The 251,390-nt window shown below is 35.4% G+C and overlaps 8 protein-coding genes and 2 long non-coding RNA genes across 22 annotated transcripts; 7 read left to right on the forward strand and 3 right to left on the reverse strand.

Annotated features, from left to right (window-relative positions):
* The first annotated feature begins 13,882 nt into the window (after nt 1–13,882).
* Nucleotides 13,883–46,977, forward strand: LOC127881204 (transcription initiation factor TFIID subunit 3-like). 3 transcript variants are annotated; one of them, XM_052428912.1, is made up of 14 exons: nt 13,883–13,994; nt 19,268–19,435; nt 20,508–20,596; nt 23,490–23,649; nt 24,669–24,855; nt 26,260–27,416; nt 28,060–28,599; nt 33,339–33,661; nt 34,236–34,358; nt 37,522–37,736; nt 39,330–40,328; nt 41,179–41,359; nt 44,180–44,280; nt 46,213–46,977. In XM_052428912.1, exons 2-14 carry the CDS (start codon nt 19,270–19,272, stop codon nt 46,331–46,333), a joined length of 4,362 nt encoding a protein of 1,453 aa, XP_052284872.1. In that variant the 5' UTR covers nt 13,883–13,994; nt 19,268–19,269; the 3' UTR covers nt 46,334–46,977. The 3 variants fall into 3 exon arrangements, with proteins under 3 accessions (XP_052284872.1, XP_052284873.1, XP_052284874.1); XM_052428913.1 differs by lacking the exons at nt 13,883–13,994; nt 19,268–19,435; nt 20,508–20,596; nt 23,490–23,649 and adding an exon at nt 23,881–23,913; XM_052428914.1 differs by lacking the exons at nt 13,883–13,994; nt 19,268–19,435; nt 20,508–20,596; nt 23,490–23,649 and adding an exon at nt 23,936–23,957.
* Nucleotides 35,755–36,777, forward strand: LOC127881206 (uncharacterized). The gene is made up of 3 exons (XR_008049965.1): nt 35,755–36,080; nt 36,226–36,327; nt 36,473–36,777. It is a non-coding gene; the product is annotated as an uncharacterized LOC127881206 (long non-coding RNA).
* Nucleotides 46,978–51,841: 4,864 nt separating the features above from the next.
* Nucleotides 51,842–87,287, reverse strand: LOC127881205 (DNA repair protein complementing XP-C cells homolog). Of its 3 annotated transcripts, XM_052428915.1 has the most exons (22): nt 86,889–87,287; nt 83,339–83,490; nt 82,693–82,759; nt 81,386–82,311; nt 80,606–80,693; nt 79,526–79,610; nt 76,971–77,159; nt 74,866–74,922; nt 72,482–72,571; nt 70,702–70,859; nt 68,365–68,489; nt 66,852–66,902; nt 66,268–66,360; nt 65,153–65,366; nt 63,819–63,930; nt 61,587–61,676; nt 60,146–60,235; nt 56,171–56,252; nt 55,556–55,649; nt 54,331–54,424; nt 53,149–53,241; nt 51,842–52,321 (listed from the first exon to the last, which is right to left on the reverse strand). In XM_052428915.1, exons 2-22 carry the CDS (start codon nt 83,373–83,375, stop codon nt 52,109–52,111), a joined length of 3,048 nt encoding a protein of 1,015 aa, XP_052284875.1. In that variant the 5' UTR covers nt 83,376–83,490; nt 86,889–87,287; the 3' UTR covers nt 51,842–52,108. The 3 variants fall into 3 exon arrangements, 2 of the variants coding, with proteins under 2 accessions (XP_052284875.1, XP_052284876.1); XM_052428916.1 differs by lacking the exon at nt 82,693–82,759; XR_008049964.1 differs by lacking the exon at nt 51,842–52,321 and having other exon boundaries at nt 53,195–53,241; nt 55,489–55,649.
* Nucleotides 87,288–92,085: 4,798 nt separating this feature from the next.
* On the forward strand, nt 92,086–96,195 carry LOC127882072 (uncharacterized). Its single transcript, XM_052430496.1, has 6 exons — nt 92,086–92,219; nt 92,571–92,623; nt 93,102–93,226; nt 94,878–95,042; nt 95,618–95,664; nt 96,072–96,195. Exons 2-6 carry the CDS (start codon nt 92,574–92,576, stop codon nt 96,141–96,143), a joined length of 459 nt encoding a protein of 152 aa, XP_052286456.1. The 5' UTR covers nt 92,086–92,219; nt 92,571–92,573; the 3' UTR covers nt 96,144–96,195.
* A 276-nt stretch (nt 96,196–96,471) lies between these two features.
* On the reverse strand, nt 96,472–114,367 carry LOC127882071 (WD repeat-containing protein WRAP73-like). Of its 3 annotated transcripts, none has more exons than XM_052430494.1 (5): nt 114,240–114,367; nt 103,585–103,705; nt 102,408–102,580; nt 100,976–101,119; nt 96,472–99,200 (listed from the first exon to the last, which is right to left on the reverse strand). In XM_052430494.1, the coding sequence occupies exons 2-5, from the start codon at nt 103,702–103,704 to the stop codon at nt 98,276–98,278; spliced, it is 1,362 nt and encodes a 453-aa protein (XP_052286454.1). In that variant the 5' UTR covers nt 103,705; nt 114,240–114,367; the 3' UTR covers nt 96,472–98,275. The 3 variants fall into 3 exon arrangements, with proteins under 3 accessions (XP_052286454.1, XP_052286453.1, XP_052286455.1); XM_052430493.1 differs by having other exon boundaries at nt 114,302–114,346; XM_052430495.1 differs by lacking the exon at nt 114,240–114,367 and adding an exon at nt 113,998–114,153.
* Nucleotides 114,368–114,412: 45 nt separating this feature from the next.
* Nucleotides 114,413–128,594, forward strand: LOC127832146 (threonine synthase-like 1). Its single transcript, XM_052357453.1, has 11 exons — nt 114,413–114,609; nt 118,368–118,508; nt 119,066–119,204; nt 123,635–124,298; nt 124,516–124,586; nt 124,823–124,936; nt 125,141–125,246; nt 125,490–125,655; nt 127,076–127,327; nt 127,666–127,756; nt 128,226–128,594. The coding sequence occupies exons 1-11, from the start codon at nt 114,499–114,501 to the stop codon at nt 128,540–128,542; spliced, it is 2,172 nt and encodes a 723-aa protein (XP_052213413.1). The 5' UTR covers nt 114,413–114,498; the 3' UTR covers nt 128,543–128,594.
* On the reverse strand, nt 121,387–123,129 carry LOC127832148 (uncharacterized). Its single transcript, XR_008026710.1, has 3 exons — nt 123,087–123,129; nt 122,236–122,351; nt 121,387–121,976 (listed from the first exon to the last, which is right to left on the reverse strand). It is a non-coding gene; the product is annotated as an uncharacterized LOC127832148 (long non-coding RNA).
* Nucleotides 128,595–133,291: 4,697 nt separating the features above from the next.
* On the forward strand, nt 133,292–159,183 carry LOC127832012 (uncharacterized). 3 transcript variants are annotated; one of them, XM_052357143.1, is made up of 6 exons: nt 133,296–133,672; nt 136,863–136,993; nt 147,404–147,780; nt 148,499–148,598; nt 149,357–149,450; nt 149,853–150,356. In XM_052357143.1, the coding sequence occupies exons 2-6, from the start codon at nt 136,932–136,934 to the stop codon at nt 149,961–149,963; spliced, it is 744 nt and encodes a 247-aa protein (XP_052213103.1). In that variant the 5' UTR covers nt 133,296–133,672; nt 136,863–136,931; the 3' UTR covers nt 149,964–150,356. The 3 variants fall into 3 exon arrangements, with proteins under 3 accessions (XP_052213101.1, XP_052213103.1, XP_052213102.1); XM_052357141.1 differs by lacking the exons at nt 147,404–147,780; nt 148,499–148,598; nt 149,357–149,450; nt 149,853–150,356 and adding exons at nt 137,603–137,702; nt 139,477–139,570; nt 139,971–140,616 and having other exon boundaries at nt 133,292–133,672; nt 136,863–137,379; XM_052357142.1 differs by lacking the exons at nt 133,296–133,672; nt 136,863–136,993; nt 147,404–147,780; ... (1 more) ...; nt 149,357–149,450; nt 149,853–150,356 and adding exons at nt 154,652–155,204; nt 155,905–156,004; nt 157,142–157,235; nt 157,640–159,183.
* Nucleotides 159,184–163,531: 4,348 nt separating this feature from the next.
* Nucleotides 163,532–209,379, forward strand: LOC127832239 (uncharacterized). 5 transcript variants are annotated; one of them, XM_052357545.1, is made up of 9 exons: nt 163,532–163,632; nt 164,618–164,767; nt 165,753–165,853; nt 167,516–167,630; nt 168,843–168,942; nt 185,735–185,809; nt 206,475–206,640; nt 206,929–207,084; nt 208,645–209,379. In XM_052357545.1, exons 2-9 carry the CDS (start codon nt 164,761–164,763, stop codon nt 208,780–208,782), a joined length of 858 nt encoding a protein of 285 aa, XP_052213505.1. In that variant the 5' UTR covers nt 163,532–163,632; nt 164,618–164,760; the 3' UTR covers nt 208,783–209,379. The 5 variants fall into 5 exon arrangements, with proteins under 5 accessions (XP_052213505.1, XP_052213509.1, XP_052213510.1 ...); XM_052357549.1 differs by lacking the exons at nt 185,735–185,809; nt 206,475–206,640; nt 206,929–207,084; nt 208,645–209,379 and adding exons at nt 169,251–169,325; nt 169,756–169,921; nt 171,032–171,073; nt 187,493–187,925; XM_052357550.1 differs by lacking the exons at nt 185,735–185,809; nt 206,475–206,640; nt 206,929–207,084; nt 208,645–209,379 and adding exons at nt 169,251–169,325; nt 169,756–169,921; nt 187,451–187,928.
* Nucleotides 209,380–221,502: 12,123 nt separating this feature from the next.
* Nucleotides 221,503–226,362, forward strand: LOC127831201 (CUB and sushi domain-containing protein 3-like). The gene is made up of 4 exons (XM_052356192.1): nt 221,503–221,622; nt 222,505–222,605; nt 223,102–223,216; nt 226,259–226,362. Exons 1-4 carry the CDS (start codon nt 221,616–221,618, stop codon nt 226,360–226,362), a joined length of 327 nt encoding a protein of 108 aa, XP_052212152.1. The 5' UTR covers nt 221,503–221,615.
* Nucleotides 226,363–251,390: the final 25,028 nt, after the last annotated feature.

Consider the following 251,390-nt stretch of genomic DNA (forward strand, 5'->3'; position numbering starts at 1 on the left):
GCCCCCTCAAAGATTTTTCACTGGGCGGAGAACTGCCCCCTCACTGTTTTTTATTTGGCGGAGAACTGCCCTCCTGCTGAAAAATAGCGGGCGGAGAAGAGCCCTCCTGTCAGAATTGATGACCCGGAGAAGTTCCCCCTCAATAAAGAAATTTCGCGACGAGTAGAGCGAGTATTACAATGACAAAAACGCCAGTAACTTTCTTGCTAATACGTTTTGGAAAGTGAGCGAAATTTCAAAAATAATATACAAGTAATAAAAGATATAAAACGGCAAAAAATACCTGCGTCGATATGGACGTCGCCATATTGATAATCACGTGATTTTACCCTATGTGAACAAAGAAAAAAAATCCTTTTTTGCTAATAAAAAGTTTTCGCGGCTGAATTATTTGATAATTTGCCCGTAATTAAAACAAACAATTAGTATGCAATTTATAACATCCTTATGCAAGCTGAAAACAATAATTTATTTGTTTGTTTTCACCAATTACGGATTTCGACGGTTCAATATAATAAACCCGTATGCGGCTTTCTCCAAAGGTAACAAGTGCTCAACAATTAAAGTCGGCCCGGTCTACAAATTAAAAGATTGCTGTGCATATCGTTAAAGGTAACACGTTCTCAGCCTGCCTAATTAGCTGCAAATTAAAGCAAACTGAAACACTGAAACCGATTTTGTTTTTGAAAATGCATGACACGCTCATAGGCGCTCGATGGCAATGTATTTTAATTTATTTATTTTTATGTCCCCCACTATAGTAGTGGGGGGCATATTGTTTTTGCCCTGTCTGTTGGTTGGTCTGTTGGTCTGTTGGTTGGTTGGTTGGTTGGTTGGTTGGTTGGTTGGTTTGCACCAACTTTAACATTTGCAATAACTTTTGCAATATTGAAGATAGCAACTTGATATTTGGCATGCATATGTATCTCATGGAGCTGCACATTTTGAGTGGTGAAAGGTCAAGGTCATCCTTCAAGGTCAAAGGTCAAATATATGGGTCAAAATCGCTCATTTAATGTACACTTTTGCAGTATTTCAATATTCAAGATAGCAACTTGATATTTGGCATGCATGTGTATCTCATGGAGCTGCACATTTTGAGTGGTGAAAGGTCAATGTCATCCTTCAAGGTCAGATGTCAAATATATGTGGCCAAAATCGCTCATTGTATGAGTACTTTTGCAATATTGAGATAGCAACTTGATATTTGGCATGCATGTGTATCTCATGGAGCTGCACATTTTGAGTGGTGAAAGGTCAAGGTCATCCCTCAAGGTCAGAGGTCAAATATATGTGGCCCAAATCGCTTATTTAATGAATACTTTTGCAATATTGAAGATAGCAACTTGATATTTGGCATGCATGTGTATCTCATGGAGCTGCACATTTTGAGTGGTGAAAGGTCAAGGTCATCCTTCAAGGTCAAATATATGGGTCAAAATAGCTCATGTAATGTCACTTCTGCAATATTGAAGCTAGCAATTTTATATTTGAAATGCATGTGTATCTCATGGAGCTGCACATTTTGAGTGGTAAAGGGTCAAGGTCAAGGTCATCCTTCAAGGTCAAACATCATATAGGGGTCAAGGTCATCCTTTAAGGTCAAACATCATATAGGGGGACATTGTGTTTCACAAACACATCTTGTTTAATATAGTTTTTAGTTACCCGTTTTTTATAATAATGCATACACATACTAAATCAATAAAAATCTTCCGACAAAACGTTTTCTTAAAAAAAAACGATAGAAAATATTTGGAAAAAAAATAAAAACATAAATAAATAAAACATTGCCATCGAGCGCCTATGGACACGCTCTGCTCAAAATGCAAACTGTTTCCGTCAAATGTATATGTTTATAGGGTAGACAATTGTGTGCTGACTTACATAGGCATCCATTTTGCCTATTGAATTTAATTTATTATTCGTAAATTTACGTATTTTTTTCGCTATTTTCAATGGGTCAATACTATTTTTTTGTGTACATTAATTCCGATGTAATTTTTCTTTCCTTTAGTACTACATGTACTACATGTACTTAGTTGCACGTCTATATTAAGTTACGACACATGGTCTGTATTAACACGCACGCTTTTCCTGCATGGACTCGACTATGTTTCGCGCTCATATTAAAACACGACTTTTACATGACATTCATGTATAGTGATTGGTGCAGATGCGTACAAAGGGACTTAAATAATATTATCACGTGGATGTAGAAAATGTGTGTTATTCAGTTCGATAAATGGAAATATACTAGTACAGAAAAAAAATGTTACCGAATAAAATGTGTACGGGTATAACGTAAAATTACCCGTAAGTATTGTTTTCACTACGTACTCGCAATAAGTCATTTATTGCTCACCATTTGCACTGAACTTCTCATTTGAAATCATTGTTGTGTGAGTAGCTGTTTGCGGTAAAAAGGGTGTGATGATGATGCCCGACGTTTCATGCTAATTGAAGTTGACACAGGGGGGGGGGGGGGGGCAGTTAGCCGCCCCTTGAATTATTGTGAGGGGGCAGATCTCCGCCTACTTAATTCTGACAGGGGGGCAGTTCTCCGCCCCTACAGATTTGATGGGAGGGCAGTTCTCCGCCCCCTTTAAAATAAGGGGCAGTTCTCCGGGGGGGGGGGGGGGGGGGCTCTCCGGATACCCTATTGTATTTTCGCCGAAATTTTGCAAGTTAACATAGTGTGTTACCGTAGTAAAGTGCAATGGCAGTGAAATAAACGTCTTGCGAAATCATAACAAGAACTATCTTTTCTTTTAAGATACAAGTCTTTGATGTTAATTGGTTTTTGTTGTTGAAAACAATCGTCAATGAAATAAACGTTTTGCGAAATCATAACAAGAACTATCTTTTCTTTTAAGATATACGTCTTTGATGTTAATTGGTTTTTGTTGTTGAAAACAACCGTCAATAAAAAATCCAAAGTTCAAAGAGTAATGACTTATGACCCAGTTATTTATCTGAACAAGTCTTTGTCGCATTACATCCACTGCGAAAATAAACACCCAACGAAGACTAACAAGCTCGGAGATAAACACAATTAACTCTTCAAGTGCTGGAACTGAATTTTGAAGGCCTTTGCAAACAGTTTGGATCCAGATGAGACGCCACAAAACGTGGCGTCTCATCAGGATCCAAACTGTTTGCTATTCTGATAGTATTCTTTGAAAAAAAAATCGAAGAAAATGCTAATTTTAGAAAGTTAGCAGACGACATTTTAGCAGACGACAAATTTTCCAGCATGCAAAGGGTTAAATGCTGTGTGTCACTCTGTTGATCATTCAAGATTTTAGTTAAAAATTGGTTCAGCCACTCGACAAGTTAAATTATATTATATAGTGTTTGCCGATCAACATAATACATCGGTTTATGAGCTTTATGTCGCATTTTGCCTTTTTTTTCAAATCTTGATTATAATGTGCAAATGAAAAGTTTACAGTTAATACGTTTCTTTGAAGATCTTACTTCATTTTTGCGAACTTGCAGTTAAACTAAATTAGGCTCCGATGTTGACTTTTCGACAATATTACCGTAAGTTACTCCAAAGATAGAACTTAGGTTACTCGAACTTGTCTAAGCCCAAAGTCGATATCGGCACGTAATTATCCCCCGCAATAGGCGGAGGGATATTGTTTTGGCGTTGTCCGTCCGTCTTTCCGTCCGTCCGTCCGTCCGGAGCTATATCTTGGAAGTGCTTTGGCAGATTTCATTGAAACTTTGTATGAGTATATATATATGGATAATAGAATGATGCACGCCAAATGGCATTGTACTCCATCTGATAATAACGGAGCTATGGCCCTTTGAAGCTTGAAAAAAAAGCTTTTTTGTGTGTCCAGAGTCATATATTGGAAGTGCTATGGCGGATTTCATTGAAACTTGGTATGAGTGTCCAGAAGCAATTGGCGGGGGATATCAATTCAACGAATTTGCTTGTTTGGTTAAGTATTGTGCACGTTATGTAGCAGTGACCACTATTACGGACTTGTCGAAAAGTCAAAGTCAAGCCTAATTAAGTTTTTCTACCACTTTTGACAAATTTTGTAATAAGGTCTGCTAAGAAACGTATAAACTGTTAAGTTTTGCATTTACACGCCGGGTATGCGAATACTTCGTTGACGGATGACACTTCACTAACAGAGAACAACAAACGCCACGCGCGAGAGGTAAGTTCCTCTGTTTTATTTAAAATTATGTCCTAAAGATTAGTTTTTAAGACAAGACACATGGTCGAGTTGATGAATGGTGTATCCTTTTGTATTGGGAATACACAATTTTACGGAAGAATGGTACAGTTTTGCCAAAAAAAAAAAAAGAAAATTCGATTGGAAAACAGCATAAACTGGATGAACAGTAAACATTTTAAGAAAATAAAACTACTTAGAATTATTGCAAGAAATTGTTTGCTATTCCAGCATGTAGAGTAATCACTGTGCTTCAAATACTGAAATTTTGATAGTTTTCAATGAAATATTAACAAAGATAGTGCATGTTGTAATAGGTGGCATACATAAAGTTGCAGGCACTTAGTTTACCGATAAAGGGCACTTCAGATTACGGAGACTTTCAACAAAGCGGGCACTCTAATAACTGAGTTTTATCTTCTACCTTAAATGCATTTATTTATATTATGGCTATTCATACGAAACATTTTGAAAATATATTTTTCAAAAATCACATAACTATTAATTTATACTATGTTTATTATAATTGCAATTTTCAAATAAGATAATATTTATTATTAAATAAATGTGTACATAATGAACTTGTTTTTTATTGGTAACTTGAGATTCAGAGAAATGAAAATACAACGGATCAACACAATCGCGTTTAATTTTACTTATAGCAGGGCTCTAAATAACGGTAGCGAAGGGGTCTTTATGAGGCAAATACACATTTGTTCTTCATAAAATCCTATATCGGTTGTGCTTATTTGAATCGCAGCATCAAGAAGATACTATGCGTAGCAATAAAATTAAAAAGAGAATGGTAAAACTCCCTTAATTTTGAGCCCTGCTTATAGGGAGCACTTCCCTTTACGCAACGCTAACGTTTGCTCGAAGTGCGATTCACCTGACCCTAAATCACTGTATTGGTTGAGTTTAAAGAAAAACGGGTAAAATTAAATCGTAAAAACAACTGATTCTGGAAAAAAAGGAATGCGTACATAAAATGTTTAAATGTCATATTATGGAGTCAGTTTTTAGTATACCCCCACAAACGAAGTTTAGGGTGCCAATAGTTTAAGTTCCAATAGAATTTCGGACCTGCATCGCTGCTGATATTAATCTCTGAGAGGCAGTTTGAGCATAGTGATTATTCATGACATGCTATCTGATATATAAGTAAATAGCCTTAGTACCTTCATTTGGACATAAAGATAAATGCTTTAGATCAACCGTTTAGAACGTTATTTAAAATATATGGTCATATAGATTTTACTCATTAGACATATCCAATTTGTTTAACATTTATCTTTCACATTTATACCAAATCATAATCATATTTCAAAGGAATAAGAACATGCTTCGGTAATTCGTTTTTTATTTGCGTACTAAGTACATACATTTTTATTTATTGCCTGCTTACTTTAACAGTATTCCACAGCGAATTCTGCATTTTTGATTCACAAAAACGAGTGTGTTATATCTGGAAAAAAGTGTCTAGATGTCGGGAAACGAAGTGCCATTGTTTTTTAGATGATCCGTAAACGAAGTGCAGATGAAAAATGTGCATGCGACTCTTAAAACATTTGAATTTTTTCAAATACGTTAGTAAACTAAAATTTAACATGTTGTAACATTACCGGATAAATTGATCTTTAATTTCGAATAGTAAGCACGTTCTTGATTTATTTCCAAGTATGTTTATTTTGTTAAAATATGTACTGATCATTCAATTCATGCTGATTATCGATGGAATTTTATCGTTTTTTAATAATTCACCGTTTTTCCGCGAATTTCTTTCTTCGCAATACGAAGTGCTATACCATTAATCACCCAAACAATGTTCTGTGTCTAAAAACCAAATAAACAGAACATAAATACAAAAAAAAACCTGAAGAACTCACCTCTCGCGCGTGGCTTTTGTTGTTCTCTGTAAGTGAAGTGCCATCCGTCAACGAAGTATTCGCATACCCGGCGTGATTTACGGAAATGGATTAGCGCGAAAAAATGCACTGAGTTCTCGTTTTGTCATTTAAATGCGTTGTAAATCTATTGACTCACCGTTAGAGGCGTGCATTTAACAGGGATAAGATATGGAGAAGGCAAAATAAAGGTCGACACGCAGCCCACTCTCCCGCTCTTTTATATTTTAGTTTTTTTGAGTAATCGTCCACATGTAGTTAATTGACGATTTTCAAAAAAATTGCGTTTTAGTTTATTTTTAGTTCAGTTATTAGCTCATATCAGATGGGACCTTAACCCGATCCGGTCCCATTTTTAAGTAGGATGGTGCAACGTTTACGGAGCCATGGAGGTTGATTACAGGCACATTAAACACATTAGAGAGGCAGAAGATTTGATGTTTTCATTAATGAGTAGAAAACCGTGTCAAATACAAGCACCCATGCCTAATTTGTCTTTGTTAAATTATTTATTAAAAAAAAATGGTTAGACTAACACAGATGAATACGACGACGACGACGACGACGACGACGATGATGATAATGATGATGATGATGATGATGATGATGATGATGATGATGATGATGATGATGTTGAACAGCGGGTTTTCAAAATTTGACATCGCTATCATGCTTAGTGCGTAGGGTTTTCTGCCAAGATGGCCTCTTTCGCAAGTGGAATGTCACCATTCAAATTATGTTCCAAATTTTGTCAAGCCTAAAAAAACTTATTTACATAATGCGTGAGTCACTGGTCTTCGCGTGCACCTTTCATATTTCGACTAAAAGTCTGGTCGACAGTATCCCAGAATGCTATTCGTACATTAAAGGGACCGTCAACCAGATTGACCAAAAAAAAGAAGTTTTAAAATACTGTATGTTTTTACAATTATTAGTTTTATATTGATTAAAATATTACGACTGGTATATTACATTACTTGAAAAAAGTTCATATTATCAGTATATTCGGTACTAAAATTTCGCGATGTGAAATCGAAAGTACGTCGCGAAAATAGGTGACATAACGATATACACACTATAAATAACCAAAGAGATTGATCATTATATATATATATATATATATATATATATATATATATATATATATATATATATATATATATATATATATATATATATATATATATATATATATACACACACACACCATTCACTACGCATACACAATTTGCATCTGGGTTTACCACGTGACGATGATAATCAATCTACTTGCGTTATTTATAGTTAACTGGTAGTTACCTGGTACCCAGTAAAATTTTAACCGAATATACTGAAAATATGAAAACTTAACAACTTTTTTTCAAGTCATGTAATATACCAGTCGCGATATTTTAATCAATATAAACTAATAATTGTTATAAAATACGGTATTTTAAAACTTTTCTTTTTTTCGTCAATCTGGTTGACGGTCCCTTTAACAGAAGAAGAAGCAGACGCAGAAGAAAAGAACACAACTTACCGGTACAGATAATTTACATTAATAATTGCTTGCTGGAACAATATTTCGCATGCATTGTGTTTATATTCCAACTTTAGTAGTTAAAGAAGAGCGGACATACGTCAATACGGCATATACTGAACTTTGATCGATAGAAAATACTCTTTTGGCAATTTTGCAAAATTTTACAAGAAAAATTTCGATTGTTGCCGAGCCGAAATCCAAAAGGTTCATGTTTCATACTGATAGTTAGAAAACTTTGTTTAAAAACACGTGTATGTTATATTTGATAATAAACAAGAAATATCTTTAAAAAAGATATACGCCGTTGATTGTGGTTGGTGAAAGGTGACATTGTATGGCGCTAATCTTCGTAGGTTTTGTATCATGTCCATTCGCTTCACATTAGCCCCAACAAAATATTGAGGTAAAAGACACAATATACCTAGAAACCTTGATTTATTTCATTCAACATTTTCTTAAGTGAAAGCCGTATAAAAAATTAAATAGCACATGTAGCAAGGATTTAAATTGTTCAAGTAGAATTACTCTGCTGACTGTATATAACTTACTCGCAAGATTAATTATATATAGAACACAACTTTTGAACTAAGTAATTGTATATTTTAAAATAGTATTTTATTTTACAAATTTCGTAAAAGACTCACAGTATTGTCAAAATAAAATGGTGTAAACTTTTGCACATATTATTTTGTTCCTCTCTTATTCACAGTTTAAGTTCAAATGAAAATTTCTATGGAATGTGTTGTCTGTATTATTTTAAGGAGAAACAGCAATAACATGTTTTGGATATATAATAAACAGAGAGAGAGCTTTATAAATGTGAAGATAATATTAACCTTTGAACAAATACATAGAGCCGATTGAGCACCAGGGCCCTTGCTACACTTTGGGGGATTGGGGCCGGGTCCTTAGAGGGGGGAATTTCACGTCGTTTTCGGCGAAAAGGGGAATTTTACATGATCTTTTCACCAATCATTCAACACTTAATATTGCTCTATTTTAATGTAATTTACATAAATATACATTTAATCAAAGGTTTATAGCAAGATATCAGCTGGCAACATAGGTATAAAAGTAAAAAAAATATTTATTTTTTGTTTTGGAGGGGGCAATTTTAGGTGAAATAGGGGAAAAAGGTATACTATTTTAAGGTGGGAATCGGGCCGAATTTCGGCCCCAAAAACGGCCAAACGAGGACCCTGAGCACATTTATCAACAAAGCCTGAGGTGTGATAAATTTAATTGCATTCCTTGCAGTACAAAATTTGCAGTATGAAAACATTATTTACAGTTGATAGAACATCATATTTCGGCTAAATAATAACTCATTTTTGAAAAATAATGTCAAGAAAAATAAATAAAACTTTCTTGTGACTTTGACGGACATACGAACATCGGGATCCAATGTTATTTTCTTCAGAAGCTGTGTTGCATACTTTTTTCTAAATAAAGAATATATATGGGTGGGTGGGGAATGGGATTATTGATGCAAGTACCTGTGGTTCAGTCCTCATGTTCATTATAAAGAAACGTAAAGTAGTACTTTTTGGACATTTTCGGGATGTTGATTTGTATCTATAAAAATATTACAGGATATGCATTTTAATAAATACGCAAATTTATTAAACCTACCCAAAAATTTTTAACGCACAGAAAGTTATCGATGGTGACACCTCTGCATCATCTGCCAAAACTCATTATTATTTTGAATTTCGTATCACATAATATGGGCATGATGTCAACAATGGTGTTCTGAGGATTATCTTTTCTAATTGAAATTGTTCCTGCTCCGTTTTTAATTAATTTGATTTTAAAATATGCTACATATGTTGATAATAATGTCCGCCATTTCGGAAATGCAATATGAACATCATTTGTTAAATACTCACCGATTGGCTAATAGCGTGTGGTATTGGCTGCAATAGCCAATGAAAATCGCTGACGCTTCACAAGTCGAATTGGCACAACGAAACAACCCGTATTATAAACAAATTTTGAACAACACTTTCGGCAATCTGCGCAATTTTTTTTCTAGTTTTGGATAAAATACTAGGTCGGCGGGTGAAATGTAAATAAAAAAACGAAAGTGACTTTTATTTGTATTTGTCGAAAATTGGGTCGGTCGCTCCCGTAAAAGAGATAATAAAAAAATGCTGGCCTTACATGTTTAATGTTCAATTTCGAAAATAATTAAAATGGTTTGGCCAAAACTAATATCAGGATATCGAAAAACGATACTTTTATGGACTTAAATATACTAGTACACAGACAGAATTTGAAAGTAATTACTAAATATGAGAACATAGCCTTTAAGTACAAACGCTTTGGCGCTGGCAATCTTCTGAAAATAAAACGTGCACGCGCAAACTGTATTGATGTCAAGAGTTGAGTGTAAAACTGTTCTATCTATCAAGCCTTTTCATTAGAGATAAAATTGTTTCATGCTGAACACGCAGTATAACAGTGTTACAAAGACGCGGGCATGTTTCCAATGTTCTGGTGGTATGCTCAAATCAGCCAATGGAATAAATAAAGTGTATTACTAGTAATTCGTGTCTAGCCTCGGGAATTTTTATTTGGATTCTATTGGACACTTACAAAGGCCAGGTAAGGTGAAAAGCTGGGTTATACAGCTATGCCGAAAAAAATGAGTGCAACACGCGAGAGGACATCCATTTATCATAAAAAAAACGGTTTACTGGTAGATCTTTGCGTGTGTGTTTTTCGGCCTAGCTTTTTAACCCAACTTTTCAACTTAAATGACGTTTTACACAACGCCAGCAGACCCGAATGAAAACACTTCATTTATTCCATTGGTTGATTTGAGCATAATCACCCAGAACATTGCAACATGACAGCGTATTTTTAGTATAGGTTGTAACAATCAGTGTAGGGATATGCGGACACATATTGACCCAGTTACAATTACGGATTACCGTAAAATTCCACCTCCAACTTTCTGGGTCAGAGCTGGGTCAGTAAATAGTCCGGGTAAGACGAATGTACTATTACTATTAATAAACGCCTTATGTTGATAACATAGTATTGCTTTTAAGATATCAAATTAAACGAATTTTTCGAAAAGAAATGAATGAAAACCTATAAGTTAATGTCATTGTCTTGTATATTGTGTATTGTGAGGTAAAACTACCGAAATAGTAGTGTCCACACATGTGTAACGAAGGCAAACCAGAATAGGCTACCGATATTTGCCAGTTTGTTATAAACAACACAATGTGATTAAATTTTCTATCGCAAAGTATTGTGGTTTGATGTCAATTAATAAAACGCAATGAGATTTTCAAAGATCCGCGTGATGCGAAAATGGGTCTTATGCAATATGCTGCCAGCATAGCTCTAGCCCAGCCTGCGCATCCGCGCTGTTTTGTCAGGATATGCATATTGATAGGCTACTCTGGAGATACCACGTAACGCTACGTGCATTTTTATAGCAGAAAACGTAGCCCCTGACTGCGCACGTGCATATACCATAAGACCAATTTTCTCATGACGCGGATGTAACAGTGTTATTTCAATGTGTGGAAGAAACTGCGTCTTTATGTTTCGATGACGAATACATAAATTCATAATAAACCATGGGATGGCACATATGATATGATCTCACGAAATACAACAGAAACCTATACAAATAAGTTTGTATAGGTCCCTGCATACAATTTGTATCTATGAACACAACAATACTTAAACCGTTGTTTAAAATTTAATAACTTAGAAACGTCAATTTTCTACCTGCATTTTTAAGTCAAGATATACGCCGATCAAGACAGCACAAGATGCAGCAACACTCCAATCTGATCTGGATTCCCTACAGAGATGGGAAAAGGACTGGCAGATGTCGTTCAATCCTTCAAAGTGTGAAGTCATACACATCTCCAAAAAGCGGCATCCCATAAAGTCAGAGTACCTTATTCATGGACAGAAGCTTGTACCTGTAAAGGAAGGCAAATACCTTGGTGTGACTATCTCGGATAACTTGTCCTGGAAACCACATGTACCTGCAGTCACCCGAAAGGCAAACAACAGTCTAGGCTTCCTGAGGCGCAACCTGTCTAGCTGCCCACCTAGCGTCAAAGCACGCACGTACACCACCTTAGTGCGTCCAATAATGGAGTATGCTGCTACTGCATGGGATCCTCACACTCAAACGTGTATCGACCAACTTGAAGCAGTCCAGAGACGCGCTGCTCGCTTTGTCAAAGGGGATTACCGAACCACAAGCAGCAGCTCACAAATGATAGCAGACATCGGATGGCAGCCCCTTCAAGCGAGACGCCAAACATCTAAGGTTACCATGATGTACCGGATAATTAATAACCTTATTGATATTCCGTCTGACCCCTACCTCTGCCCTGCTATGTCATCCACTAGAGGCAGCAGTATTCGAGACATCGTACCATTCTGCAGAACCGACTACCTCAGACACTCCTTCTTCCCGTCAGCAACAAGACTGTGGAACCAACTGCCCAACCACCTTGTGACGGCTCCCAGTCTTGAAGCGTTCAAGGAAGGGATGGCACCGAAATAGGCCACAATCAATTTGTAAATAGGAGGTTTTTGTGTGACGTCACAAGAGGGGTTTTTCGTTACTAAAAATAGATTGGCCGTCAACTTCTCGATCGCGGCCTATTACATTGTATCAGAGTAAAGGTCGTCGGAAGACTTAATACTTACAATTTCACAAAACAAAACTATAACTACCCGTATTCTTTTTTAAGTAAGACTTTAATAATTGATATTTCAAAAATTATAAAACATATAATAATAATGAATATTATTATAAGTGGTGCGGATGCGATAGTGTTATTTTTTACAGAGATTGAAATTTAGTGTAAGGGGTGTATTGAATCAGTTATAAAACAAAGCCCTTAAATAGCTCAATACATTTTATTTTTAAATCTTGAAATGTAGTTTTAATTTTCTTTTACATTGAAGAATTTTCGTTTCGTTTACATTGAATGTAAATATTAATAATTTAAGTATTCCAATTGAAAAATACACCTGCATATTTTGCAAATTGAACTGTCTTTGCATGTACATGTATATTGAAAACTCTTCTCTAGTGATAATGAGCGATACAAATCTAGCATTTTATGATACCATAAATCTACACATTTAATTTATTTTACGCAAGTATTTTATATATCCGTATATAATGACCAAACGCGATTGCTTGTTTTCATGATGATGTTTCGAATACTGCAGTAACACACGATCTTTACACATTATAGCAGAGTTTACATTTGCAGGTACCCGTTAAATACGTTGTGTAGCAGTAAATTTGTAAAATATTTTAAATGTATAGTTATTAAACACTTTATTGTTATTTTTAAACTGGCTAATGTATATACTTAATAGTTCCTAGCTGTTAATCCATTTCGGACAAATGTCTATTTTTTAAATATGTTCAAATATTTTATTTAAGCAACTGTTTAGTTTTTAACTTAATATGCTAAGAGATGACATGAAGGTATCATAAATTGTGTTTAATGACCAGACACATGTGGTTTATGCAGAGACCCCATACAGAGTCATACAAGTATAGGTCCCTGGGTTTATTACACACTGTTTTCTTAGTAAATGTCTGGACAGTATCCGATCATATCGATATAATCGGTTTGTGATAAACAAAGGGGCAATTAAACACTGTGTTTAAAATGCTGAAACAAAGAGTGTCAAAACTGGTGTGAACAATTAAATAAAAGCATTTACATTTATCAAGAGGATTTAGTTAATCTGCAACAAGGTAAGTTTTTACAAACAAATAGGTTCAAATCAGTTTCTATATTTGATTACAAAAATTCAATTAATTTGTTGTTTGTTTTCGTCCTTATTTGTGTTCGTTCATTGGATTCAATTTAATCTGAACGAATTTCAAGTTCTGAGTATTTTTTGTGCTTCAAAAGGGTCGCGAATATGATTGTAACCTTATCACGATGCGGTTCATCACATGCAAACAATAGCAGAATGGCCGCAGTTTTGACGGCCAAAATTTGAGCATGCGCAAACGTGACGTCATTATCGGAATCCCCAAAACCTCCTATAGTTTTAAAAAAATATTTTATTCTCACTGCGCCACACAGCGATTTTTAACCATTTTCTTGTACGACAATGCCCCAGAGAGGGATATAGTACAATAAACGAAGAAGAAGAAGAAGGAATATATTTTTAAAGATCTTTTTTGTTCCCCCTATTTTCTTTCGGCTCAATATTAAAACTTTATGTTTTTTTACTTTGGTGTGAGAAATAATACTCTTCAATAGAGTTGAAAAAGTCCAAACTCATTAATTTACTTTTTTTCACGAGTTTCAAGCCATTTTGTTGATTGGAATGGGAATGCTTACTCATTAAGTGAGTATATGAAATTGCGTTTGCCAAACAACTTTCACTTCATGTTGATGTGAAGAGAAACCGATGCATATATTATTGGAATGAAACGTACCCTTGTCACTTCGTACCAAATTATGACAGCGTTTTTTTTCCTTCTTCAACTAGTACCGGGGAACGGTACCTTTCCCAAAGCCTACCGGAGGCTTCCCAATTTTAGCACCGGACCTTTCCCAATCTCGATATCTACCGTTCCGAACGATTTTAGGTGCCGTTCCCAATAGCCAGTGCCTTTTATTTTCGCTGGAAATATCTTTTGATATTGTCGAGCCTTTCATTTTCGGCCATTTATTTTTGTAGGACATTGTTGCGTAGAAAGTAAACAAAACTTTTCAAATGGGGCGCAACTCTAACCGCTGTGTAAAATGTGAATGGATTACATAACTGCGACGAGTGATCGATATTTCCCGTGAAAGAATTCTATCGCTAAGACCAGTCTTCCTTACATCAATAAACTTTCTCAACACTAATTTCGTTGACATTAAAAAAAAACGTAACCGTATTGAGTTAAATGCGCATATTACTTCTATGTATAGTTTTTTAAGTGTCAAATCCGGACAGTAACTATTCGGATACGAATATAAACAAATAAAAGTTTAACATAAAATTAAAAATAATGAGACATGGGTGTAAAATCCTATTTACAACATATACATAAGCATTTAATGGCAGATGATCTTAATATCTTATTTGATGATTTGAAAAAAAATCAAAACAAAATATAAGACTTACCTTTGAAAATTATTGTTAAAGCATTCCACTCTAAAAACTCATTTTGGTTACGTGTGACTATTCTCACTGTCTATTGTTAAAAGATGTCAAACCAGTACAAGATCCATTGTTGTTGTTTTTGTTTAGTTTTTAAGTTTTTAATTTAACTCACATGAAACATTGCAGGGCTTGTAAGACTTAAGGGCTAAAACAAAATTATTAATATTATTTTTTATGCAACCTCAGTGCTTATGCCTATCACTGGAAGATATTTTTCCAATTGACAGGCACATTCTAACTGAAGTGGCAATAACACAATTTTCACATGACATGATACGATAGTCAAAATATCATAACCGTACTGTAGTTTTTCTGTCAAAACCTAGAGTTTAAAATGCTTTGTGATGCAGAATATAGCCCCTTATGATAGATTACATGCATTTTAAAGGTTCCCAATTCATCAATTTTGCGACTCGAATTTTTCCCAATTCATTGATTTCGCGACCTGTTTTTTTCCCAACTTGAAGATTTCACGACTCAAAAAATTCCCAATTGTAGGGGTACAGGTACCTTTCCCCTTTAGGGAAAAAAAACGCTGTATGACGACCAACGGAGCGAATGCAGCGAACTTTTACACTTGCACTATTATCAATAATTATCAATCTTAATATTTGTTGGTATTGATTATACTGCATAATGTATTAATATCTGACAGGAGCCATGTCTTGATATAGTTGTAACACTTCATTTTGTGGTCTCCCACTCAAACATAACATTTTATAACTCGTCTTACTTGTCAGAAATGTGAGACCAATGTGTTATGTGTTCCTGTGGAGGGGGGGGGGGGGCTTTCAACAACGTTTTTCAGAGCCACTTGAGCTGTAGGGAAAATAGGCCTGCTGTTTAGACATTATTTCTGATTGTATGTATGCAAACAGGACCATTTTACTTTCTAACCTTATAAAATGTTAAATAAATGTCATGCTTGTTTGATTTTTTTTTTAACATTTTGGTGACACTGATGATTATGAATTATCCCAAACATTAATAGTTCAACCAACATCATACAGATTTTAGTACCGTAATTGGTACCAGCACCATTCATATTAGGAAAAAGTGCTTACTTTTTTAAACAACATTGGGTATTTTATTAGTTCAAACAATAAGCAGGGCTCGACAAATCCACTCGCCCGCTCGTAATTACGAGTAGAAATCGGCTCCGGCCCAGTGAATATTCCAGCAGCGCTCATCCTGCAGGGTGAGTGGCATTTCTGGCTGAAAAGATTAAAATTTCAAGTTTTAATGCATCTTTACCAAACAAAACAACGTTTAATCGGCGATTAAAAATTAAGTGGATGTTGATTATTGCACACTGCGCTAAAATAAGTCCATTTCCCGTAACGCGCTTATACCAGTATGTTCCGTGAATGTATCCTATACAGTACGCAGGGCTCTCGCAACTGGGCGACTTCATCGACTTAATCGCTTAAAGTTTCAAAACGTCGCCGTGTTCCGACCTGACAGCGAAAAAAAACTTCGCCTTAATTTTGCGGCATTTACAAAAATTTGTCAAAATCCCCAGGAATACATAACGCCTGTCAATACCATTGAAACCACGCCTCCGGGCGTATCTTGATTGTCGATACATGCACCGTTGAGTGTAACGCTTTGCGACATCAGCCAATTGGAGCCTGCACAGCAGGAAAAATTGATATAAACGAGATTACTGTGTACACTATCGACCTGGCTGTGTATTGCCATGCATCAATAAACTTCAGAAGTGATATATTCCGGAAAACTTCTTTAATCTCCCCATGCACTACAAATAATCGGTAACTGTCAGATCATTGTAATTTGTTCGCAAATTATTATTTAATCGTCATCATTGAAAATTGCCATGAATATTGTCGGCTGGTTTTGTTTTTCATGCCATTTTTTCTGCAACTATATTACGATGAACATTGCTTGACAAATTAATTATTTTATCGCCATCAACTAATAATCCCCGTAATTACGAGTGTCGGCTGCTTCAACATTTCTTGATGTGTGATAATGATTTCTTTTGTTTTGTAATTATTTGGTTTAGTTGCTCAAATGATGCCGTAATTGCTTTAATTCAGATTAAAGTCAGAGGCCGCTTATTGTCGTCTGCTTTAATGTTCCTTTTTCATATATATATAGGTATTTCGGCAAACAATTGCTATTGGTTAAAAAAAAAGATGACTCATCCGACCATAAAGCACTGCGACAAATGGCTGACAATGAACCGGCGTCTCATTGACAAGTTATGTTTTATCGTAAAACATCAGTTAATATGTAACTCTGGTCATTATTACTCAGCAGTAATCTAATATACATATAAATGTTTTACATAGTACGAAAAATGAGCTTAAAATATAAATATGCATCGATAACAACAGTGCAAATCACGAGGCAGCTGACAGCACTCAAATTCGGATAAGTAATTCAGATACGAAATAAAACAATCCACAGGCGTACAACCAGAATATTGTTTATGTGTAAAACGGTCGTGAATAATACGGGCCGTAATGCATATATAACATGTTTTGGCTGTCATATGCCCTGTGTGAATGATCCGGTGAATAAAAAGGAATTATACACTAATACAGATGCACAACATATTAAAAGGTAACAGTTAAAAGGTCATGTTATTGTTAAAAGTTAGTGTTTGGTTTTAAAGTTCATGGTCATTGTCCTGATATGCAGTGCATATCAATATTATCCACTGAAGATAAAAGTGATAATGCATATTTGTTTCTTTAGCAAACATTGTTATTAGGATAAAGATGAGTTATTTTAATTGTTTTTCTTTTTTAGTTTAAGATGTAACAGCTGACTGATTATCTTTAACAGTTATTAACAGCCTTAACAAAACCTTATGTTTTAGTCGTCTGCTAGAATAAGTCCCATTTCGGACCGATCGCTACATTTCCCTAGGGCCCTGATTCTGTAAACTTCTCCCTATTTCTAAAAACTTCTCCCTATACTGTGAGCTGAGGTAGAAGTGACTTCTCCCTAAAATCTGAGCCAAGCTAGAGCCCTGAGTACGGTGTACGGTCTCTTAATACTGCAAAAAAAATCGTCTAAATTCTTCACATCTTTAGATTTAAAGTGTGGCTAAATACAATGAAACATAAAAGTTTCAGATTTTTTGCATTTTTTCAATAAATTGCGGGGCAAGTACATATTTCAGCAGGGCAAGTGAAAATTCTAAGCTACTCGCCCTGCAGGGCAAGTTGCTGAAAAAAAAAATTGTCGACCTCTGAATTAGGATATTTTAAAATACATTAACTCTGAAACAATTTTTACCATTGATTTCTTCACTCATTTTTTTAAGGTATTTAATTGAAACTTAAAACAGAAACAAAGTAAATGTTTTATTGACTTGTTTTAGCTGAAGATTAGAAAAAGATTTGATTTAATTGGGACAGCAGATTTTACCGCTCATAATGGAGGAATAATATCATTCTTCATGGTAAGATTTACTTAAGAGGAACATGCCCTTTCAAATAATAATAAATAAAAAGCTGTCTTGTTTTTGAAGAAATGAAGCTTTTTTGCTATTTTGAAACTTGAGAGACGTACTAGAATTTGTTAAGGTGCAGCCACATTTTTCCTTCTTTATAAAGTACCGGAAGACGGCACTTTCCCAATTAGAAAAAACTACAAATTTCCCAATTGCTGTAAAAAAGTCCCAATTGAAGGTTTAATTATTATTTTTTTAAATAAAAAACATTTAGTTAGTTTCCGTATGCAGCTCTATGGCTTGAACCTGAGTAAATATAATATTGACAGCTTGGCAACATTAAGTTATCAATTTTATTGTATTTTGGAGCAAAAAATCAAATACATCAATTTCCCAATATGAAGACTTCACGACCCGAATTTTCCCAATTTCAGTTTTTTTCGCGCACAATTTTCCCAATTGGACTGGTATCGGAACTTTTCCCAATTGAGCAAAAAAAAATCGCTGAGGTGTTACGGGAAATTGTTAAGTTCATTTACTTGACTGTAATCAAGCTGTGAGAATGTATGTAGTGAACTTTTATCATGTGCAACTTTCTTTGTATGTGTAGCTGTGCGTAACATGTTTAGCACATGGTTTGTTGAAAATGCAATTGCAACAATCAATACCTGTACCTAGCATTCTAGAGAATAGAGGGAAACAAAATAAGACCTTTTGTTTTATTGAATGATCATGCCAACAGAGAAATTGCAGATTTATTAGTGACGAAAAACCCATGTTTTTAAATGGTTTATAATGTGTGATTTTAGCTTTTGTCATTTAATAAATATTTACCTTCAAATTGGATATTACCTGCAATGCTTAAAAGTAGAATGTATTAATTTAAAACTGTTATATTTTCCCTCAGAAACATTTTTGATGTGTTTTAACATATGAACTATAAATTTCATTACTAAAATACTTGTAGATTCTGATTTAAAAAATTAGCGTCTGGGAGTGTTTAATTGTGTCAACAGACTTAATCCTATTCTCCATATAGCCATGTCAGAAGAGTACAGTCGCGCGGCCCTGCAGATCTGCATGGCTCAGATCTGTCAGCACCTGGGCTGGAACTCCATCCACTCGACACCACTGGAGCTGCTGACTGACGTGCTGGAGCGCTACCTGCTGCAGGTCGCCAAGACAACGCACAGATACGCTGAACAGTGTGAGTGCTCAATGCTTTTTTCATCGGAATTGTAATTCTGCCCTATCATTCTCAATCTCATAAAACCATGTATTTTTTCTCAATTGACTGCCAAATTCAAGGTTTCGAAAAAAAAAGATTTTTTTTTAAAGATAAAAAAAGAAAAGAAATTGCAACATTTAGTTAAGTTCTGTATTAAGCTCTATAATTATAAAGTTGCACCTGAGTAAATATACTATTAAAACAATTTTATTTTTCCTCTTAAAGTATTTGTTAGAAAATAAAATGCAACAACAATTTCCAATTTTAGTGACATCTTCAATTTGTGGATGTCTTATCTAATAGCATTGCATAACATAGTACACGCAGTTAATCATGATGTCTGTACTCTTCATAATTATTATTGTAAAGAAAAACTATTCTGAATAACAATACTAATATTTTGTTTTATAAATTGACTATAGTATATTATGTCCAAGTTGGGAGATCATTTATTGTTTTATGTATTGATTAAAGTATATAATGTCCAAGTTGGGAGATCATATTTTGTTTTACATATTGACTATAGTATATTATGTCCTAGTTGGGAGATCATATTTTGTTTTATGTATTGACTAAAGTATATTATGTCCAAGTTGGGAGATCATATTTTGTTTTACATATTGACTATAGTTTATTATGTTCAAGTTGGGAGATCATATTTTGGTTTATGTATTGACTATAGTATATTATGTCCAAGTTGGGAGATCATATTTTGGTTTATGTATTGACTATAGTATATTATATCCAAGTTTGGTTGTTTTACATATTGACTATAGTATATTATATCCAAGTTGAGAGATCATATTTTGTTTTATGTATTGACTATAGTATATTATATCCAAGTTGGGAGATCATATTTTGTTTTACATATTGACTATAGTATGTTATATCCAAGTTGGGAGATCATATTTTGTTTTACATATTGACTATAGTATATTATATCCAAGATTGGAGATCATATTTTGTTTTATGTATTGACTATAGTATATTATGTTCCAGTTTGGAGACCATATTTTGTTTTATGTATTGACTATAGTATATGATGTTTCAGTTGGTCGGACCGAGCCTAGGTTGGAGGATGTGTTTGTTGCTTTTGAACACATGGGCATCCAGGTATCAGAGCTGGACGACTACATGAAGGTACACGGCTGTTCATACTACACAACTGCTTTCTTCACCACTTTGTACACGGGGACAGTGCCCTTCATATTGAAAAAGATGTGTGGTTTAGTAGACTCAAATTGGGAAAATTGTAATTTCATATAGTAGTTGGATTGTCCATCCGTTTCCGGTCCGGCATTCCGTTTTCCGAAGGTTTTTTACGCAAAGCTTTCAGATATTGAGCTGATTTTTGATACGTGAGTCTACCTATATGACTTACAGATGAAGTATGAAGTATCAGTTTCATTCCAGTTCATTGATTTTTGGGAAAGTTATGGGCCTTGTATGTGAGTTTACCTACATAACTTACAGTGAAGTGTTTGTTTCAATCCAGTCCATTAATATTTGGCACAGTATTGGCCTTTGTCATAGACATTTTTTCTAAAAAGCTGTTGTGCCGTTTCAAAGCGCAGTAGGTTGAGTAATTTGGGAAAAATATAAACTACATGTATTTGAGATTGAATTGGGCCAAATATCACAGCTTAACAAATACAATGTTAAGATAATGAAATAGGAAGAAAGTGTTGGTTTCACAAATTGTGTAGAAATCTGGCTCTTTCATAATGATGACATGTATATGTAAAGATGATTGAAAGATGGAATCAAATGAAATTAATATAGATGGTTGAACGTTTGTAAAAATCGCAAAACTATTAAAAGAGACTTGGCCTGTTATGTACATATTGATCAATAGAAGTGATAATTCTGCAGTGATCATTTTTCATTTTAAACGAATGAGTTTTTGAAGTGCACATGTGCTGAAACAATGAGCTTTTTCCAAAACCAATAAGCTTTTCAAATTGTTAAGAAAAAACTTGAATGTTGAAAAATGGATTTAAGCTGGGATGCTTGGATAGCAGCAATATGGTCTGATAAAGCAGCTTAAAATTCAGATTTTGGCAGCTTTGCTGCATGCCGTTTCTCATACCAGTGTCAGTGCATACGCCATAGTACATAAAGTCGCATTCTGTCATATTTCAACCAACTATAAGTTGTTTGCCTCTTAGGCAAAAACTTGTTGGAAATAGTACAAGCCTGGCTCTCGGATAATGCTTTAGGTGAATTATCAGCAATTCCAAATACAGCCTTTAAAGTCAAATGATCTTGACTAGGTTTTAATTTCTTTTCGGGAGGCATTTTTTGCAATATGAAAGCGTATGGGAACGTTGCGATGGTTCTCCGCCGTTTTATCAACCGAAGATTTCACGCACAAAGCAGAGAACAAGTAGGAATGCAAACAGGAATGACGTAGTATAGTTATGGCGGTGTTACAGTAAAAATCACTAGAGCTGTAACGATTCGGTTCGATGCATTGAAAAACTGGTTCAACGCCGCCGATTCGATTTCGATACCAATACGGCCAATTTCGATTCGAATCACTTCAATCCCGATTGATCGTCATTTTAAACCTTACTTTCCGAATTCGTCGTCTAAACTTTCTTGTCATTTGTAATACGTCTTGTGATTGGTCAATAGCAATATGACATCCAATTAATAAATGAATAACATGCTGAGCATTACATCAGCCGATAAAATTGCTTCTTCAGCCACCCTGAAAAACGCACTCAACAAGTTTAGTTCAATAAATTTGTTACAATGTTGCGTTTTTAAATTTTATTTTAAAAATTAAATACTTTAAATGAACAACTTAATAAGTTAATAACAAATACCAAACATATTAATTCATGCCCTAGACAAACCAAACATGAAATAGTTTCCAAAATAAGCAGCGAATAGTTTAATTTGAATCGAATCGAAAATAATCGTATCGGACCATTTGGTATCGAAATCGAATCGAATGATGGGTGAATCGTTACAGCTCTAAAAATCACCTATTACACTCGATAAAATGCAAAAAAATAAGGGTTGTGTTTACAAAATGTTTGACAAGTATATTTCTGATTTTTTCTTTCTTGAGAAGCAATGTGCTTTTTTAGAAGCAGATCTTTTTGCCATATGCACTTTTGGCAATTTTAATGTGCAAATAATGCAAAGCGCACATGAAAAATTATCACTGATTCTGATTATAATTACTGATAACAAACCTAAGGATCTTTAGTGTGACATTGAAATGTATGTAAGTGTTCAGGAAATGATCAACAAGGTGGAGAAGACTATCGTGTGTGGTAGATGTTTGAAAAACAGATCGTTTTTGACATGTTTTTCAGTCGGAAAAGTCGCCTAAAACATACATATAACATTGTTTGTTTTTCAGCGTGCTCTGTTTGATCTTTGTTGTGACTGATACTGCTTTTGAATGAACAGATTATGTGATATGTGTTGTTATTATTTGATGCAATATGAAAGAATGTTATATACCGTAAATAAACTATAAAAATTTACTGAAAGTGTGTGTTTTTCCACATAAGGCTATGTTATTGACCTTCTGAAAGTTAAATTGTCAATTTCCCCTCTAAACCGGAGTCCTCTCCGAACCGAAATTTCCATTTGGTCTCGGGGGTGTCCGGTTTAGAGGGGTTCCACTGTAATAACAACTGACATAAGCAAGCAGTTTTGTCTTTTTATAGTAGTTATTAAGTTTAAGCAAATCAACAATAACTTTTTATGCACCCGGTACGGTGGCATATAGCAGTTGAACTGTCCGTCAGTCTGTTTGTCAGTCTGTCAGCCTGTGGGTCCGTCCGAAAACTTTAACATTGGCCATAACTTTTGCAATATTGAAGATAGCAACTTGATATTTGGCATGCATGTGTATCTCATGAAGCTGCACATTTTGAGTGGTGAAAGGTCAAGGTCATTCTTCAAGGTCCAAAGTAAAAAATACAATCTTAGGGAAGTAATAAGCTTTAAAAGGGAGATAATTTCTAAACCTGCCAAATGATAATCATGTATGTTCACTCTCCACTGTCAGCATGTCGAGCCATTGCCATTCGCCAAAGAGGTCGTCTCGTACCCCGTACCTTGTGAAAATGACCTCAAGTTCCCCCACCCAGACAGCAAGGAGGTTCAGCAGAGGAAAGTGTTCGACTTCGTACCGGAACATCTACCGTACATGCATCCAGAACTCACTGGTAAGTACCTGAACATCTACAGTACATGCATCCAGAGCTCACTGGTAAGTACCGGAACATCTACCGGACATGCATCCAGAACTCACTGGTAAGTACCGGAACAACTACCGTACATGCATCCAGAACTAATTGGTAAGTACCGGAACAGCTAGCGTACATGCATCCAGAACTCACTGGTAAGTACCGGAACAACTACAGTACATGCATCCAGAACTCACTGGTAAGTACCGGAACATCTACCGTACATGCATCCAGAACTCACTGGTAAGTACCGGAAAAACTACCGTACATGCATCCAGAACTCACTGGTTAAGCTGTTGTAGAATTGTCACTAATTCAACGCAGATCCAATATATTGAGGTCAGTTATTTCACGATGTCCAATATATTTTAAATCTCATTTTCTCAGGCATTTTATATGTCTGTCTATTTTCGGATTGTCATTTACGTACATAGCATGTGCCACTTTTGACAATACCCTCTTATGCATTTACTTTGTAACAGTATTTTACATTATGATTGTGAAGGTACTAGTCAAAGATCTGGATAGGACGGTTGAACTAACATTTCATAGGAGAAAAAAAAATTAAGGAAACTTTTGAATTTTAGGCAGTCATTTGGATAAAAATAGGTACAGGTACATTAAGATTTGGAATTGGACCGAAAATGTGTCTCGAATTTGATAAAAAAGTAAACACTGAATGGTCACCTGAACAACCGCGAGTTAACTTAGACAAAATGGCCAACATTATAGAAGCTAACCATCGATGACCGAGACCATTTTGACTAGTAAACAGACAATTGCAGCGACTTACACTTTATTGGACTTTCTTCACTGGGCAGTACGCTTACTGATCTCGGACGACGAACCTAAGGACGCACAGAACGTGTTTTTTAATTCTTTTCGGGTTATGCCCTCCGATGCATCGATAGCATCCATGTTAGAAACCTTAATCCAAATGGAGAACAAGGAATGTCAAAAATACAAACAAAAACAAGGTGTTGAACATGTCCTTTCAGAGGAGGAAGAGGAGGAGGTGGGTGAGGTGTCGATTCCCGGGAGCCCGGAGAGATTGAAGCCCATAGAGCCAGTGGGCCCCTCTGCAGAGCTGAGTCCCAGCCCTGCCTCTCAGCCGGGAGCCAGCCAGGGCGAGAAACGACCCGCACCCAGTCCCGGAGACTCTCCACTGCCCTTCAAGAGACCCAGGTATTGGGAGAATAATGTGAAGTTACAGCTATGCTCTGGGAAGACATGCTTAAAGGGACCGTCAACCAGATTGACGAAAAAAAAGAAAAGTTCTAAAATACCATATTTTTTTACAATTATTAGTTTATATTGATTAAAATATCATGACTGGTATATTACATTACTTGAAAAAGTTTTCATATTTTCAGTATATTCGGTAATAAAATTTTACTGTGTATGTGCACCAGGTAACTACCGGTTAACTATAAATAACGCAAGTAGATTGATCATCATCGTGACGTGGTAAACCCAGGAATGCAAATTGTGCATGCGTAGTGAATTGTATGTATTTTATATATAAAATTATCAATCTACTTGCGTTATTTATAGTGTGTATATCGTTATGTCACCTATTTTCGCGATGTACTTTCGAGTTCACATTGCAAAATTTTATTACCGAATATACTGAAAATATGAACTTTTTTCAAGTAATATACCAGTCGTGATATTTTAATCAATATAAACTAATAATTGTAAAAAAATACGGTATTTTAGAAATTTTCTTTTTTTCGTCAACCTGGTTGACGGACTTTAATGCATGTGCGTCAAGCGTCCTCCAAGATTAGCACAGGCATAGCAGGGTTAACACTTTCCGCTTTTATTGTAGTTTTCCTTTAAAAGAAGTCTCTTGTAAACAAAAATCCAGTCTAGGCTAAAAGTGTTGTCCCTGATAGGCCTGTGCTTGAGAACTTCATGAGTAGTAAACTTTGTAAATGTTTATCAAAGAAGGAATAATTGTGTACCTTATTATATATATATCTCATGTAATTTTCAAAAAGAAGACGCAAGCATCTGAGAGTAATGCCGCATATTTCAACTGTGCTCTATATCATTTTATGATATTCTTGGAAGGTATTTTGATATGATACTGAAATATTTGTTTGTCATAGTGATAGGTCCTGTGTCTGATTAACCTTTTCACATTCAGTAGCAAAGTGAAAATGGCTATATGCAATCAGCATTAAACAAGAAGGTTTTATCCTGTTTGCTACTCTTCATTATTTCAGGGTTGGAAATAAAGCCTTTAACTCTTTACCACTTAGATGCGTATTTTGAGGCATGTGTAGTCCCTAAGAAAGTTCAATTCAATTAAAGACCTTTCTTACTAGATTCAAGTTTTAAAGGCTTCATTTCCAACCCCATATACTGGTGAGCAGCAAACAGCATAAAACCTGAACAGTTTGCGAGGTACTCACAGGCTGTAATGGTTTTATGCTGTTTTCACATAGCCATTTTCACTTTGCTTCTGAGTGGAAAAGGGTTAAATCAAGGAAGAACGGTCTTAAATTTGAATTGATAAGGGAATTCAAACAGGTTAATATTTACTTCTTAGTTGTAAAGGGTTAAATTTGTGTCTGATTGCAGACTGACCACCTCCCAGCCCCTCCCTGAGGAAGCCTGTGCCTCACAGTACGAGATGAAGACCGTCGTCATGACAACGAGCGGGATCCTCTCCCCATTGGTTGAGGGACGGGGCCCAGACATAAAGAGGCCCCCAGTTGGGATCAAGCAAAACGTGATAATTGTTCGACAGAAAACTACCTCGTCGATGGCAGCCTCAGTTGGATTACCCGCAGTTAGGGCCCCTGGGGAGTCATCCATCATCAGGCTGGACTTCAATACGGATCCCACCAAGAAGGGCAAGATTGTGGAAGTGGACGATCACATTGATGTGGGGGTGCAAGAGTTTGACAGGGGTGATCCTGAGTATAAACCTGCGAAAAAGAAATTACAATTGCAGAAGAGGCTGGAAAAAGAGAAAAAGATCAAACGTGGACCAGGAAGACCAAAGTCCCCTGGCAGAGCAGGTGCACCGAATGTTATACACAATAAGGGAGCATTCGGTTTTAAAATCCCTAAAATTGGGGATAAAAAAGTACCACCTGTGGTTTTGAATTCTGACAATCCTCTTGATCTCTCTGCTAAAGCTACCCCTCCTGCTCCTAATATTAGTGTTGTGAAAGTGATAGATGTAAAGCCCGGGGAGTCAATAGTGCCTATAGAATATAAACCAGTAAAGACGATCAGTAAAGAACAAGAGGAAGACATAGAAGACACCATCGATTCAGTTATCTGTCAAAGTAAAGAAATGGCAGAGAAAGAAAGTACTGCAGAATCCCCAGTCCGCGAGTTTGTAGCGAAGTCTGAACCAGCGGCTGAGGAGTGGACCGTTACAGCTATCAGTGAAACCTACAGTGGTCCTGAGGATGATGATGATAATGAAAGTGATCATAAGGAAGATGATGTTCCCAATACTGTCGAACCCGAAAATCCGACACTTCCTCCAGAAACACTGGCTCCTCATCTACGCATTCTGCAGCAGTTCAATCAGCAGCAAAAATCTCCTCACATGCCCCGTCCAAGAGGGCGACCAAAGGGCAGCGTGAGCGGCTTCTACAAGACGCAAGGGACAAGAGGGATGCACTCTCCCCTGGGCAGAAAGCCCGGGCGCCCACCTGGCGTGGGTCGAAGCCCAACTGGAAGGAGTCCTGGTCGCCCGCCCTTGTCCACTCGTAGTCCAGGTCAGTATACAGGCTATTTACCAATGGCAAAAATTTACTTTTTTTCACAAAAATCTTACCAAAATTTCCCCCAAAAAGATGCCAAACTTTTCCAATAAACTAAATCATTGGTTTATTGTGTTCATTATACAGCAATATAATTCTGTTGCACTTTATTTGATAAATGTAAAAATGCAATTTAACATGCGCTCATAAACAATTGGAATACTTCTACTTACAAAAGTATTAATAATGTTTAATTTTTAGCTCGGCTGTTTTCAGAGAAAACCCGAGGTATTGTCATAGCCAGCTCGTCGTGTCTTGTTGTCTGCGTCGTGCTAAAACCTTTACATTTTGTCAAGGTTTGAACATTGGCTCTAAAATCAAAGTGTTTCAACCTACAGCTTTGAAACTTAATATATGTAGCTGCACCTTGATGAGTTCTACATGCCACACCCATTTTTGGGTCTTTAGGTCAAAGGTCACTGTGACCTCTTAAACAAAAAAATATTCTGACAAGCTTTCATTTATTCAAAACTGCACCCGAGCAGAGCGTGGCACCCATTATGCGGTGCTCTTGTTGCCAATTGCAAGGTTTATCATGCTGTTTTTCCCAATCCAAAAGGCACAGGCTGTACAATTTATTTTAAATTAATCACTTCAGGTCGACCGCCACTCAGCCGTAGTCCAGGCCGGCCACCATTCCACCGTAGTCCAGGACGACCGCCCGCTAGCGGCAGGAGTCCGGGGAGACCTAAGGGCTCCTCAGGGCTTAGTCCTAAACCCAGAGGCCGTCCCAGAGGGTCGAAAAGTCCTCGGAGTAGGGGAGCGAGTCCCAGAGGTGGCCACAGTCCTAGGTCCTCCATATCTTTTGACTCTCATGAACCAATGGACGCTACCTATACCACAAAAAATACTATAGGCTCGTTTAAGAATGACAATGAAGCCGAGGATTCTGGTGCGACATTGTTCTCGTTTCCATCACGTTCACCTTCGCGTGAGGCGACGAGTAAGAAAGAGCCTGCGCAGTCAATACCGGACACTCCTAGGTCCCCGTCTGCCTCCCTCGATGAGAAATCTTCGTCGCGGATGTCATCGAGCCCTGCGCCCACAGAGCCTGCGCTGTCAAGGGAGAACACTCCAGAAGTCTCTGACCATGAACAAGAGCCTGAACCAGTCCTGCACAAGTCACCATCACCAAAAGGTATACTTCATAGATGGAGGTAAATTATTGTGCCTTGTACTGATTTCCTGTTATTTTTATGCCCCCGGGTCGAATGATCGGGGGTAAAGTGTTTTTGGCCTGTCTGTCTGTCATTCTGTCTCTAAACTTTATCCTTGGTTAAACTTGATATTTGGTATGCATGTGTATCTCATGGAGCTGCACATTTTGAGTGGTGAAAGTGCAAGGTCATCCTTCAAGGTCAATGGTCATTCAGTCTTCATGATAGTTAATTTTATCCACTAGCCATTCGGGCTACTGGAGTGGTGAAGACAAGTAGCCCAGCAGAAAATTACTAGCCCAAAGAAAATTTGTTAAAATATAGGCTACACCCTGCTAAAGGGTTTCATCTTTCAATAGCAGATACTCTATTAAAAAGTAAAATTGTATCAAGAGTATGTTAACTGTAAAGCCTATTGCAAAAACAATTGCAACGCAATATAACAAGTCAATGTAATTATGTCCTTTATTAATCATAACTCTTTAACATGTGATAAACAACTTCTTTGTTCATCTCATCATCACTGCCATCCTTCCATGAGATCCTCTTCTTCAGAAACCATATCCTGTAAAACAAGCAACCTGATACTTATTTTCCAGAAGTTTACTTGACAAGTGAAGGCATAGATGGCATACTTTTATCTTACATGTTGACTTTCTTCTTATGCTGTGTTTTTAAGCATAGCTTATTAAACTCTATCTTACAGAAGTAGCTTCTCCTTCATCACTGATTTTTAACAATTTTTCTTGAAATTCACGTTTCCGTGATTTTTCATAGTCATTTGTTGACCAACGATCAGTTGCGGGCAGTTTCTTGCCAGGCATCGCTCCAGCTACGTATTTAAAAATTATGCAGCCTCATGCGCGTAGGAACTTACAAATTTGGAAATAAACACACACACAAGGTTACAAAGTAAAACGATGTTTATTCCGGAAATGCAAGCCGCGGACGTCGATTGGTTTACTTCAGCAGTATACACATCAGCATTACGTGTGCCAATAGTAAATAACCCGTCTAAATTGTTCACCACGTGGCCTGGGTTACGGCTCGAAAATGACCGTTGAATGTATGGACCAATCGGAACGCGTTTAAATCTCGTATTTTAGGCGAAGTTGAACGAAGTTCTGTCGGAAATCTTCTACTGGCCCGACGGGCGTACGATATGGCAATTTTAATAGGCCCGAGCTATAATTAACACGCCCAGGCCACCGGGCGTGCGCTTATTTCGCAGACTGGTCATTTTTTAGCTCATCTATTTTTTGAAAAAAAATTATGAGCTATTGTCATCACTTTGGCGTCGGCCTCCGGTTAAGTTTTGCGTATAGGTCCTCTTTTCTCATAAAGTATCAATGCTATTGCATTCAAACTTGGTACACTTACTTACTAACATGAGGGGACTGGGCAGGCAAAGTTAGATAACTCTGGCTTGCATTTTGACAGAATTATGTGCCCTTTTTATACTTACAAATATTGAAAATTTTGGTTATGTTTTGTGTTTAGGTCCATTTTATTCCTTAAGTATCAAAGCTATTGCTTTCATACTTGCAACACTTACTAACTATCATAAGGGGACTGTGCAGGCAAAGTTATGTAACTCTGACTGGCATTTTGACAGAATTATGTGCCCTTTTTATACTTAGAAAATTGAAAATTTGGTTAAGTTTTGTGTTTAGGTCTACTTTTTTCCTTAAGTATCAAAGCTATTGCTTTCATACTTGCAACTGGCATTTTGACGGAATTATGGGCCCTTTATACTTGAAAATTTGGTTAAATTTTGTGTTTTGATCCACTTTACCCCTAAAGTATCATAGATATTGCTTTCATACTTGGAACACTCGCAAACTATCATAAGGGGACAGTAAACGAAAAGTTGCATAACTCTGGTTGTCATTTTTATGGAATTATGGCCCTTTTTTGACTTAGTAACTCAGAATATATGGTTACATTTTGTGTTTAGATCCACTTTACTTTTAAAGTATCAAGGCTATTGCTTTCAAACTTCAAATACTTTCATGTTATCATGAGGGTAATGTACCTGGCAAGTTGAATTTTACCTTGACCTTTGAATGACCTTGACTCTCAAGGTCAAATTATTATATTTTGCTAAAATTGCCATAACTTCTTTATTTATGATTAGATTTGATCGATACTTTGACAAAACAACTCTTATCTGACATACCACAATAGACTCCACCCAAACCATCCCCCACAATCCCGATCCCCCCCCCCCCCCCCCCGAATCCCCCCCTCAATCTCCCCCCCCCCATTTTTTTTTTTAAAGATCATCTAATAAATGACTACCACACCCTCACACTATACCCCGCCCCCACCCCCCACCCCCAAAAAATAATTTTTATTTCCCCGGTAGGGTGGCATATAGCAGTTGAACTTTCCGTCAGTGTGTCAGTCAGTCTGTCCATCCGTCTGAAAAAAACTTAAACATTGGCCATAACTTTTTCACTATTGAAGATAGCAATTTGTTATTTGGCATGCATGTGTATCTCATGGAGCTGCACATTTTGAGTGGTGAAAGGTCAAGGTCATCCTTCAAGGTCAAATGTCAAATTTATGGTGTCTGTCCATCCGAAAACTTTAACATTGGCCAAGACTTTTTCAATATTAAAGATAGCAACTTGATATTTGGCATGCATGTGTATCTCATGGAGCTGAACATTTTGAGTGGTGAAAGGTGAAGGTGAAGGTCATCCTTCAAGGTCAAATGTCAAATATATGGCGTCTGTCTGTCCGAAAACTTTAACATTGGCCATAACTTTTTTAATATTGAAGATAGCAACTTGATATTTGGCATGCATGTGTATCTCATGAAGCTGCACATTTTGAGTGGTGGAAGTTCAAGGTCAAGGTCATCCTTCAAGGTCAAAAAAAAAAAATAAAAAAAAAATCAAAGCGGCATTCTCATGAAGCTGCACATTTTGAGTGGTGGAAGTTCAAGGTCAAGGTCATCCTTCAAGGTCAAGGTCATCCCTCAAGGTCAAAGGTCAAAAAATAAATAAATTTCAAAGCGGCGTTCTCATGAAGCTGCACATTTTGAGTGGTGGAAGTTCATGGTCAAGGTCATTCTTCAAGGTCATCCTTCAAGGTCAAAGGTCAAAAAAAAATTCAAAGCGGTGTTATCATGAAGCTGCACATTTTGAGTGTTGGAAGTTCAAGGTCAAGGTCATCCTTCAAGGTCAAAGGTCAAAAAATATATATTTCAAAGCAGCGTTCTCATAAAGCTGCACATTTTGAGTGGTGGAAGTTCAAGATCAAGGTCATCCTTCAAGGCCAAAGGTAAAAAACAACAAAATATTATTTTTTTCCAAGCCGCACAATATGGGGCATTGTGTTTCTGACGAACACATCTCTTTTTTTTTCAAACATGGTTAAAAAACACAAATATTTATTTTTATTATTTTATTTTTGAAATACCGTCCAACCATCCCCCCCCCCCCAGAATCCCCCCCCCCAAAAAAATAAATATTTTTATTGCATTTTTTTTTCATATTTGGAAGATAATGTAATAAATCAAAATGACCACACCCCCACACTATACACCCCTCTCAACTCCACCCCTCCCTCCTTTTTGATTGAAATTGAGATAGGTCCCTACAGCTTTAAAAAGAAAAATAGATGAGCGGTCTGCACCTGCAAGGGGGTGCTCTTGTTTCTAAAATAGCTGTTGTGCGGCTTTAAAGCACAGTAGGGGGCATTGTGTTTCACAAACACAGCTCTTGTTTGATTATAATTCCCCTTATTTTCTAAAATAATTAACTTTAACATTTATATTTTACCCATGCAAATCAAGTACAAAAAGGATGTATAATTGAGTCAAGTTGTTTTTTTGGTCGGTTTACTGCATATCATGTAAGTTTTTGGAGCGAACTTTTTTTTACATTTTTAAAGCAATTAAATTGAAATTTAAATGTTGCCAATACAATGTCTAGATATAAACAAATATTAACAAATACTTTTCATTCACAAATTCTTAGGTTACTTTTCATTGAGCTTTGCTTATAAAAACCAGTGTGTTGCTTTGGTTAAACAAACATAGTTTGATTTGGAATTAGTTGTAATGTATCTCTTGTCACTCACCACCATTGTAAATCATCACAAAAAGTAAAGATAAAAAGTATCGAAGTTCAAAGTGTGATGTTAAAATCCATAGTATTAATTTCATATAGTCTAAATATACATGTTCTAGGTTCTTTGATTTAATTTAGACTGGGTTATAAACTTTCATTATGATCACATGTGCCCATCTTTGTTCTCTTAGTATGTTGTGTACTGTACAATGGACATAAAAATGGTCTCAGAAAATTAACCGGCACACTTCAAATTTTAAGGGCAAAGTGGTATCCTGCTAATTTATATCTCTGATACATGAATGCATTTTCTGTATTCTTTTTTCATTCCCCTGTTTTATTTGCTTCTTTGTAATTTTGATTCACATCATAGCTCAGAGATTAACACTGTCTTGGTCAAGAGCAAAGATAAAATTGCTTTTTGCAACCAGAATAACTTGCAGTCTGTTCAGGTTTTATGCTGAACTTTGATACTGATCAGTATCTTAGGGTTGGAAATGAAGCCTTTACAAATTAAATCTAATTTAAAAAAAAGGCTTTAAATGTGATTCAATGTTCTAAAGAACTACATGTGTCAGAATGCTTTTCTTAGTGGTAAAGTGTTAACTATAAAGCTGTCATGTGTTTGTGCTTTTCAGAATTAATGATTGTTAAGAAGGAACCCGCCAGTCCCCAGAAAGTCAAAGAGGCTTCACCGAAGAAACACGACTTTGAGTCCAGAGAAACCTTTATAAGCAGCGAAAAAGACAAGCACAGGAGGGAGAAGGACAGGAGCCAAAGTTTGGAAAAGGAGAGAAAAGAACATAGCAGCCAAAGTTCAGAAAAGGAGAGAAAAGAATATAGGAGCCAAAGTTCAGAAAAGGAGTGGAAAGAACATAGGAGCCAAAGTTCAGAAAAGGAGAGGAAAGAACATAGGCATCAGAAAGAGCACAGTCACAGTAAAGAGAGGGAACGGTCTAAGGTAACAGTTTGTGATTGAATTAGTAATAATATGGAATTTAATACATACAAGTCTCCCTCTGGGAAAATGGGACTTAATGCATGTGCGTTAAGTGTCTTCAAATTAACTTGTGCAGTTTGCCCAGGCTTAACAGGGACGACACTTTACTGGAATTATTTTGTTTAAAGGAAGTCTCTTCTAAGCAAAAATCCTGTCTTTTCGGAAAGTGTCGTCCCTGATTGTGCGATGTGGATTGCGCAGGCTAATCTGGGTTGACACTTAACTCATATGTATGAAGCCCCGCTTTCAAAGAGGGAGGCACATTTCAATTAAAACGTATCAATACCAAAATCTGGCTTTTTCTTGTCTTCAAGATATTATTTTGATTTTTTGAAATAGAAGGAGATTGTACAGTGTAGGTTTTGGTTTGATCCTTTTAGTTTTATGTGAAACAAAATCAACGACAGAATAGCCAACAATAACATGCTGAAGTAAACATGTTAATTTTGGTCCAAAATGTTATGTATATCCATCAAATTCTCCACATTTCGAGCCTGCAATCCACTCAGTTGTTGCCATAAATGCTTTGTTTAAGGAAAAGAAGAAGGACAAAAAGAAGAAGAAAAAGAAGAACAAAGATAGAGACAGAGACCGGGACCGGCCTCGTGAGAAAGAACGGGACAGGGAGGAGAAACACAAGGAACATAAAGAGCACAAGGTTTGATACAGAAATTTGACCATGTGTACTTTTAGGAGTACTTTAATGCATTAAGAAGTATTTTTGTTTTATATAAATATTTTAGCATTTATTGTGAATCAGTTTAATTTGACTGTACAGCATTCATGGGAAGTCACTTATTTTCCCAATCGAAATATTTTAAATTTTTAGTCATTTATGAGCATTTCATTTGTGAATGATTTGCTTACAAAAATATCCCCCCCCCCCCCCCCCCCCCCCTTACCCTCATGTTTGGAATTTGAATCCACTAGACTCTACAACTCCAGGGCTTTTTCTGGCCATTTTAGAAACTTTATTTCAGAATTGCAAGTTATTTCTCCTGTAAAGTACATTTTTGGAGGGATTTTTAGCTCAATTACAGGGCTCAACATTAACGGTTGTCCTATTGACCCTGGCAAGTAAAAGTTGGGTCCGGGCAAGTTATTTTATAATCTAGTTGTCCGACCGGAAAAGTGCAAAAAAGAACAAAGAGCATTTAATTAAGACTTTAAGTGCTGTAATCATTTTGTTAAATGTTCAAAAATAAAAAAGGGTTTTGTGGTGTATCATTTTGGTTTATTAAAAAATATGAGGTTTACAGTTGATGTGATATTTCATGTTTGGGCAAGTGGCTTTAAGTTCAGGGCAAGTAGATTTTCTAAGTACTTGCCCGACAGGGCTAGTTGGTTTTTTGGTTAATGTTGAGCCCTGAATTATTATATATGAAATATATATAGTGGAGCTATCCTACTCACCCTGGCGTCGGCGTTTCCGTTAGCGTTAGCGTGCCAATGTTAAAGTTTTCATACTACCCCAATTATTTTCATTGTCCCTTGACATATTGCTTTCACATTTTGCATACTTGTTTACCAACATGACCCCACCCTATAAACAAGAGCAGACAACTCTATCAAGCATTTTTTTATCATTATGGCCCCTTTACCAATTAGAATATGCAGCAAATGTTAAAGTTTGCGTACTACCCCAAATATTTCCTATATCCTTTGACATATTGCTTTTATATTTTGCATACTTGTTTACCAACATGACCCCAACCTATAAACAAGAGCACACTACTGTATCAAGCATTTTGACATACTTATGGCCCCTTTCACACTTATATAATTGAACATTTTGCTTAAATTTCCATAACTTCTTTATTTGTGATCACATTTTATTATTACTTTCACAAAACAACACTTACCTGAATACCACAATGGATTCCACACAAACGATACCCCACGCCCCTACCCAGAATCCCTCCCCCCCCCCCCCAACCCCCCCCCCCCCCCCAATTATTTTTTTTTAACATCATCTAATAAATTACCCCACCCCACATTATACCCCCCTCTCACCCCCCCCTACCCCCTCCCCCCCAACCTCCCCCCCCCCATTTTTATGCCCCCCTTCGAAGAAGAGGGGGTATATTGCTTTGCACATGTCGGTCGGTCGGTCTGTCGGTCGGTCCGTCCACCAGGTGGTTTCCGGATGATAACTCAAGAACGCTTAGGCCTAGGATCATGAAACTTCATAGGTACATTGATCATGACTCGCAGATGACCCCTATTGATTTTGAGGTCACTAGGTCAAAGGTCAAGGTCACTGTGACCCGAAATAGTAAAATGGTTTCCGGATGATAATTCAAGAACGCTTATGCCTAGGATCATGAAACTTGATAGGTAGATTGATCATGACTCGCAGATGACCCCTATTGATTTTCAGGTCACTAGGTCAAAGGTCAAGGTCACGGTGATCGGAAATTGTAAAATGGTTTCCGGATGATAACTCAAGAACGCTTATGCCTAGGATCATGAAACTTGATAGGTAGATTGACCATGACTCGCAGATGACCCCTATTGATTTTGAGGTCACTAGGTCAAAGGTCAAGGTCACAGTGACCCGAAATATTAAAATGGTTTCCGGATGATAACTCAAGAACGCTTATGCCTAGGATCATGAAACTTGATAGGTAGATTGATCATGACTCGCAGATGACCCCTATTGATTTTCAGGTCACAAGGTCAAAGGTCAAGGTCACGGTGACCTGAAATAGTAAAATGGTTTCCGGATGATAACTTAAGAACCCTTATGCCTAGGATCATGAAACTTGATAGGTAGTTTGATCATGACTGGCAGATGACCCCTATTGATTTTCAGGTCACTAGGTCAAAGGTCAAGGTCACGGTGACCCGAAATAGTAAAATGGTTTCCGGATGATAACTCAAGAACGCTTATGCCTAGGATCATGAAACTTCATAGGTACATTGATCATGACTGGCAGATGACCCCTATTGATTTTCAGGTCACTAGGTCAAAGGTCAAGGTCACAGTGACAAAACAACATATTTACAAAATGGCTGTCACTACAACTGAGAGCCCATATGGGGGGCATGCATGTTTTACAAACAGCCCTTGTTTTTTTGTAGCATCATCTAATTCATTACCACACGCCACATTATACCCCCTCTTCCTCATCTAATAAATTACCCCACCCCACACTATACCCCCCTCTCAACCACCCCCCCTACCCCCCCCCCCCCTCCTTCAAATTTTTTTTTTTTCCTTTTTTTATTTTTGAACATCATCTAATAAATTACCACACCCCACATTATACCCACCTCTCAACCCCCCCTCCCCCAATGGTTACAAAAAAAAACATATATTTATTTTATTTTTTAAGGACCGTCCAAACTTCCCACCCAAGCTATTGCTAATAAACTTGACATAAAATCTTATTATTTTGTTTTATTTCTTTACAAATGTTCAATAGATTGTGGAAAATATACCTGAACTATTACCTTGACCTTATTCAATAATTTCAACAATTTCCCCATGATGGCTTACGTTATACTGTCAAGCACTCAAATAGTCGAGCACGCCGTCCTCTGACAGCTCTTGTTTTTTCAACTTCCTCTTTATAATAATTCAAACTATAAGAGCAAAATCATATAAATAAAAGTAGTATACTTGTTAGATAAAAAGAATAAAAATGAGATGTAATAATCACAAGACACTTCTTTTAAAATAAATTATTTTTTCAATTGGGATTTTTTGTTATTAAAATGGATTTTTTTTATACAATTTTGCTTTGGGAATGGGTCTGTTAACCGACTTTAGATATGGCTGAAAAAAGCTTGAACTCTTCTGCACTTGTGTATTCCAGTCAAAGGAGAGGGCAGACAAGGAGGCAGTGAAGGAGGCTTCTCCCTCCCTTGCGCCCCTCCAGATCCAGAAATTAAAGATAAAGTTTGGCTCGGCTTCCTCCCCGGGCTCGTTCAGCATCAGTCAGCTGGAGCCGCCCGTGGCAATCTCGCCCAAACATGAGCCACGCTCCCCACCCCCACCCAGTAGAGCTACGGAGATGGCCGTGCCAAAATTGTAAGTGTTCCAAGTGTGGTTTGGTAGCTTTGTTGCCTGAATTGTAAGTGGTAAAGTGTTGTTTGGTAGCTGTCTTGCCCAAATTGTAAGAGGGAATGTCTTGTATGATAGCTTTCTTGCCCAAATTGTAAGTGGTTAAGTTTTATTTGATAGATTTCTTGTCCGAATTGTAAGTGGTGAAGTGTTGTGTGATAGCTTTTTTGTCCAAATTGTAAGTGATGAAGTGTTGTGTGATTGCTTTCTTGTCGAAAATTGTAAGTGGTGAAGTGTTGTGTGATAGCTTTCTTGTCCAAATTGTAAGTGGCTAAGTGTTGTGTGGTAGCTTTATTGCCCAAATTGTGTTTTCTAGACCTCCCCATCTCCAGGCCGACACCATATCCACTATGCCACGGCCAATATGTTATCTGTCTTGCAATCTGTTATAAGATTGTATTATATGCGCGTTAAAAATCTTCTGTTGATTTTGGAAATAACTTATGAAAATTAAGTTAAACCTTAAAGTGACTTGCTGAGAGCGAGCGTATGATCATTTGCTCCCAATATACCTTTCCACTTAAGGAGAGGGTATGTATAATAAAAAAACATTAAAGAGATCAGTCAGACAATTAAAAATGATTTTTTTATTCACAATAATGGTACGGGTTTAACCATTTTCCCCTTAAGAAGCAAAGTGAAAATGGCTTTTGCAACCAGCATAAAACCAGAACAGCCTACGAGTAATGATTTAGCATACAACACTTCTTTGCACATACCCAACACACCAAGAAGATGACAATATTGTATCTGTCATTGTACTTCTTTGCAATTTTTAGAACTTACAGCTTTAATTACAATAATTGCTGGGTGGGTATTCAACCATTGGCTTAGCAGTAATAAATAGGGTAATGTAACATGTTATCAAATAAGTGTTTGGAAAAGTGCTTTGGATAAATAACTTTAAAAAAAAAAGAAAAATGAGCCTTTCCTGTTAAAACCATTAAACAGCTGTAGACACAATGAAGTTATAGGTTTGACTCGCGAATGGTCTTTTATTTATCTAAATAAAATATGTAGTAAGCCATTGGCCAAATAAGCTACGTTAAGATTGATTCATTTAGGTGTATATATGTCTTCAACATTCTATTGGGTTTTGATAAAGGCCAAAACTTGGGTCAGACAGCTGAAAAAATATTTCCAATGGGTCAAGAAAATTTAATTTTATTGCTTGTTTGGACCAAATATATGTTATACCACCGCAAACATAGTTTGTGAGGGTGGAGTTACTCTGTCAGTCATTTATCATAAAATGTTATACATTTGTGGAGCAAGGTACGTCCACATTTCTAAAGCAATTTGACACTATTTTCATGTGCAATGATCCATTTACTTCCGAGTTTTGTGCCCATGGTCATGGCAACCATGCATGTGGCAAAGTGGTTTGGAGGTATTAATCACATTTGTGTGAAAGCTTTTATTTAAAGAAATATATGAAGTAAGAGAAATAAGTATTCATTTTTTGGCGTCTCTAAACCAAATATTTGTTTTTTCCAGACAGTAGAACAACCATTAATGTGAAGCCCTAAACCTTTCTGAGTTATGTTTTCTCTATTGTAGAAAGTTCAAGGTATTGCCCCCTAAACCTGACGGAGGTCAGACAGGGGAGGGTGGAGAGCCAGCGTGGACCTCTTCAATCAAGGAGGAGAAAAGGGAGACCACTCCGAAAGAGAGACGGGAGACAACTCCAAAAGAGAAAAGGGAGACCACTCCAAAACCGGACGCCCTCTTTGCGAGCTTCAGGAATTCTCCCAAACCAAAACCAGAGTCTCCCTTATCTAGACACAACACCAGTGACTCTGACCATGATCTCGATGATGACCGGAGTTCCAAAGCTGGCGATGATGGTGAAGTGACGATGTCGGTTGTAAAGGGGAAAATTATGAAGGTCAAGAAGCCAGATAAAAAGAGTAAGAAGAAAGGCTCATCGAAGAAGGGGAAAAATAAAAGTGATGTTTCGAATCTCAGGAAAGAGCTTGCTGAAGAGAAACTCTTTGGTGGAGACAGAAGCGAGAAATTGAGCATTTTCAAGGAGAATTCTCCGTTATCGCCTCGCTTTTCTCCCAAGAACGTGCCTTCCCCTATCACAATACCTGCCCTGAAAGCAGCCCCACCGCCACCATCACCACCGTCCTCTCTCAAGAAGTCTCCGCCAAAACCAAAAGCAGGAAAGGAAATTAGACCACCATCGCCATCAGCATTATACAAAGAGCTCATGAAATCTACCGTTCCTCCAAAAACGAGCAGCAAGAAATCATCTTCATCATCAGGATCCCCGAAAAAGAAGTCTGCTGCAGTTTCCCCTACCAGTCGAAAGAAAGACAACACATCCCCCATAGGAAACAACACATCCCCCAGCACATCCCCCATAGGAAAGACATCCCCATCCCAGACTCCCAGCACCGCCAGGTTCCTGGATTTCCAGGCCCCTAAGACCCCGTCTCCGCGACGACCCAGTTCCAGCCCGGTGTCATCCCCCATGTACTCCCCAGCCTCCTCCCCAGGGCGGGATTCCCCCCTGCACTTCCAGATCCCGCCAACCCCTGCCCTGTCGACCAGGTATGTAATTTATTACACTTTACAAAGGGGACTTATGGTTTGCGCTCTGTGCGTCTGTCTGTCAGTCCGTCACCCTTTCTGGATCCTGCGATAACTTTAAAAGTTCTTCATATTTTTTCATGAAACATGAAACTTGAAATATGGACAGATGACAATATGGAGATTATGTACGTCAATTAATTTTGTTCCTATTTCAAAAATTATGGCAACAAATATAAAAAAAGTAAAAAAATTACTGACAATGGTGGAGTTTCACCGGTAGGCGGTAGGGGACCATATTGCTTGGCAATCTCTTGTTAAAACAGTAGTAAAACATAGTTGCGAACTCTTTATGCACCTATTTGACATTAATGGATCTTCTTGTGAGCCACTCTGAACAGAAACCCTCTTTTCATATGATTTATCGATATTTGGCTCAATATTTGATTATTTGTGGCCAGATCCCACCGCCACCCCTGCCAACCAGGTCAGTGTTTTTTTCCCCAAAAAATTACAGCCTCTTACAGGCCGTTTCCCAATGACAAAAAGTAAAATATTAAAAAAAAAAAAACATGACCTAAAATTTCTCCCCAAAAATCTTTTTAACTTTTTAAATCATTGTTTATTGAGTTGAATATACAGCTATACAATTCTGTAGCACATCAGCGTATAAATTTACGAATGCAGTTAATCATGAACTTATAAACAATTGGAATTCTGATATTTAAAATCAAATTAATAACTTTCATTTTTGCGAAATTCCAATTGCGCTATTTTTCCCAATCCAAATGGCACAAGCCTACAGAACGTTGCTTTAGTGCCCTGAAGAAATTTCAAAAATTAAATTATAAAGCGAAACAAATCCCTGCAGGTACCACTCCCCCCAACCCTCGCCCCCGTCCCGGCAGATATCGACCGACGAGGAGGTTGAGACCCCGCCCGCTGACCGACCCAAGATGCCGCCGCCCAGCCTCCCGCCTATGCCACCTTCCTCCGCTCAAAAGAGAGGGGCACAGAGGACTGTCATTCTGGAGACTGTTGGATCCTTTGTGGTAAGCCTGGGCCCTTTTCTTTGTTTTGTGTGTGAAGGGCCTTTTGCCCCAGAATTTGTGAAAAAAATATTTGCGAACTTTTCGACATTGTGAAAAATTAGTCGCAAACATTTCAAAATTATGTAAAAACTAGTTGCAAAATCTTTAAATTGTGAAAAGTTTAGTCACGAACTTCTTAATGAATCAATCTTAACTTCTCAAAATTGCAATAATTTGAGTTGCAAAATTGTGAGAAGATTAGTCGCAAACTTCTCGAAATTGTGAAAAAACGCCATTCTGTATGAAGGAAAGAAGGCCCTGTGTTATGAATAGTTCATTATTTCTCGAACTGATATTGTGGTTCATCAGTACATAAATTATATGATTAGTTTCTTCTTGCCCACCTAGTAAATGAGGTTTTAGTTTTAACTCTGGAGGTAATGCAGTTGGGCTTAAAATTATTTAGTCTTTCCCCATCTCTGACAAGAGTTCTCAATCTTTGTCTAAAATTCAAGTAATGACAAATAATTAAGAATGCCTTGAACATTTAATCCATTACTAAAATTTATAGATCTAGACTATGAAGCCTAAAACTGTTCAGTTGTGGGACCAGGCCTGAAGAAAGTTCTCAATATCAGACTTCAGTCATAACTCTACCAATTGTCCAATGAGAAAGCTTGCTTCAATTTCCATCAGTTAAACATTTAGGACTATGAATGTTCATAGTTGCAGTCAGGATATCAGTCAACTTGGACCAAAATATTTCATGTTCTTGTTAATGGACGTAAGTTTTTCTAGGGAAGATTCTACAACTGCTCAATAGCCTTAAGAATTGTTGAATTTTAAATAGCCATTGAAAAGATAAATATTTTTCATCTGATAACCGAAAAACTTGATGGAAATATTTAAGGTTATATTATCTGAACAATGTTTTAGTTTTGATCAAATTTAGCAGCAATGTGCCTCTTGAGATGATCCCTATGTAGAGACTGCATGATGCATGCAAGACCCGAGTTTGTAGCTGGTATAGCAGGAGGTCACACTTGTTGGTCAATCAGTGTTTTTTCTCTCCCCATTTTGGGAACGGGGCTGGGTCTCTTTAGATTGGGAAAAATTGATTTAAATGAGTAATGTGTTTGTTTGCCAAAAAATGCTTCAAAATTAAGAATAAAAGTGCTTTCAATATTATATGTTCTAAAGTCAACTTATAGTGCTGGATGGGAGATGAACTAAATGTTGAGATCTAAAAACATTTATTTTATTTTTGGAAACCTTCAATTAGGAGTTTGTAGGTCCCAACTGGGAAAAAGATATACTATTTTCCATGGGGAATGGGGCCGAATACCGACCCAGAATTTGAACGGAGAAAAACACTGTCAATTGTCTAATTTGGGCATTACCAGGCATGTCTGCGCTGTCAACTCATCTTTCATCATAGAATTAGAAAATAATTTATCGCAAATGTTTACACATATACATGTATCCCTCGTTTAAAGTCAGGGTCTCACTTTCGAAGTCGAAAGTCAGGACAATGTCTGCAATAATGTTATGTTTAGATCACTCGTCACAGAGGTCAATGTCTCTGACTCAAAGGTCAAGGTCAAGCTTCAAGGTCAAAGATATAATAAGTTTTTGCAAAGCTTGTTCATGCTTTTACTTTCGCATTCAAAAGGCAATATATCTATCAAAAGATGTTCAGTGTGTGGAGATGGCATGTCATGCGCAGATCAGTGTCCTTAGCTCCAAGGTAAAGGTCACATGTAGAGGTCAATGGTCAAAAATGGGCATGATGAATCTTGCGTAGACAGCACCTTTAAAACTCAAAGGTCAAAGAAAAACTCGAAAGGTCAGTGCTAAATTATTGGTATGATACAACTTGTGCAACTTCGTTATTTATCAGGCTATAAGAAAATAACTTGTCTAAAAGGACCGACTGCCTCCTGTCTCTGTTAAGTTTGTTTTTTATTTCCCCCACCACTATAGTGGGGTACATATTGTTTTTGCCCTGTCTGTTGGTTTGTTGCTTTGTTGCTTTGTTTGTTTGTTTGTGTGTTTGCGTCAAACTTTAACATTTGCCATAACTTTTGCAATATTAAAGATAGCAACTTGATATTTGGCATGCATGTGTATCTCATGGAGCTGCACATTTTGAGTGGTAAAAGATCAAGGTCAAGGTCACCCTTCAAGGTCAAAGGTCAAATATATAGCTTCAAACCGTGCAGAAGGGGACAAAGTGTTTCTGACAAATAAGTATCTTGTTTAAAAATGCATTTTCGTTATTACATGAATCCTGCGTTTTGCACTGACTTAGCAAAAATATTAACCTTATTAACCTGTATTGTATGGTGTGATATGGGCGTAAATCTACAATGCTACTATCAAGGCCAAGGTCATGATTTGACATTGACAGTCAATTTACAGCTTTTATTGTAAAATGTAGAAGTTTGTGGGGTATTAAATCCATGCAGTAATACATGTATCAGTTGTTTCAAAGTAGTGTTAACTTTACGGATAACAGGGTTTAATTTCAGTCATCATACATCTTTAAATACTTTTTATCAGTTGCAAAATACCTGTTGCCATTGGCACATAAATTAGTGAGAATGCAAAGTCTCTCCAATTAAGCTTAGAACCACTGTAAAATGTATTACCACAACCTTGTACATGTATAAGGGGCACGATAATTATATGGATATATTCAATAACACAATGATTTGTTTGCAAATTAGCAGTCAGAATATTGTTGTATCAAAATACAACGCGCACCAGGTTTTTAAATTGAAATTTGTTGGTATACAACTGCGCTTAATACATGGAATAGTACGATATGTTGTGTTACAGAATGAGTCTGGTGAGAAGATCTGGATTTGCCCGTCGTGCACCATGCAGGATGATGGCAGCCCCATGATAGGATGTGACTCGTGTGACGACTGGTACCACTGGTGAGTAGGCCACAATACTTTGTTTAGTTTAAACCTATTTATTTAAAGGCGATTGAATTAAAAGCCTAAAGCTAAAACGTACCTTGGTTAGAACCAGTGCTTGGTGTTTTTTGAGAGATCTAAAGAACGCTCCCACAGTGGGGATCGAACACATGTCCTCCCGGTTGCAGGGTGGACACCATATCCGCAGGGACCTTAAAAAAACAGTAATTTGTTGTTGTCTCAATGTTTTACCCTTTACTGCTCAGATGCGCATTTTTAGCTCACCTGTGATCGCCTTTTGTCCGTCCTGTGTCATCCGTCGTCAACATTTGCCTTGTGAACACTCTAGAGGCCACATTAATTGCCTGATCTTCATGAAATTTGGTCAGAACATTTGTCCCATTGATACCTCGACTAAAATTTTTGCTTATATCACGTTTGTTGCTAAACTAGTTCTTAAACTAGTTAAGTATTGAATGTATTTTGTCAATTTGTTGAAGGTTTATCAATATCACCTAGTCTGTTACTGACAACTCAATGTCATGATATCCCCACAAACGAAGTTTAGGGGTGTATATAGGAGTGAGCTTGTCTGTCAGTCGCTCAGTCTGTCTGTTGGTCAATCGGTCCGTATTAAGTGTCTGCTCTCTATTTCAAGTTGTTTTCATCAGATCTTCACCAAACGTGGTCAGATGTAGTATCTAGATGATGTCTAGGTCAAGTTCAAATATGGGTTATGCCTGGTCAAAAACTAGGTCATGGGGTCAATGAGTGCGTTTTAAACATTGAGCATGGTGTCCGCTCTCTAATTCAGGTAGTTTTCATCAGAGCTCCACCAAACTTGGTCAGAAGTTGTATCTAGATGATGTGTAGGTCAAGTTCGAACATGGGCCATGTCGGGTCAAAAACTAGGTCACGGGGGTCACTTAGTGCGTTTTAAACATTGAGCATGGTGTCCGCTCTCTAATTCAGGTAGTTTTCATCAGAGCTCCACCAAACTTGGTCAGAAGTTGTATCTAGATGATGTGTAGGTCAAGTTCGAACATGGGCCATGTCGGGTCAAAAACTAGGTCACGGGGGTCACTAAGTGCGTTTTAAACATGGAGCATGGTGTCTGCTGTTTTTTGTGAAGACAACATGTAAAATATTCTGTTTCAATGTGGCATGTGGGGGTATTAGTCATGTTTGTGACAAAGCTCTAGATTAGCCTGTTATTGGCAATTCGGTGTCACTCGCCATGTTTTTGTTAATTCAGTGGCACTGAGCACGTTATTGGCAATTAATTGTCAATGAGCCTGTTACTGGCAATTCAGAGTTACTAAGCCTGTTATAGGCAATTCAGCGTCACTTGGTCTGTCATTGGCAATGTTACTTAGTCTGCAATTTTGAATGTAATAAGCCTTTAATTGACTATAGAAAGCCTGTTATTGACTGTACTGAGACTGTTATTTGCTGTACTGAGACTGTTATTGGCTGTGCTATGTTTGCTATTGGCTGACTGAGTATGTTATTGACTTTACTAAGCCTGCTTACTGAGCCCGTTTTTATTTTATTGAGTCTGTTATTGGCTGAACTGAGCCTGTTTATTGGCACACTGAGCCTGTTATTGAGTGTACTAAGCCTGCTATAGGCGTACTGAGCCTGTATTTGGCATACTTAGTCTGTAATTGGCTGAACTGAGCCTGTCATTGGCTTACTGAGCCTTTTTTTAGCTGACTGAGCCTTGTTATTGGCAGTACTGAGTCTGTTATTGACTTACTGATTCTGTTATTAGCTGACTTAGTATGTTATTAGCTGTGCCGAGTATGTTATTGGCTTTACTAAGCCTGCTATTGGCTGTACTGAGCCTGTTTTTAGCAGACTGAGCCGGTTTTAGCAGATTGAGCCTGTTTTTGACTTACTGAGTCTTTTTTAACTGACTAAGTCTGTTATTTGCTGTCTGTGTTGCAGGGCGTGTGTGGGCATCAAGGTTGCCCCAGAGGAGGAGGAGTCCTGGTACTGTTCCAAGTGTTTCAAACCCAACAACAAGGGCAAGGCCAGCAAGAGAGGGCGCAAGAAGAGACGCAGCTAGACAAGGAAAGGGGAGGAGGTCGCCTTGATGTAGTGGATATGATATGGTGTCCTCCTAGTGACATGGGGATCATAGATTTGATTCCCATCGTCGGAGCATTGTTTAAATCTCAACCAAAAGACATCAAGTATTGGTTCTACCAAAGAAATGTACTTGAGAGCATTTCAATAAACCTTCTGCTGTTGATGCTATGATAAATAAGTTTAAACTAATGTACAGAACAAGGTCTAGGCAAGCAAGATTGGTGCAAGAAACGACGCAGCTAAACACAGGGACGGAAGGGACGCCATCACATTGCGTTGTTTGAATTGGAATGTTTAAATGGGAATGGAGGTCACACATGATTGGCAGTGTGAGGCCATATACAGAATGAAGGTCTTTACCTGCAAAATTGGAAGTGGCATGAAATATCATTTAAACATGGTTGAGATGGGTTAACTTCATTACTTTTAGCTCAAGTGCTGGTAAAGGTTCGAATTTATACTAGGAATGTGCTAAAAAGATTGCTTGGTAGTGAAGATAGTTTAATATAAGTAAGAAGCGAACCTCTGTCAAAGCCCTAGATATTGGCCTAATTAATGTGCAATTGTGGTAGTTTTTTTTTGTTTAACATGTATATATTGTTATTAAACGAAAAAAACATATGCCGCTTTTATATAACTTTTATTATGTTTTGTTTGTCAGGTGTCTGTATTCACCAACACATTCTTAGCCTTAGAAGTTAAGAATAAACTTTTACCGGAAGAATATGCAATTGTTTGCATATCAGTATATTTAATGTAAAGGCGACAAAGAGACACAAACATGAAGTGACTACTAAGAAACATATTTTTTCAAAATATAAAATAAGTCAAAGGATGGGTTGGTGAATGGAGACCTGAGACATTGCTACAAAAAAACAATCCTAAAACATTATTTGAGCCGCGTTCTGAGAAAACTGGACTTAATGCGTAAAGTGCACAGGCTAATCAGGGATGCCACTTTCCGCTTTTATAATATTTTTCGTTTAAAGTTAGTCTCTTCTACACAAAAATCCTAATAAGGGGGAAAGTGTCATCCCTGATTAGCCTGTGCGGACTGCACAGGCTAATCAGGGACGACACTTTACTCACATGCATTATGCCCAGTTTTTTCAGAGCGCTTCTCATTTATAGGCATACCTTGAATGGATTGAGAGAAAGTCAAAAAAAGTAAATGAAATCTCACACACTTCCAAACAAAATATCCCTTTCCCAAAAGTGTATAATGTCAAACCGTTCAAGTGTACATTTTTAAAACGCTTTAAAATATGATTTAAACAACATCAATAGAATGAAATTTAGGTTGTAAAGAATTAATAACATGAAAAAAGCAGACAATTCTTTGTACATAACATATGTCTGAGGACATATTTGGTTATGGAATATAACAACTGAAAAACTTGCAGCGGGTTGTGGAAATTCCATACAAAATGAAATAAGAGGGCCAAGATGGCCCTAGTTCGCTCACCTGAGAGGAGTCGGTTCATTCAATCTTTACCAAATGTCATACTTGACCTAGATATTGTCCAGACAAACATCCTGGTCAAGTTTCATCATTATTTCATCTGCGAGTCATGATCATACCTATGAAGTTTCATGATCCTAGGCGTAAGCATTCTTGAGTTATCATCCAGAAACCATTTTTCTATTTCAGGTCTTTCTAAGTTGAGTCACCGTGACCTTGACAGCCATTGTGTGAATACGTTATTTGGCCCTGTGACCTTGACCTTTAACCTAGTGACCTGATAATCAATAGGGGTCATCTGCGAGTTATGATCAATATACCTATGAAGTTTCATGAACCTAGGCATAAGCGTTCTTGAGTTATCATCCAGAAACCATATTACTATTTCAGGTCACCGTGACCTTGACCTTTGACCTAGTGACCTGAAAAAACCTAGGGGTCATCTACGAGTCATGATCAATGTACCTATGAAGTTTCATGATCCTAGGCCTAAGTGTTCTTGAGTTATCATCCGGAAACCATTTTACTATTTCCGTCACCGTGACCTTGACCTAGTGACCTGAAAATCAATAGGGGTTATCTGCGAGTCATGATCAATGTAGCTATAAAGTTTCATGATCCTAGGCATAAGAGTTCTTGAGTTATAATCCGCAAACCATTTAACTACTTTGGGTCACCGTGACCTTGACCTTTGACCTAGTGACCTGAAAATCAATAGGGGTCATCTGCGATTCTAGATCAATGTATCTATGAAGTTTTATAATCCTAGGCATAAGTGTTCTTGAGTTATCATCCGGAAACCATTTTACTATTTTGGGTCATCGTGACCTTGACCTTTGACCTAAAAATCAATAGGAGTCATCTGCGAGTCATGATCAATGTTCCTATGAAGTTTCATGATCCTTGGCATAAGCGCTCTTGAGTTATCATCCGGAAACCATCTGGTGGACGGACAGACCGACATGAGCAAAACAATATACCCCCTCTTCTTCAAAAGGGGGGGGGGGCATAATGAGAAAACTGCCCCCCTCCCAGCAGCCATGTTATTCAACTGACCGGAACCATTTTTGAACTCAACTCTCGTATCAAGGAAACAAATGTTCTGAGCAAATTTCATGAACATTGGGCCAAAAATGTGACTTCTACTGTGTTCACATGTTTTCACAATATACATATAGAGAAAAATGCCCCGCCCACTGGCAGCCATGTTTTTTCACCAATCCCAACCATTTTCAAACTCGTCCGAGATATCAATAAAACCAATGTTTTGACCAACTTTCATGATGATTGGGCAAAAATTGTGACTTCTAGAGTGTTTACAAGGTTTCTCTATAGCCAAATAGGGAAAACTGCCACTATATACATATAGAGAAAAATGCGCCGCCCACTGGCGTCCATGTTTTTTCACCGATCTCGACCATTTACGAACTCGTCCGAGACCGCAATTGAACCAATGTTTTGACCAACTTTCATGATGATTGGGCAAAAATTGTGACTTCTAGAGTGTTTACAAGGTTTCTCTATAGCCAAATAAGGAAAACTGCCCCGCCCACTGGCGGCCATGTTTTTCAACGGATCTTAACCACTTTTAAACTCAAGCAAGATATCATTAAGACAAACATTTTGACAAAGTTACATGAAGATTGGGCATTAAATGTGACTTCTACAGTGTTTAAAAGGTTTTTCTTTTTTTTGACCTAGTGACCTAGTTTTTGACCCGGCACAACCCAGTTTCGAACTCAGCTGAGATTTCATTGGGACAAAGCTTCTGACCAAGTTTCATGAAGATGGGACAAGAAATGTGGCCTCTAGAGTGTTTAAAAGCAAATGTTAACAGACGGACGGACATACGACGGACAAAGACCGGTCACAAAAGCTCACCTGAGCAATCAGGTGAGCTAAAAATATATCAAACAGTTCAACCAGCTTTTACTACTGACCACTGATATTAACATCTGGCATACAGCAAAGTGAGAGGGTCAGTAAGCTGAGTGGTAAATAGTTACACACTGCAATGATCAATATCTGGGGTCTTACAAATTCTAGAGCAGAACTAAAAATAGATTGGGAAATATGACTCAGCAGGTTAAACAATGGAGATAGATACTGCAAAATTGTGTACATGTTGTCTTCATTTCAGCTTTCTCTAAGTTGATAGGCTTACCATAAGTAATAATGACTAAAACAGTTGTTAATTATGAAAATTCTGTGTTAGGAAAAATTAAATAAAACAGTTAATGGTACATAATACTGACATAATAAAACCAAACTTTACTACACAGGACACAAATGTTCTGACCAAATTTCATGAAGATTGGGCAACTGAATTAAATATAACTAGAGCATTAACAAGATTTTACTATAGCCGTATAAGGAAAAATGCCCCGCCCCATCGGAAGCCATGTTTTTCAAGCAAACATAATTATTTTCGAACTCATCCAAGATATCATTGAGACCAATCTTCTGACCAAATTTCATGAAGATTGGACAATAAATGTGGCCTCTAGAGTGTTAACAAGGTTTTACTAAAGCCATATATAGCCATATAAGGAAAAATTCCCCACCCCTGGTGGCCATGTTTTTAAAGCAACAAAAACCATTTTCGAACTCATCCAAGATATCATTGGGACAAAGCTTCAGACCAAGTTTCATGATGATCGGAAAATAAATGTGACCTCTAGAGTGTTAACAAGGTCATACATTTCAATATAATTTTAAATATAACTTAAGAAGAACATGTGTCGAAAAATGCGAAATAAGCGAGATATTTAATTCTGAAATCGAAAATGTCTATACAGTAGAATTCGTCAGAATGTATATCATGCATGTACGATGTGAATCTCAATTTAGTTTAATGGTTGTTTTTAAATTCCTGCAGCGATGTCTATTCATTTGACACACGAACACTAACTCCGATCCTAATAAAAAGAGGAATTCTTCGGTTATTGTAGGAAAATATGTACGAAATATCTTCGTCACCATCAGCTCGGGGCGCTAATTTGTCTTTACTGCATTTTATGAAATTCGTCGTCAATATCTTGCCTATTTTGTGTTATTGTAACATGTATTTATCAATTTATTACAATTTAACACATATAAAAATTGTATAGTCTCGCTTTAATTGTTTGACAAAAGAATGCCATATTGTACAGAATCATCAAACAATAAAAAACATATTCAAATGTTTGCTATCTTCCAGAATGTATAACTATCATTTATAATTAATTCCACTTAATCTTCTTGTGCTTAAAACAAATATTTTAAAAAGGGAGACAACTTTGTCAATTCAACATAATTTTTCATTTGCAGTTAAGTGTTCATAAGCTGTTATTACTATATAAATATTAGGAAAATGACACCCCCCCAGCGGCCATGCTTTTTTACCGATCCGAACCATTTTCGAACTCAACTGTCATATCCAAAAAACACTTGTTCTGACCAAATTTCATGAACATTGGACCAAAAATGTGACTTCTAGAGTGTTCCCTTGTTTTCACTATATACATATAAAGAAATATATGGCCTGGCGGCCATGTTTTTTCACCGATCTGGACCATTTTCGAACTCGTCCAAGAAATCAATAAAACAAATGTTTTGACCAACTTTCATGATGATTGGGCAAAAATTGTGACTTCTAGAGTGTTTACAAGGTTTCTCTATAGCCAAATAAGGAAAACTGCCCCGCCCACTGGCGGCCATGTTTTTCAACACACAGGAACCACTTTTGAACTCAATCAAGATATCATTAAGACAAACATTTTGACAAAGTTACATGAAGATTGAACATAAAATGTGACTTCTACAGTGTTTACAAGGTTTTTCTTTTTTTTTACCTAGTGACCTAGTTTTTGACCCGGCACAACCCAGTTTCAAACTCGGCCGAGATTTTATTGGGGCAAAGCTTTTGACCAAGTTTCATGAAGATGGGACAAGAAATGTGGCCTCTAGAGTGTTTACGAGCAAATGTTTACAGACGGACGGACGGACATACGACGGACAAACACCGGTCAGAAAAGCTCACCTGAGCTAAAAAAAATATAACAGTCCAACAATTAATTATTTTTTCAGAGTAGATTTTTTTAAAGTTTTACTTATACATTCAATATATAATAGTGGTTTTCTTATTTTGGATGAAAAATAAATGGAAAAGTAGAGTTTTACAAAGAACATGTATTTTGACAATAAACTGCTTTTAGTAATTTATTACTAGCACACCTCAAATGCCCTATTCAACTGAGTACATCTTAACATTTCAGATGGCAAACTACAGTCTGAGACAGCCAATATCTTTCAAAGTTTTTCCACCATACAGAGCGTATGATTCTCTGTGTGTAGTCTGTTTTGTGGCCAGGACATCTTTGTATCTTTAGTAGCCACCAAGACTTTATCCCCGGCATTTGTGCCATCTTCCGTGGTCCCACTTTGCTCTGTCTTGCGACTTGTGTCATCTGAGCTCGCAGTGCCACTGCTTTCTGGCTGCTTAGTGTCTTCTGATTTGGGTGCCTGTCATAAACTTTATATTTCATTTTACAGAATCATTTAGCAAAATGTAAATCTGCTTTATATTTCATTATAAATACTACGCAAAAACCCCTGAAGAAAACATAAAACTATAATACCTGTGTAAGAACTGGGTTATTTAACCAGTTTTTTTAGTTACACCATGATTGAAACTTCAGAGGGGGGATATTGGAGTCACCTGTCTGTCTGTCCGCAAAAGTTTTAAGAGTGTTCACCAGGTAAAAGTTGACGACGAATGACGCAAAACAAATGTCAGACAAAAGGTGATTACCAAAGCTCAGTTAAGTAATGCTATTGAGTAATTTCCGTTTCAATTACAGAACTACAACATAATTGGGAAGTTCTACCTCATAACATCATATAGGGGCCTACATCAACTGATGTATGAACCATTGGACAGAATGTTAAACATAGCACAAGAGCCACACCTTTGAAAAAACGTTTTAAGACATGTGACTGTTGGTCAGTGTTTTTTTTTCACCATTTCGGGAATGGGGCTGGGTCCCTTTGGCTTGGGAAATATTGTGCCCTTTTGACTAAAACTGGGAAATTAATATTGTTGATTTTATGCTTACAAATACTTTATACTTGATAATAAAAGTGATTCAATATTATATTTACTAAGGTTCAACTATAGCTGGATTTGGAGATGAATGACATGTTTAGACTTATTAAACAAAAAAATTATTTTTTGGAAACCTTCCATTGGGATTTGTAGGGTCCCATTTGAGAAATATATATACTTTTTTCCATTGGGAATGGGTCACCCTACCAAACACTTCAGAAGACATGTGACTGTTGGTACCCACCTCCTGCAGATCAAATCTCTTCTTCAGCCTCTCCCTAATCAGCAGTCCACGGATCAGCTTCCTCCAGTTGTCATAGACACGCTTCTCACGTTTCTACAAAGTATACATGAATGGTAGGCATATCATGGGAAAACTGTTGTTATACTTTTTGGACATATATGTGCCGTCCACTTATCGAGGACAGGAATTTCACATAGCACACCGAAAAAGATTTCATTTCACATGACCACTTGGTATAGAAGGTGCCTACAATTAGGACAACTTACAACGCATTCTTCAATATAACTTAGTTGATTTTTTTTCTGTTTCCACCAATAACCAATATGGCAGTAAAATTGTATTATAGGACTCCATTGACAATGTTTGTGCATTTAAAACAGAATGACACCCCTTAAATCCCTGTTCGTATTTAAAACCCACTAGCCTTCCCTACTACAGTATTTACCAGTATTTGGTACAGTGAGGTCGTAAGTTCCGAATCACTAACGAAATTATCAATGTATACTTTAAAAGAGCAACCGACAAAGATTTCGAATTTAGTGATTTTGTTAGATAATTTCAACCTCGATCCTGTGCTCACATTGATTTTAAGGGAGTTTCTAAATATAGATGTGTGTTTATGTTTTTCCTCGATCGTACAGTTTCTCCATTTCCGGTTAATATTCTCCAATAGCGAATCACGTGACAGCAAGTCCATTTTCATTAAAGGGGTCGTCTCAAAACAAACTTTAACTGTCAAAATCGTTTATTTACATGCATCTTTATTTAAATATCAGCAACATAACCTGATTGGTATGTATAAATCACAGAAATTATAATAACAATTACAATAAAGAAAACAAAAATACACAATAAAGACAACAAAAACAATCGGGCCCTTTCAAGAGAAAACACAGTGCAGTGCATGTACAGACGAGACAGGAGTTCCGGATCACTAATGAAACTAACGCCGTTTACAAATCCTAATTTATACCAATTTGCTAGTGTTATACCTCGTTCGAAGCTGATTTTATTCCGCTATCCTACATAAGTTTCACTAACCCCTAAAAGCCCTGGTGATATTTAAAACCCACTTGCCTACCCTACTTCAGTATATTGATTCGGTACCAAAATCCATTAAATCCCTGGTGATATTTAACGCCACACAAGACTATCGTGTTACAGTATTTCCTTGGTACCCACCTCTGCTTCTTTCTCCCTCAGTATCTCCTGCTCTTCGTCCCAGGCTGCCAGCAGAATGTCCTTGAACTCTTCACATACTATCCACCCATCCATCCTGTAATATCACAGAACAAGAGATGTGTTTGTCAGAAACACAATGCCCCCTACTGCGCCGCTTTGAAATATATATTTTTATTATTATATCCCTTTAAAAAATATTACTTCCCTTGTGAAAATGATTTGTAACTGCCAAATGATAAATAGAAATTATCCCCCTTTAAAGATTGTTATTTCCCTTTGATTTGTTTTTTTTTTACCTTTGACCTTGAAGGATGACCTTGACCTTTTACAACTCAAAATGTGCAGCTTCATGAGATACGCATGCATGCCAAATATTAAGCTGCTATCTTCAATATTGCAAAAGTTATGGCCAATGTTAAAGTTTTCGGACGGACGGACGGACGGACAGACAGACGGACAGACATACATACAGGCAGACGGACGGACTGACGGACAGTTCAACTGCTATATGCCACCCTACCGGGGGCATAACAATAATGACATAGGTCGCAGTGCTGTAATGGATATGGTGTCCGCCTAGGGATCGGGAGGTCACGGGTTTATTCCACAACGTGGGAGCGTTCTTAAGATTTACCCCATAGACACATAGTACTGGTTAACAGTCCCAGGAGACAAGAGTAAAAAGCGTATTAAATAAATAATAACACAGATACAGAATTATAAATAGACTAAACTGTGGCACCATTCCTAAGATCTGCCAAAAACACTACACAGGAAATGGACTTGTGAGTGTTTCAATAAGCCCAAGGCTTTCAATGCAATCCAGCTTAGATAAAAAGGCTTAAATTTAAACTAGGGGAGTTAAAAGGCCTTAATGGGGTATAGTTAGTATTTGTAGCAAGTTAATCACCAAAAATTGCATACATTAACCATTGGTATACTGTATACCCTTGATTGTCTGGGAAACCTGGGCTTGACAAATGTGTCTAAAGTGTCATCTCAGATTAGCCTCTGCACTTAAACAGGCTTATAAGGGACGACACTTTCCACCTAGACTTTCGAAGAGATTTCCTTTTAACAAAACTTAAACAAAAGCCGAAAGTGTCCTACAGATAAGCCTGTGCGGATTACACAGGCTTATCTGGAATGACATTTTACCCAAATGCATTAAGCCCAGTTTTCCCAGAACGTGGCTTATACTGCACAGGCAGCACAGTTCATGTACAGGGGATGGGAGAAGCCACAGTGATGGTCCCAGCCCACCATGGCAGGGGCGCAGTCAATGTCCAGCTTCTTGGCTACTTTGTTCAGACCTGGAACTAAACGTTATATGAAAGTGAGAACAACTTTAACCATTTCCCGATCAGCAGCAAAGTAAAAATGTCTAAACGCCACTGGATAAAACCAGAACAGCCTGTCAGTAACTTGCAGCAAGATCAGGTGTTATGCTGTTTGCTGCTCATCAGTATCTTAGGGTCGGAAATAAGCCTTTTAAACTAAAATCTATTGAAATAGGTCCTATTTTTATTTTTGATGTAACAACAATCACATCAAAATACTTATCTGAGCAGGAAAGAGTAATTTACAGTAATTGTTAATTTGTTTGCTAAGTTTGATTGTAAAGCAATTTTCAGCAGCATTTTAATGGTATAATAGAGGTCAGTTCACAATTTTTCACTTTGTGGATGTTTTATTTTAAAAGAAGTCTCTTCTTAATAAAATCCATTATAAGTGTAAAGTGTCAACCCTGATTAGCCAGTGTGGACTTCACAGGCAAATCTGGGACGATACTTTACATACATGCATTAAGCCCTGTTTTCCCAGGCTCATATGCACTTACTCTTCAGATGGACAGTTCCAGCAGGTAACATGGTTGGCAGGAACATCTCCACGTTGCCGTGAGCGTTTCTAGGCACCTTGCCCTGCAAACAGAATGCTAGAATGGTGAAACTTATTACAAACATATGAATCAGCATGTCAATTTACTGACCTCCATATTTTCAACACAAACGTAGTTGTGGCCCCTTTCCATACAAACACTAGAGCTTTGTCACAGACGTGACGTATAACCCCACGTGCCGCAATGACACAGACTAATTTGCATGCTGTCTTCACAAAACAAGAGAATCTAATTTTTGGCGATTTTTAAGAATTATTATGCCATTATCATTTATAGTCATTTTTGACCTTTGAACTCAAAGTGTGACCTCGAACTTGGAGATATCGACACAATTCTTTTTTGCAACACACCGTCCAATGATGGTGAACAAATGATTTTAAAATGGCACAATGAACGACATAGTTATGGCCCGGAAAAGCTCATTTATGGCCATTTTTGACCTTTAAACTCAGTGTGACCTTGACCTTGGAGATATCTACCTAATTCTTTTGCGCGACAAACCGTCCAATGCTGCTGAACAAATGTGCCACATGATTTGAAAATCTCACAATGAACGACATAGTTATGGCCTGGACAAGCTCATTTATGGCCATTTTTGACCTTTGAGCTCAAAGTGTGACCTTGACCTTGGAGAAATCAACGTAATTCTTTCGTGCAACACACTGTCCAGTGATGGTTGCCAAATGATTTTAAAATTTCACAATGTATGACATATTTATGGCCTGGACAAGCTCATTTATGACCTTTTTTGACCTTTGAACTCAAAGTGTGACCTTGACCTTGGAGATATCAACGTATTTCTTTCATGCGACACACCATCCAATGATGGTGAACACATGTGCTAAATGATTTTAAAATCTCACAATGAACGACATAGTTATGGCCCAGACAAGCTCATGTATGGCCATTTTTGACCTTTGAAGTCTAAGTGTGGCCTTAACCTTTGAGATATCGACGTAATTCTTTCTCGAGACCCACCGTCCAATTATGGTGAACAAATGTGCCAAATGATTTTAAAATCTCACAATAAATGACAAAGTTATGGCCCGGACAAGCTCATTTATGGCCATTTTTGACCTTTGAACTCAAAGTGTGACCTTGACCTTTGAGATATCGACGTAATTCTTTCATGCGACACACCGTCCAATGATGGTGAACCAATGTGCCAAATGATTTTAAAATCTCACTATGAACAACATAGTTATTGCCCTGACAAGATTTCGGAAAAGACTGACGGACCGAAAAAGTGATTCCTATATAGCCCCCAAAATCCCAGAAGCTAAAATCCCAGAAGCTAAAATAATAATTTCCTTAAAAGGACTGAAACTTTACAAACATATAAATGGCCATGTGGAATTACACATCTGCATCTTTCAGTTCAGACATTTTCTACCCACCTTGAGCTATGGGCCTGTTTTAAGCAAAACAAATTATATTTTAAGCTCACCTAAGCACAACGTGCTCATGGTGAGCTTTTGTGATCGCTTTTTGTCCGTCGTCCGTTGTGTGTTGTGCGGCATCAACATTTGCCTTTTTAACTCTCTAGGGGCCACATTTATTGTCCAGTCTTAATGAAATTTGGTCAGAAGATTGGTTTCAATGATATCTAGGATGAGTTCGAAAATGGTTACGTTTGCTTGAAAAACATGGCTGCCAAAAGCGGGGCATTTTTCCTTATATGGCTATATACGGCAATAGTAAAATCTTGTTAACTCTCTAGAGGCCACAGTTATTGTCTGATCTTCATAAAACTTAGTCAGAAGATTCATCCCAATAATATCTTGGACGAGTTCGAAAATGATGCCGGTTGGTTGAAAAACATGGCCGCCAGGGGGTGGGGCATTTTTCCTTATATGGCTATAGTAAAACCTTGTTAACACTCTAGAGGCCACATTTATTTTCCGATCTTCATGAAACTTGCTCAGAAGATTTGTCCCACTGATATCTTGAATGAGTTTATAAATGGTAACCATTGCTTGAAAAACATGGCTGCCAAGGGGCTTGGCATTTTTCCTTATATGGCTATATATGGCTATAGTAAAATCTTGTTAACACTCGAGAGGCCACATTTATTGTCCAATCATCATGAAACTTGGTCAGAAGATTCATCCCAATATTATCTTGGACATGTTCGAAAATGATGCCGGTTGGTTGAAAAACATGGCCGCCAGGGGGCTGGGCATTTTTCCTTTTATGGCTATAGTAAAACCTTGTTAACACTCTTGAGGCCACATTTATTGTCCAATCTTGATGAAATATGGTCAGAAGATTTGTCTTAATAATACCTTGGATGAGTTCGAAAATGGTTACCTTTGCTTGAAAAACATGGCCGCCAAGGGGCAGGGCATTTTTCCTTATATGGCTATATAAGGCTATAGTAAACTCTTGTAAACACTCTAGAGGCCACATTTATAGTCAGATCTTCATGAAACTCGGTCAGAAGATTCATCCCAATAATATCTTGGACGAGTTCAAAAATGATGCCAGTTGGTTGAAAAACATGGCCACCACGGGGGCGGGGCTATTTTCCTTATATGGATTTAGTAAAACCTTGTTAACACTCTAGAGGTCACATTTATTTTCCCGATCATCATGAAACTTAGAAGATTTGTCCCAATGATATCTTGGATGAGTTTTCCTTATATGGCTATATATGGCTATAGTAAAACCTTGTTAACACATTAGAGGCCACATTTATTGTCCAATCTTCATTAATTTGGTCAGAAGATTGGTCTCAATGAAGTCTTGGATGAGTTCGAAAATAATTATGTTTGCTTGAAAAACATGGCTTCCAAGGGGCGGGTCATTTTTCCTAATATGGCTATAGTAAAATCTTGTCAACACTCTAGAGTCCACATTTACTGTCCGATCTTCATGAAACTTGGCCAGAAGATTCATCCTTATAATATCTTAAAAGAGTTCAAAAATGATGCCGGTTGGTTGAAAAACATGGCTTCCAGGGGGCGGGGCATTTTTCCTTATATGGCTATAGTAAAACCTTGTTAACACTCTAGAGGCCACATTTATTTTCCGATCTTCGTGAAACTTGGTCAGAAGATTTGTCCCAATGATATCTTGTTATCTCAGGTGAGCGACTTTGGGCCTTTCAGGCCCTCTTGTTTACTTGTGTCGCGTATCATAAAAAAGTATTGCTGCTTACGGGTGTTAAACAGTATGTGAACTCGCGCATCTCCATAATTTCAGTTTTTTCCCACATACTAGTAAGTGGAGTTTTTAGACAAAAGAGAAATGTGGAGGAACTTATATCCTATAAACACAATTTTAGTTTAAGTATGTAGGTGAGTATTTAGCACAATCATGACCCTGTTCAATATGCCATTCTATTTAAGCTTTCTCTGTGAAAAGGTGGTTTACAGCATGTGCGTAAAGTGTTGTCCCAGATTAGCCTGTGCAGTCCTCACAGGCTAATCAGGGACGACACTTTCAGTCTAAACTTGATTTTTGCTAAGAAGAGACTTTCTTGAAACGAAAAATATCATTAAAGTCGAAAGTGTCATCCCAGATTAGCCTGTGTGGACTGCACAGGCTAATCTGGGACAACACTTTATGCACATGCATTAATCCCGCTTTTTCACATAGCACGGCTCATTTATATTAGTTGGTACACACTTTTTTGCAATTTTATACGTATAAGTTATATACTTACCCTTTCCCACTCAAACCAAAGTGAAAATGGCTATACGCAACCAGCATAGAACCAGAACAGTCTATGAGTAACTCTAGGTCTGTTCAGGTTTACTCTGTTTGCTGCCAATCAGTATCTAAGGGTTGAACATGTAGGTTTTAAACTTTGAATCTAGTGACAAAAGGACTGAATTTATTTAATTCAATTTTCTAAGGGACTAGAAACTAGTGTATGTGATTGGAACATGGTTAAACCCTTATTATACTGACATCAACAGCAGGTGGAGGGATGTAGACTTCAGTCTGCCACTTTCCAAACAGCTCCAGATCGTTTGCCTCTGGGTCTTCCTTCGGCTTGTTCTGTCATCATTAAAGTATATGCCTAAATAAGGCATCCTTTTATGACGGGTTATACACCGATGAAATGCATATAACTGCTATTTAATGCTTATAATTAGAACCAAAAATGCAATAATTTCCTCTAATTTTAATATCCAAAGATATTAAGGGTTGCCGTGGCCTAGTGGATATGGTTTCTGCCTAGCGACTGGGGGGTAATGGGTTTGATTCCTACTGTGGGAGGGTTCTTAAGATCTCCAACATAGACAACAAGTACTGGTTCTAGTCCCAGGAAATGGACTCAAGAGCATTTCAAATAAGCATTAGGCTCTCTATGCAATCAAGCTTTAATAAATAGTTTTAAACTAATATCAAAAGAGCAACAACAGACTTCTATACACTAACCTACAAATTAACTCTTTCAGTGCTGGAACCGAATTTTGAAGGCCTTTGCAAACCGTTTGGATCCAGATGAGATGCCACACAACGTGGCGTCTCATCAGGATCCAAACTGTTTGCAATTCTGATAGTATTCTTTGAAAAAAAATGAAGAAAATGCTAATTTGAGAAATTCAGCAGACGACATTTTAGCAGACAACAAATTTCCCAGCATGCAAAGGATTAAGTTACCTATTTTGCCTAGGTTCAAAGGCAGGTAACTGCTTGCACTTCTACATAGTATAAACAACATATCTATGAAGTTTTGATGCACAAAAGACCGCGAGACAAGTTCAAGACACAAAGTAACCATGAACAATAATGTAAGTATAAACAATTTGCTGAGTTTTAAGGCACATAACTCTGAAAAGAATTTCGCAACATACACAATTCACAGTGGTAAACTAAAATTATTTCTTTTGTATATAGCAATAGCTATTTTGCAATGACTATAAACGAATGTAACTTATAATATATTTTTGTTTTTATGTACTCCTTGTTACATCAAAATATCAATGATTTAAAAATGGTAATTCACTGTTTCAAACAATGAAAAATATCAGTCAAAATTTTGGATAATTTTCACTTTTTTCGCATTAAGCATAAAATAAAAAGATAATTTGTTGGTTTCAGAGGATCATTGACTTTTGTCCACTGATGATCTAAGAAATTAAAAAGTTTCATGAGTGGATGTACCACACTTAAATATTTTTATTTCTCTGATTACCATTGAAGAATTAAATTTGATAATGTACTTAACAAATATCCTCTGTGTGAAAATAAATGGAATGTTTCTCAATATCCGCCTTTCATGAAAATATGGTCAGAACATTTTCTTAATAACATAAGTATTTGACGATTCAGAAAGAGGATATTAACATTAAGCCATGCAATCAAAAATATTTACAAAAAGATCTCGGGTGATCATATTTACCCATTTTGGCCTTGACTTGACAAACTTGTACGGTTCCTCTCCAAGCCTTACAGACCGACCCTCTTTTAGCCAATTTTCTCTGGAATGCAGCTGAAAAAATGAATTATTTAATGTACAACAAAGTTGTGTATGATTGAAAACAATTTCTGAAAATTTTACTCGGAAAGTCATTTAAAAAATATTACGGATGTGTATGTTTTTCTAGACTTGTTGTCAAACGACTCTGTGCAAGAAGTATAGATGCCTTTTGATTGTTTCACATTTTATCTCTGCTGCTAATCTGTTTCATTGCGCTACAAGATTAAAATGACATTTTTTCTAAACTACCTATATATGCTATCTTTTTAGAAACTTCATTCACATGCATATTTCAGTGACATTCATAAATCATCGCAATGTTATCAAAAATGTTCAAAGTGTCGGGCAAGAATGACATATTGTAAGAACCAGTATCAAAGATTTGCTGTACAAATGCTGACATTTGAAAAATAATGGAGATAAAAGAAAACTTGGCAAAAACATGAACCCAGATTTTGAACATTAAATCTTATTCAATTTTAATAATCTCAAGTCCAAGGGCCGCAATTTCAGCAAAATTCGCATCATAAAACTAGATTTTTTGAGTGAAAACCATTGTTCTATTCATAGTAACAGTGGCTATGACCCAAATTTCCCCCAATGTAATCCCATATAACTTAAGGCATGCATTTTAGTATAAAACCTCCATCTTAACTCAAGTAATTAAGCAGAAACTTCAATGCATCATGTAATCTAGCTGGTTATCAAACTGGGCAGAGATAGTATGCCCAAAAAACAGCATCACCAAGTTTCAAGATGAACAGATTAAAAAACTATTTGAAATATTGAGCGGACATTGTTCCCCTGGACGCCGCCCTCTGGCCAGCCCATCTGCCAAAGGTGTTCTCATAAAATGCCCCATTTTTCAAAGGTTGTATAAACAAGAGCTGTCACCATAGGATGATACATGCCCCCTATAAACGCTTTGATAGAAGTTATTAGCATTTTTCGAAACCTAAACGCAGATTTAGAAACCTAAACGCGGACCCCAAGTTTAAGGTCAAGGTCACATGGGTCAAATTTTTTGTGCGTATGGAAAGGCCTTGTCCATTTACACATGCATAACAAATATGAAGGTTAAATCTGAAGAGACATAGAACTTAAGAGCATTTTTGGAAACCTAAACACAGATTTTGAAACCTAAACGCAGACCCTAAGTTCAAGGTCAAGGTCACAGGCGTCAATTTTTTTGTGCGTATGGAAAGGCCTTGTCCATTTACACATGCATACCAAATATGAAGGTTATATCTGAAGGACATAGAAGTTATGAGCATCTTTCGAAACCTAAACGCAGATTTCGCAACCTAAACGCGGACCCTAAGTTCAAGGTCAAGGTCACAGGGGTCAAATTTTTTGTGCATATGGAAAGGCCTTGTCCATTTACACATACATACCAAATATTAAGGTTATATCTGAAGGGACATAGAAGTTAAGAGTATTTTCCGAAACCTAAACACAGATTTTGGAAACCTAAACTCGGACCCTAAGTTCAAGGTCAAGGTCACAGGGGTCAAAATTTGTGTGCGTATGGAAAGGCCTTGTCCATATACACGTACATGCCAAATATGAAATTGCTATCTGAAGCGACATAGAAGTTATGAGCATTTTTCAAAACCTAAACGCAAAGTGTGACGAAAAGACGAACGGACAGTCTGATCACTATATGCCCTTCTTCGGGGGCATAAAACACTTTATCACCAAGTTTCAAGATGAATCTATTAAAAAACTATTAGAAAAATTGATCGGACATTGTTCCCCTGAACGCCCCACTCCTTCCAGCCCATCTGCCAAAAGTTGTTCTCAGAAAATGCCCCATTTTTCAAAAGGGTGTATAAAAAGATATTAACCCTTTCCAACTCAGAAGCAAAATCAAAATGGCTATGTGCATTATCATAAAACCAGAACAGCCTGCAAGTAACTCGAAGTCTGTTCAGGTTTTATGCTGTTTGCTGCTCATCAGTATCTAAGGATTGAAAATGAAGCCTTTAAAATATGAATCTAGTAAGAAAAGGTATTTCATGAGATTTAACTTTCTGAGGGACTACACATGCGTCAAAATACGTATCTGAGAGATGAAAGATTAAACAGTTTTTTTTCTATTTTCTAGGGCACATTTAACATTTATGTTTATGTACATAAATGTTCATAACTTACCACATGTACACACTCCCTTGCATAGATCGGTTCCCCCCTTATGTAGCCCACTGGTATTGCAGTGTCCGGGTAGATAGCCTCAAACTTCAACAGGTGTCGTTGCAGAATATATCTGCAATCAAATGAAGGGCAATATGTTAAATTACTTCTGAAATATTGTGATAAAAATTTAGAGATATAAGTGGTGTCGTCCCACAAAGTTTTTGCAATACTGTGTACCACTTTTTCAATTTTTCTTATAGGGCAAAGCTACAATCATGACTGGAAAGAGATACAAATAATGTATACCAACTTCAATTATTATATCTTAAGACCTTTCAAGTGTTTTCTCTGTTTTTTCACACAGATAACAGAGGGACAAACAGAGGAAGAGACTAACACGGAGACACATGGCAAAGCTTTACTTCCATGAGTATAACAAGCTTCAGGAAAGTATTTTTTGTTCTTCGTAAGACATTATAATATTAAGTTTAGTTTCATTTTGTTAGTGACCAAACCATTAACCGTTGGTGAAAAACGAAATGTTGTGCTTATTCCCCAAAGTACACAGAGTTTCATCACTATACTTTAAGAAATCACACAATTCCCAAATAGAATGGATGGTTCCCCACATACAATGGATGGTTCCTTACATACAATGGATGGTTCCCTACATACAGTTGAGGGTTCTCCACCTAAAATGGATGGTTCTCCACATAAAATGGAAGGTTTCCCGCATACGCAAACAATGGATGGTTTCCCACATACAATGGGGTTACTCACATACAATGAGTGGTTCCTCACATACAATGGATGGTACCCTCATACAAAAGGTTTTCCACATCCAATGTTTGGTTCCCCACATGCAATTGATGGTTCCCAACATACAATTGATGGTTCCTCAGATACAATGGATGGTTCTCCACATACTATGGATGGTTCTCTACATACAATGGATGGTCCCCAACATACAATGGTTGGTTCATCACATACAATGGATAGTTCCCCATATACTATGGATGGTTCCTCACACACAATAGATGATTCTCAACATACAATGAATGGTTCCCCACTTCAAATGGATGGTTCCCTACATACAAAGGATGGTCACCCACATACAATGGATAGTTCCATGGATTTTTTTCTTTCTTAGAAAACTGCTGTTTTTCAGAAATACAAGAAGTTTGCAACTCAAATTTTAACAGTTTAAGTAAGTTCACGACTCTAATTTACACCATTAAAAAAAGTTTGGGACACATTTTTTTCACAATTTTAGCAGTTTCCCACATTTCACAAAATCTGGGGGCCAAGGCTGCTTCATAAAGACTGAAAAAAGCCCTAGTTTCACCACATACAATGGGTGGTTCTTCAAAGCCCCAACGCTGGTAGGCAGTGGCTGCTGCTGAAGACTGGCCGCCATGTCACGGTCCTCTGCCTCGTCCGTCCGTCTGTCCGCACACGCGTACGGTCGCAGGGTCTCCTCCCACCAGCCAGGGTCTGTACGGAGCTTCCTGGTCTCTGTCAGCCACTGACCAGCGTAACGTGCAGTGATGTCCTTGATGTGGCAAGCTGTGAAGGATTTATTGTGAGTGTTGAAAAGAAATGAAACAACAGGGCCATGATGGCCCTTAAGCCTCATCTGAGTTTAAGGTATATTAATTTTTAAAGAGTTGATCTGGATATCTATATTTTACTCCTTCCTGACCTAGCTTCAATTTTAGCATTGATTTTGTCAAGGTAATATTCTGACAAATTTTCATCAAGATTTAGTCATAACGATTGCTGTTAAAGTGGTAACGAGGTTTTTCTAACATTTGACCTGGTGAAATAGTTTTTAGGCGCAAGTAACTAGGCCTATATATTATCAAGACAAACATTCTTACAAAGTTTGATTAAGATTGAGTCTAACATCTGGCTTCTACTTACAGAGTAGTAACAAAGTTTCTTAAAAATGAAACTGCTGACCTTGTATTTAAACACATGTGACCTAGATTCATATTTGGCGTAGATAATGTCAAGATAAACATTCTTACTGGTCACCATAATGAAATGGATATGGTGTCCGCCTAGCGGCTGGGAGGTCAAGGGTTTAATCCCCACTTAGGGAGCTTACTTAAGATCTCCCCTAAAGGCACAAAGTACTTGTTCTAGGCCCAGAAAGAGGACTCAAGAGCGTTTCAAATAAGAAGTAAGTACTTTCACTGCAATCAAGCTAAAATAATTAGGTTTAAACTAAACTAAACTAAACTAAACATAACTAAACTAAGTTTTATTAATATTAGTCATAAATGTGGCCTCTAAAGTGATGACAAGATTTTTCTAAGCTTTGACATCGAGACCTAGAATTTAATGACTATGTTTCAAAGTTAGTCTTGATATAGACAAGATAAACAATTCTGAGTAAACTTCTTCACAATGCCAGACATAGGGTGGTCAAAGAGAACACATTCTGTGTTTCACTGTAGCTTACCTTGTGTGATACCTATCACATAGCAGAGTGGCTTTGTAGCTTTGTTCTCCAACTCATACGGCTTCCTCACCGTCAGGTCCTCACCATCAATGCCTGAGGTGAAACATCAAAGCACTGAGGGCAATAAAAGACTGGTGTTCAGAAAATAAATAAAACAAACATATACAACTTCACAAATATTCTATCAACAAAAAAATTGTTTGATTTCAGAAATGTTGTTTTAATAATGAAGGATAATCAAAATGTACCCTTTTAAGTTTTAATGCAAATTGGAGGTTTGAAACAAAATTGACTAAGTCCCAAACAAAGCTTTATCAGCAATTTTTAAAGGCAAATTAACGAGGAAAGTGTAGATCACACTGAATGAAAAGCATAGACTGCACAAACTAATCTGAGACGACACTTGACACACGTGCATTAAGGCCTATTTTCCTGCAACTTGGCTCAATTAATGATTTCATGACCAGGTTTTGACATCTGACCAACCAACCAACTTTTATTTTCAAAGAAATACACCCATCACTTCTTCAAATGGGGTCATAAATTTGATATATTGCACAGTTAAAAACATGGATTCGGCTTACATATCCACTTCTTTTCTTTGTCCAGGAAAACTTCTATCCAATGGTCAGAGCCTGAAAAAATAGAATAGTTATATCATCGAAACACTTATATGAATTATCTGTCTAACTGCGATTAATACTGTATGAACAGGGTACAACAATTGTTCTAGCAAGGGAAGGCCCTTAAAATGTTTAGAATAAAGTTCTACCAATCAATTATTGCTCACCAAATCAATCAAATAAAAGAACAAACAAGAGATGTGTTTGTCAGAAACACAATGCCCCCTATGGCGCCGCTTTGAAATCAAATTTCAATATATCATTTGGCAGGTTTATAAATTATCTCCCTTTTAAAGCTTATTACTTCCCTTGGATTGTATTTTTTAACTTTTGACCATGAAGGATGACCTTGACCTTCAAATTTCACCACTCAAAATGTGCAGCTTTGTAACATACACATGCATGCCAAATATCAAGTTGCTATCTTCAATATTGCAAAAGTTATGGGCAATGTTAAAGTTTTTGGACGGACGGACAGACTGACGGACAGTTCAACTGCTATATGTTACCCTACTGGGGGCATAAAAATACATGCATGTGAATAATACATTACAAGGCATACAGGTACAGATGAACTTGATTGTTGTTTACTTCATGCCAAAATAATAAATTTTCCCAGATTTAATTGTCAGCTTCGAGTTCTTAGCACTGACAAAATTTATTTAGAATTGTACATTTGAGATTCCATCATTGCTTCAACCATAAACACTCCTCAAAAGATTGTAGAATCATTGATTCAACCATAAACACTCATCAAAGGATTGAAGCATCATTTCTTCAACCATAAACACTCATCAAAGGATTGAAGCATCATTGCTTCAACCATAAACACTCATTAAAGGCTTGAAGCTTAATTGCTTCAACCATAAACACTCATTAAAGGATTGAAGCATCATTGGTTTAAACATAAACAATCAAAGGATTGAAGCATTATTGCTTCAACCATAAACACTAATCAACGGATTGAAGCATCATTGCTTCAAACATAAACACTCATCAAAAGATTGGAGCAACCATGCTTCAACCATAAGCACTCATCTAAGGATTGAAGCATCATTGCTTCAACCATAAGCACTCATCAAAAGATTGAAGCATCATTGCTTCAACCATAAGCAGTCATCAAAAGACTGAAGCATTATTGCTTCAACCATAAGCACTCATCAAAGGATTGAAGCATCATTGCTTCAACCATAAGCACTCATCAAAGAATTGAAGCATCATTGCTTCAACCATAAGCACTCATCAAAGGATTGAAGCATAATTGCTTGGACCATAAACACTCATTAAAGGATTGAAGCATAATTGCTTAAACCATAAGCACTCATCAAAGGATTGAAAAATCATTGCTTCAGCCATGAGCACTCATCAAAGGATTGAAGCATCATTGCTTCAACCATAAGCACTCATCAAAAGATTGAAGCATCATTGCTTCAACAATAAACACTCCTAATGATGGTATGTGCATTGTACGTACGCTCATTGTCCTCCAACTCATTGTCTGTAGACAATACACGTCTGTTTTTAGAAACAGGTGCTTTCCGCTTCAACTTTTTACTATTTTCTAGAATGCTGTCTTCTTCAAAGTCACTGTCTGCAGACCTGAGAAGAGATAAAATAAGAGCCACGCTCTGGGAAAAACTGTATTTAACCCTTTGCATGCTGGGAAATTTGTTGTCTGCTAAAATGTCGTATGCTGAATTTTTAAAATTAGCATTTTCTTCGATTTTTTTCAAAGAATACTATAAGAATAGCAAACAGTTTGGATCCTGATGAGACGCCACGTTCTGTGGCGTCTCATCTGGATCCAAACTGTTTGCAAAGGCCTTCAAAACTTGGTTCCAGCACTGAAAGAGTTAATGCTTGTGCGTCACGTGTTTGTCCCATATTAGCTTGTGCATTCAATACAGGCTAATTAGGGACGACACTTTCTGCTTTTATGATATTTTTGGTATAAAGGAAGTCGCTTCTAAATAAAAATTCTTTTAACCCTTTGCATGCTGGGTAATTTGTCTTCTGCTAAAATGTCGTCTGCTGAATTTCTAAAATTAGCATTTTTTTTCAAAGAATACTATCAGAATAGCAAACAGTTTGGATCCAGATGAGACGCCACATGCTGTGGCGTCTCATCTGGATCCAAACTGTTTGCAAAGGCCTTTAAAATTCGGCTCCAGCGCTTTAAGGGTTAAGGCGGAAAGTGTAATACACAAAAGCATCCACAAATTATAAATAGCTTAAAAAGATACACAAGATGCCCTGTTTGACAAGATTGTTTGTTATTATTTAATAAGGTGCACCATGATTATGTTTAATCTTTGACCTCTACGTGTTACTTTGACCTAAACCCAAACGACACAGGACTGGCTACCTACTTGCTCTCTTAAAATGAGGAACATTTGCGTTAAATCAAAACCACAAGATGAATGATGAAGTTGCAGTCTGGACAAGCTGTGTTATGCCCAGATTGGATGTTTGACCATTGTGTAACTTTGACCTTTGAGCTAGGGAAAATGGTCTTAGAAGGAAAAACAAACTCCACAGGGTCAACTAGTGTGGTAATTATTTTAGAATTGCATGATGATGAAGCAGCGCCTCGACCATCAGTACAATACTTTATAATAATTGTACCTTTAACGACTTATTGTGACCTTGACCTTTCATCTAGGATCTAACACGTCACACGACATCTCACCAAGGTGAACATAACTGGAAAGTCATTTTACAGCTGCATGATAAATGAAAAGTTACAGTTTGAAATTGACAACTTAATGTGACCTTGACCTTTGTAGTAAAAAGACGGTTGTTACACATGACATGCCGTCTCCTCAAGGTGGGCTTTTGTGTTCTGATGTTGTAAAATTGCATGATGACTACATTACAGTCCGCATAAGCTTTATAATTGCCAATTGACAACAGACATACGAGTCGCGTTCTGAGAAAACTGGGCATAATGCATGTGCATAAAGTGTCGTCCCAGATTAGCCTGTGCATTCCGCACAGGCTAATCAGGGACGACACTTTACGCTTTTATGGCATTTTTAGTTTCAAGGAAGTCCCTCCTTACCAAAAATCAAGTTTAGGCGGAAAGTGTCGTCCCTGATTAGCCTGTGCGTACTGCACAGGCTAATCTGGGATGACACTTTATGCACATGCATGAAGCCCAGTTTTCTCAAAACAAGGCTTATATAATCATGAACTCAACCTTTGTGGTAGGGAAATGAGTGTTTTGATCAATAACCGTCTCCTCATGGTAATATTTGTGGGAAGTTATTTTGCATGTATGCGCATACACTCGATCATAATGAAAGTAATATAGAGCTTTCCACAACAGGGTTGTCATATTCCAATCCCCCGTCAATAGGCTACAAACCTTTGCTCCAAGTGAGTTTGATATCCAAATACAAGACTAGATTTTCAGATCAGTTAGCCTTTTAATGTTCTCAAATTGTTTTGATGCATATATCATATTGTTTGTCACAGTACCCAATATTGTGTGTGGCTATGAGGTTAATATTTTCTATGAAACTCTTATTACATCAGAGAATGGGAAAAAAGCTTGATAATTGCAATTAACTTGGAGAAAAAACATGTCTGGTAAAACTGACTGTGAAAAAAATAAAACTGAAGGGGGACTTTAAAGTTAATAAGGGTGGCCTGAATTTGTCAGCCGGTAGCCCAGACTGCCCTGCAGGGAGGGTGCCTTTAACAAATTTTTACAACCTGCAAAAGTGCACTTGACAAAATAAAAATTAAATTAAATTGTAGCAAAATTTTGCCAAGAGAGGAACAGTTTCAACGACAAAGTTTATCATACATCTCTGATGAGGATGTCTCTGTCTTCTTCCTCCTTTTCTTTTTCTGGGCAGGCGGAGTTTTTTTACCATCAGCAGTTTTCTTCTTACTAGTGCTAGTCTCTGCAACTTTTTTCTTTGACTCTGTGGTAGCAGTGGACACTTTCTTTGCTGGTTTGGCCTAAACAAAAATTATTAATATGGATCCAAACAAAACGATTTCTTTATGAAAGATACTGATAACCGAGACAGAATAATTTTACCACGCCGTAACATCAGCATAATTTCACAACCTTTTCAGACTTAATCACTGAAGGTACTTGTAAGATGTATTTTAATTCAATGAAATTCTGACAGTTACAGCAATACTGATTATCAAATAATTTAAAGGAGCTATGATTGAATAATGCACTGGAACAAGAGCTTTGTCACAGACGAACAGAAGACCCTTCCTGGTTAACCCTTTACCACTTAAAATACTTTTTCAACCCTTTACCACTTAAGATACTTATTTAACACTTTACCACTTAGTTACTTATTTAACCCTTTACCACTTAGATACTTATTTAACCCTTTACCACTTAGATACTTATTTAACCCTTTACCACTTAGATACGTATTTTACCCTTTACCACTTAGATACGTATTTAACCCTTTACCCCTTAGATATGTATTTAACCCTTTACCACTTAGATACTTATTTAACCCTTTACCACTTAGATACGTATTTAACCCTTTACCACTTAGATAAGTATTTAACCCTTTACCACTTAGATACTTATTTAACCCTTTACCACTAAGATACTTATTTTACCCTTTACCACTTAGATACTTATTTAACCCTTCACCACTTAGATACGTATTTTACCCTTTACCACTTAGATACGTATTTAACCCTTTACCCCTTAGATATGTATTTAACCCTTTACCACTTTGATACAAATTTTACCCTTTACCACTTAGATACTTATTTAACCTTTTACCACTTAGATACATATTTTACCCTTTACCACTTAAGATACTTATTTAACCCTTTACCACTTAGATATATATTTAACCCTTTACCACTTAGATACTTATTTTTACACATGTGTAGTCCCTTAGAAATATTAAATTAAAGACCTGTTTTATGAGATTTAAGTTTTTAAGGCTTCATTTCCAACCCTGAGATACTGGTGAGCAGCAAAAAGCATAAAACCTGAACAGTCTGTGAGTTACTCGCAGGCTGTTCTGGTTTTATGCTGTTTGCACATAACCATTTTTACTTTGCTTCTGAGTGGGAAAGGGTTTAAGTTGTTGAGTACGAACAGAATAACTTAATGTTTCATTAACTAATTTAAGTACTTTTTATTTATGGCAGGATGCAGATCGTAGTTTTCAATTATTTCTGTTACCATAGTAACCTTTTTTTCTGGCTAAAAAAACACTGAAATAACATGCATGTTCAACATATGGCCCTGTATAATCAGTATCATCACCTAGCTTAAGTAAGTTTGAGTTGTCAAAGGATTCTGATTTTTTCCAATAATTTCTGTTACTGTAGAAACTACTTTTTTTTTACAAAAAGCCCTTGAAGTATCACGCTAATTCCCGTATGCCAAAGTTTCCCCCCAGACCAGATGAATTTTAGGCAAAGAGATTTTAAACTGTTTTGTTAATTCATTGTGAACACCATAACATGTTCTCCATCTTTACAGTTTAAACCTATTTATTTTAACTCAATTGCATCAAAAGCCTAAGCCTTATTTAAACGCTTTTAAGTCTGTTTCCTGGGTAGAACCAGTACTTGGTGTCTTTCCCTACCTTTGTGCTGGGATCCTTAAAGGTGAGGGGCTGCAGAGACATGACAAGCCTGGTGAGTAGACCAACCTCCCTCAGTAAGGCCACACATACCTGTAATGTGGGGGCACCAAATTAGATACGTATTTTGACGCATTTGTAGTCACTAAGAAAATTAAATTTAATTAAAGGCCTTTCTTACTAGTTCCAAGTTTACAAGGTTTCAGTTCCAACTTTTAGATACTGATGAGCAGCAAACAGTATAAAACCGGAACAGACTAGGAGTTACTCGCAGGCTGTTCTGGTTTTATGCTGTTTGCACATGGCCATTTTCACTCAGCTTCTAAGTGGGAAAGGGTTAAATAAAATAAAAATATATCACAATACATGTATGATATTTCATGAAAAAAAACACACACACAAAGAAATGAATATAAAGAAAAAAATGTAGTTTTAAGATTACATTGTAACAAGAGGGCCTGAAAGGCCCAAAGTCGCTCACCTGAGATTCAAAGGAACTGACCTGTTCTGTGCAGCCCAAGATGTCATTAGAACAAAATGTTCTTACCAACTTTCATGACTAGTGAACACCCTGGCAGCCACGTTTTTCAACAGACCAGAACCATTTTCATACACATCCAAGATATCATTTAAACAAATATACTGACAAAGTTTCATGAAGATTCATAAGTCCATATAAGGAAAAAAGCCCCACCCGCGGTCGGCAATGTTTTTCAAGCAACTGGGACCATTTTCGAACTTGTCCAAAATATCATTGGGACAAATCTTCTGACAAAGTTTCATGATGATCGTACAATAAATATGGCTTCTAGAGTGTTAAAAAGGTTTAACTATAGCTATATAAGGAAAAATGCCAAGCCCCCTTGGCGGCCATGTTTTTCCACCAACCGGAACCATTTTCGAACTCATCCAAGATATCATTGGGACAAATCATCTGACCAAGTTTCATGATGATCCGACAATAAATGTGGCCTCTAGAGTGTTAACAAGGTTTTACTAAAGCATGATATATAGCCATATTAGGAAAAATGCCCCGCTCCCTGGTAGCCATGTTTTTTAAGCAAACAAAACCATTTTCAAACTCATCCAAGATATCATTAGGACAAATCTTCTGACCAAGTTTCATGAAGATCGGAAAATAAATGTGGCCTCTAGAGTGTTAACAAGGTTTTACTATAGCCATATAAGGAATAATGCCCAGCCCCCTGGCGGCCATGTTTTTCAACCAACCAGCAACATTTTTGAAATCGTCCAATATATTATTGGGATGAATCTTCTGACCAAGTTTCATGAAGATCGAACAATAAATGTGGCCTCTAAAGTGTTAACAAGATTTTACTATAGCCATATAACTAAAAATGCCCCGCCCCTTGGCAGCCATGTTTTTTAAGCAAATGTAACCATTTTCGAACTCATACAATATACCATTGAGACCAATCTTCTGACCAAATTTCATGAAGATTGGACAATAAATGTGACCTCTAGAGTGTTCACAAGGTTTTACTATAGCCATATACATGTATAGCCATATAAGGAAAAATGCCCCGCCTCTTTGCAGCCATGTTTATCAAGCACACGTAACCATTTTCGAACTCATCCAAGATATCATTAAGACCAATCTTCTGGCCAAATTTCATGAAGATTGGACAATAAATGTGGCCTCTAGAGTGTTAACAAGGTTTTACAATAGCCATATAAGGAAAACTGCCCCGCGACCTGGCGGCCATGTTTTTTCACCGATCTGGACCATTTTCGAACTCGTCCGAGATATCAACGAAACCAATGTTTTGACCAAGTTTCATGATGATTGGGCAAAAATTGTGACTTCTAGAGTGTTCACAAGGTTTCTCTAAAGCCATACAAGGAATACTGCCCCGCCCCCTGGTGGCCACGTTTTTCAACAGACCGGAACCATTTTTTAACCCAACCAACATATCATTAAGGCAAACATTTTGACAAAGTAACATGAAGATTGGGCATCAAATGTGACTTCTACAGTGTTCACAAGGTTTTTCTTTTTTTTGACCTAGTGACCTAGTTTTTGACCCAGCATGACCCAGTTTCGAACTCAGTCGAGGTAATAATGGGACAAATGTTCTGACCAAATTTCATGAAGATCAGACAATAAATGTGGCCTCTAGAGTGTTCACAAGGCAAAATGTTGACGACGCACGACGGACTACGCACGACGGACAAAAGGCGATCACAAAAGCTCACCATGAGCACGTTGTGCTCAGGTGAGCTAAAAAGGCTAAGGCCTGAAAACATGACATGAGAAATTCACATTTCAAAATGCTACAAACCTTTTTTTTCTCTTTTTTTGGTACTTGAAAATTTCATTCTCATTACATTTGAAAAATTAAAGTAATTATATCAACACAGCATACCATAACAAGCCTTATCTGGGATGAAACACTCTCTATAGTTCGTTCAAATATTTCCATCTACAAACAAGAAAATAACATTTGTTTACACATTTCTCAAATTTGTTTCAAAATACCAACAGAAAATTATAAACTATACATGTTTTCAGAGGACATGGATGACCTTTTTGAGCACTTTTGTCTCATAACTCGGCTACTGTTGAAAATCTGAACTAATCTAATTACTGGTGTGAATATTGACATGTTAACAACTTTTAAAAAAATATCATACCTCTAGATTAGAAGCAATACTTTTATACCGACACCAGTTTAACCTGAAATACGTCATAGACAGGAATGCTGCCCAGAAGTCAATTTTTGGACACTGACAAATCCAGTATGTATTCTACGTGGGACAAGAAGCCAAAAGAACCCAATTCATTCAAAACTGGTCTCAGCAAAAATGCCTTTCTTAATGATCATCTTACGCATTATGGTGATTCAGCAGTGAAAAAAAATCCGCGAAGCAGTTAGAAGAATTGAAAACACAACGTTTAGGCACTATATATAATATATTCCATAGTGAAAATACAGACAAAAAGCCATTATTTTGCCAAAACTCATAGAAGTCAAAATTACTTTCTTTCCTGTCATCTACACATTGGCTCGAATGGTCATTGTCGGCTCGAGTACAACTTAAATGTACCCCAGGTACTCTTAAGTTTACTTAAATGTACCCCTGGTACTCTTAAGTTTACTTAAATGTACCCCAGGTACGAAAAATATACTGAAACGTACCCGGGAATTTTAATGCTAAATCGGTCGTTCTCGGCTTTTTTATGTCCACCACTATAGTAGTGGGGGACATAGTGGGGGACATATTGTTTTTGCCCTGTCTGTCTGTTGGTCTGTTGGTCTGTCTGTCTGTTTGCGCCAACTTTAAAATTTTGCAATAACTTTTGCTATATTGAAGATAGCAACTTCATATTTGGCATGCATGTGTATCTCATGAAGCTGCACATTTTGAGTGGTGAAAGGTCAAGGTCAAGGTCATCCTTCAAGGTCAGAGGTCAAATATATGTGGCCAAAATCGCTCATTTTATTAATACTTTTGCAATATTGAAGATAGCAACTTGATATTTGGCATGCATGTGTATCTCATGGAGCTGCACATTTTGAGTGGTGAAAGGTCAAGGTCAAGGTCATCCTTCAAGGTCAGAGGTCAATTATATGTGACCAAAATCGCTCATTTATGAATACTTTTGCAATATTGAAGATAGCAACTTTATATTTGGCATGCATGTGCATCTCATGGAGCTGCTCATTTTGAGTGGTGAAAGGTCAAGGTCAAGGTCATCCTTCAAGGTCAGAGGTCAAATATATGTGGCCCAAATCGCTTATTTTATGAATACTTTTGCAATATTGAAGATAGCAACTTGATATTTGGCATGCATGTGTTTCTCATGGAGCTGCACATTTTGAGTGGTGAAAGGTCAAGGTCAAGGTCATCCTTCACAAGGTCAAGGTCATCCTACAATGTCAAACATCATATAGGGGGACATTGTGTTTCACAAACACATCTTGTTTCATATTAAATTTGTTCATATTAATGTCAATATTCTGTAAAATGGCCTCTATATTCTCGAAAATCCTACTCAAAAAAGCCAGTTATGGAAGGTTTTGTTCGAAGAGAATATTGTTTCGTATTCCGTTGCGCGCTTCACGATATCGGTTTTTGGGCTGAAATAAAACTCGGGTACAGTCTAAATTGGCCGGGTTGTTGTAAGCATCTTTTCCGTACCCGGGGTACGTTTAAGTATACTTAATAGTACCCGGGGTACATTTAAGTATACTTAAGAGTACCCGGGGTACATTTAAGTAGTACCCGAGCCAACAATGACCAATCAAGCCAAATTAAGGTAATTCAACTTTGAAAATTTGACAGAGATCAAGCCAAGTTAAAAACGCAAAATATTGGGAAACTATATTACAGACATTGCAGGCTTTTACTTCACTGAATTAACTAATTGAAACCAAAACACTGGTTGCCAATACGGTAAAAATACTATTTTATATAAGTTATCAAGTATTCTAACAGATATCTCATGAAATGAATTGCTATATCATACTAAGTGTGTTTTGTTCTTGGAGATGTAAACCAGGGCCCGTGTGACTTGCATCTCAGAGCACTTGGCTGCCCCGGGGAACTGGAGTTCTTTGGTAGCTATGACAACTGAGAATGCCTGGGCCCTCACAATGTCTTCTAGCATGAGTGAGTTCAGATGCTGGCATCGGGCCAACAGACACAGCAAATGGACCTGAATTGACAGACAATGAGATCAAAATTATGTGCAAAATAAACTGTTTAAGTAGAAAGACACCGCAATTGAAACTAAATTGATGGACAATGTGATCAGAATCATGAGCAAAATAAACTTTGTAAGTCGATGATCATATTAATCCAGAGAAATTGCTAACAAACATATGCAGCATACACATTGCGAAATGTATAAAACCTACTTCAAGAAAGAAACAGAAATATAATCTAAAGGTAACAATCTTTGGGTATAACAAATAAAGGCAAACCGAAACAATTTCATATCTGCTTGATTAAGTGTTCACTTTCATATACAATGTACTTACACATCCTGTAAGTTACAAAGACACTCATCTCAAACAACAAATTAATAATAAATCTTTCAAGCAGATAGCATTTGCTCTTAAATAATAAATGTCAGAAGACAGCGCGCTCCACTTTTCGAGTTCTTGACAGTATAATGTAAGCCATCATGGGGAAATTGTTCTTTTCAATAAGGTCAAGGTAATATAGTCATATTCTTAGTGGAAGAGGACCATTATTGAAACATATTGATCGCTTATGTTTTAAAGAAGTGGTACATTATAGACGATTCTGAGTTCAGGTATATTTTCCACAATCTATTGAACATTTGTAAAGACACAAAACAAACAAATAAGATTATATTTCAAGTTTGATAGCAATAGCTTGGGTGGGATGGTTGGAAGGTCTTTCAAAAATAAAATAAATATTTATTTTTTTTACGTTTCAAAAAAAAAAAAATTGGGGGGGGGGTCGGATGGAGAGAGGGAATAATGTGGGTGTGTGGTCATTTATTAGATGATATTTCAAAAATAAGAAAAAAAAAGGAAATTTTTTTTTTTAATTTTATTTTAATTTTTTTTTTTTTTTTGGGGGGGGGGGAGTGGGGGATGGTTTGGGTGGAGTCCATTGTGGTATGTAAGGTAAGTGTTGTTTTGTCAAAGTATGATTCAAACCTGATTCTTAATAAAGAAGTTATGGTAATTTATGCAAAATTTATTTATTTGACCTTGAGATTCAATGTCATTCAAAGGTCAAGGTCAAATTCAACTTGCCAGGTACATTACCCTCATGATAGTAAGAAAGTATTTGAAGTCTGAAAGCAAAAGCCTTCATACTTTAGAAGTAAAGTGGATCTAAACACAAAATTTAACAAAATATACAAAGTTACTTAGTCAAACAAGAGATGTGTTTGTGAGAAACACACTGCCCCCTAATGCGCCGCTTTTTTTTACCTTAGACCTTGAAGGATGACCTTGACCTTTCACCACTCAAAATGTGCAGCTACACGAGCTACACATGCATGCCAAATATGAAGTTGCTGTGTTCAATATTAAAAAAGTTATGAAAAGTTATGTTTTTTATATTTTGACCTTTGACCTTGAAGGTTGGCCTTGACCTTTCACCACTAAAAATGTGCAGCTCAATGAGAAGTAAGTAAGAGATTGATTGGAGAAATGAAATTTTTATTTTTTTTATTTTAGACCTATGACCTTGAAGGATGACCTTGACATTGACCTTTCACCACTCAAAATGTGCAGCTCCACGAGATACACATGCATGCCAAATATGAAGATGCTGTGTTCAATATTTAAAAAGTTATGATACAATTTTAACGAAGGTTAAAGTTTTAGGAAAGAAAAAATACAATGATATTTGACCTTTGACCTTGAAGGATGACCTTGACTTTTCACCACTCAAAATGAGCAGCTCCATCAGGTACACATGCATGGTAAATATCAAGTTGGTATGTTCAAATTGCAAAAGTTATAAAACTTTAACAAAGGTTAAAGTTTCAGACAGACAGGCAGTTAGGCAGGCAGGCAGGCAGGCAGGCAGGCAGGCAGGAAGGCAGGCAGGCAGGCAGACAGACAGACAAATTTTCAATCTTCTAAGTATAAAAGGGGCCATAATTCTGTCAAAATGCCAGTCTGAGTTATATAACTTTGCCTGCACAGTCCCCTTATGACAGTTAGTAAGTGTTGCAAGTATATAAGCAATAGCTTTGATACTTTAGGAATAAAGTGGACCTAAACACAAAACTTAACCAAATTTTAAATTTTCTAAGTATAAAAAGGGGCATAACTCTCAAAATAATGCTGACAGAGCTATGCACCTTGACCTACACAACTGTTTTGTTGCCATAAAGAAGTATTCCAAGTTTGAGTTAAATATCTTTCATAGTGTTAAAGTTATTTAACTTTATAAAAAAACTTTAACCAACACCGACGCCTACGCCCGGGTGAGTAGTATAGCTCTCATTTTTCTTCGAAAAGTTGATCTTAAAAGCTTTGAAAAGAAAGCTGAATAAGTAAGAGACTTTAATTGCCACATTGTTTATAGTACCTTATGAGTATCCATGGCCACTTCCCGCTTGAATTTATTTATCTGCCTTTTGAAGTAGCTTTCTAGATCGAAGCCCTTCTTCTTCCTGTTAAAAATTACAAATAGAGAATGCTACAGATAATGATGAATTGTTCTGACAAAGCTAAAACTTAAATTTATTGCAACAGTTTCAACTAGAAATGGCGCTGCAGAGGCTGACGCGTATCCCCAAGCCGCATGTTGTTAGTAAAATGAGTGAAAATCTCTGACCCGTCCCCATCCCAACCCCCATAACTTTTGACCCAGGGGTCAGATCAAAATTCCAAATAGTGCACCGTCGCACATATGCTCATAGCTACCATGTGTGTAAGTTTCAAGGTTCTAGTGCTAATGGTGTAGGAGGAGATAGTGGCCAGGACGGACAGACAGCGGAGATAATCACATAATCCCCACGCTTTTCGAAAAGCTTGGGGATAAAAATATATAAAATGGGTTACATTGCGATATGTGTAGCCAAAGATCAAAAAAATTAAACATTAGCACATTGAGCTCAGCTGAGAAAAATTCAACTCCCAGACTACCCACTTTTTCTTGTACAGGACTGGTGCCTCCAAGGTTATTTCTACTCCCAGAATACTCACTTTTTCTTGTACAGGACAGGTGCCTCCAAGGTTATTTCCACTCCCAGACTACTTACTTTTTCTTGAACATGACAGGTCAGGGCTCAACATTAACCTAAAAATCAACTTGCCCTGCCGGGCAAGTACTTAGAAAATCTACTTGCCCTCTTAACGTAAAGCCACTTGCCCAAACATGAAATATCACATTAACTGTGAACCTCATATTTTTTAATAAAGATCAAAATGATACACCACAAAACCTTTTTTATTTTTGCACATTAAACAAATGATTACAGCAATTAATGTCTAATTAAAGTCTAAATAAATGCTCTTTGTTCTTTTTGCACTTGCCCGGAAGGACAACTAGATTATAAAATAACTTGCCCGGACCCAACTTTTACTTGCCAGGGGCAATAGGACGACTGTTAATGTTGAGCCCTGCAGGTGCCTCCAATGTTATTTCCACTCCCAGACTACTCACTTTTTCTTGTACAGGACAGGTGCCTCCAAGGTTATTTCCACTGAGCCAGATTGAGCTTGGGACTTCTTTGGGCTGCCAGAATGCATATCTACAAAGTCAATCAATTCTTTGATTTAATCAATCAATTCTTTTACAATCAATCAACAAAAGGAACTATTCCAATTTAGTATTTTGTTTCTTTGTTTTTTATTATGTGAGTAAATATCAACATTTACATTTATACCTATTAGTACATACAATTTACATTTTACAAACAAATATTCTACCTGTTATAATTATTTGTTTTAAATCTCAGTGGCATGAATTGTCCAAGCAATTGAAAATTAGTATGAAATACAACAGCTGCAAGAATACGAGCCATGCTGCATAAATACCTTAAGGTCACCATAGCATAGAGGATGTGATGTCCCCCCAGGGCCAAAAAAACCTTCTTCGCAAGGGGCCTCTTGTTCTTCCCCTTAACCAAAAGGGCCCTTTCCCCTAATGAAATTTCTTTAAAATCATGCATTTTTCTCTAAATTTCCAATCTACCTCAGTATTTTTCTTTCTCCAAAGCCATAAAATTGTGTCTTTTTTCCCCCGAAAAAAAGGCTGTGGCCCTGCCCCCTTGCAAGGTCATGGGTTGAATTCCCACTGTGGGAGTGTTATCTAATTCTAAGTACTGGTTTTACCCAGGAAACAGATTCAAGAGAGTTTCATTAACCTATAGGCTTTCGATGCAATCAAGCTAAAACAAATAGGTTTAAACAAAAACTAATACCAGCCATGCTGTGTGCATACCCTGAACATCTTCCCACTCAGCCTCACTCTCGTCCTCGTCAAGTTCATCATCATCACTGGCCCCGCTGGAGTTTCTGGACGTGGATGGCTTGCTATCCCCCATGCCTTCCATATGCAGCAAGACTGCCATGGCGTCCATGTGGTCAACAGTCTTCGGTAAGGCACGATTAAATTTGGGACTTATTTTCTGGTCTAAATTGCGTGGGTTATGCATATTGTCATCAACTTCATCAAAGTCATCATCGCTTTCGATATCTTCTTCAGCACTGTGATCAATACAATTTCCTTCAGGATCCACTTCACTATATCTGTTTTTATTAAAGATATTGTTTGCTTTATTCTTGCATGATTCTGATGCTTTGTTAATTAAAGATACTTCTTGTTCCTTTGAAAAATCAACTGTAGTTTCAGATGGGTCATTCTTTTCATTTGATGATTTTGCACTATCTAATTTTCTTTTACCACGCGATTTGGGTACATTTTGAGGATTAGTGATCAATTTGGGTTCTTTGGCCTTTCTTGATTTTTTGGGTTTAATTACAGCTTCAGCTTCATTACCCATATTGCTGCGTTTGTGCTTACCCCTTCTCTTTACTTCTATGTCTTTCTTTTCTGTGTCTTTGCCTGCTTGTAATTCTGAATCATTCCATATTTTTTCATCTGCAGACTCATTATCAGCTTTTTTCATTTCAGATGAAAATTTTCTTAACTTCTTTGAAATACTTGTTTCAGATTTTTGTACTTTTTTCCGATCCTTTGCCATTTTTTCATTGAAGTACTCAGAACGATTTAATTGACCATTCTTCTGCTTTGAAACTTGAGTGTTCTGCCTTTTTTTCTTGATGCTATCATCAGCTGCCTTCTTCAGACAATCATCTGCCGATTCAGTATTTAGGGTTTTTCGCTTCCGTTTTGCCATTTGCTCTCTGCAAGTTAAGCACTAAAATTGTAAACTATAATTGATAAATTCAACAGAATGGCACAATGATTTTAATAACTCATCATAGGATTCAAGTCATGAAAGAAAAACATACATTTTTATATAACATGTGTTGTTATAATCCATGTAACTTTATTTTAATCGAAGTGGTTACATAACAACGTATCCGAAATATAGTTGTCCGAAATATATGCACCTTAGAAACATTCATAAATGGTGGGTCGTGATTTTAAAGTAATACCACTTCAAGCTTATTTTATTTATTTTTAAATCTTCAGTCTCTGCAAATACTTCATTAAACAATGCTTGTCTTTAAACGTGTCTTAAATTATTATATTAAATATAAACAATAAAGAAATGTAAATACCGCGATGTTGTTGTTGTTCGCTCGTGAAAATCTTTATTGATTACCAATGCTGTGCATGAAAGGTTCTCTGGTTTATGAACGAAGAAATATGAATCGAGTACATATTGAGATAAATATTTTCCTATAAAAATGCAAATGGTTGCATATGATTGTTTATTTTCTTGTGTACATACAACATCGTATATAAAACATATTTAAATTGTCATATAACTTATGTTATGATAATAGACAACTTCAAATAGAATCTATATATACATGATAATGTAATCTATCTAGATCTATCTTCGGATACTTTTGAACTTCCCTTTCGGGTATTATTAACAGATCGCACTGTCAGTGCAAGAAAAAGATTTATACAATATTGTACAAAACAATAAAAGTAATGGTTAATAACCTCAAATAGAATCTATATGTATTCTTATTTATATTTACTATTATGTACACGGCCAAATGCCACTTGAATGACGGATCTAAGTAATAAAATGCACGCGCTCCAAAAAAAAAATAGATCTATCTATCAATGTTTATTGTTTTATCTGTGCCCAAAACAATGAACAATAAAGTCACAACACGTTAATGCAACACGAGGTTTAAGTTTCCTGCATTTATCTTACGTTATGTGTTTAATAATACCCGGATCTCTTACTTAGAACTCGGTTGTTAAGTCCTTCATGTGACATCATTCCTTATCCAAAACGTGGAGCGTGTACTCTTGTGAACTTGCACCCTGCTGCGGACACAGTTCATTGGACACGTTTAACCCTTTGCATGCTGGGAAATTTGTCGTCTGCTGAATTTCTAAAATCAGCGTTTTCTTCGATTCTTTTTTTTTCAAAGAATACTATCAGAATAGCAAACAGTTTGGATCCTGATGAGACGCCACGTTCTGTGGCGTCTCATCTGGATCCAAACTGTTTGCAAAGACCTTCAAAATTCGGTTCCAGCACTGAAAGAGTTTAAGCACGGATAGATCTGAGGTAACTGCAGAGAGGGCTTGATACTCTGCACTCACGGCTTAGTTTTTAGCCATATCTAATTTAGCTGCATTGCATGGAAAGGCGTAGGCCCATTTAAACCAAAGATCTATCTATAAGCATGTGTATTGATACATCTTTGTTTAAACCAAAGACCTATAGAATACACAGATTGGAAACTTCTTCTCCGCTATAGCTATATTCACGGAGCGTATCTAGAGTCCGTGCTATACTCCGCGAGAGTCACATATGACATTGATTTTGGATATGCCGGGGACAGCCACTGTCGGCCACTTTGTCACGAATTACGAATTATTTCTTCGTAATGAATCGTTAATATGTGTTGTCGTAGGGTATTCTGGGCATGATCTGGTAAGTTTTTATTATATTGTTATTGTTATTCACAATAATTAATTAATTAATGTTTTAGCGCTCGATTTGTGGTTGGCAGAGCAATATATGTCTGATTTAAGCTCTTTTACCCTATTCATTACTATTGTACACGCCTGCCGTCAAACGTGTTTTGGTTCTTTTTGAAAAACTTTTCATTTCTCATCCCAGATTGATGAAGTAAAATTGTTATGCTAGGTGAGATGTACGTTAATCCAGGTATGAGTTAAAACCCAAGACGAAAAGAACGCATTTTAAAAGATTTTGCCTTTTTACAATTGGTACAATTTTATACTTTTATTTCATTCAATCATTTCTCACACCTGTCGCGAAAGTGTTTTGTTTCTTTTTAAATTACTTTTCTATTTCTTATCCCAAATTGTTGAAGTCAGATTTTTATGTTACGTGAGATGTTAATCTAGTAATAAATTAAAAAAACTTGAGGAAAATATTCAATTTTATTTGTGTAAAATTGTAATATATTGATAAAAATATGTTACAAAAACACAAAATAGGCAAGAAAAATTATACATTGAAGACGAATTTCACAAAATGCAACAAAGACAAATTAACGCCCCGAGCCGATTGTGACGAAGATATTCGTAAAATTGATCCGTAAAACAAAATTGTGTCGTATGAACGAATCTGCACTAAAACTAAATTATGATTCACATCGTACATGCATGATATACATGCTGGCGAATTCGACTGTACAGCCTTTTTCGATTTCAGAATTAAATATCAAACTTATTTCGCATATTTCGGCACATGTTCTTCTTAACTTTTATTTTAATTTATATTGAAATGTATGTATAATAAGTTAATAAATATTTGACAAAATCATATAATCTCGCTTTAATTGGACATCACGATAACAATTAAAGAATGAATTCGCCGGCCGCGGCCACTGATCACACAACTAAAGTCAATCAACAACGTAAACTGATAATTGAAGTTAGGATCCCTTCTTTTAACTAATTCACAAGATTAAAGAAAAAACATCAACAACAACCTTTATTAGCATATAAGCATAATACAATGCTTTTTGCCACAAAACAGAAAGTTACGCATTGTGTATAATAATATCAATACATTGATTCAATTAGAGAAGTTTACAAAAAAACAGTAATACAGCAGTAATCAATATACCGCGGTAATTATATCTTTAACTGTAACACGAGGAAATTGTAGAATTATTTAAATTATACAAACATATTCGATGAAAAAATCAATTAACATGGCTATAGTCTTGTAAAAGTTAACAATTATAACTGATTGGCTATATTATTACGCAATTCATTTGCATTAAAAATATATTTAGCAAGGTTTATAATGTCTTTTTTATTTGCCAACTGCATTAGAAAGTCAAATTTTTTAACGTTGGCAACCTTTGAAAATATGGTTTTAAAAACAAACAAAACATTTTTACAGTTTGCTATTTGATCCGACAATAAATATGCGCGTGAAATGTGTTTTTTTTCTTTCGCGAAATCCTAGTCCAGGAAACTCAGAGCTTTTATTAATTATGAAAAAAAACTGGGTATAACAAACAAAACTTAAATAACCTATAAATCATGAATTAGATCTAAATGAAAATAAAAATTAGAGAATTAAACAATTGAAAAATCTACAGAATCAAAATTGAAATTAGTCGGACTGAAACCGATTTTGGATCGAACGATCAAAGCATTTATTATACTGTATTTTTTTTCCCCAGAAACCTAGATCTATGTGTCCACATTTATACATCCGTTTTTAAATAATATTATTTTATAATGTTTTATATGTTAGAAATAAAAATGTATACTAGAATATTTTATTAGCAAAAGCCTTTCAAATAAACTATTCAATCGCATTCTCGCCGCGATTTGGGAATTCTTATAGCGCTATTTCTTTAACCATCGGGGCATTATAAATTCTTATTCTAGCTAAATAAAATAGAGATTTTATTATAGCATGATTACTAATGTTTCTACGAAACTTTATTTTATAAAAATCGGATCATTATTTACCAAGTTATAGCCACCTTTCTATATAGCGCCGTAACATTTTCGCATAACTTTGCTCGATAATCGTAGCCATTGCTACTGACGCGTCGCTATCTTATCGGTAACTTGACCACGTGACCCCGCCGCGAGATGTAACGATACAGCTCGAAGTTTTCAATCTGTGTATTTTATAGGTCTTTGTTTAAACGCTCCCGAGTCCGTTTCCAGGATAGAACTAGTGCTTGGTGTATTTGATGAAGTTCTACAGAATGCTCCCGCAGTGGGGATAGAACCCGTGACCTCCCTGTCGCTAGGCGGACACAATAACCAGTGCCAAGTATGACGCCTTATACATGGACATATACGTATAGGTTGTAATAACTCTGAACTCGTTGGTGGGTAACTCACAACTGGCTTTATTCATATATTCACACAGATATAAACCTCAATACAAATAACTCATGACTGCATGCTTTAACAAGACAATACAAGTTGTGTCCCTTACATTACCATACATGACATCCCCTTTTCTTTCTTTTTTAAAAATTATAAATACATGATACATCAACTAATCTATCATTACATATGCAAATAGGTATGTGAAAGAAAGAAAATAATATAACCTGTCGTAACAAATTATAAACTTCTCTTTTAATTAAAACATAGTGAGAATTTTTCTTTTAAACCTCTGAGTTTAAATTGTTATTGAAAATAGAACATTCCATATGAACATAATTCACTTTACTTAATGAAGAACTTCTTTTAAATTAAATATTGAATTGAAATTCATAAAATCAAATTAACAATGTAACAACATGTAAGAAAAAAAAATTCACTAACATACATGTTTGCTAAGTTTCCACAAAAGTGTCCCTGTTATCTCAGATTCAGGCTATGTACAGGACAAAAAGGTTTTATGACAAATGTCAGACACACTAATTGTCGGGTTGTAGCTGGGAAATGATAACAGACTATGATCACACCGAAAACAAGCTAGAAAGTAGATACACCCAAAAAACAATGAAGTATTGGATTTCTGTGAGAAAAGAATTTTATGAACATTTTGTTCATAGGAGAAAAACAAAACTGAATCATTAACCAAGATTTTGATATGATAAAATAAATGTGTACAAACAGCATCAAACGAGTAATTTCTTTGATATAACATGCTATATAACCAAATACAATGATAACAATACAATAATACATAATATAATATTATAATATATACATATAATAAATAATGTAACACAGACTTTTTTGTGTTATGTAGTCACCAGTTATTATGTAATGGGATTATTATGCCCATGTCACACTTTAGCACACATAATTTTTGAGATAACTTGGTGTTTTCACTGCTCGTCCTGAACGTGTACGGATTTGTTCTGTCGCGTTGTTTCGCTGCTGTGCTGAATGGCGTTGCACCGGTTGCTGCTCTCTTGGCAACTCTCTATTGTTTGTTGTCAATTTCCTGTCGTTCCTTGCCAAATCTCTGTTGCTTATTGACAATTCTCTACCGTTCTGTTGCAAATCTCTGGAAACCATTGGTAATTTTGGTATTGTTTCCTCGCGTGTTTCAATGACATGTGGGGACTCTTTGGTTGTCATGAGCATAGACGTGTTACGCCGATACTCACGTCCACTTTCGCCAGCCTTAACGATGTGCGAACGAGGATATGGCAATTTCCGCACATATTCTGCAGGTCTCCATCCGGTTGGTGTTTTGATTCGTACTGCATCATTTGGCTTCAGGTCTTCTTTTACCTGTGTGTGACTGTCGTAGTAAAATTTCTGTTTGCATCTATAATCATTTAATTTTGATGCAATCTTTCCTGTTTGGTCAGCTTGGGGTTTCCGCAGTCCTTTCGATATCGGTATGAGAGTTCTTGCTCTCTGACCCATTAGCCTCTGCATCGGCGAACCTACTACGTTATCTCGAGGAGTGTTACGCAATTCTAGCAAGCACAAGTAAATATCATCACCTGTCTCAAAGCATTTCTTTGTGAGATTCTTCACCGTTTGAACAGCTCGCTCAGCTAAACCGTTTGATTGCTGATATAGTGGAGATGATGTCACGTGTTTAATGTTGTATGATTCCACAAATTGTTTGAATTCTCGACTTGAAAATTGTGGACCGTTGTCGCTCACAAGCGTATCCATGATGCCATATCTTGCAATGTTAGCTTTCATTTGTTTCACTATTGTGCTTGTTCTTGTATCGTGTTGCAAAGGTGATACTTCGATGAAGTTTGAGTAATAATCTACCATGATCAAATAATGAAAACCATTGACTTCAAATAAGTCTGTGCCAACTTTGCTCCATGGTAATTCTGGTACAGGTTGCATAATCATTGGCTCTTTTGCTGGCTTGTTTTTGTATGTCAAACATACACTGCATTTGCTTACTAAATCTTCTATTTGCTTATTCATACCAGGCCAATATACCAACTCTTTGGCTCTTCTCTTGCAATTCACCATTCCAAGATGTGACTTGTGTATAGCTCTCGTTGTTTCAGATCTGAGACTCATTGGAATGCAGACACGCTGCCCTCTGTACAAAACACCATTGTACACTGACAATTTATCTCTAAATTCCCAAAATGGTTTTGCTTCATCTTGCAATTCATTGCGCGTTTCTGGCCATCCTGATATGATTATTTGTTTTACTATCTGTAGCTGTTCAACATCTGCTGTTGCATTTGCTATCTTTTAATGATTTGTACATGCAAATGTTTCTGCCACGAATACCGTCAGCTCATCATCCATAGTTTGTTTTTCATCTTCATTTAATGGCATTCTGCTCAGGCAATCTGCAAGACCCATTTCCTTCCCTTTCTTATGAATCAACTTGAATTCATATGGCTGTAACTTCAGCATCATTATTTGTATCCGTAATGGTGCTGTATGTATGGGTTTCTTCAGTATGCTTTCAAGTGGTTTATGATCGGATTCCACTGTGATCCTTGTATTCCCGTACAGTAGTTTGAGGAATCGCTCGCAGCCAAATACTACCGCTAACATTTCTTTTTCTATTTGAGCATATTTCTGTTCTGCTGATGTCATAGAACGAGTTGCATATGCTACTACCCCATTACTTTGAATGATTGCAGCTCCTAAACCTCTCATAGATGCGTCTACTGTTAACGTAACTGGTTTTGATACGTCAAAGTAACGTAAAACTTCTGTTGACGTCAGCTCCTCCTTCATCCTTTTGAAGGCTTCTCTAGCTTCGTTTGTCCAATTCCAATTTTCCTTATTTTTAAGGTCTCGTAGAGGAGCATTCAGTTCACTCAATCCAGGAATTAATTTAGCAACATAGGAAAGCATTCCTAATATCGTAAGCAATTCACTCTGATTCTCGGGCTCTTTCATTTTTACTATCGCCGCAATGCGTTCCTCTGTCGGTTTCAGCCCCTCTCCTGTCAGTTTGTGACCAACGTAACTTCAGGCTGTGCAAATACACAGTTCTCTTTATTGAGTTTTATATTAATGCTCCTTGCTTTTTCGAGTACAGCTCGTAGCCTCACATTATGTTCCTATATGGTATTTCCATGGACTAGAATATCGTCAACAACGATCTCTACACCGTCCATTGCTCCAAAATGCTTCTCCATTTCTCTCTGGAACACTTCACTGGAACATCGTGCACCCATTGGCATTCTAAGGTATCGGTATCGACCGTATGGTGTGTTAAATATTGTGAGCTTTGAGCTCTTCTCGGTCAATTTCACCTGAAAATAACCCATGTTCGCATCCAAAGTAGTAAAATATTTGCTTCCATGCAATCTTGTTGCAACTTCATCAATTGTGTTCATCGGATAGTGTTCACGCATGATCGCCTTATTCAGATCAGTTGGATCAATACATATTCGAACTTTGCCATTCTTTTTTCTCACGCACACCATGCTATTTACCCATTCTGTCGGCTCTGTTTGTTTTGCTATTATTTTGCATCGCTCAATATAGTCTATTTGGTCTTTCAATTCGCCCCGTATAGCTACTGGAACTGAACGAGGTGCATGTACCACAGGTGTCACTGTCTCATTTATCTTGATGTCATACTCTCCTGGCAAACAACCAATTTGATCGCCTAAAACATCACTGAATTCTTTTATCAGTTGCTCTATTTCCATTTGGGTACTGTTTACTTTCATGATGAGGCCTAGTTTAACTGAATCATCTCTTCCCAACAGATTTAAATTTCTTTGTCCATCAATCACTTGAAATGTTAAATTGTGTTTCACGTTCTTGTATTCGCATGGTAAAGTTATTTTTCCCAATGCCTTGATCAGCGTTCCGCTTACACCATTTATGCGGGCATCACTCTTTAATATTGGGAATTCCGCACAAAATTTCTCAGCTATTTGTCTCGAAAGCACGTTGCATTGTGCACCACTGTCTATCTCCAAACGCAAATGCTTGTTGTTGACCTTCATGTTTACTGTCCACTCTTTGTTATTCGTCTCATTGCCATTGTTTCGTACTGTGTAAACATCATGTGTGGATGTATTTTGTTCGAACAAATTAGATAGTTCGTCTTCTTCTGCGTAATGAACACGAACGTTAGCTCGACCACGACCATAGCCACGGCTTGGCCTAGTGCCACCACGGTGCTGCCAACGACCTCGAGTTGTTGCACGTCCTCTACACTAGCTAGACGCCTTAAAATGTCCCTTTTGACCACACACATCGCATCTTTTGTAGAATGCTGGACAATTTTTAATCGCATGCATTTTGCAACACTTTTGGCAAAATGACATGATACTATTGGAACTGTTTTGTCTTCCACCACGTTTGCCATATTTATCCGGACGCGCCACGTGACAGCTGGATGTTCTTGCAAAGTCCTAATGCGAGCGTTTGTGAGTTCGATGTGACGACACGTTTGAATGACCCTTTCCAATGTTAATTGATCTGCTGGAATTTCCATAAGCTTTTCCGAACACTTTTTGTCGTTTATCCCATTAATAATCATGTCACATATGAAACCATCCTTTTGCGCTCCATATTGGCAGTACTCAGCTTTTCGTTGCAATTCTGCTATGTAATACATAACAGATACTAGTAATTGACCTCTTTTGGTGTTCAGAAATTCCTGCCGCTTAATGTTTCTGATCTATCTTCTGCGGGTCTGTGTGCAATACCATTGTCTTCATCTGCCAATACCTCTGGCATCCATATAAACGAATGATAAATTTTGACACATTCACGACCCATATTGGATAATAATACTCCAACTTTTCGACGCCCTGGTTTGTCATGTAGACCTAATGCGTCCAGGTGAACTAGGAAATTACGTTTGTAAATTTCCCACTCTGCGGCTCCTGCATCTGCTGAATTAAATTCATTCAAATTTCTAATTCCTTTTGCAGCCATACTGTACCCAGTTGTCTAAAACTTCATCAATAAATGTCTTGCATCTATTGTTTTCTGTATTCCAGCTATTTAATCACAACCATTCTGACACCATGTAATAACTCTGAACTTGTTGGTGGGTAACTCACAACTGACTTTATTCATATATTCACACAGATTAAACCTCAATACAAATAACTCATGACTGCATGCTTTAACAAGACAATACAAGTTGTGTCCCTTACATTACCATACATGACATAGGTCCCTGCCTTATATCATACGTTATACATGTACGTGTATATATCTCATTCGAAACCTCACCATACGTGACCAAAGTTTGCGTACAGCAGTTCGCGTGACAGCGACCACATAACGGATTCCAAGCGGACGAACAAGATAACGAACGGAAACCGCTGCAATGTAATGGGCCTATTAACCCATTTATGGCTAGTGGACTCTCCCATCCTTCTAAATTTGATCAATTTATTTCCAAAATAAGGGTTGTCTAGTATATTTATTTCTATCTTTAGAATATTTCTTACAGAAATTCCTTTAGTCAAACAGCGCAGACCATGATGAGACGCCGCATCATGCGGCGTCTCATCTGGGTCTACGCTGTTTGCCAAGGCCTTTTTTTCTAGACGCTTGGCATGAATGGGTTAATTAGCACGTACCAAAACATTGGTTGCGGTTTCCTTATTAAGATATGGCCCCGTCATGATCGCGATAACGATGAGTTTAAATCGGGATTGAATTTCGTGATTCAGTCGTTCCTACAGCTTATTGACGGCATTTCAGAAAATCAGATCTAGTAAACGTGAGTAAAATAGTTACTTTCATAAAAAGTAAATTGTCTAAGTTTGTTAACTATGAACGATACGTTTTCGTGGATAAGTATCGTAGGTTCCGTTTTCTTGGTTTGACTATGTGAGCCGCGTTCTTGAAAAAACTGGACCTGATGCGTGTTCTTAAACTATATTCCCAGTTTAGCCTGTATAGTCTGCACCGGCTAATATGGGACGACATTTTCCACGGTTATGTTAAAAGGTCTGTCCTAAACGAAAATCTAGAGAAGGCGGACTGCACAGGCTAATCTGGGACGGCTCTTTACGAACATGCGTTAAGGTAAATTTTTCCAGAACGGGTGTCATGTGTCTATGTTTTTCAGGACATGTTGCCAGTGGCAGTAGTTTTGTTGGGGCTCCTGAGCACTTCTTACGGGTATGTTTTCAATGTGGAGTCGTGTTTTAGTATAGCGCTATAGGAGGACAATGTATACAATCTGAGCTGAAGAACACGACGATGAAATGTTCCACACAATTTATTTACTTAAAAAAATCATTACGAATCATTTGGTTCAACTAACCTCAAGAATATCAGTGCAATGAAGAATAATAATTACACCACAATCTCGACGCACAGATCTGTATGTCACAAAAGAAATCACTGCTTACGTACTTATCAATGTTTGTATATGCTTTTCTACATATGTACATAATTCAACTGGCTCTGACTGAAAACGACATGGTAATTACAGTACTCATTTGGAAATTGCGCACCAATTATTTTCGAACATCTGGGATCAACGGCACAATACAACCATTACGATAATCCACTTCGACATTGTATCGAATATAAATAGCAACTCATTGACCACCAATCCGTATATAATCAAGTGTACGGTCACGATGAATTTTAGAGCCCTGCAGTTAAAGCCGTACAACGAGACGGCGCTCAGTATGTTTCTGGCCAATGACTTCAACCACGATGGCGTCATCACCTTGGTCGAACTCGAGTCAAGCTTTGACAAATACGACGCAAACGGTACGTACCTAAAGCCAAATACAATAGCATTAATTACTTGTATATGCTGCTGATACATTTGTTAAACCGGACATGAAGTTAAAAATTTCGATTTAAAGAATGATCAACGCAAACATGAGCTGGTAAACACAAAATAACTTTAAAGTACACGTGTACTCAAATTTGTGTTAGAATTCATATTCATAATCACTGGCTACTCGAAATTCAAGGTTAAGGTCAGTTACTATCTTATCAATACTGTTTTGCCGTCTCATTAACATCAACATATATAACAATTACATGTGCACTTAAAAGCGCGAGTTGTTCCGCCCCGTGCGTTGTCGTTACAGCATACACCATACGCTATACTCTCTAAACAGTCAAGTAAATGATACTCTTTTTCGGCGTAGCTGATTAACGTCACTTTTGACCTTAGGTGACCTTTAGGTTACATTCATAAAAATGCCCGCGGCTACCCACGAATGAATACATTTTATTTAGTCCATTGGCTGATTTGAGAATACCACCAGAACATTGGAAACATGGCCGCGTCTTTCTAACACTGTTTTACTGCGTGTTCAGCATGAAACAATTTTATCTCTTATGAAAAGGCATGATAGATAAAACAGTTTTACACTCAACTCTTCACATCAATACAATTTGTGCGTAGATTCTACACCTTTGTCAGTTCGCGCTTATGTGTGTGAATTTCAGAGTTTATACAGGTCATCGCTGGGTCTTCACGAATACCTTATGTTCTGACCGGAGTTCGCGGCCAGTAAAATAATCGTTATATAATAATAAAGACGCTATAGCGTGAACTATGTGAACTGCAATTTTCTTTAGACCAGAAAGATGTTAAATAAGGATATCCAGCGATACAATTATGGTATGTCAATAATAGATTCTTAATGTGTTTTCAACAATACCATGATAAATATTATTTTTAATCAATTTAACAAGAATTATTCCACCATATTGACTAATGTATTAAGCATATACAGTTAATACTCGAATCAAATAGCAATGCCCGACAAACCACTAAAACAGGTTTGTTCGAAGAACGCGCGTATAAATATTTGAAATATGTACGGATACTTCGCGTGTGGCCGGTTGGCTCATATGTTTTAATTTCACTTCCATTATTCTTTTGGTTTTCTGTTTTGTATCTATAGGTTTATGACCAGCAATATGTAATAATGTAAAATAAGCCGCAAAAACTCCGCGTAACATCCCGTACTGCGTGTGATGCAGCTAAGAACTGCACAAAAAGACATTCGCTATCCTTGATCTCATTCATTGAACTCTTTACCTTTCATAAACTCCAACCACAATCAACGCCGTATATCTTTTTAAAAGATATTTATTGTTTATTTTTTCCTCGACTTGTGTGCAGGAAAAGCTTTGCTTTCCATTATGAAATCACAGTTTGGAGACTACGGATGAAAACTTGCGCTTAATCGGGTTACAATCAACTTAGGAGTAGTTTTTTTTAATGCGTGACATACCTTTTTTTCATTTAATAAATGTATTCAGCTTAGAATTCTCTTTAAGAACATAATTATATGGCAAAATATGCCATTATGTGCATAATGTTGACATTTATGTTTTACCAAATTTCTTGGTTATATCTTAATTTATATCAGGATTTGAATTATTGTAACCTTGCTAGGCGACGGGATTGAGTCCCGGCACGAGTACACGGAGTACATCTGCGCGGTGTCGCCGAGCCTGTACCAGCTGTCCCACTGGCTCTTCGACGACTACGACTTCAACCACGACCACCACCTCACTAAGCAGGACTACGACAGTCTGTTTGCGGTGATGGATGCTAACCGTACGTAACCAATCGTGATACATCGGCTATCTCCGGAAAACTCCGTAATATCGAGATTGATTTATGCAATAAATCGTCTGCTGATGCATTGTGCGTACGTAACATGCGCGTGATCATCGTTACCTCGTGTCGGCGCATTGTGGAATGACGAACATTGTATTTAGTAATTAAAAGTTCAAAACGAAAAGTATGGTTATTCGGTACACATTCGCTGCTTCTCTGTGGATTGCACGTGCTCTGTCGTAAGGCAACGATTTTTCATTGACGATGTTAGGAATATGATAGACCATTGTATTAATCATGATATGATTTTACCATAGCTCAAACAACTCATTTTGGTCAATGATTAAATGGTTTGCATCTGGCTGTATATTGATTTATTTATACATATATATTGCTCGTCTGAACTTAAAAAAATTCCATTTAAAGTGAATAAAAAGTGTGCAAAAAATTGTGTGGAAGGCGATGGAACATCATTCCCGTCTAAGAAAAATAATACAAGAAAATCAAGCAGGAAAAAGTCAACTGTTTTATAATAATTTGGGTGAGATATACCTTTAACGTTTTTGTTTCAGATGATGGGAATGTAACCCCAGATGAATTCATAGTATACTGGGAAAGGGTAAGACCATTTTCCTTTTATAACATGACAAAATATTCCCAAAACAAATGATTAAATGAAACTTCAGCTCTTGAATACCAAAACAAACGAGTCCAAAATATGGCTCTGATTTTGAGAAGTCATATAAAACAATATCTGCATATCCTTTGTACTCTTAACCCTTTGCATGCTGGGAAATATGTCGTCTGCTAAAATGTCGTCTGCTGAATTTCTAAAATTAGCATTTTCTTCGATTTTTTTTCAAAGAATACTATCAGAATAGCAAACAGTTTGGATCATGATGAGACGCCACGTTCTGTGGCGTCTCATCTGGATCCAAACTGTTTGCAAAGGCCTTCAAAATTCGGTTTCAGCACTGAAAGAGTTAAAACAGATGTTTGATATTTGTATATTCGATCTTTTTTCAGATTTTCCCCAAATATGAAACGTCCGGTCAGCACGGTCAGCATTTTGCCCACGGAAATTCTGCTTGTCACTAAAATGGCTTTGCAACGTGTGAAAATTCTTCATAAAGGTGGCCTCTTGTAGAAATTGTTTGTTGATTTTCTTCAATCATCATCCAACAAAATGTGTAATTACCCCAATGTTTCAAATGTGATTGGTTTAAAAAGATAGACATTAAAACCATGTACATATAAATGATAAAATGAATGATACTGTTGTCTTAATAGCAGACACTGTAAACCCGATAAGTATAAAATAAACATGCTTAAGTATACTATTACAAAAATCAAACCATTGAAAGTGAAAATAAATAAATGTTCTCTATTAATTCCAACATGAAATATCATAAACAAACAGACACTGTTATATTAATCATACGTTTATTAATATAATGTTTTGTATTCCATTTGCAAAAATATACAAGTTATGGAATGGTTATATTTTACTGCTTTTATGCTACTTATTTTGTACAAATCAATGCAGAGACAGATATATATATGACAAACACACATGCCCCCCCACCCCAATTGGTGCTAGATGGGTCAAGGTCAAAGTAAGTTTATTTATTATGGGTTAACTTGGGCTAGTCATAAGCAACAACATAGTCCATACTGTTGATGCTAAATCATATGGAACAAGAGATGTGTTTGTCAGAAACACAATGCCCCCTTCTGCACTGCTTTGAAGCCATATAATTAACCTTTGACCTTGAAGGATGACCTTGACCTTTCACCACTCAAAATGTGCAGCTCCATGAGATACACATGCATGTCAAATATCAAGTTGATATCCAAAGCGACATAGAAGTTATGAGCATTTTTCGAAACTTTACGCGAAACCAAAACGCAAAATGTGGCGGATTGACAGACGGACGGTAGGTCCGATCACTATATGCCCTCCTTCGGGGGCATAAAAATCTAGTTAACACAAATGATTAGGCCAAGATCAAAGCATGGTTTTGTAAGGTGTCATGGCAACAACTGTGCCAGAATGAAAAGAGTTTACCACCAGACAAAACAGCAAGATCAACTGCATTTGTTCCTAATGGAGAGACTAACAGAAAGATGGATAAACAGACAGAACACTCAGTAAATGCCTCCAACATCAAGGAGCCTAAAACAAGATACATACATGTAAATATCACAGTAATATCACTGAGCTCTAAACCTTCATATCAACGCACAGACGTGCAAGTACTACAGTGGTTTAACTGAGCTTTTTTTCCTGTTTTTGTGAAGCCTCCTTGGCCTCCCCGCCCTTATTTTGTGAAAAAATGAGTCGCAAACTGTTCAAAATTGTGAAAAAATGAGTTGCGAACTTTCTAAAATTGTGAAAATTTGAGTCGTGAACTTCTTGAAATTGTAAAAATTTGAGTCGCGAATTTCCCAAAATTGTGAAAACCTGCCATTTTCACAGAAAGAAAAAAAGCTTTGGGTTATCAAACATTTTCATTACTTTCTGAACCTCGATTAAGACAAACTCATTGAGATGACTTGTACCTCCCGAACAGCATTCTTTGGCGTGCATCCACAATATGTTACAAATGTTAAGACACAAACTTTCCAGAAGTTGTTTGAATCGCCATTCGAAGAAAAAATCATACTGTAAAATCATTACTATTCGTGGGACAAATTTTTTTATTTAATTTTGTGGGTTGAGCGATCCACTAGTTTAATACAAACACCTCAGAAAATCACCTTTACTCATTCCTAATCACTTTTTTCAAATGCGTGCCCACAAAAAGGACATTATTTTGAAAACTCAGGTAGTTTAGTGGCGACATATACAATGATTTTACAGTATATGGAAACAAAACTCCTATCTTTTCAAGGTTTGCGCTAAATGATGTCTGCAACATTCATGCTTCACATTCAGACAACTCACTAGTCCACAGACAAATGAGCCTCGTTTAGGGAAAACTGGGCTTCATGTATGTGCATAAAGTGTTGTCACAGATAAGCCTGTGCAGTCTGCACAGGCTTATCAAGAACAACACTTTCCGCCTGAACTGTATTTTAGCTAAGAAGAGACTTCATTGAAACAAAAATTAACATGAAAGAGGAAACTGTCTTCCCGGATTAGAAAGTGCCGAGTGCACAGGCTAAAATTTGACGACACTTAATGCTCATGCATTACGCCCAGTTATCCCAGACCGCGACTGAATTGCTCAGTCAGCTGACACATCCTCAGCTTCACTGGAGACATTGTTCAGGTAGCAGATGCACATCATGTCTTTCCCCAGCAAGAGCAGCGAGCCCCCATCGGGGTGCCACTTGAGTGCATGCACCTGGAACGTTCCCTCAACGGGGACCTCCACACACAGGCTGCCAGCCGGCGACCACATGTACAGCTTGTTTACGCCCGTACACAGGGCCAGTCTCGTTTTCAAGGGGTCCCATTCCACGTGCTTGATAGGTGCCGCCTGAATGATGACAGCGCACAGGGCAAGCTTCTGTATGTCCCAGATCCACAGTGTATGCGGCATGTTATCGTTGCGGGTGTACATGTACTTGCAATCTTTGCTAAAGGCCGTCAACCCAACGCCCCGTCTAGGGTTGGCTTTGTTGGTGTCTGGAATGACGACAGGGACTTTCACAGGCGCAGACTGTACCTCGTACCTGCTCTGTGGAGAGAACAAGGCAGCAGTGGGAATATCAGTGAGATCGCTCTTCACTGGCTGTGGCGTCCGTGTTTCTACTTCCTTGTACACGACTGCCGATGTCTCGTTCACAGTCTCTGGATGGGAGAACGTCGTTATCGTCTTCCAGGTCACGTGATTTAAGAGCCTCAGTTTCTCATCGTAGCTACCTAAAGCCAAGAACTGACTGGTTGGCGACCACGTTAGTGTTTTAATACCAAGTGCGTACTCGTAGGCACTGAACTTTGATAGGCAGCGTCCATCCAGGGAGTACAGTAACACCAGGTAGTTGAGGGCATTATCCCACACACACAGTACGGTGCTATCTGGGGACCATCTCAGACCCGCCATGTCGTCTGTGCTGCTCTCAAAGTGCTTCAACAGCTCCCACGTGTTGCAGGCAAATATGCTGATGAAATCCTGGCAATCTCTTCTCTCTGCCAGAGCCAAGTACCTGACATGTAAACAATTTCAATTTAATAAAAATAATTTTGTACTGTTGCTCGTTAAAAATGTTTGCTCTCATTGGCCAATATCGATTTTCCAATACAACAACGCTTGGCCTTAAGCCAGGTTTTAGTTGGGTAAAGGGATATATGTTATTAACAGAGGAACGTAAATTGGCTCTCAATATTGTTGGCCAAATCAATATGATCTTAAGAATGGCTAGTTGCAGTTACTGAAAAATACAATGTGCAAAAAATATCAAGCGCCCCGCAAACTCTGCTTTAGACATCCAGGCACCCTGGCAAGAGGCTGTTAAATAGGTTGTGGAAAACACTGCAAAGCACTGTAAACCAAATGATTAAGTTCTTCACAATAATACTCAAAATGTTAATGGTGATTATAACTAATACATGAACAATGGCTGTTTGTAAAACATGCATGCCCCCCATATGGGCTGTCCGTTGTAGTGGCAGCCATTGTGTGAATACGTTTTTTGTCACTGTGACCTTGACCTTTGACCTAGTGACCTGAAAATCAATAGGGGTCATCTGCGAGTCACGATCAATGTACCTATGAAGTGTCATGATCCTAGGCAAAAGCGTTCTTGAGTTATCATCCGAAAATCATTTTACTATTTCGGGTCACCGTGACCTTGACCTTTGACATTGTGACCTCAAAATCTATAGGGGTCATCTGCGAGTCATGATCAATATACCTGTGAAGTTTAATGATCCTAGGCATATGCGTTCTTGAGTTATCATCCGAAAACCATTTTACTATTTCGGGTCACCGTGACCTTGACCTTTGACCTAGTGACCTCAAAATCAATAGGGGTCATCTGCGAGTCATGATCAATCTACCCATGAAGTTTCATGATCCTAGGCGTATGCATTCTTGAGTTATCATCCTGAAACCATTTTACTATTTCGGGTCACAGTGACCTTGACCTTTGACCTAGTGACCTCAAAATCAATAGGGGTCATCTGCGAGTCATGATCAATCTACCCATGAAGTTTCATGATCCTAGGCCTATGCGTTCTTGAGTTATCATTCAAAAACCATTTTACTATTTCGGACCACCGTAACCTTGACCTTTGACCTAGTGACCTCAAAATCAATAGGGGTCATCTGCGAGTCATGATCAATGTACCTATGAAGTTTCATGATCCTAGGCCCAAGCGTTCTTGAGTTATCGTCTGACAACCACCTGGTGGACGGACCGACAGACCGACCGACCGACAGACCGACCGACCGACATGAGCAAAGCAATATACCCCCTCTTCTTCGAAGGGGGGCATAATGATGAAACAATTATTATTTCTATGTAAATTGTGAAAATTAAACAGCCTGATATTCCTAGAAAAAATAGTACTTCCCAAGCATTTTCTGATGTACCTAGGTGAGAAATAAAAACAAATTATTAATGTTTTTTTTGATCTTTAACGTTGATAGCAAATATTAAAATACAGAAAGCTCTGAGATTGGAACAAACGTTGATATCATGTCTGAACTAAACTATACAAATGGGCCAAACTCTGAGATAACCAGGCTAATTTCATGTGCAGTCAGCACAAGCTAATTTTAAGATGACACTTTCCGCCTAGAAAACATGTTCATTAGGAAGAAACTTCCTTTAGTTCCAGGAAGTTTCTTGCCTGATTAGGCTGAGCGGACTACACAAGTCAATCTGGGGCATTACTTTACGTACATGCATTAAGCCCAGATTTCACAGAGCGCGGGTCAAACTAAAATATCTTCTGTTGTGCAGTAAGCTACACTTACTTTCCATCTGCGCTGAAGTCAATGTTGTTCTGGCACTGCTTGGGGTACCTGATGTACGACACAGACTTGGTCACAAGGGACCAAACCGTGATACGCAGGTGGAAGTCGGCTGTCGTTAGGATATGGCGACTGTCCGGACTCCATCTGAAACACAAACATCAATTTATGTCATATCTGGACTCCATCTGAAACACAAACATCAATTTACGTCATATCCGTACTCCATCTGAAACACAAACATCAATTTATGTCATATCCGGACTCCATCTGAAACACAAACATCAATTTACGTCACATCCGGACTCCATCTGAAACACAAACATCAATTTACGTCATATCTGGACTCCATCTGAAACACAAACATCAATTTACGTCATATCCAGACTCCATCTGAAACACAAACATCAATCTAAAATGAATTTGATGTATTAACCCTTTCCCACTTAGATACCTATTTTGATGCATTTGTAGTCCCTCATAAAGTTAAATTATTTAAAGACCTTTTTTTACTAGATAAAAATTGTAATGGCTTCATTTCCAACCCCTAGATACTGATGAGCAGCAAACAGCATAAAACCTGAACAGACTGTGAGTTACTCGCAGGCTGTTCTGGTTTTATGCTGTTTGCACATAGCCGTTTACACTTTGCTTCCAAGTGCGAAAACAGTTATAACAGGATTGTTTTCATTTAAAATAACAATCTGATATTTTCGCCTGTAGAGACCTGGACATACTTTTTAATTCTCAACTACATGTAGTGACTATAAATTTGTAAGGATGTTGAAATGTGATACCGCCACAGTCACAACCCTGTCTGTTTGTGCGTTCCCATATTATGGCCACATTTCAAATGACCGTATCAAATGCTGATATCACAATGAACAATATCTTTGCTGGGTGTTGTTTGCCAATGGTTAGTTTGAGCTATAGTTTATTTACTGTTACAGTATATGTATTATACATAATTGTATTGCTTTCAATATTTTAAGTAATCTTTATTTTTTGGGTTAGACACTTGAAAACGTCTGGAATGCTTAACAAAGAAACAACTATTGCCTCATCCTTGGTCTTGAATCAGGAACTTATTAAAGTCAACATTCATACTCTACAACAAAGTTTTTTCTAATGTTTTGATGTGATTTTTTAAATAGATTTTCTAGTATGACTATACCTGATTTTGAGGAGGAAAATATGCATATTTTCAAAGCTAAGATTTAAGATTTTCTTGCACTGATCGACATGCTCAATACTCATCTGAGTTGAGACTAAAATCTCATCTTTTGAGTTGAGACTCCAATCTCATCTTTTGAGTTGAGACTAAAATCTCATCTTTTGAGTTGAGACTCAAATCTCATCTTCTGAGTTGAGACTCAAATCTCATCTCCTGAGTTGAGCTCAACAATTGAGAATGTTCATGATTCTGGGCCCATACCTGACATCACAGAGCCCCGCAGACCCCTCATCTATTTTACACTTCCATTCGGGCTGCTCCAGGGACCAGACCTGCACAAGGCCCCTCTTGTAGAGGCCACACAGTATGAACTGTGAGTCCGCAGACCACTCAACATGCTGGATAGTGTCCATACAGCTGAACAGGTTCTGTATCTGAAACGAACAGCTGTGCGATTTTACCTCTTTTAGTGCTGGAACTGAATTTTGAAGGCCGTTGCAAACAGTTTGGATCCAGATGAGACGCCACAGAACGTGGCGTCTCATCAGGATCCAAACTGTTTGCTATTCTTATAGTATTCTTTGAAAAAATCAAAGAAAATGATATTTTTAGAAATTCAGCAGACAACATTTTAGCAGATGACAAATTTCCCAGCATGCAAACGGTTAAAAGTTGCCATGGTGTAGTGGATTTGGTGTTTTGCCAAGCAACCAGGAGGTAACGAGTTCAGGCTTTGATTTTTTATTCCAGAGGCTCAGTTAAATACCCACTGTGGGAGCGTTCTTTAGATCTGATATATAACACACCAAGTACTGGTTGTATCCAGGACACAGACTCAAGAGTGATTGAATAAGAGCCATCGTTTGATGTAATCAAGCTCAAATAAATAGGTTAAAATAAAAAATTTGTGCAACATATTGAATATAAATGAAACGTGTATGGTATTTGTTATATATTTTAATTCTGGCTTAGTATATGTCTAAAAAACTGATAGCAAATTGACAATAACCCCTGATTTGTGCTGCAATAGAACCAAATATTGACTTCACAACAAATGGGCCTTAAGACCCTAGTTAGCTAACCTGAGACACCTAGAAACTAACCTTTTATATGTTGATTTTGTGATGTTTGAGCAATAGCTGTGGTTTCTATCAGGTTTTTTACATGACAAAGACAGTATTTGATGAAATGAAAGTTTTTACTATAGACGTGAAACAACTATGGTGGTGATAATTAGTATCCAGATGCATGGTTTGAACAAACTTAGTAAAGGACCACCAAATGATGTCTAACACCAAATATTAAAGCCCTAACCCTTGAGGTTTCAGAGAAAAGACATTTTAAGGTACATGTACATAGTGTGTAAGTCTTTATAAATCATGTGACTTTGGAAAGCGAATGCCTTCCTGGGGCATACAAAACTAATCTGTAAACCTACCTGGAATGTGTCAACATCTCTGATTACAAGTCGGAATTCTACAACAGATGCAAGGTATTTTCCATCCGGTGAAAACCTGCAAATTTGGTTGGACTGACGAAACAACTCTGAGAAATTCATCCTGAAATGTGATAAGCAATCTTAAGCATTATTATCAAGACTGCATGCTAAGCACCTGAAATGGGATATAACTTAACAGATATTTTCATGCTATTTAAAAAAGGCCGTAAAACGGACCCATTACCAAAGCAAACTGACCTGATCCCAAACCAAAATTTTATTTTCAGATAATGGGCAGGAATTGGCCTAATGTGTCAATATTTGTTGATTAAAAAAATAATAATTTGGTTCATTTTGCAATTTATTGATTTAACAAGGGACAAAATTGTCACAAAACCAGGTTTTCATTGTGAAAAAAAATCTGATTAAGGGAGACAACTCAAACTGAACTTTTGAAATGAACAAACAAAATTAACCCCCTTTGTAAGTTTGTTTCAAAATAAATCTATTTTAAGTTGTGGTGACCTTGACATTGGAGATATTGACGTGATTCTTTCGTGCGACACACCGTCCCATGATGGTGAACAAATGTGCCAAATAATTGTAAAATCTCACAATGAATGACATAGTTATGGCCCAGACAAGCTCATTTATTGCCAATTTTGACCTTTTAACTCAAAGTGTGACCTTGACCTTGGAGATATCGACGTAATTATTTCGCGCGACACACCGTCCAATGATGGTGAACAAATGTGCCAAATGATTTTAAAATATGACAATGAACGACATAGTTATGGCCCGGACAAGTTGTTCCGCCCGCCCGCCAGCCCGCCCGCCAGCCAGCCAGCCAGCCCGCCCGCATTCGCCAATCTAATAACCAGTTTTTTCCTTCGGAAAACCTGGTTAAAAATCCCACTTTGACCAGACTCCTTTTCCCAAAATGGCTTGGAAACCACTGCTTAATAAATTTGGCTACCAAAACTATAAATGCTGCTTTTTGTATAGAAGTCTACCAGAATTTGACAGTTCAAAATGCAAGCCTTTTAATCTAGCACAGACTACAGTACCATATGCAGCACAATACTCAATAGGATAGTAAGAAAAATTATTACAACTAATTTTACACATCAAGAAATTTGGTCTAAATACATCACTTAATAACTGTTTAATTAAACGTTATAGAGATTATTGTCCCAACCAAATGATAAGTGCTGTATTTTACTTAAATATCAATAATAAAATTATGTGTATTCTGGTAAAACTGAGATACTGAACAAAGAATGCATTACAAAAAGTTGTGTTACAATTTTGACATCATTATTAACAGGGGGGCACGCGTATAAGGGAGCTTACCGCGTTTAAGTGAGAAAGTTGTTGCAAAACTTCAAAGATGGCGTCGTTTAAGTGTTTTTAATGAAGGAGTAACGGATATTTTCACCCGGTAAGCCAGTTTATATTTATATTTCTTTTAAATGAATAAGCCCTTTCGGCTCTACGTTGTTTGTGCTCCCCTCGGTTTTTTGTTTCAAAACCGCGACATCGGAATAAAAAAGTTATTGAAGCAAAACCGTCGACAAATTTGTTGTTTAATTTCTTGACCTTCGAGATGTTGGATGTTCGAATATCATTTTCTCTCATAATAAACAGTATTTGTGCATGTGTACAGTGAAATATAACATAAATCACGAATATTTTATTATCTCGACGCGTTGTTATGTCTATTTATTCATTTAATGCCGAATTATAACGGGTTAACCCCCATTTTTGGAACTAAACTTCCTTTTAAGCACATTTTGGGACCAAACTTCCAATTGATTAACAGCTCTTTCCTATGTTACAGGGTTTTATGCGAAATAACTTTCGTGAATGAATTCCGCATTGGTGCGAATGTCTTGGAAAACATTTTCACTTAAAGAAATCAAGAGTTTTCTTTTTTCTATTAATTGTTTTATTATTAATTTGTATTATTATATGTTTTATCGCATACTTAACGCTAACATTTAGTGTGTGTAATATAAGACATTCGACGGAATTATAAACACAGTGTAATTCTTACCTGTTTATTTTAACACATATGGACATACTTATGTTTGAATATGCATCCAACCGAATACTATGCTTACTATTTCCAGATATCTAGACGCCAGTTATATATGTTGAGGATGCCAAGATTAAAAAAGACGGCGTAACGAAGTGTGTACCGCTCTAGAATGCGATAGGTCCATGAAAACCCACCAATCAAACAAAAAAGATTACGTCGAAGAACCTTTCCAAACAATCACATATACGTGCAATAAAAGTGTAATGAAAAACAGAAGAGGGTAAAGCCGGTTTGATACTAGTATAAGGTTGATGTAACCAAATACTGCCATTGTTGCGATTCGGAATACATGAAGCAATTTGGAATACCTGACATCTGCTTAGAAGATGCATATCGGTGGATGTTTTTTTTTTATGATACTTAAATATGAATTGTTTATTTAATACAATGACATTTGACGCGTTTTACCATAACGATACTGATACATGTATGTGACTTTGATGTGACACATTTTGGACGACCTTCTTTTAAACCAGTTCTGAGTTGGTCACTATATTATTATCGCAAAAAGTGAATTTGTAGTGGATAGAAAGATTTGTGCAAATGCAATACACGATATGATTTCAGTAGAAGTGATTAATATAATTTTTATACATGTATGTTTTTTCTCTTTTATACCTATGTGAATACATATTATTTATGACTGTTGTATCGAGGGAATAAAGTATTGGTTCACTTAGAAAAATTATTTCGTTTGTTCCTAACATTGCCTTGTAATCGTTAGTAATGTTAATATGTCAAATGCATAACGAATTAAATCCGACCCAAATCTTTTTTTTATCATGTATGTAAGTGCTGAATACAATTGAAAATGTATGCAGAGACATCGTGGGAAGAAATGACGTAACACAGATAATGGTTTATTTTCATAACAAAGTGAGAAACTAGCATCATGACATATACGGAATAAAACGTGTAAGTAAGTAGCACTCATAGCAATTATATGTCAGACGTGTCTATGTAGACTTTATAAATAAAACAAAAACACTACAAACATCAGCTGTACATGTTTTGTTATGTTCGTGTTTTTTATTTGCTGTTTTAGTCCGGCTCTGTTGAAGGATTCTTTCTTGCATATTCTACATTTAAACTCATGTGGCCCATGAATGGGGCATGATATCTCAATCCTCCCCTGATGTAAAATTCCTGATTACATATACTGCAACGAAAGATGCACTTATTTTCGCCCTTTAACCTGCATCATCTGAACAGACAGTAAAAGAATGGTTAAAAAAGTTCATAGCAGAATAAGGTCGACACGTCATAAAATACATGGAATTAATTATAATATTACTGAAAGATAAACGTTCTATTATCTCGTACATCAGCCACCACACAACCCATCTTCTTGAAAATAGGTGAATTGATTCAATTGGTCGGCAGGTTTTTCGAACAGCACTATTATTATTCTACAGTAAGTAACGGGATTAAGAAAACACTTATATTGCACCACGTAACATGCTATAAAACTTTAATATTGAAGTACACATATACACTTTATTTAAGATGGTTAGGTATATCATGTCAAGCTCTTTTACATATGAAAGAGCTGTTTGTCATTTGGAAGTCAGGTCCCAAAATGTGCTTAAAAGGAAGTCAGTTCCAAATAAGGGGGTTAAACCAATAATGTTTGCCAATAAATTAATTATCAGTGATAAAACGGCGTCGGTAAAATGAAATAATCATGATTTTATTTATATTTTACTGTTCACAGTGTGTCAATACTGTGTATTATATGAGAAAATGATATTTGTACATCCAATTTCTCGAACGTCCTGTAAGTAGACAACAGATTTGTGGACGGTTTTCCTTCAATAACTTTTTTATCCCGACGTCTACGATCTTGAAACAAAAAACCGAGGGAAGCACACACACCGGAGAGCCGAAACGGCGTATTCATTTAAAATAATTATAAATACAAAGGGGCTTACTGGGTGAAAATATCCTCCCTTCCTTTAAGAAAATCCAACAAACGACGCCATTTTTGAAGTTTTGCAACAACTTTCTCACTTAAACGCGGTAAGCTCCCGTATACGCGTGCCCCCCTGATTAAGGTCTGCTTAAATATCTTACTGACACTCGGATCACAATAATGGCAGGCTACTTGTAAATCCTATGCCAAAATATACTTTTTCTGGTATAATTCCTTGCATTAGACAGTCTCAATTAGAAAAAAATACTTAGCTACATGTCAAGAATTTATACAGATATACAACATTATACAGTGCTCCAGATAAGATTGAAAAGGGCAGGGGGATATTTTGTCAAGTTTTTAACAACTGCAAATATTTACCTCAATTTGAAAACTTCAATCTTTTCAAACTTAAATCTTTTAGGAAATATGTTTGAAATATGTTCAAAGCACAAGAGATGCAGTGATTTTACATTGTTCTTAATTACAATAGAGGAGCAATTTACAAGTTGTCCTTCCTGGAATCAAACAGTGTTACCCCCATTTTGCTTCTTTTGACATTTCCTGTGCAAAATAATGTCAAAAGTAATACATGTTGCAATTTTAACAGAAAATAGTAATAAGATTTATTTAACAACCATGTGGGATCAGAAAACATGCATGCAATTTCTTAATAAAAATAAGAAAAAAATAATTTTGATGAATCTGAACCACATGTACACTCTTGTTGAAAAAATAAACGGAAGTTTACTGGAAGTTTAAGTCACTTTGTTTCATTAAGTTCACTTATGTATAATTGGATATATACAGTTTCTCAGTGAATTTTTTGCCCAATTGGGAAAAGTACCGGTACCAGCCCAATTGGGAAAAATATGCGCAAAACCCCCTGAAATTGGGCGAATTTACCACTTGAATTCTTCATTCTGGGAAATTGGTGAATTTTATTTTTTGCTCCCAAATACTTTACAAGAGCACCGCATAACCGATGCCACGCTTGGCTGCGAAAGCTTGTCAGATTTTTGTTTTAGAGGCCACAGTGACCTTGACCTTTGACCTAGTGACCCAAAATGGGTGTGGTGTGTAGAAGTCATCAAGGTGCATGTACATATGAAGTTTCAAAGTTGTAGGTGGACGCACTATGATGTTAGAGGCAAAGTTAAAGTTTTATATTAGAGGTCACAGTGACCTTGACCTTTGACCTAGTGACCCAAAAATGGGTGTGGCATGTAGAACTCATCAAGGTGCATGTACATATGAAGTTTCTAATTTGTAGGTGGAAGCACTGTGATGTTAGAGGCAAAGTTAAAGTTTTATATTAGAGGTCACAGTGACCTTGACCTTTGACCTAGTGACCCAAAAATGGGTGTGGCATGTAAAAGTCATCAAGGTGCATGTACCTATGAAGTTTCAAAGTTGTAGGTGGAAGCACTATGATGTTAGAGGCAAAGTTAAAGTTTTATATTAGAGGTCACAGTGACCTTGACCTTTGACCTAGTGACCGTAAAATGGGTGTGTCGTGTAGAACTCATCAAGGTGTATGTACATATGAAGTTTCAAAGTTGTAGGTGGAAGCACTGTGATGTTAGAAGCAAAGTTAAAGTTTTATATTAGAGGTCACAGTAACCTTGACCTTTTACCTAGTGACCCAAAAATGGGTGTGGCGTGTAAAAGTCATCAAGGTGCATGTACATATGAAGTTTCAAAGTTGTAGGTGGAAGCACTATGATGTTAGAGGCAAAGTTAAAATTTTATATTAGAGGTCACAGTGACCTTGACCTTTGACCTAGTGACCCAAAATGGGTGTGGCGTGAAGAACTCATCAAGGTGCATGTACATATGAAGTTTCAAAGCTGTAGGTGGAAGCACTTAAATTTTAGAGCCAATGTAAAGGTTTTAGCATGCCTCCGGACGGGGGACGACGAGGAGGCTATGACAATATGAGCTAAAAATTGAAAACTAAGTGTTGTCAAGGTGTCATTATTATATTTATTTAGGTTCGAGCCATAGAGCTGCAAAGGGAAACTAACTAAATGCTATGTTGATTTTTTTAAACCTTCAATTGGGATTTTTTTTAAAGCAATTGGGAAATTTGTATTTTTTTCCTAATAAGGGAAAGTGCTGTTTTATGGTACCTTATAAAGAAGGAAAAAAATCGCCGAGTCTCTGCATGGGCTAGGTTACCTATAGCTTGACCGGAGATATCCAGACACAGCACTGCAATGGTCAAGAGAACAGTTTGAAAAAAAAATCACCTGGATTTAGACAGGCTGAAACTGGATCAGTTGCATCAGTAAGGTTTTATTTAGTAAAGTCAATATGTTATGAAACTTGTAGTCAATACAGTTTGAAAGGGCATGGAGGGGCCTCGGAACGGCAGGGCAAGGCTTTGGAAAGGCAGGGTTTCTTCTAGTTTCAATAAATCAACTCTCAGCTTTATAACCCCATTACCCCAAATATTGCAGAGAGTTGCAATTTGTTGTCTACAGTCGATTGGTGTATAACGGATAGCTAAGGACTTCGAGTCTCATTTCAACGTAAACACCATGCATTCAGTAATTAAACCTAGATAGACACATGTCATTCCTATTGAAACATGCCAGTGGTTTTAAATTTCCGAAAAAAATATTATTTGTTTACAGCGCGAATTTCATGGTACACTGATTTAGCCATAACCGGATCGCTTAGGTCTTTATCGGATTACATGTGTATCGTGTTATTTCAAAAATTTGACACAGCATTTGTCAAAAATAATTGCAATATATGTACATTTCCAGAAAGGAAATCCATTTCTGCGTTTAATAAGACCAAGTTCATGGAAGTTGCAGCCGCTGCACAATTGATGAAGTAATGGCTGTTCAAAGCGATGCACCATATATTCGGGTCATTTTGAGTTGAATACCTTTTATAGATCTATATATAGATTTGATAGTGAAAAATATGTTTTCAGAGAAATCGATTTTTCGATATAATTTGATAATTTTCATTAAAAATGATGTTTTCACTAATTAATATCATAGCCACACGCTAACCACATGTGTATTTAGTTGCAATAATTCAACTCTAAGCTTTATAGCCCAATGGGCTGCTTAACCCTTTGCATGCTGGGAAATTTGTCGTCTGCTAAAATGTCTTCTGCTGAATTTCTAAAATTAGCATTTTCTTCGATTTTTTTAAAAGAACACTATCAGAATAGCATACAGTTTGGATCCTGATGAGACGCCACGTTCTGTGGCGTCTCATCTGGATCCAAACTGTTTGCAAAGGCCTTCAAAATCCGGTTCCCGCACTGAAAGGGTTTAGAGCCGCCATAGCAAAGATTATCAAAGGCTCTGGGAGTCCGTTTATGTGGACTAATGTGTATTGGACAACTTCAATTGAGTTTATATTTATTTTGAGACAATCCCCACATTCCTGAATATGGGTCACCACATGTCCGTTATTCACTAAATCCCGATTTGCAGCTTTCATGCTTATTTTATATGGTAGCATCAGTTTGGTTTCCGCGCCGTCTTACTTTTGTAAAGGACACATAATACTAAAATATTACATCAATGAACATTATGTTTACCAAACAAAATCTGCAAAATTCAAGAAACCATTCGTCTGCACTTTTCCTATCATCACAAAAACGGTGTGTACATAACGTGACCTTGTTTTGCTTTCGAAAAAAGAAACAGTTGTAAACATTGACACACGTCAACAAAAACATGAATTCACTTAACAATGATAGGCTTTTTGTATTCAATTCATAGAAAACTTTAAATCTTAACATATATAAAAGTATTTTGCAAAAACCGTTTAACCTATCCGTTACTCACTAAAATCCGCTATACACCAATCGACTGTATTTTCCAAAGGTGCAAAATATGATCACAAGTGCAAGGGCTAAGAAACACTGAAACTGAAAAAACTTATCAACGTTTAACTTTCTTAACCACAAACCAATGCAAATGGTACCATTAAAGCACAAAATAATTGCTTCTTATTTACTTTGTTTTTCTTTCTTACTCTCTATCCACCATAATAAAAAACTGTGATAACTTTGCCGACTTAAAGTGTAGCTATGGGTTAGGTTGCAGTACACCAATTTTGTGCACATCGTGGTTTGTGATGTAGCCTAAGTCAATAACGATGCAGAACATTTTACACTGTTCTAAATTTCAACATAAAAATGTCAACAAGAATAGTGTGTTGAAATATTTTTTTTTAGGGTGCATGCAAAGGATAATGTCTGTACGTTGCCATTCAGGTAAATGTAATGTATTTTTTTAAGTTTATTCATTGCTTTCCTCAATTTGTCACCAATGAGTCCAATGACGTCTGTTTAGAGAACTGGGTAATATTTAAGATGGGCTGCATATGGACTCCCAGAGCCATCACAGCAAAAATTATCAAAGGCTCTGTGAGTTTGTTTATATGGACTAGGCTTCTTCCATTTAGGCCTAGCTGTCTGTTTATAAATATGGACTAGGTGCCCTTCCATTCAGTTCTTCTTGAATGCTCTGAGCTTTTTTAAGTACATACGTACAGCTTCTTCTTGTTAACCCATTTTTTCATGTCAAAAAATTATGTCTCACGTATGTCTATAAAATCGAGTTCAATCAACCTAATACATTGTTACAAACACAATACCTGTTATAACCAATATCAATTTGCGAGTAAATTGTAGAGAAATAATCAAAACAAAAACTTTATACAAAAACCGTTATCAAACCGAAAGCCAAAGTTTTGAATTGCCGATTCGATTTATCTTACGAATGTTCTGGAGATAGTCAGTATATTACGATTGGTAGACTAGACACCAGGGGTTGAAAAAATTTTCCAGAGCCACTCGCCCTGCAGGGCGAGTAGGCCTGACAATCCACTCGCCCTTCACTGTAATCTACTCGCCCTGCTTTAAAAAAATAGATATCTATATTTATAGTTATGATCAACCAGAACCTTTTAAACCTACTTAACATAGTGACACTAAACTGCAAACAAATTAACTACATTATCTGATGGATTATATTTGCTTTCCTTACGTTTTCTGCACTCTTTCCTTTTCTCAATTCTTTCCGCTTCTCGTTTTGACGACCTTTCTAATTCTTTCTGTTCCCTGTCCCTGTCGCCACCACCTTGCAGATATTTTAAAATAGAACCCTTTTCCATTTTAATATTTCAGACGAACTTTTACTGAAAGACACGCTTGATTGACAAACGGTTACAATATGGTAAATTTTGCCCAAGGCTTCCGATCACGAAATACGGAATTATTCTGTTTATTAATAATTAATTTTTTCTGTTTATTTTTAATTAAATATAAGAAATGTTATAATTAACCAGTGAAGTATTATTGTTTTATTGATATTTACATTAAAATTCACGGAATGACCAATATATTTAACAGTTTTATTCACTTTTAATCGATAAGCTAAAAGCACTGACAAAGACCAAAAGAGCGCAGCCGATTTCGAGAATTATTTTTACTGTGCCCGTGACGTCATTTTTCATTGTCAAAACGAAAGTGCAGTTTCTTTGTGTACTAAAAGTATTTTTTGTTCGTTCGAAAAATTGTTTGCAATTTGTAACGATGTGGAAGGAGTTCTGGAACTGAATTTATATTTCTCAACTTGAAAAACAGCACTCGTCCGGTCTGTGGAGTATTTAACAAATGTTACTCGCCCGACCGTCAACTTCACTCGCATATGCGAGCGGTCGAGTGGATTCTTCAACCCCTGCACAAGATCTATCTCGCCGAGGATTCCGGAGATAGTCTATAGCGTATCTTCGAATTTGGAATTACTTGGCTTTGTCCATTTCAAAAACATATACATTTAAAAGAACCGTTGACGTGTTTGAAACTTTGGATTAATATCAATATTATGCGAGCATAACATATAATGTAAGTTGTGTTTATTTGCGCATTATGGATATATTTACGATCTATTTGTGTTTTTTTATGCCAGAAAATAGTTTATGTGGCTAATATTTCCGATTAAACTGCCGCCCGGATTCTAGGCGGCGAGTTTCTATGAAAAATTGCGTTGTCAGTTGCAACTCCCAGCGACCCAGAGGGTCAATAGCTGGGAGTTGTATTATTGCAACTTCCCTTCCATTTAGGCCTAGCTGGAGCACTGATTATAAGAATTAATATAGATTTACCTGTCAGTACATTAGTTTCCTTAAAAAAGTATGACATTTTATACGTCAAGTCTGATAAGAATTGATGGGTACCCAGCAAATCCAAGATTAAGAATATTATACAAATAGTTCTAACCAAAAGTTGGGAAAACAAGGGCGCCTGAAAACAAGTGTCAACATGACAGAAATTCAAGCACAGAAATAGGCTCATAGAAAATGTGTCATTACACAAGGGCGAAGTTGCAAAATAAATATATCTGTAAAATGATGCATAAACCTTAAGTTGCAGTTTTCATTTTCTTTCCAACGTCAAGTCTGATAAGAATTGATCGTACCCAGCAAATCCAAGATTAAGAATATTATACAAATAGTTCTAACCAAAAGTTGGGAAAACAAGGGCGCCCGAAAACAAGTGTCAACATGACAGAAATTCAAGCACAGAAATAGGCTCAAAGAAAATGTGTCATTACACAAGGGCGAAGTTGCAAAATAAATATATCTGTAAAATTATGTATAAACCTTAAGTTGCAGTCTTTATTTTCTTTCCTACATCGTTCAGCTACCGAAAATTCGCAACATACAAATTAAGTCCCATTCAAACAGTCGCCAAATTTGTTTAATTAACAGAGAGTGATCTCCCTTGATCAATGAACCCAAAGAAATTAAAAACAACATGAAGTAAATTGTACATGTATGTTTACAAATTTAGGTTATCACTATCAGACAATTAAATAAAGTAAGCTGTTTTGATTAGTGTTTCTCGTAAAAAGTAAAGAAGATGTGGGTTTACAGATCGATTGTGCGATCTAGTCCAAGTAGACACGCTATCGCACGAACTGTTCAGTGGACGAGACATTTATGTGATGCTCAAAAGTTGTCACAAACACAGGTATGTATCTTTTATTTGTAAACTATAATTGAATATATACGGAATACCGTAAGTGTCATCGTGGTTACAAATTAAAATCCAGAGGGCGACAATGCGATAGTGCGATAGTACGATGGCGACAATGCGATAGTACGATGGCGACAATGCGAAAGTACGATGGCAACAACGCGATAGTACGATGGCGACAATGCGATAGTACGATGACGACAGTGCGACAATACGATGGCGACAGTGCCATAGTACGATGGCGACAATGCGAAAGTGCGATAATGCGATGACGACAGTGCGACAATACGATGGCGACAGTGTGATAGTACGATGGCGACAATGCGAAAGTGCGATAATACGATGACAACAATGCGACAATACGATGGCGACAATGCGATAATACGATGACGACAGTGCGACAATACGATGACGACGGTGCGATAGTACGATAATACGATGACGACATATGCGACAATACGATGGCGACAATGCGATAGTACGATGGCGACAATGCGATGATACGATGGCGACAGTACGATATGACTATCGCCGTCGTACTATCGCGTTGTCGCATTGTCGCCATCGTTCTATCGCATTGTCGCCATCGTACTATCACGTTGTCGCATTGTCGCCATCGTACTATCGCATTGTCGCCATCGTTCTATCGCATTGTCGCCATCGTAGTATCGCAATATCGCATTGTCGCCCTCTGGATTTTAATGTGTATTCACGATGACTCTAACGATATTCCGTAAATATAAGCTTGAGCGTGTAACGATAATGAAGAATTCAGCCCCCCCCCCCCCGCCACCACCACCACAGGGCCAAAAAAACCTTCTTCGCAAGGGGCCTCTGTTTCTTCCCCTTAACCAAAAAGGCGTTTCCCCCACAGAAATTTCTTCAAAATTATGCATTTTTCTCTAAATTTCCAATCAACCTCAGTATTTTTCATTCCCCAAAGCCAGAAAATTGTCTATTTTTTTCCCCGAAAAAAAGGCTGTGGCCCTTTCCCCAAAGTTGGTGTTTTGGCCCTGCACCACGACGTCCAATTTTGTAAAATGCATGAAACGTGACCATGTGCGCGTGGCCATTATTGAACACATGGACGTCTTTAAGCAAAACATTTTGGCAATTTGTCCTGTTTAAAGGGATTCCAGTGAATATGTCTAACAGCGCGTTAAACGTCTAATCTATTAAACTAGGACATTGTTCAAACAAACTTTGCCGAGGACCATTATACAATGTTATTTATAAAATAGTACAACGTGGTTTCAGAAATATTTTTTTTAGGAGAAAAAGTACACACACTCTTTTTTGAGATATAAGTACACAGAGTGTGTCAAGTTTTGGGATCGAATCATTAAAAATCCTGTTTAGTGCTACGATTTGGCTTACCAATTATTAAACCTCTGGAACGTGTTACGCGACAAACAGAGCACAACCGAAATACCAGAAGAATCCCGGACAATGGACAATCGTTCCTTCGCTAATTTTGACGAGACAAAATAACGTCGGAACAAATGCCCGTCTTGTCAAAATGAGCGTAGGAACGATCATATTACGTACCAAGCTTGCCATGGACCTAAATTTACATCGTTTTTACACGACAAGCCCAACTGTAAACACATTTTATGCAATGCCGTTTAATTTAAGAGTGCTTAGTTTAATTTTAACACTTGTAAGTATTTGTTCTCGTTTTTTATTTGTACGTAAACGGTCGTTAATAGATGCTGTTCGCTTATGAACCAACCCGTACCACATTCGTACAAAATATGTTATTGTCCACGCGCCGTTATCATAGAATTTCGCCTAATGGTTTAATTTTATGCTTAGGATACACTAGATTTAATTCGCCAACATTTGATTTTATTAGCAATCAATGCATCGAGGCGAAAATTGTTTGTTTATATATTACAAATTTGTGATATGATTTATGCCACTTATGAATTTTAAAGATAATCATCATATTACAGTTAATTGAGTTATGTAGCATGCATATCATCTGACATATTAAATATATGCCGTTTTAATGTGGCACACAACTGCAGAAGTATACGAATTAGGGTAAAATATTGGTAAGCATATTTGTATGTATGTATTTCTTTTGACCTTGCGGTCAAGGATAACCCATGAAAGTGCAAGCACTTATTTCCAATGGGGTCCGTTTTTTGGTTTTTGCTGAAGAGACAGCAAGCAGAAGAGACAGTATTTAGATACAAGGAATCCGGGTGCGATGCCCTAGCTCGTTGCGAATAGATCCCAATAGATCCATTGGTTCTTTTACGTGCTCAGTGTATAGCACCGATACACACGAGAATTACCTGGGTTTCATACCAGTACATCTCTAGTTGGGTGGGAAGCATTTCTGAAATTTCCAGTGCCCCGGCCGGGAATTGAACCGGGGATTTCTGGAATGGTAGACCAGAGTGATACCACTCGACCACCGCACCAACCTATATTTTCAGGTAGTTGCGCACTTGATCGTTGATTTTTTACTTTAAAGATCATTTATAAATGTTTTTGTGTGAGTGTTAAATATGTGCTTACAAGCAATCAGATGTTCTACCACACGTCTGATTCCTTAACGTAGTGAGGTAGTTTGAGTGCCTCTATGACCATGCCAGCGGGAGTGTTACATCCTGAGAAGGCCCCTGTCAACTCTTCTCGAGGCTTAAGAAAGCTCACTCATAAGAACGGGAGGCGCTTTCAAGCCTTGGTCGGCAGTCTCTTACGACAAGGAAAAGTCGGAAATATACCACAGCTAAAGACGGATGCACTGGTCCAAAGAGCGCATAATTATGGTGCAACGCTTTCCGCTCCAATTATGGACAAAACTTGATCTTTTTTCGTCTGGGTGCTTTGTCTGTGAAGCCCCTCCCCCCCCTCTCCCACCGCATGGGCGTGTAGAGTGACTCCATGCTTCGAAGGAGAGCAGGCAACTCAAGCTACTGGAGGTCACCCCGTCCCGCTGCGAAGAGCCGGGCTTCACGATGGTCTGAGGCGCCAGATTGGGGCTTAGGAGACCACGATGCAAGGGAAGTCTACGGCAGTCCGGAGAACCTTAAGCGCACGGCTACTTTTGTGCAGTGAGCCGACGTTTACATCTGAGTGATCGAAAAGAAGTGGAAGTCAGAGGTTAACATTGATGATTTTGTAAATAAGACTGTCTGCACTTGATACATACATACAATCTACATGCATCAACTAAAAAAAACACCATATTTCCGTATAATCCCTTAACAAACTGCTTCTGTAAGTGTCAATATTACTGTTAATTAGGGCTCAAACGTGACAAAAAAAATATTCGGGTCGGGCCAGCGGGTCAAAATTGAAAAACCCGTAGAATGTCGAGTCATTTCGGATCAGGATTTAAAGACATTTAGAAAAAAAAGAAAGCTTTTAAAAAGTCGCATTCACGATAGGGGCGGGCGACATGAACATCTACTTTCACATTATCCATATTTGGAAAACGGCATACACTTTAAATTTTTTTTGCTCGACAATTTATGAGCCGGACAAGAAAATGCATCCCACCGGTCTCTTCTTACAAACACATGCGCACAGGGCGACTGCATGCCCTTCCAGAATTATTATGGCGGGTCATAAAACTTATTCATTAAAGAAGATGTCTATGTGATGAATAATACGATACTTAATGTGTTCACAAATGATACGATGTTAAAATGTTTTTGTTTAAAAAGAGTACTAAACAAAAATTGGAATGAAACGTTATCAACATTTACGGACTAACGTTCGAGTCTTCGTTTTAGCCCAATATAATTTTGATGGGAAGCCCAGGTTGCGGTAAAACGACGGTTGGCAGGATACTGGGTGAGCGGTTGCAACTTCCGGTACTCGACGTCGACGATCACCACCTTGAGCCATACTGGGGAGTCAGCGTTGCGCAAAAGGTATCCCTTTGATGTATTGTATAATGCTGCACGCAAGTTCAGTATCCTGGGAGAAGTTTCGAAGAGATTTGCTGCGTTCAAACAATTGAATGTTTAAACTTATAGTTACATACAATTTAATTGTCTTGACATTGTGTAGGGTTGGGTATCTTTTAAGAGAGAACGTCGATCTGATGATTGTTCATGCTAGTGCATGTACGAAGTGTAATACTATACAGTGGATAGCATGTGAAGGTCAACACAAGAATTTGATGATTTTCCTTAGATTCAACCTTGCCTGTTTACATGATCAATTTTAATCCGCGTTTTACACTGTTAATGAAGCTTTTCGAACTAAGTACGCGATTTACACTTATAATGACGCTTTCCAAACTTAGTCCGTGTTCTACACTTAATGAAGATTTCCAAACTAAGTCCGTGTTTTTCTTTTTAAATGACGCTTTCCTAACGAAATCCGTGTTCTACACGTTTAATGAAGCTTTCCAAAATAAGTCCTCGTGGTACACTGTTAATGAAGCTTTCAAAACTCAAGTCCGTGTTCTACACTTATACTGAAGCTTTCAGAGGTCGGCTCGGAGGGATTTGTTGCGGCCGAGGGCGAGGCGTTGAAGGCATTCTGTCCCCAGAGGTCCGTCATCTCACTTACTGGGTCCAACCCAATGCATGCAGAGGCGATGGAACATATATCGAAAACAGGTAAGTTTAAACATACGATTTGTTTGTTCGATTGTATCAACGTCCTTTACAGAGACGAACCAGTAGGATGCGTCTGTTGAAAAGATATTTATGTGTGTTAGGATCAAAGCTTGGCCCCTGGTAGAAGACGAAAATTTGTGAATTTGACTTGTCACATTCAGCATGACATATTTTACCTCGCATGACATCTACCGGTATATTGAACAAATGAATCCGAAAATTCCAATATAGATCTCACATATACATGCAGCATAACACGGTGTATCCTGACAGTTATTTTATTGACAATTCTTAAATATGCCTTAAAGTGGCACATCATCATGTTCATCTCACGGTTTGTTTATCCACCAAGCAAGATATATGCGACCCATATGGGCACCATATGGGTTTTGCACCCGGGAACCACTTGGGGCCAATATGGGCTGTATCTCTTCACTCCTTAATGGCTGCACGTGGGTCCTAATTGGATTCCAATATACATTATAATTGGAGCAATCAGGCATATAACTAAAAACACAACAGATTTTGTGACTTCCAACTTTATTTCTTGTTTATTTCTGTAAAAATTCTCATCACGGTGCCTATACCACGTGACTTTTTAAGATCTGTGTGGGGAGTTAAATGTCAACAAAAGCACGACAAAGGTAAGATTTTTAAGGATAACTTTTTAAATATGTCATCATTTTCAATGGGATAAAGTGGAGAGCCCGCTCATTCATGAGAGTTTTCTATAGGTATCATGATTTTGTAAAACAAATAAATATTTTTTCAGTAAAGAGCAACCGCGCGTTTGAACGGTTAGAAAAAGGTAGGATCAGTGTGGGGACATTATTTTATTATGACACAGAAACATCACCTCTCGTGAAATAAAGCAATAAACTTTATGGGCGGAGCTTACACTATATCATTTTGCATTCTTTTTTCAGGTTTCTTTCATATATTATGAAAACAAAATCAAGAAAAATATTCTAACAGTAATATGATCTGTGTGGTATACGTGTTTAGAAGGATCTGTGTGGTATCCGTGTTTCTACAATTTACGGATAAATTGAGATAATAACGACAATATATATATATTTTAAATAATTTCAATTTTTTCAATACAACAATACTACTACTACTACTACTACTACTACTACTACTACTACTACTACTACTACTACTACTACTTCTACTACTACTACTACAACTATTACTACTACTAGTAGTAGTAGTAATAGTAGTAGTAGTAGATCTATTATTATTATTAACAAATTCATTCATTTCAGTAATCACCTATTTGGCACTAGTGAGCGGACAAGGGTTAAGGGAAGAAAAAATAGAGGAAACAGTTTCACGAGACAGGAATGCTATACAGAAGGGGACACTAGGAGTAAGGTGGGAGCGGGCGAGACGAAACGATAGCAAACTGTTGCCAACAATAAGAATGCGGATAGACGAACACAATGGACATTTTAATTCTGACACAAATTCTGCAAAAGAAATTGTGTCAAATATTACACAGGTTGACAAAAAGCAAAGGCATGTTCTTTCCTGAGTAATACGTATGTTTTAAAATCAAATTTGGAATACAATCTGATAAAACAGAATCCACCAGACGTATTGGCTTGTCATTTTGTTGTTATTTAAAGTTTAAGGTAAACGGTATGTTTATTAAAAACAAAAAACTGGTCATAGTAGAAACATATATATATATGTTTGTGTTTGTGTGTTTTATTTCATATATGGAATTCATATTGTTGCATTAGTTTATAAAATAGTATAGATATTGACAATCATTCGCCATGTGTTGGTGATAATGTCATGTTATAAATTATGTCGTTGTATTCAGTGTAACAAGTGTATGCTTATCTTTAGCGTTAATTATTTTGAACAGAATATAAAAAGTAAATGAATAAATATTATATTATATGATTATATATGTTCGATTCTCCTCTTGTGTTGTGGATGGATGCAGCTCTGAAGAATGTCAAGACGTATTTCGAATTAAGGAGTATTGTATTGTATACACAACCACATTGCATACATTGTTTACTGACAATTACCACGGCCTAGAGTAAATATAAGCAGGAAGTTAATTATGTAAAGCAATCGTATAAATCTCTAGTATTACAAACCCTGGCTGCTTATGATTATCGAACTAGCTCGTGACAGCGGTATTTAAAATTGAAACCAACGAAAAAACATCGCAAAACTTTAATCAAGTTATAATTAAAAAAAAGAATCACAGATTCGATAATACAAATCACAGATGCGATATATTAATGAATAACTTAAATCCAAATTATTGCACAATTATTTGAGAATGATTTCAAACACACAAACGAACTAAACGAAACCTAAAAATTAATCAAATTCGGATAACTTTAGAATCATTTTGAAAAGTAAAGTAAAAGTAAAACAACGAATAAAATAACGTAAAACGATAATGAAGTTACACAGACAAACTGTAAACTATTATGATTTTAATCAGTATTCACGGATTTATGTGAAGTCCTCACGTATCGAGAAAGGTTTGTTTTGCGTTTGTACGTTTTGAAACACTCCTCACTACTGTAACACTTGTCATGCATGTGAATATTGACGTGCTCTCTCAGGTCATTCTCACTCCTAACTGCCAACCCACACTGGTAACATTTCACCAATCCCTCTTTTTTGAACTTTTCTCTCTAGCCACGAGTAGGTACTTGTCCGCAAAGCTCCTGCCGCACTGTACACACACGTGACATTGGGGTCCTTTGTTCGTTGAAGCCTTCTAAGATTGTAGGCATCCTGAGAAAAAAACAACATATTTTATTCACGTGACATTTCAATGCGTAAACACGCTATTTCAAAAATGTTAGTATCTGTGGAAACGCGTTCGTTAGTTTTAAATTACAAACGATTTGACGATTATTTAGTTATTTCAAAATATATGATAACCTGAGAGATGAGATATATTGTATATTTGTGTTGTTTCAAGAAAATCCGCTCATCTGTTTGTAAGCATAACTGTATAAAAATGTAACTATTTTAAGGTATTTAATCTTACCTGAAATGCTTTCCCACAGCAGTTATAGTTTCCAGAGTTAGCGTGTCCCCTAATGTGGCGCAATAATCCAGCTCTGGTCTTCGACATTTTTCCGCATTCGGAGCATTGAGCCATACCTTAAAGCAAATATAATATCAAAAATAATATACGATACATTACTTCATCTGACAGTAGTGTTTGGCGCCAAAATAAAAATGGAATTTGATACAATAACATAAAGTGTACACTTATTTAAGGTAAGCATGGACTTGTCATCGATTTAAGATGCTTCAGCGTAAGATTTTAATATTATAATGGGGATTGTACAGCATGCCTGTAAATCATAATTATGTATTAGTTCAACAAGCGGTGCAAGCGTAGTGTATAGCCATTATGTGTTTTACATGCTAGCGCATTTAAAAATCCCGTTTCAAATACATTGTTGACAAGCATTTTTTTAAACAACTAAATAGAACTGAAAAACTTAAAAACAGTATACCACACAGATCCGTTGAAAAACGTATACCACACAGATCATAGTACTGTAATAATAGTTTTCTTGAATTTTGTTTCGTAAATAAATAACAGTAACCTGAAAATGGATGCAAAATGATATAGTGTAAGCTCCGCCCATAAAATTTATTTCTTAATTTCACCAGAGGTGATGTTTTTGTGTAAAAAAAATTAATGTCCCCACACTGATCCTACCCTTTTCTAACCGTTCAAACGCGCGGTTGCACTTTACTGAAAAAATACTAATTTGTTTTATAAAATCATGATAACTATAGAAAACTCTCATGAATGAGAGGGCTCTCCACTTTATCCCATTAAAAATGGTGACATATTAAAAACGTTATCCTTAAAAATCTTACCTTCGTCGCGCTTTTGTTGATATTTTTCTCCCCACACAGATCTTAAAAAGTCACGTGGTATAGGCACCGTGCTCATGTTGTTATATATATATACATTTCAGTAGGAACGCTGTTTTCCTTTGTTATAGTCAATTTAAGTGTTTATTAATGTTTAAAGATAGAACACACTGCATTTAAGTTTTTAACAGTATTTTCACAAACAAGTGCCAACATATACTTTTATACAATGTTTATTCATTTTTCCATTACAATACTGTAATATGTGCTCTACTTGGGGTATCTGGGCATGCCCATATGGGCTTGTCGACATAACAGTTCCATATTAGTTCTTCTTGAATGCTCTGAGCTTTTATGAGTAAATACGTACAGCTCAGCGAGCCGGAGGGTCAATAGCTGGGAGTTGGATTATTGGAACTCGGTAATGATAAGGTTCATGATGTAATAATAAGCTATTTTTTCTTCACTGTGTTACACATTAAATATCAGATTTGAGATTTAATACACGGACGAGCTTTAATTACACTAGTGCGGCTGATTCTATCTTTTAGGCAGGGTGTACTTTATGGATGTTCACAAGTCGGACATACTGGAACGACTGGAGCGGATGAAGGTTAGCAGGATTGTGGGACAGAACGATGGCACGAGCATGGCGGAAATCTTAGACTTCCGGCAACAGTTCTACGAGCGCTGGTATGACGAGAGAATCATCTGCGAGCGTCTTGAATCACCGGAAAACGTGGCAGATAAAGTTCTAGCCTGTATAGCTAAACACCAAAACCCAAAAGCGAAGGGCTACGAATCCACGCGAGGTTTCAACTTGGAATGCAGTACCTTTAATGACGCACTGCTTCAAGGACTGGCCCCAGATGACGGACTAGTTGTGCCGCGCGCTGCCGTTCCGTTTTTCACACTTGGCCAATTGGACAGATTAATAGAACTGTCTTATCCAGAGCGCGTTCTACGAGTGCTTGAAAGGTGGATTCCGTGTAACGAAATCTGTCCCAGCCGACTAAGGGAGATGATCCATGCTGCGTATGGCGGGGCTGTCTTTCAGGACGCCGCCGTCTGCCCGGTGCGACCGTTGACCGGAAGTGATGGTCAGTTCCTACAGGAGCTCTTTCATGGACCGACCGCCTCGTTTAAAGACTTTGCTTTACAGCTAATGCCGCGAATGTTCCTCAATGCAGCTTCGGAATGCACAGAGAAGCACAAGTAGGTTGAACGAATGAACATGTTTACAATTTTGAAGGTCATTCTTAATAAAAGGTATACGAACAACTCACTGTTTATTCTTTAAAGGTTTATGTACAACGCCACACAGGGATATTGGCCTATTTGTATGTTTATAAGTACCGGGATTGCGTTAACATTAATTCTGAGACTGCGTTCATTTAAAGATCTCTAATTCGACATGATGTTGGCCTTTCAGGTACCTCATTCTGGTGGCCACATCCGGGGACACCGGTGGCGCTGTGCTCGATGGATTTTCACGCGTCACTGGTAGGCATACATGCTTTTCCTATCGGTAAAAACTGTTTCAGATATACTTTTAATTTGAATATTCACACTTCTCAACCATTTATTTATTTACTTTGCCGGTTTTGTAGTTTAAGGTTAGAATTAGTAGCTTACTATACCCAAGACCCATCTTAAAACAAATATGTGCTTATGTTTTATGTTTGTTTGCTGCTAAACGAGTGGACAAATATTATTAAAATAACATCCATATTGTAAAGAGAAGGCTGGGTCACATAGTCCGGGCGTTCTTGTGTTGTACCCACGGGATGGAATCAGCAGCATTCAACGTGATCAGATGGTGTTTTACCATGGCAACCGTGCGCGTGTCATCGGTGAGTATCACAACATTGTCTAGCAACGTATAGTCTCTCTATTTATGTTTTGTTGATTGTTTCTTTATTCTTTCACACTCAGTATGTTATATTCATAATTGTCAGCTATATTAAGGCAAGATCTATCAATAAATTCATTAATATATATTTGTTTTGAGCTGTTATGTAAACATAACAGGGCTTTATCTGGCAATTTCGCCGCAGGTGTTGAGGGGGCGGATTTTGATGCCTGTCAAACCATGGTGAAGAAAATATTTCAAAACGTGGATATTAACAAAACATTGTTAGATAAATACCAGGTCAAACTGAGGTATGTACAGTTTACTTTGTCAGTGTGTGGGTAATCATTAAAGGTGAGACCTTTTCTGCGTATAATGTCATTTGCTGGTTTTATTGACATATACACATAATAAATGAAAGAATGAAAACATAGACACTTTTGTCTAATATAGAATTATCAAACCAACCAATGTGTTTCAAGTTTCAGTAATTTTCCACTGCATCGGATACTCATGCATATTACATATCAATATTTATTCGACTCTTTGATAAGTGCTGCCAACTCGATCAGCTGGGGTCGCCTTCTACCACAGGTCGCCTATCACGTATCGTCTTACCTTGACCTTGTTAAAAAGAAGGTCATCGCCATGGGCAACCAGATTGACCTTTGTATTCCTACGGGTAATTTCGGCAACATACTTGCAGCGTATTATGCAAAGGTAATTACTAGTCAATATAAATCGACCGTTGTTTTAATGAAATAAAAAAGTATGATACCATAAGGTTATTTACACAATTACAACATCTCAAATCTAAATTTCGTTAAATCATCAGCTCGTACATTTAGGTGATTAATGTTTGTATTTTATGCTTTCTTTCGAAAAAGACGGCATAAAGCAGCCACCCTGTCCGTCTGTTTGTTTTCCCATCTGTAGGTCTGTATGACTGTGCGAAAATTAATGTCTCAGCCATAACTTTGCTGCATATTGATGGATTTTGCCAGATTTTGGCGTACATTTTCACCATCATTTGACAATGTGTCGAGGTGTTCACCCGTCGTATTTCCTAAAAGGTCATCACATCAAGAGGTCAAAGGTCAAATGCGGCCATTAACAGCTTGAAAATTTCTGTCACAGCCATAACTTGCTATTAATTGATGCATTTTGAAATAACTTGGCACAAATGTAAGCAATCATAAGACGACGTGTAACGTATAAACGCGCCTCTTTACTTAAAAGGTCAAGGTCATACTTAGAGGTTCAAGGTCTAATTTGGCTCGGACATTCCGATCTCGGGCATTACTTTGCCATATAGTGATGGATTTTAACCCATTTATGCCGAGTGGACTCTCCCATCCTTCTAAATTGGATCAATTTATTTCCAAAATTAGGGATGTCTAAAATATTTATTTCTATATTAATAATATTTATAACAGAAATTCCTTTAAGCAAACAGCGCAGACCCTGATGAGGCGCCGCATCATGCGTCGTCTCATCTGGGTCTACGCTGTTTGCCAAGGCCTTTTTTCTAGACGCTAGGCATTAATGGGTTAAATAACTTGGCACATATGCAATCCGTCATAAGACGTGTCGCGTGTTTACTCGTCTCCATACCGCAAAGTCCTGTTCACATTTAAATGTTAATTCTGTCGTAAAACCGCTTGTCCGGACTGCTACTTTGTCAATCATTAAGCTATTGTAAAGTTAATGACCACTAATCACGAGGAGACGGCATTTCATGTGTAAAACTTGTCTCTTACATCAGAGGTCAATGTCACACTTAAAGGTCAAACGTCAACTTTGGCCATAAAACAGCCTGTCCGGGCTGTAACATTGCCATTTATATATGCAATTTTAAAATCACTTACCACAAATGACTACCATGGGGGACTTACTGTCTCGTGTATCACCCGTCTCGTTACATTAAAGGCCAAGGTCACACGTAAAGGTCAGAGGGGTCAAAAGTCAAATTTTGCCATAAACAGCTTGATTGTGACATACGCGGAGTTTTGAAGCAAAAGTGGGATGTCGGGACATCCGTGCCATATGGACGCATGTCTTGTTTATGAATTATTTTCCTTAGTATTTATAACTTCATAAGTACGTACGTATCTTTTCAATTAATACTTTTTTAAAACAGGAAATGGGCGTGCCAATTAAGCGACTGGTGTGTGCCTCTAATTCTAACAATGTTCTCACCGACTTCCTGTCGTCTGGTTGCTATGACATCACCAAGCGGCGTCTGAAGCAGACGGTGTCGCCTGCCATTGACATTCTGGTGTCATCCAATCTGGAGAGGCTTTTGCATTACGTGACAAACAGAGAATGTGCTATAGTCCGCGAGGCTTTTGAACAGCTTCGCGACAACAAAGTCTTTTCAGTCCCAAAGCAGGTTCAACTATACTAGTTTTGTGTGTAAATAGCGGTAAAACGTTATATGTATCTTTCATTATAATATACTTGTCAATTTTATGATCTGGAAGTAAAATGGTATCACCTGAAATGTATTTCCATAATATACCAGTTCGTTTGTTATAGGAGCGAAATGAAGTATAGACATATATTATATATTGCTATCTTATACGGCGGTCACATATCTCGAAGATTCCATCCGAAATGATGATTGATGCTTTCTAAATAATAATTTACATATCAAACCAAGCAAACACATGTACCTATGAACTGTAACAAAAAAAGAAAAAAGCAAACGCACATGCTGTACTATTCCAGGTGGCGGAATCGCTTCATGGAATGTTCTCAGCGGGCTGGGCTACAGATGAAGACTGCAAAGCAGCTATCAAAACAACGCGGGAGAAGTCAAGTAAGAAACGGCGAAAGGAGATTAAAGATGGTATAACGTGTAGCGCTTATCTCACAGCCGTTTCGGTCAAGCATTTCAGACACTTGCCATACATATTTCAAACAAAGGCTAATAGTGGTGTGATAAAGTGAGATCTAATTGAACAAAGTATCTGTAACCAGTATACCATGATACCATTAAACTCGTTAAAGTAATATAAAGTAATCATGAAATACACAAAAGCTTGAGAAGAATACTTCTATAAACCCGCAAACAAAATAACATTTAACAGAAGCACATTCCGGAAGTGAAAAGCCTAAGCATATTATTATAATAAGAATGTTGCAGATTTTGTTGAGGCTCGGAAATAAATTATGTTACAAGGTTTAGGGATAAAAAACTGTATTTTCCATAACGTCCGCATTCTGACATTTATTTAATTGGTAGCAAACTATGGTTTAAGTTTTTTTCTCCGATATATTGAACACAGATTACCTTTTGGATACACATACGGGCATTGCCAAATCCGTTGCGGACCGTTTCCAAGGTGACCGACCAATGGTGATCGTAGCAACAGCACATCCGGCCAAGTTCGCGCACGATATACTGGCCTCTTTTGGCCGCCAAATTAATCACAGAACCCCGGTGGACTTGATACGGGGAATAGCAGACGAGGCGGCGGTGCCAGGTTTACACGAGGCGTTGCTTAAAACGTTATCGAGTGCAGACGATAAACCAAAGTTAACGTGCGAAAATAACATTGGGCATGTACTAAAGCAAGTCACAGATCTAGCAAGATGTTTGTAACAACCGTGCTGTACCATGTACAATCCAATTATAAATATTTTTATGAGCGAAATTGTATTGTGTTTTAGTTGTCTATTTATGAATGGTGAGCTTTAATTATTGGTAATACACATTCATGCATTCCGAAAAACTGAAACCTGCTTTGACAACTTCGCATATAAAATTATTTCAATAGACACGTGTTGTAAGGCGTATTGAGTTGTTAACGTTTATATGAAAAAATAAATGCAAGTTGTTAATCACATTTCATAACGTCATGATTGCATTGCAATTAAGACAGGTCGCCGATTGGGTGCTATTTTTCTTCCGATTTATTCATTAAAAAACTTATTCGAGTTTAACACAAGCATGGATGGACACAGTTGTTCTTGCTTTGTCACATGAACTTGCAAAAACACCCAATTTTATCACGCAGATGAAATTCTTACCAGAAAGTATGCTGTTTGGTGGCGTATGCAGCTGCTAACGTGTATATGCATAACTGAATGCAAGTTGTTCATAACATTTTTCCAACAACATTATTGCATTGGAATACAGACAGGTCGCCAAATCGCAGATGCTAATTACTTTTCGATGTTAAAAAAACCCTATAACTTATTCGAGTACAACTCGAGCACAGTTGTTCTTGCTTTGCTAAATGCACTTGAATTGTATTATATTAATTTAGGCCCGTTATATTTCGAGTCACCAGTATAAACTAAGGCAGCTATTTTCCCCAGTACCGAAAAGTCTTCTCCAATAGGAAACATGTGACCTCATGGTGGTACACAGACTTAGAGGTAAGGGTTAATAACTTAATATCAAAACTTTTTGTTTCACATGGGTCAAACATTATAAGTGCATGAATAAATATAATTTTGTTCCCCCCCCCCCCTCCCCAAATTTACATTTAACAAAAAATAGCAGAAATATTTTATAATCATACATAATTAACGATGAAAACACACCAGTTATTACTCGCGCAGTGTATATCACAATTATTATATAAAACGAACAGTAATTTACAAAGAACCCATAGAAACATCAGGTACAACTCGTTCTGCAATATTTTCATATTTCCAACGACTTATACTTCACAATGTTAGAAAGGTGCATCTGGTATTTGCACGGACTCTCAACATTAACACCATTTTCTATGTGGTAATGTTCCCAACTAAAAACTTTTTATCTGAAATCATCTTCAAACCCTTGACCGATTTTGCAGTTTTAGGGAGGGGGGGATAAGGGACGACGATACAGAAATCTTCCTTCAGTTAGGTCTGTTGAGTGCTGCTGAGAGTTATTTATCCATTGGAATAGATATCCACCCTTTTACATCGATCCAACGTTTTTTTTTCTGACGGCCTCGACGTCGACCTCCCTCTAGCGTGCTCTGGGGAACAGTCTTGAACAGAGAGTCGTGCCTGGTGACGTGTCCAAACCAAGCTAGCTTTCGTCGTTTAACGGTCGCCAGCATTTGCTCTTGTGGACCAACAAGTGTTTCAGTCATGTGCCGAACTTACTCGTTGGTCTTGTGCTCAGTACAGGTGATGCGGAGAAGTCTTCGGAGACATTTATGTTCAAATGCCTGTATCTTGCGTCTGGTCATCGCTGAGGTCGCCATTGCAATTATTATTTGGACCTCAGCGGTACTGGTACCATACTTGGACAGGGTTGTGCCCACGTATTTGCAGCTGGTCACTTCTTCTAGCTTCATGCCGTTCATGTTGATGTCTGTACTGGTGTTGGTCGTGCTGTTCACCATGATCTTCGACTTCTTCGTGCTGACCTACCCCCTGTATGCTTTTGTTCTTTCATAGAGACTGTTGGTGAGATCTCGAAGTTCACTGCAGATGCCAACCATGAGGTCAATTTAATCAGCGAATCTCAAGTTGAAGATGCGTCTTCCACCGATGGCGTTTGAGGTGTGGTAGTCATAAGCAGTTTCCTGCATTATCGTCTCAAGGAATAGGTTGACCAAGACGGGAGAGATCAGACATCCCTGACGGATTCCCACTGATGTCCTGAAGAAGTCCTCATGTTGTCCGTTGGAAAGAACTGCACTGCTGGCGTTTCCGGAGAGTCCTTGAATGACTTGCACCAGCCCTTCGTCAATGTTGAATCATCTGATAACATGCCATAGGCCATCATGCCACACGCGGTCGAAAGCTTTCTTAAAGTCCATGAAGTTGTGAAAACAAAGTTCACGTTGGTGTTTCAGGTGTTTCTCAATAATGACTCAGCAGTTGAAGATCTGTTCCACTGTGATCCACCCAGTTATGAATCCAGTCTGCTCTTCAGCCAGCAGTTCATTGGCCTTACTTTTCAATCGATAAAGGATGATGCAAAGCATGACTGCTGGGAAGACTGATAAGACTGATGGTGCGGTTATTCTCGCACAACTTGAGGTTATCCTTTTTCGGTAGGGGTATGACCAGTGTGACTGGGTCCACTCCTTTGGCCATTTCATCTCTTCCCAGATCTTTTGGCATAGTACCGCCAATGGTGCAGTTGTTACCTCTCATCTGTTCTTACTCAAATCGGAATGGACGTTGTCCAATCCCGGAGTTGCTTTTGCCGTAAGACTACGCGATGCCTCTTCCGCCTCTGCCTTAAGTATGGGCGGACTTTTGTCGTCCGCTTCTGGTCTGGAATCGTCGTGAAGAAGACTGTAGTCCGGTTAAAGCGGATATTTGTGATGGTCACTGCAGTATTCACACCATATGTTTATGACTGCGGCATTCAGGGTAAAGAGATTCCTTTCAGCGTCTGATATAACACTAGCCTTGGGTTGACTCGTCTTCATGAGGGTCTTGAGGGTGCTGTAGGCATTCTTACTGCTGCCTGCGGTCACCTCTTAAGCGATGATGATTTTATTGTTCCTTAATGCATTCCTCCTTGGCTTCTTTCATCTTCTGCCTTAACTCCCTGTTCGCGTTCTTGTAATTTTCCCTAGAGTTCAGGCTGGTGTACTTCTCATGCCACAGCTCTCTCCTTTTGTCACACAGGTCCATGATTTTGGTCGTCACCCATGGCTTGATCTTCTGTCTCTCTCTCCCAAGCACTTCTTCGGCCGATGACAGTAGGGCATATTTGATGTAGTTGTTAATGGTGTCGATGTCATCGTCTAAGCTCTTTAGGGAATCTAGATTGATTAAACGTTCTTATAGTAACCGAAAATGAGGTTGTTGGTGCAAATCTCGGTTATCATGTTGACATGAAATGATCATATTTTAGAATTACCAAGCGACAAGAAAAGTTTTAATAATAAATCTTTATTTCGTCCCGGTATAATATAATTTTCTCGATTGGAGACTCTACTGGAGTGATTACTAAATATAAGTACCGTAATTACGACTAACACGCTCTTGTAATAACAGATTTCCTAAACAATGCTAATATATGTAAATATCAATAGATAACGCCGGGCGTACATGCTGGGCAACGAATATAAAATCCTTAATATTTAGATATGGTTTCGGGTTCGTGTGGATTTCTCAGGCTGCTGGCAACGTAGATGTATTTCTACGCAATTTTCGTCATCGTATAATTGATTGCGTCATCCAAATTGGCATAATGATATTAGCAATGCATCTAGAGGTAACCATTATGCGAATTATAAATCACCATTTAACACCGGAATATATTTGCAGTTGGAAATTCCGATCCAATATCAGATAACCTTTGCGAAGTTTAGGTGCTCCAAACATAAATTAAATATTGAAATTGGTAGGCAGTTGAATTTTGTATATAATTTGAGAATTTGTATTTTATTTTTTGTTTTAACGAGAATAATTTATCTATTATTGATTGTAAATACCATGCGTTTTTTTAATGTAGTAAATATGACGTTGTCCGTAGAGAATTTTTATATAACTGGTATATGGGTGGAAATACTGTGCATGGCTTTTTATAATCTGATGATCAAATAAGATAATGACTCACTATTGAAATTATGTTTATCATCTTTTGAACAAAATTGAATAAGCTGATATATTTTAACATGAACACAATGTAATATGTTGATATATTTTATAATTAAGATGATGTATTCGCAACTACAAACATGTGTTATCTTTTGTTGAGTTGAGTTGAGTTGTGAGAAGCAGTGTGTAATGTGCTAGCAGATGAAGTGGTACAGCAAAGGTGATTCATTCATTTGTGGAAATACTTAAAAATCCGCGTGGTTTACATTAACTTGCGTAAAAGTTTCTCTACACAGTGCAAAAAACATTACAGCAATGCAGTTTCATTTATTATCATGTTATACCCATTATTATGCACTATCAGTATGCATAATATATGTTTGATGTCAAGTTTTACATTCCCAATTGTATTAGAATTAAACTTGTGTATGGGTAATAAACTGGTGTCAGGTAATACCGGAAATATGTTAATACGGAACGGACTGCTTTGGAACATACTTCCCCGCGGCGATTTTAACCCGGCATGGGCAAGCGGGCGTTCGCTTTTAAAAAACACTGGGTGACAATATATCGAGCATCAAAATGACCTTCGACAAATCATCAAATATAAATAGGTCATCTTTAAATCAAATCGAAGCACACGATGTCAGATTTCCACACAATAGTTTTGTATCTCTGGGATAAGGATATAAATCCTTCATTTATCGTGAAATGCAATTCAAAACAAAATGACAACTTTTGTAAACACAAGATATGATTTTTCAGTAACCTCTAAATACACGGTGAATGAGGATTCAAGCGGAGAGGCATTTCACGCATCGAATAAGTTATGATTTATCTTTGTTTAGAATAAGTAAATTACTAGTGGCACTTCATCCATTATAAAACGGTGTTTTTATCTGCATTAAATGGTCTAGATATTTAAATTCCTAATTAATACGCGCATTGACATGTATTTACCTAACGTATCTAGAAGGATGTATGTAGTTCGGGCCAGTATTAGGGCAATTGTGTTTTAAATATTAAAGTTTTCGTTTAAGTGAATTAAATAAAATTTTAAATTGCAAATTGATCACATTATTTTTCTATATATGTATGCGTTCATTTTTTTTTATTTTATTCAAACATTTACATTGAAAGCTGCATATTAAATTATTTCAACGCAAATTGAAAGAAATTAAATAAATATAATCTGACTGATATATTGACTGGAATTAATATTACGGTATGTATTGTGTTCCTAAAGGTGAGAAAAATAGTATATTTTAGGACTTTTGTAATTTTAAGGGAATAATCAGTACAATGTTCTATAATTATTTTCTGAACGGGAAGTAAATTATTATTGATAAAATAATAATAATAATTATTATTATTATACTATATTTTAAACACAAATATGTATATTTATCTAGAATGCATTAAATGAATGAATTAACAAATAAATGCATTTTTACTTCTATTATTTGCTATTTTAAATAAAAATAAGGAGCTTTAGTTAAGTTATTCCCTTATAATTCGAACTGCAACTTTATGGTTATAAGTTTTCTTTTTTCATATATAGAAATTTTTACATTTTTATAATCATTCACAATTTAAACTTATTAAAAATAGATCACAAAGAAATTATTCAAAATAATTTATTACTTATTAACTGCTTCTGTTCAACTCGTTTTGAATTAAAAAAAAACGCGTTTATACTATGTTTCATCAGCTTAAATATTTAATGATGGGATGCAACGACAACACAGGCGAAGGCAAACAAACTCATTATAGTCTGCATATGATAAGACATGTTGTAACTTTTTAGCTCACCTGATTGCTCAGGTGAGCTTTTGTGACCGATCTTTGTCCGTCGTCCGTCCGTCGTCCGTCCGTCCACATTTATTCGTAAACACTTTAGAGGCCACATTTATTGACCTATCTTCATGAAACTTGGTCAGAAGCTTTGTCCCAATGAAATCTCGGTCGAGTTCGAAACCTGGTCGTGCCGGGTCAAAAACTAGGTCAAAAAAAAGAAGAAAAAAACTTGTAAACACTGTAGAAGTCACATTTCATGCCCAATCTTCATGTAACGTTGTCAAAATGTTTGTCTTAATGATATGTTGGTTGTGTTTAAGAGTGGTTCCGGTCCGTTGAAAAACATGGCCGCCAGTGGGCGGGGCAGTTTTCCTTTTATGGCTATAGAGAAACCTTGTAAACACTGTAGAAGTCACAATTTTTGCCCAATCATCATGAAAGTTGGTCAAAACATTGGTTTTATTGATATCTCGGACGAGTTCGAAAATGGTCTAGATCGGTGAAAAAACATGGCCGCCAGTGGGCGGGGCATTTTTCTCTATATGTATATAGTGAAAACATGTGAACACTCTAGAAGTCACATTTTTGGTCAAATTTTCATGAAATTTGGTGAGAACATTTGTTTCCTTGATATGAGAGTTGAGCTCGAAAATGGTTCCGGTCAGTTGAATAACATGGCTGCCGGGGGAGGGCAGGTTTCCGTATTTGGCTATAGATAAACCTTGTAAACACTCTAGAAGTCACAATTTTTGCCCAATCATCATGAAAGTTGGTCAAAACATTGGTTTTATTGATATCTCGGACGAGTTCGAAAATTGTCCAGATCGGTGAAAAAACATGGCCGCCAGTGGGCGGGGCATTTTTCTCTATATGTATATAGTGAAAACATGTGGACACTAGAAGTCACATTTTTGGCACAATTTTCATGAAATTTGGTCAAAACATTTGTTTCCTTGATATGAGAGTTAAGTTCGAAAATGGTTCCGGTCAGTTGAATAACATGGCTGCCAGGATGGGGGGGGGGCAGTTTTCCTTATTTGGCTATAGAGAAACCTTGTAAACACTCTAGAAGTCACAATTTTTGCCCAATCATCATGAAAGTTGGTTTAAACTTTGGTTTTATTGATATCTCGAACGAGTTCGAAAATGGTCCAGATCGGTGATCAACATGGCCGCCAGTGGGCGGGGCATTTTCTCTATATGTACATAGTGAAAACACCTGAACACTCTAGAAAACACATTTTTGGCCCAATTTTCGTGAAATTTGGTGAGAACATTTGTTTCCTTGATATGAGAGTCGAGTTCGCAAATGTTTCCGGTCAGTTGAATAATATGGCTGCCGGGGGGGGGGGGGAGTTTTCCTTATTTGGCTATAGAAAAACCTTGTAAACACTCTAGAAGTCACATTTTTTCGCCCAATAATCATGAAAGTTGGTCAAAACATTGGTTTTATTGATATCTCGGACGAGTTTGAAAATGGTTCAGATCGGTGAAAAAACATGGCCGCCAGTGGGCGGGGCATTTTTCTCCATATGTATATAGCGAAAACATGTGAACACTCTAGAAGTCACATTTTTGGCCCAATTTTCATGAAATTTGGTCAGAACATTTGTTTCCTTGATATGAGAGTTGAGTTTGAAAATGGTTCCGGTCAGTTGAATAACATGGCTGCCGGTGGGGGGGGGGGCAGTTTTCTCATATTTATATAGTAAAAAGAGCTTGTGAACACTCTAGAAGTCACATTTTTTGCCCAATCATTATGAAACTTGGTGAAAAGATTGGTTTTATATATATCACATAATTAATGCCATAATTATTGCCGTTAGATTGTCCAAATTTTCATTATATTATACAAAATCCTTGTAAACACTATAGAGGTCACAATTTTGTTTCAGATTTTATGAATCTTGGTCAGCAAAGTTTGATGTAAGGTAAGCGGGTCAACTCAAAATATAGGTCACCAGGTCAAATCTTACAAAAACAAAGTCACTCCAAATGGTTCAATATGATGAAATTTGACCAGGATGTTTGTCTGGACAATATGTAGGTCAAGTTTGACGTTTGGTAAAGATTGAATGAACCGACTCCTCTCAGGTGAGCGAACTAGGGCCATCTTGGCCCTCTTGTTTCATTTAACTGATTGGTGGCATTAAACCATTGATAAATGGCGTTAATTAAAATCATATCATACTTTTTGACATTATTGTCGTGCAAGTAATCTTTTGAAACTCCGAATTCAGTGCGAATAAACAAGAGTATTTCGTAAGGTATCATCACCTTATAAGATAATCACAGCTATAAATCGTTTAAGCATTTAAACTAAAATACGTCAATCGCACATAAGGTTTTCTGAGCTAGTGGATATACGCTATAAATTGGATATCAAGTTAAACAATATTTCATCGCATAATAAACCATTTGATATTGGGCTTATTGAGTTTTTGTTAATTTGCAAATTCCATCTTTGCATTTCTTTGCCAACGAAGCCTGCACACACTTCTCGGTTTGATTGGCCACTGGTTTTGCGTTGTTCGCACTGCGCATGTTCATCGCACGTCATTAAAATACTTACGCAACAAATATTTCTTTTCTTTAGTCTTCTTTTTATAACAATATAGGTAATAAGAAGCAGCTTAACAAAACCAAAAAGAATAACAGAAGTATCAACCGAACTTAAATGCTGAGAAATGAGCACCATGTTGGGAATAAGAGTGGTCATCCTCACCATTTTGTGTTCGATTGGTGAACGGTGTAGTGTGTATGCAACAACTACGACTACAGCGACTACAGCGACACCAACGACCCCACCACCAACAACAAAGGACTCGCAGACTGGCTCCGGTCAAAACTCGACAACAGTGATCATGACAAGTGTCTCGGTCACAACGGCTGATCATAAACTGACTTGCCCAGAACCAAAGCCGATCATTGGAGGCGCTATCATATCTAACGGACCTTACTACGCAAACGTAACGAAAGTGGTGTTCGATTGTTTCTCTGGTTATTGGATGAGCGGAACCAGCAGTGTTTTGTGCTCTCCAGGGGGAACTTGGGACCTCAACTTAACACAATGTGTGCCGATAAATAACCAGCCTTACGTGCACACTGAACTTACAATCCAGAACGAAAGTCAAGGTATGCTAAATAGCAAGCAACTAATTTAAAGACGAATGGTTAAATGACTGTACCTTGATTTAGTCTAGACTCTGTGAGCATTTAAGGCGCATTAATGTTAATCGAAGGAAGCACGTTTTAGTCAATACTTAGATACCTTTTTACTTGTAAAATCTTGGGACATATTGTGTGTCCACTATTCGTTTCTTATAATAACTAGTCTTCTCCTTCACGTTTGTTTAAGTGTTGCCCTACTGGTTGATGATAGTGCTGTGTGTAACCTTCGGTCTCCTGTGTCTTCTACTGCTAGCCTGTGTGGTGGCGCTGTGCATGAAGATGTGTGGGTAAGACGAAATACAAGTCTATGAGTGGTAACATTATGTACGTATAAATACCATTTTTGTCAGCAAACCGAACGCTGCAGTAAATTCAGAATATAAATACAAAGTAATAATACATATCATATGACCGTAACATTGGGGTTTGATATCAGAAATTTGCCATTATGATGTCGTCCAGTCCCAAACGCATATGCATCAGCTTTCAGATTTCCTGAACAATTGCTTCATTTGGTACACGGGTTTATTAAACACAAATGGAAACGCGTCTAATTCTGTGTCTGAATAATTTATCACTTGATTACAATATTTGACGGTTTTTTTCTGCATTTTTTATTGTTACTTGACACGTCACATGCAAACAGTTTACTGTTTTAATTGCAAATAACGTTTAAATATTATATAAAAGTTAAATGTTACATTCAGACGCAATGTCATTTTAACACTGTACATAGTATCATTATTGAAATTCTTATAATTTAATTTACAATTAATACAAAATACTAATTCACCCTGCTTTTTGCTCAACGTTTGTCTGATATGCCGTTATTTCATGGTAATCCCAGTTATACAAGTGTTTATGTTGTGCGACCCTGTATTGTATAGATACGAAATCACTTGTCTCAATGTGTTGTGCGACTTGTCCTTGTATTGGCCAGAAAATAAATGCTGCCACTTGCTTCAATTCGAATATAAGCGGACATATCTCTCCGTAATGTCGGTCAGTCTTATTGCTCCTCTTTTGGTTGCAGATGTTGCCACTTGCTTTTATTCGAATGCAAGCGGACGTATCTATCCGTAATGTCGGTCAGTCTTATTGCTCCTCTTTAGGTTGCAGATGTTGCCACTTGCTTCAATTCGAATGTAAGCGGACATATCACTCCGTTATGTCGGTCAGTCTTATTGCTCCTCTTTTGGTTGCAGATGTTGCCACTTGCTTCTATTCGAATGCAAGCGGACGTATCTATCCGTAATGTCGGTCAGTCTTATTGCTCCTCTTTAGGTTGCAGATGTTGCCACTTGCTTCAATTCGAATGTAAGCGGACATATCACTCCGTTATGTCGGTCAGTCTTATTGCTCCTCTTTAGGTTGCAGATGTTGCCACTTGCTTCTATTCGAATGCAAGCGGACGTATCTATCCGTAATGTCGGTCAGTCTTATTGCTCCTCTTTAGGTTGCAGATGTTGCCACTTGCTTCAATTCGAATGTAAGCGGACATAGCACTCCGTTATGTCGGTCAGTCTTATTGCTCCTCTTTTGGTTGCAGATGTTGCCACTTGCTTCAATTCGAATGTAAGCGGACATATCACTCCGTTATGTCGGTCAGTCTTATTGCTCCTCTTTTGGTTGCAGATGTTGCCACTTGCTTCAATTCGAATGCAAGCGGACATATCACTCCGTTATGTCGGTCAGTCTTATTGCTCCTCTTTTGGTTGCAGATGTTGCCACTTGCTTCACTTCAAATGCAGGCGGATGTATCTCTCCGTAATGCCGGTCAGTCGTATTGCAACTCTTTTGGTTGCATATGTTGCCACTTGCTTCAATTCGAATGCAAGCGGACATATCTCTCCGTAATGTCGGTCAGTCTTATTGTTCCTTTTGGTTGCAGATGTTGCCACGTGCTTCACTTCAAATGCAGGCGGATGTATCTCTCCGTAATGCCGGTCAGTCGAATTGCAACTCTTTTGGTTGCATATGTTGCCACTTGCTTCAATTCGAATGCAAGCGGACGTATCTCTCCGTAATGTCGGTCAGTCTTATTGTTCCTTTTGGTTGCAGATGTTGGCAACTGCGTTGCTGCAAGACAAGAGTCCTGCATTCTCGCATGTCATGGCAACAAACACCTGACGAAATCATCGTTGAACAACCAAAGGTAAATGTGTATTCATTTATGCTTTGGAAAATAGCACTAAGTATCAAATACGATTTAGTAAAGTATATCCATGTGCATTTATGCATGCTTGTCGTCGGTTAATAGGGGGGCATTTGTTCCAGAACAAATAAATCGATAAATTCAACGATAAAGTTTCTTGAATTAAAAAAGTATATAGCTTAAATTTGTTTTACTCTCACTAGAAATACAATATATTTATCGTATAATTGAGTGTTTCAATAGAAGCTTTGTTTAATCTAATTGTTTCACGGAATATAGATAGTTAACATTTTCATCATTATTTAAGTTTTCAGACAAAAAATATTTCATTGATTTCTAAACATATTGCAAAATGTGATTTATAACATGCATCGATCTAATGGTGTCATTTTTGTTTTAGGTGACACCTCCTATGAACAGCAAGAAGCGTAAAATTTCTGCTGTGAAACCGGATCACGTTTGGATGCCACACAGTCACGAAGTGCGTAATATAAACACGAGCACACAATAATAATGTCAAAACTACAACGCTGACAAGGCGAAAACATCACGACCAAGATGTATAAACAACGAAAACAATGGTTGTACGAAACCCATACTAGTTTATATATGGTTATATGCACATATAATGCCGTCTAAACATTCTCTATAGACTTAAGCCTTTATTTTAACGTACGTGCAAACTCATGCGGTGTGTGATAAAAAGGAATCCATTTTTCTATGCTTTTTTGGTACAAAGTGCTACGTTATTGTTTACTAATACTTGCACCAATTTGGTTTATATGATGAAAGTACATTATATAAAAAACAATTATTATTTCAACTTTGGTCGAGCTTTTGATGTTGCTTGATTTGTTGATTTGTATATTGGTTCTTGTAATTTATTGTAAACTCCTAATTTGCAATTTGAATTTGCATTTTAAGTCATTATTTGCAGTAAATTGTCTGCGCATATGATGTTTTAATTATGCCAAACAATGAACTCATTGTGTTAAGTTTATATGTAAAGACCACTACATGCTTGAATTATCAAATAAACGGATAAATAATCAACATAACTACATGATTGTGTAATATGCATGACCGTCGAATATTGAAATATGAAATAATATTTGCATACGTGATCATAACTTCTTAAATTCGTTAAATCATACATTATAATAAAATTTTCACTTCAATTCAATATTTCTGCTAAAACGTGTGAATAAGTTATCATTATTAACAGAATTTGCATGCGGAAAACAGAGAGAATAGCTACCGCATCGCCGCACCTAATTTGAGGTTTAAAATTGAACAGCAGCTATATAAAATATAAAACGCGTTTCGCCTCATTATAGACATCAATACAAATCGAATTTTTTATACAAGTTATAAGCATTTTAAACACATACTAACTTTCATAACTTTTTACAAATTAATTTACATTTTTTGTTTGTCGTGAAAACCAACCAATGCATTTAAGTTTAATGCAATACGATTTACTCCACTAGCTATTTTGTTACCTAAAATGAAAGACGGACGGATCCCATGCAGAGCCATATGTAAAAAATGGCGGAGAAAACAATCCAAAATTGAATCCAGCATGCAGGTGCGTACGAACTAACCACAATTTGAACTTAGTGTATATACTATCAAGCGATTAATTATTTTTTCATTACCTCACAGAAAGGCGGTTACGTGTTTTTTAGTCAATTGAATGTTTGTCTTACTTGTAATTTGTAAAATGGAAGCAGTATTGAAGTGTTAAATGTCTAACTGCGAAGAAAATATTTTGATGTACCTTGTGTGGTTAGATTTTTTGTCAAAAACAATTCTGGAATAATTGTATCATTCTGCTTTATGGTCCGGTTATACGGAAAAATCGGATTAATGAATATATCAAGGAACAAGGCGATTCGTTTTACAAAAACGGTCCTCGAAATGTGTCCACTCTGTGCATTGTAACAGCGCCGCTTTGTTTAAATTTCATTCTAACAAGACCAATTCATAATTCGTTATGTTATGTCAAGTGAATGTCCCTTTTTATCTTTAACTATTGATACAATCTGCAAGTGTGCCAATATCGATGTCTTTTTATAATTCATTGCTTTCAGCTGGCTGCTATCGCCCAAATACATCATTTACTATAATTGCTAACGGGATTGTACAGAAAGTTATGACAATATTCATACAAAAAGTGTAAACGGTTGGCGTGCAACAGCGCGACAATTTAGCAATGGATTAATATGATAGTTTTTTTTTTGCCTTAAGTATTAATTTTAATTGACAAATATAGTTTATTTAGCTTATTTTTTCAAAATGAAATTAAACATATTTGCTTATCAACTTGAATAAAGCTTACAGGAGCACAAGGCCGTGTCTACCTCAATGTTCCTCTTTAGACGTGTACATATTTATAATTTTTCGAATAACTGCATTGTCAAGCATCAACCACTGAGTATAATAAAATAATACTAAAAACAATTATATAAAACATACACTGTAGATACATCAAAGGTTTCTTTTGTAAATTGTTATTGTAATTATTAAAAATAGAGTTTTCCACGTCAGGGGACCTTTTCACGTTTTGATAATTTGACTACATTGAAAAAACACATAGATATATAGAAAATATAAAGATTTTAGAAAAAAATCTAAAAGTTATTAGTTTCATGTGACAAATCAGTAATGTCTTATGCTCATTACCGCATCGATAGAACATACCTGTGCCAGTCATTGATTGTGTTTATTTGTACTTGTATTCTTAAATGACTTTTGTATGATATATATTGTTATACACGTATTAACGCGACGGAAAATGTTTAAAATGTCTGTCTTTCTGTTTGTCTGTTTGTCTGTCTGTATGTATGTCTGTCTGTCCGCCCATCGGTCCGTCAGTCGGTCTGTTTGTATGTCTGCTCAACGAAATGTCCAAACAGTCGGCAATATTCACAAGACCTTTTCGTTCTTATTAAACATTTGCCTTTTCAGACTTTGTCGTGCGAGTTATTGTCGATTATTGATGTCCAATTTTGACCATTAAAGCACGAAAGGTTAAGCGTTAGGAAATATAATTCTCGCATTTAAACAAATCAACCGAAAGCAATTTTAAGCAGCGATTGTACTGTATTAATTACATTAAAGATCCGTAAACACTGCCCAATGCTATTATGTTAATACAATCTCAAATCAGCAATAAGTTCCATACGAAGGTTCCTTACAATGGGAAGACCATAAAACAAGTAAAATTGGTGTCAAAACATGAAAATACAAACATTCTGCATCTTTTAAGCATCTAAAAATCGTTTCACGACGTCATCTTGTTTCTATTTGCGTACGATTCAGGATCAGATTCATTCGGTTTGCGTTACTTTGCATTATTTTTACAAGCTATCACATAAACATGCGGCATCCGTCATCAAATTCCGAACTTCAATTGTGTTTGACATAAAAAAGAGCATCTCGTATCTCGTTAAATCAATGTTACCAGACCAAATCTAGCGTTGAAATTTTGGATATTGCTGTAAGGAACACTGAATTGATATGAGTTAACTTTATTTTACGAAGTATTTGTTGATTTTTAGCAGTTACGGATCTTTGATAGAGGCGCGCCAAACTAGAGATAATGGCAGATATTTTTTTTAGATTATAAAACAAGCATTACATACACTAACTCATAACAAGAGCATAATATTGCATACATTAAAAATGATTTAAAAAATAGAAATACAATAAATATAAACGGCTGACACTTATGCGAGATACTGCTAATGGAAATTTAGAATTTCATCATTTGTATTTTTTTTCTTCTACTATACTGTACTGTATCTTACTGTCATCTTTATCATATTAAACCAAATAAAACCATGGGTGTCAGCATACTCCAGTGTATTCGGGATGATTCGGGATCGTATCGAAAACTAAAAGAATTAACATGGATCCAACAACTCGAAACAGAGGTTCCCAATGGACTGAATACGAAATCAACCTCCGAAATATTATGGCAACAATATAGACAGTGAAATTAAACGTCAGAGGCTGAGGCATGTATTTTATCACAAAAACAATATTCAATTAATAAAAATAATTCAATTGTCAATAATATGATGATGATAACTATTTTGAAGTCTTAATAATTATAATTAATGTGATGATATAGTTAGATTACGATGATGATGATGTTGATCATAGTGATGATGATGATGATGGTGATGATGATGATGATGATAAGTTTAATGATAATGAAGTTTGGTAGTGTTGTTATTATTAATAGTATATCATTATTTTGATTATAATTATTATTAATAAAATAGTTATTAATGTTAGTATTATATCACAAACATGTATTATCGTTTTAAGCAGTAGTATAGTTATAATTTTGATAATTGATTTATTATTAAAATAAATTCAGTTTTTATTAATTTAATTACTTTAATCATTTGTTGTATGTTTTGCAAGTAGTAAAATACATGTGTTTTTATAATAATGATACTTGTCATTATGCTATGTTAATGACATTTTTAATACAATTATTGATCTCATTATTATTATTTATATTTTTATTTGTATTATTATTATTGTTGGTCATTATTATTATTATTATTATCTAGTTTTGCATAATTAGTTTATGATTAATTATCTCATAATAGGAATATTTATATTTTCATTATCAGTATTGCTGTTACAGTGAATTTTACATGCATGTGTTTCTGGCGCTAATAAGCGTCACTGCGTTTTAACGTCATGACGTCATTTCCTGTTTATTTGTTTTTTGACGTCATTTTATAATTGTTTTTGTTGAGAAATAGAAAGAAAATGTAGTTAATTTGTTAAAACAAACTTTGAGAAAGCCTATTAAGGCGAAATATATCAGAAAAGAGTGGAATTTCTTCTGTGCAAATAAACTTTGATAAAAATATGTTCATCTGTTTGGAAAACATTACCCGAACAAATTAGATATGTTTTCTGATCACATGGACCTGGCTCGCTTCGCTGTATTAATGTTTTTATCAAATGTTATAACCTGTTTCCCATGTAATACAACCATTACATATTTTTTTATATTACACACGTGTAATACAACGTTTTTAAGCGTTTTCATTGGCTTAGTTTTCGTTTATTGACCATTCGCATGTTGTTATTTTGCTGAAATGACGTTGCAACGTCAAATGACGTCACAAAATGTAAACAACATTCGGGATTTATCATTATGTTTGCGTAAATATGTATTTAATTTGCTGATTTAAAAGCATGTGATAATAAAGATCTGACACTCGTTGTCATAGCATACCATAGTTTATTAAACTCGTCCAGGAAATTCGTTAGTAAGCTCGCCAAAGACTCGCTTACTAACAAAATTCCAGAACTCGTTTAATAAAATATGGTATGATATGACAACTCGTGCCAGATCCTATGTGTATTAGGAAATTGCATTACTTATGTATCCACTTTATATTTATATATTATTTTGTCTATATTTTATGCAAAACAAATCAATCAATTAAACAGCTTTCGGGTAATTTATCTACGTATAATGCGAATTTTATAATATAATCTGAAACAGTATAAAATGGCAGAGCATAATCTATAATTTTGTACAATATATAATAAATAAAAATAAAATAAAATAAAAAATAAAAAGAAATAATATAATATAGTATGATATATTAAACCATAATAAAATTTAATAAATGTTATTAGCCTTTATCTGATGAACCAAAAGATTTAATAGTACTTTAACGGTTGATTCATTCATGTGTAGACATCATTAATTATTCCTTTTGTTTTACATTAAAGTTCGAAAAACGTTTCTCTAGACAACGAACTTTTATTTAAACACTTCGTCATAGCATAGCTTTCCTCATATGTATCATGTTAATCCGATTAATGTCAAGATCAAGTTAATATAATAAATATTCAAGGTACATTTGTGCATTCAATATCGCAACAGAATAAATCTTGACCTTATATATAGGTGACAATATATCTATTCTCGGAATGACTTTCTGCAAGTCATGAAATATAAAAAGGTCAATTTTAAATAACATAGTCTATGTTATTTAAAGTTGAACTTTCATAGAATCACACATAATCAGATTTCCAAACGAAGGCTGGGTATCTCGGGAATACGGACTTAAATCTAACCTTTTTCCATTCAAAAACAAGATTACACTTTTTGTAAACACAAGATACAATTTTCAATAACCTCTAAATACCCAGAGAATACGGGTTCAAGCCAAGTGACACTTCACAAATTGAATGAGTTGTGATTTATCTTGGTTTAAAACAAGTAGATTACAAGTGGCATTTGATTCAGTCTAAAGTGGTATTTTTATCTGTATTAAACTGTCTACATATTTAAATTCATAATTAATACGCGCATTGACATCCTAACGTATCTAGAAGGTTGTATGTAGTTCGGGCCAGTATTCGGACAATTTTGCTCCTACTAGCATGGTGTCAGTTGTTGTGTCCTAATAATATATAAGCGTACGCATACAGTTACAATAAAAGCTGCTTATTCAAGTATTTCAACACAAATTCGAAGACAATAAATAAATGAAGTCTTACTGATATTGGAATTAAGATTATGGTATATATTGTTCCGATAAAGGTGTGAAAACGAGATACTTTTAAGACTTTAAGACTTTTGTAATTTTAAGGGAATAATCACTACACTGTCCAATAATAATTTGCTTTGCGAAAACTACAATATTATTGATATAATAATAATAATAATAATAATAATAATAATAATAATAATAATAATAATAATAATAATAATAATAATAATTGCTATATGTATATTTATCTAGTATGCAATGACTGAATGAATTAATAAATAAATGCAGATTTTTAAAAATTGCATTGGTTGTTTTTTGCAATAAAAATTCAGAGCTTCAGTTATGTAATTCTCTGATAACACGCACTGCAACTTTGTGGTTACAAGTTTTCTTTTTCCATATATTGAAATGTTTAACATGTTAATATTCATTCACAATTTAAACTTATTAAAAAAAAATAAATCACAAAGAAATAATTCAATATAGTTTATTACTTATTAACTGCTTCTTTTCAACCCGTTTTGAATGGAAAAATCTTAGTGTTTATTCAATGTTTCATGCGTTAAATATTTAAAGATGTAATGCAACGACAACCAAGGCGAAGGAAAACAAACCCAATATAATCTGCATATATATAATAAAACATGTCGTTACCTTTTTCATTCAAGACGTAACTGATTGGTCGTATGAAGCCAATGATAAATAGAGTTAATATAAATCATATCATATTTTTCGACGTTATTGCCGAGCAAGTAATCTGTTGAAATTGCCGTAAGAAGTGCGAATAAACAAGAGCATTTCGGAAGGTATCATCACCTTTTAAGATAATCACAGCTATTAAACGTTGAAGCACTTAAACTAAAATACGTAAATCGCACATAAGGTATTCTGAGCTAGTTGATATACGCTATAAATTGGATATCCAGTTCAAAAGTATTTCATCGTATAATGAACCATTTGAAAGAGGGCTTATTGAGTTGTTGATAAATTGAAAATTCCATCTTTGCATTTCATTGCCAACGAAGCCTGCACACAAGTCTCGGTTTGATTGGCCACTGGGTTTGCGTTGTTCGCATTGCGCATGTGCATCACACGTCAGTACAATACTTACGCAACAAATATATTTTGTTTAAAGTCTACATTTAATTCAATAATAAGGTGGTAAGGAGCGGATTAAAAACAAAAGTTGAAGCATAACAGAAAAATCAACCAAATTTAAATGCTAGGAAATTAACACCATGTTGAGAATAAGAGTGTTCACCCTCACCATTTTGTGTTTGATTGGTGAAAGGTGTAGTGTGTATGCAACAACTACGGGTACAGCGACACCAACGACCCCACCAACAACAACATCGGCCTCGCAGAATGGTTCTACCGGGCAAACACTGACTACAGAGATCATGACGAGAGTACCCTTCACAACGGCTGACCATATGAGATGCCCAGAACCAAAGCCCATCACTGGAGGAGCCGTCATCTCTAACGGACCTTACTACGCAAACTTAACGAAAGTGGTGTTCGATTGCTTCTCTGGTTATTCAATGAGCGGACCCAGCAGTGTTTTGTGCTCTCCAGGGGGAACTTGGGACCTCAACTCAACACAATGTGTGCCGATAAACAACCAGCCTCACGTGGACACTGATGTTACCATCCAGAACGAAAGTCAAGGTATGCACAATAATATGCAGCTCATTTGAAGACGAATGGTTGCATAACTGTATATTGATTTAAAGGGGCCTTTTCACAGATGTTTGCAAGTGTTGAAGTTTGTCATTAAATGCTTTATATTGATAAATGTTAACATTGGATCTTAAACGTTCCATTAAAAAAAACAAGAATTAAATTAAAGAAAGAAAAAAGTAACCCTCAACTTCCTGGGCTCGAACCACTGACCTCTGGAGTAGAAGTCTATCGCTTAGACCACTCGGCTATCCGTGCTCATCCAATGTACAATGTATTTTATACTTTAAATAAGCAATCTTCGTAGTATTACAAAATATAACGACAACAACAGGACGCTCGAAATTATTCAATCGTTGCGCGTTGCAACGATTTATAATATTCAGGTTTTTTAATCGTCAAAAGATGCAAATAATGGATATTGTATAGCATGGTTAATTTGCAGTATTACTTTACAAATATCATAACTACAACGAAATTCTACGAATCTGAAACTTTTTTAAAATAATTTTGTCAATTTACCAAAACGTGAAAAGGCCCCTTTGATCACTACACTCTGAGCCTTTAAGGCTCTTTCATTTTAATCGAAGGATGCCCATTTTACTCAATATTTCGATAACTTTTTTCATGTGAAATTGTTTGACCTAATTTTTGTCAACTATTCATTTCTTATGATTACTAGTTTGTTCCTTCACGTTTGTTTAAGTGTTGCCCTTCTGGTTGATGATAGTGCTGTGTGTAACCTTCGGTCTCCTGTGTCTTCTACTGTTAGCCTGTGTGGTGGCGCTGTGCATGAAGATGTGTGGGTAAGACGAAATACACGTTTATGAGTGGTGGCATATGTACTTATAAATACCATTTTTGTCAGCAAGCCGACATCTGCAGTAAATTCAGAATATAACTACAAAAGTAATAATGCATATCATTTGGCCGAAACATTGGGGTATGATTTCAGAAATTTGCCCATATGATATCTCCCGGTCACAAACGTATTTGCATCAGCTTTTCGATTTCCTGAACAATTGCTTCATTTGACACACGGGTTATTGGAAACAAGGCAAATGGAAACGTGTCTTAGTCTTTTCTGAATCATTTATAATTAAATATTTGATTGCAATATTTGACGGTTTATTTTTCAGCTTTTTAAGTTTTACTGGAAACGTCACATGGAACAGTTAACGATTTTTATTGGAACTAATGTTTAAATATTATATAACAGTGAAATATAACACTTAGGCTCAATGTCATTTTAACACTGTACATAGTATCACTATTGAAATTCTAATAATTGAATTAACAAATAATACAAAATACTAATTGATCCTGCTTTTTGCTCAACGATTGTTTCATATGCCGTTCTTGCGTGGTAATCCCAGTTATATAAGTGTATATGTTGTGCGACCCTGGATTGTTAAGATACTAAATCACTTGTCTCAATGTGTTGTTCGAATTGTAATGGTATTGGCTAGCAATAAAAATGTTGCCACTTGCTTCAATTAAAAGCTAACCGAACGTATCTCTCCGTAATGTCGGTCAGTCTTATTGACTCCTCTTTTGGTTGCAGATGTTGGCAACTGCGTTGCTGCAAGACACGAGTCCTGCATTCCCGCAGCTCGTGGCAACAAACACCTGACGAAATCATCGTTAGAACATCAAAGGTAAATGTGTTTTCATTCATGCTTTGGAAAAGAGCACTAAGTATCAAATAAGATTATGTAAAGTATACATATATGTGCATGTATGTATGCTTGTCGTCGGTTAATAGAGGGGCATTATTTCCAGACCAAATAAATAAATAAATTCAACGATAAAGTTTCTTGAATTAAAAATGGATATAGCTTAAGTTTTACTATCACTAGAGAGACTACAATATATCTATCACATAATCGAGCGTTTCAATAGTGACTTTGTATCAACTAATTGTTTCACGGAATACAGATATTTTATATTTTCATGATTATTTTAATTTACAGACAAACGAAATAGTTAATTGTTTTTAAACAGATTGCAAAATGTGATTTATAACATGCACCGATCTAATGGTGTCATTTTTGTTTTAGGTGACACCTCATACGAACGGAACGAAGCGTAAAATTTCTGCTTTGAAACCAGATCACACTTGGATGCCACACACTCACGAAGTGCGCAATATAAACACGAGCACACAATAACAATGTCAAAACTACAACGCCGAAAGGCGAAAACGTCCCGACAAAGATGTATAAAGAACGAAAACAATGGTTGCACAAAACCATTACTAGTTCATATATGGTTATATGGACATACAATGCCGTTTCAATATTTTCTATGGACTTAAGTCTTTTTTAACGTACTAGCACAATAATTTTTTATGTAGCTTGATTTGTTGATTTGTATATTGGTTCTTGTTATTTATTGTAAATCCCTATTTTACTGTTTGTGTTTGCATGCTAACTAATTACAGAACAGCCAATAGTATGCGCATATGATGTTTTGATTTTTTCAAACAATGAACCAATTGTGTTAACTTTCTATGTAAGGACCACTACATGCTTGAATTATCAAATAAACGGATAAATAATCAACATACTTTCATGATTGAGTAATATGCATGACCGTCGAATATTGATAATAGAAATAATATTTGCATACGTGATCATAACTTCTTAAATAAGTTACAGTTAACAGTTTATTTAGCTTTTTTCAAAATGAAAATCAACATATTTGCTTATCAACTTTAATAAAGCTTTCAGGAACATAAGGCTGTGTCTTCCTCAATGTTCCTCTTGAGACGTGTACATATTTATTAATTTTCGAATAACAGTATTGTCAAGCATCAACCACTGACTATAATAAAAGTCTGTCTGTCTGTCTGTCCGTCCGTCCGACCGTCCGCCCGCCCGCCCGCCCGCCTGTCCGTCCGTCGGTCCGTCTGACTGTCTGTCTGTATGTCTGCTCAACGAAAAGTCCAAACAGTCGGCACTATTCACAAGACATTTGCCTTTTCAGACTTTGTCGTGCGAGTTATTGTCGATGTATTGATGTCCAATTTAGACCATTTTAAGTATGATAGGTTAAGCATTAGGAAATATAATTCTCGTATTTAAACAAATCAGCCACACGTAATTTTAAGCAGCGATTGCACTGTATAAATTACATTGAAGATCCGTAAACACTGCCAAATGCTATTATGCTGTATGTAAACTCAGCACAACAAAAAGTTCCATACGAAGGTTCCTTACAATAGAAAGACCCTAAAACAAGTAAAATTGGTGTCAAAACATAAAAATACAAACATTCTGCATCTTTGAAGGATATAAAAATCGAGTCACGACGTCATCTTGTTTCGTTTTACGTAAGAGTAAGGATCAGATTCATTCGATTTGTGTTAATTTGCATTATGTATGCAAGCTATTCCAAAAATCTGCAGCGTCCGTCATCAAATCCCGAACTTCAACTGTGTTTATAATGAAAATAAGTAGTTTGTATCTCGTTTAAGTTCATGTTACCAGACTAAATCTTGCGTTGAAATTTTGGATATTGCTATAAGGAAATCTGAATTGCTATGGGTTTTCTTTATTTTACAAAGTAGTCGTTGTTTTTGAGCAGTTACGGATCTTTGAAAGAGGCGCGCCAAACTAGAGACAACGGCAAATAGATTTTTATAAATTCAAAAAAGAGCATTACACACACTTACTCATAACAAGTGTAATTATATGCATATAATTTAAAATTTTATATTGAACAAGAAATACAAGAAATATTAACGGTTGACATGAAATTGCTTATCAGAGATACTGCTAATGAAAATTTACAATTTCACCCTTAATATGTTTTTCTTCTATTATACAGTAATCTTACTGTTATCTTTATCATATGCAAACCAAATAAACTTTGATAAAAATATGGTCCTCTGTTCGGATAACATTACCAGAACAAATTGTATATGTTTTCTGATCACATGGAACTGGTTCGCTTCGCTGTATTAATGTTTGTATATGTTATTGCATTCATTTGTTATCCACTTTATATTTATATATTATTTTGTCTCTATTTTATGCAATACAAATCAATCAATTCAGCAGCTATCTAGTAATTTATCTACGTAAAATACGATTTTTTATAATCTAACAAACTATAAAATTACATAAAATAATATATAATTTATTACATTATATTATATTATATTATAAAATGTACTAAAAATATTAAACATAAGCCTTTATTTGTTTCCGCTATAGTGGAATTTGCGGGATTGGAGCCGCTTCTGTAGTGATAATTTGAAATGAATGTATATAGATACCTTATTTACGTGTAACATCATTTGGTAATAAATAGTGTGTGGTGAACCAGCAGATTTAGTGGTACCTTAACGGTTGAGACATTTATTGGTGGACATCATTCATTATTCCTTTTGTTTTACATTAATTAAAAAAAGTTTCTCTAGACAACGCATATTATTTAACCAGGCAGTCCGTCATAGCATGGCTCTCCTCACGTGTATCATGTTAATCCCATTAATGTCAAAACCAAGTTTTTATAGAATATATATTCAAGTTACCTTTGTGCATTCAATATCGCATAAGAATAAATCTTGACATTACATATCTATACGAGTAATACACTGGTGTCATGTGACAATATATCTATCATCGAAGTGACCTTCAAGTCATGACATTTGATAAGGTCAAGTTGAAATCACATAGAATCACACATATTCAGATTTCCAAACGAGGGCTTGGTATATCGGTTATAGGGACTTAAATCCTTCCTTTTTCATGAAAGGCCATTCAAAAACAAGTTAACACATTTTGTAAACACAAGATACAAATTTCAGTTACCTCTAAATACCCAGTGAATAAGAGTTCAAGCGAAGTGCCATCTCACGAATCGAATGAGTTATGATATATCTTGATTTAGATCAAGTCAATTACAAGTGACAATTGAGCCAGTCTAAATAAGCGGTGTTTTTATCTGCATTTAACGGTCTAGATATTTAAATTTATAATTAATTCACGCACTGACATGTATTTACCTAACGTATCTAGAAGGGTGTATGTAGTTCGGGCCAGTATAAGGACATTTGTGCTCCTACTAACATGTTGTCAGTTATTGTGTTGTAATAATATATACAGTCGTGTTGTGCATTCGGAAGTTGTTTCTTTTTCGTTTTAAGCTGTTTTATTGTGTTTTTAATGTTAAAGTTTTCACTACTGGTTAATTTTAAATTCCAAATTAATAAAATAAGTATGCGTTTATCAATTCATTCAATCATTTACAATGAAAGCTGCTTATTTAAGTATGACAACGCAAATTCGAAGACATTAAACAAATACAATCTTACTGATTTTAGAATTAATTTTATGGTATTAAGTGTGCGGATAAAGGTGTGAAAAAAGATATACTTTTATGACTTTTGTAATTTTATGAGAATAATCACTACAATGTCAAAAAAATATTTGCTGCAAGAAAACAACATTATTATTGATACAATAATAACAATAATACTACTACTAATTACAATAATAATAATAATAATAATACGAATTATGATGATGATGATTGATGATAATGATGATGGTGGTGGTGGTGGTGGTGATGATGATGATGATAATGCTGCTGCTGATGATGATTATGATGATACTACTACTACTACTACTACTACTACTTCTACTACTACTACTACTACTACTATTACTACTACAGCTACTACTACTACTACTACTATTACTACTACTACTACTACTACCACTACTACTACTACTACTACTACTACTACTTCTACTACTACTACTACTACTACTACTTTTACTACTACTACTACTACTACTACTACTTCTACTACTACTACTACTACTACTACTACTACTACTACTACTACTACTACTACTACTACTACTACTAATGATAATAATAATTATAATAATAATAATATTATTATGAGATTATTATTATTATTATTATTATTACTCTATTGTTTTATTTTTTATTATTATTATATATTTTAAACAAAATTAGGTATATTTATATAGAATGCAATAAATGAATTAATTTACAAATAAATGCAGATTTTTTTTACTTCTATTGTTTGCATATTAAAACAAAAATACAGAGCTTCAGTTATGTTATTCCCTTATAATATGTACTGCAACTTTGTGGTCAGAAGTTTTCTTCTTCATGTTTAGATTTTTATTTTATTTTGATAAGAATAAACCATCTAAACTTAATAAGAAAACATAAATCACAAAGAAAATATTCAATATAATATATATCTTATTAACTACTTCTTTTCAACCCGTTGTGAATGGATTTTTTTAAAGTGTTTATACTATGTTAAATGCGTTAAAATAGTTAATGATGTAATGCAATGACAACAAAGGCGAAGGCAAACAATCTCAATATAATCTGCATATGATAAAACATGTTACTTTTTTCATTCAAGACGTAACTGATTGGTCGCATCAAACCAATGATATATTACGTTAATTTAAATCATATCATACTTGTCGACGTTATTACCCTGCAATTAATCTGTTGAAATTTCCGTAAGCAGTGCGAATAATCAAGAGCATTTCGTAAGGTATCATCACTTTTTAAGATAACCACAGGTATTAAACGTTGAAGCACTTACACTAAAATACGTCAATCGCACATATGGCATGTTGAGCTAGTGGATATACGGTAAATAAATTGGATAAGCAGTTCAAAAGTATTTCATCGTATAATAAACCCTTTGATTGAGGGCTTATTGAGTTGTTAATTTGCAAATTCCACCTTTGCATATCATTTCCAACGAAGCCTGCACACAAGTCTCGGTTTGATTGGCCACTGGTTTGCGTTGTTCGCATTGCGCATGTGCATCGCACTTCAGTACAATACTTACGCAACACATATTTCTTTTTTATGGCCACAATTTTATTTACTATAAAGGTGATAAGGAGCGGCTTAACAACACCATTTGAAGAATAACAGAAGTATCAACCGAACTTAAATGAGCACCATGATGGGAATAAGAGTGTTTATCCTCACCATTTTGTGTTTGATTGGTGAACGGTGGAGTGTGTATGCCACAACTACGACTTCAGCGACTACAACTACCCTTCCTACGACAACATCGGCCTCGGAGACTGGTTCTACCGGGCAAATACTGACAACAGTGATCATGACCAGTGTCTCGGTCACAACGGCTGACCCTATACTGAAATGCCCAGAGCCAAAACCCATCACTGGGGGCGCTATCATATCTAACGGACCTTACTACGCAAACCTAACGAAAGTGGTGTTCGATTGTTTCTCTGGTTTTTCGATGAGCGGACCCAGCAGTGTTTTGTGCTCTCCAAGGGGAACTTGGGACCTAAACTCAACACAATGTGTGCCGATAAACAACCAGCCTCACGTGGACACTGATGTTACCATCCAGAATGAAAGTCAAGGTATGCAAAATAATATGCAGATTATTTAAAGACGAATGGTTGAATAACTGTACATTGATTCAAAGGGGCCTTTTCACAGAATTTGGCAAGTCTTGAAGTTTGTCATTAAATGCTTTATATTGATAAATGTAAACATCGGATCTTAAAGCTCGAGTAAAAAAACAAGAATTAAATTTAAGATAGAAAAAAGAAACCCCCAACTGTGCTCGAGGGACCAATATCGCTTAGACCACTCGGCCATCCATGTTTATTCAATATGCGATGTATTTTACACTTTAAATAAGCAATTCTCGTAGTATTACAAAATATAACGACAACAAGAGAACTCTTCAAATTATTCAATCGTTTCGCGTTGCAACCCTTTATAATTGTCAGGTTTTTAAATCGTAAAAAGATGCATATAATTGATATTTAAGAGCATGGTAACTGTTCAGTATTACTGTTTCCTCACAAATATTTAAACTACAACGAACATCTGCGAATTTGAAACTATTTTTTAATAATTTTGTCAATTTATCAAAACGTGAACAGGCCCTTTAATCACTGCACTGTGAGCTTTAAGGCTCTTTAATTTTAATCGAAGGAAGCCCATTTTAGTCAATATTTCGATACCTTTTTTCATGTGAAATAGTTTGACATATTTTTTTGTCAACTATTCGTTTCTTATGATAACTAGTTTGCTCATTTACGTTTGTTTAAGTGTTGCCCTTCTGGTTGATGATAGCGCTGTGTGTAACCTTCGGTCTCCTGTGTCTGCTACTGCTAGCCTGTGTGGTGGCGCTGTGCATGAAGATTTGTGGGTAAGACGAAATACAAGTTTATGGTCACAATATACTAAAAGATTTCCTTCACAAATTCCATGTAAAAGCAATAATTTTAACAAAAAAATAAAGTCAATTTTTTGCGCATAGAGACCCCCATAACCATACCTTTTCTCGAAGAGCATTCCAAGCCGAATTGATTTAAGCAATAAAAAAGATAGGTCACGCGATATGTAAGAAAGAACTCGACACGAATCAAAAGTCACTGTTTTACGGCTTCTCCCTAGATCACGAGGGTTTCCCGCCATCGTTCAAAGTCTTCAGATCACGAGGGTTTCCCGCCATCGTTCAAAGTCTTATGTAGTCTCCAACCTTCAGATAAAAGAGTGAATTTCTAGTTAACAACACTGTTTTCTCTTCCACATGCACACACAAATATTCTAAAATAAAGTCATGGCAAGTGACCCTACAGAGAACTATGTCTTCAAATAAATGATGTTCATGTTTTTAGAGGGTATAGCATTGCACTCCAAAATTATGTAGTATATTGTAACCTTATGAGTGGTGACATATGTACGTATAAGATGATGTCGTTAATTGACAAACGTATTTGCATCAGCTTTCGGATATCCTGAACCATTGCTTCATTTGGTACACGGGTTATTGGGAACAAGGCAAATGAAACGTGTCTAATTCTTTATCTGAATCATTTATAATTAAATATTTTTTATAATATTTGAAGGGTTTATTTGTGAGCATTTTTTAGTTTTACTTGAAACGTCACATGGAAACAGTTTACGATTTATATTGGAACTAACGTTTTAATATTATATAGAAGTTAACTGTAACACCTAGGCACAATCTCATTGGAACACTGTACATATTATAATTATTGAAATTCTTACAATTGAATAAACAAATTATACAAAATACTAGTGCATCCTGCTTTTTGCTAAACTTTTGTTTCATATGCCGTTCTTTCGTGATAAGCCCAGTTTTATAAGTGTTTGTGTTGTGGGACCCTGAATTGTTTAGATACTTAATCGCTTGGCTCAATGTGTTGTGCGACTTGTCCTTGTATTGGCCAGAACATAAATATTGCCACTTGCTTCAATTCAAATGTAACCGGACGTATCTCTCCATAATGTCGGTCAGTTGCTCATCTTTTGATTGCAGATGTTGGCAACTGCGTTGCTGCAAGACAAGAGTCCTGCATTCCCGCAGGTCGTGGCAACAAACACCTGACGAAATCATCGTTGATACATCAAAGGTAAATGTGTATTCATTCATGCTTTGGAAAAGCGCACTCAGAATCAAATACAATTTAGTAAATGATATATACGTGCATGTATGGATACTTGTATTTGGTTAATTGTGGACCATTTTTTCCAGACAAAATAAATAAATACATTCAACGATAATGTTTATTGAATTAAAAACGGATATAAATGAAATTGTATTCTCACTAGAAACACAACAATAGATCTATCGTATGATCGCGCGTTCCAATAGTGGCTTCGTTTTAACCAAATGTAAAATTGAATTAAGATCATAAGTATATATTTTTATGATTATATGTAAACACAAAAGAAAGTGTTTATCCTCTCATTGATTGCGGATCGCGAAATGTCATTTATAACATTTACCGGTAAAATTATGTCATTGTCGTTTTAGGTGACACCTCAAATAAACGGAACGAGGCGTAAAATTTCTGCAGCGAAGCCGGATCACATTTGGATGCCACACTCTCACGAAGTGCGTAATATAAACACGAGCACAAAATAATGTAAAAAAAGATGCCTACACGGCCAAACGACGCTACAAAAACGTAAAATCATCGGCAACAATTGATTCACGAACCCCATGCTAATAATTAAATGGACAAACAATGACGTAGCAAAATTCCCCATGAAGTTATAGCCTTAATATCGCAAATAGATGCGGTGTGTAATACAAAGTTATCACTGGGCCACGTATCGTGGGTTTTCATACTTATCTTCTTTGTTCAAACGTGCAACGTTCTGTTTTCTAATTTTCTTCGGTATTGTTGTACAAGAATAGAGTACAGTCCATAGAAAACCATTATTGCGTCAACGTTGGTTGAGCTTTTGATGTTGCTCGATTTGTTAATTCGTATATTGGTTCTTTCAAATTAATGCAAATTCCTATTATGTTGTTTGTGTTTGCATGTTTATCAATAACATAGCAGTAAATATTATGCGCATATAATGTTTTGATGTTTTCAAACAATGAACTCTGGTTTTGTATATTTTATTTATTAAGGCCCCATACATGTTTTCATTATGCAAATTAGCAGATAAAGAAATAACATAAATATCAGATTTTATAACATGCAAAACTTATTACGGTAATAATTTTTGCATACGTGATCATAACTTCCTAAAGCTTCCCAAATGCGTCAATGCATAAATTATACTTAAATATTTGCTTTGTTACACATTCAATTTTCTTCTTATGGTGTTAAAAATTGATAATCATAAAAAGAAATTGCATGCAGAAAACAGACAGATAACATACATCATTTATTCATAAAACGACCCATAAAACGATGATAAATGGTATTCAATATACTGTGTGTGTTTCAAAAGAAGACATATTCTTCCTTTCAATTCTGCAAATTTATTTGTATTCCAACAGTCTTTAAATTGATATGAACCGAATTTAAACAAAAATCATAGTGTCGTTCATAATTTGAAGTTTAACATTGAACAACAGCTCGGTAAAATATAAAACGCGTTTAACCTGATCTCAGACATCAATAAAGATCTAAGTAAATTATTAATCTTATTTTTAAATTCAATTTTTTTTTTTTTTTAATTGTCATTGTTGGTTTGTCGTGAAACCCACTTAATGTATTCAAGTTAAAGTGAAAACGATATACTCTACGGGGTATCTTGTTCTTTTAAATAAAATACGGACAGATCCCATTTAAAGCTTTAAGGAGGAATAATTGGAGAAAACAATCCAAAATAAAATCCAGCATGTGAAATGTATGCAAACCTGAAGACTACTTGACAGAATAGCAACTAGATGAATATACAACCAATTGATAAATCCTTGTGTCAGTACCTCGGAAAAACAAGTAGTTATGTTGTATTTATTTAAGTTAATTTGGTTTTACTTGTAATTTGTTAAAAGGAAACATTATCGACGTGTATAATGTATACTAGTAAAGAAAATATAACTGTGTGTGGTCAGATTGTTTTGTAAATAATCATCGACAAATCATGAACTTGTTTCCAGTAATATAATGTCGTTTTTATTAGCGACCCCTTTTAAAAGTGTATATTTAATAAGACGGATTCACATGGCGTTGTAAGATGTCAATAACTGAATTTAAAATTTTTTTTTTCTCTCTTAAATATCTCATATTATAGAGTTGCTCAAGTGTTTTGTATTTTAAGCCATGCCAAATTTTCATGCAAAAAGAGCTAGCTGTTGCCGTTCAACAGCGCGAAAATATTACAATATAATAATTTCTTGTTTTGTCTGCCTTTTGTGATAATGGCTATCGACATTAATGATACATATAGCATTCAGCAAATGAAATTCCTCAAATTTCTATTAAAATTTAATAACGCTACCAGGAAGTTAAGGCCTCAATGCTTCCCTTTACATGTGAACATATTTATTAATTTTCGAATAGCAATATTGTCAGGCATCAACCACCGATTGATCGCTGAACTATTAAAACGAGACTATACGATTTAAATATTTGTAAAATTGGAATATATTGATAAAAATATGTTACAATAACACAAAATAGGCAAGAAAAATTATACAATGAAGAAGAATTTCATAAAATGCAGCAAAGACAAATTAGTGCCCCGAGCCGATTGTGACGAAGATGTTTCGTACATATTTTCCTACAATAACCGAAGCATTCGTCTTTTTATTAGGATCGGAGTTAGTGTCCGTGTGCCGTCTTAATATATATCGTTGCAGGTATTTAAAATGAACCATTAAACAAAATTTAGATTCACATCGTTCATGTATGATATACATGCTGGCGAATTCGACTGTACAGACATTTTCGATTTCAGAATTAAATATCTGGCTTATATCACATTTTTCGACACATGTTCTTCTTAACTTTTATTTTAATTTACATTTAAATATATGTATAATCAGTTTTTTACACATTTCATATAAATTCATAAATATTTGACAAAATCGTATAGACTCGCTTTAAAAACATACTAGTGAACATATTGTCATACGCTACACGTTAAAGCAATAACGTGCGTTAAACTTATTCGCCAACCCATATTAAAGCTCTACGAATTTCAATTGTGTTGTGTCACATTTGCATGAACAATAGAATAATGTACACAACGAATCAGAATCACACGAACATACTTAATGTAAATAATTGACCAAAATTATATCTCTCCCAGCTCAAATAAATGTTGAATAATTTACAGTATTTGTAACACGAATTGTTTGATTTTGCAGAATCGGAACCCAATGTAAGTGCATCCAAATGTACATTTTAGGCCTTTCATTTCTGTGAACAATTTTGATGTTTTGTTTAATGGCATTACAAACTTTCGAGCTTTCAAAATAGAACAAAACTGTTATATGTTAAATAAATTTTTACAATAACAAGGGTTACCCGGGACCTCTATAAGCAAAACGTTACATGCTACAGCTTCACAGCGCAGGCTTTTGAAATTTGTAACGTAGTGAAGCCATATGTCGGTAATTCGTTTTACCGATATTCTAATAAGTTTTTAATATTTTGTTTGATGGCTTCAATTAAAGAACAAATATTTCAAGCATTTTTTGTAAGTCAAGCGTGTTAATTTGCTTGTTTGAACATAACGCCTACATTTTATACTTAAACATATTTTTGAAAATTGTAATATTTCCGATTTGTGAACAAGTACCTTAAATACAAACATCAGTGTGCTAGACCAGTTACTATGCAAAACAATTTTAAGCCATTTATGCCTAGTGGACTCTCCCATCCTTTCCAAAATTAGGGATGTCTAGTATATTTATTTCTATATTAAGAATATTTCTTACAGAAATTCCTTTAAGCAAACAGCGCAGACCCTGATGAGACGCCGCATGATGCGGCGTCTCATCTGGGTCTACGCTGTTTGCCAAGGCCTTTTTTCTAGACGCTAGGCTTAAATGGGTTAACTTCTGAAGAGTTGTTCGTTCAATGTGAATGGGGTGGTATTAATGACTTTGTGTTTATATTGTTGCTCGTTTGGTAAATTCCTTAATCTGATTCGGAGACCTTCAGTTCAGGTTCTATGTCAATGCGATCGTTGTTTATGTGATTCCTATAGCCCATGAAGTTGTCTTAAATCTCGTTAACGCGGTAAAGCATATCTCATCGATCAAGTGAAGTTTTGTCCTGTCATCGTTGCGTAGATTATACAGCCATTATAGAAGATAAATACCTCGGGTTTGTAACCCATAATGAGATAATTATCACTTGAATTGGTTTAAATGACACAATTAAGTCATCGTGGAATTCTATTAACGCACAAACTATATGGACTGATTTGCAAATCATTCAAACCAGTATTAGCATATGTGCACCACTTCTATTATTTCATGTATTTGGAATCATCTTATTCGAAAACGATAACTGTACTTGTTATCATTTAAAATTATGTGTGACATTGACCTTTGAGTTTGGGACACGCGAATCATGTCCTCTAAACAGAATGAAACATTTTATTTGAAAGCTGCCGTTTAAATAAAGTTGACGTCTGCATAATATGTATCACACCCAATATTAAAGCCTTGACCTTTAAGTATGACATTACACTTAAATTTGAGCAAGAAACAAATGCCTTGCACGCAACAATGTCACAAAATAGTGGCATTTAAAAAACTGTCCGATGAAAAATGATTGTATGTTAATTCAAAGCCAGTTATATTATTCCCATGTTTGATATTTGACCTCTATGTGTGGCCTTGACCTTGGAGCAAGGTAGACGGGTGACACCTCTTCTTCACAAAGTAAACATTTGTGGCAAATTATTTAAAAATTGTCTTATGAATGACGATATTCAGGTCATGCTGTATTATGTTCCTATTCGACCTTTGACCCTAGTAGATCTAATTTTAATGTTACCCGTCAAATACAGCAGTCTAATAGCATAGCTTTTACATTCATTGATGGTGACAAAATTGATTTTGGCATTAATAAAAATAAAAATTAATACTAATGCTAAACTCTATTTACAAATCTCTAAAGATATTGCTTTGTATCACTTAGGCCCCATAATACACGTCTTTATATTTCTCTTTTAATCCATTCCAATCATATGCAAAATTCTACGTTGGCTTTGCATTTGGCAATATTCGGTCCAGCTGTGCAATTCCATTTAATAAAGTACAGTCGTGTTCTCGATAATAAAAACAGTTATATTTAAAGCATAGTCTAATAATCTAATACTAACTGTGTATTATGTAAGATGGATTTACCAAACAATTAAATTTAGGGGCACCATTTTTCTTAAATTCTGACATTCAATTGCAATGATATTAATGACGTGATTTTGTTCGATATCTCTTGTCAGGACGAATGACATTGTACTTGACAGTATAAACGTAAGGTCAATCCGACAACACACATATTATTGAGTTCCAATTTTTGAAAAGCCACAGATTTGTTTGCACTGAAGGTTTTCTGTTCATAACTCACCTCCAATAAGTATTGAGAACTCTTTATACAGCGGAAAAATATAATTATAATGATAATTTACCATTTCACAACGTATTGACCACGTATCAGAGTATTGTTCTTCAATGTTTATCATATAAAGATTTATAAAATTATAGCAAACAATTTTCGCAATAAATCACTTCAACCGCAACTTATTTTAATACGTGGTTGGACTGTATAAACTACATTGATAGAGGCGCGACAAGCTAGAGATAACGACTTAAAAAAAATTATGGATACCAAATGTAACGCATGACACGTACTTAATATTGCACATTATTAAAATAAAATCTAAACCAACAACAAACAAATAAATATTAACGGATATGAAAATGCTGATATGATTTTTTTCAAATGGAATTTTGAAATTTCTTTCGAGGTAGTTTTTCATTCTAATATAACGCTTAATCATATGCAAACAAATTGAAATTTGATTAAAAATGTATATGTGTTGTATGTGTTTAGATAACATTACCACAGCAGAGTTTTAATGTTTAATGTGAAAAATAACACATGCCAAGTGGTATAATGGGGTTTCTTGTTCACTAACTTTTTATCTATATCTGCGACGTAAATCGGACCATAGTAGCAATCGCGACTAAAAAACATATGATTATAACCTCGTTGACATTTGTTCATCGAAAGTAAAGCTTAAACGTCAGATATGGAGGTTCTCCGTATGTCAATGTTAATTGAGGTAAGTATAACGGTCAATTTGATTCATTAATTCAATTTGCTTACATTATAAAAACCTGCCACGCATAATAAATTGATTGACAATAATTAAAGTATTTTTTGTAAAAATCTCTTTGATATATTTATCTTATCACACCGTTCGTCTGAATATAAGGTCTGTTTTGCCCGATACAGAATAACAGAAAGAAGCTCCTTGCGAATCTTATATTTTTTGAACGTGTTTATTATATTTGGAACTTGTTTTGTTGGCTCTATTGTGGTATGTATCATGAAATTGAATTCTTACTTTGTCTACTTTAAAAAATACAACAGGTATGTGGTAATGAATCCTCGTAAAACACGTAAATTATAATATAATAGTATATTATATAATATAATATTATATTATATTATATTATATCATGTTATATATTGCGTGAATATTCCCGTAAGTGGCCTCTATGAAGTTTCAGTAACCTTTGGACATGCTTATCATTTTGTATAATCTAATTGTATTAAACTTAACACTTTTTAAAATAAATCTTCATTTAAGACTTAATCATACAGCTATCACCAATAGCAATTAGCCGAAATTAGGCTTTCTGATCGGAAGTACGTACTTTGAATTTGTCATAGCTTTATATTTTGCACAACCTTGCTTCCCCTTACCTAACAAGAATGCAATTAGAAAACTGACAAAAGTTAGACACATTTCATTTGAATATAATAGGTCGATCTTATTAGAGGAAAATTATCCGAAAGGTAATCGTAAGTGGTCTTATAATTGCTCGGTTAAAAAGCAAGTAAGGCCAACAGACGTTTATCTATGTTTATGCAAATGCGCAATCCCGAATAGCAACAATAAGGTAATCAATTACTTGTATTGTAAAGCCAGTATCCATTTTAGATATAAAGTGAGCACAGAGGTGAGGTATGTTCCTGCCTAAAAAAGGGAAAATGTGTGTAATAGAAATTGGTGATACTATTTTTTTTGAAGATAATCAATGGAACAAAATGTATTGCCAATAGCTAAGCGTTGTGTTCAATAAAATACAGTTTTCATTTATTATGTACACTTTTCTATCCACCTCTGATTAAAATATTATTGATAAATATTTAAAAGCTTTAACTTTTGTATCACCTTTCACATAAATCAAAATGCTTACAGACGCAAACCATACGCATATTACTGGAGCGGCCTTTTGCGTCACAAAAGCGCCATTTCCGATATCAGATACTGATCAGGTGATTTAAAATCTTTATAGATAAGAGGAGTGTTGACCACCCGACAGAGGAAGAAACCATTGCTAGGAATATAAGGAACCTCGTAATAAAACGCATACTAAAATCCATTTTATACGACTGCACTTTTAAACAGGATTTAATACCGAACATTATTGGATAAAATATGGCAGGTAAGTGGAATTCTGCATTTTTTAAACTGAGCTTTCTTCATGTTTGTGTGTCATATGAATCGCTCCGATACATCGGCAAATTGTCGTTTATTTTACAGAAGACGTGTGCACATTTGAAATATTCAAACCAAACCAAACTGGAAAATTGTGAAAAACATTAAGGGTAACATGACAAAATACGACAAAAAAAGTTTTACTAAAGACTCAAGTAATTCATTTATAACTGCGTTATCATCAATTTTACGGGTATTGTCACTAATTATAAAACGTGAAACTCTACAAAAAATAAATAAACGTCTATCCGATACATTTCTTATTTAATAATCGTACAATAACATGATTCAATAACATTATTGCTTATTTGGTATCTCGAGACAGAAACATATTTATAAATTTTGTCGCTAAAATGAATGTTAATTCAAGTAGTATGTGATCGATCTTATAAAAAATATAGTGTTCGTTCAATTGCAAATGATCTGTTTTACACTTATGCTACAGTTTTTTCTGTTGATAACTGTCAAAATAAATTATTAATGTAAAGATTTGGAATTTCGAACACGGTAATTTTGTTTGATAATTATATGGAACTGAACTTTCTCGATAATGAATGGCAAAACAAACACTTGACATATGAATCTCAATATTTGAATACAAAGTATTTTGACTACGGAACGTTCATTGTCAGGACGAAAGAAAAAGCTACTGCGAAAAAGGTTTCAAGCATGTAAATTTTGTTAGCTGAAAAAAAAACAACAAAACATGCACCATATCTAAATATATAATCTGTTAAGGCACGTTTCACCCATACACGTATTAATAATCCGCGAATATCTCTATGATTGTCGTATTATTTGAACGCATTTTTGTGTTTGTGCTCTTCTTAGGAACATGATTTTTTTGTAGCCTTTCATTATTATATAATTTTCTCCAAAAGCATTTTACCCATAGTATTTATTTGAGTGCGCTCATTCATGTCGCCTTTTAGGTTGCGGTACACCATCCGATATAACAGGCGGCTCGGTGCTCACAACCGGTCCATACAGGAACGGTTCCTATGCCGTATATACGTGCACCAGCGGATACGTGGTAAGCTGTGATGTATCATTATGACAACATACGATAAAATACATCACAATATGGGTTCGATTTGCCATTGCAGGCTAGGTTACCACTGAAAAGCACCCGGACACTCTGTAATAGCCCAAGTACATAATGTTTACTAAAAGTACCTTCGAGAAGGGTCGAGTGCCGTTAAGCGTATTTCCGTACCCAGGGTATATTGTAGTTTACTAAATAGTACCCGGGGTATTTTGTTGTAGTACATAAGTCGATAACGACCAATCGGGTATACGATTCATCATACGATACATAACACAATACAAGGATCGCAATAATGCATGACTGGTTGAACTAAAATTACCAGCACGTATATTTTATAAATAAATTATTATTACCCAATATTCAAAACATGACCCGTTAATTTACGAAATTAATTAGTATAAGCATATGTATGCAGCCGTTTGAATTCCTAAACACAGCGTTATAAATAGTTGTTTACCATTTATCCGAAGCAATAATTTATTCATGTGTGTGTTTTTCCCAAAATGTACACGCATAAGTATGTAGTCCTTAAGACGATATATTACGCTAGGAAGCTTTTGCAAAAAATATATCAAATCAGAGAAAACATATTGCATTTTATCCTGTCACATGCCTTTAAATCAGCCCGATAACCAGAGCATAATATCCCAAAATATATTAGGCTAAATGACCACGTGACCTCGAATATTCGTCAGTTGCTCTGTTTTACTGTGAAATGACGTCATTGTTTACGAAATGACGTCATTATTCCAGCGAAACTCTCCAGTTACACTCTTTAACAGTATAAATAGACGGTGAAAAAAGTATAAAAAATGTGACATGATAAATAGAATAATAGGTTGGTGACGTGGATGGAGAATGGTTATCTGGCTCGTCGGAGGATCTTATCGGGTGAGCCGAATTCCTCCGACTTGTCAGATAACCATTCTCCATCCACGTCACCAACCTATTTTTCTCAATATTCAGACATGGTAAAAAATCACACGACAGGAGAGACTCAATGTATGAATTACAAATACAACGGTCTAAACTATAGTATGCATTATCAATGAAGAACCTTTAAATTATTTAATTCTTGGATGGTAACAAATATACGGATAAACGGATATTTGATAAAACGAAATTAACACTTATGTACGCCATCTATGTAATCCGAATAGCAAAAGAGGATTCGAATACTTGATTAAACGGAATTACCTTTAATGTACTCACTTTATGATCATTATCGTATACATGTAGTTCTACTCTTATCTGTATAATATACATTGTTGACAGACTGAAATAAATCAGTAAATTGGCTAAACGCTCAGAGGGTGGCCGTGACAGTAACACATCACTTTGGTGATACTTGCATAGTTGCTTGGCACTAGCGCTTTCTTGTTTCGTTAAATAGTAATTCCTTTCCGATAATTGTCACTAATTGAATGCAATCACGGGTGCAACACAATTTGCACTTATTAACTTAAGTTAAAGTATGCACTATTGTGAAAACATGTGCTCTTTCTAGTCATATTTAAAGTTGTTTCATGGGTCAATCAATATTTTTATGTAATAAAATGCATTACATATACAGTTGTATCTTTCTTTGCCATTTTCCAAACATAATAATCTTGCAGTCAATAACTAACTTGGTTTTTACTCCGACAGATGTCCGGTACGGCGTACATAGAGTGCCTGAATGGAATCTGGAGCGTGGATCTGCCTGCGTGCTCTAAACAAGACTACAACCAGGTCTACAACTACATCACAGACAACCACCAGGGTAGGTCTGTCCACTTGTCCGAAGAACCATGTAAACTACAATAAGACGGTAGGTCCGTACGCATAACCACTTACCATTTATGTATAAGAAATCATTTTAATACAATACTTCGCTAGGTATTACCATTCATGTGTAAGTAACAATTTAAATTTCAATAAAACGGTAGATCTGTCCTTATGAACAGCCATTCATCCATATGGAACCATTTAAAAAGTATGAAAAATGAAAATATATATTGTTAAAGCAAGTTTTTCTTACAATAGGCGACGCATCAGTACGTGAAGACTTGCTCGTCACTTTTTGGGCACACAAAGTAACGTCCCATGCACTCTGAATTGCATCCATAAAATCCGTATCGTTTGAAACCGTCCAATACTTACGGAGCGATGTTCTGCAAAGGAACAATGTTCTGCAGCGAAACAATGTTCTGCAACGGAACAATGTTCTGCAACAGAACAATGTTCTGCAACGGAACAATGTTCTGCAACGGAACAATGTTCTGCAACAGAACAATGTCCTGTGCAGCAAATTTATGAGAAGGTATTCCGCGAAAGTCCAAAACCATTAATGGCCACAACTTCCAGTTATCGAATAATATGCGAACATTCTTTCATTTTTATGCCCGATATTTTATGATTTCTAAATATGCACTTTATGATATTGTCATTTCTTGTTAAGCTTATTTTAATTTCAACTGATTTTGATATAAATTGAATTAAATTCCATCTAATAAATTCGAAAAACGAACCGCACTATGAAAAAATAAATTATTTATCCTGACATAAGTACTAAATATAGGATCTGGCACGTGTTGTCTAATTATACCATATTTTATTAAACGAGTTCAGGAATTTTGTTAGTAAGCGAGCCTTTGGCGAGCTTACTACCGAATTTCCTGGACGAGTTTTATAAAATATGGTATAATATGACAAGTGTCAGATCTTTTTAATCACATGCTTTTTAATGAGCATATTAAATAAATATTTACGCAAACATAATGATAAATCTAGAATATTGTTTACATTTCCTGACGTCATTTGGAATGCCTCGGCTTTTACAAAGCAAAATAACATAATGCGATTGATCAATAAACGAAAACTAAGCCAATGAAAACGCTTTAAAATGTTGTATTACACATGTGTTATATAACAAAATATGTAATTGTTCTATTACATTGGAAACAGGGTATAGCATGTGATAAACATATTTCAGATATTCCTAATTGGCTGTTATGGATGTTCGGGGCTATAGCTGGTCTACTCATCCTCCTGCTACTCGCGTGTGTTTTTGCCTGGTGCCTTCAATGCCTAGGGTATACACAGTGCATCTTACATAGTGTATAGGTTCAATGATTACGTTTAAATCTTGATGTTATAAAGTAAAGTTAAGTTAACTTAACGCTACTATAAGGTCAATTTAATGATCCTAATGATCGGATATATATACTATAGATCAAACAAAATAATATGTATATTTAACCAACGATATTTTACCGGTATATCACCATCAAAAAATCGAATGCAGTTTTCTTTCAAATAACATAGGCATAGTCTTAGAGAACAATCAATAGTGCGAGTGTTTGAGCAAATTCAATCATAACCAGATTTTTTTTATTTGCAGATGTTTCGGACGGGGTTCATTGTTCGGAGAAATGAACCCTCGTGGCTCGCCCTGTATGTGTTGTAGGCGACAGAGGTATAAATTAAATTTATATTATACAAAATCAATATCATCAATAACAAACACTTTACGTACCTCACAGTCATGGAGCGTTTGTTTGGATTGATAACGTTGTTGAAACGGAAATAAAGCTCTTTTAAAATAGTATGTTAAACTGAAATTTACAGGTTATTAGCAGTATATCGATTACAGTCAAAAAATGATTATCATGTTAAGGTTCAAAAGGATATAATACCTAGTTGGTTAATTGCATTATATGCGAGAGTGTCAATAACCATATCAATGTGCTAAACTTATTCTATAGTTATTTCTCTCCCAGTCATGCAAAATTCTATAATGCTTCAATGGTGTAACACAATGGTAGAAATGTGATTTATAAATAGTATTAGCACGTAGCATTTTTTGGCAGATAACTGAATATTTTCATAAATCCCTATTTTATGAGCTACGACACAGCTCGCCGGAGTTGTTCGACGTTTCCGCGCAAGTACGAGTACGATGAAGACAGTCGGCGGTATCACCTTGACGACAACGGCATGGCATGCTACTACGATCACAAGAACAAATCACATGGAAAAATTGTGCATTATGGGATAGATGGTTCATCAGAGGTATTGACGATATTCGTTTTAAATGTGTATATTTTAGACCTTAAGACCTTTGACCATTAACAGAAAACAAGTAAAATGCATCTCACGTGACACTACATAAGTCCCTGCATGATATGCCTGTCAGAAATAGCAAAACTAGGATTTGGCACAAAACCACAGATGAGCATGGGAGTTATACGCAACACATCGCAAAGTCATGAGAAAAACGAGACATAATTATAATTGAATTGAACTGGGAACTGTTTTTTTAAATTTCATTTAAGTTGTTCATTTAATGCATGCGCTTGATACATTCACCGGATTAAAATCTCAAACATCACATTAATGAATGAACCTAAATGAACCTTAAGCCTAAAACATATTTTTTAATTGTTGATCCCTCAGAGATTCGTATCTGGCCGTCCGCATTAAAAGGCTCTCGCCTTAATATAGTGCTAATCTTACAATGTTACTGTGTCATTTGTATATATAAGCTTACATGAGCGATCATCATATTGACATTCATTATAAGGAAATGAAATACGCCAAATTATTTCATCGTTAAGCATATTGGAAACTTTTTATTTTAGCAATTTTAGTGATGATTTTTCAGAACCGACAAAAAAAAAACAAAAAAAAAACGGAAACACAAATTTATAAAATTAACCTTTCCTAATGAGATTGATCTTTTTCAAGTGGCATAATAATTTGATGTTGACATTTAATACAAATCCAATTAAACATTAAAGTACCTACCAAGCATTAACAAGTTACGGAAACACAAAGCTACCTTTGACCTTGAACTAATTTATTTACGTTTCACCGAGGAGCGATACGAATTGTCCGAATCACATCAACAGGTCAAAAGGAATATTACTCTTATGAATTATTAAAATCCACCAAGGACTTCAAAAGTAACCGAGAGGAAACGATGCTATTTGGCTTGGAATTAGGATATTGGCCTTTCACCGAAGAGTTTGTTAGGTGTACGCGACGTGTCGTTTAGCTTTTGAGAATAATAAATAAATCACAGTTACATAAATATATTTCAAATACGGACGGCAACATTAACCCATCTAAAAAAAACAACCACTACTAACTATTTAAACGAATTGAATTTATTTTGTTCAGGCCTCAACTCCACGACCAACATTCGTGAATGCGGTAAACGAGGTGATCGTAGAGAGGCGAACTCAGCCCGCAAAAGAAATCCTTGCATGGAAACCGCACACCAACTCCGTCCGAAACATCAACACCAGTACGAAGTAGCAACTTGGAATGATGTTTTTTTTATCGCGCTGTATGAGCAAACGTGGAAGAAACGAAAGCTGAAACACTTTTTTTGTAGATTACACAATTTTGAAAAATAATTTATAAGCGTCGGCGTGAAATTTTTTGGCTAAAAATATTAGTTCAAGGACAAGTAAATTCGAGGAATTCTGGGCTGTTATTCATAAAGCTCCTAAATGTAAACTAAAGAAAATAATTTTGCTCTTTCATTTTGGTGTCTTTTCTCATTTAATTGGTTTTATATTTAAGAAAAATTTTGCAAAGAAGGACTATATGTTGGCATTACAAAACTGACACCATTAGAATTTCAACAGAAAATTTGATTTTAAAATTTTCCCTTAAATCCAGCTTATGTAAAGATTTGCCTTAGGAGCTATATGAATACCAGCCCTGATATGGTTAAAAAACAAGGGATTTGTGTCGGTCATTTTCCGATGTGTTTGTGTACAATTCTTTTTTTGGTCAAACTACAAAATGATCGAAACTTAATGTTCAACGAAAATATTGATGTTTCAGCACTTCTGAATCAGGATTCGTTTTACAACACGTATTTATTGCCAATAATTATAAAAAAATTCTGACAATATCCACAACAAATTAAACTATGGATTGCATATTTAGATCTTATTATATAAATTATGATATTTGCTTGACGTTGAGCTCTTATTATTTAGTGAAATAAAAATATATATTATTTTTTATATTTGACTTTTTAATGTAACCACAATGTCTTGATCATCATTTGTGTTATTTTTTTTCAACTTTCTCATGAGGTCCAAACGCAACAGCACAAAATTAAAGGAATCGTCTATTTTGACATTTCAAAACAATATTGAGAAAAGCACTGACAATTGACTGTGAGTTGCACCGCTTTTGGAGACCGACGCTACATCTGATTTCAGAGCAATTTTTTGTAATTAAAACAACATTGCAGATAAACTTATCAGTTTAAACATGTTTATTTCCAACAGATAAAGATCGTTATACATAAACTTTCATATAACATTTATAATATCTAAATGCTCGAACCGGATCGGAACGAAATACCAGATCTTATATATTTCCTCTACCTAAGTTTACATTTGGTTGCCTGTTGTCCCACGAAATGCAATAAATAAATAAAAACTCCGATTGTAGAGCCCTATTAGCCAAGTAAAGGTAATGGTTGCCAGTTTAAAGGTGTAGCTGCTAATGAAGTAGGCAACAGTTTGGGGAAAGAAAAGATGTTTTGAGAGACTTGTTTGGTGCAAAAAAATTGTTTGACAGCTGTTCTGTTGCAAACTTAATATCAAATTGCTAACTTAAAAATAATACAAGTGTGCACTGCATCATTCACTTTAGTATTTGTTTAGGACTCACTAGTGTCGTCTCCATATAGAATGGTTCCAATGCATGCGTCCAAATGTAAGGATAAAGTGTTTATTAGTTCGCCGCAAATATGTACAAACTGAATGCATTCGAATTTTGCATCGACATTTATGGCTTTAAAAGGATTAAAGTAAACTGAACATTTACTAAATATCAGCCCGGCTGAAAAGTATATATATGGCCATTTACAATATGGCTACAGTTTCATTCAGAAATTTACGATCTTTAAAAGACTGATATCATCATCAAACTAATTTATGTGTGACTGTATGCCAGCGGCAATGTAGATAATTCATACACTAGACACAAACGTGGACCTTATGCCCAAGTCCCATATAGATGCCGGATTAAGACGGATCATTTCCGGCACGATCCGGAATAGGGACCATGTAGCAGCCTTTAAGATCCGTGTCGATCCTTGTAGATCCGGACACGTCCATAAATAGCATTGGTGTTCCGAAAGGCCAACGCATATGTTTTGTTCTAAACTGCCGTGTTGACTTGTCACCTTACGATAACATGGCAGCATCCAGGATAGTCCGTGTAGCTGACGTATATGGTCCGTGGACAGCCGCACGTATGCCTTGGTTGTCCATGTGTGTCATTGACAGTGGGTAGAGAGTTTAGATCCCAGATCATGAGGCAATTGAATGGTTGTATCCGGGCCTTTTTTGGCAGTTACAGAGAACACGCATGTACAGTTCAATTGCATTGCTGCCACTACAGATTAGCACTAAGCTTCGAGAAGGAAGACGGTGCAAACGCGGACCAATACGTAAATACACGGTTGATACACGCACAGTCCCGTAATAACACGGACGATACCGGATAGACAGGGTGCTAACAATGACCTTCTCGGTCTTAACACGACGAAAACACGGAGGATCATGAAGGAAGACCGAATAACACGGAGGATGGTAGATGTTTATATAAATACGGGCACTTTAAAACTATAAAAAATCTCAGCTCTTTATTGAATCTAAATGATTTTGCGAAAGTGGTATTACCAAATGAACGCTGATGTTTTCTTTTTATTCATATCGCATCGTTGTTTAAACAGTGTTGAGACATGTGCACGTCGCGGCGAACGATTACATTCTTGAATATGCCATTCAGGCGTTTTAGTATACAGAGCATTGTTTACACAATATTTTAAAGCTCTGATAACAGGTTAACATAAAATAATCATATTTAAGAATAACACAGCGATACAAAAATGAGTTATCATTAATCTTTATTTCTTAACGCTATATGGTAATTTTCGAGAATCGACTGGAGTGATTATTTGGGATTATATAAATACATTAATTATGATTAACCCGCTTTCGTGCGAAATACTAAAATATTGTGTGGTGTGTCAGCAGATTTAGTGGTTCGTTAACGTTGATTCATTCATTTGTAAACATATTTAATATAAACTATATAATACCCCCTTGTTTTACATTACATGTAATTTGCGGAACAGTTTCTATAGACAACGGCTTATGCATATCACTCCATCATAGAATGCTATTGTTTATTTGTGTTCATGTTATACCGACAAATATCCTTACTTAGTACATATCATATATGTTTGTTATGCAATTTTACATTGAAGTTATTAATCGGTAAAGGTATTAAACCGGTGTTAGGTGACAAAAAATATATCATAAGAATAGCCTTCCTCATATCATAAAATATAAACAGGTCAACTCAAAACCACATCGAAAGACACATTTTCAGTTATAAGATTTCCAAACAATGCCTGTGTATCGTTTTGGATAGGGACATAAATCCTTCATTTTTCGTAAAATACAAAAACAGGATTACAATTTTTGCAAACAGAAGATACGATGTTTCAGTAACCTCTAAATGCCAGGTTAATAAGGGATCAAGGAATCGAATGAGTTATGTTAAATGTTGGTTTACAATAAATAAAGGGCACTTCAGCCATTTCAAAACGATGTTGTTTTCTTATCTACATTTAACGATCTAGATATTTTAACTCATAACTAAAACGCGAACTGACATTTCTTAACCTACAGTTGGAGGGGACGTAACCAAAAGAACATAATTATATATAGTCAGGTCCAGTATTCGGACAGTTCTGCACCTATTAGTATGGTGTCATTTGTTATGTTCTAAGTATACATATTCGTATTGTGCATTGGAATGTGTTTCTTTCTTTGTTTGGATGTGTATTATTGTGCTTTAAATATCAAACTTTATGTTATAGCTGCATTTAATTTACAAAATGAACACATTTATGTTCACTTTATATATATATGTGTGTTTTTCCGTTTCATGCAAGCATGTTCTATGAAAGCTGCATAAACAAGCATTTAAACGCATATTTGAAGAAATTGAGTGCAAATTATCTTATTGATGTAACAACTGAATTGATATGATGGCATATATGATGACGATGAATGTGTGATTATTATTATACTACTACTAAACATCTACTACAACTACTAAACAACTACTACAACTACTACAACTACAACTACTACAACTACTACAATAACAACAACTACAACTACAACTACTACAACTACAACTACTACAACTACTACTACTACAACTACTACAACTACTACAACTACAACCACCACCACCACCACCACCACCACCACCACCACCACCACCACCACCACCACCACCACCACCACCACCACCACCATCACCACCACCACCACCACCACCACCACCACCACCACCACCACCACCACCACCACCACCACTACAACTACAACCACCACCACCACCACCACCACCCCCACCGCCACCACCACCACCACCACCACCACCACCACCACCACCACCACCACCACCACCACCACCACCACAAATTATTATTATTATTATTATTTTAAACTCTTCTATGTATATGTGTTGAGTATGCACTAAATGAATTAATTTACACATAAATCCAGTTTTATTCTGGGCGTAACCGGTTGTTCTTATTAAACCAAAGATAAATAGCCTTAAAAAATAGTGATATGTGACTTTTACCGTTCAATTAAACTCTTTAAATTTGTGAAAGAAATGCAAATAAAGAAGAACATTTCGGAAATATCGTCTCCTTTTAAGATTATTGTAGCTATTAGACATTAAAGTACTAAAACTGAAATACATCAATCGCACATAATTAATACACAGACTGAAGACGAGGTTCATCCTGTCATTGATTTCAATACGGAATGCAAAATGTGCTTTATAACTTGAACCATTATAATAGTGTCCTTGTCGTTTCAGGTTACACCTCATACGAACAGCACAATGCGTAAAATTTCTGCCGTGAAACCCGATGATATTGCATGCCACACACTCATGAAGTGCGCAATAAAAATGCGAGCACAAAACAATGTCATAACTACAATGCTAAAACGGTAAAACGTTACGACATTAACGAAAATACTTCGACAAAAATGGCTTCACGAAACCCATGCTAATCCTTCTATGCTGTTATGGACAAACGATGACTTCGTTACACCCTGTATGCAGTTAAGCCTATTTATTAACGCACTTGCTAATTAATGCCGTGTGTGGTCACCAATCATGAATTCTTCCAGGCCAAGTATCGCGTGTTTTCGTACCCATTTCTTTGTTCAAAGGTGCAACGTATTGTAACCTTAATCTTGCTCCATTGTACAAGATGAAAGTACTTTCTATAGTAAACGATTGTTGCTTCAACTGTGTTGAGCTTTTGATGTTGCGATTATTCTGTTTGTGTTTGCATGTTAATCAATTACATAGCATATACTATTTTGTGCATATAATGTTTTGATGTTTCCAAACTATGATGGTTAGTTATGTACAGTTTATTCATAAAGTCCCAACAAATGCTTAAAGTATGCAAATTGGCGACAAATAAACAGCATGAATAAAGATATAATAACATGCCCGACTTATTGATTCAAGACATAATTTGTGCATACGTGACCAGAATTTCCTAAATCCGTTAATGTATAAATTATAACAAAATATTCGCTTTGTGATGTTCTACTTCAAGTGTGAGTAATTGATACCTAGGTACTTATTAAGAATTTGCATGCAGTAAACAGACAGATTGTCACGTATTAAAGTTTTACACTGAACTGTAAAAAGATCTATTAGATAAAATATCTATTAGATATAAAGCGCGTTATATCTAATCTTATACATCAATAAAGATCTAAGTTAATTTATAAACATGTTAAAATCATTTAAAACAAATACAAAATTAAATGTTTTAACTTTTTTAAATTTCTATAATGTGAGTGTCGTCAAACCCACAAAATGTATCTTGTTAGTTTAAACGAAATACGGACGGATCCTTTAGTAAGAAAACGTGGAGAAAAAAATCCAAAAAGAAACATCCAATATGCGTAAAGAATGTTTAACGGTTATGGTTATATTGCATTTTTAACAATTCTGTAATAATCGTAACATTCTGTTTTTGGTCCGTTTATACTGCAAAGCTAGATAAACTCATATAGTGCGGAACAAGAGGAATGATTTCACAAAACGACACTCGACAACTTTCTAACAGCGGCGTTTTTTTTAAATTCATGTGGCGTGTCCATAAATGAAATTCCAATACTTGTTTTCTTCTATTTTACAATTGACACAACCTACAAGTACGCCAATACCACTGTTCTTGTCACATTCATGGGTTATAGTTGGCTGGTAAAGAATTAAAAATACCACATATTATACAGTTTCTAACGAGATTTGATATGACATGGCAAGCAAGTTCAATTGTCACACAAAAAGAGTTATCTGTTGCCGTAAAACAGCGCAACGATCTATCAATGGAAGAATTTGATGGTTTTGTATTCCTTAAGTGTTTATGGTAATCGACTTAAATAGTTCCGTTAACATTTGTCAAAATGAAATTCAATTTATTTGCTTATCAAAGCTAATAAAACAATTAGGAAGCTACGGCCGTGTCTTCCTCGATGTTTCCCTTTAGATGTGAGCATACTTATTAGTTTTTGAATCACAATTTTGTCAAGCATCAACTCATGAATTATTGAATGATGATAAGGTGTAATGAAATAGCATAGTCGTCGACATGATGACATATGCTTCACTTTAAAGCAATGGCGTGAACTATTTATATTGACAATATAATAGCTTTACGATTGTTCTATTTTATCGCATTTGCCTTCAGAAACGAATAATATACACACTGAATCAGGAAAGCATTTCTTCAACAAACATTGCTCGTGTAAATAATTGACCAAAACTATATATATATTTCGGCGCAAATAAATATACAATAATGATAAGCTTGTGAAACGGGAATCACTTAAATTTTCATAAGCGGATTAAATGCACGTACATTGAAGGATTCTTTTGTAAATTTAAATTGTAAAAAATCGAGCCTTCCATTAAGTACATTTTATTTATTTGTGTATATTTGTATGTTTAGTTTGAGCGCAATATCAGTTTGGACAAACACACGGTTATGATTTGAATAGTCTTAAAAATTATAATAACAAGGGAAAATATAAAATGAAACAATGTAGCTGCAATGGGAATCGAAGCCGGGACATTTAGAAGCAAATATTACTTGGTAACCTATACACCGCGCAAACTTTTGAAATAGTTTAAAGTAGTTAAATCCATATGCCGGTAATTTACGTTTTCGCTGAATTCTTTTTTATATATATTTCGATTGATGATTTTTAATAAACGAAAAATATTTTTTACATGTTTCCTAAGTCAGGAGTGTTAGTTTCCTTGTTTGAATACAAATCTTACGTTTTCAATATATACAATTTATTTTTAAATTGTCATTTTGCCGAAATTGTGAAAAAGTCCATTTGATACAAATATCAGTGTGCTAGACCAGTTACTGTGAACAAAGAACTTAAATAACTTTAGTATGTGTTCGTTTATTGTGAATATGGTGGTCTTAATGAACTCGTGTTTATATTGTTGCTCGTTTGGTTAATTCCTTAATCTGATTCGGAGACATTCAGTTCAGGTTCTGTGTCAATGCGATCGTTGTTTATGGGATTCCTATAGCCCATGAAGTTGTCTTAAATCTCGTTAACGCAGCAAAACATGTCTCATCGATCATGTGAAGTTTTGTCCTGTCATCGTTACGAAGATTATCAAGCCGGTGTGGAAGATAAATACATCGGGTTTATAACCCATAATGAGATAATTATCACTTAAATTGGTTTAAATTACACAATTAAGTCACCGTGGAATTCTATTAACGCAAAAACTATATTGTCTGATTTGCAAATCATTTAAACCAGGTTCATCATATTTGCACCACTTCGATTATTTCATGTATTTGAAATCGTCAAATTCGAAACACATAATTGTACTTGTTATTATTATAAATTATGTGTGACCTTGACCTTTGAGTTTGGAATAAGCGAATCATGTCCTCTAAACAGCATGAAACATTTTATTTGAATATTGCCGTTTAAATAAAATACAAGTCTGCATAACATGTATCACACCCAATATTAAAACATTGACCTTTAAGTATGACATTACATAAAAATTTGAGAAAGATTCAAATGACTTCCACGCAACATTGTCATAAAATAGTGGCCACGCAACATTGTCATAAAATAGTGGCCACGCAATATTGTCATAAAATAGTGGCCACGCAACGTTGTCATAAAATAGTGGCCACGCAACGTTGTCATAAAATAGTGGCCACGCAACGTTGTCATAAAATAGTGGCCACGCAACGTTGTCATAAAATAGTGGCCACGCAACGTTGTCATAAAATAGTGGCCACGCAACGTTGTCATAAAATAGTGGCCACGCAACGTTGTCATAAAATAGTGGCCACGCAACGTTGTCATAAAATAGTGGCATTTTACAAACTGTCCGATGAAAAATGATCGTATGTTGATTCAAAGCCAGTTATATTTTCCCACATGTGATAGTTTACCTATATGTGTGACCTTGACCTAAGAGCAAAGGAGACGGGTGACACCCCTTCTCCACAATGTAAAACTTTGTGGCGAATTAGTTTAAAATTGTCTTAAATTGTCTTATGAATGACGATAGTCAGGTCATGCTATATTATGTTCCTATTCGACCCTTTACCCTAGAAGGTCTAATTTCAATATTACCCGCCAAATACAGCAGTAAAATAACATAGCTATTACAATCATTGATGGTAGCACAATTGATCTTGACATTAATAATTATAAAAATAATTCTAAGGCTAAACTATATTTACACATTTCTAAAGATATTGCTTTGTATCACTTAGGCCCCATAATGCACGTCTTTATATTTTCTCTTTAAATCCATACAAATCATATGCGAAATTCTATGTTGGCTTTGCATTTGGTAATATTCAGTCAAACTGTGCAATATCATTTAACAAAGTACAGTCGTATTCACGATAATAACGTCAGTTATTACCAAAGCCTCGTCAAATAATAAATTGTGTGTCTTATGATAAAAGAACTTACCAAACAATTTAATGAACGGGCACCATTTCCATCAAATTCGGACATTTTCTGGATATTCAATTGCAATCATATGATTGACGTGATTTTGTTCGATATCTCGTTTTAGAACGAATGATATTGTACTTGACATTATTAACGCGAAGGTCAATCGGACAAGACACACACTATTGAGTTTCATTTTTGCAAAGCCACAAAATTCGCACTGAATGTTTTCTGTATATAACTCACCTCCAATAAGTATTGAGAGTTGTTTATACAGCAGAAGGCAAACATATAATTATAATGATAATTTACCATTTCACAACGCATTGCGCACGTTTCAGATTATTGTTTTTCAATGTTTATCATATAAAGCTTTATTAGATAAGTAATAGCAAACAATTTTTGCATGTAATAACATCTGCCGAAACTTATTTCAATTAGCGGTTGGACTGTATAAGATACATTGATAGAGGCGCGACAAGCTAGAGATAACGACCAAAAGATTTTTATGGATAATAAAAGCATTACCAAACGTAACGCATGACGCGTACTTAATATTGCACATTAGTAAAAAAATCCAAACCAACAACAAACAAATAAATATTAACGGTTATAGAAATGCTTGTTTGATTTTCTTTTAATGGAAATTTAAAATTTCTTTCAAGGTAGTTTCATTCTATTATAACGTTATCGTAATCATATGCAAACAAATTGAAATTTGAATAAAACTCTCAATGCGTTAAATGTGTTTAGATAACATTACAACAGCAGAGTTTTAATATTTTATATGAAAATTAACACATGCTACGAGGTGGAATGGGGTTTCTTGTTCACTAACTGTCTATTTACATCTGCGACGTAAATTGGACCATAGTAGCAATCGCGACTAATAAACATATGATTATAACCTCGTTGACATTTGTTCATCGAAAGTAAAGCTTTAACATCAGATATGGAGGTTGTCTGTATTTGAAAGTTAATTGAGGTAATTATAATGGTCAATTTGATTCCTTAATTCAATTTGATTACATTATAAAAACCTTTCAACCTCGCATTATGAATTGATTGACAATAATTGAAGTATTTTACAAAAACCTCTTTCATATATTTATCTTATCACATCGTTGGTGTGCATATAATGTCTGTTCCACCCGATAAAAGGAAGAAGCTCCTTGCGATGTTTATATTTTGTGAACGTGTTTATTAGATTTGGAACTTGTTTTGGTATGTGGTATGTATCATGAAATTGAATTATTTCTTTGTCTACTTTAAAAATGACAACATCTATGTAGTTATGAATCCTCGTAAAACACGTATAATATAATATAATCAGATATAATAAGATATAATTAGATATAATATAATATAAAACAAAAATATAATATAATATAATATATAACTTGCAAATTCCCGTAAGTCGTCACTAAGAGTTTTCAGTAACCTGTTGTCCTTCACATAAATTTGTATATGCTTATAGTATAAAACATTGCACTTATTCTTAATTAAACCTTCATTTTATCGTGAATCATTAGATATCAGCGATTGCAATCTGTTTTCGGATCGGAAGTACGTTCTTTGAATTTGTCATTGCTTTTTATTTTGCAGAACCTTGTTGCCCTTACCTAACAAGAAAACTGACAAAAAGTTAGAAACATTTCAATTGAATATAATAGTTCGATCTTATTAGAGAATAATTATCTCAAAGGTCATCGTGAGTGGTCTTATAATTGCTCGGTTCAAAAGCAAGTAAGGTCAACCTACGTTTTATCTATGTTTATGCGCAATCTCAAATAGCAACAATAACTTATTCAGCTACTCGTATTGTAAAGCCAGTACCCATATTCAGATATTAAGTGGGCACACAGGTGAGGTATATTTCTGGCTAACAAATTAAAAAAAGAGTGTAATAGACTAATGATAATACATTTTCTAGGAGAAAACCAAAAGAACACAATGTCTTGCCAATAGCTAAGCGTTGTGTTCAATATTATGCCGTTTTCATTAATTATATACACTTTTCTATCCGTCTCTGATTAAAATATTATTAATATCCATTTAAAAGCTTTAACTTTAGTATCATCTTTCACATAAATCAAAAAGCTTACAGACGCAAACCAAACGCATATTACTGGAGCGGCCTTTTGCGTCATAAAAGCGCCATTTCCGATACCAGATACTGATCTGGTGATTTAATATATTTTTAGATAAGAAGCGTGTTGACCACAGATGAAGCAACCATTGCTAGGATTATAAGGAACCTCGGGATAAAACTCATTCTAAATCCACTTTTAATTGACTGCACTTTTAAACAGGATTTAATACCGAACATTATTGGATAAAATATGGCGGGTAAGTGGAATTCTGCATTTTTTCAAACTGAACTTTTTCATGTTTGTGTGTCGAAATCGGTCGCTCCGAAAAGTTGGCAAAAAGTCGTTTATTTTACAGAAGACGTGCGCGTTTTTTAAGCATTCAAGACAACCCCAACAGGCAAAGTATTAAAAACATAAAGGGTAAACATGAAACATACGGCGATAGAAAGTTTACTAAAAACTCAAGTAATTCAGTAATAACTGCGTTACCGTCAATTTTACGGGTATTGCCACCAATTTTACGGATAAACTATGAAAATGAGAAAACGTGAAGCACTTAAAATTTATATTAAAAAGTGTAATCGATACATTTCTTATAAAATAATCGCACCATAACATGATTGCTTATTCGGTATCTCGACGGAAACGTATTTCTAAATTTGGTCGTTATAATAAATGTCCATTTGAGTAGTATGTTATCGATCATGTATAAAAGATATTGTTCATTCAAATGCAAATTATTTGTTTAACACATATGCTACAGTTTTTCTGTTGATAACTGTCCAAACAAAGTATTAAATTTAGGATTTGAAATATCAAACACGGTTATTTTGTCTGATAATTATATGGAACTTTCTCGATCATGAATGACAAAACAAGCACTTGACATCTGAAACTCAATCTTTGGATAAAAAGTATATTCATAATGCCTAAAAAGGTTTCAAGCATGTAAATTTCGATGGGTGAAAAAACAAAAACATGTAACATATCTAAATTTAAAATCTGTTAAGGAACGTTTTACCCATACACGTATTAACATACAGGTATTAATAATCCGCGAATATCACTATGATTGTCGAATTATTTGAACGCGTTTTTGTGTTTGTGCTCTTCTTGGGAAAATGATTTTTGTGTAGCCTTTCTATAATAGTATTTCTTCAAAAGTATTTATTACCCATACTAATTATATAAGTGCGCTCATTCTTGTCGCCTTTCAGGTTGCGGTACACCATCCGATATAACAGGCGGCTCTACGCTCACATCCGGTCCATACAGGAACGTTTCCTACGCCGTATATACGTGCACCAGCGGATACGTGGTAAGCCGTGCTGTATCATTATGACAATTTGCGCTAAAATACATCACAAGATGGGTTCGATTTGTCATTGTCGGCTAAGGTACCTCTGAAAATCACTCTTTAGTAGTCCAGGTACGGAAAATTTACTGAAAAGTACCTCCGAGAAGGGCCGAGTGCCGTTATGCGTATTTTCCGTACCATGTGTAGATTGTTGTTTACTCAATAATATTTTGCTGTAGTACATAAGTCAACAACGACCAATTTGGTATAAGATTCATCATACGATACAAAACAAAATACAAGGATCGCAATAATTCATGGCTTGTTGAACTAAAATTACCAGAACGTATATGTATGTAATCAATTATTATTGCGCAATTTGCAAAACAGCATCCGTAACAGTTCGAGATTGCTTAGTATAATAATATGTATGCATCGTTTTGCATTTCCAAACACAACGTTCTAAATATTTGTCTACCGTTTATCCTAAGCAATACTTGATACATGCCTGTGCCTTTTCCCAAAATGTGCATGCATACGTTTTTAGTCCTTAAGACGATATATTAGAAAGCTTTAACACAAAATAAATACAATCCGAGAATACATATTGCATTATTAAGACCTTGTAAAAAATCCTAAGGCAAGAGGGACTCTATGTATGAAGTACGAATGCAACAATATAAACTATAGTATTCATAATCAAATAAGAACCTATTAATTATTTAATTAATGTATGGTAAGATATGTCCGGATATATGGATACTGGTCAAGTATCCGGATAGTACAAAAAATTCGACCACTTAAACAAATGTACCCCTTGTGTACGCCATCTATGTATATCTATATAGCAAAATAGGATTCGAATACTGTATTAAACGGAATTACCCATAACGTACGCACCCTATGATCATAATCGTATACATGTAGCTCTACTCTAATCTGTTTACTAGACATCGTTGAAAGACTGACATATATCAGTAAATTGACCAAATGCTCAGCGGGTGCCCATGACAGTAACACATCACCTTGGTGATACTGGCATATTGCTTGGCACTGGCGCCTTCTTGTTTTGTTTAATGGTAATTTCTTCCCAATAATTTTCACTAATTGAGTGCAATTACGGGTGCAACACAATTGGCACTTATTAACTTACGTAAAGTCTGCACTTTTGTGAAACAACGTGCTCTGTCTAATCATATTAAAAATTGTTTCATTAGTCAATCAATATTTTTTTATGTAATGAAATGCATATCATATACAGTTGTATCTATCATTTCCATTTTCCGAACATAAAAAATCTTGCAGCCAATAACTAGCTTGGTTTTCACTCCGACAGATGTCCGGTTCGGCGTACATAGAGTGCCTGAATGGAATCTGGGGCGTGGATCTGCCAGCGTGCTCTAAACAAGACTACAACCAGGTCTACAACTACATCACAGACAACCACCAGGGTAGGTTTGTCCACATGTCCGAAGAACCATGTACAATACAATAAGACGGTAGGTCCGTCCGCATGTATAACCATTTACCATTTATGGATAAAAAATCATTAAAATACAATAATACGCTAGGGTATAACCATTCATGTGTAAGTAATAATTTAAAATTCAATAAAACGGTAGATCGGTAATTATGAACATCCATTCATCCATATGGAACCATTTAAAAAGTATGAATAAAATGAAAGTATCATGTTAAAGCCACTTTTTCTTACAATAAGCGACGCTACAGCACGTTTTTGGCTCAAAAAAGAGTTAAGTTCAATGCACTCTGCATTATATCCATAAAATCCGTATCGTTTGAAACCGTCCAATTCTTACGGAGCAATGTTCTGCAACGGAACAATGTTCTGTGCAGCAAATTTAAGAGACGGTTTTTAAGTTTCATATAATAACATTCGAAAAACGGACCGCACTTTGTAAAATAATATTATATGTCCTGACATAAGTACTAAACATATTTAAGATATTCCTAATTGGCTGTTATGGATGTTCGGTGCTATAGCTGGTCTTCTTATCCTCCTTCTACTTGCGTGTGTTTTTGCCTGGTGCCTTCAATGCTTTGGGTATACATAGCGCATTTTACATAGTGTATAGTGTCAATGGTAACGTTTAAAGCTAGATGTGATAATATTTAAGTTAACTCTATTATATGGTCAATTGAATGATCCTAATGATTGGATGTATTTATCAATACCACAAACCAAACAAATTAATGATATATATATTTAACCAACGATATTTTACCGTTTTATTACAATCAAATAATCTGACGCAGTATTCGTTCAAATAAAATAGGCATTTTCTAAGAGAATAATCAATAGTTTATTTGTGTCAGCAAATTCAATCATAACCAGAAAAATAATATCTTTTTTTATTTGCAGATGTTTCGGACGGGGTTCATTGTTCGGAGAAATGAACCCTCGTGGCTCGCCGTGTATGTGTTGTAGGCGACAGAGGTAGAATCTAGATTAATATTATACAAATCAATATCACCAATAACAAACACTTTACGTACCTCACAGTCATGGAGCGCTTTGTATGGATTGAGAGAGTTGCTAAATAAGAAAATAAAGCTCTTTTAAAATAGTATGTTAAGCTGATTGATAGAACATTAATGCTTAAAATTTACAGGTTTTTAATAGTAGAGCAATTAAAGACAAAACATGATTAACATGTTAACGTCCAAATTCATATAACACTCAATATTGTTATGTTAAAGTGGCTGACAAATATAGAATTAGCACGTAGCATTTTTTTGGCAGATAACTGAATATTTGCATTGGTCCTTATTTTATTAGCTACGACACAGCTCGCCATAGTTGTTCGACGGTTCCACGCAAGTATGAGTACGATGAAGACGGTCGGCGGTATCACCTTGACGACAACGGCATGGCGTGCTACTACCAGCACAAGAACAAATCAAATGGAAAAGTTGTCAATTATGGCATAGATGGCTCATCCGAGGTATTAAAGATATTCGTTTTAAATGTGTATATTTAACACCTTAGCACCTTTGACCATTTAACATAAAACAGGTAACAGACATCTTACATGACAATACATAGGACTCTGCATGATATGCGTATCAGAAATAGCAATACCTGAACAAGGATTTGGCATAAAACCACAGATGAGAATGGGAGTACCCAACGCATCGCAAAGACATGAGCAATGCAATGCAGAATTATAATTAATAGACTTGAGAACTGGTTTTTGGAATTTTATTTAAGTTCATTAAATGCATAAATTTGACATTAACCGGATTACAAACTAAAATATCACATTAATAAATGAATCTAAATGAACCTTAAACCTAAAACATATTTTGTAAATGTTGATCCCACAGAGATTCGTATCGAGGCCGTCCGCATTAAAAGGCCCTCGCCATAACCTATCGCTAATCTTGACAATGTACGTGTGGCATTAAAATCCGAACAAGCATAAAAAGTTACGGAAACACAAAATCACTAAGTTTGACCTTGAAATATTGCATTGACCTTTAACCAAGGAGCGATACGAATTGTTCGAATCATACCTATAGATCATGGGAAATAATACTCTTATGAATTATTAACATTCTACCAGGAATTTAAAAGAGCCGATGGTTAAAGAGAGGAAATTCTTTGGCCTGCAATGGTGACATTTACCTTTCACTGAAGAGTTTGGTAGGTGTAACATAAATATATTTCCAAAAGGTACGGAGGAAATCACTTTAAACACTTACCCACCTAACAAATCAACCAATACGGACGAACTGTGCGATTATTATATGGCCTGATCTCATCATAGGCATATATAGTTTTCGACAGAGTGTTTCCATTCCTAACATTACTTCTAAATCTATATAATGAGTGAAGGAAAGCTTTTAATACATAGAACTTAGGCGAATGGCGATATAGATATGGTGTCCGCTTTGCGACCGGTAGGTCACGGGTTCGATCACCACTGTGGGAGCATTCTTTAGATCTCTACAAAAATCACCAATTACTGGTTCTATCGAGGGCACGTAATCGAGAGCATTTCAATAAGCATAAGGTGACTTTTAATAGTCTAGCAAACATAAATAGGTTTAAACTAAATTGATTTCTTTTGTTTAGGCCTCAACTCCACGACCAACATTCGTGAATGCGGTAAATGAGGTGATCGTAGAGAGGCGAACTCAGCCCGCAAAAGAAATCCTTGCCTGGAAACCGCACACCAACTCCGTCCGAAACATTAACACCAGTACGAAGTAGCAACTGGCAATGATGTTTTGCATCGTGCTTTAATAGCATTCTTGGCAGAAACAAAAATTGTAGATAACAAAATACTGAAAAATAATGTATAAGCGTCGGCATGACATTTTGTGGTTACAAAATATTAGTTCTTGGACAAGTAAATTCGAGGAATTCTGACATGGTTAAAAACGAGGAATTTGTGTTGATCATTTTCCTATGTGTAAGTGTAAAATTCTGTGATCGGTCAAACTCCGAAATGATCGAAACTTGATGTTCCACGAATAATAATATGTTTTCAGCACTTCTGAATGATGATTATTTTTACGACTGACTAGGTATTTATTTCAAATATTAAAAATATCATGACAATATTCACAACCAATTAAACTTTGGAATGCATGTCTAATGATTTTAATTATTTTGTTTGTTTGAAGTTCAACTCTTAATGCCATTTAGTGAAATAAAATTATCCATTATTATTAATATTTTACTTTTTAACATAATCCCAGTAACTGTAATTTGTCTTGATCATCATTTGTGTTATTTTTTTCAACTTCCTCATGAGGTCCAAACGCAACAGCACAAAATAAAAGGAATCGACTATTTTTACATTTCAAAACAATATTTAGAAAAGCACTGACAATTGATTGTGAGTTGCACCGCTTTTGGAGACCGACGCTACATCTGATTTCAAAGCAATTTCTTTCAATTAAAACAACATTGCTGATAAACTTATCAGTTTAAACATGTTTATTTCAAACATATAAAAATCGTTATACATAAATTTTCATATAACATTTATAATATCTATATGCTCGAACCGGATCGGAACGAAATACCAGGTCTTATATATTTCATCTACCTAAGTTTACATTTGGTTGCCTGTTGTCCGACGAAATGCAATAAATAAAACAACTCCGATTGTAGATACCTATTAGCCAAGTAAATGTAATGGTTGCCATTTTAAAGGTGTAGCTGTTATTGAAGTAGGCAACAGTTTGGGGAAAAGAAAAGATGTTTTGAGAGACTTGTTTGGTGCAAACAAAGAGTTGTTTGACAGCTGTTCTGTTGCAAACTAAATATCAAAGCGCTAACTAAAAAATAATACAATTGTGCACTGCATCATTCATTATGCTCCCGAATTTTTTTTGGGGGGAGCATATAGTCGCCGCTTCGTCTGTCCGTGTGTCATTCCGTCCGTGCACAATTTTTGTCTGGGCTATTTCTCAGCAATTAATGACCGGAATTCAATGAAACTTTATGGGAGGCTTCACTTCCAAGAGGAGATGTGCATATTATCAGCCGGTTCTGGTCGGATGATTTTTCACAGAGTTATGGGCCTTTGAAATTTTCTATAAACTGTTCATATAGTGCAATTCTTGTCCCCCCAACTACTGACTTGAATTCAATGAAGCTTTATGGGAAGCCTAACTACCTTGAGGAGATGCGCATGTTATTTGTGGGATCTGGTTAGATGATTTATTTAGAGAGTTATGGCCCTTTAAAAATTTTAAGTTGCTAAACCATCCATCGTATTATTTTGTCCAAAGTTATGTCCCTCAAGACGTTTCCTTTAATCTGAATATATAGTGCAATATTGTGACAAAAAAAAACCTTTGGGGAGCATCACCCGTCTCCGACGGTTTCTTGTTTTAGTATTTGTTTAGAAGTCACTAGTCTCGTCTCCATATAGAATGTTCCCAATGCATGCGTCCGAATGTAAGGATATAGTGTATATTAGTTCGCCGCGAATATGTACAAACTGAATGCATTCGAATTTTGCATCGATATTTATGGATTTAAAAGGATTAAAGTAAACTGAACATTTACTAAATATCAGCCCGGTTGAAAAGTATATATATGGCCATTTACAATATGGCGACAGTTTCGTTCAGAAATTTACGATCTTGAAAAGACTGATATCATCATCAAATTAATTTATGTGTGATTGTATGCCAGCGGCAATGTAGATAATTCATACACTAGACAAAAACGTGGACCTTATGCCCCAGTCCTATATAGATGCCGGATTAAGACGGATCATGTCCGGCACGATCCGGCATAGGAACCATGTAGCAGCTTTTAAGCTCCGCGTCGATCCTTGTAGATCCAGACACGTCCATGAATAGCATTGGTGCTCCGAAAGGCCAACGCAGAAGTTTTGTTCTAAACTGCCGTGTTGATCCGTCACCTTCCGATAACATGGCAGCATCCCGGATAGTCCGTGTAGCTGTCGTATATGGTCCGTGGACAGCCGCATGCATGCCTTGGTTGTCCGTGTGTGTCATTGACAGTGGGTAGAAATTTTAGATCCCAGATCATGATGCAATTGAATGGTTGTATCCCGACCGTTTTTGGCAGTTACACGGAACACGCCTGTACAGTTTATTGTATTGCTGCCACTACTGATAATCACTAAGCTTCGAGATGGAAGACGGTGCAAACACGGACCAACACGGTAGAAACACGGTTGATACACGGACAGTAACGTAATAACATGGATGATACCGGATAGACAGGGTGCTAACAATGACGTTCTCGGTCTACACACGGTGAAAACGCGGAGCATCACGAAGGAAGACCGAATAACACGGAGGATGGCATATGTCTATATACGGGCACTTTGAATATAGAAAAAAGACTCAGCTCTATATTGAATCTAAATTGATTTTGCGCAAGTGGTATAACCAAATGAACGCTGATGTTTTCTGTTTATACCTATCGCATCGTTGTTTAAACAGTGGTGAGACATATGCACGATGCGGTGAACGATAACATTGATGAATCTGCCATTCAGGCGTTTAAGTATACAGCGCATTGTTGACACATTATTTTAAAGCTTTGATAACAGGTTGACATTAAATAATAATATTTAAGAATAACGCAGCAATACAAAAATTAGAAATCATTAATCTTTATTTCTTTACGCTATATGGGAATTTTCGCGATTGGAGACTCGACCGGAGTGATTATTTGGGTGTATATAAATACATTAATTATGAGTAACCCGCTTCGTGAGAAATATTTAAATATTGTGTGGTGTGTCAGCAGATTTTGTGGTTCTTCAACGTTGATTTATTCATGTGTAGACATATTTAATATCAACTATTTATTATACATTTGTTTTACATTACATGTAACTTGCGGAAAAGTTTCTATAGACAATGCATATCCTTTAACCACTCCATCATATAATGCTATTGTTGATTTATGATCATGTTATACCGACAAGTATATTCCTACTAAGTACATATCATATGTGTTTGATATGCAATTTTACATTGAAGTTATTAATCGGTAAAGGTAATATACTCGTGTTAGGTGACAATGTATGTATCATAAAAATAGCCTTCCTAATATCATAAAATATAAATAGGTCAACTCAAAACCACATCGAAAGACACATCTTCAATGATAAGATTTCCAAAGAATGCCTGTGTATCTTTTTCGACAGTGACATAAATCCTTTCTTCTTCGTAAAATCCAAAACAGGATTACAATTTTGGCAAACAGAAGATACGATGTTTCAGTTACCTCTCAACACCAGGTGAATAAGGGTTCAAGCGAAGTGACATCTCACGGATCGAATGAGTTATGTTTAATCTTGGTTTACAATATGCAAATCACAAGGGCCACTTGAGCAACTTTAAAACGATGTTGTTTTCTTATCTGCATCAAACGATCTAGATGTTTTAACTAATAATTTATACGCGAACTGACATTTCTTAACCTACTGTTGGAGGGGACGTAACAAGTCGAATATATATAGTTCAGTCCAATATTCGGACAGTTCTGCACCTATTAGCATGCGTCATTTGTTATGTTCTAAGTATACATATTCGTATTGTGCATTGGAATGTGTTTCTTTCTTTATTTGAAGTTGTATTTTTGTGCTTTAAATACCAAACTTTATGATATAGTTACATTTAATTTACAAAATGAACACATTTCTGGTAACTTTATATATGTGAGTGTTTTTCCGTTTCATGCAAGCATTTCAATAAAAGCTGTATAAACAAGAATTTGAACTTATATTTGAAGAACTTAAGTGCAAATTATCTTATTGATGTATCAACTGAATTATAATTATGGCATACATGCACACGATGAATGTGTGAAAAAGAGTATCTTTCATTACTTTTTTTTTAAATTTTAGGAAATAATCAAAATGTCGTATAATTATTTTCTGTACGAAATTACATTATTATTATATCATTATTATTATTTTTATTATTATTATTATTATTATTATTATTATCATCATTATTATTATTTATTATTATATTTTCAACTCTAATATGTATATGTGTTGAGTATACACTAAATGAATTAATTTACACATTAATCCAGATTTTGTTTGGGCGTAACCGATTGCTCTTATTAAACCAAAAATAAATAGCCTTAATTAAAAAAGTGATATGTGACTTTTGCCTTTCAATTAAACTCTTTAAATTTGCGAAAGAAATGCGAATAAAGAAGAACGTTTCGGAAAATATCATCTCCTTTTAAGATTACGGTAGCTATTAGACGTTAAAGTACTTAAAAATAAATACGTCAATCGAACATAATTAATACACATACTGAAGACGAAGTTAATCCTGTCATTGATTTCAACATGGACTGCAAACTGTGATAATTTTTATAACTTGAACCATATAATAGCGTCAGTTTCGTTTAAGGTTACACCTCATTTGAACAGCACGAATCGTTAAATTTCTGCCGTGAAACCCGACCATATTTGCATGCCACACACTCATGAAGAGCGCAATTAAAATACGAGCACAAAATAATGTCAAAACTATAATGCCAAAACGGATAAACGTTACGACATTGACGTTAAAACATGGACAAAAAGTTCTTCACGAAACCCATGCTAATCCTTCTATGATTTTATGCACAAACGATGACGTCGTTACACCCTCTATGCAGTTAAAGATTTTTATTAACGCACTTAATTAATGTTGTATGTGATTATCAATCATCAATTCTTGCAGGCCAAGTATCGTGTGTTTTTGAACTCATTTCTTTGTTCAAAGGTGCAACGTATTGTTACCTTATTATTGCGCCATTGTACAAGATGAAAGTACTTTCTATAGCAAACCATTGTTACTTCAACTTTGTTAAGCTTTTGATGTTGCGAGTATTCTGTTTGTGTTTGCATGTTTATCAATAACATTGCAGATATTATTATGTGCATATAATGTTTTGATGTTACCACACATAAAGGCCCAATACATGCTTAAAGTATGCAAATTGGCGAAAATTAAACAACGTGAATAAAGATCAAATAACATGCCCGACCGCCGATTATTGATTCAAGACATAATTTGTTCACACGAGATCATAATTTACTAAATGCGTTAATGCATTAATTATAATAAAATATTCCCTGTGTGATTTTTCTACTTAAAGGGTGAATTATTGATACCTATGTACTTTATTTGCATGCGGTAAACAGACAGATTGAATGCCGCACAGTCACACATAATTTAAGTGTAATACTGAACTATACAAACATATACATATAAACGCGTTAAATATAATCTCAGTAATCAATTAAGATCTTAGAAACAGATAGAGATGTTAAAATCATTTTAAACAAATACAAAATTTAATTTATTAACTTAAAATTATTTTTTTCATAATTTTGTGTGTCCTTAAACCCAAAACATGTATCTTAAATGAAATACGGACGAATCCCATTAAAATCCTTAAGTAAGAAAACGTGGAGAAAAAAAAAAAAAAAGAAACATTCAATATGCGTAAAGTATGTTTCACGGTTATGGTTGTATTGGTTTTTTAACAATTCTGAAATAATTGTACCATTCTTTTTTGGTCAGTTTATACTACAAAGCTAGATAAACTCATATAGTGCGGAACAAGAGGAATGATTTCACAAAACGACACTAAACAACTTTCTAACAGCGCCGTTTTTTAAATTCATGTGGCGTGTCAATAAATGAAATTCCAATACTTGTTTTTTTTCTATTTTACAATTGACACAATCTACAAATACGCCAAATACCACAGTTCTTGTCTAAATCATGGTTTGTAGTTGACTGGTAAAGACTTAAAAATACCACATATTATACAGTTTCTAACAAGATGTGATATGACATGGCAAGCATGTTCAATTGTCACACAAAAAGAGTTATCTGTTGCCATAAAACAGCGCAACGATCTAGCAATGGAAGAATTTGATGGTTTTGTCTGCAACTTAAATAGTTCCGTTAACATTTGTCAAAATGAAATTCAACTTATTTGCTTATCAAAGTTAATAAAACTATTAGGAAGCTACGGCCGTGTCTTCCTCGATGTTTTCCTTTAGATGTGAACATACTTATTAGTTTTTGAATCACAATTTTGTCAAGCATCAACTCATGAATGATTGATAAGGTGTTATGAAATAGCATAGTTGTCGACATTATGGCATACGCTTCACTTTAAAGCAATGGCGTGAACTATTTATATTGATAATATAATAGCTGTACAATTGTTCTATTTTATCGCACTTGCCGTCAGAAACGAATAATATACACACTGAATCAGGAAAGCATTTCTTCAACAAACATTGTTCGTGTAAAAAATTGACCAAAACTATATATATATATATTTCGGCGCAAATAAATATACAATAATGATAAGCTTGTGAAACGGGAATGACTTAAATTTTCATAAGCGGCTTAAATGCACGTTCATTGTAGGATTCTTTTGTAAATTTAAATTGTAAAAAATCGAGCCTTCCATTTATTACATTTAATTTATTTGTGTACATTTTTATGTTTAGTTTAAACGCAATATAAGTTTGGACAAACAACTGTTATATCTTGAATAGTCTGAGAAATTATAAAAACAAGGGAAAATATAAAATGAAACAATGTAGCTGCAATGGGAATCGAAGCCGGGAACTTTAGAAGCAAATAATACCTGGCTACCACTACACCGCGCAAACTTGTGAAATAGTTTTAAAACGTTAAATCCTAAGTTATGCCGGTAATTTACGTTTTCGCTGAATTCTATATAAATATCGATTGATGATTTTTAATAAACATGTTTCTTAGTCAGGAGTATTAATTTCCTTTTTGGAATATACATTTTACGTTTCAAAATTGTGTAAAATGTCCATTTAATACAAATATCAGTGTGGTAGACCAGTTACTGTGAACTAAAAACTTAAATAACTTTAGTATGTGTTCGTTTATTGTGAATATGGTGGTCTTAATGAACTCGTGATTATGTTGTAGCTCTTTTGGTTAAATCCTTACTATTATTTTGAGACCGTTATTTCAGGTTTTGTTTCAATACGAACGTTGTTTATGGGGTTTCTATAACCCATGAACTTGTCTTAAATCTCGTTAACGCGGCGAATATGTCTCATCGATCATGTGAAGATTTGACCTGTCATCGTTACGCAGATGATCAAGCCATTGCGCAAAATAAATCGAGTGGATATAACCCATAAGGATATAATTATCAGTTCTATTGGTTTAAATGTTAAACTTTAGTCATTATGGACTCTTTAAAAGCACAAACTATCTGGTCTGATTTTCATATCAGTCAAACAAGGCATACTACTTTAGGTATTTAAAATAATCTTATTCTTAAACATTCTTACACGTTCGCAAATATAAATACACCTACTATTAGAATTTCAATACAAATCACAATTATTGTGCGCAAAATTGTGCAATGTTTTGCCTTTTGACTAGGTATTGTATAACTTAAATCATTCACTTAGCATACGAACCTTGTTTTATTATTCGACATGATTATCCATTGATGAAATTCAATATATTTTCGCACTACGCACTCATTGAAAAACGTATTAATTGCTTATTAAGTTTTACGAGCAATAAAATAGAACACTTACCGCATTATTATTTTTTTAAATGCAGATGTTCAATTTCATTCGACTTATTACGTTTTGAAATGTCAAGAATGGCATTTTATTTTTGTAATTATTGAACAATATAGAATGACATTGACCCTTGAGTTTGGGACACGAGCAACATCGTGCTCTAAATAGCATTACAACTTTTATAAAAGCCACATAAACACTCAAAATCAACGAATATTTCGTAAAATATTTCGAAAAATAAAATGAACACATTCAAAACAGTGTTCCTTACAGCAAGAGCCACAATTTCAACGCTAGGTATGGTCTGAAAACATAGATTCAACGAGATACAAAATGCTCGTTTTTATTTTTTGTTACAATATATTCTATGTGAATTTCCAGGACGATATCCGAACATTAACGAGCGAACGCGACATTGGCTTCGGGCAGTTCATGAGAACTACGTCGTGCTTCCGACGCTGTCAGAAGCACATCTCGTTCAATCTATGTTACCATACCACATATAGTGTTGCAATTTTGACTTTTACTATAAGGAACATTGATTTTTTATTGATTAACTTTATTTAACGAAATATTTTACGAAATATTCGTTGATTTTTAGTATTTATGGGGCTTTAAAAATTTAGGTGCCAATTAAGTTAAAGTCTGCATAATCTGTATCACGCCCATATTTTGAGCATTGACCTTAAAGGATTACCTTGACATTTTAGATAGGTTAAAATGCCTTGCACGCAATTCTTTGTTACAAAATGGTGATTATTTTTTATTCTCCGATAAATAATGATGATACGCTTCGGTCAAAACCAGTTGTATTATGCCCACAATATATCTTTGAAATCTATGTGTGACCTTGATCTTTGAAACAGGGAGATCGGTCTTCATGTGGCACGCCCTCTCCACCATGTAAAGATTTATGTTAAATTATTTTCAAATTGCTTTAGAAATGACGTGAGTCGATTCAAACGCGACCTTTGACCCTAGAGAGATGCCGTCTATTTTTACTGTTATCCACCAAAATGAAGCAATTTAATAGCATTACTGTTTTAATAAGGGATTTTGTCAAAATTGATGTTGGTATCATTTAAAATGAAAAATTAAATGTTTCAAAGCTGAATCTCAAAGCATAATGCATTTGTATCACTTATACCTCGTTATACACGTCATTATCTTCCTTTTCGCTTCAATCAATACAAGTCATATGCGAAATTCTTTGTTGGTTTGAATTTGGTTATATTTAATCAAACTGTACAACACCCTTTAATAAAGAACAGTCATAATCGCGACAATAAAGTCAGTTATAACCAATTTATCTAATCATAAATTGTGTGTCTTATGTTGGATAAATTTACCAAACCATTTAATTTAGGGGCACGATTTTCCTCAAATTCTGAAAGTTCACGATATTCCAGTGCATTCATATTAATGGCGTGTTTTGTTCGATATCTCTTTTCAGGACGAATGATAGTATTAATGTAAAGATTGATACGACAAAACTCACACTATTAAGTTTCAATCATTTTAGCAAAGCCAAAGATTATAAGGTGTTTTTTTTTCATCTGTATAGTGTATATCGTCACAACCGGGTACTTAAATACGGTAACAAATCGTCGCTGGTGAAGAATCAGAGACATCTCAGCAATAAGATTGAGGTGAACCATCGCGAAAGATATACATTGATTAATTAATTAGGTACGGTCCAGACAAGCTGTGTTGTGCCAACATTTGATTGTGGCCATCTACGATGAACCTTGATCTTGAGCTAGATAAACGGGTTTTACTTGTTACACACTGTATCATCATAGTTTAATTTTTTTTGGAGTCATTACAAAATTGCATGGTGATTGATTCAGTTACTGTCTGCACAAATCTGATGGAAGGACGCACGAAGTCAAGCGCACATTCGATCGTTGTGACAGCTTTATTGAGTTTTCCACAAGCTGACTCTACAAATATTTCCACTTAGTCGGCAATATTGACAAGAACATTTCGTTCTTATTGAACATTTTATTCAGCATCATCTACGCCTACCTACTTTTCAGATTTGCACATCAAGTGTCCTGTATTTTCCTCTCATCCTCAAGGGCTGAGAATTGTTAATACGGAAAACTATAATTACCATAATAATTTACCATTTCACAACGTATTGCGCAAGTGTCAGGCTTTTGTTGTTTACTGATTACCTTATAAAGCATTATAAGATAAGTGATTGCAAATATATTTCGCATTTAAACCTATCAGTCGTAACTTATGTTAACCAGCGGTTGGTCTGTTTAGACTAAATTGAAAGAGGCGCGACAACCTAGAGATAACGACCAGGAGAAGTTTATAAATTGAAAGAAAGCATCACAAAAAGTAACTCATGACAAGTACTTTATAATGCACATAATAAATACATTTTAATTAAAAACAGAAATCAAATAAATAAAAAAAGGATATGACATTGCTTATCTGATATACTGCTAATGGAAATTTAAAATTGCGTCCTCAGTAGTTTGTTTCTTCTATTATAACGCAAACAAAATCATATGCAAACAAATTGAAATTTAATTAAAACTGTATATGTGTTTAGATAACATTTCAACAACAGAGTGATAATGCTTCATGTGAAAAATAATACATGCTAAGTGGCAGAATGGAGTTTCTTGTTCACTGCCTTTTTATTTATATCTGCGACTTTAATCGAACCATATTAGCAATCGCGACTAATAAACATAAGATTATATACTCGTTTGACATTTCTTTATCGACAGTAAAGCTTAATCATCAGATATGAAGAGTTTGTCAGTATTTGAAAGTTAATTGAGGTATTTATACCTGTCAATTTGACTCCTTATTTGTGGTAAATTCAATTTGATAATATTTTAAAATCCTATTAACAACGCATCATACATTGCTTGACAATAATTAATTGAAGTCTTTCACAAAAAATATCTTCGATATATTTATCTTATCGCACCATTCGTGTGAATATTGTCGGTTTTGCATGATAAAGAATAAAATAAAGCCTATCATTATATATATATATATATATATATATATATGATTTTGCCTCTCGTTCATGCAATACAAATTTATCAATGCAACAGTTATTAGATATTGCATCCTAGTAACACATAACGTTTCTTACATATACTATAATAAAATAAACTATAATACAATATACTATAATATAATATAATAATATATAATATAATATAATATAATAAACTATAATATAAAATAATATAATATAATATATTCAGCATGAAATACAGAAAAAAAAGTCTAAAATGAACTGTTTTATCAATTATTTAAAACTGAAGATTCAATTTGAAAAAGAAATAGCCCTAAACAATGATACACTTAATATATTTGAACAAAAATGGAAACACATTAAACATTCATGAACAAGTCCAGTATGTTTTCTACCCACTTGATGCAACTCATCCTTATTCATAACTTTTCAGTTTTTCTTTACAACCAACCAAAAGAAAAAAGTATATATTAGCATATATTGTATAACATGTTTGAACATTATTGCTGCTACATGGTATCATTTTGTCTTATGATCATACGCATGTATACATTGTATGTCTTTTATTGAATAAAAAAATATAATATAATATAATATAATTGTATATCATATTATATCATATTATATCATATCATATCATAACATATCATATCATATCATATCATGCTTGAACCCCATAAGTGGCCTCTTTGAGGTTTCAGTTTCAGTAACCTTGCTTATCAATATGCATAATCTCATTGTATTAAACATAACACTTTTTAAAATAAATCTTCATTTAAATCTGAATCATACAGCTATCACCGATTGCAATTAGCCGACTCTCCCAAGAATGTAGGCTTTCTGATCGGAAGTACATACTTTGAATTTGTCATAGCTTTATATTTTGCACAATCATGTTTTTCGTATCTAAATATAATGCAAATATAGACACTAACCTAACACAAACGTAAGAACATTTAAATTGAATAGCTAGACTGTATTAAAAAGAATGATCTCAATCATGAGTTGTCTTTATAAATGCTCGGTTCAAAAGCAAGTAAGATCAACATACCTAACATCTGTTTTATGAACATTTGCAATCGAAAATAGCAACAGTAACTTATACAACTACTCGGTTTTTGAAACGACTATATATTTTGACATATAAAGTGAGAATACAGATGAGGTCTGTCTAAAAATAAATATAAAAATGTGTGTTACAGTATTCGACGATACGTTTTGTTTGAAGAGAACAGTAACTGGAACAAAATGCCTTTCCAATCATAACATATTGAGCTCCATTTTTAGTTGTTCGCGAAGCGAACAGCTTATGTTGTTACTGAACTACTACCCGCCACACCTGTCGTATCCGCGCGAGAAAGAGTTGTATAATTTATGCAAGAGGTTTGAGTTCCCCAACTATATTCACTCACAAATGGAAACAGTATGTGAATATCGTGTTAAATGGAATATTTTTGAACGGAGCTTATATAGAAAAGAATCAATAAACAATGATTGTACTATACGTGTCGCGGAAGAAATTATGTATGACTGATTAAAATAGTCCAATATCACCTGCTTCTTAATGACGTAGTACAGGTCATTCATAATCCGAGGCTATTAATAGATTCGGGAAAACAACGCAATAGTATAAGGTTACGCTTGTTTATATTTTCAATTTATAAAACGTTGAACATGAGTTCAACAATAACTTCAGGGATACAATAGACAACAACAAAAATGCTTCATTATCGCTTAAACCGAATATAAAAAACAATTGAATATAACAAGAATTATCTGTTTCGTAATCTCGTTCATGCTTCTACAACGGGGTTAAATCTTTTGTTCTCAACAGATAGCGGCGATCTTTTGTATTTACGGGTGCTAACAATGCAATAGTAGAAGATTAAGCTTGTTTATATTCACAGTTCTCAATTTATATAACGTTGAGCATGAGTTCACCAGTTACTACAGGTATACTACAGACAACCTCAAAAATGTTTTTAATCGCTTATACCGAATATTAAAAAAAACTAAATTTAACAAGAAATATCTTTTTAAAAGGTTGTCGGCGTAAATGCTGAAATAAAGTTTGCAATTAACGTTTCTAAATAAATACATTGAAAATAAAAGTTAAACTATTATGTGTTTTTTTCACTTGTAAGTCGCATATTCACCGCATGAAATGTGTGTTATCATTGTCAAACCACAAATTAGTGTAAGTAGATAAACATTATACTACGGGAGTGCACATCATATGTGTCCTCACATGCCTTATTATGAGAATATTTCTTCACTATCGACATTTATCGTATGTTAATATTTGATTTAAACGCAGTTTTCTTTTGACACATTTAAATTACACCTTCATAGCCGCGTCATGCGAACATAGGTCTTATGCGTTTCGGCCAGCGTATCTTAAACCTAACATGTGCATTTGCGCAGTCTGGTCAGAGGCGATGCTTTTCACTATTAAATCATTCAATGGGTTATGGTCTCATTTTGTATTTCCTGACAAGACTGAGTGATGCGCAGGCGGAAAGGGCTATATACATGATGGGCGCATATGGAATAAGACCCATTTTCGCATGACGAGGGTCATTACAAATCTCATTGCGATAAGTAAATGGCTAATCTCTGCGAGATGGGTTTTAACGCGTAATTGTAACTGGGCCACAATTTGTGTCGTTTGAACATACAGAGAGTAGGTCGGAATTCCTTGCACTAAACAATTCTACATCCTTTGCACGGACACCTTGATGTAGCCAAAGTTCAGAGGTTTTATCTCGAATAAGCCTATGAAATATACGAATATATTCACGCGTGTCTGCTGGCTTTATGTAAAAGCCATTTAAGGTGAAAAGCTGGGTAAAACAACTACGCCGAAAAAGCGTATTAGTGCTCTATACCTATGTTTAGGTCAGAGTTGTTGACACCGTGTGAACTGCTAGGGTAACAAGAAATGCATAAACAACAAAGTACGGGTCAACAAGGCTATCTTTATGACTACCTAATTCGTGAGTAAAAAGTATTGCTCGCAGAAATATTTTTTATTTATATTCATCAATATCTTATTGTATATTTTGAATTTGTATATGGTGTAAAAAATCGCAAGTTTTGTACAGGGAAATTTCATCATAAAATTATAGTCTTAGGGAGATAGGTATTCGATATTCCAACAATATTCATTTTATATGATGGTGATTGCAAATTGTCTTTATTGGGAATGCAGTCCTCATTACTATTTTCATCATACTTTCTATGCTTTCAGAACGTCAAAAAAGGGCCATGTTGTTGTTATTTTGTCTCAGTTATCTATATAAAATAAATAGGATGATAAAAAGTGCACACACATCCCGTACGTTATGACACACTCTTTATAAATGCGAATGGCGTGTGTTCATTTGAAACGTGCGATTAATTTTGAAAAATGAGGTGCGTCTTAAATTATTCAATAGCGAACAACTTCAGTGCCTTTAGCGCTTTGATTAATATTTATATTTTATATCTGTCGATGATTTAACTATTCTTAATTACAATTTTAAAGCTTTACCTCTTTATCACCTTTCACATAAATCAACATGATCATAGACGCAAACCATTTGCATATCACTGGAGCGGCCTTTTGTGTCATAAAGCGCCATTTTCGATACCAGATACTGATCAGGTGATTTAATAACTTTTTTCTGAATTGAAGCGTGTTGACCAGCCAAAGAGGAAGCAACCATAGCTAGGAATAAAAGAAGCCTTTGGATAAAACTTACACTTAAATCCACTTTGTATCGACTGCACTTTTAAACAGGATTTAATACTAAACACTATTGGATAAAATATGGCGGGTACGTGGAATAATGTAAATAACTGTAATAACTAAACTTTCTTCATGTTTGTTGTTGACATTGGTCAATCAGTTAGCTTGGCAAATTTTCTTTATTTTATAAAAGACGTACATGCATTTGAAATATTCAAGACAAAACCAACTGGAATAATGTTAAGAAAATGTAAGGTCGACATTGAATATATTGCGATACAAGTATTACTAAAGACTCAAGTAATACAATTATAACTGTGCAATCACCAATCTTACGGGTGTTACTACCAATTTTACCTGTACAATATGAGATTAAATGGTATTCATACATTTTGCCGTTAGAATATTAGTGAGATGGAATGTGATCGATCTTGCATTTAAGATATTAAGTTCATTAATTCAAATAAGGTTTTTAACATATGCTACATTTTTTCTTCTGATAAATGTCAAAACAAATTATTTAATTAAGGATTTAAAATATCGAACACGGTTATATTGCATGATGATTATCTGTATGGAAATTTATAGATAATGAAACACAAAACAAACACATGATATCTGAAGCTCGTTTTATGGACAAAAAGTATTTTCATATCCGACACGCCACTTGAAATTTCATGACGAAACAAACACTCATTTAAAAAAGGCGTTAAGTATTTTAATGACTTTTGGCGAAAAAAACGAAATACATTTATAATTTCTAAATATAATATTGGTAATGGCACGTTTTATCCATAAATGTATTAATGTCCGCGTGATTGTCTCTATATTTGTCCAATTATTTGAACGAGTTTTTGTGTTAGTGCTCTTCTTGGGAAAATGATTTTTGTGTAGCCTTTTTAAAATATTATTTCTTCAAAGTTATTTTTATCCATACTATTAATTTAAGTGCGCTCATTCATGTCGCCTTTCAGATTGCGGTACACCATCCGCTATAACAGGCGGCTCGGTGCTCACATCTGGCCCCTACACGAACGGTTCATATGCCGTATATACGTGCACCAGCGGTTATGTGGTAAGCTGTGCTGTATCATTATGACATCATAAGATAAATCATAAGACATATCATCATATAATCCTGAAATACGATATACGATACAAATATGGGTTTGCTCCTTGAACTAAAATCATAACATACAACATAAGATACAAAGAGTGCATTAACTTATAGCTAAACTAAAATAACCAACATGTATATGTATGCAATCAAGTAGTATTGCGCAATTTGAATAAAAGTAGATCCATTACATTACGGAATTTATTAGTATAATGAAGTTTATGTATTTGTTTGCATTCCCCAAAATACCGATACAAGTCTAACTGTTGCATGAAACATCATATTTGTGTATTTGGGTATATTTCCAAAGTGTACGAATAAGTCTGTAGCCCTTTACATGATTTATCAGTTCACGCTAGAAAGCTTTTACATAAAATAGAACCAATTCATCAAAACATATCGCATTATTCAGTCGTTGTATAAAATCACTATACATGAGACTCTCTAATTATGGGAATTACCAATACCACAGTACTAAACTATAGTATGCCTAACCAAATAAGAAACTTCGAGTTATTAAAATAAGGGATTGCAACAAATATCCGGGTATACGGATACTGTTCAAGTATCCAGATAGCAAATTAGAATCTTAATACTTGATTAAACAAAATTCCCCTAAAATACATACCATATGTAATTCCACTATTAAATTACATATATTCTATCGATAGGTATTAAAACAGTTAACCCATTTTTATTATATATTAATATATGAACGTATGGTTGAAAATAAAGGTAGTATCACATTTTATTATCACGACTATTTACTTTGCATAATTGTGCTTTTGGATTTCTGGATGTATTTTTAATTTAACTTGTGAACATCTATACATGTACTTGAATGTTCAAAATCGTATATTTCAATGTTTAACTATAAACTAGGAATCGATTAAAGACTGACATTATTCCGTCAATTGGCTTTACGCTAAGCGGGTGACCGTGACATTACCTAATCAACTTGGTGATGCTGGTTACATTGTAGTTTTTAAATCGTACACTGGCGCCTGCGTGTTTTGTTTAATGCTCCTTTCTTCCCGATATTTGGCATATATTGAATTCAATTAACCTGTGCAATATTCCAAAACATTTGCTCTGTCCTATCATATTTACAGTTTTTAATTGGTCAATTAATATTGATCTAAATAAAACACATTACATAAGCATATGGGGATATATATATATATATATATATATATATATATATATATATATATATATATATATATATATATATATATATATAAATATATAGCCTCTTGTAGTTAACTTATAAAAGTCAACGGATATCCGGACTTATTCGGCTATTGTACACGGTTATCCGGATAAAGATTTCGGATATGATTCCCATCACCAATTTAAATTGAAGTGGGTTTTCTTTTTATAATTATATGACAGTTTTAACAGTTGTCAGTTTTTTTTTTATAATTGTACTTGCATTACCTGATCGATTTTACAAATAAATTTCCAAAAACCACGTTGGAGGCGATAAACGCACTTTGTAAAAGCTTTAAAGCGTATGTATACAAATTATACACAATTGGATGTAAATTAACCCGTTTTCAAAATCATAGTGATATATAAACTATAGGTCTATAATATACAGTGGCCTCGTTCTGGGAAAACTGGTCATATTGGATGTGCGTAAGCGTCGTTAAATTATTCTGTGCATTCTGCAAGTCTAATCTGGGATGACGCCTTCCGCCTATATTGGACTTTCGCTAAGAATAATATTCCTTTAAAAAAACAACAACATATAAGCGGAAAGTATCTAATCTGGCACACGCATACATGAGCCCAATATTTTACTCCGACAGATGTCCGGCACGGCGTACATAGAGTGCCTGAATGGAACCTGGAGCGTGAATCTGCCAGCGTGCTCTTAACAAGACTACAACCAGGTCTACAACAACATCACAGACAACCACCAGGGTAGGTCTGTCCACATGTCAGAAGAACCATTTACAATCCTTTTTTATCAACCGACCTAGTTTTGAATATTGGCTTCAGTTTCCAGCTATTTGCTTTTTACTGAAATATATATTTTAGTTAAGAGTGGCCTTGTGTGCTGTGGGGGTGCAGCCGGAGTATCCAGAGAAAACCCCACCTGTCCAACATTTCGACTATCAACCACAACCACATGCTCTGGGATTTTCATATACAAAAAATTAGAAAAGAAAATAACTTCGTAAATAGTTAAGAATGTGTCATGTAATATATGCTATAACTATTTCAGATATTCCAAATTGGCTGTTATGGATGTTCGGGGTGATAGCTGGTCTCCTTATCCTTCTGCTACTCGCGTGTGTGTTTGCATGGTGCCTTCAATGCCAAGGGTATATATTGTTTATTTTGCATTGGTTATTATTTGTTTGTCAATCCACACAGCTAGAAGTGATACAAGTAAAATCTTCGCTTATATAAGGCAAATTTAATGATCCTGATAAACTGTCGGACATATGATTCCCGGCAAGCAAACATATCGATGATATTTATATTTAACGAACGACATGTACGTTATCACAAACAAATAATCTGACGCAGTTCTCTTTGAATCTTCGTTGGTAGAATCTAACCGAATAATCAATAGTTCATCTGTATGTGCAAATCAAATCACAACCAGATAAATAATTTTCATTTGCAGATGTTTCGGTCGGGGTTCATTGTTCGGCGAAATGAACCCGCGCAGCTCGCCGTGCTGGTGTTGTGGGCGACATAGGTAGAAATTACATTAATATTTAACCAATCAATATCATTAATAACAAACACTGTCCGTACCTCAGAGTCATGGAGCGCTTTATATTGATTGAAGGCGTTATTAAATAGGAAACGAAAGCCCTTTCAAAATATTTTGTTTAACTGATTGATAGATTTTTTTCTGATTTACACGTTATTTTATACGAGAAATAAGAGAAACAAAACATGATTAAAATGTTAACGTCCAAATGAATATGACACTTGATAATTGAATGTTCGGGTGACTCTTTGCCAAGACACTTTACGACTGTCCATGGTTATTGATACTTTTACAAATGAGCTTAACGTGTCGTGAGTTATTGCTCCCTCTCGCTAACCATGATTCAAAAATGCTAAGACGCAATCCATTGGAAGAAATGCCTTCAATTAGTATTATAGGCACTTTTTTGTAGAGCCATGTTAACTTATTTGTATTGATCCTTATTTGATAAGCTACGACACAGCTCGCCGGAGTTGTTCGACGTTTCCGCGCAAGTACGAGTACGATGAAGACGGTCGGCGGTATCACCTTGACGACAACGGCATGGCGTGCTACTACCAGCACAAGAACAATTCACATGGAAAAGTTATGCATAATGGGGTAGATGGTTCATCAGAGGTATTGACGATATTCGTTTTAAATGTGTATATTTTAGACCTTAAGACCTTTGACCATTTAACATAAAACAAGTAAAAAGCATATCACATGATGATACATAGGACTCTGCGTGATATGCGTGTCAGAAATAGCAAAACATGAAAATGATTGGGCAAAAAAACACAGATGTGCATGGCAAGATTCAATAATGCTAAGGCGCAATCCATTGGAAGAAATGCTTTCAATTAGTATTATAGGAACTTTTTTAGAACTATGTATATTTATTTATATTGATCTTTATATTATTAGATACGCCGGACTTGTAAGACATTTCCGCGCAAGTACGAGTACGATGAAGACAGTCGGCGGTATCACCTTGACGACAACGGCATGGCGTGCTACTACGAGCACACAAACAAATCAAATGGAAAAGCTGTGCATTACGGGATAGATGGTTCATCAGAGGTATTAGTGTTTTATGCGAAAAAACATTTATAGACCTTTGGCCATTTGTTTTACGAACGTGAAAAAGACTTCTGAAAGGATAATACTAAATAAATAATAATAAATTGGGCTATGTAGCAAATGCGTGACGAGACAGATATACTAGTATTACTGAATGAGGAATTGGAAACACATCAAACCATAAGCTGTGCAGATGCACACAACACAACACCAAAGCATTGGCAATAATAGATAGAAGTATTATTCCATGGGCTTGTGTACAGATGGTCTATCTATATATATATATACTGCCAAGCGCCCTTTAGAGCATTATAGGCAGAGGGACATTTTCGAGTCCGTTTCCTGTGAAGAACCAGTACTTGGTGTCTATGGAGGAGATGACGAGAACGCTCCCAGAGTAGGGAGCAAACCCACGAACTCCCGATTGCTAGGCGGACACCTCATCCACTACACCACCGCGACCTATTAGATGGTTTGCATCTTTATTAAAGTTTGTCAATGGGCTCGTGTACATATTGTTTGCATCTTTATTGAAGTTTGTCATTCAATGCATTCACTTGATATATTTAATGGATGAACACATATTAAGCATAACAACCACGAATTAATTTAAACTTAAACCATGTTTTTGTTTATGTTAATCCTATAGAGCCTCGTTACGCGTTCGTTTGCGAAACCTTAAAATCGTCCCATTCTTTAAAAGTTGCAGACATGAATGTCGTTTAATAAGGACCTTTCACCCAGTTGACATTTAACCGTGAGGTGCAATGAGCGTTGTTTGCGGCGACATAAGGTCTCTATGCATAACTATCTGTGTAAAAGTTATATTAGAACATCGCAGGTATTAAACAGAAACAAATGAAAACACACATTCATGAAATTTTACCCCCAATAATGACATTGACCGTTAACAAAGGGCATAAGAATTGTGCGCGATACATTGAATAAAAGTCCGATGTAATTAAAAAATCTTATCAGGCATTACCAAGTTACAGCCTGGAAATGTATGACCTTTGATCTTGAAAAGTAACATTGACCTTTCATCGGAGAGCGATACAAAGTAAATACATCAAATCGTCCGGTCATAAGTAATGATGCCTCAATGTAACATTAAAATCCGACCAGGCATTAAAAAGATACAGAAAGGAAAACAAACTTCATGCAATTGGGCCTGGTATAGTGGCCTTGACCTTTCGCCGTGGAGAATGGGACTTGCACGCGACACATCGTCTGGAGAATGGATATAATAATAAACCTAAGTAATATTAAAATATTCACAGGACGAACGGACGAAAACTCATAAAAAAACACCCAACTACCAAACCAACCAATACAGACGGACGGTACGGTTATTATATTTCCTCATTCTAGGCGTAATCATTTAAAGTACTTAATGACACGATAAAGCGCCCATAACAATATTGCCATTATTGAATAACACCTAAAGTTTACAACTTAGGCATTCCATGATTCACATTTCTTGTAAATGTATATAATGAGTGGATAAAATGGTTTGAATCAATTGAACTAAGTCGAATGAATTGATTTCTGTTCTTAAAGGTCTCAACCCCACGACCAACATTCGTGCAGGCGGTAAACGAGGTGATGGTAGAAAAACGACAGCTGCCCGCAAAAGAAATCCATGTCTGGAAACCGCATGCCAACCCCGTCCGCAACATCAACACCAGCACGAAGTAGCCACTAAACAGGATGCTTAAAGTATCGAGAAACAAGAGAATCATTGGATAACACTAGCACTGTCTCTTAGTCAACGAAAGCATCGAAAACAACCGATCATTTAGAAAGTGACGTATCTCGAAAAACTTCTCTTCTATTTAAGATGCTGTTTTCATCATTCCAAATACGGATGCTTTTCATGTGTTTGATAATTATATTGAAGAGAAGATTAAAATCAACATTAATTGCACAATTTTCAAGACCTATTCGTTACGATCAAAATATTTATAACACAATGAATTATTAGTGTAAAAACACACACCAGATGAAGACGAACAGGATATTTATCAAGCCGGTCCTCGTTGAAAATCGTAGTTATTATGCATGCCTTTGTTAATGCTTTTTGAAATGTTTTCTAGTACTAAGTTATTATATTTTCCGTACGTTTCGTATTGCTTGTGTTTGAGCATTAAGCTGCAGGTATTTAAAGGTAGTAGTTCAAACCAAAAGTAAATATAGTTGCATCCGTTTGAGTTTGGTTTTGATGAAGAAATCTATCGCCATACAATTGTGTTTATAGTGCTTCAATAATTGGCTAAACGGAAGTCAGGAGCGTGTCAAAGCAGTATTCGTTATTACCTTACAGAAAAGAAAATAATAAACGGAAAACTTTTTGTTGTTATTTTTTTATATCTGATTAATAGCATATTAATGATTTTGCATTTGTGCCTATCGATAAAAACCTAGAGTGGTATATTTTAGTTAAAATGCAAATGCTCTTTACATACAATAATTAATTACGGAAATATTTGTATACTAACTACATTAAATAGATATGATAAATCACTCACAATTTATTTACAAAATGCTCATTTTATGACGAATATATACGTCTGCAATGCATATTCGAAATCGATCTAAGTACAAGTATATTGCAAAGGCGTTCTAGACAGATATATCAAATTTAAACGTTTAAACCAATGTCAACAATTCTTCGTGTAAATAGAAATCCGTTATCAGACGTGAAAGTAATTACTTTTTTATTTATCGAAATATTTATGATATCATAATTATCATAAAGATTTTTTTTATCTCTACAGACATTTTAAATTATGATAATCAATCCGATTTGAGTCTCTAATTGATGGCATAACGTATATGCGTGCATAGATGTTTAAAGGCATTTCTTATAAATAAGGTGATTCACTTTTTATACAAATCAAAACCTTTCAGTGAAAAATAATAACGACGATCAATTAGATCTGGGTCCGTATCCACAAAGATCCTTAGGTATTTTCTTAGTTATCTACTACTGTTCGATAAATCACCTAAGGCAAGATTTTCCCTTAAATATTCATCCTAAAAATTCCTTAGGAAAAATATTAGGTAAGTTTTTGTCTCGTGCATTTTTTTCTCTCAGTGATACATAATTCGCCTAAGGAGTGACTTAAGTTTGTTGTCAGGGACATCCCCGGGTTCCCTGACATAAAAATAGCATCACGATGACGTCGTCATTATAACATACCACGAGATTTCTCGGCACACAAAAATGGCGGTTGTCTCTGTCTAAAGAGAATCGGTCGAATTTTATTACGTGTTTTAATTTCCGTAGCGTGTCACAAGGACTTTTTATGGAATATATAAAGGGAGTAACTTTTATTACATGCATACAATGCTTGTGAATTTAAGCAGCATTAAATGCCATGTTTTATTTGTAATTCCCACTGTCGGCGTTTGGGTTTTTGGTGGATCTTAAAATAGCACTGAAGCGAAACCGGATGTTTATAGCAGACGGCTGTTTGTCAAAACTGTCAAATAAATATATTTCATAAACTACAGTAACTTGAGCATTATTCAATTTATGTACATGTAAGTAAAAAAAGAATATATGTATGATATCAGGAATCAGCAAAGCAACAAAGAATGCACTGTGGGTGTCAGTTGCCGAAAATTTCAATGCCAAAGCAAAATAACAGCTTGACACCAACGTGCGAAAACTTCCTCGATATAAATGTTATCAATTCCTTAATTTTTTTACATACGGAAGTAAACATTGCAACTTCCTGTCTCGCTAGCAAATATAAACGGGTAGAAAAAAATACTATTTAAATCAACTGCACTATATTTATCGAAAGAAATAAGATACACCCACCGATTGTGATGATTTTCTAACTGCTCTGCTTTAAAACAGGTTTCCGCGTTAAAATGGACGCTACGTTAGTTTTTTTCTTAAATTTTAAAGGTCCTCCGGAGGTTCCTTAAAAGTTAAGGCGAAAATGCCGACTTAAGGCAAAACATAAGGGCATTTTGTCTTGTGGATAATACTTTAGGAATATCTTAAAAATTAAGGGAAAATAGCTAAAATTAAGGGGAAAATATTTAAACTAAGGCAAAAATCTCCGTCAGGATCTTTGTGGATACGGCCCCTGATAACAGATGTGCAAACATTTATCATTTACATACACAAATAAATAACAAGAGTGTTAATAACCCCCACCCTCAATTGCATAAGAACAAATAACAATGTCTAGAATTAAAAAGGCAATGGCAGTTTATATAAAGTGCTTGACCTATTGATCAGTACATATTGTGTTATGTCCATTTGGATATGTAAGGGGCCTTAACATTTCAACAGCTTTCTCTTAACATATTGACGCTTTCCAGTGGAAAAAAGGTGGTTTAAATGTAATGCATGTAAGTGCGAATGATGCTTTGCCATCTCACGGATCAAATTGTTTATGTTTAATCTTGGTTTACAATACGTTAATCACAAGGGCCATTTGACCCACGTTAAAACGATGTTTATTTCTTATCTGCATTAAACGATCTAGATATTTCAACTCATAATTAGTATGCGAACTGACATTTCTGTACCTAATGTTGGAGGGGACGTAACCAGAAGAATTTACATGTATATAGTTCGGGCCGGAAAGTTCTGCACCTACTAGTATTGTGTCAATTGTAATGTTATAAGTATACATATTCGTAATGTTTACTTCCGTATGTAAAAAAATTAAGGAATTGATAACATTTATATCGAGGAAGTTTTCGCACGTTGGTGTCAAGCTGTTATTTTGCTCTGGCATTGAAATTTTCGGCAACTGACACCCACAGTGCATTCTTTGTTGCTTTGCTGATTCCTGATATCATACATATATTCTTTTTTTAACTTACATGTACATAAATTGAATAATGCTCAAGTTACTGTAGTTTATGAAATATATTTATTTGACAGTTTTGACAAACAGCCGTCTGCTATAAACATCCGGTTTCGCTTCAGTGCTATTTTAAGATCCACCAAAAACCCAAACGCCGACAGTGGGAATTACAAATAAAACATGGCATTTAATGCTGCTTAAATTCACAAGCATTGTATGCATGTAATAAAAGTTACTCCCTTTATATATTCCATAAAAAGTCCTTGTGACACGCTACGGAAATTAAAACACGTAATAAAATTCGACCGATTCTCTTTAGACAGAGACAACCGCCATGTTTGTGTGCCGAGAAATCTCGTGGTATGTTATAATGACGACGTCATCGTGATGCTATTTTTCGAATGTGTTTCTTTCTTTGTTTGAAGTTGTATTGTTGTGCTTTAAATATCAAACTTTATGTTATTGTTACATTTAATTTACAAAATGAACACATTTATGTGTGTGTTTTTCCGATTCACGCAATCATATTCAATGAAAGCTGCATAAACAAGTTTTTAATTGCATAATTATTTTCTGTACGAAAATTACTTTATTATTATTATTATTATTATTGTATTATTATTTATTATTATTATTATTATTATTATATTTTAAACTCAAATATGTATTCGTATTGAGTATGCACTAAATGAAGTAATTTACACATAAATCCAATTTTTTTCTGGGCATAAAACGGCCACCGGAAAAACTTTGCGAAACCGAAATTTCGCAAACTTAAGTACCCTTTTTCTTAAAGATTTGCTACTTTGAGACATAGTATGCGATAAAAGTCTTATCTTTGATTAATAATTGGTTATTTTCACTTAAAAAATGCGTTTTCTTCACTATGAGATTGTATAAGCATTTTTCCAAAGATAAATAGCCTTAATAAAAAGGTGATATGTGACTTTTGCCTTTCAATAAAACTCTTTAAATTTGCTAAAGACATGCAAATAAAGAACAACATTTCGGAAAATATCGTCTCCTTTTAATATTATGGTAGCTATTAGCCATTAAAGTACTCAAATTTAAAAACGTCAATCGAACATAATTAATACACAGACTGAAGACGAAGTTTATCCTGTCATTGATTTCAACATGGACTGCAAAATGTGATTTATAACTTGAACCATTATAATAGTGTCAATGTTGTTTTAGGTTACACCTCATACGAATAGCACGAAGTGTAAAATTTCTGCTGTGAAACCCGACCATATTTGTATGCTCATGAAGTGCGCAATAAAAATACGAGCACACAATAATGTCAAAACTGCAATGCCTAGAATAAACGTTACGACATTCACGTAAACACATCGACAAAAATGGCTTCACGAAACCCATGCTAATCCTTCTTTGATTTTATTGACAAACGATGACGTCATTACGCTCTCTATGCAGTTAAGCATTTTTATTAACGCACTTGCTAATTAATGTTGTATGTGATCATCAATCATCAATTCTTCCATTATTGCGCAATTGTACAAGATGAAAGTACAAATGTACTTTCAATAGCAAACCATTGTTGCTTCAACTGTGTTGAGCTTTTGATGTTGCGATTATTCTGTTTGTGTTAGCATTTTAATCAATAACAAATCAGTTAATATTATGTCCATATACTGTTTGATGTTGCCAAACAATGAACTTAAGTTTTGTATAGTTGATTCATAAAGGACCAATACATGCATACATCATGCGAATTGGCGAATAAATAAACAACATACGTACAAGATTAATAACATGCCCGACCGCCCATTATTGATGCAAAACATAATTTGTGCATTCGTGATCATAATTTCCTTAATGCATTAATGCATACATTTTAATAAAATAAATTTGTGATAAATTGAATTTTCTACTAAGTGTGAATAATTGATAACTTGCTACTTATTAATAGAATTTGCATGCAGTAAACAGACAGATTGCCTTCCGCACCGTCACATGATTAAGTTTTAAACTGAACTGTAACAATATATATTAGATATAAAACGCGTAATATCTGATCTCATACATAAACACATTACTTTATGACAATGTTAAAAGCTTTTTAAACAAATACATTTTTTAAATTTATTATTATTATTTAATCAATTTATTAACTTTTTAAAAGTTAAATTTTCATTTTTCGTGTGTCGTTAAATCCACAAAATGTTTTGTTAGATTAAATGAAATACGGACGGATCACATTTAAAGCCTGAAGTTAGAATATGTGGAGAACAAAATCCAAATAAAATCCAGCATGCGGAAAGTATGTTGAACTGAATACTATCAAACCGAAATATCAACTAGTTGAATATTGAAGGGAATATCCGCTATTGCATGCATGCTGCTAAATTACAATTGCATTTGGCTTTGTTGCATTTGTTAAAAAATAACTTCTTTTTCATTCCATCTTTATGCCTTTTTTCCATCAGTTAGATCAATATTGCTTGCATAGTTCCTTATAATGTTTACTCGATGTATGTGAATCTTATATTATTGCGAGTAAAAGACAAATGCATCATTTCTGTTAAATTGTTCATATGGCTATCTTCTATTTCTTTATTAATCTTTCTATGCATAAATTGCTTTATTACATTACAGAGAACCAATACAGATTATACTTTTTAACTTGATTTATTATACATGGAGTGTAAGTGTACAATAATTTCCTGGGTGTAGACTACTTTTGTCGAAACAATAATATATGCATCCGAGCTAGTTTTGCTGATTTTATCCTCTTTAAAGAGATTTATTCGTGTAAAATAGATAATATGATTAATTTATTTGCAACTTGCAAAACATAGGAACAATTTGACTACGACCACGCGTTAAGTGTGCGATACTCGCATACATACATTTGTGCGTGCGCGTGTATATATGCATTTATATTTGTGTGCACGACTGTGCCGTGTAAGTTCTTGTATGTGTGTTTTATGTGCGTTCATTATGAAACATTGATTGCATCTGGAAAACTGTTGGTGAGTAAAATACCAGATCAGAAAGCGAACGGACTTGTGCGTATTTCAACTTGTATGAGGTACTTCAGCGCTTGAGGCTACAATATGTGAGGATCCGGATTTTGTCCCAGCACGACCTTATTAAGTAACTTGACTCACGAAAGTTGGGATGGTTATGAATTAAAGCTCCTATTTTTAGCTTATCATATTGACTTGAATATGTTCTGTTTTCATGTGGTCATGTGGCGTGTTTGCGTGTGGGGTGGGGAGAAACCCGGAAGAAAACCACACTTTCGGTATGGTGACCACCAAACAAACTCACATGCTCAGTAAGTAGGCATTCAACCGAGGAGAGATTCGTGTGTACAAACCACTGCAAACATGTTTTAATGAACACATTTTGAGGAGCATAAAAAATGTTTATATCATTGTTGTCGGCAACTAGGGTTCTCTGTTGGCTTTTTTCGGTAACCCTTTTGTTTATCTTTCCATGTGTGTGTTGGTCACGTACGTTTGACTAACGACCATCGCATGGTTTATTGCCACAGCGTCGGTCTGTTGGTATTCAAACGTGCGCTGGATCTGCAGTGATTGAGGTTAGTTTACAGTAAGTCTCTGCAATTAGTGCGCACACCGTCATGATGCACTGAACACTTCATTTTCATTTCTTAATCAATCTCAGAAATCATTTAACTGCGTAAAGTCAACACAATATCGATCGGCGATTCCAATTCGCTCATCTGTGTTAATAATGTGTGACTGACAAGCAAAGGCAGACAGACGAAAGTACTGACATATTAATGTGCATTGAAGCCTGCTTCTGGCGTTTTACTGGCTCGCACAGGAATGGCTTTTTCGAAATATTTTGGACATTTATAATCCCGATTGCTCTGGTTCTCCGTTATATATGAATTGCAGAGTACAAATTGTCATGTCGCATTTGATTATCATTAAGTTGTGTCATGCCGTTCAACATGCTTAGTGCTTATCGCTTGCGTCTTGCTGATTAGATAGTGTAACTTATAGTGCCATGCTAATGTAATTACTATTGTTAAGTTGTAATTTACGGCCGATAAAGCGATATTAACTTCAATAAAGATGGTACATAATGGTATTTTCATTTACACGCAAGAGAATATTTGATTAACAATTATAAAGAAACGACAAATTAAATGATGTTTGTAGTATATGCAACCAAGTGATGCAAAGAAGCACAAAGGCGCACGGAAGTTACAGTTTGTTGGCAACAAATAGCACAAAAAAGCATTTGACATATACCAAAATGCAATTGAAAGTGTCAAAATGAAGTTGTCATAAGCAATATAAATGTTCATAAAGCAATATGAAATTGTCATGTGACAATATAAAAAGACGGGTGGACATTACGTCCATAGTTGATTATACTACAAACCGATAAATACCATCACATCGGTAATAAGAAATCGATTGCATGTTGTTTAATCAATTAAATGATGGATTTACTTGTACTTTATAACATGGAAACATTATTGACGTGAATTATGTATACTTGAGCAAAAATATAATGTTTGTTTGGTTAGATTGTGTTTTTTTTAAAAACAAATCTCAAATTATTGTAGCATTCTGTTTTTGGTCCGGTTATAATGCAAAACTAGATAAACGAATATAGTAAGGAACAAGACGATTCATATCACAAAACTATCCTCGACAAATTATGAACATTTTCCAGTAACACTGTGTCGTTTATAACAGCGCCGTTTTTGTTTTTTAAATTCATGTGGCGTTTCGACGTGTCAATAACTGAAATTCCAATGCTTGCTTTTTTCTATTTTGACACATCTTCAAATACGCCAAATACCACAGTTCTTGTCACATTCATGGGTTGTAGTTGGCTGCTAAAGACTTAAAAATACCACATATTATACAGTTTCTAACAAGATGTGATATGACATGGCAAGCAAGTTCAATTGTCACACAAAAAGAGTTATCTGTTGCCATAAAACAGCGCAACGATCTAGGAATGGAATAATTTGATGGTTTTGTCTGCCTTAAGTGTTTATGGTAATCGACTTAAATAGTTCCGTTAACATTTGTCAAAATGAAATTCAACTTATTTGCTTATCAAAGTTAATACAACTATTAGGAAGGTACGGCCGTGTCTTCCTCGATGTTTCCCTTTAGATGTGAACATACTTTTAGTTTTTTAATCACAATTTTGTCATGCATCAACTTATGATTGTTTGCTAAGCTGTAATGAAAAAAAACCATAGTCGTCGACATTCTGTCATACGCTTCATTTTAAAGCAATAGCGTGAGCAATTTTTATTGACAATATAATAGCTTTACGATTGTTCTATTTTGTCGCATTTGCCTTAAGAAACGAATAATGTACACACTGAATCAGAATAGAATTTCTTCAACGAACATGTTTCGTGCAAATAATTTACCAAAACTAAACATATGTCAGCGCAAATAGATATACAATAATTTTAAGCCTGTGTAACGCGAATGGCTTAAATTTGCATAACCGGAATAAAATGTACATACATAATAGGATTCTTTTGTAAATGTACATTTTATAAAATCGAGCATTCCATTAAGTACATTTCATTAATTTGTGTACATTTAGAATAGTCTTAGAAATTATAATAACAAGGGAAAATATAAAAAAATAATGTAGCTGCCCTGGGGATCAAAGCCGGGACCTCTAGAGGAAAATTTTACCTGGCTACCACTACACCGCGCAAAATTTTGAAATAGTTTAAAGTAGTAAAATCAATATGTCGGTAAGTTTTCGCCGAACGCTTTAAAAAAATATTTTTCTATTGATGATTATCAATAAACGAAAACATATTTTAAACACGTTTTCTAAGTCAGGAGTTTTAATGTGTTTGTTTAAATTTAAATCTTACATTTTTAATAAACATTTGTACAATTTATTTTTATATTGTCATTGTGCAAAACTGTGAAAAGTCCTTTTGATACAAACATCAGTGTGTTAGACCAGTTACTGCAAAGAACTTAAATAACTAAAGTATGTGTTCGTTTCATATGCACACGTTTGTAAATAGAAATACACCGACAATTGAAATTTCAATACAAATCATAATTATTTTGCGCAAAATTGTGCAATAGTTTTCCTTTTGACTGTGAATTGTATAACTCACTAAGCGTACGAAACATGTTAGATTATTCGACATCATTATACATTCATGAAATTCAATTTAATTTCGCACTGTGCACGCATGGAAAAAGAGAATGAATTGCTAATTCATTTACGAGCAATAAAATAGCGCACTTACCGCATTTAATTTTTTGATAAATGCAGATGTTCAATTTCATTGACTTAATACGTTTTGGAATTGAGACGAGCCAATTGTCATGAATGACATTTATTTTGTAATTATTGAACAATATGAATGACCTTGACCCTTGAGTATTGGGAACGCGCAACGTGTCCTCTCAACAGCATTACAATTGTTTAAAGCCCAACATAGATTTGACGAAATAAAAAATGCTCGTTTTTATTTTTTGTGTTACAATATATTCCATGTTAATTTCCAGGACGAAATCCGAACATTTACGAGCGAACGCGAGATTTGCTTCGGGCAGCTCATGAGAACTACGGCGTGCTTCCGACGCTGCCAGAAGCCAATCTCACGTTCGTTAAATTTATGTTACCATAACACTTCTAGCGTTGAAATTTTGGCTTTTGCTATAAGGAGCATTGATATTTATGGGTTAACTTTATTTAACGAAATATTAGTTTTAACCAAAGCTTCGTCTAATAATACATTGGTAGATGTCTTTACCAAACAATTTAATTTAGGCGCACGATATCCTCAAATTTTGAAATTTGTATCATATTCCAGTGTATTCATATTAATGAAGTATTTTGTTCGATATATTTTCAGGTCGAATAATAATGGTAGTGTTAACGTAAAGGTAAAATCGACAAGACCCACACTAATGAGTTTCATGTACGCAAAGCCACAGATGTTTACCCTCCGTTTTTTAATCTGTATACCGTATTAACCGGGTACTTAAATACGATAAAACATCATCGCTTTTGAAGAATCAGAGACATCACAGTAATAAAATTGAGTTGAATTATCACAAAAGAGATAAATTGATAAATTATGTAGATGCGGTAAAGACAAGCTGTTTTGTGCCAAAATTTGACTGTGGACATCTACGATGAACCTTGGCCTTGAGCTAGATAAACGGGTTTTAATTGTTACACGCTGTATCATCAAAGTTTACATTTTTGGAAGTCATTTCAAAATTGAATGACTATTGATGAAGTTACTGTCCGCAAAAATCAGACGGAAGGATGCACGCATGCAAGCGCACAATCGATCTTTGTGACAGCTATATTGAGATTTCCACAAGCGGACTCTACAAGTATATCCACTTAGTCGGCAATATTGACAAGGACATTGCGTTTTTATCGACCATTTTGTTGGGCCTACGCTTACCTACTTTTCAGATTTTGCACTGCAAGTTTCTCGTATATTCCTCAAATCCTCAAGGCTGATAATTGTTTATACAGCGAAAGGCAAAATATAATTAGTATAATAATCTACCATTTCACAACGTATTGCGCACGTGTCAGATTTTTGTTGTTCAATGTTTACCTTATAAAGCTTTATTAGATAAGTAATTGCAAATATTTTTCGCAGTTAAACACATCAGTCGTAACTTATTTTAACCAGCGGTTGGACTTATAGACTTCACTGAAATAGGCGCAACAAGCTATATATAACGACCAAGAGATTTTTAAAGATAAAAAGAAAGCATTAGAAAACGTAACTCATGGCAAGTACTTAATATAACATAATTAATAAATTGTAATTTAAAAAAGAAATCAAATAGTTATGAATGGATATGACATTGCTTATCTGATTTTCTGCTAATGGAAATTAAAAAAATTGTCCTTAGTAGTTTTTTCTTCTATAATAACGCTATCTTAATCATATGCAAACACATTGAAATTTGATTAAAACTGTATATTTGTTGTGATAAGATTTCCACAACAGAGTTTTAATGTTTCATGTGAAAAATAACACATGCTAAGTGGTAGAATGGGGTTTCTTGTTCACTGACTTTTTATTAATATCTTCGACTTTAATCGGACCATATTAGCAATCGCGACTAATAAACACTTATTTACTCGTTTGACATTTATTTATCGAAAGTAAAGCTTAATCATCAGATATGAAGAGTTTGTCAGTATTTGATAGTTGATTGAGGTATTTATACAGGTCAATTTGACTCCTTATTTGTGGTAAATTCAGTTTGATAACATTTTAAAAACCTATTAACAACGCATTATAAACTGCTTGACAATAATTGCAGTCTTTTACACTAAAATCTCTTCGATATATTTATCTTATCGCACCGTTCGTGTGAATGTCGTCTGTTTTGCCTGATAAAGAATACAATAAAGACTATCATTGCGAATCTTATATTTTGTGAACGTGTTTTATTCGATTCGGAACGTGTTTGGTTGGCTTTATTTTGGTTTTAATCGTGGAATTGGATTTTTTATAAATATCTATGATTTTGCCTCTCTTTTATGAATTACAAATTAATAAATGCAACAGTAATCAGCTATTGCATCCTAGTAAAACATAACTTTTATATTATATACTAAATACAATTTACTATAATATACTATAATATAATATAATGCAATATATTAGCATTTTCTATAATGTTCTATACTATACTGTACTGTACTGTATTGTACTGTACTGTACTGTACTGTACTGTACTGTACTGTACTGTACTGTACTGTACTGTACTGTACTGTACTGTACTGTACTGTACTGTACTGTACTGTACTGTACTGTACTGTACGCTGCTCTGCTCTACTCTACTCTACTCTACTCTACTCTACTCTACTCTACTCTACTCTACTCTACTCTACTCTACTCTACTCTACTCTACTCTACTCTACTCTACTCTACTCTACTCTACTCTACTCTACTCTACTTTACTCTACTATACTCTACTATACTTCACTATACTTTACTATACTTTACTATACTTTACTATACTTTACTATACTTTACTATACTATCATTTGTGAACATTCCCGTAAGTGGTCTCTATGAGGTTTTAGTAACCTTTGGCCCTGCTTATCAATCTGTATAATCTAATTGTTTAAAACAAAAACCTTTTTTTATTAAACCTTTATTTAAGTCTGAATCATACAACTATCACCGATTGCAATTAGGATAAACGCCCAAATATGTAGGCTTTCGGATCGGAAGTACGTACTTTGAATTTGTCATAGTTTTATATTTTGCACAATCATGTTTTCGTATCTAAATATAATGCAAATATAGACACTAACCTTACAAAAACGTAAGAACATTTCAATTGAATTTAAATATATATCTGTCTATGATTTAACTATGATTTAACTATTCTTAATTACTATTTAACAGCTTCAACCTGTTTATCACCTTTCACATAAATCAACATGCTCATAGACGCAAATCATTCGCAATTCGCTGGAGCGGCCTTTTGTGTCATAAAAGTGCCATTTCCGATACCAGATACTGATCAGGTGATTTTTATATCTTTATAGATAAGAAGAGTGTTGACCACCCGACAGAGGAAGCAACCATTGCTAGGATTATAAGGAACCTCGGGACAAAACTCAAACTAAAACTCACTTTTATATGACTGCACTTTTAAACAGGATTTAATACCGAACATTATTGGATAAAATATGGCGGGTAAGTGGACTAAACATAAATGAACTTTCTTCATGTTTGTGTGTAGACATTGGTCTACATAGACATAGCTTGGCAAATGTTCTTTTATTTTATTAAAGACGTGCACGTATTTGAAATATTCAAGACAAAACCAACTGGAATAATGTTAAGAAAATTTAAGGTAGACATTGGAAATATAGCGATTGAAGTTTTACACGAGACTCATGAATTTCAATTAAAACTGTGTTATCAACAATTTTACGGGTGTTACCACAAAATTTGACCCGTAAAATATTATGTAAAACGGTATTCATACATTTTGCCGTTAGAATATTAGTGCGATGGAATGTGATCAATCTTGTGTTACAGATATTAAGTTCATTAATTCAAATGAATTGTTTGAAACATATGCTACAATTGTTGTTCTGATAAATGTCAAAACAAATTATGTAATTAAGGATTTGAAATATCGAACACTGTAATATTGCATGATGATTATCTGTATGATAATTTCTAGATAATGAAAAACAAAACAAACACATGATATCTGAAGCTCGGTGCATGGACAAAAAGTATTTTCATATCCGATACGCCACTTGAAATTTCAGGACGAAACAAACGCTCAAATATAAAAGGCGTTAAGAATTTAAATGATTTTTGAGAAAAAAGAAGGAAAACATTTAGAATTGTTTAATATATTATTTGTAATTGCACGTTTAATCCATAAATGTATTAATGTCCGCGTGATTGTCTCTATATTTGTCCAATTATTTGAACGAGTGTTTGTGTTTGTGCTCTTCTTGGGAAAATGATTTTTCGTGCAGCCTTTCTTAAATATTATTTCTTCAAAGTAATTTGTATCCTACTATTTATTTAAGTGCGTTCATTCTTGTCGCCTAGCAGATTGCGGTACACCATCCGCTATAACAGGCGGCTCGGTGCTCACATCTGGCCCCTACACGAACGGTTCATATGCCGTATATACGTGCACCAGTGGATACGTGGTAAGCTGAGCTTATCATGTCAACATAATAAGATAGATCAGACATATCATCAGATAATCCTAAGATTTAATATGATAAAAATAAGTTTTTGCTCCTTGAACTAAAATCATAATATACATCATAAGATTCAAAGATCGCATTTATTCATGGCTGGCTCAACTAAAATAACCAACATGTATATGTATGCAATCAAGTAGTATTGCGCGATTTGAATTAAAGTTGATCCGTTACATTACGGGATTGCTTAGTATAAGGCGGTTTAAGTATTTGTTTGTATTTCCCAAAATACCGGTACAAGTCTGGCTGTTGCATGAAACAAAATATTTGTGTACCATCTTATTTTATGCATTCCGCAAGCCTAATGTAGGACGATACTTTCCGCCTTAACTGGATTTTTGCTTAAAATAGACTTCCTTTAAATGCAAATTACCATAAAAGTCGAAAGTATATAATCTGGCTCAAAATTGTACGCACATGCATAATTTTACTTCAACAGATGTCCGGCCCGGCGTACATAGAGTGCATGAATGGAACTTGGAGCGTGGATCTGCCAGCGTGCTCTAAACAAGACTTCAACCAGGTCTACAACTACATCACAGACAACCACCAGGGTAGGTTCCTTCGCATGTATTCATGTATAAGAAAATATTAAAAACACAATACGACGATATGTATGTAATATATGTATTGCATGTATAACACTTCATGTATAAGAAACGATTAAAAAAACAATAAGGCGATAGGTCTGTCCGCATGTATAATATGTATAAGAAACCATTTTAAAAACAATAAGACGATATGTCTTTAAGCATGTATAATCATTCGTGTAAAAGAAACCATTGACAATTCTTTTTTATCAACCGACCTATTTTTTAATATCGGCTTCAGTTTCCAGCTATTTGCTTTTTTACTGAAATATATATTTTTTGTTTTGGTGTGGTCTTGTGCTGTGTGTGTGTGTGTGGTGGGGGGGGGGGGGGAGGGCAGCCGGATAATCCAGAGGAAACCCCACCTGTCCGACAAAGCGACCATCCACCACAACCACATGTGTCTGGGATTTCCATATAAGAAAATTAAGCAAAGAAAATCGTTCGTTAATAGTTGTGAATGTGTCATATATATATATATATATATAAATAAATATATATATATATATATATATATATATATATATATATATATATATATATATATATATATATATATATATATATATATATATATATATATATATATATATATATATATATATATATATATGACACATAACGCTTTGATTAAATTTGCCGTAGCTGTCGACCTCTCGGTCTTCTTCAGCGGCATTTATTTGTGAAGCATATCATGTTTAGCGGATTGACGTTATTTTATTGAACGTTACATTGCGCGCCATTTTTATTAGTCCTTTGTGTTTAGTCCATATGGTTTGAACGTCCTCAGTTTACGCTTCCACGGTTGTTCGATGGTCTTCCGGTACTCGTCCGATCCATTTAATTTTTCGAGTCCCATGATCCGGAAGTCCGCGACGCTGTGGCCGTTTGTGTAAAAGTGCTCGGCAACCGGGTCATTGTGTCGAGTCCGTATCCGGGACAGGTTAAGGAGATGTCGCTGGTACAGGGTATCTCCCGTTTCCCCTACGTATACAAAGGTCTTACATCGTTCGCAGTGTACAGCGTAGACTACATTGGTGGATTTGCAGGTGACCTCGTTCCGCACATTGTAGCTTTTGCCGGTGGTATCGCTGAACTTTTCGGCCTACATCATGTACAGACAGATTGCGCACCTCTGCGCCCCACATGGTCTGCTCCTGTTTGGAACCCGGAAAAAACATTCGGTTTCGTTTTTTATGAACCAATATGTCTTCAAGGTTGCAGTCTCTTCTGAATGCTGCTAACGGGGGTTCAGGAAATACGTTTTTCATTCGATCGGAAGTGTGGAGTGTGGGCAGGTGTTTCCGGAGGATATGGCCGACATTTGGTAGCGCTCTGGAGAAAGTGATAACGAGCGGTACCCTGGAAGTACTTTTTGAAGACACATTTTTACGCAGCAGATCTCGCTTCTTGCTATCAACTTTCTTCAGTTCTGTCTCAACGAATTGGCCATTGTATCCTCGCTTCAGTAGTTGTTCTTTGATCTCATCTCTGTGTTTTTTGTAGTCCGTCTCTTCCGAACATATTCGTTTCAGCCTCACACCTAAGCCGTACGGAATGGCCTTCTTCGTAGACTCGGTATGGGACGAGTCCTTGTGCAGGTAGAGGTGCCTATCTGTTGGTTTGGTGTATAAGTCTGAAAACAGCCCTCCTGTTCGAATTGACGTCATAGTGTCTAGGAATTCGAGCTGCTCTGTGGAGAAGCGGAGCTCGAGCTGTATTCGTGGATGGATTTTATTTGCAAACGCATAGAATGTCTTTAGTGCCTCCAAACCATGTGTCAACAAGCCCCAAGCATCATCAACGAACCGGAAGTAAGCTATTGGATGTTTATTTGATTTCGAAAATAATTCTTCCTCCCAGGCTCCCATGTAGGTCGACGCATAGTTCATACCTAAGTGCGATCCTATGGCAGTTCCTTCAGTTTGCATGTAGTTGTCTCCATTGAATGAAATGGTGTTGTTATTTAGGACAGTGTCCATCATTATGATCATGTCGTTGGTTGGTACTTCCAGTTGCACTCGCCGATTGAGAGCTTCAGTTACTGCAGCAAGGGCTTCTTCTCTTGGTACGCTGGGGTAAAGAGCCTTCACATCCAAACAAAATATGATGGTACCGTCTGGTAACGGCTGCTGTATCTGTGCTATTTTGTTTAGAAAGTCGGTTGTGTCTCCCACATTCGACGGAAGTGACGTCACATGATCGCGCAGTTCATTTTCCACTATTTCCGCCATCTTCTCTGTCGGGTGATTACGGCCGTTTACAATAGTGCGGAGATGCATCCCAGGTTTATGAAGCTTCGGGTTGCCCTGAAGCTTACCGGAAGTTCCACCGCTGCTAATGAGATACCTTTTAAGGTCACTGTCGATCGACCCTTTCTTGTAAAGAGTATCGGCCACTTTTTTCACTTTGTTTTCCACCATTCTTGTTTTATCATCTGTCACGTCGACGTATGTGTCACTGTCCGACATTTCACACTTCAGCTTTTTGACATAGTCTTCTCTGTCCATTATCACTATCCCCGATCCCTTGTCGGCAGGCCGAATAACGATGTCGTCGTCGTTGAGTAATTCTTTGATTGCCTGTTCTTTCGATTTGCTCAGATTATATTTAAATTTTCGTTTTAATCCGCAAATGATGTCGTCTTTGACCGCTTGTATATATGTGTCCAGCCATTTGTCGCGGCCAGCCTTTGGAGTCCACGTCGAGGCCTTATTTTTGTATTGATGCTCATCTTCCCTGGTTCTATGTTCAGCGTCTTCTGCATAGAAATATTCTCTTAAGCGCATACGGCGTTCCCACGCTGACAAGTCTGTAAGTAATTTTCCTTTGTCTATTGTGTTTCTAGTCGGTATGAACTTCAGTCCTTTCGACAGCAGGGATATCTGAGCATCAGTTAATGTCTTCTTTGACAGGTTGGTAACAACACTCATTTTATTTCCGTCATGATTCGTCTTTATATATATATTTATATATAAAAATATATATATACTATAACTATTTCAGATATTCCAAATTGGCTGTTATGGATTTTCGGGGTGATAGCTGGACTCCTTATCCTTCTGCTACTCGCGTGTGTGTTTGCCTGGTGCCTTCAATGCCTAGGGTAGATGTTGTTTTATTTTTCATTGGATATAGGTTTTTTTCAACACACAAAGCTAGAACTGATAAAGTAAAATCGACGCTTATATAAGACCACTTAAATGATCCTGATAGACTGTCAGACATATGATTCCCCCCAAAAAAACATAGCGATACAATTATATTTTTAAAAACGACAAGTGCAGAATATCACAAACAAATAATCTGACGCAGTTCTCTTTGAAGTACGTTGGCAGAATCTAACCGAAAAATCAATAGTTAATATGTATGTGCAAATCCAATCACAACCAGAAAATAATTTTCATTTGCAGATGTTTCGGTCGGGGTTCATTGTTTGGAGAAATGAACCCACGCAGCTCGCCGTGCTGGTGTTGTGGCCGACATAGGTAGAAATTATATTAATATTAGACCAATCAATATCATTAATAACAAACACTTTCCGTACCTCAGAGTCATGTAGCGCGTTATTTTGATTGAACGCGTTATTAAATAAGAAACGAAAGCCCTTTCAAAATATTTTGTTTAAATGATTGATAGTTTTTTTTCTAAAAATTATTATAGTTATTATACGTGAGCAATAAGAGAAACAAAACTTGATTAAAATGTTAACGTCCAAATGAATATGACAATTATTATTGAATTTTCAAGTGGCTCTTTGCAAAGACACTTTACGACTGTCCATGGTTATTGATACTTTTACAAATGAGCTTAACGTGTCGTTTCATAGTTATTGCTCACTCCCGCTTACCATGATTCAATAATGCTATGACGCAATCCATTGGAAGAAATGCCTTCAATTAGTATTAAAGGCACTTTTTTGTAGAGCCATGTATACATATTTACATTGATCCTTATTGCATAAGCTACGACACAGCTCGCAGGAGTTGTTCGACGTTTCCGCGCAAGTACAAGTACGATGAAGACGGTCGGCGGTATCACATTGACGACAACGGCATGGCGTGCTACCACCAGCACAAGAACAAATCACATGGAAAAGTTGTGCATAATGGGATAGATGGTTCATCAGAGGTATTGACGATATTCGTTTTAAATATGTATATTTAAGACCTTAAGACCTTTGACCATTTAACATGAAACATGTAAAAGACATCTCACATGGCAATACATTGGACTCTGCGTGATATGCGTGTCAGAAATAGCTATACTTGAAAATGATTGGGCAAAAAATCACAGATGTGCATAGCAAGATTCAATAATGCTAAGGCGCAATTCATTGGAAGAAATGCTTTCAATTAGTATTATAGGCACTTTTTTGTAGAGCCATGTATACTAATTTACATTGATCTTTATATTATAAGATACGCCGGATTTGTAAGACATTTCCGCGCAAGTACGAGTACGATGAAGACGGTCGGCGATATCACCTTGACGACAACGGCATGGCGTGCTACTACGAGCACATGAACACATCACATGGAAAAGTTGTCAGTAATGGGATAGATGTTTCATCAGAGGTATTTAAGTTATTAATGTTTTATGCGAAAAACATTTCTAGACCTTTGGCTATTTGTTTTACGAACGTGTAAAAGGCTTCTGAAAGGATAATAATAAAAAAAATAACAATAAATTGAAGCTTTGTAGCATATGCGTGACGAGACAGATATACTAGTATTACTGAACGAGGAATTGGAAATAAATCAAACCATAAGCGGTGCAGATGCACGCAACACAACACCAAAGCATGGGCAATAAAAGACAGAAGTATTATTCAATGGGCTTGTGTACAGATTGTTTGCATCTCTATTGAAGTTTGCCAATGGGCTCGTGTACAGATTGTTTGCATCTTTATTGAAGTTTGTCATTCAATTCATTCACTTTATATATTTAATGGATGAACACAACTTAAGCATAACAACAACAAATTAATCTAAACTTAAAACATGTTTTTGTTTATGTTAATCCTATAGATCCTCGTTACGCGGTCGTTCTAGAAATCTTAAAATCGTCCCATTCTTTGAAAGTTGCAGACATTTATGACGTTTAATAGGGACCGAGTTGACCTTTAACCGTAAGGTGCAATGTGCGTTGTTCGCGACATGTCTTTATGAATAATTATCTGTGTAAAAGTTATATTAGAACATCGCAGGTATTAAAAAATACATAGAGGAAACACACATTAATGAAATTGTACCCCTAATTATGACATTGACCGTTAACAAAAGGCATAAGAATTGTGCGCAACACATTGAATAAAAGTCCGATGTAATTAAAAAAATCTTATCAGGCATTACCAAGTTACAGCCTTGAAATTTATGACCTTTGACCTTGAAAAGTTGCATTAACCTTTCATTGGAGAGCGATACAAAGTGAATGCATCACATCGTCCGGTCATAAGGAATGATGCCTCAATGTAACATTAAAATCCGACCAGGCATTAAAAAGATACAGAAAGGAAAAGAAACTTCATGCTCTTGGGCCTGTATTATGGCATTGACCTTTCGCCGTGGAGAATGGGACTTGCACGCGACACATCGTCCGGAGAATGGATATACTAATAAAAAATAATAAACCTAAGTAATATTAAAATATTCCCAAGACGAACGGACGAAAACTCATAAAAAAAACACCCGACATCCAAACCAACCAATACAGACAAACGGTACGATTATTATATTTCCTCATTCTAGGCGTAATAATATTGTCATTATTGAACAATATCTATATTTTACGATTTAGGCATTCAATGATTCACATTAATTGACAATGTATATAATAAGTGGATAACAGATTTTGAATCAATGGAACTAAGTCAAATTAATCGATTTCTGTTTTTTTTAGGCCTCGACTTCACGACCAACATTCGTGCAGGCGGTAAACGAGGTGATCGTAGAGAAACGACAGCAGCCGGCCAAAGAAATCCATGTCTGGAAACCGCATGCCAACCCCGTCCGCAACATCAACACCAGCACGAAGTAGCCACTAAAGACGATGTTTCAAGTATCGAGTAACACGAGAATCATTGGAACAAACGATAACACTAGCACCGTCTTTAAGTCAACGAAATACTTGTAAATTAGATTAAAACAACCGATCATTTAGAAAGTGTCGTGTCTCGAAAAACTACTCTACTCTTTAAGATGCTGTTTTCATTTGTCCAATTTCGGATGCTTTTCATGTGTTTGATAACTATATTGAAGAGTGGATTAAAATCAGCATTCATTGCCTAATTTATATTTCAAGACCTATTCGTTTCGAGCATAATAAATATAAAACACATTGAACTATTAGAGAAAAATGCTCACGCCAGTTGAAGACGTACATTATGATTTTTATCAAGCCGGTCCTTGTTGAAAATTGTAGTTATTATGCTTGTTTTGCTCATGCTTTTTATTTGTTTTCTAGTACTAAGTTATTATATTTTCCGTACGTTTCCTATTGCTTGTGTTTAAGTATTAAGAAGCAGGTCTTTTAAGGTAGTAGGTCAAACCAAATGTTATATAGTTGCATCCGTTCGAGTTTGGTTTCGATGAGGTAATCTTTCGCCATAAATTTAGTTTATAGTGCTTCAATAATTGGCTAAACGGAAGTCAGGAGCGTGTCAAAGCAATATTCGTTATTACTGTAGAAAAAAAAAAGACAAAATGCCATTGACTGATAATTGTATTTATGTGAATGTATTTAAAACTTTGCTTACTTTTTTGCAGAATATAAGTACTCATTTGAATCAAGTATTGTTGGAATCAACTTCAGAAATATTAAACAAATAAGCAATCAATAGTATTTCTGAAATACTATTGCCACTCAATGTCGATAAAAGTTTTTTTTATCTGATTAATAGCATATTAATGATGTTGCATTTGTGTTTATCTATAAAAACCTAGAGTGGTATATTTAAGTTAAAATGCAAATGCTCTTTAAATGCAAAACAATATAAACGGAAATATTTTTATTCCAATTACACTGACTAGACATGATAAATCACTGACAATTTATTTACAAAATGCTTATTTTATGACGAATAAATACGTATGCAATGCATATTGGAAATCAATCCAAGTAAAAAATATATTGCAAAGGCGTTCTAGACAGATATATCAAACTTAAACGTTTAAACCACTGTCAACAATTCTTCGTGTCAATAGACATTCGTTATTAGACGTGAGAGTGATTGCTTTTTTAATTATCAAAATATTTATGATATCATAATAATCATAAAGAAATTATTTATTTCTACAGAAATTATTTTAAATTATGATCATCAATCCAATTTGAGTCTCTAATTGATGGCATAAAGTGTATTCGTACATAGATGTTTTCAGGCATTTATAATAAATATGATGGTTAACTTTTTATACAATTCGAGATCTTTCGTTACAAAATAATATCGACGATCAATCGACATATAACAGATATGCACACATGTATCATTTACATACAAAAATAAATAAAAATAAATGACAAGAGTATTAATTACCCCCACCCCAATTTCATAAGGGCAAATTGCAATGTCTGAATTAAACAGGCAATGGCAGTTTAGATAAAGTGCTTGACCTATTGAGCAGTACATATTGTGTTATGTTCATTTTGATTTATCAGGGGTCTTAACATTTCAACGGCTTTCTCTCAACCTATTGACGCTTTCCTGTGGAAAAAAAACATTAAGTGGTTTAAAATGTAATGCATGTAAGTGCGCATATTCAATGACCAATCATTGACCGTGTTGTGAGCATACCCACTTCGCACGGACATAACGATTTGTTATATATTCTTTTGAGTTATGTATACGACTCAAATTTGAAATTGTTGCACGTTGCATTTAATTTTCACATGAGTAGTTTGAAGCTACGAACGAGGTATTTGTGTACAATTTTGCACACTACCAATTAGGCGAAGAATTTTAAGATCTGCACGAGCATCCGTTGTCTTAACAAAACAAAAATAAGCATTTTAAAAAGCTAAATATATAAACACATATTACCATGGTTATGACAGACGTGTTCGAAAATTAGACACAATAATTTAATTAATATGCATATCGATTATATTGTCAAAGTAAAGAACTTCTCTCATTTTAATAAGCATTTAATTAATCTAGAGAGAGTCTTTGACTATTATACTCCATGTTGCAGATTGATATATAGATATATATGATAGATATGAGGTAAGAAGCAGACGCTCTTCACTGATATGTTAGTATATCATCTGGACGTCCATTCAAAACATAATGATATGGGTAGAATAAAAATACTCATCAAATCGTTCAGTTGTGATTTTTATGAAGTGTCTCAATCCTATATAAAACAGTTTGCATGCGTTTAAGATCAAATATGTTAAGCTTGAATAAGGAATAAGGAACAGTTCCTTATTCGAAAAATGAAAAACGAACCAATTTACTCTCCATTTACTCTTAATATCTATTCGTAGGTGAGCAATATGAACTGATCAATCCGAATTATTTCGTGCCCGATTGCTTTCGTTTACAAATGATGTACTACGTGTTATTCATACTTGTTACCAGTTTATGATAATAGTATAAAAGTACAATATTTGTAATAATTTAATGCAATATTAAGCATTCTCAATTGCAGCTTGGTGTATAAGGGTTACAACTTTTTCGATCGAAGATACATCAGAAAAATGCATTTGCTCGAACTCTGTATTTGTTTTCTATCATTATTTTTTAGACCCACTACTTTCTGGTTTCCTGAGGGGAGATAACAACACTCGTGTGCTTATATTTTCTTATATTTTCTGTATGTTACTAGTTACCTCTCATTTGCTATCATGAAGGCCTTCATATAAGGCATTTATGTATCAATATCGGTATATTCCGAATACGGTAAGTCTTACTTCATCAATATTTAGATTAAATTACGAGAGTTAATTTGTTATTGAATGGTATGAACAAAATGGGGAAAAAGATTGAGGGTTAGTAACTTGTAATGTCTGAGAAACCTCAATTATTTTGTAAATTGTTCTTCAAAATTGATTTTGTATGCAGAATACCATGTCACTAAGAAAAATGCGAATACAGAAAAGCCAAATTTCGTTTTGGAGTGCTAAAAGCTTAATGACGCAATAATCTACTAGAATCGCATTGACATAGAAACCGCAAAGTAGATTTGTTGTACGATTGTCTATACGCACCGACAGGATCAGGGTGCAGAATCAACGGGGTTTTCAGGGATTTACACACGGGCTGGACAGAATTTAAAAAAAGAACTTCATTTTTGCAAATATTTCAAATTGTAGAAATACATTTGCAACAATCTCTTGCAGTTTGTGCCGATATCTGAAGGTATAGGAATAAATCCTTGAATACGTCTGAAATCGGTGACAAAATTTCATGTTGCATGCAGCACAGCGGTGTGTATGAATTCATTATACAGGGGATTTTGAACAAGAACACAGGCTTATTAAATAAAGTAATTCTGATGTGTTTCACATCGTTATAAGCAGCATAAAAATCTGTCTTTTATGCACTAGTTAAAATTCTAAGGAAAATAGTTTTAAAACGTTATTTGGAAAAAAAGCAGCACTTACCGGCGTGTTAATTGGGAACCCAACAAATTCACGTGATCCTGCACCCTGGGATGCAAATGTAAACGTTTAATGTGTAAATGTTTAGAACTTTCGTTCTGTAATCCCTTCCCAGTATGTAGCAGTAGATCTATGTAAGCTGATATATCCAGTTACGTTTCATCCCATTTAATTGCAGACAATTAGTGAAGGAAGCCTTACTTCGAAGTGCAATGCAGGACAGCGAGTTTTGTATCGTGAACCGCCTTGACGACACGATGCGCATGCGCAGTTCTCTACAGCTTGATGACGTCGACGCTGTACAATTTTTATCCAACGGTTCCAGAAGATTTCTTCATGTGCATAGCGAGTCTTTCATATACACTCTTACCTATAATTTTGCAGACGTTATCTAGATATGTCTTGAAGATACAGATTGAATTAAAACCTGACTGTGTTTGATGTCAATAAATACCAGTTAATCGTCATTATTCTTGATTTCATGTGCGATATAATGCTTACACATTGGGCTTTCTGGTAAGATCAGTGGTACGTACACGCTCTTCTATCCTGGGCGACCATGTTCAATCCAAACTTCGGGTGCATGAAAGTTAAGTTCGTGGTACCATTCCGTACAATGTGTGGGTTTTCTTGTGTACCGGTTTCCCCCGCAACACAAATTTAATCCTTATATAATGCTGCCTGATGCACGGCAGGACCTTATTGGCTTCGAAACATACACACGCAAGCACGCACTTGCGCGCGCACACACATACGAAATGTAATAAGTTATATACGCGATGTTATACATATTTGGGCTTGGTCTGCTTTTCAAGGTTTCTGTCTAATATGTTAGGTTGTGTCTATAACAACACATCGGTTATCAGGCTTTACCGGAGATTGATTATGATTGACATGTTGCTATGACACTGTCATAAAACATGTCTGAGCAACATGGGTACGGTTAGGCTTACTTTGTATTCTATGTCATTAAAATACATAATCAAGTAAGTTTTATTTATTTACTTATTGTCGGAGTTGTCAACATATTTGAACAAAAAAGCCCGCCGCTTATACGGATTAGATTTAGACATAGCAAGCACATTTGTTTAATTGATATCCTCCGCCAAATAAAGTGTTTTTATGGATGGGTGCAAATCCCTTGATATACGGTATAATTAAAAAAAAATAATTATGTGTGGGTTAAATTTTTATGCACTGCAATTTTCCTCATTGATACCTATACACCCATGAAGTTTCATGTCATCTTAGTGATAGCGCTGAGTTGTTACATCAAGTAAACACCAACTAAGGACAATAACTCTTATAAAAGAAAGTGTAGGGTTATGGTTCATGTACAAGGCAATTCTCTTAATTGATATCTCTACAACTATGAAGTTTCGAGAAGAATGATTCCATCTGTAGGGCAAAGGGGACAAACAAATGTGAAAGGTGTGATTTTTCTTCCCCTTTCCATATCTTGAATTCTGTATATGAGAAAATGCATGTAAAGTGGGTACACATCATTTTATAATATATGGCCTGTTGGTGTGGGTCTTTTTATATTTATATTATGACATCAAAATGTTGAGTCTTCTCTTAATGCATAGGACTAACAGAATTATTTTCCAAGTACGAAGTCATGAGTAAGTCATTAAAGTCATGAGTTCGATACCCGTTGTGGGTTTCAGTTTTGTATGATTCTGCTAATTTATTTGTGTTGAATTTCTCATTCTGTTTAATAATATATTTCATTAAGTTAATGATACTGTTTTATAGAAGTGCGTTTATTTAAAAAATGCATTGGCTTTGTAATCCAGTTTTTCCTTGTTGTATTCCTTTTAAACATAACAGTTGAATGATCATTATTACTTCATAACTCTTTATTTCTACTATTGTCCGCTCTATTTTCAAACATCTCATTCTGAAAGTGAACCATTAATTATAAATTAAAATATTGGAATTAAGAAAAAAATGCAGTTGAGAATATTACCCAAATTCTGTTATAAAATCAACCAAAAAAGAACTGTTTCCTATATTGTCTGATTGGATTTTTATGAAACTTAATTGCCTGTTCAGTTTGGTTTATTATAAGACTGCGGACTAGTAAACAAATTCTTCTTCTTGAGATTTTGCTAAGCAACTAGCCTAAATCGACTGGTGCTTTTAAAAAACGGGTCTTATGCCATATGCCATATGCAGCCAGAGTAGCTCCGGACCTAGTCAGGAGCTACTGTGTCTGCTAACCTCGCTTGGCTTTATAGAGAGGATTACTCCTGACCAGAATGCGTGATGGTGCAGGGTGTTCTTGTGCATATGACATAAGACCCATTTCCGCATGACGCATGGAAAAGATGATAATGTCTGTCAAACACAGTGAGATAAGTTACTTGCAACAAATTGTACACATCTGTTTGTTCTGTAACACTGTTCCCTTTTAAAGAAGTTTGAGATGTTGGTGTGGATTATATGGCGTCTTTGTTATCCTTTGCCTTTGATTCTTTTAAGCTTTGATAATTATGTTTACATCAAACTAATATTTTCAGGACACTGAACGTGATTTGAATGAAGCCAATGAATACAAAGAGGCTCAAAAGGTTTTGGAAGAAGCTGACTCTGTGTTAGCTGCCTGAACATTGAGTTGGACGCCTGAAGATTGAGTTGGCAACCATATCGTTAAATTTCAGTCACGCTCTGGGAAATAGGGGCTTAATGCATGTGCGTAAAGTGTCATCCTAGATTGGCCTGTGCAGTCTGCTTAGGCTAATAAGGAGTGATACTTTCCGCTTTAATGGAACTTTGTGTTTAAAAGTAGTCTCTTCCAAAAGGTCATCCAGTCTATGCAAAAAGTGTCGTCCCTGATTGGTCTGTGCGGACTGTACAGGCTAATCTGGGGTGACACTTTATGCACATGCATTAAGCCTTTTTTTTCAAGAGCGAGGCTTATTTGTAATGAAACCTCCAACCTGTTGCACTGCAGTTGATAGTGAATGTGGTGTTTATGCACGAGCTTTTTGGAATCAGCTGGTGGGGTGTGTTGTTTTCTGTAGTTCCACCGATGTTTTCATTTTCCTGTTCAACATGCACTTGTAGGCAGACAATTAATGGCTGCTTCTGCCTCTACAGCGGTGAACATAAAGCGCGCACCAACTATAAGCTTGTTTGTCTTACTGTGTGGTTGTTTTCATGATTTTATTGCAGTGCATATTCACTTGTTGTAAATGAATGATACGTTTAAAATAATTTGAGCCTTTTTCTAGGAAAACCAGGCTTACTGGATGTGCCAAAATTGTGTTACCAGATTAGCCTGTGCAGTCAGCGCAAGCTAATCAGGGACGACATGTTACGCTTAATGGTATTTGTTCGTGTAAAGCAAGTCTCTTTTAAAATAAAATTAAATCAGGCGGAATGTGTCGCCACATATCAACCTGTGCAGACTGCACAGGCTAATTTAGGACAACACGAAGAACGAAGAACGAAGCTCATATGGTCCGTTCTAAGTATTCGATATTTATCACGTGGTTAGTTCTGCGTCAATCCTATGTGTCTTATGTTACGTCTAACAATTTTATCTACCAGATAAAGATATTTACAATGGACAGAAACGTTAAACTCACTCTTGAATATTATTAACCTGAATCATTTATCAGTTAATGCAATCTTAATACTTGACAAAAACGAGGAATTCTGGTATTAATATTATTGATTGTAAGTTAATAACCTTTCGATAAAATTATAGTTTGTATCCTCTTTAAGCATGCAATATAGACTTGAGAAAGGGGTGACCGAATTCATGTTCGTAGTGTATTCCTACACGCCGTATAACATAATGACTTACCGCTAAGTGTATTCCTACACGCCGTATAACATAATGACTTACCGCTAAGTGTATTCCTACACGCCGTATAACATAATGACTTACCGCTAAGTGCATTCCTACACGCCGTATAACATAATGACTTACCGCTAAATTCTAAACCATGATGCTACCTATCCACCATTTCGAGAAAAAAATGTGACTGTCATCTTATGTTTAGTAGATATCGTAGAGTCAACAATTCATTGTTAATCTATACACGGAATTTAACAGAAGACTTGCTTTTCCCTTTTCATTTGCACCACTTTATGTAAGCTTGATGAAGTTTCTTTCAGTATATATTTCTTTGAAATAACCTTTGTGCCTTCATTTTAATTGATTAATTTAGAACAAACCTATGAAGTGAATGACTGCAAATTTATATCTATTAAATTTTTGAACAATGTTCTCTCCCATAACTAAACACTGAACTGCAATGTCCAATGAATTTAAAAAAAGAATGCAAATCAAGGATTCGTCGTACTGTTTTTTTTTAGGCTTGTTGTACACTGTTAACATCTTACGTTTATACCGTGTGGTTAAAAAAGTATTTAGTAATAAACTGCTTTCATGTCAAATATAAACGAATATGTGTTTATATTACCATATTTCGTAATATATGTGTGGAATTATTTGGTCTATAAGTTGTTAAGTTGTGCACGGCTGATGTATATAATTCTTACTCAACCGTACCAACCAAAATGTTGGTCTTAATGTCCATGTAAGTAAAGGGACAAATTCACTGATATAAGTATATTGCTATTGTCATGCAATATTTTACCTGTTAAAAAAGAACACCTGAACAAAAAATAATGTCGTATACAAGTAGGAAGGATTTCAGATACATTAGATTCGTTATGGGAAAACTGGGCTTAATGCATGTGCGTGAAATGTCGTCCCAGATTAGCCTATTCAGTCTACACAGGTTAGTAATCCGGTACAGCACTGCGCATTTTGTATTTAATTCTTAAAAGTCAGCCTCTTCTGAAAGAATATACATTTTAGGCAGAAAGTGTCGTCACTGTTTGACCTGTGCGGACTGTACAGGCCTATCTAGGTAAACACTTTACAGACATGCATTTACCCAGAACGAGGCTCAAATATGACACTCAATACAGCCATTTTATCTCAACTGAACGTGTAGTGCTCATGGGGTGTGGCAGTTGTCAGTAACATGTGAGGTCCATCGCCATTTGTCCCACGTTACAATTTTGCTTCATATAACCTCTTAATTAACATGGTTAAATTTTAACAAACTTTGTTGGAATGCATTGTCATCTAATGGAGAGTAAATTGGATCCTTTTTCCTTGTTCCTTATTCCTTTTTCGAATAATAAATAATGAACAGATCCAAGCATTTAATTTAAACATTTTCATTTTGGTTGATTGCATCGAGAGCCATAAGTTTAGTGAGACACTTTAGTCCGTTTCCTGGGTTGTGCCGGTACTTGTTGTTTTAGTAGGAGATTGAGAATACTCCGAGAGTGGGGATATAACATTGGACCTCCTTGCTAGACAAACACCATATTCACTATGTCACAATTACTTCAGTAATTGTCTTTTGATTACGAACGTGAGATTTCTAATGAATTTAACCTTTATGTGTCATATAACAGGAACTAATGATCCGAATTTGACGACACCTTAAATGAAGGGTTGACATAGGCATATAGTCGGCTCCAGTGATTTTTCAGAGAGTTTTGCAACTTGAATAATAAATTGCTACTAAACACTTTACCCATACATTGACAAAGGACATCATTGTGGACCATCAATCCCTGATATTCTTGTTTTTTTTTTTACTTTCTGTCCAACGTTATCTTTAATGCCGTCAAACGTATTTGGTAGAGCCCATGACAAGCTTTATGTTTCCATTAAAACATAACAACATGCCACCATCTATTTACAGTTCTCACTGGGTGAGGATGGGGTTTCTGAAAAATTATGTAAGGACAAGCACGACGCTTCTGGTGATTCGACCATCGATACAATACTTAATGAGGAAGTTCGAGTCCGTCTATCGTGACATGTTCGTTATGAAGAATGAGGACAACTTCTACCGGGCCTGCTACTCGCCCATCCCTCTTATGAAGAGGTGGAAAAGTTATTGGTCTATCTGAAGCCTCAATATGCCTTTACTAATGTGATAGCCATACTACTTTACTACAGGTGACTATTGATTTTGTTGGACATTTTACTGTTATTTATCCTTCTTTGTCTGGCACTGTGATTCCGCTAAATCATACTGTCAGGAATTAAATAATATAACTGGCAATCTCAATTGTTCTTGTATTCATGATCAATTTTATGTCTAAAAAAATTCCCTTCAAAAACAAATGCACATTGCTTTTAAATAATAACATAATCCAAATGTTTTAAGAAAATCTTTTCAGAAATGTGAATGGTCTTTGTAACCTTTACATGTTCATACATTCAATAATACACAGTTTATATTATTAAAATCTTAAAAATTACATGTGTTCATGATTCAAGATCTCTTTAACTATGCCCGTATGAAGCATTACTGGTAGTTACCTTTTCCATCTTACAGACTCAATTCAGGCTGAGTTCATTACTGGAGTCATACTGCAATTAAGGCGGGGAACCAAGTGGCGGTGACAGTGTGGGCCAGGCATTGGGAACCAGGGCACTGGGACGCTCAGAACATGGACAATTCTAAAAGAAAACCTTGGTGTAATTGTATAGCTAATTTTGCTTCGTGCTCTTTTTAATTAATGATAAAATATATATGTTTGTGTTAAATGAATGTGCATTTAGTGAATACTCAAAAACTAAAGATAGCACATGTTATAATTGCTTATTAACTTCATCGCATGCTAGTAAAATATGGAGTCAGTACATGGTTTCTTAAAATGACACTGATATAATTCTTGTTTTAAAGTGATATTATGCTTGTTTTAAAGTATATATGTATGTAACTGTAGCTGATGTCTGGTTTGTTAAGTAACACTTTTTTCGGAAAAGTCCGCGTCTGTTTTGGCTATCATTTTTGTAAGGAAAAAATGATGGCTATTATTTTCTGAAGGCCAGTGAAAGCCCTGTTTATGGTCCAACCATTGATACTCCTCAATTTTATGAAAATATCTTCGCGATCATTGATGAATTCGGAAAGGATGATTTTGTAATATGTATAGATTTTAATCTTGTTCTTAATAAGGAGTAAGATTATAGTAATTTTAAATTAATTTTAAAATTTAAATTAAAAAAAAAAACTCAACGAAATTTAATAGACGCTTTTAGAGGAATGCATGGTAATGTTCAAAGATTAGCATGGTGACACACAAACCCATTGCAACAAGCGAGACTTTAATTTGTTTTAAACGCCAAATATGTTTTTTTTTAAATTTCAAATATTAGAACAAGTCTTAAATCTGATCATTTCATAATTGATATCTCCTTACAATTCCAAAATATTGAACATGGAAAGAGATTTTGGATATTTAACAACTCTTTACTGTGTGATGATGACTATGTTAATTGTGTAAATATTAAAATTGAGGAGATAAAAAGGCAATATTGTCTGCCAATATACAACACAGATAATCTCCATACACTTGATGATAGCGAAATATCTTTTCTATAAATTGCCAGCTTTTTACAGAAACAATATTAATGGAAATAAGGGGTGAAACTATTTTGTATTCTAGTTTAAAAAAAAGTTGTATCTACAAAGGAATGTGAACTTGCAATACAAAAAATTGAACAAATAGAAACAAATCTCCATGAAAGCAAAAAGGAAATACTAGATTAATTAAACATTTATTAAATTAATTAAGGGACACAAAATTAAAAGGTCATTTAAATCGATCCAGAAGTCAGTGGATTGAACATGGAAAATAAACAAAAAACTAAATTTGATAATTTGAAAAAAGAAAGTACACAAATAAAATCATACCTTTTATCGAAAAAGATGACCTTTCTACGACACATAATCAATCAGAAATCCTAAAAGAAACTCCATATTTTTACAAAAAGTTAATAGAACAAGCTAAAATTACTTCAGACTTTAATTCTCACTTTTTTGAAAACTTTGCTTCCCCTTAACTTAATACAGATCGATCCAATAGCATGGAGGTATCCTTAAGATATGGCGAACTAACTAATGCGCTTAGGAAAATGAATAATGACAAAAGCCCAGCATCAGATGGCTTCACAACTATTTGTTTTCAAAGTGTTCTGGAGAAAAATTGGACAATGTATTGAAAAGCATCAATTTTGCATATTTGAATAATACCTTTTCGGTTACTCAAAAACAATGCATTGTCACTTGTATTCCAAAGGATAACAATCCTTAACGTTTTCTTAAAAGTTGGAGACCTATTACTTTGCTCAATACAATCTATAAATTAGCATCAGGAATCATAGCAAATAGACTTAAAAAGCAATTACCAAATCTCATTTCAGAAGACCAAACTGGTTTTGTTTCAGGACGATACATCGGGGGAGAATACTAGATTACTCTATGCTATAATGAATAATGCAAAACATAACAAAATACCTGGTCTTATTATGCCGATTTTTTATTTTATTTTAAAAGCCTTTTACACACTGTCTTTCAACCGCATAAAACATAAATAACAATGTTTTTTTGGAACTAGCTTCAAACGTTGGATATCAATTTTTCTAAAAAAAATACGCAAACAATGGTCCAATTAAAAGGATTTTTATCCGGGAGCTTCCCAATGAGCCAAGGGGATGCTATTTCACTTCATTTTTTTATATTATGCGCGGAATTATTAGTTATTAAAATAATGTTATGTTATTAAAAGCATTATTATTCATGGTATACAATATAAAATTTTGCAATTTGCTAACGATACGTCTTTCTTACTGGATGGTTCTGATACCTCCTTGAACTGTGCTCCATAATTTTTCTATATTCTCCTGACTTAAAGTAAATTTTGATAAAACCAATGTTATATGGATTAAAGCCCTTAAGTATAGCTCAACATTAATTAAACTAAATACAAATTAATGTGGGGAGTTACCTTATTTACATTATTAGGAATAATATTTGATGTGAACTTACAATATAATTTGTTTATTTTTTTACGGAAAAAATTACAAAGCGATAAATCTAATTAATCAATTGAAAAAGACTACTTACGCCTTATGTAGAATAAATGTTATAAAGTCTTTAATACTTCCATTATTTACTCACTGACTTTATGCTGTACGAAAGCCTATAAAGGAAATTCTTGCTAAATCAATTAAATTATGTTTTGTTATGTGTGGGATGGCAAATCATTTAAATAAAAAGCTCCACTCTAGTACAAGAGTATGAAAATGTTTGATTAAATATGGTTGACATATATGCATGTTCCCAAAACAAATACTTGCCTGGATAAGCAAATTGTATCCATGTTTTGAAAGTAAATGTGCCATTTTTATTAAATCGATTTTTTATATAGGAAAACTTTTTAACACAGGAAAACATTATGCTACTGTTGTACAAACTACTATTAAATGATTTCTGGTTCGAAGTGTTTACATGCTACGAACAGTTTATTGACTTTTTAAATACTTAAGATGTCAACAGTGTCTAAAATATGCCTGTGTATTACAGTCATAATTTTAACATCGGTAATGAACCTTTTTTATCAAAGCAATGTATGACAAGGGATTAGATTTTTTCGTGATATAGTTATTTATTCAAACTAATTTTTAATCAAAACACAAATTGAACAATACACTGGTAAAAATATTAACTTTATTCATTATGAAGGCCTTATTCACTCAGTGAAGACATTTTTATATCCTTAAATCTAAAATTTAACAGCAGAGACGTGGGTGTTCAAGTGCTTTCCCTGTAATGATATGCTAACTTTTTTATCAAATAAAAATCTATTTAGATCCATACCATATATGAATGTTTTGTTAAAAACCATGTAGATCATATTTGCATAAAAAGGGAAATACTCAATAACGAGGAAAATACATGGACATATATTTAAAAAAATCATTACTACATAACATGAGATACTTCCTCACAGTGGTTCCAGTTTAGAATTATTCACCAAATATTAGGAACTAATTCTTTATTGAATACAATGAATTTAACTTTCAATAAAAATTGTACTTTTTGTAACCAAGAAAAAGAAACAACCACCCATATTTTGGGGGAATGTGACAAAGTCCAAATACTAATCAATTATCTAAAGGCAGACTTAGAGCACAGATTAAATATACATGATACTATGCGTTGTAAATCATTTATTCTTGGAAGTATTAGATTTGAAAAAGAAAAAAATGAACATATTAAGTCTTGAAGTTAAGAAATATATGTTTCTTGTAGAAGAAAGAAAACTTTAACAAATTAGAATAAATTACTTAAAAGTTTATCGGGCTTACTCCATATATAACAATTAAAACTAACTGAAACGGAAAAAAGAACGGTGGTTAGTTATTAAAGAACTTGTTAGCATACACAACTAATGACTTTATACTTAAATTACATATTTGTCAAGGAATGAATGTTGGGATGAGTACCGGTTCATTGAAATTGTGTTGCTTCTTTGTCTAGGATTAAGTCTTGTGCAACTTTACCTTGTTTTTTTCTCTTGCATTTTATGTCACGAAATGATTTTAAGGCATACACAAATTATAACAACACATCTGTACCTTTGTGCATGGCTATTACATGCTATATACAATTTGGGTATATATTGGTACTGTTAAGATATCTTTATTAATAATGTACATGCGTGTATGTTTATATGAATTTCTGAATAAAAGCTTTCACAAAATGATTTCATTTCATGTTATGTAATTTCGTTTAAGTTGATAAAATGTCCGCGTTATGAATAGATAAGAATAGAAATAGCTTTGTTTGTTAATTCAAGTTTTAATTTCTTAAATGCAACGCAAAAATATCGTTTCTATTGTCGTATGAACGTTTCAATAAATCCAGTGCCAGAGCCTGTAGTGATATTTGAAGTAAGATTATGTTTTTATTGAATACCGTATATATTGCATCTTTTTTTAAATTGTATTTTGCGCATACACATACAATTATATTTATAGTATTAACAAATTATCGTCTCTCGTAACTATATTCTTATTGGCTTTGTGAATATATTTCATATTTTAAGTGTGATAATACTTTTTGCAAGTGTGAGACGGAAATAGCATTTTTTGTGTCTGTCTGTCATAACTTATTGTTCCATATCTAATTGAAATCATTTTTTTTTGTGATCTACAAATCGATGCAAAATCATTAAAAGAGCAATATCCGACATAAATAAATTATTAAAACAACACATAAAAACATATTCTAAAATATTTTCTTTCCATGTACAACATTAAATAGCTAATTAAAATATAACATGCACTTGTACAAAAAAGTATTCGGGTGTCAGTTTTCTCAGTATCATGTATGTCAACTGATTGCTCTTATGACAGGTCAACACATTTACCTCATCGAAAACCAATTCTATCTGATGAATACATGAGGAAAATTAAAACATTACAAATAATGAGTGCGTTGAAGGACCCATCGGGCGCGCATGGCCTTTGGTCGTTTCTTTACAACAATATGCAAATCCTCACAAAAATGATTAATCAGTTAATGTTTAAACTCAAATATTTTTATCAGAATGCCCTTAGAAAATAAAATTAAATAATATACGCATACATCCATGTGTGATATACAATATCAAGTTGATTTCTTGAGCCGTATTGAGAAATTATGTTTTGCATTTACATATACAGACATGAGATGTCACTGATCTGGATCAATAACCCTTCAAACCGGTTTCAAATAGATATAGCATAGAGCTTTGTCAATAAAGTGCTGTTTTTACCTTTGACTTGACCATCACTTTCATAGAAGCTGCCAGGTTCTGACGCACAGTAAACCACCTAGTAAAAAATAGTAAGAGTATTTCTAACTTTTACCTTAAATTATGACCTTGACATCGACAGTAAGAGAAATTATTTCAAAGAAAGAGTGCACACAATTTTCGTGATGGACAGATCAACGAATAGCCTCCCACCCCTTGAATTCCCACGCATAGAGATGAAAGAATGGTAAAACAACAGAACACAAAATCAACTCTAAAGCAGAACCTATAGAATAAGGGATATAAAAAAATATTACCGAAAAGCACATAGTCCTTGTCAACGAAATTCTTTATTTTAGTGAAATGTCTGAATTGTAGAGCGAGCAAAGCAGCATTAGGGGCATTTATAATGCCCTCAAAAACTGAATCATTTTCAGTATTGCTGTCGCATGAAATCATTACCACTATCCCTTTTTCTTATCGCATTGGCCCTCCTCAAAGTATCGTGATTTAACGAAAACCCTCAAAAAGTGCTGGTAATTAAATGTTTTTTCAATTTTTAGAAGTTTAATTTATTTTATGGTCATCCATGACCATAAAGACGATCATTATTATGATTTCCGATTTCATTGGAAAGTAGGTCATGTTTATTTCAGGGCGATTCAATGAATGTACCCTGGGTATGGTAAATATACTTAAACGTACCCGGTCGATATAAGAATGTACCAGAGTTGTATTCCCGCCCAAAATCCGATGTCGTAAAACACGCTACCGATTACTGTTAAACGATATTGTTTATCTTAAACACACACTTCTCTTTAAATATAAAAAAACCTGCATAAACATGCGTTTGGAATATGAGTTTCAATAATATAGAAGCCATTTAACAGAAAATCGACATAAATGTAAACGTAATTTATATTTTTTTTTAAGCCAAAAGCCGATTCAAGGTTAAAATTCCCGGGTACGTTTTAGTATATTTATCGTACCCGGGTTATATGTAAGTAGTACCCGAGCCGACAATGACCAATCGAGCGTTAATTAGAAGCTTGATCAATATTTACATGCCACCTTTTTTTAAATAAAATGTAAAAATATTTTAAGAACAACATGAGCAAGAGTTTCATTTTTCCATTAAGATACTTTTTTTGAACAAGCACATGTGCATAGTAACAAACCTTAGCAACCTATCAGTTCTCAGAAGGGCCGATCTTATGAGAACCAGTGTGCATGAATAGATTACCACAGGGAGCTAAGTCTAGCCCGTATTTTGTCAAAACAATGCCGATTTAAATGCAGTTTTCGTTGTTATTTCCAAGAAAACACATTTAACTTTAGATTTATAAATAAATCATGTGTGTTTTTGTATTTGTTCACTTCAAAAATTCGTTTTTATTTATTAAGAGGGCCGATGCTACGGATAGACATGCTAGCTAATGCTTACATGTGCAGATTACCCCAATCTCTCTGAGAGTCTCAAGTCAATCCAGATGAAGAGAGATTTTTCACACTATATAACTGTTAAATGAAAATGAAAGGAGCTTGTCGAAGCTACAGATGTCTAAAATATGTATGATGAAAATGTATTATCTAGAAATTGATTCTAGAGGTAAAATGAATTCTTCGTTTGGTCGACAACTTAAAATTCTCGTAAGGTGTAACCTGTCCTCGAGATTATTATGATTCATTTATTTTATGCCATTTATCGGAGTGATTGTATTTTGCTTTAAAGTGATATTATGGGCATCTAACAGCAGGCCTCAAACAATTTTTCTAGAGCCACTCGCCCTTCACTTAAATCTTCTCGCCCTGCATTTAAAAAAAAACTATGTTTATAGTAATGATCAACCAGAACCTTTTTCTAAACTTAAACACGGACTCTTGATGAGATATACGCTCCGTGACTTAAACTATCTATCGTGGATTTTTTTTTTATAGTATTTTTAATTGTTGTAAACCTTTCCAGCATAGATAGTAAAATCCCGACTCGAGCGATTCCCCAATACATCCGTATCATTCCGACTCTTTTACTGCAAACTCACTACTTGTCCAGTTTCTATTCATTACCTGATTATCTCGTTTATTCCATTTTTAACAGCTTATTCTGGCAAATATTGACGATATTAGTGCTCAGAATTTCACAAACACACGTTGGACAATTTTTCTAAAGTTTCAAATGCATTTCGGCATTAATGACTATTTGTAGATTTGATGCAATATTCCCACTAAACACTGAATTATTTTATCAATATTTACATTAAAATGAAATTTTATTCTTCGCGGAATGACCAATATATTTAACTGTCTTTTTCACTATTACCGGTAATCGATTAGCTAAGAGCACTGACATCGACGAAGCGTGCGCAACCGATTTCGAGAATAAGTTTTACTGTGCCCGCGACGTCATTTACGCTTTTGGGACATTTCGGCCCCAAACCATTATGGAACCTAGAAGTTCGGCCCCAAACCATTTCGGCCCTAGTCTTTTCGGCCTTAGACTTTTCGGCCCTGATCTCAAACGGCCCCTAGACGTTTCGGCACCATTTTTTTTAAATCTTATAGAATGTTTAACTCGTTTAGAAAGTTTAAGCTAATCAAAATATGTTTTATTCTCTTGTCAGGTCAGATAGGTCTCTTGTCAGTAATTACATAGCTTAAAATATAATATACACAAACACCTAATAGTCTTTCTCTCTAATTTATTAGAATCATATTTGTGTATAGGACAAAACATCAGTGAACAATATGTTTAAAATATTTACCGTATACTCATAAAGACATAAATACAAAAAACGCCAATGCAATTTAGTACATGACATCACAGTACACCTAGTCATAATCGTGTTTTTTTTTAATAATCTCGGCGTAATTGTCGATAATTAATAAATAACAGTATATGTTCATCAGAATGTAGGAACATTAAGGCATTGTTAGGTTCTGTACACAAGAAAATAAAACTGTTTAAGTATTTCCATAAACAGATTTATTTTCTGTGGATTATAAACAACGGAAACATTCATAAATTATTAACTTTAATATTGTTTTTAACTAAAGTTAAAAAAAAACAACAAAAGGGGTTTTCAACGCGGCTTAGTCAGCTATAGTGACTTAATGTGTAAAGTGTACAATACATTATATTGATACGTGGAGAAATGTGAACATTGCAATGAATATATACAAGTAATCTAGTTATAAACTAATTCCATTTGAATATTCCTAAACAGCACTGGAAAACCAACGTTTCATTTTTCGAGAGTAAACTGAAACTGGTTCGCATTAAAAAAACATGATATAAAAATGCATATCAGACTATCTTTAAATGAAATCACGAAATAAGCTATATATTAAATTATGGTTTAACTCAAAATTTGATTTATATCTAAATTAAGAGAATCGATGTCTTTTTGAAAATAAAAAATAAACCAGAGATCTATACATTTTAATAAACGGAAAAAACGCTCTCATTCATAATGATATAGATGCGTCATTTGGATTGGATACTGAATATATTCATTACAATAATTATATATAAATAGCCCTAAGGCCGTTTAATACAAATCAAGAATATAAATAAAATAAATGTTAATTTGTACAAGGGATCTTTATTCAGCTCCCTATATATGTATATGAAACGTTTCTGATAGTCTTTCGTTTACTCATTTATTTTGATCACGCAATTTCTCTCTACAGCATATATGATTGTTTTTAAGTTTTACAAAGCAGTTTATTTTATTTTGTGGCTTTAACGGTTTATATTGTAGTAAAAAAAGCCTGATACATCATTACAAAATATACGATTTCATCCGCCTTATCCGCCATCATTGCGATCTGCTTGTCGGAGTTTTCCAATCACTTTACCACGTGACTGTGTGGGCGGAGCGATAAATAATTTGGCGACAGGTCAATTGTTCAGGTCACACAGTAGCTCAGATCTAAACCTTGTCCCCATAGATCTTTCCAATTATCTTTAAAAAAGCGGATGTTTTCATGTCCCTTGCGTCATATTTATTCCAGCATTGAATAATCTTGCCATCAAGGGCGTTGTATTTGTTCGCCCTATAACGGGTTACGGCATCCTCGCTCACAAGCTGTAGCTGGATGGCGACTAGTTTGGCCTCTCGTAGCAGCAGCGGCACAATAACGTAGAACTGGAGCTGCGCTCTACCGGTCATGCCGTTTATTCTCCGATGCCAGCCTGAAAGTATATAGCGTGCAAAGCGTAAGAATCATGTTAAAATGAACTTCCCATATTTCAATTTGTTCGAAATTAATAGTGTATTATTTAAGACCATAATTATTTGATATTTATTCTTGTAGAATGTAAAATATCAATCTTCCAGGAATAGTAAATAATCATTACGAAATTACATCATTTTAAAATTATGATATATCTAATTCTTATCCCGTTGCTTAATGTAATTTTTTGCATACCTTCAACGTCGTTATTTGTCCTTATCGACTGTAGATGGACCACTGACACGGTGTCCACACCGACGACTGCATACAAGTCCGGTCCAGGTACACCACGAGCTCTTTTAACGGTTCAGTCGCTGCCACGTTTTTCAAGGCTCTGAAGGCCGGGATGATGTGAGTTCCGGGAAGGAAAGGGAGAGCCATCAGTTTCCTGGCATACTGATGCACCCCTTCTCGCCTTTCATATGTCGTCGTCAGTCCAAGGTGGTTGACTTTCCTTAGAACGGCCTGACCCCAGTAGAAGCAGCATTCCTTGATGTCCTTCCCCGGGAAAACATCTCTCACAGCGTTCCATATGCCTACACAAAAAAGAAAAAAATATATAGTTCACGATTTGATATGACTATTTAAATTAAGTGAAATAACAACCGAAAACAATATAACAGTCCATTATGTCATCACGCCAATGGAGAAAGATAATTCTTACTTAAAATGGAAGGTTATTTTCGTGAAAATAATAGTATTAGTATTAAATAAACAGAAAATTTGAATAAACTATCCTGTTAACTTCTCCGCATGAAGGCAAAATATAACGCGACGTCATAATGTGTTACTTCAATATACATGTAGATAGTGTTTAGTACCTGGCTCAAAGTGAGCTTGAGTTATACATCATGTTCCATCTCGCCAATATAGTCATTATTTCATGAAATTGTGTATAAAAGCAAAACGATTGAAATTATGTCAGAAACCCAGCTTTTCACATTAAATGACCTTTAACATATCGCCAGCAGACCCGAATGAACACACTTCATTTATTCCAATCAGGTAAATAACAAATAACAACACTAAAACAGGGGAAGTCTACACTGTGTATTAGCAACCTGCTGTGGTGATCCCTATCTTATCAGCTCAATACACAGCCACCTGGCTACTGTACTGGACAAAATGGATTTACTGCCCAAATAACTGATTTAATTTATTGCTAAATTGTTGTGTACATTTAAAATTTAAAACGAGAATAGATCAACATCACCGTTGCACATTTTATATAAATTTTTACAGTAATCTGTTCTTCAAATAGAGATAGTCTACTTAAAGGCGGCGCTAATAAAGGAGGAAGTGTGAATGTGGATATTAAGAAATAAGATCCATTTTCGCATGACACTGGCAGTATAGCAAGTAGTCTTATATAAATTAGACACATTTAAGACATGGATAAAATATAAATAAGACACATTTGAATCGTTCATTTCTTAAAAAAATAAGCACGAAGTCACATATAAATAAGAAACATTTAAGACACAGAAAAATATAAATAAGAAACATTTGCATCTTTTATTTCTACAAAACGCCTGTAAATCTAAAGCAATACATTCATTACCGACACATTATGCTAAAAGTCGACAGACAATTCTAGTTCAAAGAGGGAATCACAATTAAATAAGATCCATTTTCGCATGATACTGGTGTATAGCAAGTAGTCACATATTAGTTCTAGCTTGCATTAGTTGCAATAATTGTGTTAAGTGCGCGTGCCATTAAACGTTGAGTTAAGCGAAAGAAGCGAATTAAATTATACCTAATAAAATTTGAAAATATTTTGTCTGCTTGAATTGTGCTAACATCATTAACTCAATAGTGTCAAATAATGTAAAATGCGCGTGCCATTGCACGTTGAGTGAATACTGCATAGCGAGGTGTGAATTAATTCTCATATTATTACAAACTGAAAAACGTTTTTAAAATGTACTATATGAAATTGATGTTTACCATAATTATAAGACACCAACTAATATGTTCATACGTCTATTTGTTAAGTGAACGTTTATATTTTACTTAGCTTCAGTCATTGCCTGAATACCTTGTACATTGTCTTCACGAACTGTACGTGTGTCAGTATATTATATATGTGCAATAGAATCGCATAGGTACATTGATTTTATCTAGGGACTTAATATATGCCTTTATATTTTCATACTTTACAACAACAGTTAGATATCTTCAAACAAAACTGGAAGTTAAATTTAAACAATTCAAAAAGACTACATGCTTATTTAAACACACGTTCAAATAATAAAAAAAGAACACAAACTCGCATTTAAGAATTGCATTAACCAAGTTCGGAGTATCATCTCGTGATCTACAAATATAACGTGACAACTGCTAAAAACGAGGTTAGTAAGAGTATGCATGAACAACACACATTTGTTTATTGAGTTTTCCTAAATATTAAAACATCCTAAGCAAGTACATGAAAAAGATATGGCAAACCATACAATAATGTGTAAGCTTGCTATCGATTTCCTAAAAAATCACTCTTACGAATTTATCAGAACAGAACAAATCTTGTATAACTCCCATTTTTATTGGGTACATCATATTAATTCAGTACGGCTGCTAACAAGTATTGCGATCTCAAATACTTTTTAAAGGTACCGTAGTGCACATACAATTGTATATATGATTTAAACATGTGTCAATT

Source organism: Dreissena polymorpha, chromosome 5 (genome assembly GCF_020536995.1).
Source record: "Dreissena polymorpha isolate Duluth1 chromosome 5, UMN_Dpol_1.0, whole genome shotgun sequence".
NCBI lineage: Eukaryota > Metazoa > Mollusca > Bivalvia > Myida > Dreissenidae > Dreissena > Dreissena polymorpha.

What these genes read in the sequence shown, in the direction of transcription:
- LOC127881204 (XM_052428912.1), top strand. Translation starts at nt 19,270, where the DNA reads ATGTCAGAAGAGTACAGTCGCGCGGCCCTGCAGATCTGCATGGCTCAG. An exon ending in CATGCATCCAGAACTCACTG is followed by an intron (nt 23,650 to 24,668) that starts GTAAGTACCTGA and finishes ATGTCCTTTCAG; the next exon opens with AGGAGGAAGAGGAGGAGGTG. An exon ending in GAGATGGCCGTGCCAAAATT is followed by an intron (nt 37,737 to 39,329) that starts GTAAGTGTTCCA and finishes TCTCTATTGTAG; the next exon opens with AAAGTTCAAGGTATTGCCCC.
- LOC127881205 (XM_052428915.1), bottom strand. Translation starts at nt 83,375, where the DNA reads ATGATGTCACATGAAGGACTTAACAACCGAGTTCTAA. An exon ending in ACTTAACAACCGAGTTCTAA is followed by an intron (nt 82,760 to 83,338) that starts GTAAGAGATCCG and finishes TTCATAAACCAG; the next exon opens with AGAACCTTTCATGCACAGCA. An exon ending in TGTGGCTTCTCCCATCCCCT is followed by an intron (nt 54,425 to 55,555) that starts GTACATGAACTG and finishes GTGATATTACAG; the next exon opens with GATGGATGGGTGGATAGTAT.
- LOC127882072 (XM_052430496.1), top strand. Translation starts at nt 92,574, where the DNA reads ATGTTGCCAGTGGCAGTAGTTTTGTTGGGGCTCCTGAGCACTTCTTAC. An exon ending in CTCCTGAGCACTTCTTACGG is followed by an intron (nt 92,624 to 93,101) that starts GTATGTTTTCAA and finishes GATGAATTTTAG; the next exon opens with AGCCCTGCAGTTAAAGCCGT. An exon ending in TGACAAATACGACGCAAACG is followed by an intron (nt 93,227 to 94,877) that starts GTACGTACCTAA and finishes TAACCTTGCTAG; the next exon opens with GCGACGGGATTGAGTCCCGG.
- LOC127882071 (XM_052430493.1), bottom strand. An exon ending in GAGATGTTGACACATTCCAG is followed by an intron (nt 102,581 to 103,584) that starts GTAGGTTTACAG and finishes TGTTCGTTTCAG; the next exon opens with ATACAGAACCTGTTCAGCTG. An exon ending in GCGGGGCTCTGTGATGTCAG is followed by an intron (nt 101,120 to 102,407) that starts GTATGGGCCCAG and finishes TTTGTGTTTCAG; the next exon opens with ATGGAGTCCGGACAGTCGCC.
- LOC127832146 (XM_052357453.1), top strand. Translation starts at nt 114,499, where the DNA reads ATGTGGGTTTACAGATCGATTGTGCGATCTAGTCCAAGTAGACACGCT. An exon ending in GAATGCACAGAGAAGCACAA is followed by an intron (nt 124,299 to 124,515) that starts GTAGGTTGAACG and finishes TTGGCCTTTCAG; the next exon opens with GTACCTCATTCTGGTGGCCA. An exon ending in TTGCAGCGTATTATGCAAAG is followed by an intron (nt 125,656 to 127,075) that starts GTAATTACTAGT and finishes TTTTTAAAACAG; the next exon opens with GAAATGGGCGTGCCAATTAA.
- LOC127832012 (XM_052357141.1), top strand. Translation starts at nt 136,932, where the DNA reads ATGAGCACCATGTTGGGAATAAGAGTGGTCATCCTCACCATTTTGTGT. An exon ending in AATCCAGAACGAAAGTCAAG is followed by an intron (nt 137,380 to 137,602) that starts GTATGCTAAATA and finishes CGTTTGTTTAAG; the next exon opens with TGTTGCCCTACTGGTTGATG. An exon ending in CTGTGCATGAAGATGTGTGG is followed by an intron (nt 137,703 to 139,476) that starts GTAAGACGAAAT and finishes TTTTGGTTGCAG; the next exon opens with ATGTTGGCAACTGCGTTGCT.
- LOC127832239 (XM_052357545.1), top strand. An exon ending in TGGTGCCTTCAATGCCTAGG is followed by an intron (nt 168,943 to 185,734) that starts GTATACACAGTG and finishes TTTTATTTGCAG; the next exon opens with ATGTTTCGGACGGGGTTCAT. An exon ending in ATGTGTTGTAGGCGACAGAG is followed by an intron (nt 185,810 to 206,474) that starts GTAGAATCTAGA and finishes TTATTTGATAAG; the next exon opens with CTACGACACAGCTCGCCGGA.
- LOC127831201 (XM_052356192.1), top strand. An exon ending in CGTGCACCAGTGGATACGTG is followed by an intron (nt 222,606 to 223,101) that starts GTAAGCTGAGCT and finishes TTACTTCAACAG; the next exon opens with ATGTCCGGCCCGGCGTACAT. An exon ending in CATCACAGACAACCACCAGG is followed by an intron (nt 223,217 to 226,258) that starts GTAGGTTCCTTC and finishes TAACTATTTCAG; the next exon opens with ATATTCCAAATTGGCTGTTA.